Source organism: Oryctolagus cuniculus, chromosome 2 (assembly GCF_964237555.1).
Source record: "Oryctolagus cuniculus chromosome 2, mOryCun1.1, whole genome shotgun sequence".
Taxonomy (NCBI): Eukaryota; Metazoa; Chordata; class Mammalia; order Lagomorpha; family Leporidae; genus Oryctolagus; species Oryctolagus cuniculus.
In genome coordinates, this window is record NC_091433.1 from 115,397,366 (window position 1) to 115,683,736 (window position 286,371).

Here is a 286,371-nt window from a genome sequence, read left to right on the forward strand (position 1 = left end):
CTGCTACCCCGAGGTCTGCCCTGATTGGTGACTCAGCTGCCGCTGCCCGAGTGTCTCCCTCACTCCCATCATTTCATCCTCTTGTGCTCTGCCATCATCGTATTATGCAATCCTTTTCTCTGTTGCCTGTCCCTCCTTTCTAAAACACAAGCAGAAAACTTGCCTTTCTTGCCCTGACTGGATCCCGGCCCTTTCAATCAATGAGTGCAGGGCAGCAGCCCTTGGCTTATTCCCCTCATCCTCCAGTTCCTCTCCTCCACCTCATTCAAGGTATTGAATAACCTCCCTCTTTCATTAGCTTGCAAGCAGTTTAAGCATTGAATAATTTTATCAAGAAACTATGTGGGTTTTTTCAATGGACTGAGATAGCTCCTTCCCAGATGTCTCTTCTGCATCTCTGGAGCAGTGAGCTCTGCCTCAAGCACTCCGTGGTCACTACTGGATGCTGTGTATGGCATTCTGACGTCTCTCACGGCAACCGTCTCCTTACCGCTCTCCCTGACGTCAGGGCCGGCACTGGCTTGGCAGGGAAGGGCTGCTGGTGAGGCTGGTGAGGCTGGTGAGGCTGGTGAGGCTGCTGAGCCTGGAGCCATCTCACGCTTGAGCAGGTTCAAGCAGGAGAGAAGCTACCTGAGGTCAGCTACCTTTGCTCTCCCCATTAGAAAAGCTGGGCAAAAAAAGAGAAAGGAAAAAAAAGTCTGGGCAAGTCTCGAACATCATTTGGATGGGGCCTCACACACAGTAGTATTCGTGGGAAAGGAAGTTTCAGAAGAGCATCACTCTTATTGTTTCTGGGAAAATAAAAACACAACAAGTCGCTGATTGTCCCATGGCATTTTCCTTCCATTGTTTAGAAAATCAGAACTCTCCCAGACCTCAATTTTGATACCCTCCCTCCTCCTCCTCTGTGCAGGGTTCTTCATGGACAATTTTGTTAAAGATGAGTCAAGACCTTTTTGATAACAGAAAACTTACAGGGCCGGTGTTGTGGCACAGCAGGTTAAGCCACAGCTTGTGATGCCGCCAGCATCACAGATGGGAGCACTAGTTTGAGTCCCAGCTGCTCAGCTTCTGTTCCAACAGTAGATGATGACCAAAGCATTTGCGCCCCGCCCACCTACATGGGAGACCTGGATGGTGTTCCTGGCTCCCATCTTTAGCCTGGCCAAGCCCTGGCCATGTGGCCATTTGAGGAGTGAACCAGTGGATGGAAGGTCTCTTTCTCTGTCTCTCCCCCTCTGTCTGTCACTCCGCCTTTAAAATAAATAAAGTAAATCTTTTAAACAAAAATCTGAGATGTTCTGAACTTAGTTACAGGCTGAAGGATGGAGGAAGGGGAGAAGAAATAAGAGAGGAAACTCAGCTAACAGCCCTGGGCCAAACTAATAACGGATTTCAAAATGAAAAACCTGTTCCACATTCCTAAGCATTTGATAAAATCCTGTACTCAAAACCCAGCATTGAATCCTGCTTAAAACTGCAACCAGTCAAAAAGCAGAAAGTACTTCTTATAGACCATTCCCCTACCCCAAAACTTTGCCCCCTTCACATTATCCTCCCCCTATTATCTATACCCAGATGAGGTTACAGTGCTTTCCTATCCCCCCACCCCTGCTCCCACCCCAGAATTATAAATACTCTGTTAGCTCTGGTCTGGGAGACACATTCTACCTGCCACCTAACTTTGCTGCTGGTACTTATGGGAATTTATCCCAGGAACTGGTCTCTTCCTTTTCTGTCTTTGAAGGAATTTTTTTTATATATAATTACATATTTTCACTTTTATTTGAAAGACACAGAGAAACAGAGGGAGAGCTTCCATCCACTGGTTCACTCACCAAATACCTGGAACAGCCAGGGCTGGGCCTGGCTGAAGCCAGGAGCCTGAAACTGCATCAGGGTTTCCCAGGTAAGTGGCACAGACACAGATATTTGAGTCATTACCTATTGCTTCCCAGGGAGTGTATAAGCACGACACTGGATCAGAAGCAGAGGAGCCAGGACTCTATTATGGATGCAGGCATCCCAATTGCTGTGCCAAATACCCACTCCTGGTTCTTTCTTTATCGAGTAGGTTTGCTATTCATTGCATTCCAAACCCAATCTATAGAATGATCTTTTGGGAAAAGAAAGGCTTCATATGCACAACAGGCAAGTATGGAGACTGATTGGGGTCTGGGGAAAGATTTATAGGATCAGGAAAGAGAAGTCAGGAGTTGGACACGTTCACAGGGCATTATCAGATTGCTGGGGCCTGCAGCCAGACCATGTGGGACCGAAGGAGGAAGAGGCCAGTCAGTGGGTGTTGTAATTTCAGGCCCCCTGCCTCCTAAAGATTTCTGGCCCTTCTGTTTCACTCATATTCCACGCTCTGGTTCCAGGAGTAGGGAGTCAGAAGAAGGAGCACAGCTTTGGTTCTGGTCACCTGTAGGTTTTGGTCACCTGTAGCTCACAGCCCTCCTTTTGGTACGTGTGCACCCACGTGGGAGACTCCTGGTTTCTGCTTTCAGCCTTACCCAGCCCTGGCCGTTGCAGCCCTTTGGGGAGTGAATCAGTGGCTGGAAGACATCTCTCTCCCTCTCCCTCTCCCTCTCCCTCTCCCTCTCCCTCTCCCTCTCCCTCTCCCTCTCCCTCTCCCTCTCCCTCTCCCTCTCCCTCTCCCTCTCCCTCTCTTTCTCTCTGTATCTTAAAAAAAAAGAAGAGGAAGAAGAAGAAGTCTAACTCCATAAAGGGGACTACTTGTACAATTTGAACAGTTGCACTAGGGTTGTTGTTAAAATTTGCCACTAGGTGGACTGAAGAACTCCCTCAGTCATGTTTGGCATGACAGAACCAGCACTCTGCCAAGCTACCCACAGAAGCTAACTGATTGTGACATCCTAATCACAGGATTATCCTACCAGGTGAAAGAGGAAGGCATAAGCACAGACAAATTAAGTAAGAGTTTTATGACAGCAGAGAAGTCCGGATCCATGCCGCCCATGTAGGATACCATCTGCTTCTGGGGAAAAACTTCCCTGGTTAGTGTCACCTTAAGGTTTCCAATGAGTGTGCAATTCCAAGGGCCTAGAGATGCCCTTTGGAACTGTAAGATACGCATTCAAGGTCTGACGTCCCAAAGTTCTGCTGCAATGTAGGTGGCGAGAAGAACTTGGCACCACCCCCTCCTGGGAGGTTCAAGGACAGTCTTTCTCTGATGTGATAGCATTTCCTGGAGACCCAATCTCTGGCATCTAGATTGTGCAGGATTTCATTTTCCTCAGTCAATGGATCATGAAAAGCTTCTTTCACCAGAAGAAAACACACTGTGACACACGTTGGCATAACACATTAAAGCCTTGCAGTATTTAGTCATATTGGAGTTTAGGAAAGCGGAAAGCACATGAAGTTCTATTATTAGGGGCATAGCCTTCCAGTGACTAATTCATAATGGATCGACTTCAGTTTTCCAGGAGGCATGGGTCTGATTGCCTTCAATCTGCAATACCTCTGACAAAGTCAATCTATTTGATCCGGTTGGCTTTGCCTGATGCCATTGTGTTCGGAACATCTTATTTAACTGTTTCACAACCTGTCCAGAAAAATGAGAAATGTCCCTCTATTGCAGGAGATTTTCCAGGAATGTCTCATGAGGAAAACACATTTTCTACTAACTTTTTACCTGCTACTATAAAATCAGGCTTTCTGATCAGAAAGCTTCTGTGCAAACAGAAAACATACATTGAAATGGCAATTGAATGACATCCCTCTATAAACCTTCAGATGGCCCATCAGGTGGCAGAAATGTGCCTGTGTTTTACTTGTCTTCCCAGGATTATGGATTTAACAAGCTCCTGTCATAAAGCATCCCAGCCTTTTCAGAATAATAATCTATAATCTACATCACTGTCTCTTCTCCATGATGAGTCATGGAATAAGGATTGTTTTTTAGATTTATTTATATATTTGAAAGCCAGAGTTACAGAGAGAGGAGAGAGAAAGAAAGAGTGATCTTCCATCCACTGGTTCACCTTCCAAATGGATGCAACAGCTAGGACAGGGCCAGTCTGAAGCCAGGAGCCCTGGAACTCCATCCAGGTCTCCCATGTGGGTGGCAGGGATCCAAGTACTTGGCCCATCTTCCACTGCTTTCCCAGGTGCATTAGCAGGGAGCTGGATTAGAAATGGAGCAGCCGGGACTGGAACTGATGCTCATCTGGGATCCCCACATCACAGTCGGTGGCTTAACACACAGTGCCACAACATAGGCCCCAGAATGCAGAACTTTTAACAATGGAAGCTTTAAGGACTCCGGAAGGACCGGGTAGAGGTATAGTTTGAGTGTGTTGAAATTTAATCCCCATGGTGAGGTGTTAAGAGAGGGGAAACTTAAGCCGGCACCGAGGCTCACTAGGCTAATCCTCCACCTGTGGCGCCGGCACCCCGGGTTCTAGTCCCAGTTGGGGCGCCAGTTCTGTCCTGGTTGCTCCTCTTCCAGTCCAGCTCTCTACTGTGGCCTGGGAAGGCAGTGGAGGATGGCCCAAGTGCTTGGTCCCTGCACCCACATGGGAGACCAGGAGGAAGCACCTGGCTCCTGGGTTGGATTGGCGCAGCGCACCGGCCATAGCAGCCATTCGGGGGTGAACCAACAGAAGGAAGACCTTTTTCTCTGCTCTCTCACTGTCTAACTCTGCCTGTCAAAAAAAAAATAATCATCATCATCATCATACGTAATTTGACTTTGCAATCTTATAGAGTTCATTCAAATTGTAAATCTTAACAATTTCAGTTTTATCCAATCAGTTCTTTTGTTCACTCATTCAGAAACAATCTCCAAATGGGAAAAAACATTACTCTTTTTAGTTTCATTGAAAAAATACATATTTATGTATTTAATTTTTTTGAGAGGCAGGAGAAGAGAGACAGACAGAGAGAAAGAGATCACCCATCTTCTGATTCACTCTCCAAATGCCTGCAACAGCCAGAGTTCAGCCAGGCTGAAGCCATGACCCAGCAATTCAATCTGATTCTCCGATGTAGACAGCAGAGACTGAACTACTTGCACCATCACTGCTGCCTCCCAGAGTGCAAAGGTGGGACTCGAATGCAGGACTGATAAAGGATGCAGGTGCCACAATTGGCATCTTAACCACATCAGGTGTCTACCCCTACTCCTTCTCTTAACAACAGAAAACACATATCCTCATAACTTCCTTTGAATGTTCCTCATCAAAAACACATCTTACACTCCTTAGTTCCCTTATTAGCTCTAGTTTTAGTTACCACATATTACTTAGAACTTTTAGCTCTTAGTAACTGTTATAGTTTGAACAGGATTTAGTTCCCTAGATTCATGCAAATGTCTAAATTACAAGTTTTATTTTAACATGGATTAATTAATGGATTAAGGACAGACACTTGATCTGATGAGGACATCTGGGAATTGGCCCAGTGGGAGGTCTTGAGGCCAGTGGGGACTTGCCCTCGGAAGGTGGTGGTTCTCACAGGTTAAGCCTCCACCTGCGGTGCTGGCATTCCATATGGGTACCAGTTTGTGTCCAGGCTGCTCCTCTTCCCATCCAACTCCCTGCTAATGCACCTGTGAAAGCAGTGGAAGATGGCCCAAGTGCTTGGGCTCTTGCACCCACATGGGAGACCCAGAAGAAACTCCTGGCTCCTGGCTTTGGATTGGCCCTGCTGTGGCCATTGCAGCCATTTGGAGAGTGAACCAGTGGAGGGAGAACCTCTCTCTCTCTGTATCTCCCTCTCTTTGTAACTCTACCTCTCAAATAAATAAATACAATCTTTAAAAAGAAAGAAAGAAAATAAAAAATAAAAGAAAGTTGGTTGCACAAGCTGAGCCAGTTTCCTGTCTCTCTGCTTCCTGGTTCACTGTGTGAACATTGCTGTGCTGTCCTCCAGCCTCATCAGATGTCTAAACCATGGGGGCACTCAGTCTTGGGTTGTGAAACTCTTCCTCTTAAGTTGTTCCTTTCAGGCATTTTAGTTGAAGTCATTCAAAGCTGGGGCCAGTGTTGTGGCTCAGCAAGTTCAGTTGCTTCTTGGAACGCTGGCATCCATATCCGAGTCCCTGCTACTCCACTTCTGATCTAGTTTCCTACTAATGCACACCCTTGGAGGCACAAAATGATGACCCAAATACCTGGATTCCTGCCAGGCTTGTGGGAGACATGAATGGATGAGTTCCAGGCTCCTGGCTTCAGCCTGGCCCATACCCAGTTGTTGCAGGCATTTGGGGAGTGAGCCAGTAATGGAAGATTCATTCTCTGTCTCTCTGTCTCTCTGCTTCTCCAACCCCCACCCCTGCTCCTTCCCTCCCTCCCTCCTTCTTCCTCTTCCTTTCTCTGTCATTCAGTGGTTCAAATAAATAAACAAAGCTTAAAAACAACAACAAAAAAAAGGTGTTGGGGTAGGCACTCTGGCATGGCAGGTTAAGCCTGATGCTTGAAACGGTCTCATCTTCTATCAGAGCACTGGTTTGAGTCCCAGCTGCTCCACTTCTGGTCCAGCTCTCTGCTAATGTGTCTGTGAAGCAGCAACGATGGCTGAAGTACTTGAGTCCCTACCACCCAAGCGGGAGGCCTGGATACAGTTCTTGGCTCCTGGCTTTGGTCCAGCACTATGTCAGCCTTTTGGGAGGTGAACCAGCAGACAGATCTCTCTCCCTCCCTCTTCCTCTCTGCGATTTTGCCTTTCAAATAAATAAATAAATAAATCTGTTTTTAAAAGATGCCAAAGTTGGCTGGCGCTGCGGCTCACTAGGCTAATCCTCTGCCTGCGGCGCTGGTACCCCAGGTTCTAGTCCCAGTTGAGGCACCAGATTCTGTCCTGGTTGCTCCTCTTCCAGTCCAGCTCTCTGCTGTGGCCCGGGAAGGCAGTGGAGGATGGTCCAAGTGCTTGGGCCCTGCACCCACATGGGAGACCAGGAGAAGCACCTGGCTCCTGGCTTCGGATCGGCGCAGCGCGCCGGCCATAGTGGCCATTTGGGGGGTGAACCAACGGAAGGAAGACCTTTCTCTCTGTCTCTCTCTCTCTCACTGTCTAACTCTGCCTGTCAAAATAAATAAATAAATGATGCCAAAGTATATAAACTTTAAACTTACACTTTATACTTAGTGTTTTAATATTTTAAGTTATTTGGAAATAACCCAGACATCTGAGTATTTATTACTAAATTTCAACTTAGGGGCTGGCACTGTGGGGCAGTGGGTTAAGCCTCCATCTGCAGAGTCGGCATCCCATATGGGTGCTGGTTTGAGTCCCAACTGCTCTACTTCCTATCCAGCTCCTTGATAATGCACCTGGGAAAGCAGCAGAGGGTGGCCCAGGTCCTTGGACCTCTGTACCCACGTGGGAGACCCAGAAGAAGCTCCTGGCTCCTGGCTTCGGCCTGGTCCAGCCCTGGCCATTGCAGCTATCTGGGGAATGAGCCACTCAATGGAAGATCTCGCTCTTTCTCTGTAACTCTGCTTTTCAAGTGAAGAAATAAATCTCTAAAATTTTCAATTTAAAATTTTTAAAAAGATTTTGGGGGGCTGGCACTGTGGTGTAGTAGGTTAAGCCTCCATCTGTGGCACCAGCATTCCATATGGATGCCAGTTTGAGTCCTGGCTGCTCCATTTCCAATACAGCTCCCCACAAATGGCCTGGAAAAGCAGCGGAAGATGGCCCAAGTACTTGCGCCCCTGCACCCGTGTGGGAGAACTGGAAGAAGCTCCTGGCTCCTGCCTTCAGATCAGGCCAGCTCTAGCAATAGTGACCATTTGGAGAGTGAACCAGCGGATAGAAGACCTCTCTGTCTCTCCCTCTCTATGTCTGTAACTCTGCTTCTCAAATAAATAAATAAATCTTAAAAAAAAAATTTTTTGAAACTCCAAAGAGTTCATTTATAAACATTCATTCCATTTACATTTACCTAATATTCACTTTTAATGAATCTAGCTTATGGAAAACAAAGTTATCCATCATCTTAAGTCATCTTTTTCTTTTGAGAATACCAAAACCAATTTAAAAGGGCTTCAGCCAGCCTTACTCTAAACAAGCCTCTGAGGTACTAGACACAGGTGCTGTCCCCAGAGCTCCCCATCCATTTGTCCTGAGTCTTGAGCACCCACGTGGTGTCCAGGATGGCTCTGAAGGGCAGGACCCATCTGGGAACTCGACTCACACAGCAGGTTCAAAGTCTAGGACAGAGGCTAGAGGACAGGCAGATGTGAAGACACTGCCTGGAGGAACGGCCTCTCCAACATATCCGGGATGCAGAATTGTGCAGGGAAGACTTACAGGGTCACACTGGGTCTGGGCCTGGTCCCATCCAGTGGCTGGAGCCCCAGCACCATGGAAACACACAAGTCTGCAGACCTCACCATGACCACCTGCCCAGACCCCAAATCCAGAGACTCAACACTGAAGCTAGAAGCTCACAGCAAGGTACATGTAAGGTTCCTGGGGAGCCCAGCAGCTGGCTGAGCCACAAATAAAAAGATCATAAGGAAACTATAAAGGTAAAAGTGAGTTTTTTGTTCTTTCTGTTTTTTACTTTCATGGATGATCTGCATCAAACAATTTATTTTCACTGTGCATTTCTACTCTTGGGTGGGATTTCTGGTTTTGTGACCTCAAAACTTCTAGTAAAGACAGCACACGTGATCAACCAGCAGACACACAGCTTAAGAACAAACACGAACAAAGATCCTAGTTTTTCACTTTAAAAGCTGCCAATTCTGAAACAGTAAAGCATAGAAAACTCACGTATTCATCTCTGCTGTGCAGCACCATCCAGCACAAGGGCACAAGCCGAGGCGATCCGCTCAACATGCTGTTTTGTAAAGAATCTGTTAAAAAGGCCACTTTGGACTCATTTAGCCTTTTAGATGTCTCCACACACCGATTCAGAAACACATTTTGTGTTCTTGTGGGATTTCTGATCTCTTCTTTCCTAATGAGCCTTGAAAGGAAACAATTTCTCTTCAAATTAAAACTCCACTTTTGTGGTCACTTTAATTCTGAATTGTTTTCGGTAAGGATCACCGATTTCTCTGAAAAAGCACTAGTTCTGGGTTCATAGTTCATACATGAATTTAATTTTATTTGAAAGGTAAAAATGTATTGGGGGGGTGGGGAGAGAGAGAGAGAGGTCCTCTATCTGTTGGTTCACTCCACAAATACACGTAACTGCCAGGAGCTGAGCCAGGCAGAAGTCAGGAACCCAGGAACTCAGTCTGGGCTCCCCCATGGGTGGCAGGGACCCGAGAACTCGAGCCATCTCTTGCTGCCTCCCAGGTTAAGTGTACATTATATACACATGGGTTACACCTGAATTGGGTTGGCGTTCCAGTTGAAGGAGTTGCAGACTCCTTGGATCCAGATGAACCCCTAATTCCACATCTTTCAGCTGACTACCTATCTGCTGAACCCAATCCAATTCCATCTGGAGACTTTACACATAACAGACAAAAGCTGATTTAAAGTGCTCTTCTAGTTAAACACCATCACATCTGACACCAGTGCCTTACAAGTGTCTGTTTCACTCAGATGATACATTAAAAAAACCAACAAGCGAGAGCCACTCGCGAGGAATGAATGAGGTGCAGCATTCAGGCCAGGCTTCTAGAAGCAGTTCCGTCTCCCACCATCTCGCATCAGCCACCATCTACTACAGGATCTGCCTCCTTTACAGGGCTCAAGCTCAGCGCCTTTTCTCGTGGACAACACCAGCTGCTCAACGCAGGCACTCGTCAAGTCGAGGTCGCTGCAACAGCTTCTTGACTCCTCTCCCACTCCCTGCTTTCAGCCATCAGAGCAATTTTTATAGAAACAAATCTGGCTGTGGGTTTCCTATTGACATCTTAGGACAGCACCCATCGTCTTCAAGGTGCAGTCAGTCCAGCCTTCCCCTCACAGCGCGCAGGTACCTTCCATGAACGCATCCCGTCTTTTCCTTCAGCATCACCCACCCCTACCAGCACCCCACTGATGAAACCTGGACCAAGCCAGCACTCAAAGTCTCCCTAATGCGTCATGTTCTGTTGTGGCTTTCTGCCTTGGCAAGCGCTGGTGCCTTAGCCTAGGGGGTCATCTTGGCAATGCCTCTTCCCTCAAACGCCCTCAGCTACACCTGGCTGACTTGCACTCATTTACTAATACTCAGCTCACATCTCATGAAATGACAGTGCTACTTCTCTTTTTCTTTAAGATTTATTTATTGATTTGAAAGGCAGAGTTACAGAGAGGCAGAAAGAGAGAGAGAAAGAGAGAAAAAGAGAGAGAGAGAGTCTTCCATCTGCTGGTTCACTCCCCAAATGACTGTTACAACTAGAGCTGGGCTGATCTGAAACCAGGAACCAGAAGCTTCTTCCGGGTCTCCCATGTGGATGCAGGGGTCCAAGGACTTGGGCCATCTTCTGTTCCTTTCCCAGGCCATAACAGAGAGCTGGATCAGAAGTGGAGCATCTTGGACTCAAGCCAGCGCCCATATAGGATGCCAGCACTGCAGGCAGCAGCTTTACATGCTACACCACAATGCCAACCCTATGGTGCTACTTTTCAAACAAATATAAAAATATAGATGTCATACCCATCTATATATCATATACCTACATAACATACAACTTGTATAGCACATGTATTTTATATATAATATCTCTCTCCTCTCTCCACTGTCTCTCTCTCATAGATGAAAGTAATTCAGTAGATTTATGGAAAATAACAGGTTACTTTGTTTGGGCATTGGGCACAGTAGTTAAGATGCCACTTGGGTCACCTGCGACCTATTTCAGACTGCCTGCTTTGACTTACATCAGACTCCTCTGCTTCCTGTCCTGCTCCTCCTAATACATACCCTGGGAGGCAGCAGATGATGGTTTGAGTACTTGGGTCTTTGTCACTCACATGGGAGACCCTGATTGAATCTCAGCCTCCTCCTTTTGTCCTGGCCCAGACTTGGCTGTTGCAGGCATTTGTAGAGTACACCAACAGATGGAAGATTCTCTCTCCCTCTCTAGCTGTTTCCCTTCCAAATAAAATTAAAGTACATAAATAAATAATTTAAACAACAATAGACAAGATAAGTTCATTTTGGTACAGAAAATTTTTAAATCCACGCATCACTTTTTCATAATACACATTTCCCATAAACTCTTAAGACCACACATATGCATGGGTTTCAAGTTTTGCACCCCCAATAAACTTAATCCCATTTCTGTGAACTTTCTGATACTCTGATCTATGCATTTCACACACACAAACACACACGGAGACACATACTCACCTTTGCCCACTAGAGGGCACACTTTGATTTCGGAGCCAAGAGCCTGCATCTTTCCCAACCGTATCCTGAGGTCCTTACACTGGCGCTTGATAAGCACTCAGTATGTGGTTATTGGATGGGTGTGTGTGTGTGTGTGTGTTGGGGGGAGGGGAGAACAGATGATAAAATGATTCAGCAGGCTGAAGCCCCAGGACAACCCAGAGACTGTGTAAGTGCTTACTGTTTATACACACAGTAAACATTTACAGAGACTGTGGTGTAACAGAAAGGATAATGGAAGAATACAGAACTGAGTCAGAAAACCAGTTTTTAGCTCATCTTTGTCGCAGACTGGTAGAGGCACTTGCATTTCGTGGCTCACAGCTGCTTCCTTCCAGATCCTGGTTCTGGGGGTCACATCTACAGTGTACTCTCATCTCCTGCTTCCCTCTTAAAGGGACCCTGGCAATTCCACCCAACCCACTTGGATCATCAAGGGTAGACCCTCCACCTCAAGAACGTTAATTTAATATTTAATTATTTCTATTTGAAAGGCGGAGTGACAGAGAGCCAGGTGTCTTCCACCCACTGGCTCACCCCACAAATGGCTGCAGCAGTGGGTTGGGCTAGGCTAAAGCCAGGAGCCAGGAACTCCATCTAACTCTCCCACAGGGGTGGAAGGAACCCAAGTACTTGGGTCGTCATCTGCTGTTTAACGCAACAAGTTAAAAACATACAATTATGTTGTAAGTAAACTGCCTGAGCTCGCACTTCAGAGACAGAAAATACTGGCCTTCAATCTTTGAGGTGTCCTTTGCTTTCTCATTTAATGTCAACGAAATGTCTTAAGCTCTCTGAGTAACCATTTTACCGTCTGTAAGGTAGATAAGATATCACACATATGGTAAGGTTGTTGTGAGGAGAAATAAGCTTTGTAGAATGTCTGCTTCGTCTAAGTATTCCATAGGTGTTGCTTCCCTCTTCTCTTTTTTCACCTCATTGTGGATACATTGTTTCCCACATTCAAGAATGAACAAATAATGTAAAAATATTCTTTATCAGGTTGCACTGTTTTAGCGGTTAAAAATACAGCCGTAGCATAGAGATTCTCCCAGCCTTTACCTTCTATGATTATCCAATAAATCTGCTCAACAAAGGAATTGTGGTTTCCCAGGGAGCAATGCCACAAACTACCAGCAGGTGGCAGACCATGCCCTCCATAGACTGACCAATTAGATAATTTGGTCTCCAGAGGCCTTCCTTGGCTGTATTTAAATTATGAAGTCTGTTTTCTGCTGTGAAGAATTTCTAGAACAACCCAATTTCTTTTGTATTTCCTGACTCTGAGGTTTTAAACTGATCCAATAATGTACTCAGTTAAACTCAGTTTATCAAATATTTATCAAGTTCCTATGTTAGATATAAGGGTACTTCAGAAATTCATGGAAAATAAAATTAAAATACAACATTATTTTTAGTGTCAAAAATTTTAAATCCATGCAAATCTATAGTGCATATTTTCATGACATTTTTGAAGTACCTTCACACTCTACGAAGAACTTGGGGCTAGAGCCATATTAAATGTTCAGGCTGTGGGACATATTTGCTCTTAGGGTATGTGTGTCTCTTGTATTTATTGCAAGGTGTTTATTTTTTAAAGATGTGTTTATTTATATATTTATTTATTTGGAAAGCATAGTTACAGAGAGGCAGAGGCAGAGGGAGAGAGAGGTCTTCCATCCTCTCTGATTCACTCCCCAAAAGGTTGCAAGGCCCAGAGCTGGACCGATCAGAAGCCAGGAGTCAAGAGCTTCTTCCGCACTTCCCACGTGGGTGCAGGAGCCCAAGTACTTGGGCCATCTTCCACTGCTTTCCCAGGCCATAGCAGAGAGCTGGGTTGGAAGTGGAGCAGCCGGGTCTTTAACCGGCACCCATATGGGATGCCGGCACTGCAGGCAGCAGCGTTATCAGCTACGCCACAGCGCCAGCCCTGCAAGGTGTTTTCCTTTCAAGTCCTCCTGTATGAAGTGATCCAAGGTATTACAATAAATATTTGTCCTTTGGTTTTTGATTTGAAAATCCCACATCCCATGGAAGTTTGAGAAACTGAAACAGTTGGTCACCCTTCCTAGATGGCCTCTCTTCTCTCCCTGGTCCTGTCACAAGGCCTGCCAGCCAGTGCCTGTCCCTCTCTCAGGTGGACTCAGAGCTGCCTTTGCATCCTGGGATAGCATCCAAACACAAACTGAGTCAGCAAAGCTGGAAAATCCCAGTGTTGGGGTGGAGAATAACTTGGTGGGGGAGGGGACATGAATTTGGGTGGGCAGAAGGGTTCTCAGGAAGTGGCATTTGAGCTGAGCCCTGAATGAAAAGAAGGAGGCAGATATCCGAAGTTCCAGGGAGACAGGGTTGCAGACAGAGGGCCTGGTAAGTGCCAAGGAGGAGCTGCAAAAACCACTCAGTGCATCATCGCCTTGGGAAATGGGAAGAAGCAGGGCCGGGGGAGAGGGGAGGGAGGGTTTCAGGGTGGGCAGTGGCCAGGACTTGCAGGCCTTGATAAGGGGTCTGGACTTTGTTCTTGGTTCAGAAAAGCCCTCAGAGTCTTAGGGAGCAAGATGGGGCCCCGTGTGTGCTGTACAAAGGTCACCTGGCTGCCATGGGCAGAATAGACTGGAGGCAGCCAGGGCAGAGGCAGAGAAACAACTCAGGAGGCTCCTGCTACGTGACTCTAACTCACAGTGTCGGACTGGTGAGGCCATCATGGGAGGGTGTGGGCACATGTCTACCAGGAAAGAGACAGCTGCCTACAGCAGCTCCCCGGCCAGCAGCCCATGCCCCACGTTACAGATGAAGCCCTGTAGATGGCATGGACCCAGGCATGACGGCCTCAAAGGCAGACACTGGGCCCCTGTCTATGCTTCCTTACCTTGAAAGCACACAGTAAAAGGAGAGATGGGCGGGTAGAGATCTGTGGGGAATTGGCTCCCCGACTCCCTGTGGACATCGAAATCTGCAGACACTCAAGTCCCTTATGTGAAATGGCCTGTTGTTTCTATAGAACCTGCTCATATCCTCCTGCATATTTTAAATTATCTCTGGATTACTTATAACACATACTATAAATGTGAATGCTATAGAAATAGCTGTTTTACTGTATTTGGAGAATAATGACAAGAAAAAAGTCTGAACATGTTCAATGCAGATGTAATTTTAAAATATTTTCGATCTGCATTCGGTGTGGAAGCCACAGACATGGAGGCCAACCGTGCAGGAGAATGTGAGCACCAGGAAACGAGCGAGCGCCTTCCAGCGTTCTTAATCCTCGCTGCCCCATCCCGGGAACGTTTCCTCTTCTCCAGGCTGACACTGGAGCTGAACAGAAAACTACTGGAAGTTTCTTGCTGAATCTCAGAATGCACCTGCCACAGCCTTTGAATTGAGTGAGCCCACGAATGCGGCAGCGTGGGTGCACGTCTGGCAAGCCAGGCCACTGGGCGGTCAGCTTCCGGAGAGGGACAGACACTGCGGTGCTGGCAGCTCCAGTGACGGGTGTTGGTGAGAATTCAGGGGGCAAAGGCAAGAGCTCTGAGATGTGATCTTGAGCAGGTTCCCCAAATTGTGATGCCACCGGCTCCTCTGGGCACCGGATTCCACCTTTGTATGGACAGCGATTCAGGAATGAGACTCCGGTGAGGAAAAAGGAAATGAATCAGTCAGCTGTGCTAATAAAACCACTCAACCAGACACATTGTCTGTCCTCAGTACTCTAACATCTCCAAGGCCCAGGAGTTCATGCATCACCCAGCTCTGCTTTCCGCTATGAGGAGCTTTTGGTTAATAGTGATTCTGGGGGCCAGCGCTGTGGCGCAATAGGTTAATCCTCTGCCTGTGGCTCTGGCATCCCATATGGGCGCTGGTTGTAGTCTCGGCTGCTCTTCTTCTGATCCAGTTCTCTGCTATGGCCTGGGAGGGCAGTAGAAGATGGCCCAAGTCCTTGGGCCCCTGCACTCACATGGGAGACCAGGAAAAAGCACCTGGCTCCTGGTTTTGCATCGGCACAGCTCTGGCCATTGTGGCCATTTGAGGAGTGAACCAACAGAAGGAAGACTTTCTCTCTCTCTCCCACTGTCTGTAACTCTACCTCTCAAATAAATGAATATCTTTAAAAAAAAAAAAGTATGACTCTGAGCAGCCAGCAAAGAAATACTTGAAATAAGTTGGAGGAGTGGGGCGTGGGGAGTTGAACAAAGTTGGGTCACCTGGGCCAGGAAGGTTGTCTCCTGGGAGAGTCTTCCCAGTGATGCTAGGAACTTGGGAGCACGGGGGACAGTGAGGCAGAACCTGTAATTCAGCCGTGGATGTGCTGCCGTGGCTGCGCCGGACTTCCAAGGTAAACAAGGCTCAGGGCTCCATGGCCCGTGTGTTTGATCTGGCAGGGGCTGGGGTGGGAACAGACACAGGCATCCCGTGATAATGACTCACAGCTCTGCCCTGACAATCCCCAAGCACGAAGGTGCCTGAGAAGGGCAGCAGCTGGGGATGGGAGGAGCTGCTGCCCCACCCGCGCGGGGAGAACCTAACTGTAGCCTGAGCTGTCACAGGCCCCCTAGGACACTGCTGTTCTCTCCTCTGACGTCAGTGGGGTACGGGCATTTCTTGCATTTTTTTAAAGACTTATTTATTTATCTGAGAAATAGAGTTACAGACAGAAAGTGGGAAAGAGCAAGAGAGAGATGTCTTCCATTCGCTAGTTCACTCTGCAACAGCGGGAGATGAGCAGATCCAAAGCCAGGAGCCAGGAGCTTCCTCTGGGTCTCCCCGTGGGTGCAGGGGCCCAAGCACTTAGACCATCCTCCACTGCTTTCCCAGGCCATAGCAGAGAGCTGGATCAGAAGAGGAGCAGCCGGGACACGAATTGGCGCCCATATAGGATGCCGGCATCACAGGCAGCAGCTTTACCCACTCTGCCACAATGCCAGCCCTGGGTCTCCTTTAAAAAAAAAGATTTATTTTTTATTTATTTGAAAGACATAGAGAGGAGGAAGAAGGAAGGAGGGAGAGAGAAGAGAGAGAGAGTCTTATCTTCTATCTGCTTGTTCACTCCCCAAATGGCCTCAATGGCTAGAGCTGAGCCATGCCAAAGCCAGGAGCCAGGAGCTTCTTCCAGGTCTCCCACATGGGTGCAGGGGCCCAAGCACTTGGGCCATCTTCTACTGCCTTCCCAGGCCATAGCAGAGAGCTGCATCGGAATTGGAGCAGCTGAGACTGGAACCAGCATCCATGTGGGATGCTGGCACTGCAGGCGGCAGCTTTACCTGCTACGTCACAGCACTGGCCCCTAAATAAATAAATCTTAAAATAATAAATAAGAACCCTGGTTACCATCAAGTATGTCCACATGAATTCCCTGCCTCTTCCACTTGCTTCCTGGTAAACTTTCATTTTGACCTCAGCTTTGCCTGTTTTCCAGGTGTTACCTTTGGCCCACTACTGGTTTGCTGACTCTTATTATGACACCTGGTTTGTTGGCCAAGGTTTAGTTTCAGAAAACAATCCCCTCTAGCTAGCCTGTGATGGTTAACTTTATGTATCAACCCAACTAAGCCATGGCATTTAGGTTTTGGTCAAACACAGGTCACTGTGAAGATATGTCGCAGATGAGATTAACATTTAAAGCAACAGGCTTTGAAGAAAACACTCATTTCCTCCAAAATGTGTTGGGCCTCATCCAGTCAGCTGATAGCCTGAAGAGGACAGATCGAGGGGCCGGTGCTGTGGCACAACGTGTAAAGCCGCCACCTGCAGTGCCAGCATCCCATATGGGCGCTGGTTTGAGTCTCTGCCACTCTACTTCTGATCCAGCTCTCTGCTGTGGCCTGGGAAAGCAGTAGAAGATGGCCCAAGTCCTTGGGCCCCTGCACCCACGTGGGAGACCCGGAAGAAGCTCCTGGCTCCTGGCTTTGGATGGGTACAGCTCTGACTGTTACAGCCATCTGGGGAGTGAACCAGCCGATGGAAGACCTCTCTCTCTCTCCTGCCTCTGCCTCTCTGTAACTCTGCCTTCCAAATAAATAAATCTTTTTTAATAAAAAAAAAAAAAAGGAGGAAAGATCAAGCTTCCCTAATGCAAAGGAGAAGCTGCCTGCCGACTGCCCTGAGACTCCAGCTGCAGCATCAACTTTCCCCTGGGTCTGAATCCCACTGGCCCATACCATACTGCAGCTGTCAGCTCACCAGCCCCAATGATGGCATGAGCCTCTATCTATCTACCTACGTGTCGTCTGTCTCCCTGTTAACCATACCTATCATCTGCCCATCTACCCAGCCTCCAACCATCCATCCATCCAAGCCCACCAGACACTCGTTTATCTGTCTATACACATCCTATTGGATCTGTTTTTCTGGTGCCTACCCTGACCTCCCGTCCAGCTCTCTCCATCATCCCTACTTGTGCTGTTGTCAAATTGTATGCCTTGAGAAAGGAGACATGACGCAGCGGCCGTGCTCTGCAGCTCTCCTACAAGCAGTATCTTTAAAGTGAGTTTCCCAGCTGGCCGGAAGAGAGACAGCATGGAGCAGAGTCATCTGACAGGAGTCAGTGAATGAGGACAGCGGCCAGCAGGCAGTGAGGAGCAGTGCAGCCTTCAGAGCGAACCACATGAGCTGGCGTCTGGGTCAGACCAAGGGAGGCCACTGTCCCGCTGCTGTTTTTGTTCCCCAAACTAGGCAGGAAAGAGAACTGAATAAAAGTGCAAAGGGCTGAGCCTAGAGACACAGGGACTCCCTGTGGGTATTCCAGGGATTTCTGCCGAGGACAGTCTCTAGATCTCCTGCTGAATGTACTGAACAGTGAATTCTGTAGTATTGCTGTCATGAAAATTTACATTGAGGTCACTGGCTAGTGGGGTTTGGACATGCTAGCTAAATATTTTATTTTTAAATTTTAAAATTTCTTTTCATTTTTTTTGGAAAGCAGAGTGTGTGTATGTGTGTGAGAGATCTATCTTGCATTTGCTGGTTCACTCTCTAAATGCCTACAATAGCCAGGACGGGCCAGGCCGAAGCCAGGAGCCCATGATACCCACACGGGTGGCAGGGACCGAACAAAGCCATCACCTGCTGCCTCCCAGGGTTTGCATTGACAGGAAGTTGGAATTGAAAGTGATCCAGGACTCAGACTCAGACACCCCTGTGGGGAGCAACCCGGACTAGACTAAGTTACCGGAATTGACTTATTCTATGCATCTGCTCTCCCACAATATGGCGCTGAGAAGGGAGCAACAACTTCTATGCAGCTGCCTCTCGCCAACTTGATTGACTGAGCTGCAGGAGCTGATCTTGCTCCTGATTGGAGGAGAGCAGCGTACTCGGCGTGTGGGTAGCAGAGTTGGGATTGGCGGATGAGGACTATAAAGGAGGAGAGAGACAACATGCACCAGGAACATCTAAGGGGAACACCTGTGCAGCCCCCCCGAGAGAGCCGGCCGGCAGTGTGCCGCTCCCCCGCAGAAGTAGGGAATGTGGCAGGGGGAACCGCCCTTCCACGGAGGTGGAAGGGATGGTAGCCAACCCGGGAAGGACCAGCAGCCAACCCGGGAAGAACCAGCAGCAAACCCGGGGAGGGCCGAGCAGACGAAAGAACAACGCAGGGTCCTGTGTCGTTCCTCCACGAAGACGGGGAGCGACATAATGGTGCCGTGACTCTGATATGAAGCCTAGTCAGGGTTTAGTGTCGTTCCTCCACGAAGAGGGGGAGCGACACACCCCAATATTGGGATGCCAGCGTGCTGCATGTGGTGTTTAACTGCTGCACTGAACACCTGCTCCACACTAGCTAAATGAACTGAACTACATGGTGGCAAATAAAGGCACCACCTAAGAATCCATCTCAAAGACGTCCACATTATTGAAGAAAGGTGGTTTTGTGTGTGTGTGGCACTAGCTAGAAAATTGAATCCGATCTTCAGTAACATTCTCTTCTTTCTCCCTGGGTTAAACGGAGCAAAGCAAGTTTCTCAGGACTTCTCAGAGACCCGAAGACAAAGTGCCTTATAAGTTTCCAGGAGATCCCAGAACTAGAGTGGACTGGATTTCTTAAACCTCCTTGTCCATGGGACCTTTTTCCAAGAAGGATTTCTTGGGACACATGTTTCACAGAACACATGAACTAGTGGGAAAGCAATCTGCCTTTAAAGACGCTTTTCCTATTATTGCTCAGCCCCCAACCTTTCTGTTTTGCCTTTCACAGAGGCAAGAGACAACAAGAAAGCCCACATCCATTGGTTCACTCCCCAAATGCCCACAGAGGCTGGTGGCAGAGGCCAGGACCAGGAACTCAATCCAGATCTCCCATGTGGGTGGCAGGGCCCAATTACCTGAGGCATCACTGCTGTGATGTGGGGCATGGGCATCTTAACAGATGTGTTTACGCTGGGCCAAATGCCTGCCCCTCCGTTGTGTTCTTTTTGCTCACAGAACAAAACTCCCTTATCTGGCACAAGAGGCCCTTGGTGATCCATCCCCCTCTTTCACAGCTGTATGTCTTTCCCACAATTCTGTTCAATTTCTGCAGCCAAATTGACCATTCCTGGAACCCCCTGAATTCATGACCAAGTATAAAAACCATTTTAAAAAATGTTTCGTTTTATTGGAAAGGTGGAGATAAAGAAAGAGACAGAGAACTTCTATCTTCTGGGTCACTCCCCACATGCATACAACAAGCCAGAGTGAGCCAGAGACAAGCCAGGGGCCAGGAACTCTATCCAGGTCTCCCACATGGCTAGCAGTCACTCAAGTATTTGAACTGTCATCTGCTGCCTCTCATTAGCAGGAAGCTAGATTGGAAGCAGAGGAGCCAGGACTCGAACCAGGCACTCAGATGGGGGAGACAGGCATCCCAAGTGGTGACTTAATCACTGTGCCAACCATCTGCCTCCATGCTTCATTCTTGTTTACTAAGGGCTTTATTTTTATTGGCTCTGTTGTGACTCCCTCTGACCTCACTTTTCCAACTTCTGCTAGATCTCCCTTAATAAACGGGTAAACACAGGCCCTGGATCCTCCCAGCCCCGCCCACAAGCAGCCAGGCTCCAGCCACTCGTCTCAGGCGTTTCAGGAAAACAGTTCAGAGTCACTCTTGGCCTCTCTGAAGGAAGTGGAGCTAGAGGATCAGGTGACTGTCACCCTACGGACCACACAACCTCCCGGGCCAATCAGGAAGAGGTTATTATAAGCCCACATTTCCTGCTTAGGGCACTCAGGAGCTGCAAGACAGTCACTTCCAAAGTGAAAGGAGGGTGGCCAGGAGCTGCAGACTGCAGGAAAGGGAGCAGTGACGTCCTCCTCAAAGTACAGGAAGAGCAAGGGAGAAATCTATGTTCCTACAGTCAGAGCACAGGGGCACGCTCAGGGAACTGACATCACCACGTCCTCCAGGCCTCTTGATCACGTCACTCAGCGCAGCTGGTAAAGGAAGGCACTGAACCACGGGACAGCGCTCCTCCTTCTCCCGGCGACGCTAAACTCAGCACTAGAAGGGTGGAGCCCCATATTCTCAACACCAGAACAAGTCTGTGCAAACATGTGTCAAGTTAGCCATTCATCTGCATCTTTCACATTGTCAAATATTTATTGAGAACCTACTATGTCCCAGGAGGTGTACAGACGCTGAGGGCATGGCAGTTAACCAGAGACTCTGGGACGCCCATGCCATCTGGTCCTTTATCTTCCTGGAACAGAACAGAATGTTCCTTGCACCCAGCCCTGACCACTGTTCTAGAGGAGAATTGACAGGACTCCCATTAATCAGTCACTGTGTGCAGGGATTAGCAACACAAACAGATGGAAATGGAGAGCCACATGACCTTGGAGTTAGGTGGTCAAGATTCTACCAAGACGATACTTCCATTCTGCTGTTATTATAGCCATGAAGGTGAGGCTGCTGACTCCCAATCAATGGCACATCTTCTCAGAATGACTGTTCCAGCTCTGGATCAGCACTGATTCCACCTGCTTTCTCCAGCCTTCTGTATGACCAGCTGCACTGATTTTTGAGTGCATGCAGTAGGAATTATCTATAGTTAGAGAAGAGTAGGGAGTAAAAAGAAGGCAAGAATTTATTTTCCTGCTGTGACCATTCAAAGCTAAGATTTAGCACCCTCTAATGATACCATTAATGCTGTGGTCTTCTCAAAATAAATGCAGACGTGGTAGGAAGAGAAGAGGCGGGGAGGGAAAGAAGAAGAAGAAGACAGAGCTACAGCAAGAAGCTGGGAGCTTCCCGCAGTGACTCAGCATGATTGTGGGTAATGCAAAGTTGTCACTGTTGTCTCCTGGGCTTCTCACCTGTCTGAAGATAATGTGTACTAATAACAGCCACCTCACCTCTAAGGCTTGGCAACCGAACTTCAAAACGTGAAAGCCAGGTGCCACAGTCTGGATGTGGTTTGTCCCCAGGGGTTCTTGTTTGGGAAGCTTGGTCCCCAGGGTGGCAGTACTGGGGGAAGGTGTGGAGCCTTGAAGAGTTGCGTCCTAGTGGGAGGTACTTAGGCTATGGGAGGCAGCCCTCAGAGGAACCCCAAGTTGTCACATAAAAAAGCAAGCCCGACCCGGAACTACTCACTGGCTTCCTGTGTGGTGATGAGATCCCGCCCTCTCACATGTGCTCCCACCATGCCATTCATCTTGGGCCCTCACCAGAGGTCCAACCAATGGGACCTTCTGATCTTGGGCTTCCAGGCTGACAAACCGTGAGCTCAAGCTCTTTTCTTCATAATTAGGCTGCCTCTGGTATTTTGTTATAATTACAAAAAAGAGATTACTATACTAAGAACTATGTAATGTTCCCAAAATAATATCAAAATTATAAGTTAAAGTCATATTATAATTTTTATTTTTACAGTTTAACTCTTCATCATTAGGATTAAAGGCACCCAGAAAAGCCACCTTGAAGTTGGTGTTCAGCTAGAAATTTATTTATTATTTAAAGATATCTAAGAAGGAAATTCCACAGCTTCCTGTGGAAATAATCCCACTGTTTTTTTTTTTTTAGGATTTTATTTATTTATTTATTTTTAGGATTTTATTTATTTATTTGAGAGGCAGAGTTACAGACAGAAAGAGGAAGAGACAGAGAGAAAGGTCTCCCATCCGCTGGTTCACTCCCCAAATGGCTGCAATGGCCAGAGCTGGGCTGATCCAAAGACAGGAGCCAGGATCTTCTTGTGGGTCTCCCACATGGGTGCAGGGGCCCAAGCACTTGGGCCATCTTCTACTGCTTTCCCAGGCCATAACTTGCTGGATTGAAAGAGGAGTACCTGGGACTCGAACTAGTGCCCATATGGGATGCTGTTGCCACAGGTGGAAGCTTAGCCTGCTACACCACAGTGCCAGCCCCATTCCACTGTTTAGTAACAACAGTAACTCTCACCTAAATATGCCCTCCTGAGTTTTTCTGGATTGCTCTGGTTTTATGATCAGGAGTGTCACTGTCTATATTTTCACAATTCGGCCACACAGGGCAGCAACCCTCAGTGGACAACATGAGCCTCTCAAACAGTGGGATTTATGTGAGATGGTGGTGCAGGACACTTGGGAGGAACAAAAAAATAGCCTTTCAATAACCAGGCCAAGAACTGGAGCCATCTTCTTCGTGAGCAGGCTCCATGCCTGGAGCAACTGGAAGTCATTGCACATTCTCCCATCCAGAAACCTTTCATGTTGTTTTGTTTATTAGTTTAAATATATGTTTCTAATACTCATGAAGCTTTAAAAAAAGTTTCTGTGGAACAAGAGAAGGCAGGACAGTCCCATGTCCTCCCATTGTTTCTTGGGCTACACCTACTAAGAGAAAAGTCAGGGTCTGGGCTATCCTCTACAGCCCACCAGTGTTCCTGGGACTCCAGCTGTGCAGCTGGCCAGGCTGAGGCACACACCGGAGCTCTCCCTCTCCTTAGAGTGGACATTTGTCGTTTTTGTCTGCTCAGGATCCATGCACCTATTTAGCTGATAAAGAAACCCAGATTTCCCTGGAGTAACACTCCCCTCCACAACTGTCCATGTGCATTTGTGAGGGGACTGGTGACCAAGGGGCCTGCATGTCATCCACTGGGAATGGACTCATAATCCAAGCTTAGTCAACCAGTTCCTCTGTCCAGGGAATGTGAACTTGGACATTGTGACTCCAGGAAAGAAAATAATTGAAATGATTAACTCCTGATCATATTTCTCCGAAGAGCCTGTCTGTGGGGACCCACTTCCTGGATTCCTTCAAAGCTGCTCTGGCTCCTGTACTGTGAGAGGCTTAGTTGTTTGGTTTTTCCTGTAATTCTGTGAGCTAGCCCATATCCTTCCAGCAACAACATATATTTTTAAAATTTCTCTTCAAATGATTGGAGTTGGTTTCTGGGGCTTGCCAAGAAATAAACTTCACTGACATTCCCCAAAGCCTTGGGGGTCAATTATCCTAAGATAGCATGAATACCACCAGCCACAAAATCAGGGCACCCTGAAAACACAGTTCTGTTGTCCCCTGGCTGGGATCCACCTCTTCTAGATTCTCAAAGACCTAGAGATGCTGACAAGACAGTGCTGCTGATTCATCCTCAGTCTACTCCAGACCCATGGTTCTGCCAACCCTGAGCCTCCACCTCAGAGAGCCTCCCATGGCAACAGCAAGGAAGTCCTCTAGGAATCACCCCATTGCCCACCTGCTCTCTGATGGCTGACACTACCACTCTTTTAGATCAATATTTATCTGAGTGAGTTAGGACAAGATTCCTGGAGCTCAGCTGGCAAACAGCTCCAGCTGAAGGTTCACGAGACAGGAGGTAACATTCCAGAGAAGGCAAATCCACCTGGGCTGGAAAACACTTTGTACAATGGACACTTTAAGATAGTAAAACAAACAAACAAACAAACAAATAAGAAAACAAAATTGAGAATGCTTTATAGGAGCTGAAATGAAAATATGTTAAAGATTCATTATCGGGCCGGTGCCGTGGCTCACTTGGCTAATCCTCCGCCTCCGGCACCAGCACCCCGGGGTTCTAGTCCCGGCTGGGGCACCGGATACTAGCCCCAGTTGCTCCTCTTCCAGTCCAGCTCTCTGCTGTGGCCCAGGAGGGCAGCGGAGTATGGCCCAAGTGCTTGGGTCCCTGCACCCGCATGGGAGACCAGGAGGAAGCACCCGGCTCTTGGCTTCAGATCAGTGCAGCGCCAGCCGTAGCAGCCATTAGGGGAGTGAACAAACGAAGGAAGATCTTTCTCTCTGTCTCTCTCTCACTGTCGATAACTCTCTCTCTGCCTCTCTCTCACTAACTCTGCCTATCAAAAAATTAAAAAAAAAGATACATTATCTTTTTAAATGTTTTACTATGGAAGATTGAAAACATATACAAAGGAATACAATGAAGACTCATAGACACCACCCCTTGTCCAGCTTCAACATCTATTAACTCATGGCCAATCCTTCCCATTTATACCCTTTACCCACTCCCAACCCTTCCATCAGATTATTTTGAAGCCAGTCTGAGACATAATATTATTCCATGCACAAATGTTTTAATCTAAGTATCTCCTAAACACAACCACAATACTATTATTACATCTGAAAATATAAACAGTGATGCACTGGTATCATTAATATTGAGCTCAAATTTCCCTGACTCTTGTTTGTTTATTTGAATCAAGTTCCAAATAAGATGTTGTGTCCAGTGCCCCCAAGACCACTCCCAAGTTCAGTGATTCATTAGGACTCAGCCAATGACTGTACTCATGGCTAAGACTTATTAAAGCAAAAGCTACAAAGCAAAATCAGCAATGGAAAAAGGCCTACGCAGCGGAGTCCAGAGGAAGCCAGGCACAAGCTTCCAAGACTCTCCCCTCTCAGTGGAATCACAACAGGACATGCTCACGCCCCCAGCATCAAACCGTAATGACAAGCAGGAAGTGCTGTCCACCAGGGAGGCTCATTAGAGGTTCGGATGCAGGGCTTTTAGTGGGACCTGGCCACACAGACACTGTCTGCCCAGCACGTACCCAAGTTCCAGTTTCCCAGGCTGAAAGCAGGTGTTCACCATAATCACAGACCACGTTATACAATAGTTTAGGCGCAGTGAGCCACTCTCATCTTTTAGGGAACTGTGGGAACCTTCCTGAAACCCACATCTCCAGAGGCCAGCCAAGGGCCACTCTTGTAAACAGGCATCTCCGAGCATGGTGGTCTCTAGCCTGCTTGATATCACTCAAATCTCTTTTATTTAATCTCTGGGAGCCCCTCCATCTCCTTTTTTCCTCCTTGTAATTATTTGAGTTTCCCATAGTCTGGATTTTGCTTATGCATCCCTGTAGTCATTTAAAATATTCTTCAGTTCTCTGTCTCTCCTGTGAACCAGTAATTACATCTACAGGCATGATCCCACTTGGTGGCAGCGGCTCCTCCCCCTCCCTCTCCCCCTCCCCCACCACCGTAGCGGGTGACTTTATTAGTAGTGTTGTATATTTTGGAAGGTTTGTCGCATCCTGTTCCCTCTCTCTCTCTTGGGATGTCACTGCCTCATCTCCAGGCCTTTCCTCTGTTAATCCATGAGAGGTTGAACGAAACTTTCCTTATCATACTTTAATTTTCTATAGATTATATAGAAACGCTTGGCTCATCCTTCTCTTTCTTTTAGTTAGTTCCCCCAACACTGTGGCGCAGTGAGTTAAAGCTCCAGCCTGCAGCACTGGCATCCCATATGGATGCCGGTTTGAGTCCTGGCTGCTCCACTTCCCATCCAGCTCCCTGCTAATGCACCTGGGAAAGCAGCAGAGGATGGCCCAAGTACTTGGGACCCTGCACCTATGTGGGAGACCCAGAAGAGGCTCCTGGCTCCTGATTTTGGATCAGCTCAGCTCTGGCCATTGTGGTCATTTGGGGAGTAAGCCGGCTAATGGAAGACCTGTGTGTGTGTGTGTGTGTGTGTGTGTGTGTCTCCCTCTCTCTGTAACTCTCTTTCAAATAAATAAAATAATTATTTTTTATTTTTTGACAGGCAGAGTTAGTGAGAGAGAGAGAGAGACAGAGAGAAAGGTTTTCCTTCCGTTGGTTCACCCCACAAATGGCCGCCACAGCCTGCGCTGTGCTGATCCAAAGCCAGGAGCCAGGTGCTTCCTCCTGGTCTCCCATGCGGGTGCAGGGCCCAGGCACTTGGGCCATCCTCCACTGCCTTCCCGGGCCACAGCAGAGAGCTGGACTGGAAGAGGAGCAACTGGGACAGAACCCGGCGCCCATATGGGATGCTGGCGCCGCAAGCGGAGGATTAACCAAGTGAGCCACTGCGCCAGCCTAAAATAAATTTTTAAAAAAGAAGTACAGCGAGCAAAGAAAAACATGTTTAAAAAAAAAAAAAGCTTAGTTCCCAAGGTTTTTGCTGAGGTTTCGACACTCCTCCAAAGGTGTTGTGCTTTAGAATACCATTATGAAACGATGAACTCAAACGCATTAGCTGGTATTCAGTCTGTCAGTACTCACCTTGCCCCATTGTTGCCCAGGGTGAGCCTCCACAGTATGGAACCTGAATCCCTCACAGGGGGCTCCACTGCCTTCAGAGCTTTCTTCCTTTTTTGGAAGGCAGGTTCTTCCAGGGTCATCTACATTGCCTGTCCAAATCTGAAACAAGCAATTTCTCCAAAAATTTTCTTTCCTTTAAGTGAAAATTGTTGCTTAGCACTTATGATCCAGATGGTAGGGTGCTTAAATATTCTTAACATTTTTAAAGGTACAGAATACAACATAGTATTTAACATTTGTGCAGAAACAATGGGGAAAACTAAAAATATTTGCATCAGTGGAATGTTCATGAAGAAGTTCTGAAAGAATTTATAAGACACTAAAAAACTGGTATCGATTTGGGAACAGGAAGAAGGGGTAATGGGTGGGCTTAAAAATCACCTTTGAGAGGCCAGCACCGTGGCTCACTTGGTTAATCCTCCGCTTGCGGCGCCAGCATCCCATATGGGCGCCGGGTTCTAGTCCCAGTTGCTCCTTTTCCAGTCCAGCTCTCTGCTGTGGCCCGGGAAGGCAGTGGAGGATGGCCCAAGTGCTTTGGCCCTGCACCCGCATGGGAGACCAGGAGGAAGCACCTGGCTCCTGGCTTCGGATCAGCAAAGCGCAGGCTGTGGCGGCCATTTGTGGGGTAAACCAACGGAAGGAAAACCTTCCTCTCTGTCTCTCTCTCTCACTGTCTGTAACTCTACCTGTCAAATAAAAAAAAAATCCCCTTTGGAGGCCGGTATTTTGGTGCAGTGGGTTAAGCTGGCATCTCATGTCAGAGTTCTGGGTCAAGTCCTGGCTGCTCCATATTAACTCTTGGCCAACACTCCTAAGAGGCAGCAGATGATGGCTCGAGTACTTAGACTCCTGCCATCCACACAGAAGACACAGATGGAGTACCTGGCTCCTGGCTTTAGCCTGACCCTGAATTGGCTCTTGTGGTCATTTGAGGAGTGAACTGGCAGATGGAAGCTCTCTCTCTCTCTCTCTTTCTCACTCTTTGTCTCTGTCACATTTCCTTTCGTTTTTAAGATTTTATTTATTTTATTTGAGAGGTAGAGTTACAGACAGTGAGAGGGAGAGACAGAGAGAAAGGTTTTCTTTCCATTGGTTCACTCCCCAAATGACTACAATAGCTGGAGCTGTGCCGATCTGAAGCCAGGAGCCAGGAGCTTCTTCTGGGTCTCCCACACAGGTGCAGGGGCCTAAGCACTTGGGCCATCTTCTACTGCTATACCAGGCCATAGCAGAGATCTGGATTGGAAGTGGAGCAACTGGGACTAGAACGGCGCCCATATGGGATGTCACTTCGAAAGTGGAGGATTAACCTACTGTGCCACTGCACCGGCCCCCACTTTTTTCAAATAAATATTTTAAAAATATTGAAAAATCTCTTAAATACCACAAAGAACAGCATAGACCCATATAAATTTTTAATAAGTCATGGGCAACATTGGAACAAATTGCCTTTTCCTCAACTGAACACCAGATGAAATTATAGACTTAAATTTGGGGATGATTTTGAATGACAAATGCATATCTTTTTATGTTTACTTATTCCCATCTATTTGAAAGGCAGAGTGACAGAGATAGACAGACAGACAGAAAGATATCTTCCTAGTTCACTCCCCAAATGCCCACAATAGCCAAGGCTGGGCCAGGCTGAAGCCAGGAGCGTGGAACTCCGTCATGGTTTCTCACGGGGCGGCAGCAGTCCAAGCACCTCAGCCATCTTCTGTTCCCGCAAGGTGCATTAGTAGGGGCTGGACTGGAAGGCGAGTAGCTGGGACTGGAACTGACACACTTAGGTGTCCCAAGTGGTGACTTACCCTGCTGTGCCGCAACACCCTCCCCAGATACCTGTCTTTAAACACTCAGCACAGTACAAACTCACTGGGGCAGTGAGTTAAGAGCCACGACCCACCGCAGACATGTTTTATCCTGGCCTCACATCAGAATTTCCTGGGGAGCTTTTAGCAATCCGGAAGCTCAGGCTGTACCTCTGACTCTCCAAGGGTGGGGCCCAGGGGTCTTATTTTTGTAAAGCGCCCCCAGTAATCCAAGTACAGTCAAGACTGAATCTCACCTCAGTAAAGGGAAAGGAGATGTCAGTTCTCCTTTCTCAAACCCATCGAGGCAACACTGCATGGAATGCTGAGCAGAATCACCTGCACATAATTGAAGACAAACGCCCGTGTTATTTAAATGGTATTTCTCTGAAGCCTCCCTTCTTTGCCTCCTTTTGCTTTTGCTTCCTCTCGTCTTCCTCGATTCTTTTCTGCTGAGTGTACCTGGTTGGATTTGTGTATGTTCAGAGCCTGTGTGCTATGTCCCTCCTTTGTCAATTTGTCTTCCATAGCAGAGACTTGTGCGCTCACTGCCTTTCTGCCTCAAGGTCTGGTTACAACCCTAATCAACACCCAGCCCCTTCACATTTCATTCCAGAGGAAAATAGCTCTCACTGAACAATACCTCTGGAGACAGGCATTGACCTGGTCCCAGGGGATTCCTGAGATGGGTGTGCCCATCAAGTTCCCCTGAAGCCCTCATTTTCTCCTATTCATGGCATGGTGTTGGTGACTCAGGCTTAGTAGGGCATGTCCGTGGATTGAAGGGAAGAATTTTCTTTGGATTCTCTGAGAATAGATGTTGCAGGGTTAGCTGTTGATGGAGTTGGGTGTAAAAGTCAGAAAACTTAGCAGAGATGGAAAGACCAAAGCTCCTGTTGTGGCATAGCACCCATGCGAAGCCCTGGCCCCAGTTAGGCCATATCACCTGCCCTAAGGTGGTAATCCAGGTTATAGAATATTATCCAGAACTAAAAGAAGAAATGATATATCAAGACCTGAAAAGACATGGAAGAAATTTAAATGCATTTACTAAGTGAACAATGGCAACCTAAATAGGTTACATATTGTATGATTCTGATTTTAGGGCATTCTGGAAAAGACACACTATGGAGACAGTAAAAAGATCAGTGGTAGTTGGGGTCAGAGCAGGGGGAGGAAGGATGAACAGGTAGAACACAGAATTTTTAGGGCAGGGAAGCTACTCTGTACCGTACTGTAGTGGTGGGTCCATGGCATTGCACATTTGTCCAAACTCACAGAATGTGCGCCACCAAGGGTGAGCCCTATGTAAACTATGGACGTTGGGTGTTAATGATTTGTCAATGTAGGTTCATCTGTTGTAGCGAATACACCACTCTGGTGCTGATGTCACTAGTGTGTTAGACTTGGGGGGTGGGAGGCAGGTGGGGAGGAGTATTGAGAAGTCTTCGTACTTTTATCTCAATGTTGCTGTAAACCTAAAACTGCTCCAAAATATAAAGTCTAAAAAAATTAAAATTTTTAAAATTGTTTAAAAAAATCAGCTTTGCCAGATACTTACAGTTCTGGCAGCTTTCTTTTCCTATTGTTTGCATGCATACCTTTTTGCATACGAAGATATGCAGATACTTAAAAAAAACATAGAAAATGGAATTGAAGGGTAAGTTTATTTTGAGGCAAATAATCTTTTTTTTTTAAGATTTTTATTTATTTACTTGAGAGGTAGAGTTACAGTGAGAAGGAGAGACAGAGAAAGGTCCTCCATCCTATGGGGTTCCATCTCCAAATGGCCTGAACAGCCAGAGATGAGCCAATCTGAAGCCAGGAGCCAGGAGCCTCTTCTGGGTTCCCCAGTTGGGTGCAGGGTCCCAAGGACCTGGACCATCTTCTACTGCCCTCCCAGGCCATAGCAGAGATCTGGATCAGAAGAGGAGCAGCTGGGACTAGAACCGGTGCCCATATGGGATGCCGGCACCACAGGCAGAGGATTAACCTACTGTGCCACAGCACCAGCTCCTGAGGCAAATAATCTTGAAATCCATGTATGCAAAGGATTTTTAAGATATTCATTAAAATGTATGTTATGAAAAAACTATGCAACAGGAGCTTGGCACACTGCTTAAGCTGCCACTGGGAATGTACATTTAATAGTAAATATATATTTAAACCCCAAAAGATACTATTATTTTTAAAAATAGTAACTTTTCAATTGTATTTATCACCACATTTACTAATAATCCTCAGTTCTCCTGGCCTACCCTTTCAACATTCCATCTTGGATCATTTTCCCTCTATCCACAAAGCTCCCACTAAGTCTCAGGCCACAGGTTCCCTTATTTTCGTAAATATTTTTACTTGCTTTTAGTTTTGAAAGATATTTTCAGGTGTAATATTAGAAGTTCAAGTTTCCAGTTCGTTTTTTTCAGCATTTTAACGTCATTTCTTTGTTGGAAAGGCATCTGTCGCTGTCACTATTGCTCCTCGGAAGACAAAGTTTATTTCCCCCAAAAGCTTCTTTTACTGTTGTCTTTGCTCAGTTTTTCAGAAGTTCCTCTAAGACAGATCTACATAAGGGTTGTTTTTGTTTTGTTTTGTCCTGTTTTGTTGTTTTTAAATTGCTTGGGGGTCAAAGAAATCCTTCAGTCTGTGTCCTGAAGTTTCTTTTCATTTGTGTTTTCCTTCTATCTTTTACCAATGTTTGTAAATTCCCGATCACTATTTTTTCAAGTTCTACACCTGCCATCTCTCCTCTGGAAGACCTCAGTTATGCATATGTAGACCTTTTCCACAATGTTCCTCCTTGTTTTTTCTGAATTTCTCTTGAATTCTTCTTTGTGATTCAATTTGGAAATGTTTCTCCGAGAATTCTTCCAGTCCTCCCATTCTCTCTTCTGTTGTTAACTTCAGTTAATTTATTTTTTCTTTTAGTTAAGTGATACCTTTGTTGAACTATAATTTGCAAACCATAAAATTTTACCCTTTTATAGTGTACAATTCAGGGTTGTTTTTTTTTTATATCTGTAGAGTTGTATAGTCACAATCTAACTTAATAACATTTTCATCACCCCAAAAAGAAACTCCAAAATTGTTAGCAGCCATTCCTTAATCTCTTCTCCTCCCAGCCACTGGAAATCACTAAATTGCTGTCTGTAGCTATAGATTTACTTATTTTGTATAAAAGGAATTATATAATATATGGCCTTTTATAACTGGCATCTTTTACTTAGTCCATGAATGTAGTGGTATACATGGCCATTTCATTCCTTTTTATCACTAAACAGTGTTCCCTTGTATTGATGGCCCGCATTTTATTTATCCATTCCTAAGCTGATAGAAATTTAGATCATTTATAATTTTTGACTATTTCAAATAATGTTACTATGAACATTTGTGTATAAGTTTTTGTGTGGCCATGTTTTCAATTCTCTGGATATGTATCTAGGAGTAGAATTTCTGAGTTATGTGATAACTCTATGTTTTCCATTTTGAGGACTTACCAAACTGTTTTTCAAGTGTTACACAATCTTACATCCCCTGGCATATACGAAAGTTTAAGATGTTCCACATCCTTGTCAACACTTGTTGAATGTATGAATATTTAAAATTCTCCACATCTTGCCCAACACTTGTTACTACCTGTCTTTTTGATTTTAAGCATTCTAGTGGTTATAAAGTGATATTTCATTGTGATTTTGATCTGCATTTCCTCCATGACTAATAATGTTGAGCATTTTTCATGTACTTAAGGACCATTTGTATGTCAAGTAATTTAAGTTCTGAACTATTCACTTTAATTTTTTATGGATTCTAATTTTTTCTGAAATTATCCATCTTACTTTTAGGATATTACTCATAATTACTTTATAGCTTGTATCTGATAATACCAATATCCCAATCTTCTGTAGGTCTAATCTGTTCCTGTTTTTTTCTTTTGATTTTCTGTCCCTTGGTTCTACTTATTGACATGACATAGATTTTTGCTTGAACGCTGGACATTGTTTTTTTTAATTTATTTATTTTTCTTTTTAATTTGACAGAGTTAGACAGTGAGAAAGAGAGAGAGAAAGGTCTTCTTTCCTCTGGTTCACTCCCCAAATGGCCGCCACGGATCCGAAGCCAGGTGCTTCCTCCTGGTCTCCCATGCGGGTACAGGGGCCCAAGGACTTGGGCCATCCTCCAGCGCCCTCCCGCGCCACAGCAGAAAGCTGGACTGGAAGAGGAGCAACCAGGACTAGAACCTGGCGCCCATATGGGATGCTGGTGACGCAGGTGGAGGATTAACCAAGTGAGCCACGGCTCTGGCCCCTGAACGCTGGACATTGTAAAAATTCTGTATGATTATAGAATTAACTTCTACAGAATTAACTTAATTTTCTTTTTCTACATCTAGCTCATCCTAATCCAATTAGAGATATGGTACTTTAATATTGTGTTTTAGGTATTTTGAAGCTAATTTAATTTATTTCCACTTTGCCCTCACTCCCATTTGAATTTTGCCAGGAGTTTCAATTGAAAGCCTGGAAATATTTTTTAGAGTTTTGAATCCTTGTTAGGTCTGATCTCTATTTCTTTATTTAGAGGGGGGTGTGTGGGGGAGAGAAAAAGAGAGAGAGAGAGAGAGAGAGAGAGTTCATCTGCTGGTTCACTCCTCAAATGCTTGGCCAGGGCTGGGCCAGTCTGAAGCTAGGAGCCAGGAAGTCCATCTGGGTCTCCCACATAGGTAGCACAACACAGATACTTGAGTCAGGTACATTAACAGGAAGCTAGACCAGAAGCAGAGGCAGGAGTCATCCCAGGTACTCATATCAGATGTGTTCATCCTAGGTATTGGCTTAACCTACCTCATCACAACACCTGCCCCAGGACCTTCAAGTTTTGAATCTTCAATACAATGTAACTACTTCCTGTCTGAACCTCTTGTCTGCCTCTTTCTGTTTGAGTTTCTGATCTCTTATTTGCATGACTTATGAATCTGCAAACACTTTGATGCAAAAAGTAGGCTGGAATGTCAGCCTCACCTTTTAACAATTCTCTTTTCTCTAAGCTCTTCCGATCCTAGCTTTGTTGCTAGCCCTGAACTCCACATTCTGTTTCTGTAGCCTTATGAGGCACCTAAAACTCTGAAATTACACCTTTTTACATAGCCTCTGTACCCTGCACATCTAGCTTATAATTCAACAAATGCCTTGAGGGGAGGAACCGTAGAAAGTGTGACTCTGATATAATTGCTTTTTCTTCTCCATTCGCAGTCCCTCAAGTCCTGGATAACTTGGTTGCATTCTGATGATTTCAAAGAATTCTTTAAAATCGAGTTTCATATCAATCTCAGTGGGATATCTGGCCTAATACCAGGTACTGTGTCAGAGCTGGAAACAGATGCCCAACAGATGATAATTTAATGAAATTGCAGCACCACTCTGAGAGCAAACACAATCCTGACAGCTAAGATGTAGGTTCTTTTCAATCTGGCCTACTTACAAAACTACGTGTAGGAAAAGAATTTGATTCTCTTATCATGTTTTCTTATTTGAGCCACTGTGAAAGACTTGCTCTTAAACTCCCAGTTTTTTGGTATTTATTTGGAAGAAATGAAACCTTTATACAGTGATGGACACAAATGCAAACTTGGGGATTGCAATGCCAAAAAGGCTGAGCCACATGGTCCTAGATTACATTGAAGTGGGCCGGCGCCGCGGCTCACTAGGCTAATCCTCCGCCTTGCGGCGCCGGCACACCGGGTTCTAGTCCCCGTCAGGGCGCTGGATTCTGTCCCGGTTGCCCCTCTTCCAGGCCAGCTCTCTGCTGTGGCCAGGGAGTGCAGTAGAGGATGGCCCAGGTGCTTGGGCCCTGCACCTGCATGGGAGACCAGGAGAAGCACCTGGCTCCTGGCTTCGGATCAGTGCAATGCGCCGGCCGCAGCGGCCATTGAGGAGTGAACCAACAAAAAAGGAAGACCTTTCTCTCTGTCTTTCTCTCACTGTCCACTCTGCCTGTCCAAAAAAAAAAAAAATTATTGAAGTGGGCTGGTGTTGTGGCATAGGCTGGTAAAGTTGCCACCTGTGGCACCTGTGGCACCAGTTCAAGTTCTGGCTGCTCCACTTCCAATCCAGATCCCTGATAATGGCCTGGGAAAGCAAGCAAATGATGGCCCAAGTGCTTGGGCTCCTGCCACCCATGGGTGAACCTCCTGGCTCCTGGCTCTGGGCTTCAGCCTGGCCCAGCCCTGGCTGTTGTGGCCAACTGGGGAATAAATCAGCAGATGGAAGGTATCTCTATGTGTATCTCTCTTTCTTTGGAAAACAGCCTCATCTGTCCACTCAAGAGATGGGCTTGGACTCGGAAATTGCAGTGAAAGAGAGACTTTATCATTGGTCTTGCAAGAAGGGCTGCCTGATGAGCAGCCAGCCACACCAGGAGCAGTTATAGCAGCGACTTATAGCCTAGCCCGCAGACTCCTTGTTCCCCATTGGCTGAGTACTGTGCAGGGTAAAATCTTCCTGGACTTCACCTAAGTTGCTACCCTCCTCCTTCCTTCTCTGAACTTTAATTTCCTCTTGTGAGCTGACGACTCTGTAACATCCTGTTTGCCTGGTGAGTTTGCTAGATCTGCAATTCAGCCCTCAGTAATTTTCCATTCTGTGTTGAAAATGGACCACCAGACTTTTTCTTACACTTTTCTCTCTCTGTACCTCTGACTTTCAAATAAATAAATATTTTTTAAAAATCATTGAAATAAAACAGCCACCTTTAAAAATAAAAGTTGATTTATTTATTTGAGAGGTAGAGTTACAGAAAGTGAGAGGGAGAGACAGAGAAAGGTCTTCCATCCACTGATTCATTCCCCAGATGGCCACAATGGCCAGAGCTGAGCTGATCTGAAGCCAGGAGCTAGGAGCTTCCTCCAGGTCTCCCTCGGGGGTGCTAGGGCCCAAGGATTTAGGCCGTCTACTACTGCTTTCCCAGTAGCAGAGAGCTGGATCAGAAGTACAGCAGACAGACTCAAACTGGTGCCCATATGGGATGTGGGCGCCACAAACGGAGGATTAACCTACTGTGCACAGCACTGGCCCCAACAGCCACTTTAATAATTTTATTCTGTACTTGTTGATCATTAAGAATATAATGGCCATGGCAGGCATTTGGTGAAATGGTTAAGTTGCTGCTTCAGGTGCCCGCATCCTATATTGAAGTGCCTGGATTTGAATCCCAGCTCTGTTTCTGATCTAGCTTCCTGCTAATACGCATCCATCTGAGCAAGTGGTGGCTCAAGTAACTGAGTCCCTGCTACGTATATGGGAGATCTGGATGGAGTTCCAAGCTCCTGACAGTCCTGGCCCAAACCTAGCAGTTGCAGGCATTTGAACGAGCATATGGCAGCTCTCTGTTTCTGACTCTGTCTCTGTCTCTCTGCAATTCAAATAAAAGTTAATAAATTTTTAAAAAGATATATTTATGTATCCTAGAGGTAGAGTTACAGACAGAGAGAGGGAGAGAAAAAAGGAAAGATCTTCCATCCACTGGTTCACTTTCCAAATGGCCACAACGGCTGGAGCTGTGCTGATCCAAAGCCAGGAGCCAGGAGCTTCTTCCGAGTCTCCCATGCAGGTACAGGGGCCCAAGGACTTGCGGCATCTTCTACTGCTTTCCCAGGCCACAGCAGAGAGCTGGATCAGAAGTGCAGGAGCCAGAACTTAAACCTGCACCATATGGGATGCCAGTGCCACAGGCAGAGGCTTAGCCTACTACGTTACGCCAGCCCCAACACATTTAAAAAAAAATATATATATACTGGGAACCCCCATAGGAGGGAAATTTATATAAAGTTATACTCTGCATTTATGCTGCTTATTGGTACTTGTTGCTGTTTGATTGCTTGGCTCTGATTTTTTCAAAAAAGATTATTTATTTATCTGAAAGAAAGAGTTACAAAGACAGAGTATCTACTGCATGATTACATTTATTAAAGGTTTTATAAGATGCAGACAGATTTATTGTGACAGAGAACAGGTCTTTGATTTCCTGGGGACTGTGGGTGGACAGAGAGGTGGACTGCATAGAAATAGGGGGTGATAAGAATGTTCTTTACCTTGACTACGGTATATGTGCATCTCTCAGAACCCATCCACATGTACACTTTCAACAGGTGCAGGTCACTGTGCATGGATTACACTTCAGTGATATGGATTCTAAATTCTCCCCTTCATCTTCGCTGGCAGAACCTTGGTTTCCTTTGGAGTGGCCATACACTAGCCTTGCAGCTGGGGGCAGCTGTTTGACATGGTCCGGCCTGTGGAATGGATGTGGAAATCCTCTAGTGGAGCTTTAGGGAAGGCTCTTTGATAGGGAAGATTCAACTGGTTGCCTGCCTTTTCTTCCCCCTTTCCCAGCCTGTAATGAAGAAACGATGCTGAATTTGCGTGCTGAGACCGAGGTAACAGGCACGAGGGAAGCAGTCCCAGGAAAGGATGGGAAGACAAACGCAGCCCGAGCTCCCACGCAGCTTCATTGAAGTGCCCTGGCATCAGTGAGAAGAGCAACCTCTTGCTTGTTTCAGCCACATCATGACAGTTTTCTGCTGCTTACAACTAAACACAGCTTAACCAGCACATTCCCTTCTTAATGGCTTGAGCCTCCTCTCTCTGCATCTCAGCCCTTGCATGAGTCCACTTTTTGTGACTACAATGAAACGCCTGAGGCAACCTATAAAGCAAAGAGTTTATTTCAGCTCATGATTTTGGAGGTGTCCAGCCCCAGATCAGATGGATTTCATTGCTTCAGCCTCTGGCGATGGCACTCCTGCACCATCTGAGTTTTGAGGCAGCGCAGGGCACCACAGAGCAAGAGACAGGCATGTGTACATCCCGATGTCTCCCCTTAGAAAGCCATTGGGGGGGCGGCGCTGTGGCGTAGTGGATAAAGCTGCTGCCTGCAGTGCCAGCATCCCATATGGGCGCTGGTTTGAGATCCAGTTGCTCCACTTCCGATCCAGCTATCTGCTAATGGCCTGGGAAAGCACTGGAAGATGGCCCACGTCCTTGGGCTTCTGTATTTGCATGGGAGACCTGGAAGAAGCTCCTGGCTCCTGGCTCATGGCTTTGGATTGGTGTAGCTCTGGCCATTGCAGCCATTTGGGGAATGAACCAGCAGATGGAAGACCTCTCTCTCTCTCTGCCTCTCCTTCTCCCTGTGTGTAACTCTGACTTTCAAATAAATAAATAAATCTTAAAAAAAAAAAAAAAAGCCATTAGGCTTCAATCATGCGGGCTCCACTCTAATGACAGATTTAATCACTTGCTAAAGGTTGACCTCTAAGCGACTTAATAGTTTCCAGCCTCTTTGTATCATCAACATAAGACTTTAGGGGCTGAACTGCATGAGTTTGGGGCCAAATTGCTTCCAAACCATAGCAGACCTATTGCTGACCTTCTGGACTAAGCCCAGTTTTAGAATCTTAATCGTTCTGCAATGCCTGACCTGGGCACCTGCGTACCAGCTTCTCTTTCTGAGGCAGACCCATAGACCAGCTGTCATACCTGGGCACTTCCCTACCCTTCCCTGCAGTGCTCAGACCCAGATTTCAGAGCTCACTCTCGGTCACCCTGGCGCTCTCTGCTGTCCTGAGGCCAACAGGTTGTCTTTTCCCTTCTCCTTCTCCAAGTTATTTTCCCAGTCAGCTGACCTTGACTCGGGACTTTCTTTTTCCAAAATGGAAATATTTGCATTTTTTTCCCGGAATATAAAGGAAATGCTCCTTGCTGGCATTTTCGCACCGCTCTGCTCTTCTGCCTATAGTTTTTAAATGTAGCACTTATGCCGTTTTAATGACATAAATATGTGTGATGATTAAAATAACATGTCTCCCTAACTAGACATAGTTGTGCTTCAGAAGCAAACTTCTGTCGTTTTACTCACATTTTTATTCCCATTACGTGCAAGAGGCCATGTGATACTCTGTGGAAGTTAAATGAATGAATACAAATTCCATTTCATTAATAGGTAGAAAGCAAAATCTTCATTTATTAGCTCAGATAAGCAACCTCGCTCATGCCGGTTTTTGAAAAAGTTACAAAACCATGAAGACCAGCTCACCTAGGACAGACACACTAGATGATTTTGTGGTTTGTATTGATTTCCTGACACTCCCCTCATATCAGCTATTGTAATCCCTTACTTAGGCAAGAGAGTTCTATCCCGTTTTACTTAGCAGATAGCAGTCAACTGGTTTGAGCTGTCCCATCTACCTCCTCCCCATTTCAAAGCAACATTCTCTAGGGGCACCTCCTAATCCCTGCTCTCAACGTGGAAGACAGAACTCTTCCTTTCCCTATAGCAGCTCTGGACTCCTGCTTCCCTAATCAGCCCTCTCTGTCTACAGCAACTCTCATCTCTTCCTTCCCTCTCAGTCCTCAGGGATCCATCCATCCCTCTATCTATCTACTCAATCGACAAGGACTTGGTGAACATGAAACTTTTTGCACCGTCTTAGGCTCCTGGAATCTATCAATGATCGTATCTTCACCGAACTTAGATCCAAGTGAAGGGAGACAGACAGGAAGCGAAATAAATGTGTGTAGTATTGAAGGACTAAATGCAGAAATAAAACACGGGAGAAGTACAGGAAGCAAAGCGATGGGGATTCTAATTTTATATATGGCGGTCAGGAAGGACTGCACTGGGAAGGTGACAAAGCCTTGAATGACACGAAGGAACATGTCTCGTGGGCACCTGGTGCTCTGTGCTGAATCGGGCCTTCCCTCTCTGTATGCTGAAGTCCCAACTCCCAGTACTCCAGACGGGAAATGTATTTGGAAATCAGGTCTCTAAAACGATGACATCAAAAGGAGGCCATCAGGGTGGAGAGCTAATCCAATATGACTGACATCCTGCAAAGTGGAAGAGACACCATGGGCAGCACACGCACAGAGGAATGACCACGTGAAGAGTTGAGAGACAAAAAGAAAAGGCCTCATTAGAACCCAACCCTGCTGGCACCTTGATCTGGATTTCCAACCCCCTGAACTGTGAGACAACAAATTTCTGTCGCTTAAGCCACCCAGCGTGAGGTATTTGCTATTATGGCAGTCCTGGCAGAGCAACACACTAGGGAAGAGTTTCGCAGGCCAGAAAAACAGCTAATGAAACCCCCTCAAGGTGCGACTTGGCCGGCTTTGTTATAGTGGGGAGGCCAGCAGGGCAGGACAGAGTGAACACCTGACATTGCAGGGAATGAATTCAGAGAAGTCTCGGGAGCCAGACGCCCTGGGACCTTCTCACCTATGGTAAGGACTTGGCTTCTATCCCAAGTGAATGGGGGACCAGTTGAGGGTGATGACTCATCTAGTGGGTAAGCAGGAAAGTGCAAAGTATATGGCTCAGCAAAGACTGAGTTCCGAGGGCCCAGCACGGCTGAAATGAAGACTGTGAATCCTCAGCTGAATTTCGCAAGGGTGGCCTCTGGAGTCGGGGGTACAAATGCCGGCCGTAGTGTGCCCGATTTGGAGAAGAGGAACTAAAGAGTTTCCACCTCTGTTGAGCTTTGCTGAACAGAAACCAAAGAGATGTGGGGGTGGGGGTGTGAGTTTTGTTTTGTTTTTGGATGGGAGAAATTAAGAGCACCTGCTTATGCAGATGGGGATAATCAAGGAATCAGAAAAACTGACAACATCTTTTAAAATCTTCACAGGTTTTTTTTTTTTTAATTGTTTTAACTAATTTATTCGAGAGACAAAGATCCAGTAAGCTCCCATTCACTGGTTTACTCCCTAAATGTCCCTAACCAAGGGGGCTGGGCCAGGCTGAAGCCTGGGTGGCAGGACCCGTGACTGCTGCCACACAAGGTCCGCATTAGCGGGGGGCTGGAGCCAGCTGTGCATCCCAGGTACCGGCGTCTTCCCCGCTGGGCTCCACAGCCGCCCGCTTCACAGTCTTGACGGGGTAACAGACTTCCGCTCCCCTCGGTTTCGATGCATCGCCGCAGGATGCCAACTTCTTACCAAACACCTGCAGGTGTGCTTCGCGACTGTCAGAGAAGTTCAGACGCCTTCGCCGAAGTGCCAGCTCGCGTCCACTCTGCAGTCTCGAGAGACAGGGCGGTGCAGAGCCAGGGTTCTGCTACCGGCTGGCTACGTGGTCCGGGGCAGATGACGTAACTGCCCGGCCCGAGCTCTTCCAGGGGGCGTCCGCTGTACTGGTCACTGCGCCGCGGCCGCGAGCACCCCGGTTTCCCGCGCCGTTTCACCCTTTTCAGCCACCTCTAGGGACCTCACGACTTGCTCGGTCGCCTATCTATCTTTCCTTCTTTTCCACCTAGACTGCCTTGCAGCCACTGCGGCAGCTCCTTTAACGCCGGCCGCCTCCCCATCACCAGGGACTCGCCTCCCACTCTCCCTTTCTCTAGGGACAGCGCTCTTCACAGTCAGAATCCGCCACGTATTAAGTGCCGCTTCCAACCAATCAGGAAGCAGTTAGCGCAGACGTTTGAGCGACATCCACCTCCGCCAATGATTTTCAAGCCTTCGCCAGCGCCTCGTTCTGAGGGGCGAGACCAATCGCCAGGGTGGCCAATCCGCTCCAGGGAAGGTATTCCGGGACCTTTGAGGTTCACCAATGAGATAAGGAGATATGGGGAGGCGCTTTGCTCATTGGTAACTGCGTCCGGAAGAGGGCCTGGACTGGAGGGATGAAAGTATGATTTGGTTGGTAAGCTCGATGTTGACAACCGGGGAAAGCCTGTTTTCTCCGAAAGGACCAGCTCGGGGGCCCCGGATTGGCAGGAGCCGCAGCCAATCGGAGGGCAGAAGCGCGGAAAGTTTGCTCAATGGGCGATGTCAGAGGGAGGCTGTCACTCAGGTGGTGGTGGCAGAGGCTGAGCTGAGACGTGGCCGGGGAGACGCGGCTGGCTGTCCAGGCCGTCGGGGCGGCAGTGCGGACCCCAGCGCGCTCTCGCCCAGATCGCAGGCTCCGAGAGGCGGGCGCCGGCGGCTGCGCCTCCATGCCCGCGCGCGGGGCGGGCCGCTGATGGAGCGCGCCACCCGCCCGGGGTCGCTGGTGCGGGCGCTGCTGCTGCCGCTGCTGCTGGCCCTGACGGCGGGGACCCGGGCCGCGGCGCGCGCCCGCGACCTCCCCGCGCCGAGGGCGGAGGCGGCGTTCGGCCTGGGGGCCGCGGCCGCCCCCACGTCGGCCGCGCGAGTGCCGGCGGCCGGGGCCGTGGCGGCGGCGGAGGTGACGGTGGAGGACGCCGAGGCGCTCCCCGCAGCTGCGGGCGAGCCGGAGTCGCGGGGACCGGAACCCGAGGACGAGGCCGAGCTGCGGTCGCCCGGCAGGTGAGCGCCCGCCGACCCGCGGGAGGGGCTTGTTTACGATGGCGCCGCGGAGGGTCTGGGGGTCGGGGGACAGGGGGCACCCGCGACCCGGGGTCAGGGGTGGGCGCCTCCCTGCACAGCGCGGGGCGAGCGCCGGGCCGCGCCGGCTTCCCACCCCCGAGGCCGGAGACCGGCGCCAGGCCCTCGCCAGCATCCTCGAAGGTGTGGGAGGGATGCTTGGGGAATGCAGCGCGCAGGTCGGGAGCCGCTTGGTGCCTCTCGCTGTTATTTGGTTTTATTCGTCCTCCCGGAAACCTTTCCCGCCCTGTCATTTCCTTGCGCGAATCACCCGGTGTGACAGCTGTTTGCGTCTTCGTTCCGACGACTCCGTCTGTCCCTGGCCGAGGGCTGAGATCAGCGGTTCTCTAATGGAGATCTGCCGAACCCCTGCATCACGTTCACCTTGGGGATGCTAGTGCAATGAGCAGTGCTCCGGACCACACCCGTAGGGTCTTGAATGTCGACATTATTTCCTATGTAAACACCCAGTGTAAAGGTAGCATGGTTTCGGAGCCTTCTGAGAAACGAGCCTTCAAGGTGCGTGTTGTAAAGCACTTTTCAAAATGTAGGCACCAACGACAGGTGGGTTGACGGGGAAGCGTTTTGCAGGCAGCCAATCGCAGCACGGAAAGACAAAGTGATGTCTTCATGGAACAACTGGACCGACGCAAGGAGCGTCAGGGAGGGCCAGAGAGGGCTAGGGTCTGGATTAGAAAGCACTATAAGCCTCTGAGGTAGGAATTACTGCATCATAATAAGTTAGACTAACTTTTCAATTAGCTATCAGAATCTTGATCTACATTACCTTGAAACTACTGTAAATAGTAAATGTACCACAATTCACTAGGCACCCTTTGAATGTTACAGACATTTCTAAGTGACAGCTTTGAACAATTTTCCCGAGCTCACTAATGAATCAGTTCCCCTGCCGAAGTGCCTTTTGTTTATCTGAAAGAAATGTCCAAAGCACCTGCTCTGAGTACATTAGGATAGCAAGGTGTTTTGTTTTGGTTAGAAGGCAAAGCCACTTTTCAGCGGGTACTTGCTGGTGCCGACAATGGCCCAGGGTTAGAGGTGCAGGCAGCAGCGTGCTGTGTGTCCGGGAGGACCCAGTGAGGAGACCTGTGACAGCAGCACACGGAGCACACTGGGTGGGGCACTGGGGTGAGGGAGGTGAGAGGCCAAGAAAAGGCTGTGGCAGAAGGAATGGGTGGTGGAGTCGTGGGGACTTGAGCAAGCGGCAGGAGGCTCAGAGGCTGCAGGTTATGTCTAGAGAACGCTTTTTCTCTGTGTACATCTGAGCCGCTTTGCAGTAAGATCATCCTGCGATCCACACGCCCATTCAGGTTTGAGAAATGTGCAGTGTCTTGCACGCCACACCCGATGAAAGGTATGCTTAAGGGATATTTCTCTGGCACTGGCATGGACCAAAAGCTTGAGGTAAGGGAAGCGGAAGGGGAGGGTATTATAGCTGTTCAGATGAGAGGTTTAGTGATGAGAGGTGTAGAACTGAGCTGACAGATTTGAGGGATGCTTGAGGCGAAATTCTTGGTTCCTGGCAGGTGTCTTGCTTCCTTCTCGTTTTGGCAGCTCCAGAGATCGTGGCGGTGCCATGAAAGCACACATAGGGAAATCGAGAGGTGAGGAGAGCTGGGGAGGAAAGGTCAGGGATTTGGGGTGGGAGAGAGGGACTCGCAGGTCACCCGCAGGGTGGCGGTCTGGTAAGCAGGTGGATAGGAGGGAAAGGCCAGGGTGAACAGTTGAAACTGTGAGAGAAGAGGCTCACAAGAAAACCTCAGGACATGCCTGACCTTTTAGAGAGGAAGAAGAGTTAGCGGATACGGTGCAGCGGGCCAGGTCGGAGACAGAGGATGTGCGCTGGGAAGAATGAAAGATCTGGTGCTGAACACACTTGAGGAAGTAAAGCGGCAGAGAAAAGGCACTGCAGGAGGTTCCTGAGTCACCCTCCCTGCTCCTCTCCCCCTTCCCTCCCTGCTGAAAGCCAGTGTTTAGGACTTCATAGACTGAGAGAAGCAGCTTGTCCAGACAAGTTGAAGATGAGAGGAATCGATCAGGAGGTGCAGGCGGTTGGAGAAGGTCTACTTAGCAGGCGGCGGGTCGGGAGTGGGCACTTCTTTCTCAGAATCAGGAGTGAAGACAGCGTTCTGCCTGGAACAGAGAAAGTGATCTTTGAGACAGGCCGTGGTATAGGACAGGGGGCTGCCTGATGGGGGGAATGTTCTCGAAATCTTGGAAAGAATACACAAAGTTTAGCAAAGTTTTTCCAAGTGCTCTTAAAAAAAAAAAAGCCAAAACCCAGAGACTGCCAGTTCCATAATAATAGACCAATCTCCTGTTTGTTTTAACAAGGAGAATTAGGGGAGGAGATCTGAATTAACCAAGCGTTTAGTACAAACAGCTGTGAGGAAGGAGGCCCCTTACAAAACTTTAACAGAGGGAGGTGGCAAACTAAGATGTTTATTTTTGTATGTTGTCTTTTGGTGCTTAAGAAGCAAGATGAGACTCACTGGTTGACTTTTTATTTTTTTTCTGCTCTCTATGAAATGTTCAAGTCTCCAATGGTTTCATTCTAATAACTCTGTATCTCAAGCATGGGAATGGGTGAATAAGCCAATTTTTCCTCCCTGGGGGAAAAATAGCTAAAATGAACTATCAGGTTAGCAGTCTTGTTTGTGTTTCTTCTGTTAAACATTACACTTAATTGAAATTTAAATGGGATGTCACTGCAGAAAGTTAGGGAGAAAGTCTCAATCTCACCTTACTGTTGTGTTGTGTGGATGTAGGCATAATATATGTTAACAGTTTTCTGCCTTCAAAACAAATAGCAAATCACAAATTGGGGTTCTTATGGTGGGGTGGACACCTTCGTATTGAGAGCATCCTGACAACCTCAGATCTTGTAAAGAGCTAGTTTTGACTATCACACTGATTTGCAAAATACATGTTCCTTTTTCCTCTGTCTCTGCTTCCTCTCTAACAGAAGTATTGCCAAGTCTGACATTTGTCTCTGGTGCTCCTTCAATTTCTACATCTGGAACTGAGTTTTTTGGATTGAGATAACATGAAAATACTTAGCAATGTAAGGTGTTTTTATTGCTTTTCCTCTCTGTTCTTTCAACACTGGTCTGATATGAAATAAATGTACATCCTCAGATTTTCAGATTGATGGATACCTTTGCCTGTTTTTTTAACTGCTAGGACCCTTAGTATGTCTGAGTATAGCATCTCAAAAGACAGTGTTAAAAAGGAGTTTAGTCATCTAGTCCCATCACTGTCTACTTTCCCTACCCTAGACCCTTAACTAAAAATCACATTTAACATATAGCGTTCACAGTCATTAGCTAAAATAAACATCCAAGAGTACTTCAAAAATATTATGGAAAAATTGACCTGAAAGATAAATTAATTTTGGTGCAGAACATATTGAAATCTGTGCAGTTTTTTGTTTTGTTTTGTTTTGTTGTTTTTTAAATTATCTATTTGAGAGGTAGAGTTACAGACAGAGAGAGGGAGAGGTGGAGAGAAAGTTCTTCTATCTGCTGATTCACTCCCCAAATGGCCGCAATGGCCGGAGCTGGGCTGATCAGGAGCCAGGAGCCTCTTCCGGGTCTCCCACGTAGGTGCAGGGGCCCAAGCACTTGGGCCATCTTCTACTGCTTTCCCAGGCCATAGCAGAGAGCTGGATGGGAAGTGGAGCAGCCGGGATGTGCACAACCAACGCCCATATGAGATGCCAGTGCCACAGGTGGAGGCTTACTCTACTACACCGGGCCCCCTGCATAGTTTTTTATAATACACATATTTAAATTTTATTTTTTTATTTCAGAGAGAGCTAGCTCCCTTCTGCTGGTTCACCTCTCAAATGCCCGCTGTGGCTGGGCTGTTGCTGGCTGCATGAAGAGCCATGAGTCAGGAATGCAGTCCAGGCCTCCCATGTGGGTGGCAGGGACCCAGCTATTTGAGCCTTCCAGCATCTGCACTGATGAGAAACTGGAGTCAGGAGTGGGAGCCAGGTCTCAAATCCAGGCAGATATACCAGTGTCTGCTGGGCTAAATGTCCACTCCTGTGATAGGCGTTTTCCATGAGCTTTTCTGAAGATTCCTGGTATGTGTGGTTTTAAACATTTTTTTGCCCCAATTAATCTTTTAATTCTGTTTTCCCATGATCTTTTTAAAGTACCCATGTGCTTCAGGCAAGTCATGGCTGGTTGTTCCTGTTGTCTTTATCTTCATCGATTTCTGGATGCCGGATATGCTGTGTGGCAGGGACAGGCGGCCGTGCTTTCTCAGTCCCCTAGAGGGGACCTGCCTGTCAGTTGCTGTGAGCTGTAAGTGCAGTGAGGCTCTTCATTCCCTCAGTGTTGCTGGCAACGCCATTTCCTTTTCTCTCTTGTTGGGAGAGAGGAGCTGCATATACATCTTTATTGCAAACTGTTTTAAAATACAAAGAGGGAACTTGAAAGCTACAGAGTTAGGGCCTGCGCCCGGCTCACTAGGCTAATCCTCCGCCTGGGCGCCAGCACCCCGGGTTCTAGTCCCAGTTGGGGCGCCGGATCCTGGTTGCCCTCTTCCAGTCCAGCTCTCTGCTGTGGCCAGGGAGTGCAGTGGAGGATGGCCCAGGTGCTTGGGCCCTGCACCCCATGGGAGACCAGGAGGAAGCACCTGGCTTTGGATGGGCATAGCATTGGCCATAGTGGCCATTTGGGGGGTGAACCAACGGAAGGAAGACCTTTCTCTCTGTCTCTCTCTCTCTCACTGTCTAACTCTGCCTGTCAAAAAAAAAAAAAAAAAAAAAAAAAAAAAAAAGAGAGAGAGAGAGAGAAAAGAAAGCTACAGAGTTAAATATGAGGGATGAGACTATATCTGTTTTTTTTTTTCAAACCATGTTCTATTTGTCAGTAATCATTTTGATTTAGAATATTGGATGCAATAAAGTGCTTCCAAAAATGTTTTATTTTTTTTTAAAGATTTATTTATTTGAAAGTCAAAGTTACACAGAGAGAGGAGAGGCAGAGAGAGAGAGAGGCTTCCATCCGCTGGTTCACTCCCCAGCTGGCCACAATGGCTGGAGCTGCCCCGATCTGAAGCCAAGAGCCAGGAGCTTCTTCCAGGTCTCCCACATGGGTGTAGGGGCCCAAGGACCTGGGCCATCTTCTATTGCTTTCCCAGGCCATAGCAGAGAGCTAGATCGGAAGTGGAGCAGTTGGGTCTTGAACCAGTGCCTAAAGGGGATGCCGGCGCTGCAGGCGGCAGCTTAACCCGTTATGCCACAGCGCTGGCCCCCCAAAATGTTTTATTCTAGCAGGAAAAGGCTGTCTCTTGCTCTTATGTTAACTACAACGTTGAAAACTGAGATTGTATTTCTTTAGGGTCTAGCTGATATGTCAGAGTGCTAGTGTCTAACTGACGATTTTTGACATTATATTTGTTTTGGTTTGGGGCATAGCTAGTCTTGTGATACGTTTAAAGAAAGGAGGCTTATTTGGAGATTTACTTAGTGAGGACTAGGAAGTCAAGTCCAATTAGTTCTAGTTTGTATTTAAATGAGAACGTGTGCTTCCTTTAGCAAGGGCATATGTTAGAGCAGAGGATTGTTGGTTACTCCAATTCAAGGCAGCCAAGTCACATTTTAGCTTAGGGAGGTTTTTGCAACCCATGGAAGGAAATGGGAAACTTGAAAATAAGCAGTTGTGAGAGTAAACCCTGTTTAATACATGTGGTGCCCTTCTGTCACCTGCTTCTCTTCCTTAACCTGGGGCATTGGCGCAGTGGGGAAGGCTCTGTTAGAATGACTTTATGAAGGAATTTAGCTCGTACTTCTCAGACTCTGATAAACAACCTGTAAGTAGCCAGGCGTTCTGGCCAACTTAGTACAGCGCAAGCAAGAATAATGTATTCATGGTGGCATAAGGTCATTTCTGCCAAGTTGAGGACCTCCTCAGAGCAACTACAGGATAAAGGACATCTTGATGAGATTTCTGGAAAACATAAAAAGCTGCACATTATAGTAATATAGTAGTTACCACTTATGCAAACTTAAATTTGACAAAGTGATAGAATTAGGAAAACTAAATTCCCTCTCCTATTCAGATCTGGTGCATGATCTTAGGCAAGTCATATCTTTTCTAGCCTCCTTTTTCTTTTCTTTTTTTTTTTTTTTTTAAATATTTATTTCAAAGCCAGAGTTATGCAGAGAGAGAAGAGGCAGAGAGAAAGAGAGAGAGAGAGACAGAGAGACAGAGAAAGAGAGGTCTTCCATCCAATGGTTCACTCCCCAACTGGCTGCAACGGCCGGAGCTGTGCCAATCTGAAGCCAGGAGCCAGGAGCTTCTTCCGGGTCTCCCACGCGGGTGCAGGGGCACAAGGACTTGGGCCATCTTCTACTGCTTTCCCAGGCCATAGCAGAGAGCTGGATCGGAAGAGGAGCAGATGGGTCTCGAACCGGCGACCATATGGGATGCCGGTGCTTCAGGCCAGGCGTTAACCCTCTGCACCACAGCACTGGCCCCTCCTTTTTCATTTAATGTGGATTATATGTCTGCCCTCACCAGGATTTATTTACTCAACAAACACATTTTTTTTTTTTTTTTTTTTTTGACAGGCAGAGTGGACAGTGAGAGAGAAAGACAGAGAGAAAGGTCTTCCTTTGCCGTTGGTTCACCCTCCAATGGCTGCCGCGGCCAGCGCACTGCAGCCGGTGCACCGCGCTGATCCGATGGCAGGAGCCAGGATCCAGGTGCTTTTCCTGGTCTCCCATTGGGTGCAGGGCCCAAGCACCTGGGCCATCCGCCACTGCACTCCCGGGCCACAGCAGAGAGCTGGCCTGGAAGAGGGGCAACCGGGACAGAATTCGGCGCCCCAACCTGGACTAGAACCCGGTGTGCCGGCGCCGACAAACACATTGTTTTTTATTAAGGTTTAGGCTCTGTTGTGTAGAAACATGTCTTTTCCTTCAGTAGCTCCAAGTTGGACAGGAAGATAATTGTATTCAAGGATTAACAAGTGACATAAAAGTAGTACAAGAGTGACAAGTAGGGGCAGGCGCTATGGCATGATAGGTTAAGCCTCCGCCTGTGGTTCGTTAAAAAAAAAAAATAAGAGTGACAAGTATGGAAGCATCAGGTGGGCAAGTGGTGAATGTGGAAAGCGTGAGGGACCATGGGCAGCAGAAGTGAGCGAGTGAAGGCACAGGGGCGTTGTACAGTGAGCAGTGTTAGGTGATGGGTGGATGGGTGTGCAGTTAAGGGAGGGAGAGATAGGGACAGGTTGTGAGAGAGAAGTAGGTAATACATAGGTCCTGCTGAAGATGCAGAGCTCTCTCCTTCTCTGTCTCCCTCTTACCTCTCAAATAAATAAATTAAAAAAAATTGTTTTTGATATTTATTTGAAAGGCTGAAAGATAAGGGAGCACTCTCATATGCTTGTTACATTCCTCAAATGCATGCAGTGGTTGGGGCTGAGCTTGGGGGGTAGGCCAGGGACAAAGCCAAGAGCCTGTAGCCAAGAACTCAATCCAGGTCTCTCACCTGGGTGGCAGGAACCCAGTTACTTCAGCCACCACTGCTACCCAGAGTCTGCATTAGCAAGAAGCTGGAGTCAGGAGCCAGAGGTAGGTATGAGGCCAGGGGCCTTGATGCGGGATGCCGGCATCTTAACTGCTAGGCCAGACGCCCACCCCTAAGATCATTTTCTAATTCAGAGTACCCTTCTTTTGCAATTCTCACATAGATTTCTTTGGAAAGCTGAGGAATACTGGATAGGGAGGGGAATTGGATTGTTCCCTTTCTTCTGGTTTACTATCTAAAATTATTAGGATTTGCAGTCTGGCTAAATCTTTATTTTCACAAATTAGAGTAATATTTACTACTTGAGAAGTTCAAAATGAGAATTAGTGTATAGTTTGGAAGCTAAATGAATGATTTTACACATTTGATAAATTGTTCTTTGAAAGGTTTCAGACATGTTTACTTGAACTTATTTATCTTGGTCAACTAGTTTATTACTTTGAATTTGTGTATATTGTACATCAAGTGAAATAGAAGAGATAGAGTTGTATCTTAGAATCCTAACCAGGAACACAACTCTACATGAATTTGTGGATTTAAAGCAGACAAATAGTCCTACGGGAGCTGTACAGTTCTTTCTTCCATTCAACAAAGTATTTATGGAGAATCTGCTATATTTGGGGAGGTGGCCGGGGTTGGGGAGGGAGTGTGTTCCAGGCAGAGAGACCAGTAGTACCTGCAAAGGTCCTGACATGTGTGAAGAACTCGGGGAGTTGTCTGGGAGTATTGATTTGGAGTATGTGAACTTTGAGAAGCCTGTTAGAGATGGAAATCTGGTAGGCAGTTATGTATGTTTATTCTTCACTTAGAAGCTTGGGGCCAGGGAAAGAAATTTGGGAGTTGCCAGCATACAATTGACAGTTTAAAGCTACGAGACTAGATGAGATCACCCAAAAAATTTGTGTGTAAGTAGAGACTATTTTAAGAAAGAGGAAAGGTAAAGAAAGACCAGAAGATGAAACTGAAAGAGAATAGCACAGAACCAAGTTTAAAAAAAAAATTAGGAGAGCATGGTGTTCTGCAAGCTACATAAAGTGTTTCATGATGACAGGGGAAGTTGGTGTTTGGGTGCTTCTGACCACAAGATTAATCAATATGAAGGTTATTGGTGACTCTTAGAAGAACCCTTCAGTGAGGCACAAGGTTCAGTAGTGGCTAACACTTGGTTAAAAATGGTTCAAGACAGAGGGAAGGAGAGGTTTTGGAGACATAGAGGACATAACAACTCTTTTCGAGGAGTTGTGTTGGGGGCTGGCTTTGTGGTGTATCAGGTTAACCTGCCGCCTGCGAAGCTGGCATCCCATATGGCCACAGGCTCGAGTCCTAGCTGCTCCACTTTGATCCAGCTCCCTGCTAATGTGCCTGGGAAAGCAGCAGAAAAAGACCTAGTATTTGGGCCTCTGCACCCAAATTGGAATTTTGGGTTCCTGGCTTTGACCTGGCACAGTCCTGGCTGTTGCAGTCATTTGGGAAGTGAACCAGCAGATGAAAGATCTCTCCTTCCCTCCCTCCCTCCCTCTCTCTATCCTTGTCACTCTGCTTTTCAAATAATTAATGAAATATTTTGTTTAAAAAAAGGAGTTATATTACAAAAGGGGCAGGAAATAGATTGGAAACTGAAAGGGATAGAAGTGTTCATTTTGTTTAGTCTTTTTTTTTTCTAAATATTTTATTTATTTGTTTATTTGACAAGCAGTTACAGACAGAGAAAGAGAGAGACAGTGAGAAAGGTCTTCCATCCACTGGTTCACTCCCCAAATGGCCGCAATGACTGGAGCTGGGCCAATCCGAAGCCAGGGGTTTCTTCTGGGTCTCCCACGCGGGTGCAGGGGCCCACGCACTTGGGCCATCTTCCACTGCTTTCCCAGCCCATAGCAGAGAGCTGGATTGGAAGAGGAGCAGCAGGGACCAAACTGGCACCCATATGGGATGGCAACGCCACAGGCAGAGGCTTAACCTACTATGCCACAGCGCCGGCCCCTGATTTGGTTATAAGTGGAGGAAATACTAGCAAGTTTCAATGTTGTGTTAGTCTGTTCAGGCTGCTGGAACAGAATACCATAGCCTGAGAGGCTTCTAAACAACAGAAATGTATTCTTCAAGGTTCTGGAGGCTGAGAGTCAAAGATCAAGGCGCCAGCAGATTTAGCATCTGGTGAGGGCCCGTTCCTCACAGGTAGCATCCCATGTGTCCTCGCGTGGTAGAAGGGGCAAAGGGATTTGGGGGGCCACTTTTATAAGGGCACGAATCCATTCAGGAGGGCTCCTCCCTCATGACCTCATTGCCTCTCAAAGGCCCCACCTCCTAATACTCTCACCGTAGGATTAGGTTTCCACACAAGAATTGGGGGAGACACAGACACTCCTTCTGTAGCAAATGCTGAGAGAAGTGCTCCAGGAGAGAAGAGCTGACCTGTGATGTGGGAGCTCATGGCGGTGTTTTCTAGAGCAGGCCCTCGGTGTGCATGAGGAGGGTGCCTGTTGGCTTAAGTGGAGGTAGCGGATGGCAGCATGGACAGTGCTCTGATACCCATGGAGGGATGGTGGTATTCAAGGGCTTGTGAGTGAGAGCCATGATGGTGGGAACAAGCTCTTTTTTTTTTTAAAATAATTTTTTTAAAAAATTTATTTGACAGGTAGAGTTATAGACAGTGAGAGAGAGAGAGACAGAGAGAAAGGTCTTCCTTCCGTTGGTTCACTCCCCAAATGGCTGCCATAGCCGGCGCTGCGTGGATCCAAAGCCAGGAACCAAGAGCCTCTTCCTGGTCTCCCATGCAGATGCAGGGGCCCAAGCACTTGGGCCATCCTCACTGCCCTCCTGGGCCACAGCAGAGAGCTAGACTGGAAGAGGAGCAACCGGGACTAGAACCTGTCTCCCATATGGGATGCCGGCACTGCAGGCGGAGGATTAGCCAAGCGAGCCATGGCCCTGGCCCCGGAACAAGCTCATTTGATGACTTCTGTTTCCATCAAAGTGAACAGGAATCACACACTGAGACGTGTGAGCCTGGAAGAGCTGGTCTCAAAAGTCTGAGGAGAGAGAAAAATGAAAGGGTTAAGCCAGTTCAGTGGGGTAGTGGGTAGACTGGGAGTGGGTTGTGATAGTTGAACATCGACTGTGTTCGTGAGTTAAAGTGAGATAAGTCAACATGGTTTCGTTTTTCTCTAGCTGCATTCCACTGCATGGATGTGGGAATGAGACAGAGGAGGAAGATGGATCTAACCAGGGCCGGAGTTCTGCCTGTCCAGTGTGACGTGGGAGAGAGGGATAGGAAGTTGAGGGCATAAGCACGGTAGTGCTTAAGATGAAAGACTGGCATTTCAACTGGATAAGAAAGAAGGGAGGGTGTGATGGTAGTGAAGGTCCTAGGATCAATGGCTTCTTGGTTCTGGTGGGGTCAGAGGTTTGTTGGAGTCAGGGAAGTAGAGGAAGCAGACTGGAAAGAGTGGAGTAGGCTGCTGGGGTGAGGTGCTTGAAATTTCAGCTGGATGAGGGGTTGTGGTGATCACTAATGCAAAAGTCTAGGATCTGACAACAGGAGTGGCTGAAGCAAGGTAGGCGTGGAATGAAAACCCAAAGAACTGAGGCAAAAGTGTGTTAGGCTGTGACAGTACACTGGTAGCTTAAACCTTCCAGGAAAGAGGCTAAGGATCAGGAGACAACCAGCAGGAGGGATAATGAGTGGAACAGTCTGACCCTGAAGAATTTCGGAGAGGAGCGGGAGAAAATCGTCTAGAAATGGCCACAAGATACGAGGAGCACACCTTTCCCATCACTGGGCGCTGTTGTCGTGGGCTGGGGGAAAACCATTCTCGTTGCACCTGTGCTGAAGCAATCTGCCTGGAACACCCAGTTTCTGTGGGGGCAAGAAGCTCCGTGAATGTTCGGGAAGCCCGTATTTCAGGGGAGGCTTTCAGGAGGCGAGGAGGGTAGAAGAGGACCGTGCAGGGCATGGAGACGACCAGGAAGTGGCATAAACAGAAAATGGGCGTATTGAAACCGTCCTGCTCTAAAAACAGCAGTGGCCAGACTGTACCTTTCGTGGGGAAGGTGCCTCCCCCTCCCGTCTCTCCTAGCAGTAGAGGCCTGGCAGCGGCTGTTCTCTGGAGTGTATGGAATATTGTACCCAGTATCTTAGGAAGTTTTTCAATTTTTTTTATTCATATTTTAAAAGTTTCCTATTTTGACTTTTTTCCTGAATTTTTGTTTTCATTTTATCTGGAAGGTAGAGGTGGTGATTTTCCATACTTCACTCCCCATATGCCTGCAACAAACCAGGGCTGGGCAGGGTCAAAGCCAGGAGCCTGGAATGCAATCTGGGTCTCCCACGTGGGTGGCACTTGGGCCATCATCTGTTGCCTCCCATTGTGCACATTAGCAGGGATAGGGTTGGAAGTGGAGGAGCTGGGACTCAACCAGGATTGATTGCAAGTGTCCCAGGTATCCACTTAAGCACTGAACCAAAGGTGCACCCCTAATCCTGTCCTTTTCATTTCTCAACTTACAGATCATTAGTAATTATCAGCACTTTAGATGGAAGAATTGCTGCCTTGGATCCTGAGAATCATGGCAAAAAGCAATGGGATTTAGATGTGGGATCTGGTGCCTTGGTTTCATCCAGCCTCAGCAAACCAGAGGTAAGAATTTGCTCTTAAACGTTGACTGGGGAACATGATGCGGAATTGCTGATGTTAATAATATGTATTTGCATATAAAGCTTCGTCTCAGGACCCAGTGTCTGGGTTTCAGTTCTGCTTGCCTGTAACAGGCTGCGTCCCCTTGGGACAAATAATAACTTTCCTATTCTATAATTCCCCCCCTATGAAATAGCATGCATAATAGCACCTTTTTCTTAGGATTATTTTGAGCATTTACTGAGTAAATCATATAAATTAGTAACTGAGGAATAATAGCTGTTGTATCAATATAGCGCAGTACCTGAGGTATAACACAATCATTTCTTATTCTTATTTTCACAAGGCCCCCTAGGAGAAATAAGACAAATAGAAATGGGGGCCGGCGCTGTGGCTCAGCGGGTTAACGCCCTGGCTTGAAGCGCCGGCATCCCATATGAGTGCCGGTTCTAGTCCCGGCTGTTGCGGCCATCTGGGAGTGAACCATCGGATGGAAGACCTCTTTCTCTCTCTCTGCCTCTCCTCTCTCTGTGTAACTCTGACTTTCAAATAAATAGATACATCTTTAAAAAAAAAAAAAAGACAAATAGAAATGAAAACTTCATTGTATTTTACTGGTTAGAAATCCATGCCGTAAAATCTCATACATTAATATTCCCTACATTTTCCCTCAATGGTACATCCTAGTTGTAAGCATAATTCATCTGAAATTTCCTGGAATGTAATTCTAGATAAATCTGATTATTTGTAAAAAAAAAAAAAAAAAAGGAAATTGTGCTTAGTAATTCTGAGATCTAGAATGGTAGAGAGGAACGAGCTTTGCTTCCAAAACTACTCTGGCACGTGACGTCAAGTGAACACGTGACTTAGCTCCTCAGAGCTTCAATGTCCTAATCAATAAAATGAGGACACTGTCTACCTTGATGAGGTCGGGGCGGGACAGAAGGATTAAATCTTCGCTTGCAGCTGTATGTTTTGTTCATTTTATTTGGAAGGCAGAGACAGACAGAGATCTTTCATCTGCTGGTTGATTCCCCAAATGCCCATGACAGCCAGGGCCAGGCCAGATTGAAGCCAGGAGCCCAGAACTCTGTGTGTCCTGTGTGGGTGGCCAGGTCCCAAGTACGTGAGCCGACATCTGCTACCCCCTGGGGACTGTGTTAGCGGGTAGCTGGAGGCATGGAGCTGGGACTCTAACCAGGCCCTCCTACATGGGCCCCCTCAAGGATCTACTTAACCACTGTGTCACACTTCCACCTCGACTCCTTGATGAAGTAAGTCTCGCCTTTCCTGGAGCTTGACTCTTCTGTTAAAGTCAGTCCATTTTTTGAGTTGTGACTGCTAGTGTTGAAGCAGTCACCTCCTTTCCAGAATGCTGTCAGCCCTTGGCCACACCAAATTGGTCCCATAGGACACTCCCTAGAGTAGTCATTTTTCTGCCATCAGTCTTTCCCTTTAAAAAGCTTCCTGGCTAGAATTAAATTTGAAAAAGAAATCTAACATGAGGGGCTTGGAAATGACCTGAGAAGCAGTGATGGAACTTCTGATGGAAGGTAGCTACTGGTGACCCATCTGCGATGACAGACTTCCCTATGCTATCAAGCAAGGCCAACTGGAGCCCTGTGCTGGTGCACCCAGGCAGGTGCCCAGTTTCTGCATTCCTGGTATACTGAGCCCTGATTAGACTTTCAAAGTACCCCACTAAAGTACCTCCTATCAGAGAGTATACTGAAAATATCATTTGAGAAGAATGACATTCTATTCTACTGGGAATTCAACTTGGTTGTAGATTACATTAAAATTTTGAATTAGGTGTGGTACCAGCTAAACGTGTTTATTTGTGTTCTGCTGGGATTATGCTTGGGTATGCACGTTTTGCTTTATTTTTAAACTAGACATAAACGATGATCAGCAAAATGAGAAGATTGTAAGCTGCTTACATCTAAGGTAATGTTACAGTGTGTTGTAGTGGTGCCAAGCATGTGTGTGTGTGCAAACGGAAACGTTTACACAAACCAAGGGAAAAGTTGCATGGTTTCACATAGTAGAATGCAAATAGCTGTAATAACTGAAGTGCTATTGCATGTGTTTAAGTGATAAGTAGCTAGTCATACTCAAAGGTGTTCTTAAAAATAAGTGACATTAGCTATGTGAGTTTTAATCTACAGTTCATCTTTTTTTTTCCTGTCCCTAGTTGTTATTGTTTTCTGTGGTTTAGTAGGGATCTCTCATTTTAAGCGTCTTCCTTCCCACCCACTCCCAAACCTAGATCCTTTGGATAGAATAGTTTGAAATGTTGAATTGCAAGTGTATTCCAAAAGTTCATGGTGCACCTTTATAGCAACCAATGAAAAGCGCATTGGCCATTTTTCCATGTAGGAAAAGAAACCTGAGACATCTTTTCATTATCTAGATTTTAATTTTCTACTTTAGAGAAAAAATAAAGGCATTGAACCAGGGATGAAAACATGATAGCTTTTCTTGATTTGACTGCTGCCCCAAGTTCTTGGGGCCGTTTGTTGAGAGCATACAACGTTGTTCCTACAGCATTGCAACGTGAATGTGTACTTGATGAGCCTTATACATGGTGTAATTCTCATTAATAATCCTCCTGAAGTTGGTGTCTTGGTTCCATTTTGTAGAAGAGACAACTGAAGCTCCGACATTACTTGCTTAAAGTTACAGGCCCAGTGTCTGATAAAGCTGGGATCAAGCCCAGACTTGCTTACTGAGCCACCTTCTGCCTATCTGGGAGCCTGTTTCCCCATCTTGTATGTGTCTCTTATAATCAAGCTGGGCAGTTCATGTAGCACAGCGGGCTTCACGCTCTTTGGTCTAAGGACCCTTTTATACTCTCGCAAAAATTATTGAGGGTTCCAAAGAGCTTTTTCCCAGTTGGGTTATATTTATCTTAGATTAAAAATTAAAATGGATTTTCAAAAGACTTTTGCATTAATTGATTAGAGAGATTAAAAAGCCCATTGCACAGTTAACATAAATGATGTATTCATATGTAGAATAACTACATTTTCCAACACAAGAAAATGTAATGAGAAAAGTGGCACTGTTTCACATTTTTGTAAATCTCTTTTAATTCCTAGTTTACTAGAAGACAATTTTTTTAAAGAATTATTTTATCTATTTGAAAGAATTAGAGAGGGAGAGTGGTCTTCCATCTGCTGGTTCGCTCCCCAAATGACCACAACGTCCAGAGCTGAGCTGATCCAAAGCCAGGAACCACGAGCTCCCACGCAGGTGCAGGGGCCTAAGGAGTTGGGCCATCTTCTGCTTTCCCAGGCCATGGCAGAGAGCTGGATATGAAGAGGAGCAGCCGGGACTTGAACCAGCGCCCATATGGGATGCCAGCGCCGCAGGCTGGGGCTTTAACCCACTGTGCCACAGTGTGGGCCCCGACAATTGGGTTTTTAAATCTGATTCTTCATTAAAATTTTTGCATTGTTGTTTTGGTTAAATTATATGGAGGAGGAACTCCAGCCACATATGTATATAGTTAGAGAAGGGAAGGATATGAGCATTTTAGTAGTCTGTTCAAATAATTGTGGTTGTTGTTTTTTTGTTAGTTTTTTTTTTTTCTGTTCACAAAGAAAAAGCTCCAGTCCATCTTTTAATTTTTTTGAAAATTTCTGACATTATGGAACTAAACTGAAATGAATTAATATTCCACGTTTACATTTCCATGACAAACAGAAAAATTCATGAGCCAAAAATAAACCCAAAAGAAAAAAAACATGGGAAGCTTATAAAACTAAACATGGATCTCAGCGTTAACAGCTGAATAGAGAAAGAAATTTCTAATTTTAATTAAAAAAATCACGAGTGGATGATGAAGTGTGTAGAAACTAAAAATTTACAGACTACTTAAAACCTGGATAGCTGACTGTTCAGAAACTACACAGATGAATTATGGGTGGTGAACAGCAGAAAGGGATTGTGGGTGAGTCTTCAGTGGTCTAGCTGCTCCCCATGCCACCTGTCTGCAAGGAAAACCTGACATTGATTGAGTATTGAGCCAGGCTAATGCTGGCAACAGATCTGGTGATGGTAACTTGCCTATCAGTAGATCCTTCTTCTGGGTTTGCAATTTTGATCTGTGCCCCAGACATCTGACTGATCTCATTTTTTTTTTTTTTTTTTTTGGCTCTTTAATGCCCAATTATGCAGCCAATCAAATCATTTGGAATGGTGAGTTCGTGAGTAGTCCGGGCAGATGCATCCAGACCTGCCCAATATCCTTTCACCTCTGGAGAGCTGGATTCAATGCCACTGAATCCAATATTGCCATGTATCAACAGAAAATGAAACTGTTGCATTGCCAACTGGTGCAGCTTGGTCAAATCTGGCTGTGCAATGGCATACTGTCCTTGAATGGTATAGGCCTCTAAAGGTGGTCCCTCCAGGTCAGGGTTGAGGCACATGGACTGGGTGGTGTGGGGAAAGCTCGCTGCCCATGTTGTACCTGTCCTGACCACCTGCAAAGATGACCGAAGAACTTTACGGCTTGGGCCAGTACAGGATGGTCACACCCTTTGGGGGTACTCCAACATGACCACATGGATTTGTTTGACACACTCAGTGATGGAGGGCGGGATGCCAGCAATAGTGATGGCCTGCTCAGTTGAGTTAAGGAACATATCCCTACACCTGAGCCCCTGTACTCTCGTTTTTCCTTTTTTTTTTTTATTTATTTATTTGTTTATTTGAAAGTCAGAGTTATATAGAGAGAGGCAGAGAGAGAGAGAGAGAGATCTTCCATCCACTAGTTCACTCCCAAATTGGCAACAATGACTGGAGCTGCACCGATCTGAAGCCAAGAGCCAGAAGCTTCCTCTGGGTCTTCCCATGCGGTTGCAGGGGCCCAAGGACTTGGGCCATCTTCTACTGCTCTCCCAGGCCATAGCAGAGAGCTGGTTCGGAAGTGGAGCAGCTGGGTCTGGAACCAGGGCCTATATGGGATGCCGGCACTGCAGGCAGCAGTTTTACCCGTTATGCCACAGCCCCGGCCCCTCTCGTATTTCCTTGATCTTGCAACCACCTTTTCCAGTGAGCAAGTCACACTGACTAGCAGGAACCACCAGCCTCAGGGTAACTGGAGGTCTACAGGCAGCTATGCTATTGGTCATAGAGCTGCTGATGTCCTCTTCCTGTTTGTCAATGATCGTAGCAAATGCGTTGAAGATGGCATTAGTGGGTCCAGCTAAAGTGATCATTCTCTCAGGACATTTCCCTTCTGAGATGTTGATACGTGCACCACTCTCCTCATGCATCTTCTTGTCAGATTCTCCCTTTCTTTCTGATGGTACTGACACTTTCTTTGCCATGCATAAGTAGCCGGATGGTGAGAGTGACATGTAATCCACCTTCAGTCACACTGATGTCCATGTCGTGCTATGTTCTTGGGAGCTGGACTTTGAACGGTCAAGTCTGTGGTCACTGATGGTGTGAAGCCAAAACTGCAGGCGCGAGAGGTGGCTGAGGGGAAAGGGGGAGTAGGGGTGAAGAGGAAGTGCAGGAGGCCTGTGGGGGGTGGACAACAGGGGGACAGGAAGACAAGGGAGAGGAAAGGGGGAGACAGAAGAGGAGGAAGAGGGAAGGGGGAAGAGACCCTGGGGCGGGTGGAGGGCACAGACTGCTAGCTGCTGCCTCTGCTGGTCTGGGACGTGGTCATTGTATTTGGTACTACACGGAAACAAGTGGAAGATTTGTAAAGGTTAATCACACCATGGAATCCAAAATTATACAGTTTACATTTTCTACCTAGTTGCATTAGCATCCATTGTTCCGATTTGCCTTTTATGCTTTGTGATTCCTAACATCATTTAGAAAATATTGACCTGCTAGGTCCCATAGATCTTCCAAATGTTGATGTATTTCTTTATCGACTATCAGCTCTGTTGTTATTACCTCTGAACTCACCAGAAAAATCTTAAGTCCTGGGAAGTTATCAAGCTTGCACTGGCAGATCAAAGTTTTCCAGTATGCTAACTTTCACCTGAAACCCTGAATCTTACCACAAATACTGTCAGTTTCCTTTGGAGTATGAGGTCCGTTTTATTTGTCTGCCAATACCCAAGTCTCCTAACCATAGGTTTTCTCAGTTGATTTTCAAGTGAAAATAGAGCTCTGAACAAGGCAGCTCATTGAGCTCTGAATTCAGTCCCACAAGTGTTTTTCCTTAAGATGTTCTTCAGTATGTGGAGAACTACACACAGTACCTCATTAGTCATGCAGAGTAGTAAAGAGATGGGTACTCAGGGTCAAGCTTTAATAAAATTAATCATTTTTATTGCTCATCATCAAAGACTTTTTTTTTTAAGATTATTTATTTGAGAGGTAGAGTTACAGACAGTGAGAGGGAGAGACAGAGAGAAAAGTCTTCCATCCTCTGGTTCACTCCCCAAATAGCCACAACAGCTGGAGCTGAGCCAATACGAAGCCAGGAGCTTTTTCTGGGTCTCCCATGTGGGTGCAGGAGCCCAAGTGCTTGGGCCGTCGTCTAGTGCTTTCCCAAGCCATAGTAGAGGGAGGGATCAGAAGAGGAGCAGTTGGGACTAGAACTGGCACCCATATGGTATGCCAGCACTGCAGGAGGAGGATTAACCTACTGCACCACAGCACTGGCCCCCAAGGACATTCTTAAGGACAATTATCAGGGCCAGCTCTGTGGCATAGCAGGTAAAGCAGTACTGCAATGCTGCCATTCCATATGGATGCTGATTTGAGACCCATCTGCTTCACTTCCAATCCAGCTTTGTCTGGGAGAACAGAGGAGGATGGCCCACGTGCTTGGGTGCTACCAGCATGGGAGACCTCAAAGAAGCATCTGGTTCCTGGCTTCAGCCTGGCTCATCCCCTGGTGTTGTGGCCATCTGGGCAGTGAACCAGCAGATGGAAGATCTCTCTGGCGCTTTCTCTCTGTCTCTGTCTCTCTCTCTCTGTCTGTCCCTCTCTTTCAAATAAATAAATATTTTTTCTTTTTTTTTTAAAAAAGGGCAACTATCTATTTTCTGTTGCTGTTTGTGACAGTGAAGCATACAATGACTACTCGTTTGGTGCTTTATTCCTGCTAAGGCACCAGCAGTTCTAGCCAGCATTGCTTTCATAGCAGCAGTGCAAATAACAGCACGATGGAAAGGCAAATAACACCTGATTATCAAGCTGTTTGACCTTCCACACCACTGGGAGAGTCTGCAGACCACCCTTTGAGAGTTGTTGGCCTAGTCTATGAGAGAAATTTTATGAATATTTGTGAGATTATAAACATATTAGCAAGGAGAGAGGAATATATTATGAGTTTTAATTATCTGTTCAGTGACATGTGCACTACACAGCCTCTGAAAGTTATGTTCAAACAGTGGACAAAGTACCACAAAAAAAGAAGTTCAAAAAATGCTGTTTGAAATGCCCTGAGTTGGATGCATCGAGTAGTAGTAATACCTTCTAAAGGCATCTCGTCCAAAATTCTATGAAGGTCCCTAAGCTTCGTAAGAGTTAATTTTGTGAGTTTTCTCTAAAATGCAGTGTTTGGTTGGGAAGGGCAGTGCAGGAAAGAGGCAGAAAGAGCTGGCAGGGAGATATATACAGCAGGTGCATCCCACCTGACCAAAGATAGACACATGGCTCCATCTGGGGATTCCTGCAGTACAGTGTCAGCTTCTTTAAGCTTTCATCAAGAGTAGTTTGAAAATGAAACAGTTTAAACTCAGAAAACCACAGGAAGTTGTATTCTCTGTGCAGCACTTATTAAACTTACATGTAGATCTACGGAGGAGAAGCTGGAGGATAAAAGACTTGACAGACTGTGTAATGACAGATTATGGGTCTCACGGATGATTGCTGGAATAACATAAAGGCAGCACAAGAACTTTTTGGGATAGGCAGTAGAGTGGAGGGAGGGCCAGGAGCTGCTAGTCAGGATTCTTCTATTAACTTGCTCAGTTATTTAGCACAGAGAGCTTTATTTTCTTTGATGTAAAATTATGAGATCAGACTGAATCTCTAGATTGCTGTGGCTCCAGGAATCACATGTGCCACAGGAAGATCGGGTTCCTTGCAACACAGGTCTGTTTTGACACTGTCTCCTATTGGCAAGGTAGTTACAAACTCCCTCAAAAGAATATTGATGGGACCAGCACTGTGGCACAGTAGCTTAAGCTACCGCCTACCGCTCGCGCATTCCATGTGAGTGCCTGTTTCACTTCTGGTTGTTTGACTTCCGGTTGAGCTCCCTGCTAATGTGCCTGGGAAAGTAGCAGAGAATGGCTCAAGCCCTTTGGGTCCCCGCACCCACATGGGAGACCTGGAATAAGCTCTTGGCTTTGGCCTGGCCTAGCTCTGGCAATTGAGGCCATTTGAGGAGTGAACAAGCTGGATGGAAGATTGTGTGCGAGTGTGTGTGTGTGTGTGTGTGTGTATCTCCTCCTCTCCTTCACCCCAACCCCAACTCTGCCTTTCAAATAAGATCTTTAAAAAAAATGATAGGAAACCATACATGTGTGTGGGAGTGTGGGTGTGCTGGGTTGCATGTGGGTGAGAGAACAAGCGATGGATCTGAAGTTCGCTCTGCCAGCTCTAGCAGATGTGCCTGGGTTCTCAGCCTAACATTTTTGACACTTAATAATAGCTAAGCATTTTATTTTTAATTTTCAGAAAGACCCCCTGTGGTGAAATCTGATTTGCTTTCCTCTGGCAATTTATGTGCAGATTCAACCTTGAAAAAGCACTAAGGAGACTGGGCTGTGGCTCCTCACTGACCATGTTAAAATTCTGTTTTGTAACATATGGCATAGTTTTTTTTCTTTTCCCCTTTGGGGTCTCTGGATGGCATTTGGATCACACTTCACTAAATCCAAGTAGATATGGTATTTTTGAACTATTTATCTTACAACACAATTATATACATAAGACCTTCCTTAGCTTTATTCAGACTGCATATTATAATTGTGTGTGTGTGTGTGTGAAACCTGCACTTAGAAAATCCCTGTATCTTTTTTTTTTTTTTTCAGAGTTACCATGCGTTTTTGTTTTGTCTGTTAAAATGCCCCTTTGTTGCTCTCTTAAGAATAAACAACTCTGTTGTAGTCTATACTTAGGATTGGGGGTTGCATTTTATTTTAGGCACGTTTCTCCCCAAGGGAAGCTGCCTTTCTCTTTCAGACAGGTGCAGATGCTCTCCAGCCTGCCTCACTCTGTAGTCCCTCCTGCCTGGTGGGAGGGCCTTTGAAAAGAGTACAGCTTTCATGGGTGGGGATTTGCCCACCAAGAGTTCATCAGTGGGCCCTTTTGGATATTGCTTTATTATTACTTATTTTATCTATTTGAGACAGAAAGATCTGCCATCTGCTGATTCACTGTCCAGATGCCTACAACGGCTGTGCCAGGAGCCAGGAACTCAATTTCTGTCTCCCTTGAGGGTTTCAGAGACCCTCCTCGTTGACCCATCACCTGCCCCCTCATAGGGTGCCATGAACAGGATGAAGGAATGAGGAGCAGAGCTGGGACTCAGACCTGGGCTCTGAGATATGGGATGTGGGTGCCCCAGTGGCTTCTTGACTGCTCATCAAAGCCTGACGGGGTTCTGGTGCAGTGGGTAGGCCTACTTTGCTGGTGTCCCATATTGGAGTACCAGTTCTAGTCCTGGCTGTTTTCAATTGCATTCCCTGCTAATTTTACCTAGGAAGACATTAGAAGATGACCCAAGTACTCAGACCCTTGCCACCCTTGTGGGAAACCTGGATGGAGTTTCTGGCTCCTAGTGTCAGCCTGGCCCAGCCCTGACTGTCATGGCCATTTGCGAGTGAAGCAGCAGGTGGAAAATCTTTCAGTCTCTCCCTCTCTGTCTCTGTAACTGGCTTTCAAATAAAATTTTTTTTCTTTAAGGAAAGAAGAAAAAAAGGAAATCTGTAATCTCTTTTAAAAGTTCTCTAATGTGCACCGGAAGTTGTCCAAGTCACTTTATAGTTTTTCATTTGAACAAAAGTAACCCATTTTGAGTTTGGCTATCTCATCGAGGATGATGATGTATTTTGAAGAGTGCCTGTCAGTCATGTTAAAAGGCACTTTTTAAATAATTGCTTAGCTTAATTGCTTTTCTTTTAATTATAGAAATGAAGCAGTTATTTGATTGAATTTTGTTTTATTAGTCCCTTAGCATGGCTAAAAGCAGTGCTGTGAACTAAACCAAATTATTCCAGCTTGCGTGCTGCCAAATGAGAAATTGATTTGACCCTATCTCTTAGGAAATTGACTCATGGAGCACATTGTTTATCTACTTCATGAATGTGTATTAATCTTAGCAAAGACAGAGACAGTTATTAAAATCAGTGCTCTTTCATCATGACTGCAAAAAGAATGCTTGAAAAGCTAGTCTAGTAGTTTTCCTTGTGGTCTTTTGGTTTATAAGATGACTAAGGAGAGAAGGAAAGAATTATTAACTACTTGATATTTTCCTGATTTTTTAAAAAAATTCACATTCATTGCAAATAAATGCTAGATCATTTGAGTTTTTTTTCCTACTGCATTTTTTAAAGCATGTCGCTTCTAGTAATATTAGTTGTCACCTGTGATGCCTCTTTCTCAAGTCTTTGAGAGATGATTCCCAAGGACACTTGACTTTTAGCAAATAGTCTTGGCATCATGGTAATTTCAGTGTTTTAAAGGAAACAAAAAAATACTTCCACACTATAACAATGCTGGAGCATTTTTTTTAAAGTCACAAATAGTCCATTCTGGCATCAAGTAGTGTAATCAGTTGCCCGTTTTGGTTAATTAAGGGTTAGTTACCATTTTATGTTTCGTACACAGTACATTATTTAATACTGATTTTCTTAGTGATCGACAGTGCTTTGCAATCCTTCAGAGTTTCCATGCAATCTTCAAACAAGAATTTTAGGTCAGATAGACATTTCTGATAAATGAAAAACTGGCTGCAGTTTGATATATTTAATTCTATAGTCAGTTCACATTTGTTCATTTTTGAGACTTTATTTTTAAGTGGATGTTGTGAATTCGTGGGTAGGTGAAAAAATAACTGACCAAGCGTAATAAAATTTGTCTGCTTTCTCCTTGAATTTACTTTGGAACAGCTATTTGAATTCCAAAAGGTTTTTTTTTTTTATTTTTGAAATTTTATATTAATGAACCACATTTTTTTGTCCTGAAGTGTCCTTATAGAGGATAAAGTAGTGATCATGATGGGATTATGGGTAGTCAGATGTTTCCAGATTAAGAGTATATGTCTTTTTTAACTTTTTTCTTTAATAAGTATGCATGTATGCGTTCACTTACATACACATGCAGACGCATTGCATTAGAAGTACACAGTAAGTAGCTCTGTGGGGTCAGCCTTGTGTCTCTGTGGGTTGTTGCCACCTACAGTGCCATCATCCCATATCTCAGTTCTGGTTCCAGTCCCAGTTGCTTCAGATCCAGCTCCCTGCTAATGTGCTTGGAAAAGCAGCAGAAGATGGCCCAAGAGCTTGGCCCCGGCCACCAACATCAGAAATCCACATGGAGTTCCTGCCTCCTGACTTCAGCTGGGCCCAGCCCCAGCCATTTCTGCCATTTGGGGAGTGACCAAGGGGATGGCAGATCTCTCTCTCTCTCTCTGTAACTCTGCCTTTCAAATAAATAAATATTTAAAAATATAAACAAACAAAATAAGCAGCCTTGGGTCATTGTGTCTACATAACTATTTGATTAGCACATATAGTTTGCAAAGTGATCTCAAATCTATTATTATTATTTAATGGTTAACATAGTCTTGTTAAGAAGTCTTATCAGGCCGGCACCGCAGCTCAATAGGCTAATCCTCCACCTAGCAGCGCCAGCACACCAGGTTCTAGACCCGGTCGGGGCGCCAGATTCTTTCCCAGTTGCCCCTCTTCCAGGCCGACTCTCTGCTGTGGCCAGGGAGTGCAGTGGAGGATGGCCCAAGTGCTTGGGCCCTGCACCCCATGGGAGACCAGGAGAGGCACCTGGCTCCTGGCTTCCGATCAGCGCAGTGTGCCGGCTGTAGCACGCCAGCCATGGCGGCCATTGGAGGGTGAACCAACGGCAAAGGAAGACCTTTCTCTCTGTCTCTCTCTCTCACTATCCACTCTGCCTGTCAAAAAAAAAAAAAAAAAAAAAAAAAGAAGTCTTATCAACCCCCATTTTTCTTTCTTTTTTTTTTTTTTTTTTAAGTTTATTTATTAGGGAGGCAGAGAGAGAGAGAGAGAGAAAGGGAGGGGAGGGAGGGGAGGGAGGGAGGGAAAGTCTTCCATCTGCTGGTTCACTCCCCAATTGACCACAATGGCTGGAGCTGTGCTGATCCAAAGCCAGGAGCCAGAAGCTTCTTCCAGGTCTCCCACATGGGTGCAGGGTCCCAAGGACTTCGGCCATCTTTTACTGCTTTCTCAGGCCATTAGCAGAGAGCTGGATCGGAAGCGGAGCAGCCAGGACTTGAATCAGCACCCATATGGGATGCCAGCGCTATAGGTGGCAACTTTACCCACTATGCCACAGCACTGGCCCCAACCCCCATTTTTCAAATAAGAAAACTTGGGTTCAAGAAGGACCAGATTCTTGTCTGATGTAAAGCTGAGACTCACCCAGGATCTTCATGTTATTCCTTTACTTTTCAACATTTCATGCTTTTTGAAATACCTCAACGCTCACCACTGAGTTTGTATTTTCTCTAATTGCAATTTTTCATGTGCTTTACTAAGACGGATTCCTCCAAGACATCATGCGCATGGCATACCTGGCTCAGGAGACTGAGAGTGCCTGACTACCTTTTAGACAACCCCAGTGACACAGCCGCAGGCACACCAACTGAACACCTATAAAGCTGCATTCAGCATTGCAGGCGGGGGTTGACACAGGGCTGGGCACTGGCTACAGCAGTGCCCAGGACACATGCCGTCCCTGCCCTCAAGAAACTTAAGATGGCTCTATGGAGAGCCAGTTAGGAGACAGATGTGAAACAATTATAATAGTGTGAAGAATGTAATCAAGTGTGGTGACTGCCGCAAGGCAGGACGGGGCACTGAGACGCTATAGCAAGGATAACTGTGTACCTCATCTGGTGTTGAGAGAAGGCTTCTCAAGATGGGGGGCCGGCGCTGTGGCGTAGCAGGGTAAGCTGCCACCAGCAGTGCCGGCATCCCCTGTGGGCTCCAGTTCCAGTCCCAGCTGCTCTGCTTCCCATCTAGCTCCCTGTTAATGTGCCTGGGAAAGCAGTGGAGGATGGCCCGAGTCCTTAGGCTCCTGCACCCACATGGGAGATCTTCTGGCTCCTGGCTTCAGCCTGGTCCAGCCCTGGCCATTGCAGCCATTTGGGGAGTGAACCAGCAGATGGAAGATCTCTCCCTCTGTGTCTCTCCCTCTCTTTCTCTCTTTCTGTAACTCCCCCCACCCCACCATTGTTTTTAAAGGAAAAAAAAAAAAAATGATCTCTGATGAGGAGTTGCCCAGGCAAGAGGTGGGTAGAGAGGTGGGGAAAGACTGGAAATAGCTTGTGTCTCAAGGCTGTGTGGTGAGATGTGTTATGGCACGCTCTGGGGAGTAAGAGATGAGGACGGCAACAAGGAAGAGGTTCAGGGAAAGCAGCCCATCAAGGGAGGCCAGGGATGGGACGGGCACGGTCTAATCAGCCGTGCAAGGCTTGCAAAGCCCATGAGGAATTTAAGTGGGAGTGGTCACTCTGAATTTACAGAGTGGACAGGAGCAGGCAGAAGCGGGGAGACAACTTCCAGTCTCCTGGGCCAGTTAAGAGACTGATCATGGGGATGATCGCTGGGACTGGGGTGGTGACAGTGGAAATGGGGTGAGGGAAAGTGATGGGTTCAAGGGGAGTTTAGGGAGGAAGGCCTTTATGAAATTCGAAGACCAAAGGAGGATTTCAGAGTCAATTAAGATCAGGTGGAGAGAGGAAGAACGTGAGTTTGTTTGGAAACGTTGTTCTGAGTGCATGGGAGGACCCTCCAGGCAGGCGTGGGACTGTGGGTCACATGCTCGCAGAGGAGGGGCCGGGGACAGGGAGGATCACTCACCTTGACAGAGAGTGAGTGACGGGGAAGACGACTCACGAGCAAACTTATACGCTAATGTTTTGTAAACTGAGAGGATGGAGAGTCAGGAAAGGTGGAGAGAAAAGGACAGTCTGTAGGATTGTAGGGGTTTTCCTGCTATCCTCTGGGTCTCTCTAACTGCTACTTAGTAAGAGTACTTGGGAACTGCTTAAGTCTAAGTACTCCCACAACTGAGATAACTGCTAATGAAGCAGATGCCTCAGAGACAACCCCTCGATTCGTTAGGGCCTCGCTGAAAGCCTCTCAGCCAGAGAGTGTCAAACCCTCTGCATTTTGGTGGTGAGGACTGTGGGGGAGCTGAGGAAGGCATGGGGAACGCAGGGCGCCTGTGAATCAGTGGTTTGGCCACCACATCAGCCGGCAGTGGAGAGTAAGGACGGGGAGCAGGTGACTTAAGCGAATGTGAGAAACTGTAAAACAGTACAGTGCTAGTTTTTACCCAAGGTCACACAGTGAGAGCATGGTGGAGCCAGGGCCCAGGAAATAGGGCAGGTGAGGTGCAGTCAGCTCTCTGCAAACAAGACTTTTTTTTTTTTTTTTAAGATTTATTAAGTTGAAAGGCAGAGTTACATAGAGGGAGAGACAGAGAGAGATTTTTTCATCTGCTGGTTTACTCCCCAAATGGCCAAAATGACCAGAACTGGGCTAGTCTGAAGTTGGGAGCCAGGAGCTTCTTCTACTACGTGGGTGCAGGAGCCTAAGCACTGGGCCCATGTTCCGCTGCTTTCCCAGGCACATTAGCAGGGAGCTGGACTGCGGTGCCCATGTGAGATGCTGGCGTCACGGGCAGCAGCTTTACCAGCTATACCACCACACCAACCCTGCAAGAAGGTTTTTTTTTTTTTTTTTTAAATTTTGTATTATTTATTTGAGAGGTAGAGTTACAGAGAGTGAGAAGGGGAGACAGAGAGAGAGGTCTTCCATCCTCTGGTTCACGCCTCAGATGGCCACAGTAGCAGGAGCTGGGCTAATGTGAAGCCAGGAGCCAGGAGCTTCTTCCAGGTATCCCATGTGGGTGCAGGGACCCAAGGACTTGGGCCATCTTCTACTGCTTTCCCAGGCCATAGCAGAGAGCTGGATTGGAAGAGAGGTAGCTGAGACATGAGCCAGCACCCATATAGGATGGCAACGCTGCAGGCAGAGGCTTAGCCTACTGTGCCACAGCGCCGGCCCCTGAAGATAAGTCTTGATTTCGTATTTGGACCCCAGTTGTTGGCCCACCACCACAGTTTGCAAAACAACTGGTGTGGCTAGGAAAGCAATTTTTCTGAGCAAGGAGGACTCTTGACAACAAGTGTAGCATTTTCAATAGAGTATTTTTCAAATATTGGACATCTGCCTCATATTAGTGAATTTTAGCTTTTTTTTTTTTTTTTTAATTTTTGACAGGCAGAGTGGACAGTGAGAGAGAGACAGAGAGAGAAAGGTCTTCCTTTGCCGTTGGTTCACCCTCCAATGGCCGCCGCTGCAGCCGGCACACCGCGCTGATCCGATGGCAGGAGCCAGGATCCAGGTGCTTTTTCCTGGTCTCCCATGGGGTGCAGGGCCCAAGCACCTGGGCCATCCTCCACTGCACTCCCTGGCCACAGCAGAGAGCTGGCCTGGAAGAGGGGCAACCGGGACAGAATCCGGCGCCCCAACCGGGTCTAGAACCCGGTGTGCCGGCGCCGCAAGGTGGAGGATTAGCCTATTGAGCCACGGCGCCGGCTGAATTTTAGCTTTTTTAAAAAAGATTTATTTATTTGAAAGTCAGAGTTATGCAGAGAGAGAAGGAGAGGCAGAGAGAGAGAGAGAAGTCTTCCATCTGCTGGTTCACTCCCCAGTTGGCCACAGCGGCCAGAGCTGCACCAATCCAAAGCCAGAAGCCAGGAGCTTCTTCCGGGTCTCCCATGCGGGTGCAGGGACCCAAGGACTTGGACCATCCTCCACTGCTTTCTCAGGCCACAGCAGAGAGCTGGATTGGAAGTGGAGCAGCCAGGTCTTGAACTGGAGCTCGTATGGGATGCCAGCACTGCAGGCAGTGGCTTAACCTGCTACGCCACAGCACCAGCCCCTTATTTATTTCTTGAGATCATTGTGAGCATCAGTTACTATAGTATCATAGAGATGCTCCCGGGAGTTGTTTGTTTTTTAGTTTTTCTCTGTCTCTCTGCCATTCAAATAAAATTAAGAGGGAGAGAATCTCATATCCGCTGATTTACCCCACAAATGCCTACAACAACTGGGGCTAAGCAGGTGGAAGCCAAGAGCCAAGACCTCAATCCAGGTTTCCCACGTGGGGTGGCAGCGACCCAACCACTCAAGTCATCACCTGCTGCATGCCCAGCGCCACACACTGGCAGGAAGGTGGCTGGAAGCTGAGCCAGGACTCAGACCAGGCATTCTGCGTCCCAAGCGGCACTAAGCACTGTTCCCAAGGTCCGCCCTCCCTGGAGTTGGTGATTGCTTGTCCAGCAGGTATTCTGGCGGAGTTGCTGCTTCCCATGCTTTTTCTTTGCTGGTTATTTGAATCCTTATCATTACGCTCTGTGACTCTGCAACCTGCCACACTAACCTCTCCTTTTTAACTCTTCCTGCTTCTTCCTTTGTCCCAGGATCTTGGCTTTTGGAACTGTCAGGGTCCTCTGTTCCTTTTCCCTCTTTTCTGATAGGAAACAGTGTGGTCTCACTAAGTCTCCTGAGCCATTTCCGGTTTTCAGTCTAACTGTGCATGGGTTACTTCTGGATACAACTTTTGGGATTTGAGGTTGTTTAATGTCTGAGACACTAACAGAAAATGTCGCTCCCCCATTCGCGGAGGAACGACACTAGACCTTGCGCTGTTCTTTTTGCCCGGCCCTTCCCGGGTTAGCTGCCGGTCGCTCACTCGCGGAGGAACGACGCTGTCCTGGGTTAGCTTCCGGCCCCTCCACGGAGGTGGAGGGGCGGCACCCCCCCCCCTTTCCCCACTTCCGCGGAGGAGCGGCACAACGCCCGCCGGCTCCCTCGGGGGCTGCTCAGATGTTCCTCAGGTGTTCCCTCAGATGTTCCTGGTGCATGTTGTCTCTCTGTTGTCTCTCTCCTCCTTTATAGTCCTCTTCCACCAATCCCAACTCTGCTGCCCACACACCGAGCACGCTGCTCTCCTCCAATCAGGAGCAGGATCAGCTCCTGCAGCTTATCAGTCAAATTGGCGAGAGGCAGCTGTGTAGAGGTTGTTTGCTCCCTCAGCGCCATATTGTGGGAGAGCAGTTGCATAGAATAAGTCTTAATTCCAGTAACTTAGTCTAGTCTCAGTTGCTCCCCACAAGAAAATGTTAGTTTATGCAACACTGCCTTCCAAATTCAGTCAGGAGCAGCTCCTTATAGAAAAAGCCTAGCTGACAAACTCAGAAAGAATGGCAGTCTTGGAAATGACTTTTTTTATTCTCTTTAATGACTTAGTAGATCATCAATTGATACAAAAATGGTGACAGGATGATAAAATTCTTAGAATCAGCTGACTGCCTCAAACTCACTGATTGATGGTAACATTAAAAAATTAAGGCAATGAGGCCGCCACTGTGGCATAGCCAGTTAAAGCCCTGGTCTGCAGCACTGGCATACATATGGGCACCAGTTTGAGTCCCAGCTGCTCCACTTCCTATCCAGCTCCCTGCTAATGTACCTGGAAGGCAGCAGATGATGGCCCAAGTACTTGGGTTCCTGTCACCTACATGGGAGACCCAGATGGAGTCTCTGGTGTCTGGTTTCAGTCTGGCCCACTCCTGGCTATTACAGGCATTTGAAGAGTGAACCAGTAGATGGAAGATCTCTAGGTCACTCTGCCTTTCAAATAAATCAATCAACAAATGAAAAGAAAATTAAACCCGCATCAGATCAAAGCTCTAAGTCTAATCCCACTTTTCAGGAAATATATGGAATAAAAGGAACAAGATAAATGACACAAAAACGCTGAGTGTAGGACATTGTATAAGACAGTCTGGTTTGTCAGGTACGTTAATGCATGGAGAAAGGAGTGAAAGGCCTCTTGGGGGTGGGGGAGAGGGGAAATCAAATATATAGAGACTTGGGGTTCCATATTTGTAAGATTTTTTGAGGCCATGAAATTTGAGTATTTGATGACTTTATGGCAATTAACAGGCATATAGTGGATGAGTGGAGACGATGGAAACAGTTGGCAAAATGTTGATAATTATTGAAACTGGATGATATATAGCTTGGGGATGGTAATCATATTAGTCTCTTTATATCTTGTATGATTGAAATGTTTTATAGTAGGTTAAAATAAAGTTGACTATAACCCCAAAAGTGTGTGTGTCAGTGGGGAGGAGTGTGGTCGCAATAGAAAATACAGAAGAACCAAGTGAGAAAAGGATTTTTTGAATAGAAGGGTTGGTTTTTTTTGTTTTTTTTTTTGTTTTTTTGTTTTTTTTGTTTGTTTGTTTTGTTTTGTTTTGTTTTGTTTTTCTGCATTTCTGGTAGGATCCATTTTAGTGGTTGTACTTCCTTTGTATTCTCAGTTGAAGTTCCTTCTTCCCCTTGAAATGTGGAGTTATTTTTGCATTCTGGTTTCTGATAGCAAACTCTCATTACATATGCCATGGATAGTCGTTAAGCCACTTTGATTTTGTTCGGCAACAGAAAGGGGATCGCTTTACTAAACTGCCTCATGATTGCTCAGACAGAGATGCTGCATTTTTGGTATTGATTTTGCTAGCTTATGTGACAAGCCTTTTATTTTAAAATTATGAGCAGTTAAAAACAAACAGAAGAAATAAATACAAAAATAATGAGAATTCAGCCTTTCTAAAATGACGGAAGGGTGAGGCGAATCACACAATTAGTCTGAGACGCCGAGCAGCGAATTAGAACAGATAGCTGCTTACAGGGGCCACTCAGTGGAATGTGAAAATCATCACCGTAACCTACATTTTTTTTCTACCAAGAGATTTGCAGCTGGGTATCTGGGTGACTCATTCCTTTGCTTAGGGGATGAGGTAATGTTGTTGAGAGGGGTGATGTCATCCCTCTACCTGAACTGCATACATATATCTCTTTCTTGTGGCTCTCAAGGAAAAGCACCATCTGCTTTCACATATGCAGGCTGCAAGGCTTCACAGAGATTGGTGCAGAGGTCAGCAGCCATGTGGATGACTCATAAGCAGCCAATTAGTGAAGAGCAGCTATTTAAAAGTGAACTCCTAAAATCATTATGCAGAAATATGATAGGATGATTCACGATTGAATCATAATGCTGTCTTGTTATTGTTTGGTATTTTGCACTTCCTGAGTTAACGCTGCTGAAGATTTAACTTTTAAAAACAAGGCAGCCTTCTCAGTACGGTCACTCATATCAGATCTTGGTGGTTTTGACCGTATTATTCGTTGAAGATGGGAAGTTTTCTTTTACAGGAGCACAAAGATGACTCTTGGTCCCTATCAATTTGACAGTTGCGTCTTCCACTTTGGAGCCATCGTGTTCTCTTGGGACTTGCTAGGCTTGAGGGGAAAAGAAGTTGTAAATGGAAGAGGAAACAAGTCAAAATAAATGCAGTCTGTTTACCACGGTCCCACCTACCCTACTTCCTCTTCCTCTTGCTGATGCACACCTGCTTTCCTGTTTGTGCTTCAATACTGCTGTTGAGCTGCCAATTAAAATGCCTATTTTTTAAAACTGTATCGTAATTTGAATCTATTGTCCCAGTAAATAGAAGAGCTCCCCTAATGCAGAAGGTAGAGAACAGTAAATAACCTGATTTTCTGGCAGGTAACTGAAAGTGGAAGATCATACTGAATAATTACTACATACTGTTATCGTGGGGTATGCACACTGTGACCCAAATCCACCACCCCTAATCTTTCATCCATTCTGTGGTCAGGTGTTGCATTTTTTTTTTTTTTGGTTATGATAGCCTCTTTTAATTTGAATTTTCCCAGAGCCTTTCTTTGTCTCTTATGATGCTGACATTTTAAAAGATTTATATATGAGTGAGTGAGTGAGAGAGAGCGAGCGAGCGAGCATGTGAGCCAGCCAGCCAGGACTCTAAAAGGCACTCTCCTATGTGGGATGCCTGTGTCTCACAGTGGTTTAGCTCACTGTGCTACCATGCTGGCCCCAACGTTGACATTTTTGAAGAATACAGTCTAGCTGCCCTTTTATTTTAAAAACAATAGAAGTTTCCTGTGTTTTTGCCCGATAGCTCTTTGTGATGAGATTCAGGTTGGAGGTTCTTGGCTGGAATGCTGTGGCCTCCCTCAGGCTATTACATTTATCACTCACTGATAATGTTAATTCTGGTCATCCAGTCAAGGTAGTGCCCCCAGATCTCCACTGAATAATTAATGTTTTGTTTTTTAATTTCTCATAACTAGTAAGCTCTCTGTAGAGAGACAGTTTAAGATCACACAAGAATCCTGCTCCTTATCGAAGCTTCCACCTAGATATAGAATTGTTGCCAATTTTTGTTTGATCTGGTCTTTAGTATGATGGTTTCTAAATGCAGATTTTTCCAACTCCATCCCCTCTTCCCCTATATATTATTTACTTTATTTGTTATTGGTATGCACTCATGAATTCCTTTATATTTAAAATTCAGTACTTAATTATCATCATGCTTAACTTGGCCCAGATGTGGCCACTGGCATGCCCTAATCATTTCTGAGCACATCTTTATTCTTTGGAATAATAATATGATAAAGGCTCATCTTGTACCTATCCTGTGTGTGCCCTGGAATCAGCTATTTTCTATAGGAGCCTTTGTTCTTTTTAATGGAATTAGATAAAATATGAGTGCTAGATTGAGTGCATTACTCCAGTAGCCACTGTATAAGCATACATGTGTAAACTTTAATATACCTGGTAAATATTTCCTGGAGGTACAATAAACAGTTTTTGAGAGTGTGATGATGTCTCAGTTTGTAGTCAGAACAGAAAGTAAAGTGCAGTGTTAAGAAATGGAAAGATTTTTGTTAGCAAACTTGCATTGCCAACATGGTCTTAGATTTTGTCATGCTAGGTTGAAGGCCAGTTAGGATTCCAGTGGTCAGAGTTGGTACAGGAAGGTGTTCCAGGGAGAATAAAATGACATTGAGGGTGACATAACTGAACATTAGTAGCGACATTAAATGTTGTGTTTAAATAACCGTGTCTGATTTCCACCCATGTAGAGAAAAGTGAAAGACAGGGATGAAAGGGTTGCTTGAGGTCATATTTAGAAGACTTTGAATGCCCTCTAAAGGATTGTGTGGCTCTTTAGGAATTGGGATCTTTCATAAGAGGCAATAGAGAGCTGTTCAAGGTTTTTAAGTAGTGTCCTAACAGGATTAACCCTGACTCTGAGAGATTAATCCAGAAGATAGGTAGAGCTCAGATTGGGGAAATTTCCAGTTAAGAACTGTAAGAGGCTATTATAATGGTTCAGACAGTAGCTAACAAGGATTTGAACTAAAATGCAGAAGAAAGAAATGAATTAGGGTTTTCAGCCTGTCTTCCAGAACCAGGGGGCTTGGGACAAAGGTAGGGGTAGGGAAGGGCATGTGAATTGAGCACCAAGTTAGAATTCTCAGTGACTTGGAGAGTGTTTAAGTAACTATACCCCAGCCCTTTAAAAAATTTGATTTATTTGAGAAGCAGAGAGGGAGACAGAGAATGAACATATGAACATGCTTTTTTTTTTTTTTTTTTAAGATTCGTTTATTTATTTGAAAGGCACTGTTACAGAGAGGCAGAGGGAGACAGAGAGAGAGGTCTTCTATCTGCTGGTTCACTTCCTAAATGGCCTCAATGGCCAGAGCTGGACCAATATGAAGCCAGGAGGCTGAGGCTTCTTCCGTGTCTCTCATATGGATGCAGGGGCCCAAGGACTTGGGCCATCTTCTTCTGCTTTCCCAGGCACATTAGCTACAAGCCGGATCAGAAGTGGTCAGCCGGGTCTTGAACCAACACCCATAAGGGATGCTGGAACTGCAGGTGGTGGCTTCGCCTGATATGCCACAGCACTATGAACACACGCTTTTATCTGCTGGTTCATTCTCCAAATGCTTGCAATGACCAGAGCCAAAGCTGGGACCCAGGAGCCAAGAACTCAGTCTGGGTCTTCCACCTGGGAGCAGGAACCCGGTTACTTTAACCGTCACCACTGCCTTCTAGGATCCACATTAGTAGGAAGCTGAAATTAGGGGCTGGAGCTGGATATCAAACCCAGGTACTGTGATGTAGGATGCAAGTGTCTTAACCACTGGGCTAAATGCCCACCCCTCAAATAAGTATCCCTTGAAAGAAAGCATGTGCTGCTTAAGGAATAAAAATTATGTAGAAACATTTTGTTGTTAAAAAGTTAAAGCCAACATTCACTTGAAGTTTTTTTTTTTCTTAGACTTTGTGAAAAGATTTATTTATTTAAAAGGCAGAGTTATAGAGAGTGAAAAGGACAGACAGATAGAGGATCTTCCATTGCTGGTCCACTCTCCAAATGGTCGCAACGGCCAGAGCTGGGCCAGACCAAAGCCAGGACCCAAGAGCTTCATGTGGGTCCCCAACATGGGTGCAGGGGCCACACACTTGGTACACCTGCTGCTGCTTTCCCAGGGACATTAGCAGGGAGCTGAAGCAGAAGTGGAGCAGCTCAAACTCAAATCAGTGCCCGTATGGGATGTCATGCATCACAGGCAGTGGCTTAACCCACTGTGCCATGTTGCTGGCCCCCATAAAGTTTTATTTTTTAACTTATATCCCTTTGATATTCCCCTTTCTTAAAGTTTTGATCCCAAATGATTGGAAAATAGTGTCATTAATTGAAGTGGATTCAATTACATATTTTTAAAATGCCAGAGGTCAGTGTCACAAAGACATGTACTAAAACTCTTAAAAAAAGATTTATTTATTTATCTATTTATTTGAAAGGCAGAGTTAACAGAGAGGCACAGGCAGAGAGAGAGAGGTCTTCCATTGACTGGTTCAATCCTCACATGTTTGCAATGGCCGGAGCTGAGCTAATCCAAAGCTAGGAACTAGGAGCTTCTTCTGGGTCCCCCATGCAGGTGCAGGGGCTCAAGAACTTGGGCCATCTTCTGCTACCTTCCCAGGCCATGGCAGAGAGCTGGATCAGAAGTGAAGCATCCAGGACTCGAACCAGCTCCCATATGGGATATCAGTACTGTAGGCAGTGGCTTTACCCACTACATCACAGCACCAACCCTGAAACTCTTTTAAGAAACACAATTTTCGAGAACAAAAATCCCTGGAGTAATCCTTGACTCATTTTCTAAAAATATATTTATTTGAAAGGCCGAGAGAGAAACAGATAACGTTTTCCCATCCCCTATTCACTCCAAATGCCCACAACATCTGGGGCTGGGCCAGGCCTACGCTGTGAATCCAGGTCTCTTACATGGGTGTCAGGAACCCAAGTTCTTGAGGCATCATCTTCTGTCGGAGGGTGTGCGTTAGCAAGAAGCTGGAGTCAGGATAGGAGCTGGGCTTGAACTATGCATTTCGACTGGGATGCTGACATTCCAAGCAGTGTTAACCGCCATGCCAAATGATACCTATCCCTGGGCTCCTTTTTTTTGTTCAGGCTGTGCAGGAAATGCTGTTGGCTTTACCGTCCATCAGGAAATGCTGTTGGCTTTACCGTCCATTTATATCCAAGACCTAAGCACCTCCAACACCTTCACAGTGCTGTCAGCTGCTCTCTCTGCCTTCCACTCTTGCTTCTCAGCCTGTTCACGTTCCTTGTGGTTCCTCGAAGGTGAAGGGTGTGCCTCCACCCAAGGGCCTTTGCACAGCGTGTTTCCCAGGCCTCAGCAGGGCTCTCCTAGTTAAGTCTTCACCGATGTGTTACTTTCCCACTGGGGACTCTGAGCTCTTCACTGACAACTCCCTCCTGAGCCACACACGTTTTCCAGTCCCCCTATAGCTTGTTGTTCTGCATGGCAGTTGTCACCTAACATACTGTGTACTTTATTTATTATATGATTTGGTTCCCAACACTAGGGTTTGACCTCCACAAGGGTAGTGGTTTTCATTGTCTGTTTTGTATACATGTCTATCCTAACCACAAGACTGTGCCTGGCACATAACCCGGCTGTCTATCAACATAGTTCAAAGAAGGAAGGATAACTGAGAACTTAAAGGAAGTCCCAAGGCTCTCAGCTCATAGCAGACTTGAAAAGGTAAATAAAAGAAGGGCTGGGAGACAGCATGAATTGACATCTCCAAGTCCGTGTGCCCGGGATTCAGATACCATCTATGACAGTAATTGGCCTAGATAAAATAGATCTAGAAAATACTACATATGAGTATTATCCATTTACTAAAAAGTCATATTGTATTTTCACTTTTTTTTTTTTTTTTTTTTTTTTTTTTTTTTTTTTTTGCCAGGCAGAGTTAGACAGTGAGAGAGAGACAGAGAGAAAGGTCTTCCTTCCATTGGCTCACTCCCCTATTGGCCGCCACGGCCGGCGCTGCACCAATCCAAAGCCAGGAGCCAGGTACTTCCTCCCGGTTTCCCTTGCGGGTGCAGGGACCCAAGCACTTGGGCCAACCTCCACTGCCCTCCCGGGCCATAGCAGAGAGCTGGACTGGAAGAGGAACAACTGGGACTAGTACCCGGCGGCTAGAACCTCAGGTGCCGGCGCTGCAGGCGGAGGATTAGCCAAGTGAGCCATGGTGCCGGCCTCACATATTGATAGCTATAAGAACTCTTATAATCTCTCCTTTTTAAAAATATACTCTTTTTTTTTTTTAAAGATTTTATTTAGGGGCCGGCATTAATTTACTTATTTGAGAGGCAGAGTTACAGACAGAGAGAGGGAGAGAAAGATCTTCCATCTGCTGGTTCACTCCCCAGATGGCCACAATGGCCAGGGCTGGGTGGCCAAAGCCAGGAACCAGGAGCCAGGAGCTTATTCCAGGTCTCCCATGTGGGTGCAGGGGCCAAGCACTTGGGCCATCCTCCACTGCTTTCCCAGGCCATAGCAGAGAGCTGGATTGGAAGAGGAGCAGCCAGGACAGGAACCTGCACCCGTATGGGATACCAGTGCCAGAGGTGGAGGCTTAGCATACTATGCCTCAGTGCTAACCCCTATTATCTCATCTTAACTCACTTGATTCCAGAACTCTCTTTTAGTCATTCACTGATCATCATGAGACCCTCTTGGCTCTTGGCAAAAAGGAATTTGAGGAAAACCATGTGCAGGCTCTGGAGGCCGTGGGCGATTCTTATAAATTACTGGAGGTTGACAGACTGCTGCTGCTTGTTGGGTTAAAGTCATGACTTTTTTAAAAGTTAGCTTCTGTTTCAGGTGTTTGGGAATAAGGTCATCATTCCTTCCCTGGATGGAGACCTCTTCCAGTGGGACCGAGACCGTGAGAGCATGGAAACTGTTCCTTTCACAGTTGAATCCCTTCTTGAATCTTCTTATAAATTTGGAGATGATGTGGTTTTGGTGGGAGGAAAGTCCCTCAGTACATACGGGCTCGGCGCATACAGTGGAAAGGTGAGTGAAAATGTCTTAAACTGTGCTGTTCCTAGCTGAGGTTTGTTACGATTTTCTCCTGAGGATATCCATTGTGTGATAAGAAGTGTGAAGGGGAAACTGGATTTATCTAAGATTAACAGAATAAACAGCCAAGCCGGGAACAAGAGAATTGATAAACATAGTCTACCTCGTGGTGGGTCCTCTGGCACAGCTTATTTTGCAGTCTTCATGATGTCTCTCAGGGTTGTCTATGTTAACTCATATTTTGGCAGATGAGGGACCCTCCAGAGGTTGATAATAATCCTGATGATAGAATAATTACTACTAGTCATTTATCTAGTTTGATCTTATAGTAAGATGACCCAAGAGAAGAATTTATATTCATTTTATAGATGAGAAAGCTGAGCCCTTCAAAAAGGTTCAGAAGCTTCCAAGGTCAGATTTGAGTTAGATCTGTCTGACAAGAAAATCCTACTGCTAACGACCTAGACGTTCATTAACTCTGAGGATATGATCACAGTAGACTCTGCTCCTAAGATTGGGTCTTGTGACATAAATCCATTATTATGAGTAATTAATTTAAAACAGCTCTTTAAATCTTTTTTTTTTTAACCCCTTAACATTTTTTTCTGAAAGGCAGGGGAAGAGACAAAGATTTTCCATTCTATTCGCTGATTTATACCTCCAAGTGGCCACAATGGCTGGGGCTGGCCAGGTGAAGCCGGGAACCCAGGATTCCACTTGAGTCTCCCACGTGGGTGGCAAGAGCCCAAGTGCTTGGGCCGTTTTCTGCTGCTTCCCAGGCATACATGCAGAGAGCTGGATCAGAAGTGTAGCGGCCAAGACTTGAACTGGCAGTCCTATATGATATGCTGGCATAGCAGGTGGCTACTTAACAATGCCTCTCAATGCCAGCCCCCATCCATGAACATTTTATGTGTGGATGTAGGATAAAAGAAGAAAGACTAGGACCTTCCGTTGCCCAGACGTGGGTTCTGTGTCTGGAATTTGGCCCATAGCACCTTCTTGCTACCACAGAGGCTTTCTGCCTTCCCCACCCACCTACATCTGCATTGCTGCAGGAGGCCATTTTTGAGCAAGTACTTCAGTCTTTGTTTACTTCCGTATTCCCACCTGTAAAACAATAGTTTTGAACACAGTCGTCTGGTTCTCTGGTTTGCTGTGCTGCTACAAAATGGTGGTGGTCCAGCTGGTATGTCCTTTTTATGCTGGTTTTAGTTCATAGCATACTAAGTGTCTTTTTTCTTTTAATGAAGATTTGAATGAGGCACTTTTAAACATAATAGCTATTAGAAAAGAATTCAAAATTTCAAAGCCCAATACTCTGTTTAAAAGCTCTGATTTTTTAAACTCACCCAGAATTTTATTAGTGGTATTGTTAGTAAGACATCTGATGATCCATTTATATTTTTTTAAAGATTTATTTATTTACTTGAAATGACGACAGAGAGAGAAAGGGAGAGACAGAGAAAGAGATCTTCCATCCGTTGGTTCTCTGCCCAAATGGCCACAATGGTTTTGGCTGGGCCAGGCTGAGGCCAGGAGCCAGGAACTCTATCTGGGTCTCCTATGGGCCATCATCTGTTGCGTTCCCAGGTGCATTAGCAGGGAGCTGGATCAGAAGCAGAGCAGCTAGAACTCAACCAGGGCTCCGATAGGGGATGCCAGCTTCGTAGGCAGCAGCTTAACCTGCTGTACCACAATGCAAGCCCCTGTTTCTTCTTGTATGTTTTATGGAAATCCCCAGAACAAGACTAACATTATCTAACTCTTTAGTCATTCCCTGCATTAAATATTTATTGCTACTTTTATGGTTCTGAATAGTTCATTTTATGACTTATTCCTGATACTTGTAGCTACTTGGGTGCTTCGGGCACGTGACCCTAATTTCTTTTTACTTTTAAAAATCATGGCAATTCTTCGCATGTCTCTGGCCTCCTGGGACCCGTGCCCTTCACTGACCCGATGTCTGTGTTTCAGGTGAGGTACATCTGTTCAGCTCTGGGCTGTCGCCGGTGGGACAGTGACGAGATGGAAGAGGAGGAGGACATCCTGCTTTTGCAGCGCACCCAGAAGACCGTTAGAGCTGTCGGGCCCCGCAGCGGCAATGAGAAGTGTGTATTCAGATAGCAACGCGTTGACGTTACTTACAGGTGTACCCGAGGGCGCAACGCACCACAGTGTTCTTTGGGGAGGTTTTATGAGCGGGTTTGTTGCCCTAAGAGCACACGGCTCTTTTAAGTGTCTTACTTTTTTTATATATATAAAGATTTATTTATTTATTTGAAAGGCAGAGAGTTACAGAGAGGCAGAGGCAGGAGAGAGAGGGGTCTTCCATCCACTGGTTTACTCCCCAAATGACCACAATGGCCAGAGCTGTGCTGATCCAAAGCCAGGAGCCAGGAGCTTCTTCTGGGTCTCCCACACGGGGGCAGGGGCCCAAGAACTTGGGCCATCTTCTGCTGCTTTCCCAGGCCACAGCAGAGAGCTGGATCGGAAATGGAGCAGCTGGGACTCAAACTGGCGCCCATATGGGATGCCAGCACTGCAGGCGGCGGCTTTACCACTCTATGCCACAGCGCCGGCCCCTCAGACAACTCTTAAGACAGTTAATGTGGTTGAACTTGGATTTATTTGACTGTGTAGCTCTGTGTAGTAGGTAGTTTCAGCATGATTTCTTTTTTCTTTTTTAAATTTTATTTAAGGCATACACATTTCATGTATTTTCTATATACAGATTCAGTAACATAGTGGAACTTCCCACCCTACCCTCCCTCCCATCCACACCCCCACCCTTCTTCTTCCTCCTTCTCCTATTCCCATTCTTAATTTTTATAAAGATCTATTTTTAGTTAACTTTATACTCATAAGATTAACCCTACACTAAGTAAAGAGTTCAACAAGTAGTATGAAGAAAAAAAAAAATAACACCATTCAACATTAGGGAAAAGGGCTGTAAATAATCATTGAATCTCAAAATATCAATTTTATTCCTATAGATTACCTTTAGGTACTCTATTAGTTACCACAGATCAGGGAAAACATGATATTTGTCTCTTTGGACAACATGATTTCTTTACTCCAATTTTAGAATAATCATTTTATCCTATTTTCTTAACCTATTAACATAACATTTATTTGGCCTAATATCTTATTTTCTTCCTTAAGTAATGAACCCCTTCTGTTATTTTTACACTGAAATATGTGATTTAAAGATGAGCTGATCCTGGATCACGTGCTTGATTTTTTTTAAACCTAATATTAAAGTTTTAAATGCCTGTGAGATAAAAATGACTTTAGACCCCACCTTTCTTACAAAAGTGAACCAGACTTTAGATTTTGTCCAGTCTGATGGAATATAATGCACTGTCCTTTCCTGAAAGCTGTGTTCTCAAACTCAGTTAAGAATGTATTTATTCTTCCTTCTTTACAAGAACTGTGGGTAGCCCTTTGCACCTGCTGACAACCCGGGCTTCTTTGTCTTGATGGGATTTTGTCTCCTTAAGTGTTTGAGTGCTCACAGGGAGCTCAGCCACCACAGGAGCAGAAGTACAACTAAGAGTGTTTAGTAACCAGAGTGGGAAGGGTATGGGTCCAAGATCTGTGCTCCTCAACTATTTTTTTTTTTTCTTAAATAGATGTTGAAATTCTTGGTGAGGTCATTTCACATGTAAGTTATAAGACATTATACCATCAATAGTTAAGTGACTGTTCTACTTATTAATTAGTAGAGAAAACATCATTACTGCCACTTTATGGGTAAGGACAGTGAGTAAGGGTAACTACTTATCACATCTCGGTCATTTAAGAGGCAAGACAGACTACATGCTACCTCATCTTACGGTGACTTTGATGTTTTGAGAAAACCACTCAATTTAGAAGTGCAAATAGATGTTAATTTTTGGAAAAAAAAAAAAATCTGTCCCAAAGCTGTTGTCAGTCCGGGATTCTGAGACCCTTTCTAAGGGTCAGGGCAAAGCTGTGGGTTGGGGGCCCTCTTGTGGCGCAAATCAGCAAAGCACGCCTTTCCGAGAGATTACTATGTGGAGTTGTGCTTACTCCCATCATCAAATTTTAATTTGCTCCTTCAGTCTAGAAGAGTTGTGTAGCATTTGGTCCCTTTCTTCAAACGTAAATTTCTAAAACACACCTTTGTGAATTTAAGGTGGAATTTCAGTGTTGGCCACTTTGAACTTCGGTATATTCCAGACATGGAAACTAGAGCCGGATTTATTGAAAGCACCTTTAAGCCCAGAGGGAACAAAGAAGAGTCTAAAATTATTTCAGATGTGGAAGAACAGGAAGCTGCCACGATGGACGCGGTGATAAAGGTCTCGGTGGCCGACTGGAAGGTCATGGCGTTCAGCAAGAAGGGAGGGCACCTGGAGTGGGAGTACCAGGTACTGCAGCCACTGAGGATCTGTGCGCGTGTCTCTGCCTCTGCTTTGACCACACCTGCCGTGCGGGCAGAAACACCTGCCGTTCTTTACGCTTGACGAAATGTGTGGTTTTAATGGCATCTGAGGAGCTGAAAGTGCGTAAATACTGCTTGAGTTATTGAAACTCTTCCTTCCGCTTTTGTTTAGTTTTGCACTCCAATTGCATCTGCCTGGTTGGTTAAGGACGGGAAAGTCATTCCCATCAGTCTCTTTGATGACACAAGTTACACGTCGAATGAGGACGCTCTGGAAGAGGAGGAAGACATTGTGGAAGCTGCCCGCGGAGCCACAGAGAACAGCGTGTACTTGGGTGAGACAAGCCTCTTGTCTAGTGATGCTACCCACTGGCATCTATGTGGTATTCCTGCACTTTTTAAATATTTATTTATTTACTTATTTATTTGAAAAGTGAGAGAAACACAGAGAGAGAGAGAGAGAGATCTTTCATTTGCTAGTTCACTCCCCAGTTGGCTGCAAGAGCCAGGATTGGGGCAAGCTGAAGCGAGAAGCCTAGAACTCCAACCAGGTCTCCCATGTGAGTGGCAGGGTTCCAAGCACTCGGACCATCTTCTGCTGCTTTCCCAGGCACGTTGGCAGAGTCAGATCAGAAGCAGAGCAGCCAGTACTTCAACCAGTACTCGTATGGGCTGCCGCAATGCCACCATGATGCCAACCCTGTGTTCTTACATTGTTCCCAGTTCAGAAGCCCCTATAGTAGCTTTAATTCCTAAATATATTCTATGATTTAGATTTTCCTGAAGGTTTGTATCTTGGTTTCCATTCCTGCTAATTTTTCATTTGTCCAATTCTGAATCTTTTAATAGCTGTAGTATATTCTTTTTATCTGAGACCTTTTTTAAAAAAAAAAGATTTATTTATTTATTTGAAAGTTAGAGTTACACAGAGAGAGGAGAGGCAGAGAGAGAGGTCTTCCATCTGCTGGTTCACTCCCCAATTGGCCGCAAGAGCCAGAGCTACGCCTATCCAAAGCCAGGAGCCAGGAGCTTCTTCCGGGTCTCCCATGTGGGTACAGGGGCCCAAGGACTTGGGCCATCTACTACTGCTTTCCCAGGCCATAGCAGAGAGTTGGATTGGAAGTGGAGCAGCCAGGACCCCAACCAGCACCCATATGGGATGCCGGCACTTCAGGTCAGGGCGTTAACCCACCGCACGACAGCACTGGCTGCAGTATCTGAGACCTTTATTAAATGGATTAGAAGTGTTTTCATTGTACAGCATGATGTAAAATTATAAAGGTACTTAAAAAACTTCATGGAGGGGCTGGCATTGTGGCATAGTGGGTACAGCTGCCGCCTTCAATGCCAGCATCGTATATAGGTGCAGATTTGTGTCCCTGCTGTTCCACTTCCGATCCAGTTCCCTGCTGTTGGCCTGGGAAAACAGTGGAAGATAGCCCAAGTGTTTGGGCCCCTTCCACCGACATGGGAGACCTGGAAGAAGCTCCTGGCTCCTGGCTTTGGCCTGGCCCTGGCCTGGCCCAGCCCTGGCCATTGCAGCCAATTGTGGAGAAACCAGCAGGTGGAAGATCCTCCTCTTTCTCCCTCTCTCTCTGTAACTCTGACTTTCAAAATAAATAGATTAATTAAAAAAAAAAAAACTTCATTGAGATGGAATTGAAAGGTACATTTATTTTGATGCATAAAATTTTGAAATTCATGAACACTAAATTTCTTCAGAAACTTTAATAAAAATGTGTATTATATAAAAACTGCATGTATTTCACAAGTTTCTTGCACCAGAAGACATTTACCTTTTAACCTCGTGTATTTATCTCTAACGTCTACAACTTTCTACATGTGTGTTTGTATTCACATTTTTATCAGTTTGTTTAAAGATTAGGATTTGGGGGCGGGTTTTGTGGTGCAGCAGGTCAGGCGTGTGCTTGCCAGGATGCTGACTCCCATATCAGAGGACTAATGTGAGCCCCAGCTGCTCCGCTTCCCATGCAGTTTCCGGTTACAGCACCTGGGAAGGCAGCAGAGGATGACCTAATTATTTAAGCCCATGCCAGTCATGTGGGAAACCAGGATGGAGTTCCTGGCTCCTGGCTTCAGTCAGACCCAGACCTGACTGTTGCAGCCATATAGGGAGTGAACCAGCAGATAGAAGATCTCTCTATCACCCTACATTTCAGATAAATAAATCTTTTTTTAAAAAAAAGAACAACAGATAAAGGTTTTGTTGCGGGGGCAGAGGCTTTTTCTTTACACCTTACAAGCAATCTGAAAAACAAAAGCAAAATTCTGGTGTGCTTCTAAGTAATTGAAAGCCTTTAATACAATAAATCTTGAAAACTCTTGAATCTAATTTAAATCCTTTTGGTCATCACAGCCTCACAAAACTCTGTAAGTTCTATCAGTGTGCTACCCACCCCTTAATCTCAATGAAGTACAAGAATTTGATAGAATAACGTAGCACACATGTATCATGATAGCATTGGAATTGTTAGCAGTAATGCTGGACTTAATAAGCTTTTATGGCAAACTTTTGTTGAATAATCACCGAGTCGTATTTGAGTACTGTGGGAATGTTCACTTAAAAGAGCTATGTAGTAGCTGGCGCCGCGGCTCACTAGGCTAATCCTCCGCCTGTGGTGCCAGTACCCCGGGTTCTAGTCCCGGTCGGGGCGCTTGATTCTGTCCTGGTTGCTCCTCTTCCAGTCCAGCTCTCTGCTGTGGCCCAGGAGTGCAGTGGAGTTTGGCCCAAGTGTTTGGGCCCTGCACCTGCGTGGGAGACCAGGAGGAAGCACCTGGCTCCTGGCTTCAGATTGGTGCAGCATGCTGGCTGTAGTGGCCATTTGGGGGATGAACCAATGGAAAGAAGACCTTTCTCTCTGTTTGTCTCTCTCACTGTCTAACTCTGCCTGTCGAAAACAAAAACAAAAATAAATAAATAAAAGAGCTATGTAGTACACAAAGAAATAACTGGAATTAATCTAAATTTATTCAATGAAAATGAAAGGTTTTTGAAAAATTCATTGTGTCATTGACAATGTCCTGTTCTATCCAGGAATGTATAGAGGCCAGCTATATTTACAGTCATCAGTCAGAATTTCAGAGAAGTTTCCTACAAGTCCCAAAGCCTTGGAATCTGTCAATAATGAAAATGCAATTATTCCTTTGCCAACAATCAAGTGGAAGCCTTTAATTCGTAAGTGAATTATAAACTTTTATAGATAGTTTGGAATATTGCAAAGATTCAAGTTGTTTTATGCTTTATGTTTTACTGGGAAATGGTGAAGTTCCTTCAAGTGTTGATAATGAATTTTAGTTATAATTTAGAGCAGGTTTTCCTGGAAGTGGCAGTTGCTTCTATAGAAAAAAAAAAGTCAGTAAAATATTTCTCTGTACAATTTGGAAAAACTCTTAACCATGTCAAAGTAACATTTATCCCTTAACATTTATACTTGGAATATTTAGGTAAACTTATCTGGCTGTCACTTCGTATTCTTTGAGACACATAAACAGAGTGAATTTACCTACTTCTTTAATTATGTTTCTATACTTTGGTTTTTAATTCACATCACATCATGTTTTGATTTCTTGTTTAAGTGAGTCATCTTCTCTATAAAACTGTGTACTTTTCAAGGGCCAGAACCGTGGTTCGTTTGTTTAACATGCGTGTCTGAACTGAACTGTGGTTGAGTATTGGTTTACTCAGTGAATGAGCACATATCTTTTCACTGAAGTCTTGACAGTTACGATTCTGTCGTTTTCCTTTTAGATTCTCCTTCTAGAACACCCGTCTTGGTAGGATCTGATGAATTTGACAAATGTCTTAGTAATGATAAGTTTTCTCATGAAGAGTACAGCAATGGTGCCCTTTCAATTTTGCAGTATCCATATGGTAAGTGTGAATTCTCCTGGACGGAAAATATTGTTAAACTTACTAATTTAAAATTACTGGAATTCAGATGAAGCAATATTGATTGGGGTGCAGAAAGCAAAATATCTTGAGAGGCAATATTGTGAGTGGTGGCTGAGCATACAAGCTGCAAAGTCAGCTTGCAAGGGTCCAGATCCCAGTTTTGCCGTGTTCTACATGGGTGGACACACCTAATGTCCCTGTATCTCAGGGTCTTTATCTGTAAAACGAGGATGATAATCCTAATATCTGGTCGTTGTGAGGTTGTGAGGTCTGACTGAGATAATGCACGTATAGATGTGTCTGCCTGGCACAGAGTGTCAGAAGACATTAGTTCTTGTATCAGCTCTCATTTAATTGTCAGCCTATATGACAATTACAGCCTGCAACAATGGCCTGTATAATGAAGAAAACAAATGTTTCCCATAGAGCTACATGAAAGTTATGTAAACCTGGTTGTGTTCATTTTGTTCTCAGACAAGGGAGCTTAGTGCAGATGTCAAGAGTAGATAAAATTTGGCATGAATGGCACTCTTGTGGGAAGTGGGTTTTGGCCTGTTGTGTAAAATGCCCACTGGGACACCTGCATGCCACATCAGAGTGCCTGGGCTCCATGTCTGCTCAAGCTCCTGCTCCAGCTTCCTGCTAATGCAGACCCTGGGAGGCAGTAGTGATGGCTCAAATAATTAGGTTCCTGCCGCCTCGTGGGGACCGGGAGATTGGTTCCCACCTTCAGCCTGGCCTCCCACTGAGCACTGCCGGCATTCAGGGAGCGGGAGCACTCTTTCTCTGTGGTATGTCTCAGTCTTTTTGTCTCCCTCTGAAATTTTATAAATTAAAAAAATTTCTGTTTAGTAAGCAGCCTTTTTTTTTTTTTTAAAGATTTATTTATCTGAGAGGCAGAGTTAGAGAGAGAGACAGAGAGACAGATCTTCCATCTGTGGTTCACTCCTCAGATGGTCACAATGTCTGAGAGTGAGGCTGGACCAAAACAAGGAGCCAGGAGCTTCATCAGGGTCACCCATGTAGGTGGCAGGGACCCAAGGACTTGAGCCATCTTCAGCTTAGCTGCAGTTTTTAAAAGTTAGATATATTCATATGTAAAACTCTTTTGAATAGGTAGGTTTTTTAAAAGTCCTCAAATCTGCATCAAACAGAAGCATAGATTCCTTACTAGTTACCTTCCATGCTAGATCCAGAAAATTATTGTGTACTTTAAATTTGTCAGAAAAAAAAAATGAGAAGGCTTTAAGTTAGAAACAGCAGGCTTTATCTGATATGGATCAAAAGAGGAGATGCTTAGCTTAGCAGCTGAGATACCTGTCTCCCACATCAAAGTGCCTCGGTTCAATTCCTGGCTCTGGTCATTGGCTCCCACTTCCTTCTAATGCAGACCCTGGGAGGCAGTGGTGATGGCTCAAGTAGTTGGGTTCCTGCTACCTATGTAGGAGACCTGGATTAGGTTCCTAGCTCCTGGGGCCACCATTGTTTCTTAGAGAGTAAAGCCACCATCTGCAATGCCAGTATCCCACATAGGCACCAGTTCGTCCCAGCTGCTCCACTTCTGATTCAGCTCCCTGCTAATGGTCTGGGAAAAGCAGCAGAAGATGGCCCTAGTGCTTGGGCCCTTGCCACCCATGTGGGAGATTCGTATGAAGCTCCTGGCTGCTAGCTTCAGCCTGGCCCGGCCCCAACCACTGCAGCCATCTGGGGGTGAACCAGGATGGAAAAGCTCTCTCTCTCTCTCTCTGTACCTCTTATCTTTAAATAAGTAAATCTTAAGGAAAAAAAAAAGTTCTCAGCTACTGGCTCTGCCCTGCCACCCCCAGCTATTGTAGACTTTTGGGCTTTTGGAGCAGATGGGAGCTCTCTCTTTTTCTCTGTTTTTCTGTGTCACTGCCTCGCAAATAAGTAATAATAGTTTTTTTTTTAAGACAAGAGAATTGAGTAGTCTACCCATGTAGTGCAAAATAGGAGGCAAACTTATTCTGATAGCCAGAAATGAACCAGAGAGCAAGAGTAGAATACTTTCCTCTCAGCTTGAAGAGTGACTGAGTGGTGGTAAAATCTGGTATTTGAGTGACACCAAGTGAAAGAAGACCTTACAGTATCTTGAAGGAAGATTGAGTACTAAATCTTGTATTTGAAGTCTTGAGTTACTAGTGGTAATGAATGGGGTGGCCTTGAAGGTTTCTTTTCTAGCCTTATTACTTAGGGAATAAAGGAAAAGATCTCTACGTAATGAAAAAGAAAAAACAAGGGGCCACTGTAGTGGTGTAGCGAGTTAAGCTGCTGCCTCCAACCCCGGCATCCAATGCAAGCACCACTTGGAATCCCGGCTGCTCCACTTCCAAACCAGCTCCCTGGTACTGGGTCTGGGAAAGCAGCAGAGGATGACCGGATGCTTGGGACCCTGCCACCCATGTGGGAGACGCAGGTGGAGTTCCGTTGTGGCCATCTGGGGAGTGAACCAGTGGATGAAAGATCTCTGTCTCACCATCTCTCTCTGTTACTCTGCCTTTCAAGTAAATAAATAAATAAATCTTTTTTAAAACAGAAAGAAAAAGAGAAAATAAGGCAGAGGAAGATATTTGAAATGAGATAAGGAGATGAAACTTTTTTGACAAGGACTTAATGTTGTAAGTCATAGGAAAATAGTTTTGAACAGTTGAAGGTATTTTGATTTACTTTTTTAAAGAAAACACCCTTGTCATGTTTGTCTTTGAAGATAATGGCTACTATCTGCCGTATTACAAGAGGGAAAGGAACAAACGGAGCACCCAGATCACAGTCAGGTTCCTGGACAACCCCAGCTACAGCAAGAACATCCGCAGAAAGGACCCCGTCCTCCTCTTACACTGGTGGAAGGAAATCCTGGGGACGATTGTGTTTTGTATCGTAGCAACAACCTTTATTGTGCGCCGACTTTTCCATCCTCATCCTCACAGAGTAAGGCACTGCTGAGACCCTCAGATACTTCAGAGTGTTGAAAGTATGGCACACTATGGAGGGGTGGGGTGGGGAGGAGGGTACGTGCACGCCAGCCTTGCCATAAAATCACTGTTGCTTTTGCAGACAGCTGTCGCTAACTGATAGGGATCCTTCTGCGAAATGCATCATTAGGTGACTCGGTCATTGTGCAAACATCATAGAGGGCACTTACTCAAGCCTTCCTGCTGTAGTCCACTACACACCTAAGCTATGTGGTATAAGCAACTGCTCCAAGGCCACAACCCGTACAGCATGTCACTGTACTGAACCGGGTAGGCAGTGTAACACAGCGCTAAGTATTTGTGTCGACATAGCAGATGTACAGCCAACATGCTGCGTGACAGGGGTCTTTCAGCTGCATTGTAACCTTGGGCCACTGCAGTGTATGTAGCGTGTGTGTGTCTGTGGCCAGCCACATTTGTGGTACCCAACCCCACTCTCACTGCCACTCCTTCACTCCCCGTTCGCTCAACCCATCCCACCAAAGCTGATCTTGCTGAAGTTTTTGGTGATCTCTTTGTTGAATGTGAAGGACACGTTCCAGTCCTTACCTAACCAAACCTCTCCAACCTGACGCCACTGAACAGCCCCCTTTCACCATTCTAGCTGGCTTCCTGGACACCGTGCTGTCCTGGTGTGATGTGGTGTGGGTGCCTCAGGCCTCACCTTCCTCCTCTTCTCCTGGTAACATCCGTGTTCCTCAGGGCTGTCTTCTGCTCATTCCCCAAACCCTCCTCGACCAGCCCCCCTACTTGCCCAGCTCCAGTGGTTTCCAGATCTGCTTCTCTGGAGCACCTCCCTGGTGGGTGCGACACAGATGCCTCAGATGAGCCATGGCTCAGACTGCACTCAGTTCTGCCCCTCTTCTGCCCCCAGCTTGTTCTGGTGCAGTCACCAAGCACTGTCAAACTCTTCCCTCTGAATGTCATTAAATTTGCCACCTTCCCCATCTCCCAGTTTCCTTCGCATCTCTCTTGAATTGCTAAAGCAGCCTCTAACCCTGCGGCCATTGCACCTGCACACCCTGACTCTCTGGCTGCATTTCATGACTTAAAACCTCAGACAGCTGACTCCTTGTTGTTGGGATAAAGTCCGGTCTTCTTAGAGCATCCGAGGTTCTGAATGAGTTGCACCCTGCCTTACCGTTACTCTCCCTTCACTGTCACCCGGCCCCTGCTCCCCAGCCCCAGGCCCGGTCACCGTGCAGAGCTGCTTTCAGCCCTCCTGTGAGCACGCTGTCCCTTGGACCTGGCCTCTGAAACTGTTCCCTGCCTCCCGTCCATTCCCTCTCACGTGATGGGTCACCATGTCCTCTGGGACGTCTTCCTTAACTCCTAATTCCGGGTCAGTTCTCTGCTGTGCCTTAGAACACCGTGGACTCCCCGTACAGAAGGATTTAACGGTGATTCCTAATTTTGCCCCCTGCCACTGGACTGTGCATTCTTCAGGACAAGAACCCAGTCCACCTTGTTTACTACCATGTCCCTGTCCTCTCCTAAGTGCCTGGCGTGTAATCAGCGCTCAGAAAAGATTTATTGAAAGAATCAGTGATGAAACAGATAAATCTCAGTGCCTCCTGTGTCCATATTAACCATTCATGTCCCCTGGAAAATATTTTAGGAGATGTTAGTAATGAGACATTGCCAAATTCAATTTCCTGTTGTTGGACGCATTTTTAAAGCATCTACAGAGTTGGCTGGGAAAGAGATACCTCTGGTCGTGCCTGGAAGCTGGCACTCCTGCTTACTTGCATGTACTGTCTTTTGTTTATGTGTAGGGGTGTATTATGCTCACACTCTGCCTGTAACATACTCACAGCACAAAGAAACAAAACCTTGGTAGAGACTGGGGGGAGTGGCAGTGGGAAGGTAAAGTTTTTCTCCTTAATAAGGAGAAATGCTACATTTTGTGCTTTTTTAACTTTTATTTTTCCTGATGCTATTTATTTTCCACTGTTATTTCAGTTCAGCTTTATACTGGTAATAATTTTATTTTCTACTCTGTCAGCAAAGGAAGGAATCCGAAACTCAGTGTCAGACAGAAAATAAATATGATGCTGTAAGTGGTGAAACCAATGACAGCACCTGGAGTGACCTGAAAAGCTCTGGATATGTGTCGCGGTAAGAGTCTTATGATGCACTCTGTGTGCCATCCCCTCTGCTGGCAGCCATTCGAGTCAGAGAGAAAGTGACCCCTAAGGTCTTGCTTAAATGTCTTTTTCTTTTGTATGTGTGAGTATCTATATAAAATATAGACTTAACCCTCAAGTAACTTAAACTTATTAAAGTGCCACGTACTCCAAGAGGGACAAGGAGAGACTTTTATAGGAGTTTAGAAGTCAAATCACCAACTTCAGTTTTTATTTGAGTGACTTCATTATTTAGGGTCTGACATGTACTGGATTGGCATTAATAGTACCAAATAACATTTGTTATGTTTATTACAGTATTATGTGTCTCCATATTTTTCATAATCCTTACTACTTATTTCAGCTTTTATTCTGTCTGGAACAGGAACTAGAAATGGTAGGAAAATACCGATTAAAGACCAATAATTTGGGGTGGGAGCACATCATGCAACACCAACATACCTTATGGGTGGCAATTCAAGTCCCAGCTGCCTCACTTCCAATTTAGCTCCCTACTAATGCATCTGGGAAAGCAGTGAGAGATGGCCTAAATCTTTTTAAAAAAAGATATATTTTTTAAAAGCAGCAGAGGGAGATGGGTTAGCTAAAAGTAGGCATTTCAAATAATTTGAAAGTAAAATAAAAGTAGCGAAGCCCTTAGCAATCTGTCGAGTATAAAATGTTCCCTTTGACACTTTGTGGTGCAAGCAATGGTGTCATGGTTCATTTTTCACATCACAGGGATTATCACTACTTTCCTCCTTGCCTCAATAGTGTACCCCATCACTCTAGTGATATGGGACAAGAGGAGACTTTACTGAGTAATGTCTAGGGTACTGGTTTGGTGACAGAGGAGATGGAAAGTAATAGATGTATTATGTGTTAGAACTCTGTAGTGAGGTAGGCTCAACAGGAGATACACACAGGTACTTCAGAAAGTTCATGGAAGATGGAATTAAAAGATAATACATAGCATGGTCGTCAAAAAACTCATGGAAAATGTGTATTTAGGGAAAAAACTATACGTGAAATTAAAAAATTTTTGTACCAAATAAACTTATCCTTCCCCCACCCCCTGCTTTTTTTTTCCCCCCCATTTTATTTGAGGGACATCCAGATTCATCTTCTATTTGCTGGTTCACTCCCAAATGCCTGCAATAGCCAAGGCTGGACCAGGCTAAAGCCAGGAGTCCAGAACTCAGCCTGAGTCTCTCACGTGGGTGGCAGGGAGCCAAGTCCTGGGCCATCATCGGCTGCCTCCCAGGAGCATTATCAGAAAGCTGGGCTAGAAGCAGAGGAGCTGGGCTCAAACCAGGCTCTCTGATTTGAGATTGGAGTGTCCCAAGTGCTGGCTTAACCTGCCTACCCCATGGGTCCACTTTTAATGGTTACCATTACTTTTTTTCCTTTGATTTACAGCACTAATTCCTTTTTTAAAAAAGCATTCTTTCTCCTGTAATCCACATCCACAAATATGTTCATAACAAATTAAGGAAGAAATGCTCAGGACAGCTGCAGACCTCGTTTCTGTAACTGGCTGGCCATGTGCTTGTAGCTGGTAGTCACAGCCACCTTCTTCCATGCCCACCCCATGTTCCCTCCGCATTCACCCTGCACCTCTGCTGTTGTTCTTCACCTAATGGGGTGACTCAAATCAACCCTGAAGGGTCTGGGCTGTTAGTAGTCCTGCCTGGATTGGGTGTTGTGGTCGTCCAGTGACCTTAATCTCAGGCATGGTAGTACTAAGAGGCCCTCTGAGGAATTCCTGTCTGCCACGTACACTCCTCCTTACTTTCATTGTGGAACAGCAGCAGCAGTCCAGTTTCCCCTCGACAGTCAGGCTGCATCATCCCGGCCTACACACAGAATCCACGCTCTCTGCCAGTGGATTCAGAGGCACTGGGTGGCAGTGCTAACTTCCAGTTCAATGGAAATTATCCCGTCTCCTGGTGGAAATATTCCTCTCTGGAACTAAGAGCTCCAGGCCAACAGTGTGTAAGGTGGGGGAACAAGAAACAAACGTTTTGCATGTGGGTCCGAGGGATAATGGTGAGTGGTGGCACTCCCGTTCCCAACCCTTGTTTCCTAGACCCGTGATTCCTGGCTGTGGGAGAAGCAGCACCATGTACTGGTTGCTGACGGGGGCATACACAGCCTCCTGGAGAACCTCGCCCCAGCCCTGTAGGTATTGCCACCCTAGCCGGTGCTGCATCTGATTCCTCCGAAGGCCAACCCTCCATTGTGTCAGTCCAGCTGCTTTAGGATGGTGGGGGATGGGTAAAATGCCCTTGAATTCCTGCCAATGAAGAGCAGTTACTAGGTGCCTAACGAACGGTAAGGGGTGCTTTAATATGCTTGTTAAGGAAGATGCTGGCTGATAGACCAGTGCGCAGTGAGAGGGGAAGCAAGGGACCCAGCAGCTCCCTGGCAGCAGTCCCCTGCTGAAGCCGTTTATTGCCCACTCAGCACTGACCGTGAACAGGAGTAGTTCAGGCTTTGGGAGAAGTCAAGCTTGGCCTTAAAGTCTGTAGGGAAAGGGATGCTCAGTAAAACACAAGCGTAGAAGGAAGAGCAGCCGTGACCTAAGAGACTAAATCTGGCTGTGATGATTCAGGAGGGCCTCATAAATGAGGTCATGTTGGAATTGAATCATAAGTTTTAAGAGTTAGACAGGCAGCAGTGGGATGGGAGGAGTGGGGTTTCTTAAAGTGTCAAAGATGCAGTTGCAAGGCTGCTGCCAGAGAATTAGAAAGATGATTCTATTTCTAGGGCCTAAGATCATGGAAGATGCTGCTTCTTTTTTTATATATAAAATGTACCCATTTTTCTTTTTTTTTTTTTAAGATTTACTTATTTATTTGAAAGAGTTACAGAGAGAGAGAAGGAGGGGCAGGGAGAGAGAGAGAGGTCTTCCATCTGCTGTTTTACCCCCTCAATTGACTGCAATGGCCAGAGCTGCACCGATCTAAAATCAGGAGCCAGGAGCTTCTTCCAGGTCTCCCACAGGGTGCAGATGCCCAAGGACTTGGGCCATCTACCACTGCTTTCCCAGGCCATACCAAAGAGCTAGATCAGAAGTGGAGCAGCTGGGACTTGAACCAGCACCCATATGGGATGCCTTCACTGCAGGTGGCAGTTTTACCTGCTACACCACAACGCCGGCCCCCTCATTTTTTCTTAATAAATGAAAATAATTCAGTCGGCCCTCAAGGAATAGAAAGTTAACTTTATGGCTTTTGCCTCTGGGGAGATGGATTTATAGGCTGTACCTTGACTAGCTATTCTGAGGAATGCAGATTATCCCTGTTTATTCTCTGACAGTAATTGGTCTGTGGAGGGTGGAGAGCTATTGCCTCTCCTCCTAGCTCCATGCTTTAACCAGTTGAGACAACTCCTAAATTAGCGGGAATGTGTAAGCCATAAGGCAATAACCTTTATAAGAGACATCAAAGACTGGGTAATTCAACTCTCCCACATGGCTAGAATGATCTCCACCTCATACACGCACTCATGATTTAATTCATGAGGTTATCCAACTGACAGCTGTTAGAACTTCCTTTTGCCAGGTGGTACCTGCAGATACAAAGGGAAATAAGCATGCCCTCCTCCTCCGTGGTGCCTTGTACAGCTGTGGAGGGACAAGCCAGCTGCATGCAGACAGCTGCCGACTGTTGAGATGCAGTCTAAAGAGTCCCACGTATGGTGTGCACAGTGCTGGGGAACAGAAGACACAGGGCTAGGAAAGCTTCCCAGAGGTGGGGAGTGGAGCAGAAGGAAGAAGCGTGGGGTTCACCAAGTGCAAAGAAGGCCCTCCCTGTACAGCCAATAGCAGAAGCCAAAAAAACCAAAGTTGTGAGCGAGCAGGGTGCAGGTGCTGCGACGTGGAGGCCCAAGCCTAAGTGGCAGAAGGCGTGTTGGTGTCCCAGCACCCTCGGTGCTGAGCATTCTGACACGTGAGGCAGTCCTGCGCTGTCAGCTTCGGCTCCCACAGGCCCTTTTTCTGGCTTAAAAAGTCTTAACTAGAATAGGATTGTTTTTCTTCCGTAAAATTTACAAGCAGTAACACTGAAATACATTTTCTTTTGAGTGAAAATGCCAAAGGAAGTGAAAGGTTAGAGACTTATTATTCTGGTAACTGATAGAAAGTTTTGGATGCAACAAATCAGTAGTACAGTTGCTTTAAGAGCAAGTGCTTTACAAGTGATACCCAATTAAACAGAACTTTTTTGTTTTTAATTTTGTAACCTAGGAAATTTACAATAATATGTTTTGCTTCATTTATACAAACAAAAGAACTCTGAATGTTACCACTATAACAAAATTCAAACTATACTCTTTATCAACATAAGTTCTGGGTTTACTGAGTTTATACATTTTTATATCTGCTAAGATTGAACTGATTTTTACCTGCTCACCAAATTTGAAGCTGTTGCAAACTTTTTAAAAAATTTACTTTTCATTTTTCTTTTCTTTTTTTTTTTTTTTTTTTTTTTTTTTTTTCAGATATCTGACAGATTTTGAACCAATTCAGTGCCTGGGTCGTGGAGGCTTTGGAGTTGTCTTTGAAGCCAGAAACAAAGTCGACGACTGCAACTATGCCATCAAGAGGATCCGTCTTCCCAACAGGTAACGGTGCCACTGTTAGCAAACGCAGAGTTAGCGCTGCATGATCTAACCTAACTGTCCAGTGTCCGCACTATACCCGCACTTCCCAGACACTGTAGAGAATGGTGTCCAGCCTGCAGAATCTGAGGCTCCCGGCACTAGCAGGTAACCAGTTTTCTAAAATTGTGATCTGTATAGATCGCTTTGCATCCAGTTTAAAAACTGTCCTTAATAACTCAGGACTTTTCCAAAGTGACACATGGGAACTATAGACCTTAATAAAATTATGGCATTTTAAAATAATCTGTATTTATTGTAGCAAATAAGGAAAAGTACTCATATTAAAATAAAAGCCATTTATATTATAATGTGTCTACGCAGTGATGACACTGTTGATACTTCCAAGTAGTTCCTCATGGGTTTTTATCTTGGCCATAAATTTACCTACAGTTTTATCATTGCTCCCTTCACTGTCTCATCAGCACTTCCCATTTTATTAAGAATATTTTATTAAAATACTAAAATCCATTAGAAGTATGTTTTTGGCTTGGGAATAGTGCATTTAATACACATACCATGTTTTGTTTAACTACTTCTTATTGTTAAACAACTTGTCTTCTAAATTATTACAACTGGAAATAACTGCAATAAAAACCAACTTCAACTATTGATGAGCACCTCAGTGTTCATCTTTACCCTGAATCCGTGGCCGCCTCTGTTTCCTTAGCCACTCAGAACAGTGTGGTGCTTATGACCAGCAGAGGAACTTAGATTTTATTCTGTAGACAGCTGGGCTGCCGAGGAGAACAGCAGTGACACCAAGTAGACACGTGGAAATGGCTGGTGGGAAGAAAGGGCACCAGAGCGTTTGTTAGAAGATTGTTCTGCGGGGCGGCACTGGGGCATAGTAAGCTACGCCTCTGCCTGCTAGTATCTCATATGAGCGCCGGTTCAGTCCCAGCTGCTCCTCTTCCAATCCAGCTCTCTGCTGTGGCCTGGGAAAGTGCTTGGGCCCCTGCCCCAACTTGGGAGACTGGGAAGAAGCTTCTGGCTCCTGGCTTCAGATTGGCCCAGATCTGGCCATTGCGGCCATTTGACACCTTTCTGTTTGTCTCTTCCTCCCTATTTGTAACTCTGCCTCTCAAATAAATAAATAAAATCTAAAAAGAAGAAGAAGAAGATTGTTTTGCAATAATTCAGTCCCAAGTTAAAGGGATTGAAAAGATGGGGCTGATAGGATTTGGTGTCTGTGTGTGGGGACCTAGAAGCTGGAGAATTAAAAAATATGCTGGGATCCTTAGAGAGAGGGAAAATGCTGGCGTAGCTGCCATCCTCCTGGGGAGAGAAGAGGATACACTTTGCACTTACGGATGTTGTTGGAAGGGATGGTGGGATCTTTAGCTCTACCAGAAAAGCTGTCAGAGCCAAAGAGGAAGTCCAGATGCCTTCCTAGAGACACGCCATCGCCCATGCTGCTGAGTAGAGGCTTCTGGGAAGCAGCAGTGTGCTGGACAAACTTCCTGGGCTGGAACGTGGCCCCTGTCAGGGTGGGCTTCCTCTGTCCTGAGCAGGGATGCTAAGCTCTCTTCTCAATACGTCGCCTAAATACACTCAGCCTATTGACTACGTTAAGCAGTGGTCTTATTTAAGAGTCAGTAGTGATTCATTTTTAGTAAACCAGGAAAGCTTTGTTTTCATAAGGCTTGAGGCCCCTATTTGCAGAAGAACAAGTTGCTAAAATATATGTATGTTTGTTTGTTTCATGCAAGACTTTCTGTGTGGCTTTTCAGAATTCAAGGGAGAATCCCACCCCGTTATTCTTCTGTGCTCACTGTGGGATCGGAATACTTCTTCAGAGATGAACAAGCTCGTCACCTTGTTTTCTCTGTTTCAGGGAGCTGGCTCGGGAAAAGGTGATGCGGGAAGTGAAGGCCCTCGCCAAGCTCGAGCACCCGGGCATAGTTAGGTATTTCAATGCCTGGCTGGAGGCGCCGCCGGAGAAGTGGCAAGAAAAGATGGATGAAATCTGGCTGAAAGATGAAAGGTAAGTTTACTTGTCGGACACACTCTTAAAATCTAATAGTTTCTAATTTCAGGCAAGTGTTTTTCCTTATGAGACACAACATCGTTTCTATAACTTTACAAGTAGGAAATTTAAAAAAATAAATAAATAAAAAGAAGCAGGGACTGCTCTCCCAGGCCGTAACAGAGAGCCGGAGCAGCAGTGGAGCAGCCAAGCAGCCAGGACTGTTGTGGCACAGCAGATACAGCTGCCACTTGGGATGCCAGCCTCCCAATGGGCGCCAGTTCTTGTCCTGGCTGCTCTACTTCCAATCCAGCTCCCTGCTAATGGCCTGGGAAAAGCCTCAGAAAACGGTGCAAGTGTTTGGGCCCCTGTACCCACATGGGAGACCTGGATAAGCTCTTGGCTCCTGGCTTTGGCCTGCCTCAGCTGTGGCTGTTGCAGCCACTTAGGGAGTGAACCAGTGGATGGAAGATCCCTCTCTCTCTCTCCCTGTCTCTCCCTTTCTCTCTGTAACTCTGACTTTCAAATAATAAATAAATAAATCTTAAAAAAAAAATAGAGTTCTACATCATCATGTTTTGGAAAATTCTCTCACCATTTACATGGAGAAATTTTGTTAAGTTTTCAAACTGTAACTTTTAAAAAATTATTTACCAGTAGTGCTGTTGGATCAGGGTTGAAGAAATGACAGTCGCTTTTCTCAATATGAAATTTCTCTGCTTCTATTTGTCACCATTCTTTTTTTCTTAATTTTATTTAGTTTTTCTCTTAGCAGTTAACATGTATAACTTTTTTTTAAGGTTTATTTATTTATTTGGAAGGCAGAGTTACAGAGAGGCAGAGAGAGAGAAATGTCTTCCATCTGCTGGTTCACTCCCCAAATAGCTGCAATGGCCAGAGCTGCGCTGATCTGAAGCCAGGAGCTTCCTCTGGGTCTCCCACGTGGGTGCAGGGGCCCAACTGGGCCATCTTCCACTGCTTTCCCAGGCCATAGCAGAAAGGTGGATCAGAAGTAGAGCAGCCGAGACTCAACCGGTGCCCATATGGGATGCTGGTAATGCAGGCAGCGGCTTTACCTGCTACAACACAGCGCTGGCCCTATAACTTCTTTTTAAGTTATTTTAAACTGTTTGGTCTTGGGGCTGGTGCTGTGGTGCGTTGGGTTAACGCCCTGGCCTGCACCCGCGTTGGGAGACCAGGAAGAAGTACCTGGCTTCTGGCTTCGGATTGGCGTAGCTTCGGCCGTGGCGGCCATTTGGGGGTGAAATAACAGAAGGAAGACCTTTCTCTCTGTCTTTCTCCCTCACTGTCTAACTCTATCTGTCAAAAAAAAAAAAAAAAATGTAAGCTGGGGCTGGTGTTCTGGCCAATGAATGAAGCTACTCCTTGCAAAAGTATAAAATTAAGCTTTCAAATTCAGTTTTTTAAAAATGTGTTTGTTTGAAAATCAGAGCAGTAGAGAGAGGGAGAAACAGAAAGAGAAATCTTCCATCCACTGGTTCACTTCCCAGATGGTCACAACAGCCAGATCCAGGCCAGGCTGCAGCCAGGAGTCAGGAACTCCATCTGGGTCTCCAACGTGGAAGGCAGGTCCCAAGTGAGCCATCATCTGCTGCTTTCCCATGAGCAGGATCAAGCAGAGTAGCCAGACTAGAGCTGGCATGGCAGCCCAAGTGGCAGCTGAACCCACAGTGCCAACCCTGAAGTTTCATAGAAGCAAACGATGGGATGGGATGCTCTTTGTCTTGCATAGCATGTTTTTATTTAGTTTGTTTGTCCTATGTTATTTGGTGACTGGCTTTGCTATAGTTGAAACCTTTTAAAGACAGGCTGCAATTCAAATTATTTAAGCAAAGCATGAATGTTTACTGCCGTCTCTTTGTTTTCTTCCAATTTCAGCACAGACTGGCCACTCAGCTCTCCCAGCCCGATGGACGCACCATCAGTTAAGATACACAGAGTGGATCCTTTCTCTACAAAAGAACGCATTGAAATCATAGCTCCTTCACCGCAAAGAAGCAGGTCTTTCTCGGTGGGGATTTCCTGTGGCCAGACGAGTTCGTCCGAGAGCCGGTTTTCTCCACTGGATTTCTCGGGGACGGAGCACGGGGACGTCAGTGGGTCTGTGGATGCAGCCTCCAACCTCCGGGACAGTTGCCTCACAGACTGCGAGGGGGAAGACGGGACCATGGACGGCAATGACGAGGGACACTGCTTTGAACTGTGTCCTGCGGAAGCCTCTCCTTCCGTCAGGTCAAGGGAGAGAACCTCCTCTTCGATAGTGTTTGAAGATTCTGGCTGTGATAATGCATCCAGCAAAGAAGAGCCCAGAGCTCTCCGGCTGCCACTCGGCAACCACTGTGCTGATAAACTGACCCCTTTCCAGCCCTCCAGCAGCAGCTCCTCCTCGGAAGCTACCCTGTCTGTTTCTCCTCCGAGACCGACCACGCTGAGTCTGGATCTCACGAAGAACACTACGGAGAAGCTCCAGCCCAGCTCCCCAAAGGTGTACCTGTACATCCAGATGCAGCTGTGCCGGAAGGAGACCCTCAAGGACTGGATGAGCCGGCGCTGCACCATAGAGGAGAGGGAGCGCGGCGCGTGTCTGCACATCTTCCTGCAGATCACCGAGGCCGTGGAGTTCCTGCACAGCAAAGGACTCATGCACAGGGACCTCAAGGTCTGTATTGTGCAAGGGCACGCACAGCTTGCGGTCTGTCATCTGGTGAGCCAGAGCAGCCCTGGTGTACGTGGCTTTAACCCGCAGACCCTTAGAGCAGGGCGGGGCGTCACAGCCTGGGAGCCCGGAGGTATGAGGAGGTAGCCCCTCAGAGCTCGGAGGTCTGAGGAGGTAGCCTGAGGGTGCCCACTGCAGAAATAAGAAGGCTTGTGTTTGAAAACCAGGCGAATCCTGCATTCTCCTCCGACGGGCGCTTGTGTGTGTTTTACTGGGAAAGGCATTCGCAGAAATCATGACGGCAGACAAGAGTCTTTGTGTAAAACTCACCCTGAGCAGATTCGCCCTCTTTCTTCCGTAGCTTTGAGTAACCCTGACACAAGGACGCCTAAGGCCCTGAAGTAACATGGTGACAAAGGGACCCGGGTGGAGGGAGAGGCAGGAGCTCCTGAGTTACCTGCTCGAGTTGGAGCAGCTGGAGCAGACGCCTGCTTTTCAGCCCGGCTTCTGAAGCACTTAGCCTGGGGGAGGGAGGAGAAGCTGGCTGGACAGTGCTTCAGCAGCTGGTTGTAACTCAGCCTTGGGCTCTGGTTTTGACTTATACAGTATTGAGTACTGTAGCAGGACAATATGCAAAACTGGGTCCGATTCTTACTAACATGTGCAGCATTTCCTTAGAACGTGTTTCTGAAAATCCCTATTTAGCTGATTTCTGTACATTCCATAGGCCGATCACAGTCACCAGTAGAGAATATTTTTCTGATGAAAATAGCATAAACTTTAAATACTTTCAGTGTCATTTTATGTAACACAAAGTTTTGTTTCAGGCACCAAGGTAACTGGGCCAAAGTTATTTTCTTCTGACATCAGCTGTAGGGTTTAAAGTTTTATTGGAGTTTCAGATAAGAGGAAGGAGAATTAGAAATAATTCCTGCGTTCCAGCATACTTGTTACCTGGTTGAATATAACCATAACCACCCTGCTTCAGGGGTTGTGACAGGGCTCCGACTGATTGCGGAGAATTGCTGTTTTGGTTGGCATGGAAGGGACAGCTTCGGGGAAGCCAGAACCCCTCCTTGAGAGGCTGCAGCTGTGCAGGTTTGAATACGGCACGTGCTCTTCAGGTGGTGGGAAGCAGCTAGCTGCTGCACACACAGTCTGCTTGGACTTAACTCCTGCTGTTCACAGAAGTGCTCACTTGGAAGAACATACTTATGTTTTTTCCTGCTAATTTTATGATGTAAGAAAGATTTTGGTGAATGTTTCATGGTACAATACTATTTAAAGATTTTTCTCCCCAAATGGCTACAATGGCCAGAGCTGGGTCGATCCAAAGCCAGGAGCCAGGAGCTTCTTCCAAGTCTCCCACACAGGCGCAGGGGTCCAAGCACTTGGGCCATCTTCTCCTGCTTTCCCAGGCCATAGCAGAGAGCTGGATGGGAAGTAAAGCAGCTGGGACTCAAACCGGCGCCCATATGGGATGCTGGAGGTTTAACCTACTACAGCACAGTGCCGGCCCCAAGATTTTTCTGTATTTGTCTGTGCACCAGAAAAACTCCAAGGTGAAAATTTTCTGTTTTTCTAGAAATCAAAAAAATTTTATTCTTTTCTAAAAACAATTCTTTTTAAGGATTTCTAGTGTGCCCCAAAGAACTGCCAGGAATTTTATTCTTTCTTGAAAAGCTCATACATTTTCTACATCCTGACCTCGTCCTCTAGCCCAGTGTTAAACTTCTTGGGCTCCCTCCCCCTTTTGTATTTGGGTCACATTTTTGTCCTCAGCACCGTCTGGCTCCAGCTTTTGCAGACTTTGGATATTTTATCCCCTCTACTCTAGGCTTCTCTCAGTTCCTCAGGACACAGCGTTCTCCTTTGTCTCTGTCGTCACATTCGGATTATTTGTCCTCTAGTATCCATGGGGGCACGAACTGTGTCTGTTTTATTTACTCATCTCAGCCTCAGTGCAATGCCTGATGTTTTCTAGATGCTTGTATCATTTTATTTGGAATTTTCTTTTGTTTGCAACCAAAAGCATGCATACTGATTTCACTGTAGAAGGAACTCCTGTTGGCTCATGGGATTAAACTTTTGTAAAGATTCAGGTGGAGCTTTCGCTAGGACCCAGCCATTCAGCCAGAACCTCATTTCTCTCCTCCCATTTCTTATTTCCAGTTGCAGACAAGTGCTTCCCCTCATAGTCTCAGGATGGCTGCCAGGGACTTGCAGGGCTGTGTGGTTTTCTTTGTAAGCCATTTGGGTTGGTGGGGTTGGGATGAGGAGAAAGTTATCTCTTCCTAACTATTGATCGGAAATCACTGGTCACATTCCGCTTGATAAACCAAAGAGGCCTCCCCATCCTTCAAGCAGTCTCCTGGGCTGGGAGGAGATGGTGCCGATTGGCCTGGGCGGCCTGTGGAGCCAGGATGAGTTCTTCAGGAACTGTGGGGTTCCTGCACCTTCAGGAAGAAGGGTCACCAAGGTGGGATCCTCTGGTGCAAACCCAGGGGGAGAGATGCTGGAGAGCCGAGGAGCTGTCTGTCACAGGGCCCGATGACTTACCAGAGTGGGGAGGAAGATTAAGCAGCATGGTCTACTGTTGTCTCCAGCCCAAGGTTTTGTATGAGAGAGCTGCTGATTATTGCTGTGTATTTTATTTTATTTTTAAAGATTTATTTATCTATTTGAAAGGCAGAGTTACAGAGAGGTGGAGGCAGGGAGAGAGAGAGAGAGAGAGAGAGAGAGAGGTCTTCCATCGCTGGTTCACTCCCAAGATGCCGTAGCAGCCGGAGCTGTGCCAATCTGAAGCCAGGAGCCAGCAGCTTCTTCCGGGTCTCCCACATGGTGCAGGGGCCCAAGTACTTGGGCCATCTTCTACTGCTTTCCCAGGCCACAGCAGGGAGCTGGATCGGAAGTGGAGCAGCCAGGACTTGAACCAGCGGTCATATAGGATGCCGGCACTGCAAGCGGCGGCTTTACGCGCTACGCCACAGCGCCGGCCTCTACCATGCATTTTAGTGATACACTGCCACCTCACTGCTCCAAAGTCAAAACTGCATAGTGTCTTTTGGAGTTTGGGAAATAAAAATGGTATTTTCTGGAAATATCTGAAGCATGATGAGATTCACTTTCACAAGCTAAATGGCTTCCGTCCTCCTTATTTCAAGGGTGTGAGTGGTGGTCATGTTAGCTACAAGTAGAGTTGAGTATGAAGAAAAGATGGGGGTTTCAGGTTGGGCGTCTGGTTTTGAGGAGCCTATGAGACATTTGGGTAGGCGTGTCCTATGAACAGCATGCAGAAGTTGGGACAGAGGGCTAGGAGGAGGTGTGGTCTCAAGATACCTGGGTTTTAGAAGGGGCAGCCGGGGGCAGTAGTTGAGAGCTCTGATGTCCCTTGATTGTCTGTTTCCCATCTCAGACACCCACCAGACGAGTCTGCTTCATTCATTCTTCAAGTAGCAATTAGTTCCCAGAGAGCAAGAGATGTTCTGAACGCTCCTGGACACATGACAGTGAATCAGAAGGTCCTTTTCTCATAGAACCAGACTGCCTGGGTTTCAGTCCCTGCTCTACTCTTAATGATTGAGGAAGCTTGGGTAGTTTGTTCAACTTCTGGGTCTCAGTTTCCCTATCTGTCAAGTGGAAACTATTAGTACTCAACTTAGCAAACTGCTAAGAAGCGCACCTGGCCCATCACAAGTGCTATATATGCATTTACTGTTTCTACTATTATTATATTACTATTATAATTATTATGGCTTGACCAGGGAGAATAAACAGAAAAATAAGATTGAGGATTAAATGCCCAGAATCCTAGAGAATGTGCCTCTCTGGAGGTTTAAATAAATGTCCGGTAAATGCTGGTTCTCTTTGCCTTTTACTTATAGTGTTTGGCATACAAAAACTTTTATCTTTTTATATTGGCCCATTTTTAAAGAGAAATATGCTTGAGAATATCTAGTCTCTTGCATTTCTTTTCTGTAATCATTTAAATCACTCTTATCTTTCTCTCCTCTGCACATACTCACTGTACTTCTGTCTGTCTTATTTTTCCAGCCTTCCAACATATTCTTTGCAATGGATGACGTGGTCAAGGTTGGAGACTTTGGATTAGTGACGGCAATGGACCAAGACGAGGAAGAGCAGACGGTTCTGACCCCAATGCCAGCTTACGCCACACACACGGGACAAGTAGGGACCAAACTCTATATGAGCCCGGAGCAGGTGAGTTTTCTGTGCTTTTAGATAGCTTGACAACAAGCTGACTGTGCCCAATGGGTCTCCTCCCTGGTGCAGCAGGGCATCCTGGGAGCTTCAGAAGAGCAGTCCCGGCCATCTCCAGGCCAGTGATCTCACAAGGTTTTTTATGCTTAGATCAGTGGGTTTCAAACCTTTGGGTCACAGTACCTGTTTACACTTGTAAAAATGATTATGAACCCAAAAGTTGTGTTTATAGGATTTTAGCTGTCAATATTTGCCATGTTAGAAATTCATACCAAGACCTTTATTCATTTTAATTGAATTTTACTGAATCAAATGAAATAATAGCAAACCAATCACATATTGAGATGTTTTATGAAAAAAATATTTAAAAAATGAAACTATTGAGAAGAGTATTTGCGTACATTTTAACAAATCTCGCGAATATATGACTTACAAAAAAGCCAGGTTCTTGTATCTGCTTTATTTTTTTTTTAAAGGTTTATTTATTTTCTTGAAAGGCATAGTGACAGAGAGGGAGAGAGAAAGAGGTCTTCCATCCACTTGTTCACTCCCCAAATGGCTGCCACACCCAGGGCTGGACCAGGCCAAAGTCAGGAACCTGGAACCCCATGCAGGTCTTCCACGTGGATGGCAAGGATCCAGACACTGGGGTCATCATCTGCTGCCTTCCCAGGCGGATTAGCAGGGAGCTGGACGGAAAGCGAGCAGCCAGGATTTGAACTGGTGCTGCTACACGGGACACTGGCGTTATATGCAGCAGCTTAACTCGCTGCTATACAATACCAGCTTCCCTCATACTGCTTTGCATTCAGACCATTCCAAGAAGTTATTTGGCTAAAGTACGTCAGAAAATCTTGGAGCTGGTGTTGTGGTATAGCAGGTGAAGCCACCGCCTGTGGCACTGGCATCCCATATGGGTACCAGTTCAAGTCCCAACTGCTCCACTTCTGATCCAGCTCCTTGCTAATGTGCCTGGGAAAGCAGCAGAAGATGGCGCAAGTCCTTGGGCCCCTGAACCCATGTGGGAGACCCAGAAGAAGGTTCTGGCTCCTGGCTTTGGATCCGCCCAGCTCTGACCATGGCAGCCATTTGGGGAGTGAACCAGTGGATGGAAGACTCTGTCTCTCCCTCCCTCTCTCTCTGTAACTCTGCCTTTCAAATAAATAAATATCTTAAAAGAAAAAGAAAGAAAGAAAATCTGGCCCCAACACTGTTACACGGTTAAAAAAGAGACCAGTGTTTCATTTCAGATAATTGTCAAAATTCTTCCTTTATAGTACCTCAAAACTAAATAAGCAGCAGTTTCTTAAGACATTTACACTGTGGAACCCCAAATCATATCAGTTAATATTTTGTAATCTGTTATGTTACCATCCCTTGATCATTTTGCACTTTAAATAGATCTTTTCACCTGTGCATGATTTTGTACCATTGTGCATTGCTATTTGGAAATTACTGACCTCCTAAGTTAGGCAACTGTTCCAAAAGTTGCCACAGTTCATTATACAGTTAAAACAAGACAGTATCACCACCAGTCTCCCCAGAAAAGTTTTAAGTATTAAGAAGTTGTGCCAGTGATGGACGCAGATTTTCCCAAAATTCTAACTTCCACTTGAAAGCTCAACTTTTATCATCGGCAGCAAATGCTGTCAGTTTCTCTCTCTTTTTTTTTTTTTTTTTTGACAGGCAGAGTGGACAGTGAGAGAGAGAGAGACAGAGAGAAAGGTCTTCCTTTGCCGTTGGTTCAGCACCGCGCTGATCCGATGGCAGGAGCCAGGAGCCAGGTGCTTTTCCTGGTCTCCCATGGGGTGCAGGGCCCAAGCACCTGGGCCATCCTCCACTGCACTCCCTGGCCACAGCAGAGGGCTGGCCTGGAAGAGGGGCAACCGGGACAGAATCCGGCGCCCCGACCGGGACTAGAACCCGGTGTGCCGGCGCCGCTAGGCGGAGGATTAGCCTAGTGAGCAGCGGCGCCGGCCTCTGTCAGTTTCTCTTGAATGCCGTCTCACATCACTCCTCTTTCAGAAACCGCCTGTCGTTGGTGTTCACTGCAGGAGCAGCGTGCGCGTGCTGTGACTCAGCCGCACGGTGCTTTTTCTTGTGGCGACCATCGTACTTTGATGTGGGCAGAATTGCTTCCTGTGGTGCAGCAGTTAAGCATCACCTGGGACGCCTACCTCCCATGCTGGGCAGAGGATGAGATCAAGTCCCACCTCCCCTTCAGTTCAGCTGCGTGCTAATGAGCCTGGGAGGCAGCAGATGAAGGTCTAGTCACTGGGGTTACTGCCATCCATCCATAGGAGACATCTGGACGAAGGTCTTGGCTCCCAGCTTAGGCCTGGTCCAGCCCCAGCTGTTACAGTCATCTGGGGAATGAACCAGTGGTTGGAAGATGTCTCGCTGTCTGTCTCTCTGCCTTTCAAATAAATAAAGCTTTAAGAAAAAAATAAAATAGAAACAGGTAATAGCCAGAGAGCTTGGGTTCTGTTGTCACATAGGTTACTAAAGAGTTGTGGATTTAAAGGCTGAGACTTAAAATAACTTTCACTGCTCAGCAGGACACTTGAAGTGAAGTGTGTTTCTTGTTCTTTGCTTTTGTAACCTGTGAGTTCCTTGGCACTGAAGAACCTAATTACTACCAATAGAGTTTGGTGCTGCTGCCCCATTAATGCTCAGATCAGTGCAGATGGCAATACAGAGGGAAGACAGATTATGCTGTAGTATTGTTATGAAAATAGCCTTGACCTGGCCAACCCCCTGAAAGGCAGATCTGCAGGGATGCCTGGACCACACCTTGAGAACCACTGCCTTAGATCACCTTTGGAAGGCTACATGGGGACCAGTAACAGGAAATCCTCTGGGGAGGAGACTTTATTTTACTGTTACACCTTTTCCAAGTGCTTCTTTCATTGTTGTACATTTTTATTTTTATGTGTTTTTAAAAATGGTTTGAAGAATCCCAAGACATCTTAAATTTCAGAGATAAATGGAAAATGGTTTTAAGCACTTAGCTAGGAACTAAATAGGTTACAGCCAAAGAGTGGGTTTTCTATGGCACTTAACTCCGGAAGACTATAAAGTGACGTACACTGATTTGAAGGAAAATAGTTGTGACTCATGACTCTCGTCTCTGGCCCTGGATGTAAGCAAATACAAAAGAAATCAGGTATTTTTAGACAGGTAGGAGTGAACAAAATCTCCAGTTAAAAGCAATGTGCAAAAATATGTGCATAGGGTAGAACCTTTTATGGAAAGAACAGAAAGACCAGTGTTTGCGTAAGTTTATGTAAAGAAAATTCTGGAAAGATGTGCAACAGCAGAGGGAAGTGGCTGGTGGGTGGGCCTGCACAGATAAGGGACAGAGTGGGCAGGAAGCTTTACTGTGACTTCTCTGGGGCCATGTGGATCAATTTCCTAGTAAAAGTGAATTTAAGAGGAGAAACATAAAGATTGGCAAAAGACATCAAAGCCAATTAACAGTGTGCACCAGTGGCTCTTGTAAAAATGAATACCAAATGGGAATTGAATATAAACTCCAAAATATGTTCTTCATAAAAAGCTTACAGTTTTAACTGTAGACGTCATAGTAAGCTGGGTGTGTAATTCCCGTTACATTAACAAAAATCAGAAACGGAAGATGGTAAGAACAGGGCAAGCAAAGATGGGAGTAGAGGTTTGTTTTTGATGGGCTCTTGCCATCCACGTGGGAGACCTGGAGGAAGCTCCTGACTTCAGCCTGGCTCAGCCCTGGCCATTGTGGCCATCTGGGAAATGAACCAGCAAGTGGAAGACCGCTCTCTGTCTCTTCCTCTATCTCTATAAATCTGACTTTCAAAATAAATATTTAAAAAAAGTACAACAAAAGGAAAGGGTGTAGAAACACAAAAAACAAAACCTAAGTGACACTGAAGCCAAACACCAGTTATAATAATGAGTAATTCAATGTGTTTAAGTTCTGTGGGAAGGAAGAAAACTTCATTTTTTTTTTTACCCAAAAAAAGGTTAAATAGAGAAAGATACTAGGCTTTGTCTGTAGTTAGTGTTTGAACATTTATCCATGGTAAATAAAAATAGGATCTACTTGCATTTCATACCTCTGTGCCACAGAGAAACATGTGTGAAACATACATGCAGAGTACAAGTGTACATGATGATAATCAGCAACCAAAAAGGCTTATCGTGGTTTGTTTTGATTTTGGTTTTGGTCTGTTTTTGCTTCTGTTTTGGCTAGCTAAAAATTCTAAAAGCCTCCTAAACACCTCTCAGGTGACTAATGAGGTAAAATGTACTCATAGAAAGTGTTAAGAAGTAATGAAAGGAAAGAAGGACATTGAAATCCAAAATGAGACAGTTGGGTTTTAAAGGCTGTCCTTCTCAGGTGGAGGCCGGGGGAGCCCCAGAAGAGGTCAGAGCAGCCTACCCGCTCCCTGAAACAGCACATAGTCCTCTCCAGCAGATCTGAGGAAGAGGGAGAAAGCCACAGATAAGTTCAGAAATTAGAAAGATACCGCACGGCCGGCGCCGCGGCTCACCAGGCTAATCCTCCGCCTTGCGGCACCGGCACACCGGGTTCTAGTCCCGGTCTGGGTGCCGGATTCTGTCCGGGTTGCCCCTCTTCCAGGCCAGCTCTCTGCTGTGGCCAGGGAGTGCAGTGGAGGATGGCCCAGGTGCTTGGGCCCTGCACCCCATGGGAGACCAGGAAAAGCACCTGGCTCCTGCCATCGGATCAGCGCGGTACGCCGGCCGCAACGCGCTGGCCGCGGCAGCCATTGGAGGGTGAACCAACGGCAAAGGAAGACCTTTCTCTCTGTCTCTCTCTCTCTCACTGTCCACTCTGCCTGTCAAAAAAAAAATTTTAAAAGAAAAGAAAGATACCGCAGAAATTTTAATTTTACACGTTGATGGTTTGCGACCAAAGGTATCCAAACAGACTTCAGTAGGAACAGAGAGCTACCGGCCCAAGTCGTTGAATCACCCCGTTCAAATGTTGGGGTGAGGACCTGGCGAAAAACTCTATGGAATCTTGAAATACCACAGGTAGATATTTATACCAGAAGACAAAAGAGCACAGGAGCCATGAAGTACCAAGATCATGGCTTCTGAGCAGTGGACCTTGAGTGACTTCTACTCTGTTATTTTGGATTTTCCTGTATTTCCTGCTTTTTCCACCCAGCATATGTCAGAAATCGATACTAAAAAGTTTTTAATGTTTTTCAGAATTCATCATTATTTTAAGAGGCTAGAAACAGTATTTCTGTATGTTGAGTATTGTGAAAACAAGGAATTCTATCTGGATGCTTATGAATGAAAAACTCACTACATGGAAAAGTGTCCCCAACAGCCCTGTTTAAAATAGATGATGACCACAAGCCTAATATATTGTATATTCTTTTTCTCGCCTGTTTAATTCTCTGACATCGTTTTTTCTTCTCTGAAATATAAACCATCAAAAACAGGGCCGCAGATCATTGTTGTTGTTACTCTTATCTCTAACACCTACAACAATGCCTAGAATGTGGCCGATGGCCTTAGCCTTTCGTGGATGAGTAAAGGTGAAGGAGAGTGAAAAGGTGAACATCCAGGTAGTGGGATCACCAGCTCCCCCACCCCCACCCCTCCCACCCCCCACCCCGTCCTGTAGCACTGCTTGTGCCTACTGAGAGGGAAGAGCCTGTGTGTTCTGTGGGAGGCAGGGACATAGGAAGAGGTTACAGCGGATTCTCTCTTTGATACTGCCGAAGCTACTAGAAAATCAGGATAGCTGTAGAAATTTTATCATAGGAATATATAGAAATTAAAATATGGTAGTTAAAAATGACATGTTAATTCTCTTAGTAAATCTTTTAAATATAGAAACTGTCACTTTGTTAAATGTCCCTTAAAAAGATCTCTCAAAATACTTTGGCTGTATGAATTGTCTTAGCCAGGCTTCAGAAGCTGTACCAAGATAGGGTTTTAAAATATTTATTATCCAAGTTCTTTCTTTTCTTACCCTCTGAGTAAATGAGCGGGGCCCACAGTTACTTTGTTCTTGGTTGTAATTACCAAGAAATACAGTCCAAGTTCAAGTATTACACACTTATGAAAGTTATTTTATTTCTTTAAAGATGTATTTATTTATTTGAAAATCAGAGTTACATAGAGAGAGGAGTGGCAGAGAGAGAAAGAGAGAGGCCTTCCATCCTCTGCTTCACTCCCCAGTTGGCCGGAACAGCCGGAGCTGCGCCGATCCGGAACCAGGAACCTCTTCTGGGTCTTCCCATGCAGGTGCAAGGACTTGGGCCATCCTCTACTGCTTTCTCAGGCCATAGCAGAGAGCTGGATCAGAAGTAGAGTAGCCAGGACTCACACCGGCGCCCATTTGGGATGCCAGCACTGCAGGCGGCGGCTTTACTCACTATGCTGCAGCACCGGCCCTAAAAAACAGTCATTTTAAACTCTAAAGCATATTCTGCCTCTCATGAGATTTTTACTGAATTTCTTGTTTTTAGATGTTTTATTAAGATAACTTGTCATGTGTTCATGAGATGACATTATTTTTAAAATGTATTAGTAGCCTTAAAAATAATAGCATAATTGATAATGCTTTTTTCTCATTATAGATTTATCTGGCCCATATGTAGGAAATATGGAAATTATGGGAAACATAGAAAAAGTAAAAATCTCTAAAACATTAATAGTAGTTATTTCCTTTTATGTCTATATGTACACATCGTATAACACATTTGTACCTTACTTAGGGAAACAAAATTGGGATTCTACTCCATAAAATTTTGGATGCAATATTAAAATGTAAGCATTTCCCATAGTTTAAATATTGTTAGAAAATTTGGTATGGGCCGGCGCTGTGGTGAAGTGGGTTAACGCCCTGGCCTGAAGCACCGTCATCCCATATGGGCACCGGCTCGAGACCCGGCTGCTCCACTTCCTGTCCAGCTCTCTGCTATGGCCCAGGATAGCAGTAGAAGATGCCCCAAGTGCTTGGGCCCCTGCACCCACATGGGAGACCTGGAAGAAGTTCCTGGCTCCTGGCTTTGGATTGGCGCAGCTCCAGCCATTGCGGTCATCTGGAGAGTGAACCATCGTATGGAAGACCTCTCTCTCTCTCTGCCTCTCTTCTCTCTGTGTAACTCTGACTTTCAAATAAATAAATAAATCTTTAAAAAAAAAATGGTTTGTTATTTGTATGGGTGGTATTTGCTCAGTTCAGCAATTTATCCAGCATTTTTAGGGGGTCATTTTATTTATTTGAAAATTTTGGTTTTAGGAGTATCACTCGGGTAACTATCCCTGCTCCCAAATCTCTGTCCAGCTTCCCATCTCCTTTAGGGTAGATGGGATTGAAGTGGGAGTAAACATTTACAAAGGCCAAGTTGCTTCTCATGAATTTGTGTCCATTTGTAGTATGAATATTGTGCGAGGATATCCTCCTCACCCCAACTCTGTAGGCGCTGGGGTTTTTTTGTTTGTTTTGTTTTGTTTTTTTGACAGGCAGAGTTAGACAGTGAGAGAGAGAGAGAGACAAAGGTCTTTCTTTTTTCCGTTGGCTCACACCACCCCACCCCGAAATGGCTGGACTGGAAGAGGAGCAACCGGAACAGCATCCGGTGCCCCAACCGGGACTAGAACCCCGGGTGCCGGCGCCGCAGGCGGAGGATTAGCCAAGTGAACCGCGGCGCTGGCTGGCTCTGTTTTTGAGCAGTTTCTTTGAATACTTCCCAAACCCCAGGATGAGGGAGGGTTCCAGTCACTGCAGTCACTTAGGACAGAGGAGGGCGACAACAGCTGGTGTCTCTGAAACGTTCCATCCGCCCTCGTGTATAAGCACAGTGGCAGGTGGCTGCATGAAGAACCCAGGAGACTGATCTCAAGTACTGCTTAGAGGAGGGTTGTGAAGGGCTCCACAACCCGGCAACTGCCTCGTGAAACCCCCCAGCCCATCCTCTCCTCCCGCTCCACCTGCCCCTGTTAACAACTCTGATGTGACACCCTTCTGTGGCCCTTTGCCAAATGCCAAGTTACAGTCCTCAGGAGGTTTTCACAAATCAAAGGGCTCTCCCAAGTCACCAGGAGGCTGCTTGTCATTTGAATGAGGCTGTGTTTAATGGAGTAGTTCAGTTGTGATTCATTTGTTCATTTTAACAAATAAGTATTTATTGAGGGCCTGCTCTGTGCTTAACCCAGTGCTGGATGTTGGGAATACAAAAGCAGCAGTTCCCTTCCCTCCCCTCCGGGACTTTATAATCTAGTCATGAAGAATAAGAATATACACATGAAAATACAACTGAGAATGCAAAATAGTCCATAATTAGGGGCCATAATGAAGGCTAACCACAGTTGATTAATGGTTTGGAGTAATGAAGATTTTCTCATAAAAATGGGTGAGGACAAAGATGATTAGAAATGAGAGATTTGCTTAGATAGGGTTCCCTTTGAAAAACCTCACCTGGGGGGAGTCAGCGGCCCTTGCCGGCTCCAGGTTTCTGGGGCCTATTTGACTGATGCATATCTCAGAGCTGTACCTGGGCTTCCCCTCTGTGATGCTGAGTAGTTTAATTACTCCAGGGGAGCAAGTGGCGGAGAGGCGGCTCTGGGGATTAACTCTTTGCTAACACTTTTACCCATGCCTGGAAACCAAGAAATGACCCAGTGAACTCTGGGCTTCTGTGCTGCTATCATATCCATTGTACTCTCGCTGTGTTAAATTTTTATTTAATGTCTTCTTCCTGTGGGATTTCAGATTCACGGAAACAACTACTCTCATAAAGTGGACATCTTTTCGTTAGGCCTGATCCTGTTTGAGTTGCTGTACCCCTTCAACACGCAGATGGAGAGAGTCAGAGTGAGTACCCTCCCCTCTCGAGAAAAGATTGGAAAATCAAATAATCTAAGAATGAACAAAAGAAAGAGGCTTTCAAAAAAATGTCACATTGCTGTTCATACCAGCGGACTGGTTAGCTAGAAGGGAAAGGGTTCATGAGAGCCACACCGGGAGGGTTTATAGACTATTTTTGCTTCCGTTTGAAGCTAGTTTGGGGACTTGGGGACGGGTGTTGTGTTGCAGAAGGTTAAGCTGCCAGTTGACACCCACGTCATTGGAGTGCCTGGTTCCCATCCAGCTTCCTGCTCACTCACATGTCCAGGAGGCGGCAGAGGATGGCCCAAGTAGCTGGGTCCCTGCACCCTCACGGGAGACCCAGCTGGAGTTCCAGGCTGCTGGCCTCCATCAGGACTAGCCCCAGCTCTTACTGCCATTTGGGAAGTGGACCAGTAGATGGAAACCTGCCCCACCTCTATCACTCTGCCTTTCAAATGAATAAATCTTTTAAAAATGAATAAATAAGTAAAAGCCCAGCTCAGTCTTTACAAAATTGTTCAGCTGGGTGGTTTGTACATTGTTTTTGCCTGCACTCATCGTAGTTCAGCAGCAGGTGCCCAGAGACAGCACTGGGCTGCTGTGGGAGTGGGTTGGCCGCTGGAAGGCCGCCTCCTCCGCCCTCTTGGCTCCTGTGTGGCTGCCCTCGGGCTTACCTCAGGTCTCCAGAGCCTGTATTCTGATCACCAGCTCTTGATTCCTCAGTTGGAGACCTTATCTTTTGACTTCTGGTCACGGTGATCAGATGTAAATCTCATCCAGAATCAAAGGACTTGTAATCGAAAGATCTAGCAAGTAGTCTGTACAATAAATGGAAAAAAAGAAAACAAAATTATCCAAATTGCAGAACACCAGAAACAAAGGCCCTAAAGCTTCTAGAAAAGAAAAACCTAAGTAAAGGATCAGGAACCAGATGGTTCAGAATTTACACAGGTGTGGGGCTGGGGCTGACTTTGTAGTACCTCTAGTTAAGCCACCGCTTACAACACCAGCATCCCATTTGGAGCACTGGTTCAAGTCCCAGCTGCCCCACTTCTGATCCAGATCCCTGCTGATGCTGCCTGGGAAGGCAGTGGAAGATGGTCTGAGTACTTGGGCCCCTGTACCTGCGTGGGAGACCCGGATGGAGTTCCTGGCTCCTGGCATCAGCCTTGGCCAACCCTGGCTACTGGAGCCATTTGGGGAGTGACCAGCAGATCGAGGAATCTCTCTCTGCCTCTCCCTGTCTGTTGCTCTGCTTCTCAAAGAAATAAAACTTTCAAAAATAAAATAAAAACTTTAAGAAATAGATAAGTAAATAAATAAAATAATGAGCCTAAAATAAGTAGCACTTCTCTTTCCTTTTAGACCTTAGCTGACGTACGAAATCTCAAATTTCCACCGCTGTTTACTCAGAAGTGTCCTCGTGAGGTACGTGTAAGTCCTGGACTCCCGAGTGTCCAGACGAGGGGACTGCTGCACCAGCTCAGTGTTAGACCAGACACCGGCCCTGGGCCTGGCTCCCTCAGCCCAGCGCCCTCAGAGGAAGAGACCTGTGGTTCTGGTCCCGCCATTAATCTCTCCAGCTCCATGAATTTGATGGCAGTCTGAAAGAACGGGCTTATTCCAGAAACAGTTTTTTAAAAGGCCCTGATTTCCACTGATTCTGTGTATGGGAGTTTTATCACGAGGCAGGTGATTCCAGAAGAGTGGGAGGGCAGTTGAGCGGGCCTTGAGGGAACACGGTGAGCCGAACCTTTGAGGTTAGAGGTTGTCCTTCCTCTTACAGTCTGTGTTTACTACGTCTGGTCCAGAAACACATCACTCTTAACTTCTTACATTGGTAAATCCAGACTTTTCTTAAATAATGAAGTTGAAGCAAATTAAACAGTGTTATGTTAATTATCAAATGTAAAAAGTCAAATTTTATTTCAGTGCATTAATTATAACAAAAGATTACATTAAAATAAGATTTATAATAATATGCTTAGCTATGCTAACCTGAAATGCCTTAAGAAAAATTGTTATATGCAGCTCCTAAGAGTGGGTGTTAAGAAATAAATAAATAAATAGTAGGTGTTACATTAAAGGAGATTCAGAACAAAACCAAGAAAAAGTGTTGAGTGCCGTTCTGCTGTGTGTTTTTTAATCGAAATTTTCAAACTGTAGATCCGTGTGCACTTGTAAGATAATTTATTTTCAAAATCAGATGATGTCTGTGTTTCCAGGATGTGATTTAAAAACACTTTATGTCAGAAAGTCACAAATGACCTGAAAATAGTTCATGTTTATTTGGAACACGGGCTGGCAAGCTGGGGCCCACAGGTGGAATCCAGCCTGCAGCCTATTTGCATAATGAGGATTTGCTGGAGCACAGCCGTGCCCATCAGTGTACCTGTGGTCTGTGGCTGTTGTGCTGCAGTGGCGGAGTTGAGTAGCTGCATCAGAAACTGCAGACCTGCAATCCTATTTAGTATTTACAGGACATTTTTACTGACACAGATCGCAGCCTGTCTGTTATATCACCAAACCATCTTTGTGTTTCAGTACGTGATGGTCCAAGACATGCTCTCCCCATCCCCCATGGAACGGCCCGAAGCAACAAACATCATTGAAAATGCCATATTTGAGGAGTTGGAGTTCCCAGGGAAAACCGTGCTCAGACAGAGGTCGCGCTCCGCGAGTTCATCAGGAACAAAACATTCAAGACAGCCCAGCAACTCACAGAGCCCTGTGCCGGGCAACTAGCCTGGTGGCAGCGAGCAGCCCACTGCCCAGGCCGGTGGCTTTCCCAGACCACAGCCTTGAACAGACTGGGCTGCTTTCTCTAAGTCCCATTTAAACTGGATTTGGGGCGCTGCGTGATTGGAGCAGCTCTTCATTTCAGCTGTACTGAAGAGGAGAGCCGTGGAAACCACCAGGGGTCATCATCCCTGCTGGTCTCTCGAAGCCCTTGGCCGAGCTTCCGGGCCCTCACCTTTTGCCTGGGGAGGTAGAAGCCATCCTTGTATCAGGTGGAGATTTTAAATGGAGATATTTTTATAGTTCAGAAGAACGAAAGCCCCCCTGCCCCCACATGTGGTAACCACATGGTTCTAGAAATAGGCTTTCTAGAGACACGATGGTTTTAAAAGTGAGTTCCCAAAAAGCTGACTCCGTGTTTTGTCCCTAGTGGGTGAAGTAGGAATCTGCACTCTTTGGGAGGAGAAGCAGCACAAATTGCATACTGGTTTCCGACTGTAGTTTTCTAGGCGTTTTTGTAGCATTAAATAGCTTTATCCCTTAGAAGGTTCTAGGGAGAGTTTAAGAGCTTTTTGTACTTTTTACTTCCAATGAAGGGGAAAATGAAGCTTTTTAGGTAAATTGGTCAAAAGTTCTGGGTTGGGGAGGAAAAAGCTGTAGTGAGAAATGGCTTCTATATTACAACTAACTTCTTCAATTGTGGACTCTTCGACCTAACTCGAGCCTAAGCACCTTCTTTGTAATCCTGTAGATCGGTACTTCCCCCAGACTGATTATAGATAACAGTTTAATCATCTCACTTGCTAATGTGTTTTTTTCTTTTTCACTGTAAATATGTTTATTTTTTATTTATAAAAATCCCAGAATCAATCCGTTTGGGTTGGTGGTGTACAGAACGCACTTCAGTGTGTTAACTATTGTGACTTCTTTCAAGTCTAAATGATTTAATAAAACTTTTTTAAATTAGTTGTGACTGAGTCTTCCTTCGGGAATGAGTCTTACAGTGGGGTGAGGTTTACAAGGTGGGATCATGGTCCAGGAAGGGTCCCGAGAACGTGTTCCTCACCGACTCCAGACAAGGGTCTTCTCTGTTGTTGCCCAGACACGTGGCAGGTCCCTTTCAGAATTCACAGGACTCCGAATCCAGACGCTTGCCCGTGCCTGCTGAGTGCCACGGCGGGGACTAGACAGAGGGCCCTGTCCCAGACGGGGACTTGCAGAGAAAGGAGCCATGGCGATGCTGGTTGTATTGATAAGGCAGCATGTCTGATGCATGCTCTGTGGGTGAGGACTTGGCACAAACTGACCAGATACAACCTCAAAGGGGCAAAAGGCACGAGTGCTTCCATCTTACAGACAAACCATGTGTGCCGCACGAAGTTACGAGCAAATTGTAAGCTGGGAAAATAATTCCCAGATACTCGGGGACCATATCCAGGCCCTTGGATACCAGCGTCCTTCCCAAGCGCTGCTTGGCGCCTGGCCAGCCCGCCCCATCTTCACCTCTCTGCCAGCCTGCTCTACCTGCTGCTCCCTACTCCCCTCAACCCCAGCAGGGATCCTGTTGCTGTCTTCCCAGCACACACCACTCAGTCCGCCCAAAGATCCCTGGCCACCAGCAGGCACCATTACTGCCACTCCCCGTGTGGTCAAACTCAGGTCCAGAAAGCTATGATGGGTCCAAGATCACAAAGCCAGAAAGAGCAGAACCAGAACAAAAACCAGGTGTTCCAATCTCCATTCAGTGTCTTCTGTACTCCTGTGCCAAGCTAAGGATCTGGCCTTTCATCTGAATGTTGGGTATGCCTCTGCTGGCTGCCAGCGGGAGGGTAGGCATGGGGATGGGGAGGTTTGGCGGCTGGGCTGGTAACCCTGAAGTCCACGTGGAGTCTCCTGTGTTCTCACCCAGAGCTCTTTTTACTAACCCTGAACCCCACCACCTCCTCCATGTGCCACTGTTTTCCGGGCATTGCTCCAAGTGCCCCCACCCCCTCGTGCCTCTGACTTCAGCGCTTTGTACCTACCAGCCCCGTTGTCAGCCTGCAGAGGAGCCCATAACTCTGATGCCTGTCAGCCTCCCTAGTCATCTCTAAGCCTCCAGAGGGTGAGCATGCCTCCTCTTGTAATCCAGCAACACACATAAAGTCTGGGACTTGATTACGTATTTGCAGAATTTGAATTTGAGGAACGTAGGTGTGACCTCAACATTATGTGCGGCCTTAGGAAATACATAACAAATGAGGAGGAAGAGGAATGTGCCAGTCACTGCAATAAATATTTGGCAAAAGTGAAGCAAGAAAGGTGGTTTAAGAATCCTGATGCTGGGACGGCACTGTGGGGTAGTTGGTTAAGCCTCTGCCTATGGTGCCGGCATTGGTTCATGTCCCGGCTGCTCCTCTTCCGATCCAGCTCTCTGCTATGGCCTGGGAAAGCAGTGGAAGATGGCCCAAGTCCTTGGGCCCCTGTACCCATGCGGGAGACCCAGAAGAAGCTCCTGGCTCCTGGCTTTGGATCAGCCCTGTTCTGGCCATTGCAGCTGTTTGGGGAGTGAACCAGTAGATGGAAGACCTCTCTCTGTCTCTACCTCTCTCTCTAACTCTGCTTTTCAAATAAATAAACATTCTTTTTTAAAAAATGAATCCTGATGCTAAATACACAAAAGTCTCAAATCCTGGAAGTTTTCTAAAGGGAAGGGAACTTGGTGCTTCAGTTTCAGTGAGGGAAGAAATGGGCTGGGATCCTGGTTGGCACCACGTGGCTGTGCCTGGCGCCGTGCTCATTTAGTGTTAGCTTGCTCTCCACCGTGGGAGGGATAAGGGTGAGGGAGCCACACGTGCCTATGGACGGGATGCCATGAGGAGTCACGTGTGTCCATCTCCCGGCCTGCCATCCAGGAGAACAGGAGCACTGAGCCGAGTGCCCATCACCGGTCAGGAAGCCTGTGGGAAATTCTGAGGATTAGCCCTTTGCCTCCTAAGAGCACAGAAATGTAGACACTTTCAATGTTCGGACAGGGTTTATTTCCGTGTGTTTTCGCACAAACTTTCTCTGGTGCGTTTACAAGGAAAGCTGTTCTATTTCCCTGCCCCTTTTCTCCTCCCAACCACCAGCCACAGGGAGAACTCAAGAGCTGAGCCAGGACTGCCTGCTCTGGCCTAATGAGACTTCCCCGAGGCTTCCCTGCCTGCAATGACAGCGGCTGGCACCAGGGGGCTCATTTTCACCTTTTTTTCCCAAGAAGGACCGAGGAGGAGGAGGAGATTGGAGGGCTAAGAGCTAGAAGACTGTAAAACCTGTTAAAATACTCGCCCCCCACCCCTCCACACACCCCCCGTGCACCAAAACGTCCCACACGTGAGAACAACAAGCACACCAACAGGTAACTGACCTCAACATACCACAATCACAAACCTCAACCATTCAAAGTCTCGTAATGTTTTTGCCATGAACTGCTTTCAAGTTCCTCACATGACGGCCAGGCCTTTGGAGCAGCGGTATAGGACTCTGCTTATGACGCCTGTGTCCCTTGAGTGCCTGGTTAGAGCCCCTGCTCCCCTCCTTCCAATCCCGCTTCCTATAACTGTGCACTCTTGGACACAATACTTGGGCTCCTGTGCCATGCCAAAGCCAAGAGCCTGGAACCCTATCTGGGGCTCCCACATGGGTGTCAGGGGCCCAGACAATTGGGCCAGCTTCCGCTGCTTTCCCAGGTGCATTAGCAGGGAGCTGGATTGGAAGCTGAGCAGTTGCATTCCAAGCTTAACCCACTGTGCCCCACGCCAGCCTGTATGTTGGCTTTAAGGGGGAGGAGTGTTCCCATCTGCTGGTTCACTCCCTAAATGCCTGCAACAGTTGGAGCTGGGCAGGCTGAGGCAGAGAAGGCAGGGGACCCACACATAATCCAGGTGGGAAGCAGGGACCCAACTACTTCAGTCATCTCTGCTGCCCACTCCCTCTGCCTGGATGCAAAGCTACAGTCTGATCCCTGTGAGGCCGGCGCTGTGGCGTAGTGGGTAAAGCCACTGCCTGCAGTGCCGGCATCCCATATGCGTGCTGGTTCAAGTCCCAGCTGCTCCTCTTCCGATCCAGCTCTCTGCTATGGCCTGGGAAAGCAGTAGGAGATGGCCCAAGTGCTTGGGCCCCTGCACCCACGTAGGAGACTTGGAGGAAGCTCCTGGCTCCTGGCTTCAGATCGGCGCAGCTTCAGCCGTTGCAGCCTTCTGCGGAGTGAACCAGCGGATGGAAGACCTCGCTCTCTCTCTCTCTCTGCCTCTCTGTAATGCTGCCTTTAGAATGAATAAATGAATAAATAAATAAGAACTGAACCCTGGGTCTCCCACTCTAGGCTCAAGGCCCACCCTTGATGTTGGCCTGTAAAGAGTCCCCATAAAGGACCACCGCCACTTCAGGAGCAGCTCCCCTCGCCAGCAGCAATGATAGGGGAGAGATTGGAGAAGGGCAGAGTTCTGGGGCCTCCCGGCAGAGGCCTGGGAGAATTTCCACCAGCCAGAAAGGTCAGAACCTGCCCGGAGGGGGTGAGGAAGTTTGATGCTCAGAACTAAAAATGGAGAAGAGGTGTCCTTTCTCCCGGAGGCTCTTTGGAAGACACTTCAGGATAATGGCTGAATAAATGAAAAAGCCACTCACACTATAGGTATTACGCAACTTTTAAAGCAACCTAGTCAGCAAGCAGTGCATGTGGAAAAATCAAATGGCTATTTAGGCAGATAGGGGATGGAAGCAAGGTGCAGAGAAAGTGCGGGGAGTATCATTGCAGCCAAACCAGAAACAGCTTCTATCTGTTGAAAAGGAATTTTCCCCAGGGCATGGAGAAGTTTGAAAGGGACCCACACCAAGTGCTACAGTATTCCCGTGGGGGTGGGCTGGGGGCAGAAAGCATGACAGATCATTCACTTCAATCTGCTTCTCAGTAGTTTGACTTCTTTCCAATAGATCTAATACTTCTGACATTAACAATATTAAATGAGCAAAATATGGGAAGAGAAACCAATAAACAGCATGTGGAATATTTGAATTCTTCTATTTGTATTCCGCCCTAGAGTTTGGAAAAACTGAACAGGGCTTTTGCAAAGCAGACAGCACGGTTGGTATTTTCCCTGTGATGCAACATAACTACAGTAACCTAACAAGCAAGTTGTAACAATTCACTTATCTTTCCACCACCCCTATCTGCATAACAATGCGCACTTCTCTGCATTCTCTCCAATCCAGAGGGCATTTCAGAGGAGTGACAGGTGACAGGAGAGAGCTGGGTTTGCAATCACAGCCCTAGGCAGTGCTTCTTGTTGACAATTTTCCTTCAGCTGCTTCCTCAATTGCAAATAGCACGTTGTGAAGATTAAGCAATTTATAACGTTGGGGACTAATCTGGTTAGACTTCCCAGGAAATCACAACTTCAGTTTCCTGGTCTCTAAAATGAGCACAGTCCCTGGCGGGGTGACCCTGAGGACGGAATGACACTCGTGGTGTAGAGCATCCCAGAAGTGTTAGCATGTGTGCAAATCGGTGATGACGCGATCATAGAGAGTGTCGGGAACGCAAACCCAAGCTGTTGGCAGTGATGTCTCAAGGAGGAAAACAGAAGACAAAGGAAGCAGATAACAATAATTGCACGCTACAGTCCGCAGCAAATAAAACAATGCTTCTGCCGCAACGGTAGACATTGCAAAAACACACGCCGGCGAGAAGAGGCTGGCCTGTGACCACGTGAGGATGCGTGCTAGGCCACTACCCAGTGTGGCTGTCAGGGAGGCAGCCCAGAGGGGCCTTTGTCAGGTGTGGGGCAGGGGCCGCCTGGTGGGGGAGGAGCCGGGACTGACCCTCAGCTGCGGGGCCGCCGGCCTGGAGTCGGCCCTCCCTGGGCTCTGCGGGGAGCCGGGCCGCGGCTGGCCGGAGGGTCTGGAGATGAAAGATCCAAGGGTGCAGGATCCATTGTCTGGGCCGGGGCCAGGAATCTGGCTCCAGCGCAGCCGGGAGCGGCGCCAGGAGCTGTTGGTACCCCGGGAGCCAGAAGAGCTCGGACTGGCTGGGGACACCGGCCCGAGGCTGGGGCTCCGCGGCGCTGGGGGAGCTGGGTGTCCTGGAGCCCGCGCGGCGCCTGGGGGCCGGCCCCTGGGTGGGGCAGACGCGGTGGGCTCAGGGGCCGCGGGCCGCGAAGGTGCAGCGGCGTGGGGCGGTGGGCGGGCAGGAGGGGCGAGTCCATCCCGCCCGGGGCGCAGACCTGCGCGGCGGTCAGAGCGGTCAGAGCGTGGGCGCCTGGCTGCGCTTAGCAGGCAGACATTGGAGCGACACCTGCTGCAAGCCCGGTAGGGAATCTCCCCAAATGCCTTCAGCAACGCTGAGCGACGCGGCCGCCTCCGTTTTATAGAAGAGGAAACTGAAGTTTATTAAACCTAAAGATTTACCCCCAGCGGGGCGAATCAGGCAAATCACAGGTGAATTGTAAATAGTTTCCCTCGAAGAGAAAAATAACTTCATCTGGCAGCTCGTTAGAGAAATACAAATGAAAGAAATAATGGAATCAAATTTTTCCACTATTTGATGGCAAAAAAAAAAATTGAAGATTTACCGATGTGAGCAAAAATGTAATGGCAAAAGTCTCTTAGGCTGTTAGGAACGCCAAACAGACTGGTTTAATGAAGGTTTGTCCCCCATTTGTCTACGTTGGAAAGCCTATTCCCCTCCACCTCTGCGATTCTACACAAGCGATCTGTTAGAAAGAATCGCACAAATATGTGCCCTGGTGACCTCAGTGGGAAAGGAGGGAGAGGGCCTGGTTTTTCAAATGTGGTTTACCCACTGTAACCAGGCTGCTAGGAATCAAGAGCCTGGAGGTCCACTGGGCTCCTAAGGACAATGGCACCTGTGACAACCACATCACTGCCCTAGAATTTAGATTTTATTTTATTTTTCAAGATGTATTTGTTTGAAAGGCAGAGTTACAGCAGGAGAGAGAGCATGCCATCTGAAGTGGAGTAGTTGGGTCTTGAACCAGGGCTCAAATGGGATGCCGATGACAGTGTCGTAAACACCAGCCCCCAAGAACTTATATTAAGGACGTTTCTAGGGCTAGTGTCCTGGCGCACTAGGTTAATCCTCCGCCTGCGGCACCGGCATTCCATATGAGCACCAGGTTCTAGTCCTGGTTGCTCCTCTTCTAGTCCAGCTCTCTGCTGTGGCCCGGGAAGGCTGTGGAGGATGGGTCAAGTGCTTGGGCCCTGCACCCACATGGGAGACCAGGAGGAAGCACCTGGCTCCTGGCTTCAGATCAGCACAGCGCACTGGCCATAGTGGCCACCTGGGGAGTGAACCAACGAAAGGAAGACCTTTCTCTTTATGTCTCTCTCTCTCACTCTGTCAAATTTAAAAAAAAAAAAAAAAAAAAAAAAGCTCCCAGGTGATTCCAAGGCCAAGGTGCAGTCAAGGCTCAGAAAACAGGCTTTGTACTCTTATGGCTGCTGGACCAGGAATGTGGGGAGAAATGCAGAGTCTTGGATTCTACCCCAGACCTGCTGCATCAGAATCTGTGTTTTATCAGAAGCCTCAAGGGGTCAGTATGCACATTAATACTTGAGAAAAACTGAGGTTTCACACTTACTGCAAGCCTTCTGTCCTAGCCCTGCCTGACTGCTTCTGGGGCTGACTGGCACTAACAAGATAAAATGCAGTTGGCACTCTGGACAAATCAGGCTGAGAGAGCTTGCCTGGAAGCATTTAAGTGCCATCGGAACTCTAGGTGGACTAAAAGCTTCAAGCAAATCAGCAATGGGAAGCATTTAAACACAGAACTGCAGATGCAAGCAGGCTGTAGTCACTGGAGCTCAAAAAACTCCTCTCCCTACGTCTCGTCTCAGACCAACTCGCACTGTCATGACACAGATGGTTTACAGCAGAAAACCGTCCTTGCTGTTTATTCTCTGCTTGACCTCTTCTGAAAGCTCCCGCTCCTTCTCAGGCTGAAAGTGAAACTCATGGGCTTGGTCTACAAGGCCGCACCCTCCGCCAGCTGACCCAGCTGAGCCTCAACTCTTGATAATCCCCATAAGCCTGCTCTGCTGTCCAGGAATCATGAACGAACCATGGGTCTTTCCTCCAGAGGCCACGCCCCCTCTCTCTTCTGTTTGTCACCTCCTCTCTAGCCCCTACAGCCACATGAACCCTCACTTCCTGGATGCTCCTCCTCCCAGGCTAAGTCTTGAGATCACAACCCCTATGAGTGCCCTGTGGTCGGCCCGCATCCCAGGGACGGGCGGGGCGTCCCTAGGAGGATCTGCACCACTGGTCTCTTCCTTGGTGTGTAAGACTCCACGTACTCCTGTCATTTGTCTTGTGACTATTTTCCTAGCTTGTTCTTTGCTTTTTGGCTTGGTTTATGGCATAGTTTAATTCTTATATATGCAATTTCTTAATGTTTATTTATTTTCATCTTGCTTGAAAGGTAGAGAGAAAGTGATTTATCCATCCACTCCAAGTGCTGCAACAGCCAGGGCCTGAAGCTAAGAACTCCACCCAGTGGCCGGCGCCACGGCTCACTAGGCTAATCCTCCGCCTGCGGCGCCGGCACACCAGGTTCTAGTCCCGGTCGGTGCGCCAGATTCTGTCCTGGTTGCCCCCCTTCCAGGCCAGCTCTCTGCTGTGGCCAGGGAGTGCAGTGGAGGATGGCCCAAGTCCTTGGGCCCTGCACCCCATGGGAGACCAGGAGAAGTACCTGGCTCCTGCCATCGGATCAACGCGGTGCGCCAGCCGCAGCGCGCCGGCCGCAGCGGCCATTGGAGGGTGAACCAACGGCAAAGGAAGACCTTTCTCTGTCTCTCTCACTGTCCACTCTGCCTGTCAAAAAAAAGAACTCCACCCAGAGCTCCCACGTGAGTGGCAGGGACTCAAGTACTCGAGCTAGCACCAGCAGGGAGCTGGTATTGGATGCGAGCCCAGGACTAGAACCCAGGCATTCCCACATGGGCTGCGTGCATCCTAAGTGGTGTCCCACTGGCCAGGCCAACCACCCGCCCCCACCCGCCCCCTGCTGTTTTAATGTATTATGGCAACTTTTTTAAAAAAATATTTATTTGTTTATTTGAAAGGCAGAGTTACAGAGAGGCAGAGAGAGAGACAGACAGAGACAGACAGACAGAGGTCTTCCATCTGCTGGTTCACTCCTTTGAAGGCCACAACGGCCGGAGCTGGACCTATCCGGAGCCAGGAGCCAGGAGCTTCCTCCAGGTCTCCCACGTGAGTGCAGGGGAACAAGCACTTGGACCATCTTCCACTGCTTTCCCAGGCTTTAAGCAGAGAGCTGGATTGGAAGAGGAGCAGCCAGACATGAGCCAGCATCCCATACTAGACGCTGGCGCCACAGGCAGAAGCTTTGCCTAGAGCACCACAGCGCCGGCCCCTCCATGTGGCCTCTTGATGCAACTGAGAAAACCAAGAGACAGGAGCATTGTGAGGCTGCCGCCAGCCTAGCCCAGCACTCGGCTTTACTGTGAATTTTTTATAAGTAGAAGGAATACACTGTAAAATAACAACAAAAATAGAGTCTAGCAAATACACAAAGGAGTAACACAGTTTTTATTACCATTATCAAGTAATCAGCCCAGGACATAATTTTATGTGCTTTGCTTTTATGTGACTGGCAGTAGTAGATCTGTTCACACCAGCATTACCACAGCACATGAGTGATGTGTTATCAGGGCTGTGACGTCAGGAAGTGACAAGACTCTTCCAGCTCCCTCATAAACGTACAGGACCCGAGTCGTAGACCCAAATGTCATTCTGCAGTACATGGCTGTGTGTGTTTCAAAGGTCCACTGAGTGGTCTCTCTCTATCTCAGGGCCTGTATGTCAGTGCTCACTCAAAAGATAGGAGCGTTATTAATGCTTCCTATGGATGAGGGAGTTTCTGTTCAGAGAGATTAAGTAACATTCCAGGATATTTCTCTCTAGTGACCAGTAAACTCAGGCATGGGTGCAACAGCTTTGTCGGACTCCTTTGCCCAATAATTTAACCATTATTCTGCCACTCTGGCAGCAAAATGTAACAGTAGTGATTGCTCTCTGAGCAGTGGTGGTTTCCTTTTCTTCTTCACACCAGTCTTTTATTTGAGAGTTACAGGGAGAGGGGGAGGGGAAGGGGGAGAGGGGGAGGGAGGGGGGGGGAGGGGGAGGGGGAGGGAGATGGTTCACTCCCCAAGTGGCTGCAATGGCCAGGGCTGGGCCAGGCTGAAGCCAGGAGCCTAGAGCTTCAGCTGAACCTTCCAAATGGTTGCAGGGGCCCAAGGACTTGAGCCATCCTCACTGCTTTCCTAGGCACATTAGCTGGGAGCTGGATTGGAAATAGAACAGCCAGGTCTTGAGCTTGCACCCATATGAGAAGCAAGCATCACAGGTGGCGGCTTAAAACACTGCATCACAGTGCCAGCCCCGAAATCAAGTTAAATGAAGAACCTCCCTTTTTTACCCAAATCTGGCCCAGCCACGCCACTCTGGTGAGAACCAGCTCCTCCTCCTACTAACTACATCCTTTTCTCTGAACATTGCCGACACTCTTGCGGGTATCTATAACCACTACGCCACAGCGCCAGCCCCTTCACACCATTCTTACTCTGCAACATTTGCTAATGAAGGTGTTATTAATATTGTATTATGAAAATGTGTTCACTTTGCATATTTTACATTGCATACTTTAAAGAGAGAACATATTTTCAGTTTATGCTAAATGTCACCAGTGGGCAAAGAGCCCCATAAATTGATGAGCAAAAGATAACTCAAGGGAAAAAGGAAACCCCCTGAACAAAGAAATAACAAAGATTCTACATCTTGTGAGTAGCCAAGTAATTGTAAACTGAAACCATGACAAGATACCATTTTCCAACCATCAAACTGGAAAAAATTAAATATTGATCACTAAGAAAGAGTTTTGCATATTTGCGGGATGGAGACTATCTTTCCCTTAGGAACAAATTCTGCTGGTATCTTTCAGCACTAAACACCCCTACTGTTTGCCCCAGCATTCCCACTTAGAAGATTCCATCTTGTGGAAATAAAGGCATCGAGGGGCCCATGTTGTGGCACAGCAGGATCAACCACCACTTGGGACACCAGCACCCCATATGGGCGCTGGTTCAACTCCCAGCTGCTCCATTTCTGATCCAACTCTCTGCTGATGCAGCTGGGGAAGCAACAAATAATGGTCCACATACTTGGGCCCCTGCCACCCACATGGGAGACCCAGCTGGACTTCCTGGCTCTTGGCTTTGGGCTGGCCTAGCCCCAACAATTTGTAGCCATTTGGGGAGTGAACCAGCATATGGAAGATATTTTTTTCTCTCTGTCTCTCTCACTCTCTCTGTAACTCTACCTTTCAAATAAATTTAAAAAAATCTTTTAAAAGGCATCAATATTCAAGAATATATGTTCATGAGTAGTTATTACCATATTATTTGTTATCTACTAATAAGGAAACAGTTGAATAAATCGGTATCAACCATTTCAGTGGACTATCAAGCAGCCATGAAGGAATACTTTGATCAGGGCCAGTGTTACGATATAACAGGTTAACCTGCCATGCCAGCATCCCATACAGGTGCTGGTCCAAGTCCCAGCTGCTCCACTTCCAATCCAACTCCCTGCTAATGCACCTGGGACAGCAGCAGAAGATGGCACAAGTGGTTGGGCCCCTGCACTCATGTGAGAGACCCCAGATGAAGGACCTGGCTCCTGACTTCAGCCTGGCCCAGCCCCAGTTGTTGTGGCCATTTGGGGAGTGAACCGGTGATTGGAAGATATTCTCTCTCTCTCCCTCTCTCTCTCTTTTCCCCTCTGTCCCTCCCTTTCTCTGTAACCCTTTCAAATAAATAAAATAAATCTTTAAAAATAATACTTTGACCTCTATGCAGTGCGCTGTGGGGAGAAAATGAAGGCGAAGAGTGCTATGCATATGCACAGCCTTGATGGTCAAGGGCAGCTGTGGTCCAGCTCCTCAGGCCTTCCCTGGAGGCATGCAGAGTCACCCTCACCCCAGACTTGCTGGACAAGAATCTGGCCTTTGACAGAATTCCCTAGGGAAAGCACCGATGCTCCATGAGATACCGAAGGGAAAGGTCGTCTGTCACCTCCACTCTCTCTCCTCTCCTTGCACACTGACAACCCCCTCATTTTCAACTGGTGCTATGACCACCAGAATAAAGACGATGTTTTCCAGTCTTGCCAGTGGTTTAGTGTGGACATGAGGCTGAGCCCTGAACAAGGGGACACGCCTGGAAGTGGAGAATGTCAGCATCGTGTCCCTAACAGGGAATGAGCCTATACTGCCCCGGATGTTTCCTGCTCTCTGCTAACTGAATAGTGTCAACAACTCAATGAGCCACGGCTTGGCTGGCGTAACAAATACCCCAGGCTCGGGGGCCACAGTAACAGCAACTTTCTCACCAATTGGAGGCTGGAAAGTTCTGGATCAAGGTGCAGCTTGATCTGGCGAAGGGAGTTTTCCTGGCTTGGCGATGACTGTCCTCTCACTGTGCCCTCGTGTGGATGGTTTATCAACAATAGAAGTCTCTGACGCCTGGCTCTGGAGGCTGGGAAAAGCAAGTCCCTGGTGTCTGCTGGCATCTGGTAAAGGCCTTCTGGCTGTATCATGATGTGAGAAACGGCCTCACCATCCACTCGAAGGATGGACGCAGACTCAGGAAGTGCAGGGACAGCAAGGCTTTAGTAACGATCCTGCGAGACTGGGTGCCGGGTGCCGGGTAGGCCAGCACACCCGGGATGGTTACTGCAAGCCTGCGGGTTCCTCTCCCTGCTCCTCACTGGCTAAGTAACTGCAAGGTTACAGTCTTCCTGGCATTTGCTTCAGCTACTTTGGCCACTAGTATTCTGTTTGCCTAAGGCCTTACAGGCGCAGGTAACCAGCTGTTACACTAGCTAGTTGTCTACTCATAGCTAAACATCTTACTTTGAAAATGAACCAAATATTTCCCACAGTGACGTGGGGAGGGCGAACCATGGAGGACATGGAGCAAGCGTGCTGGCTCGGCTGTCTCTTGCTGTGCTGTGACAGCCGCTGATGACATGCTGGGGGTCCCATCTTCATGACCTCATCTAACCCCAATCACCTCCCAAAGGCCTCACCTTCAAATGCCATTCACATGTGGATTTGCAGGTTAAGTTTCCAGCATATGAGCTTTTGGGGGGCACACTGAAACCACTGCGTCCTCCAAACCCTCCATCAGAGCCTTCTTCCTTCCATACCCCTCAACGAGGGCATGGTGTCTTACTCAGAGATGAACCTTCTTGCTGGGCTCCCACTGCCCCACCAGGTGCTCGGGTCAAGCTTCTCAGGTTGCAGGCAACTGCTCCTCTCGGTCATCCTGACATAAATGTTCTACCTCTCTGCAAATCCAGTGACTGGTTTTCTAATTTACCGGGACTTCTGTAATCATCTCCTCTCTCCTGCATCTGAATCTGCTGTTCAAGGATTGTTCACTGAACTGTTGTCTGTTTATTACAATTCATGATTTCTTTCATTGCTGCGCGAGCTACGTCCGCAGGTGAGAAGCACACATAAGGAAGAGCTGCAGGGATGCAGATTATGAGAACAGTTGAGAGGCTCCCATCCAGAGAACTCTGCGTTGGTGAGGAGGTCAGCGGGTCTGCGTCCTGCTTCTCCATATGTGCTGCACCCACATGTGAAGCCTGTGCCTACAGTTACTCTGTCCAAGTTAGAGACCTGGGAACCACTTCCAATCTCTTACCTATTTCCTTGTCATCCCACGAGCAGTTAACATTTTACTAGCTCCTCTGTACGGTCCAATGAGATGCCTCTCTTACCAATCTCTTTCCATCTCTGGCTTACAACAAGCCCTCCTCTTCTCTCATGTGAACTTTGGGGGACATTTGAGCCAGAGCAGTAAGTAAATGCCTAGGGGCCGGCGTTGTGGCGTAGCGGGTAAAGCTGCCACCTGCAGTGCCGGCATCACATATGGGCGCTGGTTCGAGTCCTGGCTGCTCCTCTTCCGACCCAGCTCTCTGCTATGGCCTGGGAAAGCAGTGGAAGATGGCCCAAGTCCTTGGGCCCCCTGCACCTGTGTGGGAGACCCGGAAGAAGCTCCTGGCTCCTGGCTTTGGATTGGCACAGCTCCGGCTGTTGTGGCCAAATGGGGAGTGAACCAGGGGATGGAAGACTCTCTCTCTCTCTCTGCCTTCCCTTCTCTCTCTGTGTAACTCTGACTTTCAAGTAAATAAATAAACCTTTTTGGAAAATGTAAGTAAATGCCTGAAGCAGTGAAGTCCTCCACACGTGGTGACTTTTCCCTGCCCCTGTGCAGTGGGGAGGATGCCGTGAGCTGGCAGGGAGAGCAGAACCACGACCGCCCGGTGATGTTGAGCATCTCCCCAACTTTATTATCAGTCTCCCTCTCTGTGCTCCAGGGACAGAGCGGTGGGCATGGATTTCCACGTGACCTTGGAAGGTGTTCACGGCCTCCCTACTGGTAAAACGGCATCAAGGGTCCCCACCGGTACAAGACGGGCACCTTGACTGTTGGGTGATGATGAGGGCAGGAGCAGCCAGGCAGGAGGAGGTAGCCTGTGCCCTCCTCTGAAGCAGGCTGGCGCTCGGGCTCCAGGAGGCATGGAAAGTCTGCGCTCTGGTGAAGCCGGTTGGGATCACCCTGGGCCAGGTACAGGGCGTGGGAAGCCGGGTAGGTGTGAGGGCAGGTGCTGGTGAACCTGTCTTCGTGCTCCACTGTGGCCACGGGGCCCTGTGATGGGAAGAAGCCAGGGAGTCCCAGGTCTCTGGCAGTCATGTGGGGTCTTTTGAAAGCAGCGTATCCACCAGACAGCTTGGGGTTGGGGCTGGGGGCGGGCCTGTAGAACTCTCTGTCCCGCAGCTGGGAGTCAAGCTTCACCTGCTGGGGAGACAAAGCACACGTGGATGAGGCTGAGCCGTGGAAGAGGACGCAGCTTCCCCCGGGAGCACCGCGCTGAGCACACTTCGCTTCGTATTTACCGATTTAAATTAGTTTCTGGGTGGTGATATGAGCAGACAAATGCTGAAATACTGCAGAAGGGCCTATAGTGAAAGGCTAAGTCTCTTTCCCGCTCTCCTCTCTCAATTCTCATCTCCAGAGGAAACTCTCCTTCTCTCTGTGTGAAACTCTGACTTTCAAATAAACAAATAAATCTTTAAATAATGCTGTTCTACACATTTGGGGAATGTACCAACAGGTGGAATCTCTTTCTCCCTCTCTCTCTCTCTCTCTCTCTCTCTTTCTCTCTCTTCCACCCCCTTACCTCCCACTGCCACTCTGCCTTCCAAATAAATAAATAAGTAAGTAAATAACTAAGCCTTTAAAGAATGAAGAAATAGGGGCTGGCATTGTGGTGCAGAGGATGAAGCCACCGCCTGCAATGCTGGCATCCCATATCAGAGTGTCGGTTCATGTCCCAGCTACCACACTTCTAATCCACCTCCCTGCTAAGGCACCTGGGAAAGCAGAAGAAGATGGCTTAAGTGCTTGGGCTCTGTCACCCATGTGAGAGACCCAGATGGACATGTGCGCTCCTGGCTTCAGCCTGGCATATAGCCCCATTTGTTGAGACCATTTCAGGAGTGAACCAGTGGGTGGAAGGTCCACCCCAACCCCCAACATTCTTGCCTTTCAGATAAATAATTTTTTTAAAAAAAGAAGAAACTATATTGATGGATATACAGAGGTCAAAGACAGATCACAAACTGGAAAGTGTTCTATTACGTGTATGAGGGACTTCAAAAAAATTGGCAGTAAAAGGGAATTAAAAGTTTAATTTGGGGCCGGCGCCACGGCTCACTAGGCTAATCCTCCGCCTGTGGCACCGGTACTCCAGATTCTAGTCCCGGCTGGGGCGCCAGTTCTGTCCCAGTTGCTCCTCTTCCAGTCCAGCTCCCTGCTGTGGCCCCAGAGGGCAGTGGAGGATGGCCCAAGTGCTTTGGCCCTGCACCCACATGGGAGACCAGGAGGAAGCACCTGGCTGCTGGCTTTGGATCAGCGTAGCTCTGGCCATGGTGGCCATTTGAGGGGTGAACCAACGGAAGGAAGACCTTTCTCTCTGTCTCTCTCTCTCTCACTGTCAAAAAAAAATTTTTTTAAAGTTTAATTTGGTGCAAAAACTTTTTGAAGTCCTTATGCAATTTCATGATACTGCATGTTTTCCATGCCCTCACATAACTGAGAAACAAAAGATGTCCAGAATTTTTAAAGAACTCCTACAAACTAGTAAGAATAAAAGAAGTAGCACAAAAATAAAGAGGGGCAAAAGATATGAACAGACATCTCACAGAATAAAAAAAATCTCTGCAAAGGAAAAGATGTCCACCATCTTCAATAATGAAATGAGATTTATGAACACAAGAAGGCATGGTATAATACCCACCAAACTGGCAAAGTTTTTAAGTCTGGCTTAACAGCAAGGATTGCACAGCAATAGAGTGGCCTTCCATGGCTGGTGATAACATAAGTTGGTGCAACCGTTTTGGGAAACAATGATTTCAAATTCCCTACAACGAGCAACTCCACCCCTGGGTTCGATAAACTCTTGCACACTGGGATGTATCTCATCGTCACTGCAGCATTTGCTAGTGGGAGAATAGGAGAAAAGTAAATAACCCAAATGTCCCCCAATGGAAGGGACAAATATATCATGGCAAATTCATGCAGCATAACACTACACATCAGAAAGTAAAACACACACCATCACGTTTAGCAAAAGTCATGCAAGGGTACAAACAGTATGTGATCTAGTATATGATGAAGTTCAAAAGCAAAAATAAGTAATTTGCTTAAAAGGATATGTGCAAACAAGGTAAAACTATTTGTTAGTAAAACACACAGAAGGGAATGATTGACCTAAAACTCAGAATACTGCTGCCTCTGGAAGGGAGGGGAGGAGTGAGTCTGAGCCTTACGCAGGAGGATGTAAGGCACTGTTGTTAATGTGCTGGGTACCGTGTCAACTAATAAGGCATACTTCTGTATTTGCTCAATCTGTGTTGCTCGAATTGTAAATGTGTATTTCTTTTACCATCTGTTTTATCCATGACTTATATTTATGTACTTTTTATTATTATGTGCATTTTTAAAAATATTATGTATTTATGTATTTATTTATTTGAAAGGTGGAGTAACAGAGACAGAGGGAGAGAGAGAATTTCACCTGTTGGTTCACTCCACAAAGACCACAACAGCCAGAGCTGGGCCAGGCCAAAGCCAGGAGCCAGGAACACCATCGTGGTAGAGACCCAAGCACTTGAGCTGCCTCAGAGGCACATTAGCAGGAAGCTGGACTGGGAGCATGCAGCAGCCGGGTCTGGAGCCAGGCACTCCAACACAGCACGTAGATGTCCCAAGCTGCGGCTTAATCTGCTACACCACAACGCCTTACCTAGGAATACACTTTAACACATGCACACACATACACGCATGCACACATAGAAGACCTCTAATGGGGCTGGCATTGCGGCATAGCAGATTAAACCACTGATGTGATGCCAGCATTGCATTTGGGAGTGCCAGTTCTATCTCTGCTGCTCTGCTTCCTACCCACCGTCCTTCTGTTACACTTGGAAAGGCAATGGATGGCAGCCCAAGCCCTTGGGCCCCTGCCTTCTAGGTGGAAGACTTGATGGAGCTCCTGGCTCCTTGCTTTGGCCTGGCCCATCCCTGGCTGTTGTATCCATTTGGGGAGTGAAACAGCAAATGGAAGATGTATTTCTCTGTGTCTCTACCTCTGTGTGTCATTCTTCCTTTCAATTAAATGAATAAATCTTTAAAAACAAACACACACCTTTAACATCCTGGCAATGGATGCTGTCATTAATAAATGGCCCCAACATCCACATCCATAATTAAACTGAATTGGAGATGATTTCAGTGGACAACTGAACAGAGGATGTGGGTGCCCTCCTACCTCTTGCGGCGTGACCCTGGAGTATTTGTGCTTCCCGTAGGGTTTGTAGTCGACCATGTAAGAGCTTTGGTATATGTCTAAATCCACAGGGGCCTGAAGGACAAGGGAGAACACAGAACAAGAGACCCTGTCTCGCCATTCTTCCACTTGAAGCCAGTCAATGGCGTCTTCTTATTTGCAGGACAGGGGTTGACCTCGGTCTGACTTCTGCCTGCTGATCGCCTCCCACCCTCCCACCCCACATGTCCTCTGTCCTCCAGCCTCCCTTCTTTCTGCTGGCCACACGTCCCTGCACTCATCTTCCTCCTGCTGGAAACACGAGCTGCATTTCTCACCCAACAGCAGACTCCTCCACGTCCTCCAAGACCCGGATTAAATGTCATTTCCCTAAAAACTTCTCTCCCACTCTTCAATTCTCCTCCACCTCCCAAGAGGTAAACCCTTTGCCCTCTACTTTCCCAGCACATTAGCAGCACTTATCGGGATGTGCTGTAATGGTCTTGAAGCAAGCACACCAGATCAGAAACATCTTAGGCGCCTCCAAAGCCCCAGAGCCCAGGTCAGTGCTGGCTATACAACAGGTGCCTAATGAGTGCATGCTGAAGGAATAAACAAATCCCTGGGAAACTGTAAACAGATGGGAGTGTGGCACAGCAGGTAAGCCGCTGTGTGGGGTGCCCTCATCTCCTACGTATTAAAGCACCTGGTTCAAGTTCCAGCTACTCTGCTTCTGATCCAGCTAATCAGCTAATCAGGCAGAAGGTGAGGTCAGTCTGTCTCTACCTCTCTCTCTCTTTCTCTGCCTTTCAAGTAAATGAAAACAAATTAACTTTTGTCTATTGCCAAAAAAACATCATCCCAGAATGATGACCAGAGGGAGCCCCAAAGAGCACAGCCCTCCCTGTGGCTGCTTGCTAAGGTGGTGACAGAGGAAAGAAACCCACATCACTCACCTGTCCAGGGTACACCACACCAGCCATGGCAAAGGACCTAGACAGACAAGGTGGTCAGCCCTGCACTGCTATGGGTAGAAGTAGCCACTAACCCCACACTGTACCAACCCAGCACAGCTGTCCTGATCCTCTGAACCTACTGTTCCCATCAGGCACACGACTCCATCAATCAGGGCTTGGTGGTGGCCCCAGGGACAGATGAGCTGGTGGACTGGGGTCATCCTGGGACAAAAGGGCTAGAGCAGGACTCAGGCAGGTTTACAGTAGTTGCCAATTCCTGCCGATGAGGACACTGTTTCATCCCCCAGGGGACCCTTCCACTCTGTCCAGCCGGCCATGGCCCAGCAAGGGGGCGGTCAGACCTCAGCCAGCCCCTGTGCCCTCTCTGTGCCCACACGGCTTCTCTCCCGGGCCGGGGAGCGGTTGCAGGCAGACAGAACCTACCCTGTCCTCTGCCGAGGCGTGACGGTGCTCCTGCCCTTCCAACTCCAGGTGCCCCTGTGGCACGGAGTCCAGCAGCCCCCCACCACACCTGGCTTTGAGATGAGCCCTGGTCTGTGCGGTAGGAGTCACAGTTTGGTCACAGGCCCTGGGCATTGTGATGTGAGTGGCTGCTCAGCCCACCTGAGTGTCCCCTGCCCCTGGTTCACGCCCAGGACCCCTGGCAGCGCTGGATGGCACCAGGGGTAGGCACTTTCCAAAACTCCATGGACTCTGTCTATTTCCCGGAGAGGGAGGTAAACAGGACCAGGTGTGACTAAATCCATCTTGAACCACAACCCCTCCAGGCCTCAGCTGCCTGTGAGCCTGGCTCATTCTGTTTGTCAAAATCCCACCCTCTTTCACGTGCATCAGGGCTGAGATTATCAAAAATTGGAAAGTAACAAGAGGTGGTGACAATGTGGAGAACTAAAAACCCTTGCATGTGGAGCAAGCATTGTGCACAGCAGGTTAAGCTGCCGCTTGCCACACAGGCATCCCATATCCGACCAGCAGTTCAAATCCTGGCTGTTCCACTTTTGATCCAGCTCTCTGGTAGCACACATAGGAAAGCAAAGGAAAATATCCCAGATACTTGGGTCCCTGCCACCCACTTGGAAAACCTAGATGGTGTTCTAGGATCTTAGTTTTGGCCTGGCCCGGCCTTAGCCATTGCAGCCATCTGGGGAGTGAATCAGCAGATGGAAGATTCTTTCTCTCTGTCTCTCTCCCCTTGTCGTCCAGTCTTTCAAATAAATAAATAAATCTTTAAAAAAAAAAACTTGCACATTGCTGATGGTAATTTAGAAAAATGTATATTTATTTATTTGAACAGCAGAGATGCAGAGAGAGACATCTTCCATCTGCTGGTTTACTCCTCAAATGGCCGCAAAGCCAGGGCTGGATCAGGCTGAAGCCAGGAGCTTCTTCCCAGTCTCCCACAAGTGTACAGGGGTCCAAGGACTTGGACCACATTCCGCTGCTTTTCCAGGTGTATTACTAGGGAGCTGAATCAGAAGTAGAGCAGTCAGGACTTGAACTGGTGCCCATATTGCTCTGCAGGCAGAGACTTAACTTGCTACACCACAGCACTGGCCCTGCTGGTGGTAATTCAAAATAGTTTAGCTTCTGTAGAAAACAGTTTAGGCCGGCGCCATGGCTCACATGGCTAATCCTCTGCCTGCGGCGCTGGCACACCGAGTTCTAGTCCCAGTTGGGGCACCAGATTCTGTCCCGGTTGCTCCTCTTCCAGTCCAGCTCTCGGCTGTGGCCCGGGAAGGCAGTGGAATGTGGCCCAGGTCCTTGGGCCCTGCACCTGCATGGGAGACCAGGAGGAAGCACCTGGCTCCTGGCTTCGGGTCGGCGCAGCGTGCTGGCCGTAGCAGCCACTTGGGGGGTGAACCAAAGGAAAAGGAAGATCTTTCTCTCTCTCTCTCTCTCTCTCTCACTGTCTAATTCTGTCAAAAAAAAAAAAAACAGTTTAGTATTTTCTGAAAAAGTTTGAAGAGAGAATTAGCATATCATCCAGAAATCATCGATTATAATCAGAAGGATTAAAATAGGGACACAAATCGATACAAGCATGCCAGCATTTATAGTAGCATTCTTCGCAATGGTCAAAAGGTGGAAGCAAAACAAAAGCAGCAGATATTATGCATGGATAATGCAAGTGTGCAGATACACACAACGAAACATTATGCAGCCTTAAAAAGCGAGAAATGGGCCAGGTGTTGGGCCTAGCACTTGAGACACTGCTTCGGATGCCATATGCCTTGTGGGAGTGCCTGGGTTCAAGTCCCAGCTCTGCTCTGATTCCAGCTTCCTGCTAATGCAGACCGTGGAACGCAGCAGGTGTCAGCTCAAGTGCTCGGGTCCCTGCCACCCACTTGGGAGACCTGTACTGAGAAAGAGCGAAATCAGCACAGTGAACAGAAAATTCAGCAGACTGGGGAGGGTGCTGTGCTACGGCAGGTGAGGCCACCTCTTGGGATGACTATATCCCACATCAGAGTGCCTGATTCGAGTCCTGGCTGCTCCATTTCCCATCCAGCTTCCTGCTGATGCATCCTGGGAGGGAGCAGATGATCCAAGTGCTTGGGCCCCTGCCACCCACGTGGGAGATCCCGACAGTATTTCTGGCTCCTGGCTCAGGCCTGGCCCAGCTCCAGCTGCTATGGCCATTTGGGGAGTGAACCAGCAGAAGGAAAATTCTCTCTCTCTCTCTGTCTCCCTTCTCTCTATCACTCTGCCTTTCGAATAAAGAAATCATAAAATAAATATTTTAAATAAAAAATTTTAAATACTTTAAATAAAAAGATCCCAGAGATAAAAGTGACAACACCACTTGACCACTGGGCCCCTGGATACAACCATGTCTAAAGTTTGACCAATATTTACACTATGCAGTTCATGTGAACCAATATTATTTTATTGGTAACTCAATTGCTTTTTTGCTAACTTAATTTCAGTTGAATGTCTGTATTATACAGCTGAAACAGTTCTAACAATTTCATAGGAGAGCTAAAGTTATTATTTCTCATACCAAATGTGAGAGTCCTTAAAAATAAAAATTATTTATTTAATTTTTTTAAAGGGGAGGCTCAACCTGCTGGGCTTCCGTCACCCTATTTATTTATTTTAAAGTGTTACAGAGACAGAGATCTTCCATCCACTGATTCACTCTCCAGATGGCTGCAATGGCCAGGGCTTGGCCAGACTGAAGCCAGGAACCAAGAGTTCTTCTGGGTCTACCACAGGGTGCAGGGGCCTAAGGACTTGGGCCATCTTCTGCTGCTTATCCCAGGCCATAGCAGGAAGCTGGATCAGAATTGGAGCAGGTGGGACTCAAACTGGAGCCCATATGGGATGCCGGCACTACAGACGGTGACTTAGCCTGCTGCGCCACAGCACCAGCTCCCAGATGTGAGATTCTTGAGGCAACAAACCTGGATCTTACTCAGTGCACTGTCAAATGTAGAGATTTAAGGAGCGCCTGTGAATTTAATAAAAGTGAAAAAGGCATCCAAGAACAGCAACATTAATGCAACAACTTGCAAAACAGGCTGGGCACTCAGCTTGGCACAAGTAACTGCATTCCCAGGAGCCTCGACTTTTTCCTTTCTTTATTGAAAACTGAAATGCTGGGGGCTGGCTTGCGGCACACAACAGGGCAAGCTGCTGCATGTGACACTGACAATCTGTATCAGAGCACCCGTTCTTGGCCCTGCTTCTCTGCTTCTGATCCAGCTCCCTGCTAGCAAAGATGGCCCAAATGCTGGAGCCCCTCCCACCCAGGTGGGAAACCCTGATGGAGTTTGTTCTCAGCTCCTGGGTTTGGCTTGGACCATTGTAGCCATGTGGGGAGTGAATCAATGAGTGGAAAATCTCTCTAACTCTGCATTTCAAATAAATCTTAAAAAAAAAAATAAAGAAACTGAAATTCTGGGTAATGCAGACAAATCTTCCTCCACCTGACTAAGCTTCATTCACAATGAAATCTTGCAAAATGTCACCGTGGACCAGTTTTTAAGTTTTTGCAGTGTGATATGCATCACTTTTCTGAAGCACAACACACTGGTAACTTCTCCAGGATTCCTGTCTGTTTCAGCAGCATGCAAGGAAGAATCTTTTTCTACCTTTGTAAGAGATGAAACATAGATCATCTGTTTGCGGAGTTTCAATCACATGCAGTTTTGGGTTTCAATTGTGGAGGGTAAGATAAACGCGATTGCATTGTATAAATCAAGATGAGTCTGCTTCTCTAAGCTCGGTTCGGGTGCAATGGTGTTGCTTAAGTAAGGAAGATAGATTCCCCAGGGCCTCTCGGTGAGGATACCCGCCTCTCAGCCCTGCGTTTCCGTGTTCAGAAAATGGTTAGCCTCCATTACAGTCACAGGGAGAGATGGGAAAACCAAAGGAGCAAAACACGAACTGGTGATCACTGGGCACCTTAGGCTGTGGGCGCGCGTGGTGCGGGGATGTCCCCAGGGCCTTCTGAGAGCCTCTCCGGGCTGCGCGCACTGGAGCTGTGGGGAAGCTGGGGCCCCAGGTTCTGTCCATGCAAATGCAGTGTGTTAATATTGTTAAATCACGGGAGGAAATTCTTCTCCCAAACCAGAAGCCCCCGAGTTCCTCCAGGCTTATATTAAAGGGATTACAATCCATTTCCTTCCTAATTCGGCTAATGCGCGCTATGGGAAGCCCTCAGGCCAGGGATTAAGGCATTTACGCCTTTAATTAGGAGCAAGCCTTCGCTTCTCAGGGCCCGAAACACAAACAGCGAGCCCACACTACAAAGGCCTCGTCCCGGCGGCGCGCTGGGCCACTGCTCCCTTCCCGGGAGCCAGGAGCCTCCGAGGGCTTAGCAGCCTGCGCGCCGAGAGCCCCGCCAGAAACAGAAGCCCCTCCGCGCGAAGAACAAACAAACAAACAAAAACAGATCCGCCGGTGCGTTCAGGCTCAGGCTGGCCGGAGGAAGCCTGGGCGGGGCGCACCGCTCCAGGCGCGAGGGTAGGGGGTGCAGGTCTGTCCCCCGGTAGCCGGCGCCCTGGGTCCTCAGCCTGCTCCTGGACGGCTCTGAAAATGAAGATGGCATTCGCGTGTCGGAGAAGTCCGTCCCCGGCTCGCAGGCTCCGTCGTTCCAGAGGAAGAAGCTGGATCACCAAATGCTGGGTTTCTCACTGGTCCTGGGCGTCACAGTTCCCCGGGATCCGCATCAAAATCCAGGCTCCTGCCCCTACCCTGGGAGGTGGAAGCAGGCCTGGAATCTGCCCCTGGGAAGGCGTCTCTGGCAAGTCTAAGAGCCTTTTTTCCTCCCCCCCCCCCCTTTCTTTTCTCTTTTAAGATTGTATTCATTTATTTGAGAGGCCGTTACAGAGAGGGCAAGACGGAGCCTGTTCTTTTTTTTTTTTTCTTAAAATTTATTTTATTTATTTGAAAGGGAATTATAAAGAAGGAGAGACAGATCTTCCACCCGCTGGTTCACTCCCCAAATGGCTACAAGCCAGCCAGGAGTCTGGAGCTCCAGCCGGGTCTTGCATGAGGGTGGTAGGGTCCCAAGCACCCCAGGGTACACACTAGCAGGAAGCCGGATCAGAAGTGCAGCAGCTGGGACTTGAACTGATACCCACTGGGACAGCAAAGGGAACCTTGGTGGGGTCAGCCCCTGCTGTTTACAGGGGAGGGAGCTGAGGCCCAGAGACATCCAGGGCCTTGGCCAGAGGCAGACAGCAGATCTGGGTCTGGGTCTGGAATGCAAACAGCTGGTGGATGTCCCCAGGACATGACACCTGATACCAAAAAAGAAATGATTAAACTTGGATGAGATCTCAGGGTCTTTGACTTCATTTGTCCAACACACATGTTTGGTGGTTGCCCCTTATTCTCAGAGGATACATCCCAAGACCCCTACCTGTAGGGGATGCCTGAAACTGTACTTGGTCCCCAGCCCTATATACACTGTTTTTTCTTGAAATATAATGGATGAATTAGGTACATGAAGAGATTAACAACAACAATAATAAAACAGAATAATTATAATAGCATACTCTAATAAAAGCTATTTAAAACTTGCACATTTCTGGGATTTTTCTATTTAACTCTTCTGCCTTTGGTTCACCGTGGGTACCAGAACTCACAGAACACAAAACTGCAGGTAAGGGGGGGACCATTGTATTGAGTGACTTGGGTGAGAAGGACGTGACACATGCTCAGTGTGTGTGGCAGGAAGCAGGGAGTTGGTGGAGCAGCAATAAAAGGTGGAAAATACAAGATTCCTGCCATCTGGTCTTTTGCAAACTTGATTGGGTGGAGGAAGTTCAGAAAGAGAGGAAGCAGCAAGCGCAGGTGGAGGAGTGCAGAGGTAGGGGAGGAGAACCTGGTGTTGAGAGAAGACTGACAAAGACATGGAGAAGAGGTCAGGTTATGGAAGCAAGCCTCTCTTTAAGTTTTATTTATTTGAAAGGCAGACTTACAGAGAAAGAGAGAGAGAGGGATCGATCTTCCATCCACTGCTTCACTCCCCAAATGACAGCAATGGCCAGGGCAGGGCCAGGCTGAAGCCAGGAGCCTGGAACTCCATCCGGGTCTCCCACCGGGGTTCAAGTGCTTGGGTCAGTCTTTACTACTTTTCCAGGCGCATCAGCAGGGAGCTGGATCAGAAGTGGAGCAGCTGGGACTCAAACCGATACCCATATGGCATGCCGGTATCACAGGCAGCAGCTTAACCCACTGTGCCACAATACCAGCCCTGAAATCAAGTCTTAAATGAGGAAGCTCCCTCCTTCCCCCACCTCTGGCCCGTGCCTGCAGTCCCAGCCGCTCCTCTCAGGCGAGGACCACCTCCTGCCCATGCATGTTTGCCCACATCCTTTTCTCTGACCGTTTCTGGCACTCTAGCACATATCTGTCACTTCCTTGATGCCATTTCCGTGGCTTTATTTACATATGCACTTTTTAACTTCCCAAAAAAGATTTGAACTGGATTTTCCTCACAATTTTCTCTGAACTTTCCAGACGTGACTCGGACATGCCAGATCCTTAATAAAGCTCTTTGGTGGTTTGATGGGTGGGGCTGGACGCTGCCCACCTTCTGTGTTGGCCTCAGGAGTGTGCGTGTTCATATGAAAGACAGTGCTGGGAGGCACAGGTGTTGGACTGAGATGGTTTGGCATTGGAACTCAGCTCTGCTGTTTGCACACTGGGCTGAGTCGGTCCTAGTCGCGTCTCGGTTCCTTCTGAAGTGGTACGATGGAGATGGACGTCGCTGAGATGCAGAAGAGCGGAGTAAACTGTGCAGGTCTTAGCCAGCCCGACAGCTGACATACACTACGTGCGCAGGAAGTGAAGGTGAGTGTGAGACGTGTCAGTGAACAGTACCACGACGACAAGGACCTCAGGAGACCAGGGTGCGAGAAGTGTGGAGCGTGGGCCGGAAAGAGGAGAATACAGCAGGAATAGCAATGCCAGAGGCTCCCGCATCACCCAGGCCCCCGAGGATTGACTGGACGTTTGATGGGAACGGCAGTAAGAGATCGCGACTGCTCTGCTGCATGCTCACAGCTTTTTGTGTATTTACTCCATTTAATCAGCGCCCTAACCAAACAGTGTAGGTTGTTTACTTCTCTCCATGCTGTCAGTGGGTGACCGAAGCACAGCAAGCTTAAGTCAGGATTCTCTAGAGAAGCAGAACCGAGCGGGGGTGTATACAAGGGCGTGTGTTATAGGCACCCGCTGACCTGCACAGCAAAGGAAACAAGCAACAGAGTGAAGAGACATCCAACAGAAAGGCAGAAAATATTTACAAGTTACTTATCTGACAAAGAATTAATTTCTAGAATATATCAGGAACTCAAAAAATGTAACAACAACAAAAAACCACTCCAATTAAGAAATGGTCAAAGGACCTAAACACAAAGTTCTCAAAAGATGAAATATGGGGCCAGCGCTGTGGCATAGTGGGTAAACCTGCCCCATATGGGTGTCAGTTCAAGTCCTGGCTGCTCCACTTCCGATCCAGCTCTCTGCTATGGCCTGGGAAAGCAGTAGAAGATGACCCAAGTCCTTGGGTCCCTGCACCCACGTGGGAGACCCGGAAGAAGCTCCTGGCTCCTGGCTTCGGATCAGTGCAGCTCTGGCCATTGCAGCCATCTGGGGAATGAACAAGCAGATGGAAGACCTCTCTCTCTCTCTGCCTCTCTCTTTAAATTTGCCTTTCAAATAAATAAATAAGTCTTAAAAAAAAAAAGAAGAAGAAGAAGAAATACAAATGACCAACAAATATAAGAAAAAAATGCTCAGTATCACTAGCCATCAGGGAAATGCACATTGAAACCACGATGAGATATCACCTCACCCCTGTCAGAATGGCTGTTATCAAAGGTTGGCAAGGATGTGGAGAAAGAGGAACTCTTCTGCCCTGTTGGTGGGAATGTAAATCAGGGCAACCACTTTGGAAAACAGGACGGAGAGTTCTTTAAAAACTAGAAAAGGAACTGTGCCATAGGATCCAGCAATGTCACGCCTGGGTATGTACCCAAAAAACATGAGCTCATTGTATCAAGGAGATACCTGCTCGACCATACATATCTCAACACCATTCACAATAGCCAAGAGATGGAATCAGCCAAGGTAATGTGGTAAATATACACAATGGAATACCAGTCAACCACTGAAAAAAAGAGAAAAATGAAATCCTGCTATTTGCAGCAAAGTGGATGAAACTGGAGCACATCATGTTGGGTGAAATAAACCAGAGGGGCCAGTGCTGTGGCGTAGTAGGTAAAACCACCACTTGCAGTTGCAGGCATCCCGTATGGGTGCCGGTTCGAGTCCCGGCTGCTCCGCATTTGATCCAGCTTTCTGCTATGGCCTGGGAAAGCAATAGAAGATGGCCCAAGTGCTTAGACCCCTGCACACTTGTGGGAGACCCTGAAGAAGCTCCTGGCTTCTGGCTTCAGATTGGCCCAGCCCCGGCCATTTTGGCCATCTAGGGAGTGAACCAGTGGATAGATCTCTCTCTCTCTCTGCCTCTGCCTCTCTATAACTCTGCCTTTCAAATAAGTAAATAAATCTTTAAAAATAATAAGCCAGACACAGAAAGACAAATACCACATGTTCTTCCTTATATATGAGAACTAAAAAACAAAAACAAACAAACAACAAAAAAAAAAGAGGAGAAATCCTCAGTTTGAAAACAGAATGGTGATTACTAGAGGCTGAGAGAGATGAGGCACTTGGAAAAAAAAATAATGAAACAAGGTTCTACTGTAGGCCTGAGTGGTTGATGTTGAAATGGACAAGTTCATGAAATCTGGGATAGTAGTGATACTCAGAACACAAAGCCGTCATCATGAAGCACACTGATTACAGCACCTCAGATCACCCCGACCGCCATGCTCCGGCAGCTGGAATTAACCACTATCCCTGAAAAGTGCAGCTGCCACAGCATGAAGAAAATTGCTAAAAGGTCAAAGATCAAATCTTTTGTGAAACTTTATAACCAAGATCACCTCATGTCTACTAAATATTCTGTGGGTATTCCCTTGGACAAAACTGTGGTCAACAAAGGTGTCTTCAGGGACCCTGCTCTTATATGAAAGGCCTGCAGGGAAACCAACATCAAGTTTGAAGAGTGTTTTATAAAAGAATGGCAAAAACAAGTGGTTCTTCCAGAAACTGTAGTTGTAGATTTTTTTTTGTCATTAAATTTAAAAAAAAAAAAAAAAAAAAAAAAACAGGGGAAGGTGATGTGGTTCATTAATTGTGACAAATATGTCATTCTATGAGGTGTCAGTAACAGGGGAAGCTGAGTGTGGTTTATTGGTTGTGACAAGTGTACCATGGTAATATATTAACAAGAGGGGAATCTGGGTGTGGGGTATATGGGAATTCTGTACTATTTCACAGTTTGTATTTTGTAAATTTAAAACTATTCTGAAATAAAAGTTAAAAAAAAAAGGCATTGTTGACATAATTATAAAGAAGTCTTACCAGTTGCCATCCAAGCTGGTGAACCAGGAAACCAAGAGGCATAATTTATTCTGAATCTAAATTCCTGAGAACAAGGAACACCAGTGTGCAAGCACAGAAGGTGATGAATGGCCAGCTCAACAGAGAAGAGATCTACACTTCTTCAGCCATTTTGCTCTATTTGGGCCCTCGATGGATTAAATCTTGCCTGCCCACATTGGGAAAAGCAGATCTTCCTTACTTAGTCTACCAATTCAAATTTTAATATCTTCTAGAGATACCTTCACAGACACATCTATAATGTTTTACCCACTATCTGAGCATCCTTTCACATAAAACTAACCATCCAATAACTGACAGCCACTGAGGGACAGGAGCATGATTCCAGCCTCAGCTGCTTCAGATTGGAGTCCACGTTCTAAATCCTGTGTCATAGGCCATCTCTATACCTGCTGGGGAAAAGGATGGGGCTCCAAAGAGGCCAATCTATATGCTGGAGTTTGGGGGTTAGTTTTTGTTTTAAATAATGTCCTGAAATTCTCTGAGAAAAGTGATTTCTGAGCTGGAAATTGGCATCACAGAACATTGACATCAGACAAAGCTGCTGTAACCATGGTGAATAAGGACAAGACTTCCCTATAATCAGATCTCAACACAGACAAAACCTGAATATTGTCCAAGACAGACACAAAAATGACCAAACACCTCCCTATCCCTGCTACTAGTGACTGCTGATTCATTAGCCTCATTTTATTCCTCCTGCTTGACAGACAAGAATTATTAAGATAGCCAATCATAGAGATACACCTGCTTCCCAACATCAAATCCAGAGCCAAGCCCCACTCCCCTGAATCCTTCTCCAAATCACCTTATACAAGCTCAAATTCTGTAATACTTTCTAACAATCCATTCTAAAAGCTTCTCCCATTGTGTGTGTTCTCTCTCTTCACAACTTGAATAAACTCATTGGCTCAGTTCCCGATGGTTTCTTCATGGGCTTTGCCTAGAAGTCATTGACATCTTGTTGAAAATCCTGATGTTTCAATATTGTAATTATTTTTCAGATTGCCTGCCCTAGTCAAAAGTTAAATTCCTTTGCCAGGCTATGTCCTGGTTGGGATCTGAGAAAGGGTTACCATAATCATGTTCATCTGCTTTATTTTTATGTTTGATCTCTTCAACAAAAACGGGAGAGAATTCTCTGTAAAAGGGAGGGTGAAAATCATATCAACAGCAAAGAATTCTACAGAAGATTCAACAGTGGAGCATGTGCTGTGCCTAGCACTGTGACTGGAAGAGGGAGCTCAGACTGCAATTTGTAATTTGTTTTTATTTTATTTAGAAAAGCTTCAGTTTTTTAAGCAAAGCTTAAAAGCATTTTATTTTTTATTGCTTTTTGATTTGAAAATTTTAACAATGTTTAACATTTTGTCCCATTCATTTCATCTGTAGTTATCACCTATGTATTCCTGTATGCTATTTTTTTCTTGAAAACAGAGATATTAGTATCACAAAGTGAGGGACTCATGACAATGATCAAAACTTGGGGGAAGGTATATTATTACCCAGAATGCATAAATCAGTGAAGCCCTCGCCTGCCGTGCCGGCATCCCATTTGGGCGTTGGTTCAAGTCCCGGCTGCTCCACTTCCAATCCAGCTCTCTGCTATGGCCTGGGAAAGCAGTAGAAGATGGCCCAAGTCCTTGAGCCCCTGCACCTGTGTGGGAGACCTGGAGGAAGCTCTCATGGCTCCTGGCTTCGGATTGGTGCAGCTCCGGTCATTGCAGCCAACTGGGGAATGAACTAGTGGATGGAGGACCTCTCTCCCTCTCTCTCTCTCTGCCTCTCCTTCTCTCTCTGTGTAACTCTGACTTTCAAATAAATAAATAAATCTTTAAAAAATAAATAAATCTTAAAAAATATTTAAAACTACCTGCCAAATGATATGCAGCCATATAACTTTTATACTCTCAGTATATTAACTTTCACAGTAAAGAAAACATGTAATACTTGTCTTTCTGGGTTCAAAACCATTTTTAAAAATTCATCCAAATTATCAGTTTCTCTTTACTCTATTACAGTAAGGTTCAATTACTGACATAAGCAAGGAGAGGTATTCAGAACCTTCAAAGCATACAATTTTCCCAATGAGTGAAGCTTATTACTTTAAAAATTAAATAATTTTAAAAATTCTACCTGTTTAAAAAAAAGAATTTTAACATTTCCATATGTTTTGCAGAGGATTGGGGAGTTTTCAGAATAAAAATACACAAATGATCAACAAGCACGACAAGCAAACCAAAGAAATGCAAAAAAGAGACAATTTTCTACCCATTAAAGTGGCAAAAATTGTTTTAATATGATTTCTAGTACCAACATGAGGAAAAAGGCACTCGCTCCTACACTATTGCCACAAAGATCAACTGGGGGTACTTGCCTGAAAATCCAGTGGCTGTGCCCTTTGACTTAGCAACTACACTCCCAGTTGTCGGTATTGCATCGACGAGCCTTCATCCGTGCAGACGGGCCTGGTATGGCCTGTGATGGCATTGCTTGAAAAAGCAGAAGTCTGCAACAACCTAACTGCTTCAGCAGGAACTGGTGAGACAAATAGGATTACATACATGCTCGGAGGGACTCGCTCGTTTTTAAGGAAAGTCAGATAGATCTGATGATGTCTGTGTCCATGATAGGGAGACATCATCTAGGGGAAGAAATTAAAAGACAATTTTAACAGCTTGCTGCCTAAAATCATTGCCTACGGAACTGGACATGAAATGGAAAGTAATAGCCCTTAGGGTCTCTTTTCCATTAAAAACAAAAACAACAACAACAAAAAAACTCTGTCATTAGTCCTACGAGTGCGCAGCAATGTTGATTGCTGTTAATGGCATTGTTGATGATGATGGGGTGGTGATGAGAGTGAAGAGTTGACACCCAAAAGAATTTGAAGAAAGATATTGACCCTAAAAGCTCTCACTCTAGCAGTCAATGCAACATCAGTGGAACTCACTTTGTCTCCTCCGTCCTTTGTCAATTTTCCTAAATTCTTTCAGATGCTTTTTGGGACTGGAGCTGAGGGTCAGGGCTGGGTCGGGCCATTGAGATGTTGAAAGGGCAAGGTGATCAGTAAGTCACACCCTCCTCCCTGCCTGCCTGACCTGGCACCGCAGGCGTAATCTGCAGGAGAATCTCCCGTCATGCCATCACGTTGGAATGAAGTGCAGAGAGGAGCATCTTGCCCAGGAATCGCGTTGACAGATCAGTCAGTCACTCTGAGGTCAGCCCCCACCCCACCCCGGACCTCATAAACGCAAGTCTGGCAGGGGTTGTGGAGAAAGAGACGGACTGTTTTTGTTCATGAAGGCTTTCAGGATAAGTTGGTGGATCTTTAAGTGTGGTCCGTGAACTTCCGGCAGCAATTGCTTGGGACACAGAATCCCAAGGCCCCACTCCTGTCTTCCTGATCAGGATCTGATGAGGGAGGCTGGAATGAGGCCTGGGAGCCAGCATTTTAAGAAAGCTCTCAAGGGAATTAAAAAATCAGTTTTTTTATAATTTTTTATTTTATTTGAAAGGGAGAGAGACAGAGACAGATATCTTCTGTCTGCTTGTTCATTCCCCAAATGCCCACAGCAGCCAGGACTGGGCCACTCCAAAGCCAGGAGCCCAGAACTCCATCTGAGCCTCCCACATGGGTGGCAGGGACCCAAGCACTTGGGACACCATCCGCTGTCTCGCAGGGTGCGCCTTAGCAGGCACTGGAATTGGAAGCAGAGCCAAGAGTCAAACCAGCACTCCCATAGGGGATGTAAGTGCCCCAAGCGGCATCTTAACCACCCTGCTAAATGCCTACCCCTCAAAGGAATTCTTTTGTTCTCTGAAATTTGTGAACAAACAGCTGGGGAAGACTTGGTACTATTTTGCCCACAGGCAAACCTTTCAGGATCCCATTACGGCTGATTATGTCTTTGTGAGAAGCATTTTTGTAAGCAGCCAAGTGACCTTAAATCTATTCCATCACCCTGCGATAGAAAATCATTGGAAGTAAATGAAGATTGATTTTAAAGGGGTCTTCTGTATATATTTCAGCAAGATCAGACATAAGAAAATAACAAAAGCAGTAAAAATACAAAGGAAAAGCAAGAGAACTTCACATTACATGCATTTAGTGATTCATATTATTAGCAAATATTCATTAAATAATTCTTGTTTTCCTTACTTTTTCTACTGAATTTTTAACTGTGTTGTAGGTTAAAACTAATTAACAACACCTGGAAGAATTCACCATCTCCTCCCTCCCTTCCTTCCTTTTTCTTTTCTACCTTTCTCTTTCCTTTTTTTTTTTTTTTTTTAAACATTTACTTATTTGAAAGTCAGAGTTTACACAGAGAGAGGAGAGGCAGAAAGAGAGAGACAGAGAGGTCTTCTGTCCGCTGGTTCACTCCCCAATGGCTGCAGCGGCCGGAGCTGCGCCGATCCAAAGCCAGGAGCCAGGAGCTTCCTCCAAGTCTCCCACACAGGTGCAGGGGCTCAAGGACTTGGGCCATCTTCTACTGCTTTCCCAGGCCATAGCAGAGAGCTGGATTGGAAACGGAGCAGCCAGGACTCGAACCAAAGCCCAAATGGGATGCCGGCACAGTAGGCGGCGGCTTTACCTGCTACGCCACAGCACCCGCCTCCTTCCTTCCTCCTCCTCCTCCTTCTTCCTTCTGTCCATCCTTCCATCCATCCTTCCTTCCTTCCTGCAGATACTTACTGAGCACTTGCTATATGCCAGGCATTGGTATTACATTGATGAACAGAGGACATGCGCTTTCCTTAGGGATTCCACTCTCGGGATGAGTTTGGTACATACTTACACAACCTGGCTCGTGTCCTGCAATGGGGGACCCGGATTCGATTCCTGGCTCTGGCTTCTGACTCCAGCTTCCCATCAGTGCAGACCCTGGGAAGCAGCAGTGATGGCTAAAATAACTGGATGCCTGTTCCCTTGTGTAAGACCCGGATTGAGTTACTGGCTCCCTGCTTGGGCTCAGCTCGGTCTGGCCGTTTTGAGCATTTGGGGAGTGGACCAGCAGATGGAGGATATCTCTAGCTCTCTCTCTTTACCTACCAAATAAATGCTGAAAAGTTTTTTTTTTTCTTTTAATTTGCAAGAATCTCTTGGAAGGCTTGTTAAGCACAGATTGCTAATCTCAGAGTTCTAATTCGGTGTCAGATTCTGAGGATTTAATTTCTAACAAAGTTCCAGAGGATATGGAATGCTGCTGGCCTGACCCTCACACGTCGATCAGCACTGTCTTAAACCAATCAGAGCATCTTACTTCGTTAGCCTTAGGACTGAGTCAGATGTAACCCACTTACTCTGGGTTTCCCCAGGACCCTGTCTGTGGCTAAGCCTCACTCCCCACAATGGGAAAAAGAAGTTGAAAAGAGACCTCCAAAACAAAACAAAAAAATCTCAGTCTCAAAAATGCCAATCTCAAAGAGTCATATACTGCCTGATCACATTTAAATAACATTCTTAAAACCACAAAAATATGGTGATTGATGGTGATCAGGGGCTGGGGAGAGGTGAGGCAGAGCAGACTGGCTTCAAACTGAAGGGCCACACATGGGACCACTGTGCAGGTGATGGGATAATGTGCAGGTGATGGGATAACTCTACCTTGATTGTGCATGGATCCAACCAGTGCTGTGGCTCAGTAGGTTAATCCTCTGCCTGAGGTGCCTGCATCCCATATGGGCGCTGGTTCGAGTCCCGGCTGCTCCTTTTCCAATCCAGCTCTCTGCTGTGGCCTGGGAAAGCAGTAGAAAATGGCCCAAGTGCTTGAGCTCCTGTACCCACGTGGGAGACCAGGAAGAAGCTCCTGGCTCCTGGCTTCAGATTGGTGCAGCTCCGGCTGTTGCGGCCATTTGGGGAGTGAACCAATGGAGGGAAGACTTCTCTCTCTGTCTCTACTTCTCACTGTCTGTAACTCTCTCAATTAAATAAATAAAATCTTAAAAAAAATAAGAACTGCATGGATCACACACACACCACAGATGAGTGCAGGTGAAACTGTGAAATTTATTTAGTTATTTCTTAAAGGGTTTAATTATTTGTTTGAAAGGCAGAGTTATACAGGAGAAGTAGAGACAGAGACAGAGAGACAGAGAGAGAGAGAGATCTTCCATCCACTGGTTCACTCCCCAAATGGCCGCCATGGCCAGGGCTGGGCCTGTCTGAAGCCAGAAGCCAGGAGCTTCTTCCAGGTCTCCCACATGGGTGCTGGGATCCAAGGACTTGGGCCATTTTCCTCTGCTTTCCCAGGTGCATTAGCAGGGAGCTGGATTGGACCAGTACCAAATGGGATGCCGGCATCACAGGCAGCAGCTTTACCTGCTATGCCATAACGCCAATCCCAATTTATTTATTTTAATATTTAGTTATTCATTTGAAAGGCAGAGTGACTGAGAGGGAGAGACAGAGAAAGAGAGATTTTCCATCCTCTGGTTCACTCCTCAAATGCCCACAACAACCAGGGCTTGGCCAGGCCAAGGCCAGAAACCAGAAACTCCATCTGGTCTCTCAAGTAAATGGCAGGGAGTCAAGTACTTGGGCTATCACCAGCTGCCTCCCAAGAACATTAGTAGGAAGCTGGATTGGAAGTGTGGAGTAGCTAGGGCTTGAACCAGGAACCCCAACATAGTATGCAGCCATCCCAAGCAGCAGCTGCCTAACACATTTCACCACACTGCCTGCCCCATGACTGTAAAATCTGAGTCAGCTCCATGGGTTGCACCCATAATGATTTCCTGGTTATTGATAATATAATAGAGTTACATAACACAGCTACCCTGGAGAAACAGGGTGAAGGGTATACAAGAGCTCTTGGCACTGTTCTTGCAGCTTCCTGTGCACCTGTCATCATTTTCAAAAGAAGCAACTTTCTGAAAAGTTCGTTAGTCTCTGAGTGGGGAGAAGAGTGGGCATGGGGAGCCCCGGTGATGACAGTGACAGCAGTGCACATGGGTGGCCTTGTGGTGGGGGGAGTGTTGCTGTGGATTTGTTCTGAGAGGAGGAGTGTGGTGGGGGCAAGAGGCACGGACGGAGTCATGCATAATCACCATAGATCAGTGGGTACACAGGGCATCTAGGCGTGTTCCGTTGGTTCTCAGTATGAGATGTGGATGGGTGAATGCAGGCTGTTCCTGCCCTGACCGCCCCAATCTCACCGGAAGACAAGGCTCAGCCAAGTGACTAACTGAAAGACTCTGTCTCCAAGGAGCACCATCTAAGGAAAGGCATTTACACGGATACCACCACTAAGAGCCAGAGAGATGGACTTGTTGCGCTGGGAGGTGTCACGAAGGAAAGGCACCCTACTGTTAACTTGAGGGGCACAGATTGGGCCAAAGAGGCATAGCCTGGCCTATCTGGCTTCAGGAAGGGGTGGGAAGTTCTGCAATTCTGAGGCTGCTCCTTTGAAACTTCCTCCCAACAGCGCCTTAGGCAAACCTCCCAGCTAGCAAAGCCCTGATGGGATTGCTGCAGGCTGGGCTCCTCAGAGTAAGTGCCCTGCCCCTCTCACCACCGCAGCTGTTGAGAACGTCACTGTGCTCCACGTGCCTCCGACCTACTCTGCTTCAAAGATGTCCTTCTGTCTGCCTAGTTCTAGTTCATCAGAGTTACACGGCCAAGTCCCTCACCTGCAGTTCCAGGTTCCCAGCATTCCGGGAAGGAACCAGCAGATGGAAGATCTCTTTCTCCTCTCCTACTCTCTCTGTCACTCTGCCTTTCTTCCTTCCTTCCTTCCTTCCTTCCTTCCTTCCTTCCTTCCTTCCTTCCTTCCTTCCTTCCTTCCTTTCTTTCTTTCTTTCTTTCTTTCTTTCTTCCTCTTTCTTTCTTTCTTTCTCTTTCATGCTTGTTCTTTCTTTTCTTTCTTTCTTTCTTTCTTTCTTTCTTTCTTTCTTTCTTTCTTTCTCTTTTCTTAAGTTTTTTTTTTTTTTATTTATTTATTTGAAAGAGTTACACAGAGAGAAGGAGAGGCAGAGAGAGAGAATCTTCTATCTGCTGGTTCACTACCCAATTGGCCGCAATGGCCAGAGCCAGGAGCCAGAAGCTTCTTCTGGGTCTCCCACATGGGTGCAGGGGCCCAAGGACTTGGGCCATCTTCCACTGCTTTCCCAGGCCATAGCAGAGAGCTGCATCGGAAGAGGAGCAGCTGGGACTCAAAATGGTGCCCATATGGGATGCTGGCACTGCAGGCGGCGGTTTTACCCGCTAAACCACAGCACCAGCCCCAGTCTCTGCTTTTCAAATAAATAAATCTCCCTTTTTTATAAAAAAGGTACTCATTGATGAACTATAATATGAAGACTATTCACAGTCAACTTTAATATTTTGGACTTACAGGTAACAAAAACCCATTTGAAAATGTTTTGAAAAAGTCACTATTTAAGGGGAAAATCATTGGCCATTCCCACACTTTTTTTTTTTCTAATTTGATAAAAGTCATGGAATCTTTATGGCTATTTTCATGCAAAAAAAAAAAAATCATTCCTGCCCCAGAGTTCCCATAGCTCCTGGGCTCTTCCATGATAAGAAGTCCTATGGATTTACAAATAGGTAGATGTTGTGAAGTAAATGTTCTTTCTCTGATTTGATTCACTGTCTCCTTCTATGCATATGTCATGGTATATTCTCTCAGGAATTGTCACCCATCACTTTTATCATCAGGGTAGTTGTCCCTTTCTTTTATTTCAAACAAGTGCCACCATCACACACCCTTCGGTCTTACAAAACACAGACAAATTTTAGCTACATCATTTGGCTAAACTGATACTGCAGCTAATGGGCACACCTTTAATTCTGAAGCCTGGACTTGCCTGGAAGTGATTTATAGATTAGTAGATTTCCAACAGAACATGGTCAGCGTCACTATAGTCATTGAACTACAACTTGAGGTCTATTTGAGGGAACAGTGAGTAGGGCATGCCTTGCTACAAAAAAGTTCACTTATTCAACCAAGAAAGCTACAAAATGTTGACAATAAGGTCAGGTCTTCTGGTTACCATTTGCAGGGGACTTTGGATTTAAGAGTGTTTCATGTGCGCATCACTTACAGCATAAAATCTAAGTGGTGAGTCAAAAATGAATCCAAAGGTACAGCTCTTAGGATCCCCAAATTCACTGAACTTGTAGTTAAAATTAGGGTGCTCGTGTTTGAACTATACTATGGCATAGCCCTGAGAGTATGCCATTGTTGCAATCTTCTTTATCCAAGGTTACTTAAAAGAGTGACCGTGGAGAGAAGCGTTTGGCACGGTTACGTCACTGCTTGGGACGCCCACATTCCATGTCAAAGCGCCTGTGTTTGAGTGCTGGCTCTGCTTCTGACTCCAGCTTCCTGCTGGTGCTCACCCTGGGAGGCAGCAGGTGATGGCTGAAGTAGTTGGGTCCCTGAAACCCCTTGGGAAACCCAGACTGAATTCTGAGCCTCAGGCTTCTGCCTGGCCCTGCCTCAGCCCCAGCGGTTGTAGGCATTAGGGGAGTGTCTCCTCTTCACTCCCTGTCTCGCTACCTCTCAAATAAGTAGAAATTATTTTATTTTATTCATTTGAAAGGCGGAGTTAGAACAATAGATTGACCTTCCATCTGTTGGTTCACTCCCCAAATGGTGACAATGGCCAAAGTTGGGCCAGATGAAAGCCAAGAGCTAGGAGCTTCTTCCAGGTCGTCCATGTGAGTGCAGGGGTCCATGGACTTGAGCTATGTTCTGCTGCTTTTCCCAAGGCAATAGCAGGGAACTGGATTGGAAATGGAGCAGCTAGGACTCAAACAGTGATTCATATGGGATGGTGGCATTGCAGATGACAGCTTAACCCACTACTCTACAACCCTGGCCCTGAAATAAGTAAATTTTTAAAGAATAAAAATCACACTTTCAATTACCATGGTTTCAGCTTCCTAGGCCATTGAACTGGACTGCATTTGCCAAAATGCCTCATTGTCCTTAAAATTTAAAGCTAACACAGGGGACGCTCAAGGAAAACTAGCAGAGAATTTTTTAGGTCAATGTCCTTAACACTGACACAGTAGAATCTTTTATCTTTGTCTTTTTTTTTTTTTTAACTTAAGTATCAAGTCCTAACTTGAAAATATTCGGCCTATATTCCATATGCCTAAAAAAAATGTTGGTTCTTAAGGATCATTCCAATATGGATACTTAATTCTAGAGTTTTCTGCCGCTGGCCCATTTCTGCTACTGGTAAGCATGAATCTATCCCGGATACGAAAAAGCACGGTACTAAACAACCAGCTGCCCATACTGACAGACAAGCAGAATAAGACCTGGCCTTTCACATGCAGAGATAATTAAACAACTGGACTGTTTCAGTTGTGTCAAAAGTCACCTTCTCCCTTTGATCTGTACTTTGGGTGAGGTGCATCACGGCCCTTCGGGTCATGGGAGAAGGCGGGCAGGGCAAGAGAGAAATTTCAGTCCACCTTGAAGTGTGAAGTGTTTGTTTTTCCCCAGACATCTCAACTCACTTCCTCCGCAGTGAAAATCTACCCTCCACAGCCCTTAATGGAATTACCCTGGCAGGCGTCAGCCAACTCTCCTAAAACTTCAGGAAGCCCAGAAAGACACCGTTGCTCTGTGAAACACTTCCGGTAAGAAAGCCCTTATGCAATCCATGGGTTCTGAGACAGGCAGTGGGTTTTTGGGAGGCGCCTGTGATTATTTTTTAACATAGAAAAATTTCAGTCTTCTGGTACCAGAATCTAAATTTGACAATCTCTATGCTAGCAGAAATCATCATCACCGCCATATTAATTAAAGTCACGGCATTTCACTTAAACCCTCAACCACAACTTCCTCCTTGGTCCTTCCTCCGAGAAAAAGCAGCTCCTACCAAAGAGCTTGCAGATGACGTGTGTGTGCAAAAAAGGGGCTTTGATCTGACCTGGGAGGCTGAGGGGAGAGCTGGAGGTGACTGCTACTACTTAGTCCTGGTTTACCATTTCCTTTGTTCCTCTCCCGCAACTTCATACCACCACAGTGCCTGCACATCTGAAATGCTCTCAAGGGCCACCCCCAATCTCCTGGCCTTCAGGTCCCAGTCATTCCAAAGTGAGAGATAAGCCCCTGGGCAACAAAGCTACTCTCCCAGGGATCCTTGCCCCACCTGTTGGTTTTTTTTTTTTTTTTTTTTTTTTTTTTAGTCAAAAGCACTCTTACTCTAACCGTATAAATCAACAATCCAACAAAGCAGCCAAGCTGCATCCTTCCAGAAGCAGCAGCAGGCAGCCTTAGTGCTCCAGGACTCAAGCCCTCTGTTTCTCGGCTTGCACATGTGCAAAAGATATTTGGGATGACCATTTGGAGGTGACACTGACTCAAGCTACTCCTTGTAGATTTAGCTGGCTAAAACCTGGAGGGACTGCTCTTTGATTTAGAGATTTGGGGAAACCCGATAGTGTGACTGACACTTTCTCACGCCCAACAATAGCACAGCAATTAAAGGCCAAGTGGAAACATTTCTTTATTCTTTTAAAAAATTTCTCTTTAAAAAAGATTTATTGGCCGGTGCCGCGGCTCACTAGGCTAATCCTCCGCCTAGTGGCGCCGGCACACCGGGTTCTAGTCCCGGTTGGGGCGCCGGATTCTGTCCCGGTTGCCCCTCTTCCAGGCCAGCTCTCTGCTGTGGCCCGGGGAGGCAGTGGAGGATGGCCCAGGTGCTTGGGCCCTGCACCCCATGGGAGACCAGGAGAAGCACCTGGCTCCTGGCTTCGGATCAACGCGGTGCGCCGGCTGCAGCGCGCCAGCCGTGGCGGCCATTGGAGGGTGAACCAACGGCAAAAGAAAGACCTTTCTCTCTGTCTCTCTCTCTCACTGTCCACTCTGCCTGTCAAAAAAAAAGATTTATTAGGGTCAGCGCTGTGGCGCAGTGCTGGCATCCCATATGGGTGCCGGTTCAAGTCCCAGCTGTTCCACTTCCGATCTAGCTCTCTGCTATGGCCTGGGAAAGCAGTAGAAGATGGCCCAAGTCCTTGGGCCCCTGCACCCATGTGGGAGACACAGAAGAAGTTCCTGGCTCCTGGCTTCAGATTAGCTAAGCTCTGGCCATTGCAGCCATTTGGGGAGTGAACCAGGGGATGGAAGACCTCTCTCTCCCTATGGCTCTACCTTTCTCTTGTAACACTGTCTTTCTTTTTATTATTATTATTTATTTGACAGGTAGAGTTATAGACAGTGAGAGAGAGAGACAGACAGAGAGAAAGGTCTTCCTTCCATTGGTTCACTCCCCAAATGGCCGCTACAACTGGCACTGCACCAATCCGAAGCCAGGAGCCAGGAGTTTCTTCCTGGTCTCCCATGGGGATGCAGTGGCCCAAGCACCTGGGCCATCCTCCACTGCCTTTCCAGGCCACAGCAGAGAGCTGAACTGGAAGAGGAGCAACAGGGACTAGAACCCAGCACACACATGGGATGCCAGAGCTGTAGGCGAAGGATTAACCAAGTGAACCACGGCGCTGGCCCCACACTTTCAAATAAATAAAATAAATATTTTTTAAAAAGATTTATTTATTAAATTGTTTACTTAAAAGGCATAGTTACAGAGAGAGAAGGAGAGACAGAGAGATAGCAGTCTTCCATCTGCTGGTTCACTTCCCAGACAGCTGCAACAGCCAGGGCTGGGCCAGGCTAAAGCCAGGAGCCGGGAACTCCATCTGGGCCTCCCACATGGGTGTCAGGGGCCCAAGCCCTTGGGCCATCCTCCACTGCTTTCCCAAAAGGCAAAGAGGTGACAAGGAGTCTATTCCCTGTTCGGGAGAAGCAGTCGGTTCCTCTGAGGCTCCCCCAGGCCTCCCTCTGCCACCCCACCTTGGTCAGAAGCTGGAGAAAGCAGGCCAGAGGGGCAGTTTGGTCCTGCTGGGGCTTTTACAATGGGGAATCTTATATCTTTGTGCATTAACCACACAAGATTGTTCTAGAAGTTGAGAGCAATGCTTATTTTACCTCTAGCATGTCTACAGATCCTCCAGACTTGGCACTGTTCCCTCCTCACTGGTCCTCTGTCAGCTGGTGGCCACAGACACCTTCCCTGGACTCCCACTGAGCTAGTGCCTGCTCACTATCACACGCAGTGCCTTAGAGCATGCAGGATCTTTAAGTGACCTCGTGCTTAGCACAGTACAGACCCCAGAGCAGGGACCAGAGAATTCTGGCTGAGGAAAGGAAGGCCAAGTTCATTTCCATTTTAAGGCATCTGGAGATCAACTGTGTCCTGAAGCCGGATGGCTTACAACAGCTAGGCCAAAGCCAGGAGCTCAAAAATCAATCCAGGTCTTCCATATGGGTGCAGAGACCCAAGTACATGAGCCTTTACTTGCTACTTTCCCAGTATATATATTCTATATAAGCAGGAAGTTGAAATTGGGTTGGAGCCAGGACTCAAACCCAGGCATTCTGATGTGAGATGCAGATGCCCAAGGCAGCATCTTAATCTTGCTGTCAATCACCAGCCCCCTCTTTCTCAATTCATATTTTCTCGAGGGGGATCCTAATATCAGGTAAAGAGTGAAAAACTCACCATCAGAAGCCTGTTTTATTGAACAGTGAATGACTATACTATTTGTGAGATACATTGAATTATACAAGGACTAAAATAATAATAATAATAATAATAATAATAATAATAATAATAATTAAAGACCTTGGGCTCAGTTTTGAATGCCAAGGAGCTGCCACACAGAGGTACAATTTTAAGGCTGCAATTCAGAAAGCCCAACATCCCTCCTCCTCTTCGTGTGTTTGTTCCTGGATTTGGAGCCGCTTCGGTCCTGTTTGGTATCACATAAACATCTGCTCCAAGTGATGCCTTGAGACAATCTCTGCATTAGTGTCACTCACACAGAAAACGGAGCAGCCACCGGGCTGCAGAAACGCGACAAATCAGGCAGAGAGGTAGGAGAAGCATTGCCAGCGTGCCTGCTGCCTCCTGCACCTGACATCCTACCTGTGGCTCCTCTTCCATCACTGCAAGTTGTCAAGGTGCTTGTGGATAAACAGAGCCCTTCTCGCGGTGATCTGTCTTCTCACACCGCTTGATTAGTGCACGGGTCATTGCCCACCCTCGGTGAAATGCCCTAGAAACCTCAACAGGCTTTTTTTAAAAAATTAATCAAATGCTGATTTAACTGCTGTGCAAGCCAAGGTATTGTCTCTGGGTCTCCGTATGGTTATTAGACCTTAGGTGAATGGACAGGGTCCCCTTGCTGACCAAAGCGACCCTGGCTTCCCATGACTTTTTAATTATCCCAGCTTCCTCGCTTTGCAGTCTCAACTGCCACTTCCATCCATCCTTTCCTCTCCCAGCTGTCGTCTTCTGTTACCTGTGTGCTGCTCATTCCGACTGAGCAACGCATCCTTCCTTCTTCCGAGGCCACCCACCTCAGATGCCACCTGCTCCCCAGGCCACTGCTGATTGCCCCAGATTTGTACCCAGTCGTCTGTGCGTGCACCTGACTCCTAGCTCCCATGGGCTGAGGCTGTGTTACAGATCCCTTGAGCTGGAGATGCTACAGAGTCCCTGCCACTAGCATGTTGAAAATAATCTTATTGACATGATGTACACATATATTTAAGAGCAAAAGGCAAAAAAAATTTTTTAATCTCCAGTGCTTCAGTGTTCAGCGATACTCTTTCCTGTGGCTCCTTCTCAGGGCCGGCTTTGGAAGCTGGGATTTCCCATCCATCCCAGCAGCCAGAGAGCCAACACGCGAGAATAGTTTCTTCCCTTTGTGAGCCCAAGCTGTAACTTCTCCCCCTCACGTGACATCTGGCTTCCGAGACTGATTTGTTGTAACCTCAGGTGTCCTGCAGGCCAACTGGCTGAAAGTCACTTTACCAAATGACCAGCTTGCTGAGTCAACTCTAGCTCCATAGTAAGTGTGGAAAGGTAGACTTGTGGAAAGAGGGATATTCAGGTTGGATCTCAAAGAATGGGCAGATTTGAATGATCCACCACAAGAGAGAGCCAGGAAGGGCCATTCCAGGAGATCTTCCACTGCTGCTTCACTCCCCAAATGTCCACAGGAGCCAGACCTGGGCCAGGCAGCCAGAGCCAGGAGCTTCATTTGGGTGTCCCATGAGGGTGCAATGGCCAAGCACTTGGGCCATCTTCCACTGCCCTCCCAGGCCCACCAGCAGGGAGCTGGATTGGAAGTGGAGCAGCCTGACTCAAACTGGTGCCCACATGGGTTGCTGGTATCACAGGCCGCAGCTTTACCCACTACACCATAATGCTGTCCCCATTAGGTAAAAATTTGACAAAATATGTGCAATGTCTGTATGCTGAAAACTACAAAACCATAAAAAAAATCAAAATAAGCAGAGATAAACCTTGTGTTCACAGATTGGAAGACTTGATATTGTGGAGATGGCAATTCTCTAAACAAATCCGTAGCTTCGCTGCAATTTGCATCAAAATGCCAGCAAGTGGTTTTTGTGAAACTCAACAAGCTCTTTCAAAAAAGTTTATGGAAAGGCAAAGGAAATGAATCACCAAATCATTTTATTTTAAAAATAACCAAGTTGGGGGACTCACACAACTTGATTTTAAAGCTTATTATAAAGCTATAGTAATCAAGACAGATCAGTGGAACAAAATTGTGAATACAGAAGATGCCCACTTAGATAATCTACAGGGCGGCAAAAGTAATTCAGTGGAAAAAGAAAAGACTTTCTAGGGCAGACACAGCGGGTTGAGCCGCCACTTGGGATGCATGTATCCCACATGGAGTGCCAGTTCCAGTACCAGTTTGAGTCCTGGTTGGAGATCTGACTGCTCCATTTCTGATCTTGCTTCCTGGCTCCTGGCTGTAACGTGGCCCACTCCTGCCTATTGCAGGCATACGGGGAATGAATCAGTAGATCTGACTTCCCTCTTCTCGATCTTTCCCTCTCAGTCACTCTGCCTTTCAAATAAAAGGAACGGGGAGGGGAGAGAAGGAAGGAAGGAAGGAAGGAAGGAAGGAAGGAAGGAAGGAAGGAAGGAAGGAAGGAAGGAAGGAAGGAAAGAAGGAAGGGAGGGAGGGAAAGAAACAAAACAAAATTTTGAACATGGTGCTGAAACAATTGGATATCCTAATGCAAGGGAAAAAAAAAAAACACCTTTAGGGCTGGCGTTGTGACCCAATGGGTTGAGGAGCTGCTGCCTACAACTCTTGCATCCCATACGGGTGCCAGTTCAAATCCCAACTGCTCCACTTCCAATCCAGCTCCCTGTTAATGTGCCAGGGGAAAGCAGTGGAAGATGGCCCAAGTGCTTGGAGCCCTGCATCTGAGACCTGGATGAAGCTCCTGGTTCCTGGCTTCAGCCTGGCCCAGCTCTGGTCATTGCAGCCATCTGGGGAGTGAACCAGTGGATGGAAGATCTCTCTGTGTCCGTCTCTATATCTCCTTCTCTCCCTAACTCTGCCTTTCAAATAAGTAAATAAATCTTTAAAAAGAAAAAAAAAAAAGCCTTCAATCTCTGCCTCACAATATAAGCAAAAGAAACTCAGAATGGGCCCTAAAACCGAACACTATAAACATTCTAAAAATTTCAGGAAAAAATCTAGTACAACATGTTTGTGAAGTCAATCCAGATCTCCCACATGGATGGCAGAGACCCACATATCCCAGCCATCCCTGGCTGCCTCCCGGGGTGCTTACTAGCAGGAAGCTGGCATCAGAAGAGGAGCGGGACTCTAACCTAGGCTCTCCGATATGATAGCAGTGTCTCAACCACTGCACCACATGTCACCCCTTCCCAATGCCATTTCAGTCATTCCGAGCAGCAGCAGGGAAGCTCCTGCGTGTTCTGAAACTGGCCCCACGGGGCTGGTTTGGTGGGGACGAGGCTTTGGGCCCAGGGTCAGATGGGCAGCTCCCCTTTGAGACAGCTACAGGGAGAGTGCTGCTTCAGCCGCTCAGCTGCTGCTGATCCGTGAGTCACGGGGCGTGAACACCTTGGCAGTAGACGGGATAGGCTGAATGGGGGCCGCCACAGGCCTTCATCCTGATGGGGAGCCTTGGCTATTGCCTTACATGGCCCAGGGGATTCTGCAGGTGGGAGAAAGTTCAGGCTCTTGAGATGGGAGATTCTCCTGCTTCAGGCAGCCCATTGTAATCAGAGGGGTCTGAGAGGGAAGCGGGGGCGTCAGAGCCAGGAAAAATGGTGAGGACCCAGCAGAGGCTGGAGCGATGCTTCCCCAAGATAGGATAAGGGACCACAAACCTCAGAGGGCAGGGAACCTGCAGAAGCTGGAAAAGCCAAGGGAATGGATCGTGCCCTGAGACCTCCGGCAGCAGCACAGCACGATGGCCGCCTGGAGTTTAGACTTCTGGTCTCCAGCACTGTAAGAGAATATATTTGTGTTACTTAAGCTACTAAGTTTGCATAACTCATTAAAGAAGCAAAAAGGAGAGGCTGGAGCTGTGGCGTAGTGGGATAAGCCTCTGCCTGCGGTGCTGACATCCCATATGGATGCTGGTTCAAGTCTTGGCTGCTCCACTTCCGATCCAGCTCCCTGCTAATGCACCTAGGAAATCAGCAGAGGATGGCCCGAGTGCTTACCCACGCGGGAGACTTGGGAGGAGATTCTGGCTCCTGCTTCCGATTGGCCCAGCTCTGGCCATTGCAGCCATCTGGGGAGTGAAACAGCTGATAGAAGACCTTTCTGCCTCTCCCTCTCTCTGTAACTCTACCTCTTAAATAAATAAATAAATATTTTTTTTAAAAAAAGAAGTAATAGGAAACTAATTTGGGGGCACTTTTGAAAGTTCATGAAAAACAGGATATAAAGGTAAATTTATGTTGGTGCAAGAATATTTTGAAACCCATGCCTAGTTTTTCCATAATGCGAGTTTTTCCATGAACTATTTGAAGACTCCCCCCCTTATATGGGAGGGGAGAGCAATAAATTTTTTTAAAGATTTATTTATGTATTTGAAAGGCAGGGTCATAAAGAGAGAGTGAGAGATTTTCCATCTGCTGGCTCACTCCCCAAATGGCCACAAGAGCCTGGGCTGGGCCAAGATGAAGCCAGGAGCCAGAAGCTAGGAGATCCATCTGGGTCCTCCACGTGGGTGACAGGAGCCTGAGCACTAGGTCATCTGCTGCTGCTTTCCCAGTACCAGGTGCATTAGCAGGAAGGTGGGTAAGAAGTGGAACAGCCGGGACTTGAACTGGGGCCCATATGGAATACTGGAGTCACAGGTGACTTAACCCACCATGCCACAACACCAGCCCCTGAACACTGACATTTTGGAAGTAGGTGTATTCAGAAAACTTAAAGCCAATGATTGCTTTAATTATTTTCCTACACTTAAAACAGAGCAAAATACACACACACACACACACACACACACCCCTCTATCGGTGGCATAATCAATATCATTCATCTGTGCTACAATAAGATGATCATAATTTTGCTGTGTTTAGGAGATATTGTTTAACACAAAGAAAATTTTAAAACTATTCACTCCAGAATCCCAAATGCACTGGGAACACATCACCTGGAAGCCTTGTTTACCTTGAACTAACTGTGCAGAAATGAACAAATTACAGGGGGTAACTGTGATTAATGCAAACCCATTTTGGGGGACAAAATACTGAGCTGATGAAAAGATCTGACCCCAACATTGGTTGGAGGTTTGAATGCTTTTGTTCATGGTTTTCTGCCTCAACTTCAAATGTGCCACTCTTATCTCAACAAATAGACTTTTTGGGTGCAGAGTTTTGACTCAGAAAATCTATCCTTGGCTCTCCGCAAGTAACTATTGAGAAATCTTCGGATTTACAAGAAAGTATATATTGGGATCGAAACGTGCTTTTCACGCTGGCAATTCGTGTGCCATCTGTTTGAGCCCTGTCCTGGCTTTGAGAGACACCCACTTGCTCCATGGCCCTAAGCAAGAGTCTCGTGGTCATCCCGGTGTGTTAACAGACGGTGACATCATCGGCAAGCAGGAAATGGCTCTCAGGTTACCGTATAAATTGACTTAAGCTTCGGAGAGGATTACAGGGCCGACCTCTGCTAAGTGTGGAGATGCCATTACAGCTAAATCAAAGGTACCCGTGAGGTCTGGCAGGCACCTGTCAACAGGTAAGGGAAGGAGAAGCCCCAGAAGGAGCCCTGAGCCAGGCTTCCATTCTCCCAGCTTTATTTTCATTTCGGGTTAAAGGGTCAGACAGAGCAGCCCTTCTAGGGGCTCTTTATTTATGGTTCTCAGAGACCTGGCTGGGGAAGCGTCATGAGGAAGAGGGATGGGTCAGGTGGCCTGCCCGTGTCCCGCCCTGCTGATGACAGACTCGTGAGAGCCCAGCTATTTATTAATGTGCATTAATGTTTGCAGGCGCAACAAGAGAGTGGGGTTGAGTGTGTTTTCCATCCCCCTCCCCTCCACCACCTCTTGTTGGCCTTTCTGTTACATTGTGTGGAAGTTATAGGAATTTCATGTGTTTCCTGAATGCAAATTTAGGGACCTGTCGTCAGCCTGTGAGAGCCCTGAGGGCAGGTACTTGCACCTGGACTGGCAGGCGTGGCTGGAGGAGAGTCTCACTTACCACCCGCCAGCCACTCTCCAGCAAAGGATGCCTGCTAACTGATGTGTTGTTAGTATAAAGTGTACCCCTTCCAGAGGCGGCTATAGTGGCATATCTGCGGAAGCTGCCACTTGGGATGCCCATATTCCATACTGGAGAGCCAGTTCAAGTTCAAGTCTCAGCTTTCTGCTTCCGATCCAGCTTCCTGCTATTACACCTGGCAGGCAGTGATGCCCCAACTTGCCACCAATGTCAAAGACTCAGATGGAGTTCTGGGTTCCTGGCTTCACCTGGCTCAGTGGATGGAAAACACCTCTCTCTGTCTCTCTCTTTCTCTGTCTCTCTGCCCTCTCTCTGTCTCTCTTTGTCTTTCTGTCACTCTGCCTTGCAAATAAATACATATTTTAAAAATACAAATAAAACATACCCATTCTAAAGGATGTTTCCATTTGGTCTAATGGCTTTTGAGAACAAGGGGTTTTCTTTTTTGTAATGTTTTTAAATTGAAATTTTTATTTAGTTATTTTTATTTTGTTTGAAAAGCAGAGAGAGAGAGAGACAGAGAGAGAGAGAGAGACAGAGAGAGAGAGAGAGAGATCATGTATCTGCTTGCCCACTCCCCAGATGCTTGCAAAAGTCAGGACTGAGTAAGGCCAAAGCCAAGAGCCTAGAACTCAGCTCAGGTCTCCCAAGAGGGTGGTAGGCACCCACATGTTTGAGCCATCACCTGATGCCTTCCAAGATGCACGTTAGCAAGAAGTAGGAGCCTGGACTCAAACCAGGCAATCAGATATAGGGTGCAGCATCCCAGGTGAGGATTTAACATCTGCACCAAATGCCTGCCCCTGAAAACAAGAGATTTTTGTACCTGAAACAACAAAGTGACAATGGTCAACTGAGTAGAAGTGATATTTGGGACAGCGAGGGGACCCTGGAACTCAGTTGAGAACATTTTCATCACCCCAAAAATGAAACTCCCTACACTATCCACCAGCAGTCACTATCCACTCCCTCTATCTGCACTCATCACTCGTCCCCATGGCAACCCTCATCCGCTTTCTCTGTGGGTTTGCCTATTCTAGCCCACACATATGGATGGACTCCTACAACATGAAGTCCTGTGGGACCCCTTTCTTAACATAATGTTTTCGAGGTTCATCCACATTGTAGCACATATCAGCACTTTGCTCCTTTTTACTGCCAAATAACATTCCCTTGTACCATTTTCATTTGTCAGTTACCGGACACGTGGGTTGTTTCCCCGCTTTGGTCATCCCTCCCTCTGAATTCTGACCATGTTTCTCTGTCCCTCTCCCTGCTATCCAGAGTTGTTATTGCTGTCTGATGCAGTCTTTTGTCTATGGCTTTTGACTTCTACTCTACTAGCGTTCGGAATATTCTCTCCGTTCCTCGTGCTGAAATTTCACATTGGTGTGCTTGGTGGGTTATCACTCAATGATCTGATCTTGCAACCAACCCTTTTAATTTAGAAATCTGATACTTCAAAACTGGGAAATTTCCTTGATTATTTCTTTATACTTTCCTTTCTTCCGTTTTCTTGGCTATTTCTGGAATTCTTATTTTAGTAGGTTGGATGTTCTGGCTTGAGAGTCTAATTTCCTCACCTATTTTGTTCTATTTATTTTTATTTCTTTGAAAGGCAGAGTTACAGAGAGAGATAGAGACAGAGACAGAGAGATCTTTTTATTATTATATTATATTATTATTGTTATTATTACTTATTATTTATGCTTTCCCAGGCATATTAGTAGGGAGCTGGATCAGAAGTGGAGCAGCCAGGACTAGAACCGCTGGTCCGATATGGGATGCCTGTGTGGCAAGCGGCAGCTTAACCTGCTGTGCACAATGCTTGCTCCACGTGCAAGGGTTTTTAGTTCTCCACATCGTCACCACCTCTTGTTACTTTCCAATTTTTGATAATCTCAACCCTGATGCAAGTGAAAGAGGGTGGGATTTTGACAAACAGAATGAGCCAGGCTCACAAGCAGCTGAGGCCTGGAGGGGTTGTGGTTCAAGATGGATTTAGTCACACCCTGGTCCTGTTTACCTCCCTCTCCCGGAAATAGACAGAGTCCATGGAGTTTTGGAAAGTGCCTACCCCTGGTGCCATCCAGCGCTGCCAGGGGTCCTGGGCGTGAACCAGGGGCAGGAGAACTGACACTCAGGTGGGCTGAGCAGCCACTCACATCACAATGCCCAGGGCCTGTGACCAAACTGTGACTCCTACCGCACAGACCAGGGCTCATCTCAAAGCCAGGTGTGGGGGGGGGCTGCTGGACTCCGTGCCACAGGGGCACCTGGAGTTGGAAGGGCAGGAGCACCGTCACACCTCGGCAGAGGACAGGGTAGGTTCTGTCTGCCTGCAACCGCTCCCCGGCCGGGGAGAGAAGCTGTGTGGGCACAGGGAGGGCACAGGGGCTGGCTGAGGTCTGACCGCCCCCTTGCTGGGCCATGGCCGGCTGGACAGAGTGGGGTTCAGGGAAGGGTCCCCCAGGGGATGAAACAGAATCCTCACCGTGAACCTAAGCATCACGCACACAGTGAGGCCTCTCCTAAGACTTCAGGGTCGAGGGTGAAGGGCAGGATTGAACCTAGAAGCTGGTACTGTTTAACTGGGACTACAGGACCCTCACGCTCTCCACTTCTGCCAGCCCACTCCTGCTGAACCGTAGTGCCTGAGTCCTAGGCCTGGGTTTTGCTTTTAAGCAATTCTGAACCCAGGTCAGCCAGGGGCCTGGAATTCAACCCAGGTCTCCTCTGTGGTTGGCAGGAACCCAAGTACTTGAGCCATCACCTAGTTCCACCAAGTATGCACATTAGCAGGAAGCTGAGATCAGAAGCAGAGCTGAGACTTGACCTCGGGAGCTCGGATGGAGATGTGGGTGCCCCAGGTGGCACTTTAACATCATAGCATATTTATTTTGTTCTGGGCACGCATTACTCACTAAACAAGCTTTGAAATAAAATTTTAGAGGAGAGTCAAAAGCTGATTTTCACTCCTAAAGGATGCCTTGCTTCTGGTTAAACTGTAGGCACCTTCTGCGGCTTCGTAGCTCATAACCCAATTTATGTGCAATCAGTTCCCAGAGGCTTGCTCTTTCGTACTTGGGTAAGTTGGTTTCTGCGGCACAGGGCAGAGGGATACTGGGCAAACTGCTATCACTTTTGTCCATCGGTTTGTGGAAGACGATGGTGAAGCCGCAGAGTAAATTGCGCTCTAGGAGCAACGTGTGGCTTTAAGGCTCCCTCTCACCGAGCATTCCAGCAGGAGAGTGCGGTGGTCTAGTGTGCACACTCCATGGCCAGAGATGCTCGGTCCTCACCAGAAACCAGCCTTTGCCTTTAACCCCTTCGGCCCCAGTATGCCCTTCTGTAAAATGCACGCGGCAGCAGAAGCCACTGCTGTTGGAGTACTGAGTTTCAATGTGTGGAAAGCAGTTGGAAGCAGGCCCAGCCACGCCTTCGGTAAGCGCTGCTGTGCCCCCAGCCTCTAGTATCAGTGCTCTGCTGCTGCAGTGACAAATTCCTGCAACGTGTTGGTCTGAACAATACACATTTGTCCTCTTACACTTCGGAGACCGGAAGTCCTAAAGTCAAAGGTGAGAATCTGTTCCACCACCATCACCATCACCATCACCACCACCATCACCATCACCATCACCACCACCATCACCATCACCATCACCACCACCATCACCATCACCACCACCATCACCATCACCATCACCATCACCATCACCATCACCACCACCCCGTCGCCACTTCCAGCTTCTCGAGGTCGCCCGCATCCTTTGGCTCCTGGACCTTTCCTGCATCTTCCAAGCGCATCCCTCCACTCTGCCTCTGTTGCCAGTTTCCCTTTCTTGCCTCTGACACCGTGGCTTCCTTTCCTAAGGACTCCTGTGATTACACTGGGCTCACCCAGGCAATCCAGGGTCATCTTCCACCTCAAGATCCTTAACTCAATCACATCTACAAAATACCAAGTGAAGAAGCACTCAGAAGCTGCAGGAGGAAGCGGAGGGGATCTCTTTGGAGGCACATTATTTGGCTGCCTCAGCTCTCTCGCCAGGTTGGTGGGAACAGTGTCCGTCTAAGTTACATAGCATATGCATGATTCTCCAGGCTAGCTAAATACAGTGCACACATTGATAGGATGAAGCTGTTGATAAAACTTCTTACCGGGGCTGGCACAGTGGCACTGTGGGTTAAAGCCACAGCCTGCAGCACCAGCATTCCATATGCATGCTCCACTTCTGATCCAGCTCCCTATTAGTGAGTCTGGGCAAGCAGTGGAGGATGGCCAAGTCTTTGGGCCCTTTTACCCACGTGGGAGACCCAGAGGAAGCTCCTGGCTCCTGGCTTTGGCCTGGTCCAGCCCCAGTTGTTGTGGTCATTTGCAGGGTGAACCAGAGGATGAAAGGTCTCTCTCTCTCTCTCTCTCTCTCTCTCTGTTTCTCCTCTCAATATATAATTCTGCCTTTTTTTTTTTTTTTTTTTGGACAGGCAGAGTTAGACAGTGAGAGAGAGAGAGAGAGAGACAGAGAGAAAGGTCTTCCTTCCGTTGGTTCACCCCCCAAATGGCTGCTATGGCCAGCATGCTGTGCCGATCCGAAGCTAGGAACAAGGTGTTTCCTCCTGGTCTCCCATGCAGGTGCAGGGCCCAAGGACTTGGGCCATCCTCCACTGCCTTTCTGGGCCACAGCAGAGAGCTGGACTGGAAGAGGAGCAACCGGGACAGAATCCAGCACCCCAACCGGGACTAGGACCTGGTGTGCCGGCGCCGCAGGCGGAGGATTAGCCTAGTGAGCCACAGCGCCGGCCTCTGCCTTTCAAATAAATAAATCTTTGTTTAAAATCATATTGATACAAATATCTTGTTGATATAAATAACTCAGAGTATCATTTTTCAGGGTCAGTATTGTAGTATATCAGGTTAAGCTAGCATTTGCAACACTGGTATCCCATATGGACACCGGTTCAAGTCCTGCCTATTTCACTTCCCATCCAGCTCCCTGATAGTGCACCTGGGAAAGCAGCAGAAGATGGCCCAAGTCCTTGGGCCCCTGCATCCGTGTGGGAGACCAGAACAGAGTTCCAATATCCTAGCTTCGGCCTGGCCCAGCCTCAGCCATTGTAGCTATTTGGGTAGTGAACCAGCAGATGGAAGATCTGTCTCTCTGTAACTCTGCATTTCAAATAAATAAAATAAATCTTTTAAAAAAAAATGTCTGGGAGGCAGCAGATGATGGTTCAACGGGTGGGGTCCCTGCAATCCAAGTAAAAGAGCCAGATTGCGTTCCAGACTCCTGGTTTCAGCCTACCCAGCCTCAGCTGTTTCAAGCAGCTGGGAGTAAACCAGCAGACAGAACATCTCTCTCTGTCTCTGTTTCTCTCTCTCTCTCTCTCTCTCTCTCTCTCTCTGTGTGTGTGTGTGTGTGTGTGTGTGTCACTTGCCTTTTAAATAATTAAGAATGAATAGGCTGGTGCCGCAGCTCAATAGGCTAATCCTCCGCCTGCGGCGCCGGCACACCAGGTTCTAGTCCCGGTCGGGGCAACAGATTCTGTCCTGGTTGCCCCTCTTCCAGGCCAGCTCTCTGCTGTGGCCTGGGAGTGCAGTAGAGGATGGCCCAAGTGCTTGGGCCCTGCACCCCATGGGAGACCAGGAGAAGCACCTGGCTCCTGGCTTCGGATCAGTGTGGTGCGCCGGCCGCGGCGGCCATTGGAGGGTGAACCAATGGCAAAGGAAGACCTTTCTCTCTGTCTCTCTCTCTCTTTCACTGTCCACTCTGCCTGTCAAAAAAAAAAAAAAAAAAAAAGAATGAATAACATTTAAAAAATACTTAATTAATGTATAATTCTAAAGTTCTTTGACCTTTGTAGTTTCCAGAAATATACTGGCTTGCCCCTGATGCCAAATAAGGAATGTCAGAAATGCCAGGAAGTGAATGCACACTTCTGAATTAACCACACCGAAAGCGGCAGAGACATACACTGAGGTTTGCCAGCAGCTTCAGCCACCTGCTCCTCACAAGTTTACAAGGAGATGGCTGAGAGGCTGAAACCGGAGCATACATCATTGGCAGCATGCCTTTCGCAATCAAAGAAAGAGGACGTTAGCATTCCAGCCTGAGCTCCTATATATTTATTTAGTTAAGAGGCAGAGAGACAAAGAGCTCTCCCATCTACTGGTTTACTCTCCAAATATGCACAATAGCCAGGGCTGGGAACTCAACCCAAACCTCCCATGTGGGTGGCAGGGACCCAATTACTTGAGCCCTTGCCTGCTGCCTCCCATGGTGTGCATTAGCCGGAAGCTGGAATCAGAAGCAGAGCTGAGGCTTGAACACCACTTTGATATGAGATGCGGGTGTCTCAGAGACACACATTCTCTCACAAGATCCTCATCTTTTTTTAAAAGATTTTATTTAGTTACTTGAGAGAGAGAGGTTACAGACAGAGAGGTGAGACAGAAAGGTCTTCTATCCACTGGTGCACTCCTCAAATGGCCACAATGACTGGAGATGGGCTAATCTGAAGCCAGAAGCCAGGAGCTTCTTTGGGTTCTCCCATGAGACTACTAGGGCCCAAGTACTTGGGCCATCCTCTGCTGCTTTCCCAGGCCATAAGCAGAGAGCTGGATGGAAAGAGGAGGAGCTGGGCTTGAACCAGGGCCCATAGGAGATGCTGGTACCATAGGCAGAGACTCAGCCCAGTACAACACAGCATAGGGAAGGAGAGAGGGAGAGGGAGGGGGAGGGCCCAAGAGGGAGGGAGAGGGAGGGAGAGGGAAGGGGAGGGGCCAAGAGGGAGGGAGAGGGAAGGGGAGGGGCCAAGAGGGAGGGAGAGGGAGGGAGAGGGAAGGGGAGGGGCCAAGAGGGAGGGAGAGGGAGGGAGAGGGAAGGGGAGGGGCCAAGAGGGAGGGAGAGGGAGGGGGAAGGAGAGGGGGAAAGGGATAAGGAGACGGGGAGGGGAAGAAGGGGAGAGGAAGAGGGGGAGGGGAAGAGGGGGAGGGGAAGAGGGGGAGGGGAAGAGGGGGAGGGGAAGAGGGGGAGGGAGAGGGAGAGGAAGTGGGTAGGGAGATGGGGAGGGGGAGGGAGGGGTCAAGAGGGAGAGGGAGGGGGAGGGGCCGAGAGGGAGAGGGAGGGGGAGGGGCCAAGAGGGAGAGGGAGGGGCCAAGAGGGAGGGAGAGGGAAGGGCCGGTGCTGTGGCGCAGCAGGTTAACGCCCTGGCCTGAAGCGCTGGCATCCCATATGGGTGCCGGTTTGAGACCCGGCTGTTCCACTTCCAATCCAGCTCTCTGCTATGGCCTGGGAAGTTCGAGACCCAGCTGTTGCACTTCCAATCCAGCTCTCTGCTATGGCCTGGGGAAGCAGTAGAAGATGACCCAAGTCCTTGGGCCCCTGCACCTGCGTGGGAGACCTGAAAGAAGCTTCTAGCTCCTGGCTTCGGATCAGCGCAGCTCTGGCCGTTGCAGCCAATTGGGGAGTGAACCATTGGATAGAAGACCTCACTCTCTCTCTCTGCCTCTCCTCTCTTTGTATAACTGTGACTTTCAAATAAATAAATAAATCTTAAAAAAAAAAAAAAAAGAAAGAGAGAGAGGGTGAGGAAGAGCAAGGGAGAGGGAGAGAGGAATCTTTCATTTCATCTGCTGGTTCACTCCCCAAATGGCTGCAAAGGCCAGGGCTGGGCCAGGCAGAAACCAAAAGCCTGTAATTCTAACTGGGTCTCCCACGTGGGTGCAGGGGCCCAAGCACTTGGGCCATCTTCCGCTGCTTTCCCAGGTGCACTAGCAGGAAACTGGATTGCAAGTGGAGCAGTTGAAAGGGAATGAGAGAGAGAGAGAGAGTGCTCCCAGCTGCTGGTTCATTCCCCAAATGCCTCCAACAGCCAGGGCTGGACTAGACTTAAGACAGGAGCCTAGAACTCAATCTGGGTCTCCTACATGGATAGCAGGAACACAACTACCTGAGCCTGGGCCATCATTTACTGCTTCCCAGGAGTAAGCATTAACAGGAAGTTGGTTTGGAAGCAGAGGAGCCATGTTTTAAACTAGACCCTCTGATATGGGATGCAAGCACCCACAGTGGTGGCTTAAGCCCTAATTCTCCAGAATTTTTATTTAGGCACACACCTGGACAGTTACATGCACTGAAAAACACACAAAAATAGGACCCATGTTCTTCACCAGGCTGTGCACCTTGCACTTTCATTAATATACTTTGGAGAGCTTTTGAAAATTTAGGCATGGATTTTTCATAATACACATAACAGTTCTTATCTCATGAGATTTGGGGGTGAGAATTCTATGAGATCATATATAGGACGTGCTTTGCACAATATCAGGTATGTAGCGTGTGTCCCATGGCTCTTTGCTCTTCTAACAAGTGAGCAACAAGAGACCCAGTCCCGGTTCTCATGGACCATGGAGGATAGTGGGTGGCTGAGCTGGAGAAGAAGGGTTGGTTATGGAAATGAGCAGTCAGGCATTGGATGAGTCATCCAGGTGGATGTTGGCTCCACCCAACATGGCACCGTCCGGTAGATTGTGAATGAGATGGGTAGGCCATGGACCCAAGAGTGAAGTTTAACGAAGAAGGAGGAGGGAAAACTGGAGGAACAGCTTAGAGACTTGGGGTTTATTAATAAGATGGTCAGGCAGGGGCAATGGTGGGCAAAGTGGAGACTAATCCACTTGTAGGCGGAGCTAGGAGGAGTCGGGGGAAGTTCCCTTCAGATGAGATCTCCCAGGGAGGATTCTGTGGGAGGCTCCTGGGGCAGTCAGGATCTAGTTCCCAGGGAGGCAGCCTCCCAGGGAGGCTGGTCTGAGAGTAAAAGGAGAAGTGTGAGAAGTTAGCCAAGGAAGCTCAAGAATGGGACCGATTAGCTACAGCCAGAGGCCAAGAAGCATTCCAGAGGCCTGGGAGGGGAGGGGGATGCAACAGGAAGGGACTCGAGGTTCCAGCTCAGCCTCACTTTAGTAACCTAGGATGGAAGTGCTGAAGCAGCTCCATTGTAGCAGGTGGCTTTTTTCTCTTATTTTCTGGACTAAGTACCTTGAACTTCTGCAGAGCTTCAGATGTTTGAGGCTCCTAGAATCCTCAGGATTCACTCTTTCTGCCAGCTGCCTTGTGTCTGATGTTCCCAGGGGAGTGGTGTTGTGGGGGTCAGCTGGCTGTGTGATCCCTGGCTCCCCTCCTGCTTCTGAGCCCTCCTAGGTTTCATGTGTGCCCCACTTTGCATTATAGTCAGACTCCCAGGGCTCCCCGGTGTCAGAGTGGGCTGACTGGCACAGGCCCTTTGGCTAATGTCAACATCAAGGGTTCAGAATGAAAAAGGATTTCTTGGCCCAGAGACCAAATGCAACATGGTAGGAAGCTTGCTGTCATGGGGAAAGGGGCTGCCTCGGTTTCCCACCAACAGTTAGAAGAAATAAAGCCTTAGGTATTTGTGGAAGTTGCAGGCGAGTGGTCTGCAGGCGGCTCTGTGGCATCCAGGGACCAGCAAAGGCGAGCAGCTGTGCAGTCCGTGGCATAGTGGGTAAAGCAGCCGCTGGGGCACTGACATCCCATACGGGCGCCGGTTTGAGTCCCAGCTGCTCCACCTCCATCCGATTCTCTGGATGGCCCAACTCCTTGGGCCCCTGCACCCATGTGGGAGACCCAGAAGGAGCTCCTGGCTTTGTTGTGGCCAATTGGGGAGTAAACCCAATTCCAGCGGATGGAAGACCTCTCTGTCTCCCCTCTTCTCTCTGTGATTGGAAGTCAGACAACAGGACGTGAGGGATGAGGAAGTGGCTCCAGCTCCTGTTGCCCGCCCCCTCCTCCCCGTGTCGGCTTAACTAAGTCACCCTTCCTTCAGGAAATGCACTTATTAACGACTTTCACGTATTCTGTCCTATGTCATAGGGCTGCTCTCACCTCTGACTCTAAACACTGGATTCTCCAACGATGATCTGGACTTCTTGCATTCTTTCCTCACGTCCTTTTTCATCTCTGCTTGTCTCACAGCTCCTTGACTTCTCATCTTATTCTGATTTCTTGCTGCATCAAGGCCAGACTCTCACATCTTCCCGAAAACAAAAGGATGTTTTCTAAAATCTTCCTTCCGTTATTCTAGAAGCATCGCTTTAGAGTTTGGCTCATTTTTCACACCTCGGTGGCGTTTCTGGTCTTTGCTGCTACAGGAGTTTTCCCCAGGTCTCGTGCTCGGTTGTTGGGTTTTGCATGTATACATATATGCTTACACATATCTGAATGGCTTATTTATATGATAATGCGGCATTTGTGGGGTCATTCATTAACTTAGGTACTGACTTTTCCATAATCGATATTTGTTCTCCTATGGCATACAAGGTATTTTTTAAAAAATAAATTATTTAAGGATTCATCTTCAAAGAGCTTCCAATTTCTTTGAAGAAGTGAGATAGGTGTACTAACTATGGTGCATGCAGAAGGCCAGATAGGAGACTTAGGTAGTTATGGTGATTTCCACTTGTGGGTTTTTCCATAGATGATGGGAGACAAAACACAGTGTCTGGATAGAAAGGATTGACACTGGACAGGACGAGGTTGGTTCAAAGCGGCAGCCATGCAAAGTTAAGAGCACTGAGGCTGGGGTCCTGGCTTTGGGTCAGCCCAGCTCTGGCCGTTGCAGCCATATGGAGAGTAAACCAGCAAATGGAAGACCCCCCCCCCCTTTCTCTCTGCCTCTGCCTCTCTGTAACTCTGCCTTTCAAATAAATAAATATTTTTTAAAATGACCAAATGGCAATGGAAAACAAATGCAATCTTTTCTTTGTTGTTGACTAATTTCCCAAAATATTTTATTTTTCATGATGAAAACGTGTCACTGTTTATCTTTATTTCACACTGCACTGGCATAGCTGAGTTAATCAATCATCATAATTATATGATCTAATGAAAAGGCAATTTAACATAGGGAGCTTGTATTCTAAGCACCATTTTTTTCCTGCTTATTTTTTAAGTATATCAAATGCTTTTTAAGTTTACCTTTTTAAAAAACAAGGATAAATATTATTTTGACTGTGAATAGCTCAGAAGGTGACTAACAGTAATTTTAAATTTATCGAATTAAACTGTGATGGAATTAGATAAGGATATGTGTGTGACTTCCAAATCCCTTAGAGGGAGTGTCCACCCTACAGATCCCTTTAGGGATGTGTGCTGTAATGGAGGCAAAGAGTCGCTAGGTGGCTCTGCATTTTCAAATAAAACCGAAGTCTGAAAAAGAGGATGAGTGCCGTCATTAAGGAACCCTACCATGTAGTAACTTTAATCAAAACATGAAATAATAATCAGCAATCATGGCCTCCCATTCAGAATAATTGGAAGTTATTGGGTCAAGAATTAAGACGCTACACAAAAACTGCAAAACTGCGAAGTATGTGTGGGTAAGTCATTTGCTAAAAGAATTATATTTTTAAAGACATCAATTCCTAAAAAGACGGTTTCAAACTTTTTGTAATTTATTGCCATTTGGGTTTCCCACTTAGGATTTTCTCTTTTGAGTGTAGACCTTTAGATATAAAAACAAATATTAAATTATAGCATCATTAAAAATTGGGTTCAAACTCCCTGCGTCATAGCCGTCATCCTTAGTAACAGCCCATGAGAAACCTCAAAACAAAACCACTCTTTGCTTTGAGCTCTTGGAGAAGAAAATGATTAATAATAATAAGCACCATGCTTATCTAAATTAAGGAACCATTTAGATCCCTAAACACACATGCAAGTAGGACAAACAGCATTGGCCAGGAGGCGGACAGAATGTGGCTTAGAGCTGACATTAGCGTTCCAGGACATACAAGTAGTCACATTTGAAGTGTGACTTGCATTTTAGGTACTGAAATTTGCGAGTTAAATATGCCTGGCTTTCATTTTTTTAACCGATGAGATACTGGAAGAAAATCGTTTCCCTCCAAGAACACAACAAACTTTATCGTCGAAAGAAATGCGGCACTGCGGGACAGGAGAAAATTCAGAATTATTAAATATTCTGAACTGCCAGTTTGCAATTGGCAACTAGTCATTTTCTAAAAAAGCCGCCTTGAGAAATTTAGACTTATCACTAATTATTAAGAACGCAGCTAGGAATATTTTCAATTGTAAAATAAATTATTTCCTTATTATTGTTTTTGAGCCAATATGTAGTGATTGCGCGGCAAGTGGAGTCGCCGTTGAATTTTAGGGGTTGCTTTGTTCAGGAGGAGAGCCGCATTTGAAGACTTCAGAGGACAAGTCGTAGACCGTACTTACAGGAGATAGGTTTTTTTTTTTTTTTTCTTTTTTTCTGTAAATGACAGCTTCTTGCGCCGTCTAAAAGACTTTAAACTTTCGGCTTTAAAATGCTAATTCCAAAGTCACTCCCTTACAAGTCTTTGTAATCGTTCACCGTTCTGTCTCTGAAGGCGTCACATCACAGCAAGACCGTACACAGCGATTGGGAACGAACAAACAGCTTGGTTAGAAAAAAATTAAACGCCAATTTCGGCTTCTCCGTTCAGTTGGGCAGAGACTCCGAGAAGCAGGGGGCATCCAAAGAGACCGGTCCTACCCTAGCAGAACATCCGACCGGGAGCCGGCCCGTCCAGACCCAGCGCGAATCTCGCAAGGGGACCCCAAAAGGTTCAGAGGCTTGGGGAGGAGAACCCAGAGAGGCGCTGGGCAGGCGGCCTCGGCAGGTGGCCTGGGCGGCCACCCAAAGTTAACTCGCGGGCTTTTTCGAAGACGCTTGTGCGGTCTGGTTTATCTTGTCTTCTCTTTAATAAAAGTTTCATCCGTGCGTTAAGAGTACGTGGGCTAGGAACAGAGAGTTTTGCCCCCCTTCTACCTGGGGGCGGCCAGCCGTCCCCAAGCCCCCGGAGCCGAATCCCGGACTCCCTGGCCCGGCGAGAGGGCACTGCAGCGGCTGCAGGGGCTGCGGGAGCCGGGCAGGGAAGCGCCGGGATTTGGGCGCGCTCGGAGCCGGTGCGCGGCAGGAGGGCGTGGCGGGGGCGTGGAGAGCCCGGGAGCGCCGGCCACCGCCCAGCCCTGGCCCGTCCGGGAGGGAGCGCTTGGCGCGCGGTTATAAAAAGCCGAGTCGCAGGCGCTCGCGATCACCTGCCCGAACCCGGTCTGCGGGGCCGTGCGCCGAGCCAGGGCTGAGGAGGGGCCGCAGGGTTGGCCCCCAAAGGGATGCTCTCGTCCGAGCGGCGAGACCAGCCCCGCTCGCCCCTGGCTGCCGCCGCGCCGCACCCGCCCGCCGACATGGCCCTCTACTGCGGGGACAACTTCGGCGTATACTCGCAGCCCAGCCTGCCCTCGGCCGCGGCCACCACCGTCCCGGGCGCGCCCCCGGCCGCCAGGACGCCCTACGGGCTGGCCGACTACACCGCGCCGCCGGCCGCCGCCGCCAACCCCTACCTGTGGCTCAACGGCCCGGGTGTGGGCGGCTCGCCCTCCGCCACGGCCGCCGCGTACCTGGGCGCCCCGCCGCCTCCACCACCGCCACCGCCCCCCGGCGCCGCGGCCGGGCCCTTCCTGCAGCCGGCGGCCGCCACCGGCTCCTTCGGCTGCGCGCAGCGGCCTTTCGCGCAGCCGGCGCCCGCCGCACCCGCCTCTCCCGCGGGGCCCGCCGCCCCGGCAGATCTGGGCTGGCTGACCGGAGCCAGCCGCGAGGACTTGATGAAGATGGTGCGACCTCCCTACTCGTACTCGGCGCTGATCGCCATGGCCATCCAGAGCGCGCCCGAGCGCAAGCTCACGCTCAGCCACATCTACCAGTTCGTAGCCGACAGCTTCCCCTTCTACCAGCGCAGCAAGGCCGGCTGGCAGAACTCCATCCGCCACAACCTGTCGCTCAACGACTGCTTCAAGAAGGTGCCCCGCGACGAGGACGACCCAGGTGAGCGCGGCCGGGCAGGTGCTTCCCGGCGGCGGCGGGCGGGGGGCTCTCTGCGCGTGGCTGGCCCAAAGGTCTACGAGGAGTTTTCTTGGCCCTGGGAGTGGGAGCAGGTGGAGGAAGATGGGAAGCAAGTGGAGACCGCTGCGGTCTCCGATGATGGAGCGAGAGGATCCAGAGGACCAGGTTGGGGGGGATCCGAGCTTTGAAGGGAGCACCCGCAGTTAGTGTGGCTGCTGGCCGGTTCGAGAAAGAAGGACAGGCCCTGGCCGCGGACAGGACGCTACCCCCGGGCGCAGTTCTTCGGGCCATTTGAAGGGAGGGTTTGGTGATAAAGAAGTAGCTGAGGAGTAGGAACGCCGCGCCCTCGAGTAAGTGGTGATTAGGCAAAGATGCAGGTGGGGCGAAAATCCCATCAGGCCCCTCGGAAGCGGCCGGGAGAGCCGAGCGCACCGCCGGAGGCTCGGGCCGTCCAGGGGTGCACTTCTCTCTGCGCCCGCGTAGCGAGGTGATTTGAGACAGCAGCCCCGGCGTCGAGAGCTGGGACGGAGGTGGGAGACCAGGAGTAGGGCCGCGCTAGCCCGGCTCCAGAGAGCAGCCTGGAAGCAGACAGGCCTGCTTGGTTGTCTCAACGACCCTGAGAGAAGGCAAGGGGAGGCGACTTTGGTAGGCAAAGGAGAAGAGGAAGAAATCCGTGGTAGCGCGCCGCAGAGATGCAGGGTTTTGTGTAAATGATGTATGGTTCTGAGGCTCAGAATACCCTCCTTCCTGAAGTCCTCACTCTGGAGGGCTTTCCAGAACCAGCTCAGGGCAAACCACCTGTGCCTGTAAATGCCCTCAACCGGACTCAAAAGTGAAACACCGGTGACATTATTCTTCCTAATATTAAATAATTCAAAACATTGTCTCTACATAGAACATGTTTAAAAGTTATTAGCGAGGTTGGTGGTTTTTTTATGTTATTTCTTGTTACTGAATCTCCAAAATCCAGTATTTTATACCACTTCTCAATGAAGGCCTACCATATTTCAAATGCCCAATGCCTACATGGGGCTACTGGTTACTGTATTGGATAAGCCTTGTAGTTCTAGAAGATTAACTTTCCTGGTTTGGTCTCTGAATCACCTAAGATTATCATGTAAATTGTCACAAACTGCTATGAACTTAAAATAAGTTCAAGGTCAAAGGTCTCTTGTCAAAACTTTTGGTACTGGGGCCGGAGCTGTGACATAGCAGATAAATCTGCCACCTATAGTGCCAGCATCCTATCTGGGCGATGGTTCAAGTCCCGGCTGCTCCACTTGCGATCCAGCTCTCTGCTATGGCCTGGGAAAGCAGTAGAAGAGGGCCCAAGTCCTTGGGCACCCCCACACCCATGTTGGAGACCTGGAGGAAGCTTCTGGCTTTGGATTGGCACAGCTCTGGCCATTGCAGCCACCTGGGGTGTGAACCAGCAGGTGGAAGACCTCTCTCTTTCTGCCTCTGCCTCTTTGTAACTTTGCCTTTCAAATAAATAAATTAAAAAAAAAAAAAAACTTTTGGTTTCAAGGTGGCACAATATAAACATATAGTTAAATGCAAGTTATTAAACAGTAAAGTTTTATACAACAGTTTTGCAGAAGATGTATCGGGGAGCTAGTGAGTGCAGGGGAGTGCGTGCTAGGGTGTGGAGACTGTTTAACACGACAGTTAGTAAACACTGCTGGATCTGGAACCAGCCTGATGAAATCCTGGCTCTACCATGGCTTCCTGGGGATGGCAAGTTACTACGCAATCTGCACCTCAGTCTTCCCATCTGAAAAGGGGGGGCGGGGGGGCAGGACTATTGCCTATTCCCGTAGAGCTGAGCAGAGTAACGGAGGTGAGCTGTGTAACGCACTCGCTACAAGGCAAGTGCTTAACAATACTTTAAACATCAGAAGGTTTTTTTTTTGGCAGAAGTGGAAAAAGCTATGAGGAGATAAAATCCTCCAGGATGATTATATACTTAAAACTGTATGTATGAGATGCATGAAATTTGTTCCATTTATATAAATTTTAAAAAATCCTCCAAGATGATCTTTTCTGCCTCCATTTGGTAGGTGGGGAGACTTTCTAGGCCAAGCACTGTCCTTGCATGCCTTCAGGGACTCCTGGTCTCTGATATGTGCCCAGTGGACAGGAAGGTTGGAAGATCTGCAGCAGCACGCTCTGCCTGGGATGAGGGGAGGATGTGGACTTGGAGCTTCCTTGTTCTCCAAATGTGCCATCTCGTGCATTCTTCAAATAATTGATTGTTCAGTAATAATTGTTGTCATTTCAGAGTTAACATTTTTTCCAGTGGGGTCTCCCCCCCCCCCCAGGAATATGGAGTTTGTACACTTCCAGCAAATAATAATTATAATAAATACTATTTTTTTCACTGCTTATTGTGTGCCAGATACAGTATTTAATTAAACAGTATTTAATCCTCCCAGTGAACCTACTACGTGGGTACTATTCTTATCCCTATTATGTATAAAGAAACGAAGGCTTAAACGAAGTTTAAGTAACTCCAGAATTCCGTGATTTGGAGAGATTGCACAGTTGGTATAGAGTAAGATTTATTTCTTTATTAGAAAGGCAGAGGCAGAGAGGTCTTCATCTGCTGGTTCACTCCCCAGATGGCCACAACGGCCGGAGCTGTGCCGATCTGAAGCCAGGAGTCAGGAGCTTCCTCCGGGCCTCCCACGGGTGCAGGGGCCCAAGGACCTGGGCCATCTTCTACTGCTATCCTAGGCCACAGCAGAGAGCTGGATCGGAAGAGGAGCAGCTGGGACTAGAACCGGTGCCCATATGGGATGCCGGCGCTGCAGGTGGAGGATTAACCTGTGCCAGTGTCCCCCAAGAGAGGATCAAAAACAGTAGAGTGCAGTGAGCATCTGTCAGCAGCATTTACAGTGTGTGCCATCCCCCTTCCCGACTCGGCTGAGTAATCTCTCCTCATCCAAGGTTTCAGCTACCCACGGAAAATACGACATGGAAAATTCCAGAAACAGAGACCACATTCACATAACTTTCACAGCACTGTTGTAACTGTTCTGTTGTGAATTTCTTATTGTGGGTACTTTATGAATTAAACTATCGTAACTATGTATGTTTAGGAGAAACTGTGGGTATACAGTTCGGGTTCTCTGCCCCTTTGGGCATCCAGCGGGGGGTCGTGGAATGTACCCCCCCTACGGATAAAGGGGGGCTGCTGTACACAGGCACAGAAACGGGTCCTTCTCTAACTCGTCTTTCTCACCTCCTCAGGGAAAGGTAATTACTGGACTCTGGACCCAAACTGTGAGAAAATGTTCGACAATGGCAACTTCCGCCGGAAGCGGAAGCGCCGCTCTGAAGCCAGCAACGCCTCTACCGTGGCTGCAGGGACAGCAAAATCAGAAGAGGGGCTCTCCTCCGGATCCGGGGCCGGCGTGGGCGGGAAGCCCGAGGGGGACAGCCCCTCTCTGTTGAGGCCCTCCCAGTCCCCGGAGCCTCCCGAGGGCACCAAGAGTACTGCCTCGTCCCCCGGGGGGGCCATGCTCACCTCCACGCCATGCCTCAACACTTTCTTCAGCAGCCTCAGCACCCTGAGCGTCGGCAGCAGCGGGAGCACGCCGCGCGCCGTGCCGGGCGGCCGCCACCTGGGCCTGCAGGGCGCCCAGCTGGCCCCTGGCGGCCCCTTCCCCGCCACCTCCATCTCCGAGGCCTCGCCTGATGCTTTGCAGCTGAGCGGCGGCGGCAGCAGCAGCGGCGGCCAGCGGCCCTCCTACTACAGCCCCTTCCCTGGCGGCAGCGGCGGAGGCCAGAGCAGCCCGTTCAGCAGTCCCTTCTACAACTTCAGCATGGTCAACAGCCTCATCTACCCGCGCGAGGGCTCCGAGGTGTAGGGCAGTGCCTCTGAGACTCTGCTAGGCGCGCCTGAGACTGGAGAGAACGCAGGGGCCAAGCCAGCAGCTCTGGGCTAGAGCCCACGTGGGTCCTGCAGCCCTGGCAAGCTCCTGGGGTGGTTGTGCGGCCGGTTGGCTGTGCTGGGAGTGACATGGGGTATGATCCATAACTTCCCGTAGCCCTGCGAGCTGCTTCTACAGGTTTCTCTGGATACCGCCCTGTGTTCTGTGAGCCCTGTGAGGGCAAGCGACCATGTCTCGTTCATCACTCACTGCATGCCAGGGTTGCGTATGTGTGCAGGGGACTTAAAAACGTTAGCCCGTAAAGTAAAGCTGTGGGGCGGGGGACCGCGGAATCCAACAGCAGCCGGCAGCTGAGGCAGTCGAGGGTTTGGGGCTGGCGCGCTCTGATTTCTCTAGGAAAGCCAGCTGTCTGGGATTTTAATAGGAAACCCCAGCTTTGTGTCCTTTGTCTCAATTCAGTTTTGCTCCTACTGTCCTAGGACCAGTTCACAGGTCACCTCTGCTCATTCCTGGCGTCTGGTACAAGGTCAATACTAATAGTGCAGCCGGAAGCCACCCTGTCTGCCAAGCAGCGCTGTAGACACTTGACAGGTGTCAACCCACTAAACAGCAGCCTTGGGAGTCGGGGGTGATGGCGCCCCCTCATTTTCTACCCCAGGGAAGTGAAACCCTGAGATGTTAGATAAACTGGCCTGGGGTCACACAGGAAGCTGGCGGCAAGATGGGATGCAGGCAGTCTGGCTTCAGAGGCAGCAGCTCGGAACCTGTGTGTTCTAGTTCCAGAAGAACAAGCCAGCTTCCTCAGGCAGGCACAAGTGTTGAAGGGGTAGGAATGGAGCACAGCTCTCCTTGGACCACGGATTCTGGTTGAAATCAACATCCCGAGCCATAGGCAGCCCCTGTAAGAACTGCTGGGGCTGGGGTGGCCACTGCCTGCTTCCCATCTCAGCCTGCCATCCTCGCCCTCCCAGCTTGTGTCCTGGATATTTCATCTTCCGACCAAGTATTATCAGAGTTTTATTAACAAACAGCTTTTAAGTGGGATTTTTAGTTTTTAATGCAGTAAACCATCTGATCAAATTTGTGAAGAATATATATGGTGTTATTTATTTTAGCATTCCCTTTTACTCCTCAGAGCTGTCTTCAAATTGTTTTTATAGTCACCTCCCAGTGTCCCGACAGAGTACCTGGGACCCGGGACCCGCTCAGCCACTGGTGGGTGACACCTTAGGGTCTGTTAGGATGCAGATGAATTTCTGGGGACATTAAGATTAGTCTTTTGAGTTGCCTTTCCTAACATGTGTCTGAGTCGCTGTGAGCGTTGCTAGTTCAGGGTTTAAGTTTTTTTAGAAACAGGAACTCAAGTACATTGTAAAAGTTACTTTAACTCTTCCCCGTGAATGATTTTTGGAGATTCACAGCATTATTTTTTAAAAATGCTTTATTTTGAAATATACAGGAAATTATTTTTTTAAACAGCTTTTTGAGGTGCAAATGATATCACATTACTGGTATGCAGAAAAATGACCAAAGAAATGACCATACTATGTGTAAAAAATTGGTTTCTATGGATATTTTTGTATGTGAAAAATCATGTGGACTTTTATAAATATTGTTTCTAGCAATTCTATATTTGTAAATTAATTTATAATGTGAATGGGGCAGTAAAGGTGTTTTGTTATTATTTCTGAAGAAAGTGTACTGCATGCTAAGAAGAATCATGTGAAATAAATTTTAAATGGGACAACTCCTGGCCACTTAGGAGTAGGGATCGGAGGGTGGGCCCGGAGTCACTGATTGTCACTGCATTTGTCCGCATCTGAAAGGGCTGAGGCAGCTGTGTATCACAGAAAGCTTAGCAGAACCCCTGCACCCCCACCCACCCAGCTCAGTCGGAACCCAAAGGATCCGCGGTCATTGCCCAAAGTCCCCTGGGTGGAGTGACAGATCAGCTCCAACTCTGGTTGAGAACCACTTCAACACCACATTTGCCATGGAAGAGACACCCACACCCGGCCAAGCCCTAAACCCTAGGGCAAGTAGTTGAATGAGTCGGACTCAGGGCTTCTTTCATCCTCTAGAAAGGTCTGAGAGCAGCAGCAGGGGTCTTGGGTGTGCCCCAGACTGAGGTCTCCTGGTTTGGGCCTGTCATGTGCCACATAGAGGCTGATGGTATTTTCATTCCTAATGATAGGTTTTTTTAGGGTTGATTTCTTGCCATCCAGTTTTTCATGTATTTGTTTATTTTCATTCTACTTGAAAGGCAGAGAGAGACAGATCTTCCAGCCATTTGTTTGCTTCCCAAATGCCCATAAACGCAGGACTGACCCAGCTCAGGAGCCTAGAATTCCATCCGGGTCGCCCATGTGGGTGGCAGGGGCTTAAGTTCTTGAGCCATTGCCACCTCCTGGGGTGCCCCTAAGCAGGATCAGAAGCAGAGTAGCTGGGGCCCAGGGATTGTGATATGGGATTTGCTGACCAAATTTGGGGGAGGGGGCAGGTCACAGGCATGAGGGCTTCTTGGGAAGAAACAATGTGATTTAAATAAGTCCATTGAAAATGTGAGTTTCTGGACCTGGGTAGGTGGTAGATGTTAAATGGCAGAATGATGCCATTTATGAAGACAAGGACAAAGAAGACTGCATCCGAGCACAAGGGCCAGTGGCTGGCTGAGTCCCCACTCCCAGCACTGAGAGCCGGGTTAAGGCCTCGCTCCATCAGGGCGCTGAGGCCTTGGCTCCCAGGAAAAGGGCCAAAGGTGCCAGCGCCCCTGCGGCTTCCAGGTCAAAGTGCACACGAGCGCTGCATTGGCACCAGCTTCCGGCCCCAGGACAGACAGCTTCTGCCTGGGAACGAGGTTAGAAGTTCTGAAGGGAAAGGGGTGGCCCCGCAGCACGCAGCCAGGGGCCCTTCCCTCCGGGGTCTCCCTGGGGACCCACATCAAGTGGCAGCCAAGGCTGAGGCCTGCTAGGCACATCTAGAGAAGTTTCTAAACGGACACCTGGTGTCCCCATCAGAGAAAGGGCCGGAGAGTTTGTCATCAGCAGGTGTCAGGTGCCTTCCTCACACTTGTCAGATCCTTCATCTCCTTCTTGAATTTACTGGAAAGAGGCAGCAGGCAGCCCAGAGGCTTGGAAGACCACGTGCCTGTGCCCCCTCCCCTCCCTGCAGCCCCGCACCCCCGCTGACACCCACACCCGGGCAGGCCCAGGGCGCTCACCAGCCCTCCCAGGGCAAAGTGGGCCAAGTTCTGACAGCAAAGGACCATCCCTGAACCTCAGAGCCGCTTCCCTTCGACCCTGAGACTTCCTGAGACTTGGAAGGATCCTTGTCTTCAGGGCCTAATTGGTTTTTGTTTTCTTTAGCGGCTCTGCTAGCTAAAACCTTGAGGTTGTTAATGAACAAGAAACCCCCCCTGGTTCTTTCCTGGGGCAGGAGAATTAGTGGCTTCGGGACTAGAGACCCTAGGCCGCCAGGTCTTTGTCATGGAAAGCTGTCAGCTGGGCTGTGTGGCCAGGCGGCTGCGACCTCTGAAAAAAGAAGGCATTTCCTGTCAGATCTGAAAACAAAAAAGGCCCAGAGACCAGAGACCTCCTGAATTCCTTCCTACATTTTTATTCATGATGTCAGGGGATCACCCACACCCTGGGAGGCAGGGAGCGCAGCCCCTTTATCATTTTAAAAAAGATAAACATTATAATAATAATAACTCCCTCACTGGGTGCGGGCACTGTCCTAAAATCCATAGGCTAAATATCACAAGGCTCCAGCCTCAGCCAAGTCGGTGACTGTCGCTACCTGGTTCACCGGAACCCAAAGGCCACAGTCACAGCTCTGAGTAAAACCTGCACTCAACGCTGGGCCGTCTGATGTCACGGCCCGTCTGTCTTCCACCAACTAGGCTGCCTCTCCAAAGAGGAGAAAGGGGAGAGGCCCAGAGAAGGAAAGTGGCTTACCCAAGGCCACACAGCCAGTTGGCTGCAGACTTGGGCCTGGGACCCCTTGCCAGCTCTATGCCCCAGTTTGGTGATGTTTCCCTTGTGTGTCCCCTGAGACTGGATCTTGTGTCTCAGCTCTCTTTCACCAGCACAGGGAGGTAAGTTAAGTGGCGGGAAGGGGAAGCCACTCTTCAGTGGCCTGTTCTCCGGAACAGCGGGCAGATAGGTCGGAGGCCTGGGTCTTGCCTCCGAAGCTGCCCAGGGAAGGCAGATGTTGGGGACAATGGCTGGGAACCTGGGACCTTCAGGGAATGCATGCACTGGCCCAGCGAATCCCCTTGGGGCACCACGCCCTGTGCTGGACTTTGAAGATACTGAGACAACTAAGACCCATTTTCTGACTTAAGAAGGGAGACCGTCAGACACTGGGGCGAGCAGGGCAGAGGGATCCCCAGGGCTGCACTGTGCTTCTCCCCCTTTGGCTGTGAGCCCCTAATGAGGGAGGGAGCATGGTTTCCTCCTGGGAAGAGCAGGGGACAGCTGCCTTGGCCTGGGCTGAGAGGCTGCAGCTTGCCCCTAGCTCCTGCTAGAAGGGACCACAAAGCCACCGTGCGCCCCGGGAGGCCCAGGCCTTTGTGCCCGCTGCAGTCTGCTCCCTCATGCTGTTGCAGCTAAGCCGACCCAGCGGCCAGGAAGAAGGAGAAACTGATCTCTTTGTATTGCACTTCACAGGGAGTTCAAGGCTCCGAGTGTGCTGGGCTTTTCTCCTCCCCTTTTGGGCTGCTTTAAGTAAACCACAACACAGGGATCCCTGTGCCCCATGCCGGGATCAGAGACAGGGCATTGACCAGCCCGGGGACTCTCCCTCGGATCTCCAAGGGTGAGGCCCACTGAGCCCATTCACCCCTGCTCACTTGCAACTCTCCACACCTGAGCCAACCCACAGGCACTGGGGCTGTGCCCCCACCACACAGCCTCCCTGGGCCTCAGTCTCCTCTTCAATGAAATGGATGACGGCAACATCTACTTCATGAGGTTGTCCCGGGGAAGGGGCAGGCAGTGAATCTGCTTTGGATGCAATCTGTCTTCACCCACCAGGAACATCAAGAGGGCCCCCGAGTCCACTTGTAGAGTCTCACTTGTCTCTTAGTGGGGCGTGGGGGCCCGTGTGCTGGTGTAGTGGGTTAAGCCACTACTTTGAACACCTGCATCTCACATCTGAGTGTCTGCGTTTGAGTCCTGGCTCAGCTTCCAATTCCAGCTTCCTGCTAATATGCACCCTGGGAGGCAGCAGGTGCATCCCTATAAAACACATGGGAAACCTGGGTTGAATTCCTGGTTCTTGGCTCCAGCCTGGCCAGCCTCAGCTATTTTGGGCACTGGGGAATGAACCAATAAATAGAAAAATCTCTTTCTCTCTCTCTGCCTTTCAAATAAATAGGAAAATATTTTTGAATGATCCAAGTATATTATCCATTTTGTTTACCCAGTGTCCATGAGAGATACGTGTTAGCCTCATAATACAGAGAAGTAGTGACAGGGACGGAGTCTTGGCAGAGAGCCAGCAGCCAGGGAGCTGTGGATATCTCACGGAAAAGGAAAGCACATTCACACGTCAACAGCCCGTCACCAGGTGAGTCACTTAATAAATGAACCAGACACCTACTCGTTCTATTTTTGCCTCCTCTGTTTCTTTCACACCCCACATCCCAGCCTGAAACAAGAGTTGTTGGTTCTCATAGCCACAAGAACTGTTGGCTCTCCTTCCCAGTGCTGGTCTCTGGCCTCTACACTCTTGCTCATTCTGCCGCCCTCACTGCATGTCTGGCCTGGCCTCCTACCTGGGCTCCCTCCTAGTTCACATTCCAGTCAACCCTGCTGCTCCAGAGCCATCCTCCTCTTGAAAGCCAGTATGATAGTTAGACAAATCAATACAGTTATATCACTTTTCCTCTTAGAACTTTCTAGAAAGTTCTATTACTAGCAAACTCCCAGTTCTTCTGTGGCCTCTGCACAAAGTGGCTCCCGCCCTTATGCACCTGTCTTGCATGTCCCAGCCACTCAACACCTTGTGGCCCCTCCAACACTCCAAACTCTTGCAATTCAAGGCCTTTGCTGTTGTTCTTTCCATCACTAGAGAGAGAGATACAAATCCCAGATCCTCTTAGGCTCCTGCTCTCTGGCCTCTGTTTCCAGCGGCTGCCTTGAGCCTGCTAACACCTCTCCACCTCCACTAACTCCACACAGGTATCCTTAACTAAGCTTTTGCTTCAAAATAAAATGGAAGCATTTTATTAATAGAATAACTTCCGAGGCTGATGCGGAAGCCGCCAGAGGGGGGTCTGGTGTGATTCACCCGGGTGGACTCAAAGGTCACCTCATTCATGTCTGTCTCAGCCTATCTTAAGGAGACAACCAGGGGCTGGCACTGTGGCAAAGCGGGTAAAGCCTTAGTCTGTGATGCCAGCACCCTAGTTCAAGTCCCGGCTGCTCCATTTCCAATCCAGCTCCCTGCTAATGTGCCTGGGAAAGTAGCGGTGGTGGTGGTGGGGTGACTCAAGTGCTTGGGCCTCTGCACCTACGTGGGAGACCCGTATGAAGCTCCTGGCTCCTGGCTTTGGCCTGGCCGAGCCCTGGCCGATGCCGCCACTTGGGGAGTGAGCCAGCAGATGGAAGACCTCTCTCTGTCTCTCTCCTTCTCTAACTCTACCTTTTAAATAAATAAAAAGCAGCTTCCTCATGGAATCACTCTTGCTGATCCTAAGAGAAAGGTGCATTACTCCTCTTCCCCAAGTGAGGTACAAGGCTCAGAGACACACACTGGCAGACCATGGCATCGCCGGGAACAGAAAATAGAAAAAGTGGTCTTTCTCCTTTGGTTCAAAATGGGCAAAGTCCCAAGAATTTTTGCTATGTTTAGCCTGGATTTAGCACTCCGCCATCCCCATTTCCCCACACACTGCTTCCCCCTTCCCACCTTCATACCTCCCCTGCGTTCTCCCGGAGACAAGAGTCTCTGCCAAACACCTGGAGTCTTTGATCAGCAGCCCTTCAGTTGCCCCCAGCATTCGAGGCAGTGAGAAGACTTTCAAGTTCTCCCCCTTGCCTAGGTTTCCAGAAAGTAAGGAAACACCCGAGGCAGCTGCTGCGATGCCCCTTTCTCGCAGACCGATGGGAAGAGCCAGGGGCTTGCGACTCCAGCAAAGGCTGCATCGCCGTTCCCCCCACCTGCTTAACAGCTGTGCAGTCAACAATGCCCACCACACAGCACAGCACAGGGGTCCCCGCCCACCTGCAGTTTCACTTGCTGTGGCTCTAGTGACCTGCAGGCAGAGGCACAGCAACACTATTAAATGGAAAATTCCAGAAACAAGCAATCCATACACTTTTCATTGCATGGCATTCTGAGTAGAAAGAGGAAATCCCAAGGGATCCCTCTGTCCAGCAGGTCCATGCTGTGTTTGCTGCCCTCCTGGTAGTCACTTTCAGAGTGACTGTTACCCTATGGAAGAGCTTGTGTTCCAGCGATCCTTGTTTTACTTTGTAATGTCCCCCAAAGTGTTATTGTTAGTTGTTCTTAATCTCTTGATAATTTATAAATTAAACTTTAGCATAGGAACGTGTGTGTAGGAAAAGTATGTATTGAGTTGGGTGTTATCTGTAGTTTCGGCCATGCCCTGGGGGCCAGACAGGATCCGCCATAGATGTCAGCCTCTCCCACCAACTGCTCATGAGGTGTGCTGATGTGTGGCTAACTACTTCTACCTTTCTGACACAGGAATTAGTGAGAGCTGTTGTCTGACCATTACAGGATTTTTGCCACTACAGAAGTTGTCGCCACTTGCGTGCAAAACTCATCCTTTACAGCATCTCACACACTAAGGCTTCTCTAAGGGGCAGCTTCCCCGTTCATTCTGATGTGTTTGCATTTAGTGTCTCTCCACTTGCGCAGCAATAGTTCCTAAACACCTACTGTACCCACTGGCAGACGTGGCCAAAAGCAACGCCCCAGCGAAGGCGGTGCTTACATTTGAGTGCGTGGACGGGGGTGGGGGGGTGGGAGTGGGACTCTGAGAGAGGCCCTGACCCTGAGACCTGACCTGAGTAGGGTTTGGCCTGATGAAGAATGTTGGAAGGGAGGAGCAAGTGTTCCTGGGGAGAGAAGCCCAGCCCCAACCACTAGCCCTGCAGGGGACTGAAGAAGCTGCCTGGGGGCAGCGAAGGGTGGAGGAGGAGGCTGCAAGGTGGATCTACCATCTCTGAGCAAGCCCATCATGAGAACACTGGACAGAACAGAAATGCATCAGCTTTCATTTTCAGAACGAAATTTGTGTTTCAAATGGAGTTTGTTTTGAATCCTTTGGAGAAACCAAATTTTCTTTTTTTTTTAGTTAAAGTCTTTCTCTTTGGCTTTTATTAAAGGAATTAAACATATATTAACTTTAAAATTAAATGTCTTCATTTAATAGTATATAATCCTTAATCTAATAGCATATAATCCTTATAAATTTGAAACATTTAAAATAGTGGCAAAATATAATATCTACAATTTTGATACTGAAAGAACACCAATTTGTCACTTTAAAAAGATCCTAATATATTAGAATTATTAGGAAATTATTCTGTTAAGAAACCTTATCTAATAAACTGCTTTAGATGGTAATGCTACGGCCACTGACAAAACAAAACCATTATCATTTTTATAAAATACAGAAAACCTCTTTAAAATGTCATCACATAAAACATAAGAGACCTAAAATATGACATTCTATCTTAAAACCCAGTTGACTTAATATCATTTAAGATATTTTTTTCCCAAATAAACCTTTTATTTAAGGAATACAAACTCCATGCATTTCATAAGTACAACTTTAGGAATATAGTGATTCTCTCTCTTTCCTCTCCGTCTCCTGACCTCTGTCTCTCTCTTACACTCTCCTTCTCCCTCTTTTTCCTTCTTTGCCCTTTCCCTCCAGTCTGTTGGATTTCCCCCAATAAACTCTTTCCCTTAAATAAAAAATAAAAAAGGAATATAGTGATTCTTCCCACCATACCTGCCCTCCCACCCACACTCCCACCCCTCCTCCTCCTCCCTCTTCCACTCCCAGTCCCATCCTCCACTAAAATCTATTTTCAATTAACTTTATACACAGAAGACCAACTGTATACTAAGTAAAGGGTTCAACAGTTTGCATAAAAAAACTGTTCCTCAACAGTTGAGACAGGGGCTGTTCAAAGTCATTGCATCTCGAACTTAATTTCACTTCTTTTTTTCAGAAACTTAATTAACTTTAAAAAAAATTTTAAAGATGTATTTACTTATTTGAAAGACAGAGCTATAGAGAGGCAGAGGGAGAGAGAGAGAGAGAGAGAGAGAGAGAGAGAGAGAGGTCTTCTATCTGCTGGTTCACTCCCCAGATGGCCACAATGGGCGGAGCTGAGCTGATCTGAAACCAGGAATCTTGAGCTTCTTCCAGGTCTCCCACGTGGGTGCAGGGGCCCAAGGACTTGGGCCATCTTCTACTGCTTTCCCAGGCCATAGCAGAGAGCTGTATTGAAAGAGGAAAAGCAGGACTCGAATCGGCGTCCATAGGGGATGCCGGCACCATAGGCGGAGGATTAACCTACTGCACCCCAGTTCTGGCCCCAGAACTTTTCTAAAGAGATCAGTCTGGAAGCCACCACAGAAATATAAACAAGAGGGGCCGACATTGTGGCACAGCAAGCTAAGCTACTGCCTGCAATGCCAGCAGCCCATATCAGAATGCTGGTTTGAGTCCCAGCTGCTCCACTTCTGATCCATGCTCCCTGCTAATGTGCCTGGGAAGGCTTCAGTCTGAGTCAGTGCCAGCCTTTGTGGTCATTTGGGGAGTGACCCAGCAAATGGAAGAGTTCTCTCTCTCTCTCTCTCTCTCCTTCAAATAAACAAATCTTTTTAAAAAGAAAAGAAATACAAGCAAGGGGTGACGATTGTATGAATGGTAGGATAATGGAGAAGAAATCAGTGGGGAAATCGTTGACATATTTAGGAGGTAGGAAGGAACAGACTTTGAGGTTTTGCAAACATGTGGCTGAGGGGGAGGGAAGGAGCCAAGCGAGAGGATGCAGGGAAGGGTGGTGATGGTCACCAGACCTGCACCCTCCAGAGGAGGAGGGATTCTAGTGAACCACCCAGGAAGAGCTTCCCAGCAGGATGTGGAATCAGTTTCTTGAGATGAGGAGAGAGACCAAGCTGGCTATGAACATCTGGGAGATATGGAAATGTGGCTGAGAGATGAGATTTCATACAGTCATGCAGTAAATAGTTCTTAGCATCCCATTTGCACTAGGCTCTAGTCTAGGAGCTGGAGATGCAATGGTGAGTTCCCTTCTCCCTTGGAGTTTAGACTCCATGGAGGAGACAGATACCCACTAACTTCACTAATCAATATGTCATCACAAAGTGCTGCAAAGGGCCGGGCAGGGTTCTGAGCCCATAAAAGGAAGAGCAGGAACTAGCCTGGGGGTGGGCAGGGAGTGCGTCTGAAAGGGTTTCCCCGAAGGCAGGCAGCTTGAATTGGGAGCTGTACAGATCAGCTTCTGTGAACCAGGAGGAGGGGACTGTGCCCTCCAGAGAGAGGGCGCAGCACTACACAAGGTCCCCATAGCACAGGGGCTCCATATGCTAGAGTGGCTGAAGGAGGGTAGGAGGGTAGGAGGGGCCGGAGCAGCACGGTGGGACCTCATCAGACTTGCCTGCAACATGGATGTGTGGGATGGGGGAGTCTCACAGAGGGGGGAGACAAGGGTAGGGAATTATCACAGTTGTTGGCAGGTGACTCGGTCCAGGAAAGTGACAATAGAGAGAAACATGGCTTCTTCTGAAAGATAGCAGGGAAAAAGGTGGGCTGGCATTGTGGTGCAGCAGGCTAAAGCCCCGGGCCTGCAGCACCAGCATCGCACATGGCCCTGGTTTGAATCCCAGCTGCTCCACTTCCAATCCAGCTTCCTACTAATGCCCCTGGAAAGGCAGCAGAAGATGACCCAAAGTGCTTAGACCCCTGTCATCCATGTGGGTGACCCAGATAGAGTTACCAGCTCCCAGCTTCAGCCACGCCTAGACCTGGCTGTTATGGCCACTTGGGGAGTAAACCAGTGGATAGAAGATCTCTTTCTCTCTCTCTGTCACTCTGCTTTTCAAATAAATAAATAAATCTTTTTTTAATAAATCTTCTTTAAAAAAAGTTACCAAGGAAATAGATTTATAAGACTTGGTGAGGGACTGGATGTGGAGGTGTGATGAAGAAGTCTTGAGCATGAATTCTAGGTCAGTTGCCGGGGAAACAGGCTGGTGGGTGCCGGTTCTGAAGTAGGAAAAATTGCAAGAAGACAAGGCAGGAAAGAGGGGAAGGTCCCCAGTCCACGCTGAATGGAGGTGTCTCTGAGACACTCGATTAGTAGGCGAAGGTGAGCCTACAGCTCAGAGAAGAACCCTAGGCCAAAATTTAAATTATGGATCATGGGGTGGACATACTGACTGAGGGACTTCTGTTCTTCCACCTGACATCTAAAGAGCTTGGAACTTACCACTTCCATACTCACAACAAGAAAAGGCTGACCTCTGGCCTCAGAATCAGCCCTTAAGCCGTTCGGATCTGGCTAAAAAGCCCATGAGAGCATTTCAGGCATGGAAAGCCAAGACACTGTGGCAAGAAATGACCTACATGAAAGATCTCTGTGAGTGAGATCCCAGTGGAAAGAAGGGGCCATCAAGGAAGGAGGTAGCTTTCTCTGAAGGAGGAGAGAACTTCCACTTTGACTATGGCCCTAAGTAATGTCGGAGTTTGTGAACTCGAGAGGCTTCCTTAGCCTTGGCAGCTCATGACAAGAGCCTCAGGTGATCACTGATGTCGTAAATAAGAGTGTCAATTGTTAAATCAACAATAACAGCAGTCACTAGGTACTTTCTCCCCATGTAGGACCTCTGTCTTTAATGAGTTGTACTATGAGAATTAATGATAAAACTAGTCTTCAAACTAGTGTGGGTGCAAACTGTTGAAATCTTTACTTAGTATAGAGTTGATCTTCTGTGTATAAAGATAACTAAGAATGAATCTTAGTGAAGAATGGGAAGGGAGAGGGAGTATGAGGTGGGATGGAAGAGGGGGTGGAAGGGTGGGTATGGGGGGAAGAACCACTATATTCCGAAAGCTGTACCTATGAAATTTGTATTTATTAAATAAAAGTTTTCTAAAAAAAAGAAAGAAAGAAAGGCAGAAAGATCAATGTTTCTTAGATGCATCAAAGAATTGAGGTCACAGAGGAATGGCAGCTGCCAAACCTAGAGGAAGAGGTGGATTCTGAGAATCGCATCTCAACAGGGGAGGAGAAGCCCAATGCTAGAGCCAGTAGTGATGGGAAGGCCTGAACTGTAACTGGCCAGTTGCTGGAGGCTCAATGGGAACAAGCTTGAAGGTTAAAACTGTCGGGGCTTGGCTCTGTGGCATAGGGTATGGAGCCACTGTCTGCAAGGCTGGCATCCCATATGGGTGCCCGTTCAAGTCCCAGCTGCTCCACTTCTGATCCAGCTCCCTGCTAATGTGCCTGGGAAAGCAGTGGCAGATAACCCAAGTGATTGGGTCCCTGCACCCATGTGGGAGACCCAGATAAAGTTCCTGGCTCCTGGCTTTGATCTGGCCCAGCCCTGGCCATTGCAGCCATCTGAAAAATGAACCAGCAGATGGAAGATCTGTCTGTCTCTCTCCCTCTCTCTCTCTCTTTTATTTGACAGGTAGAGTTATAGACAGTGAGAGAGAGAGAGACAGAGAGGAAGGTCTTCCTTCCGTTGGTTCACTCCTCTAATGGCCGCCACGGCTGGCGTTGCGACAATCCGAAGCCAGGAGCCAGGTGCTTCTTCCTGGTCTCCCATGCGGGTGCAGGGCTCAGGGACTTGGGCCATCCTCCACTGCACTCCTGGGCCACAGCAGAGAGCTGGACTGAGAGGAACAACCGGGATTAGAGCCCGGCGCCCATATGGGATGCTGATGGGGCAGACGGAGGATTAACCAAGTGAGCCATGGAACTGGCCCCTCCCTCTCTCTTTCTGTCACTCAGCCTTTCAAATACATATGTAAAGGTGTTTTTTTTTTTTTTTTTTTTTTTTTTAAACACAACTCTGGTGGCCCAGTCTTAGGGATCCCCACACTTTCCTGAATTTTATCAGCAGGAGTTCAGGTGAAGATTGGAAGAAAATCCCTAGAGCTTCCAGCAGGGGAGGGGAAAGTGTTTCCTGCCTCACCTGAAGAGAAAACCAGAAAAGCCCCAGTGCACTTGCCAGGGGCACAGCGCAGGGCACAGGCTGCTCAAGGCTGAGCCCTGATCACAGGAGCATGGGGTTCTTCCCTCCCCTACACCTTCCCACATCAGCCCGGCTCCCCTCCCCCACATCAACAGTGGGCTAGGCTGCGGGAACTACAGGGCCCAGTTCTTATCCCGAAAAGGAGCCCCTGGGGAGATCCAAAGAAAGCAGGGACTTCCAATCCGAGCACATGAGAGGCTACTTTAGCCCCTAACATACACGGGTGCAATGAACAGTAACCGCAGCTCAGCTCCTGGCCAGATCATCCGAAATCCTCACACGGAGGCTGATCAGCCTCATGTGGCCTGTCTGACTTTCAACAGAAAAAGGTAAGGCACGCTTGGGGCTGGCACTGTGACACAGTGGGTTAGCTGCCACCTGCTGCCACTGGAATACCATGTGAGTGCTGGTTGCAGTCTCAGCTGCTCTGCTTCCAATCCAGCTCCCTGTTAATGCACCAGGGACGGCAGTGGAACATGGCCCAAGTGCGTGGGCCCCTGCACCCACATGGGAGACCTGGATGGAATTGGAGGCTTCTGGCTTTCCCCTGGCCCAGCCCTCGCTGTTTCAGCCATTTAGGGAGTGAACCAGTGGTTGGAAGATCTGTCTGTCTCTTCCTCACTCTCTAACAATCTGCTTTTCAAATAAATTAAATAAACCTTTTTTTAAGGGAAAAAACTTAATTTGAAGAGACAAAGCAGTCAGCAGAACTAGACTGAGATATGGCAGAGATTCTGGAGTTATCAGACTAGGAATTTAAAATAATGATAGTTAATATGCTACAGGCTCTAATGGAAAAAGTAGATGCTATACCAAAACATAGAGATAATGGGAACAGAAAGATGGAAAGTCCAAGAATCGGAAGGAAAGGCTAGAAATTACAAATTCTATAACTAAAGTGTAGAATGCTTTTGGTAGGTACATTTTGGTAGGTAAATACTGCCAAGGAGAGAAGCAGTGAGCTTGAGATATGTCAATAGAAACTTCTCGAACTGAAATGTGAAGAAAAAAAAAAAACCAGAATGAAAAAGACACAACAGATCAACCAAGGACTATGGGACTATTACAAAAGATAACTCACGTGCCATGGGAATACAAGAGAAGAAAATAAGAAAAGAGCAGCAGAAATATTTGACACAATAATGGCTGGGAATTTTCCAAAAATGAATGAAGTCTCAATCGAGTCATAGCCGTGGCTGGAATCACTAGGTGAGAGTGGGAATGGGGAGAGGTGGGGATGTCAGAGCTGCCTGGAGGACTTCTGTGACTGATTGCCAGGCTAGAAGGCCTTGGAAGAGGCACAGAAGGGATTAGCAGGGGCCAGTGCTGTGGCGCAGCGGGTTAACGCCCTGGCCTGAAGCACCGGCATCCCATATGGGCACCGGATCAAGCCCCGGCTGCTCCACTTCCGATCCAGCTCTCTGCTGTGGCCTGGGAAAGCAGTAGAGGATGGCCCAAGTATTTGGGCCCTTGCATCCATGTGGGAGACCTGGCCCTTGCATCCATGTGGGAGACCTGAAGGAAGCAGGATCCTGGCTTCGAATCAGCACAGCTCCAGCCATTATGGCCAATTAGGGAGTGAACCAGAGGATGGAAGACCTCTCTCCCTCCCTCTCTGCCTCTTCTCTCTCTGTGTAGCTCTGACTTTCTTTCTTTCTTTTCTTTTTTCTTTCTTTCTTTTTTTTTTTTTTTTGACAGGCAGAGTGGACAATGAGAGAGAGAGAGACAGAGAGAAAGGTCTTCCTTTGCCGTTGGTTCACCCTCCAATGGCCGCCGCGGCCAGCGCGCAGCGGCCGGCGCACCGCGCTGATCCAATGGCAGGAGCCAGGTACTTATCCTGGTCTCCCATGGGGTGCAGGGCCCGAGCACTTGGGCCATCCTCCACTGTACTCCCTGGCCACAGCAGAGAGCTGGCCTGGAAGAGGGGCAACTGGGACAGAATCCGGCGCCCCGACCTGGACTAGAACCCGGTGTGCCGGTGCTGCAAGGCAGAGGATTAGCCTAGTGAGCCATGGCGCCGGCCTCTGACTTTCAAATAAATAAATCTTAAAAAAAAAAAAAAAAAAAGGAAGGAGCAGAGAGGAAGAGAGGAAAACTAGGAGACTGATGTGCGACAATGAATGTGAGTAAAGAAAATGGCCCTTTATGGCTAGTGCTTCCAATGGAACACTGTATCTTTAATTTCACTTGAAAACAGAACTTCAGATTGTTTCCTAAAATTTTACCAACCATCTCTGTAAGTATCTGTATTCCCTCATCAATAGTAGGTGATATCAAGCGGTATTTCTTGTGTTTGCTAATTTTTTTAAAGTTTTATTTATTTTATTTGAAAGCCACAGTTACAGAGAGGGGTGGGAGGGTAGAGAGAGAGAGGTCTTCCATCCACTGGTTCACTCCCCAAATGGCTGCAACGGTTGGAGCTGAGCCAATCTGAAGCCAGGAGCCAGGAGCTTCTTCTGGGTCTCCCACGTGGGTGCAGGGGCACAAGGACTTGGGCCATCCTCCACTGCTTTCCCAGGCCACAGCAGAGAGCTGGATCAGAAGTGGAGCAGCCGGGACTCAGAAGGGTGCCCATATTGGATGCCTGCACTGCAGGCGGCAGCTTTACCCGCTACGCCACAGGGCTGGCCCCATAGACCTTTCAGGTTCCATTTAAACAGGATGAGTTGAATTGGGGGTTTGTATTTATTTCCTGAAACATCACAAACATGAATAAAGATTTTAAGAAGGCATAAAACAACAGGAAGGGAGAAACAGCAAGCAGACAAGTGTGTATGGTGTTTGTGCCATTTCTGTAAAAAATCTGGTGAGAGGCCAGCATTGTGGTGCACTGGGTTAAGCCACCGCTTGCAATGCAGCATTCCAAACCAGAGGAATTCCATATCCCACCCAGCTTCTTGCTAATGTACCTGGGAAGCAGTGGATTATGGCCCAAGAACTTGGGCCCCAGCTCCCCCGCGTGGGAGAGCTGGGGGTGGAGTTCTTGGCTCCTGTCTTTGGCCTGATTCAGACCTGAGTGTTGCAGGCATTTGGGCAATGAACCAGTGCTTGGAAGATCTCTTTCTCACTGCCTTTCCCTTTCTCTGTCACTTTGCTTTTCAGATAAATAAATCTTTTTTAAAAAAATCTTTATGGGAGAATGTAAAATAATTGTGCGTATTTGTTAAAATATTGGTGTTGAAGCCTTGCAGAGGTGAGATGGGAGTTGGGGAAGGGGTGGGATGGAGACTTCAGGGTGTAGCTTTTTGGGGGTACTTTCGAAGTCTGAATGCTATACATGTTTTGTGTGTTCCAAAATAAATGACTACAATTTAAATTTTAAAAGTAAAATATTTTCCAAGCAGCAAATAGTCGTTAAACAACTAATTCTATAAGCAACTATATTCCACAAAGGCACTACCCAAGGTTCCGCGGTAAACCCTGAGGTGTGTGGGGCTGCTGAAGGCGTGGCCGGCTGGAGGAGGAGAGGGCACTTCGGACAGGAGGTCAGCAGGGGCCGCGTGCTGAGGCGGGCACGGGCAAGGAGGCCAGTGGTGCTCGAGTTTCTATTTTTTTTTTAAAGCAAAAGTGCTTACGTGTTTACTTTTAGGCCATTCTACTAGTATGGAAGCACAGAAACAAAGGGAAATCATCTTCCCAATAGAACACATCCAGTGTCCAGGAGGCGCGAGTTTCAGCTTGATAGGGTAAAACGACAGTGACCTGTACCCCCCACGTGCAGCTCTGTGTGCTAAGCCTTCTAGTTGTGAAGGTTTTGCAGTTGCATTTCCTTGTGTGTTGCTATAGCAGCATTCCGTTCGTTCAATGGACAACAATACTCTTTCCCATCATGGCGTATGCGTTGGTACACACTCCCTTGTAGGTGGGGCTCCGTCTGTATCTGCTGGGTGTTTCTGAAACTCAATATCTTAGCCAGATTCTACTTACTGGTCAGCTTGCACGGCACCGTACACTTTGATCTTTCAATGGCTGCCTCAGGACCATAGAAAGAATTACAGACCTAATTCTACCATGAACAGGAGAAGGCCTGCTGAACCTCGGCCTGCATGTGGAAAGAGTCTGGTGCTGTGACCATAAACTCTGTTGATTTTTGAATAATAATTCATTTTTTAAAAATGTTTATTTTTTCATTTATTTCCATCTACTTGAAAGGCAGATTGACAGAGAGAGAGATCTTCCATCTGTGGTTCACTTTTATTTATTTTTTTATTTTTATTTTTATTTTTTGACAGGCAGAGTTAGTGAGAGAGAGAGAGAGGAAGGTCTTCTTTCCATTGGTTCACTCCCCAAGTGGCCGCTACATCTGGTGCGTTGCAGACGGCACGCTGCCAGGTGCTCCTCCTGGTCTCCCATGTGGATGCAGGGCCCAAGCACTTGGGCCATCCTCCACTGCACTCCCGGGCCACAGCAGAGAGCTGGGCTGGAAGAGGGGCAACTGGGACAGAATCCGGCGCCCCAACTGTGACTAGAACCCAGGGTTTCGGCGCCGCAGGTGGAGGATTAGCTAAGTGAGCTGTGGCGCCAGCCCACTTTTTTCTTTTGTTTATTTGAAAGGTAGGGTTACAGAGAGAGAGGGAGAGACATAGCTTCCATCTGCTGGGCCACTCCTCAAATGCTGCAACAACCAGGCCTGGTCTAGGCCGAAGTCAGGAACCCAGAGCTTCTTCTGGGTCTCCCATGTGGGTGCAGGGGTCCAAGCACTTGGGCCATCTTCTACGGCTTTCCCAGGTGCATTAGTAGGAAGCTGGCTGGGGACTGGAGCAGTCGGGACTTGAATCAGTGTCCATATGAGATGGTGGCATCACAGGCAGTGGCTTCACTTGCTATGTCGCAATGCCAGACCCTGATGGTTCACTTCTCAAATGCCTATGAGAGCCAGGGCTGGGCCAGATTGAAGCCTGGGACTCCATGCAGGTCTTCTGCAGGAGTAGCAAGGACCCAGGGACCAGAGCCATCACCTGCAGGAAGCTGGATTGGAAGCAGAGCAGCTGAGACTTAAATCGGCACTCCGATATGGGATGCAGAGTGTTCAGCAGCTTAACCCACTGCACCACAACTCCTATCCTAAGTAGGTAATATTCCAGGCCAAAAGACATGTTCTCGGGAATGGGCAGTCCTACCCAGCTACATAAATTGTTACCCATATATGACTGTGGAGGCCTGGACCTTCTCTGTTCAGTGATAGCAATCTGTTTTTGTTGTTGTTGTTTGTTTTTTAAGATTTATTTATTTTCACTTGAAAGGCAGAGTTACAGAGAGGCAGAGGCAGAGAGAGAAAAAGAGGTCTTCCATCAGCTGGTTCACTCCCCAAATGGCTGCAACAGCCAGGGCTAGGCCTGTCCGGAGTCAGGAGCCAGGAGCTCCTTCCAGGTCTCCCATGTGGGTGCAGGGCTCCAGCACTTGGGCCATCCTCTGCTGCTTTCCCAGCACATTAGCAGGGAGCTGGATCAGAAGTGGAGCAGCCAGGACACTAACAGGAGCCCGTATGGGATACAGGTGCTGCAGGCAGGAGCTCAACTCCAGAAGCCATGGCACTGGGCCAGCAGGAGGATTTTGAGCACTGCTCTGTGACCATGGGATTTTATACGGGGTTAGAGGCATGCTAGATTTCTGTGTTAACTAAGAGAATTCAGGAAAGTAGCTGATTATGAAATAAACATGAAAAATATACTTTCCACTGTAGAATATTAACAAGATAGGAAAAGAAAAGATATTCCATAAACAATGGCAACCAAAGCTACGAAATAAGAGGAAATGGGAGATAAAGAAAGAATAGAACGTTTTTGTAGATTAAAAACAAAAACTAGAGTCATTTCCATTTTCTTCAACTGTTGTTTCTTTTTAACAATTAATTTACTGATAAATACAATCTTCAGATAGAAACGGCCCTCCCCAGAGCCAATAGAATGGTTGCAAAAAGACCTGTACAGGAGTATTCTGGTAACTGTAGAGTTCCAGAAGTAACAGCTACTAAGCAAGAGAATCGGTGGGCAGCAGACTTCTCCTCATCCGCACTGGGTGGCTGAGGGCTGCTCACAGGCCCAAAGGAAAACCTGATGAACTGCGTCTTGGAGAGAAAGGAATTCCATAGCAGCAGGTCGCCCTCACCCGTCCCTGCAGTGGAGGGCTTGTGGTCCTGGGTGGTCTTTGTGTCATTCCGCTGGGATTCCCAGGGGAATGCGAGGAACCACCCTCTGCTTCCCCCTGGGTTGGGAGGGCGACTGGACATCTTACCTGAAATGGTGTGGCTACCAGAAGAGTGAGGATGGGTTTTGCAGTCAAACAGCATTTATTAATTAACAATCGCGTGAGTCCTTGTGTGTGTGCGCCAGGCACTGGAAATAATCAGTGATCAAAATAGACATACTTGTTCCTCTGGAGTGTGTATTCCAGTGAGGGAGACGGAAAATAAATACAGCTCCACAATTCTTTATCACCAGCGACGAAATTGAATAGCTCTGAAAACCAAGAGGTGTGTGTGTGTGTGTGTGTGTGTGTTGTGTTGTGTGAGTTTGATGTAAATTGATTTGACAGGAAAACCTGACCTGAACTAATGTGAAACAATTTAGGTATTTATCCATCCCAATTAGTGAGAATAGTCACACACTGTACAGCAGAAATATTACTGGATGTGATTACAGGATGGTGCCGGTGTGGCCTATTATACGTACCCTATTCCTTTCTGAATTTTGAGAAAGTCAGAATTACGAGACACACCTGGTCCCACAGCCGACTAAGGGATGGCTGATAATGAGTAAGTGTCCCGCAGGTACAAGTGGTAAAAGGTGCCGTGGACAGAGCCCCACAGGGCAAACCCAGAACACCGGTGCTCCAGGGGCGAGCAGGCCTGATTTCTGGGTGAATCCGGGCCCTTGGACTTGGCTGCGTTCTTGGCGTCGCTCCTGGAGAAAGATTAGGCAGAGGGAGGTGGTGAGCGCGGAGAGTGGAGGTGTGGGGAGGGCGTTTCTGTCCTAAATGAGGTGGTCCTAGGAGCCCGTGCCAGTAAGACGATGATTTGAGCAGAGGAATGGGAAGGGAGCCACGCCCAAGTTCACGCGGCTGTCGGGGAGGAGAGCACTTCTGGCAGAGGGCGGAGCGCTCGCTCAGGTCCGGGGGAAGGAAGCGCGCTGACAGCGCCTGCGTGCGCAGGGCACAGGGCCGGGAAGGCGAGGTGCGCAGTCCCCCTGCCAACCGAAGGACCCCAGCCTCCTTTCTGACATGAGAAGTCGAAGGATCTGACCTGTTACAGAAAAACCGAAGAGGTTTAGAGGGCTTGTGTTGTGGAGGGAAGATAGCGAGTGAGGTCGCAGTAAGGGAATCCGGAGGCTGTTGGGAGACGGTGGTGGTTTGATCAGGGTGGTGGCAGTGGAAGGGGAAAACAGTGGTCAGATACAGGACACTTTTCTTTTCTTTCTTTTTTTTTTTTTTTTTTTTTTTTTTTTGACAGGCAGAGTGGACAGTGAGAGAGAGACAGAGAGAAAGGTCTTCCTTTGCCGTTGGTTCACCCTCCAATGGCCGCCGCGGCTGGCGCACCACACTGATCCGATGGCAGGAGCCAGGTACTTATCCTGGTCTCCCATGCGGGTGCAGGGCCCAAGGACTTGGGTCATCCTCCACTGCACTCCCTGGCCACAGCAGAGAGCTGGCCTGGAAGAGGGGCAACCGGGACAGAATCCGGCGCCCCAACCAGGACTAGAACCTGGTGTGCCGGCGCCACAAGACAGAGGGTTAGCCTAGTGAGCCGCGGTGCCGGCTGACACTTTTCTTTTTTAAAAAAGATCGATTTATTTAGGGGCCGGCTCTGTGGTGAAGTGAGTAAAAGCCACCGCCTGCTGTGTCAGCATCCCAATGGACGCTGGTTCAAGTCCAGGCTGCTCCACTTCTGATCCAGCTCTCTGCTGTGGCCTGGGAAAGCAGTAGAAGATGGCCCAAGTGCTTGGGTCCCTGCACCCGCGTGGGAGACCCAGAAGAAACTCCAGGCTCCTGGCTTCGGGTCAGCCCAATTCTAGCGGTTGCGCAGCCATCTGGGGAGTGAACCAGTGGACGGAAGAACTCACTCTTTAAAACAGATTTGTTTATTTGAAAGTTGGAGTTACAGCGAAGAGGGAAAGACAGAGAGAAAGGAGAGAAATCTTCTGTCCACTGATTCACTCCCCAAATAGCCGTAACAACCAGGACTGCCAAGGCAACTCTGGGTGGTGAGGGTGTGAGTGCTGAGTGCAGGGAGAGCAGGCGGCAACCTTGTTCCTAAACGGTATTTTTATTGTTTTATAAAGACAATGTTCAGAAGCATACTTCAAGAAGTTGATGGAAAATAGAATTAAAAGATAACTTTATTTTGAAGGGAAAAAATTTGAAATCTATGCATGCAAAGTTTCTTCTAAAACTTCTTGGAAAAAAAAACTGTATATGGATTTCAAAATGTTTTTACATGAAAATAGATGGGGGGGGGCGGGCACTGACATTGTGGCACCTGGGGTTAAGCCACCACCTGCAATGCCTGCCTCTCATATGGGCACTGGTTCAAATCCTCGCTGTTCCATTTCTTACCCAGCTTCCTGCTAATGCACCTGGGAAGGCAGCAGGAGATGGGTCACATACTTGGGTGCCTGCCTCCCATGTGGGAAACCAGGATGGAGCTCCAGTCTCCTGGCTTTGGTTTGGACCTGCCCTGACCATTGTAGCCATTTGGGGAGTGAACCAATGGGTGAAAAATCTCTCTCATTCTCTCCCTCTCTCTCTCTCTCTCTCTGTCACTTTACCTTTCAAATAAATAAATAAATCTTTATTTTTTAAAGAAATTTATTTTTGTTTTGAAAGGCAGAGTGATAGAGAGAGGTAGAGACAGAGAGAGAGAAAGAGATCTTCCATTTGCTGGTTCACTTCCCAGATGGCCACAATGACCAGGGCTGGGCCAGGCTGAAGCCAGGAGCCAGGAACTTCTTTTGGGACTCCCATGTTGGTGCAGGGGCCCAAGGACTCTAACCTGCTATGCCACAGTGCCAGCCCCAAATAAGTAAATCTTTAAAAAGGGAGAAAACACATTCTAAAAATAAACAAGTAAAAGTAAACTTATTTTTAATTCCATTTCCCCACCAATATTTGAAAATACCCTCATATCTAAATTCATCCAAGTGTTAATTAGTTGCTTTGTTCACCATTGTTTCAGGGATGTTTTCCTTCTTGCTGAAATAAATCATGTGGCTGTTTTGTTGTTTGTTTGTTTCATTTGTTTTTTTGAAAGGCAAAGAAACAGAGACGATTGCCATCTGCTGGGTCACTCTCCAAATGGCTGTAATGATAAAGTGGCCAAACTTGGGAGCCAGGAACTTAACCGAGGTGTCCCATGAAGGTGGCAGAGATCCAAGCGCTGGAGTCATCACGCCTGGTCCCCAGGGTCTGCATTGGCAGGTGGAGTCAGGAGCTGCTGACTCCAACATGGAAATGACATGGTATGGAATGACATGCATGCAACACAGGTGTCATAACCAGTGTCTTAACCACTAGGCCAAAGCCCCAGTGTGGCTGTTCTTTCAATGAAATTATTTTGGCCATAAATTCCCTAAGATTTTATTTACATAGAAACGCTTCATTTTAGGGGCCAGCTTGGCGGTGTTAACAGATAAAGCTGCGTGCGACGCCAATACCCGATATGGGCGCCTGGAAAGCAGTGGAAGATGTCCAAGTGCTTGGGCCCCTGCACCCACGTGGGAGACCTGGAAGAAGCTCAGCTCCAGCCATTGTGGCCATTTGGGGAATGAGCCAGTGGATGGGAGATCTCTCTCTCTCTCTTTCTGTCTTTCTCTGTAACTCCGCCTTTCAAAAAGAAGAAGGAGAAGAAGAAGGAAAAGAAATGCTTCCTTTTTATTGCAAGACCATGTGCTTCATCAAGTTTGACATCTGTTTCTCCCAACCCTCCATACCTCCTGACTTCTGTACCCATCTGTGTGAGTAGCTGTCATTTTTGGGAAAAGATCTGTCTTCTCTCTGTGTATGCATGTTAAATGTTCTTTTTGCCTTCAGTGTATCCTGCAGTTTCACAAAAATATGTATAGGAGTGGGTTTATTTTTGTTTACCACTTAATATACGTTGTGCTCCTCTGCAGATTCCTGTCTTTTGTCTGATCTTGGAAATTCATAGTCTGATGTCTTTAAGCATTACTGCTCCTCCATTCTCTGACTTTCTGTGATAATGATCACATGAATATTTCTCTTCCATAGATATCATCTCCCACATATTTTTATCTCTTTGTCTCTCCTAGTTGCACCCTCGATAAAATCACTGGTTCTGCCTTCCAGGTCAGGTGTTCTCTCCTCCTCCCTCCCTGGAAACTGTTGCACTATATACTATTGATTTTTAAATCTCAACATTTCTAATTTCCAAAAGTTCTATTTGTCCTAAATCTATATATATGAAATACATGAAACTTGTATAACTTAAATAAAATTTAAAGAAAGGAAAAAAAAAGTTCTGTTTGTTTTTTCTGTGCCACCTAATTTTACATTTCCATCTTTTATTTTGCAAACAGGTTGTATTTTTTTTTTTTTTTTTTTTTTTTGACAGGCAGAGTGGACAGTGAGAGAGAGAGACAGAGAGAGAAAGGTCTTCCTTTTGCCGTTGGTTCACCCTCCAATGGCCGCCGCTGCAGCCGGCGCACCGCGCTGATCCTGGCAGGAGCCAGGAGCCAGGTGCTTTTCCTGGTCTCCCATGGGGTGCAGGGCCCAAGCACCTGGGCCATCCTCCACTGCACTCCCTGGCCATAGCAGAGAGCTGGCCTGGAAGAGGGGCAACCGGGACAGAATCCGGCGCCCCAACCGGGACTAGAACCCGGTGTGCCGGCGCCGCAAGGTGGAGGATTAGCCTATTGAGCCACGGCGCCGGCTCTAAACAGGTTGTATTTTATCTGATAATTCCAACATCTAAACTCTTTAGAAGTCCATTGCCATTTGTTATGAATTGTGTCTCTGTGGGTCAGTTGCCTTTGTTGCAAACTTATATTTGGTTGATCTTAATCCATGGTTATCCTGACTTTCCTCAAAAGGGGATTTATATGTGCTTCTGTTATTGACTGGGAGGTGCCATCCAGATGTGAGAATTTTAGGCAGTGTGTGCTTGGCACAGTGGTTAAGACCACACTTGGGATACAACATTCCATATCAGAGTGCCTGGGCTTGAGTCTCAGCTCCATTCCTGATTCCAACTTCCTGCCGACGTGCATGCTGGGAGGCAGCAGGGGAAGCTTCAGGTGCCTGGTCCCTGCCGCCCATGTGAGACACATGGATGGAGTTCCTATCTTCCAGGATCCAGCCTGGCCCAGTCCTGGCTGCTGCATACATTTAGGAAGTGAAGCAGAGGACAGAGGACCTGTCTCTGGCTCTCTTTCTCTCTGCCTTTCAAATCAATAGGAAAAAAAAAAGAAAAAAAAAAAAAAAAAAGATGTGATGCAGCTGAACTCACAATAGCTAAGGTATGGAATCAACCCAATGTCCATCAAATAAAGACTGATTAAAGAAATTATGGGATATGTACTTTATCGAGTACTACACAGTGATAAAAAAATTGAAATCCTGTTGTTTGCAACAAAACAGATAAACTGGAAAACATCATACTTACTGAAATATGCCAGTCCCAAAAGGACAAATATCATATGTTATCCCTGGTCTGTGAAAACTAATAGAGCACCTAAAAGTAATCTTATAGAAGTGAAATTGACACTTTGAGATCCTATGACTTTGAACAGCCCTTGTCTTGACTATTGAGGAAGATTTTTTTTCCATACTATTTTTGGGACTCTTTATTTAGTATAGAGTTAATCATATGTGTTTAAAGTTAATTGAAAATAGATCTTACTTGGGCCGGCGCCGCGGCTCAATAGGCTAATCCTCCACCTGCGGCATTGGTACACTGGGTTCTAGTCCCAGTTGGGGCGCTGAATTCTGTCCCGGTTGCCCCTCTTCCAGTTCAGCTCTCTGCTGTGGCCCAGGAGTGCAGTGGAGTTTGGCCCAAGTGCTTGGGCCCTGCACCCGCATGGGAGACCAGGAGAAGCACCTGGCTCCTGGCTTCGGATCAGCACGGTGCACCAGCCGCAGCACGCCAGCCTCAGAGGCCATTGGAGGGTGAACCAACGGTAAAGGAAGACCCTTCTCTCTGTCTCTCTCTCTCACTATCCACTCTGCCTGTCAAAAAAAAAAAAAAATAGATCTTACTAAAAAATAAGAATGAGAATAGGAGAGGGAGGAGGAAGAGAGGTGGGAGAGTGAGTAGGAGGGCTGGAATAGTAGGAAGAATCACTATGTTCTTAAAATTGTACTTATGAAATGCATGAAGTTTGTATTCCTTAAAGGGTTTTTTTTGGGGGCGGGGAGACATTATGCTAAGAGAAGAATGCACTTAAAAAGACTGCATTGTATTGCATGTGTGTGAAATGTTCAAAATATGTAAATACAGAACAATTACAGAAGTAGATTAGGGGCTGGCACTGTGGCTTAATGGATAAATCCGCCGCCTGCAGTTCCAGCATCCCATATGGGTGCCAGTTCAAGTCCCAGCTGATCCACTTCCGATCCAGCTCCCTGCTAATGCCACTGGGAAACAATAGAAGATGGCCCAAGTCTTTGGGCTCCTGCAACCCATGTGGGAGACTCGGAGGAAGTTCCTGGCTCCTGGCTTTGGTCTGGCTCAGCCCTGGCTGTTGCAACCAATTGAGGAGTGAACCAGCAGATGGAAGACCTCTCTCTCTCTGTCTCTCCCTCTCTCTGTAACTCTGTCTTTCAAATAAATAAATCTTAAAAAGAAGAGGAAAAAGAGCTAGAGTCATGACTCTAGGACTCTGGCTTGCTTTACAAAAAAATCAAGAAAATGAAATACATGCTAAAAAAGAATATTTGGTTAAAATCTATCATCTATTCATTATTAAAGTTAAATAGAAAAAGTAAAATTAACAGAACTATTTGTTACTGAGCTAGGAATAAAGGGAATATTCCCTGGGGTGGGCACTGGGTATGGCATTAGCAGGAAGCTAGAGTCAGGAGCCAGAGGCAGGTGTCAAACCCACGTGTCCCAGTAAGGGACACCAGTACCCTAACCAACGTCTGAACCTGAGGCCACACACTTGCCCCTGAGCTGACCTTTGAGTTCTGTTTTCCATGTACTTTTTGAAGTATCCTCAAATGTTCCTCCTTGACCAGCTATTGATACATAACATCCAGAAAGTCACAAAACCTGACAGTTTCAATGCAGAAAAATACAAACAGATCAAGGAGATGCTTAGAGACTCTATGAAAGGACCTTCCTACAAACTGGAATCTAAAATACCATCAAGGTTCACTTCAGATCTGTGCAAAGTGGGATGTGTAAAGAAAGATTAAATTTAAACTCCTATATAAATTCCCGGTGCAAAAACATTTTTTGCAAAAATGCAAAAACAAATATGAACATGTAAATTATTATAAGAAGATATAGGAGGACATTTTTATATTTTTTGAAATATGTGCATGTGAAAGGTAAAGAATTACTCTCCATCTATTTTGGTATAAATCCAAAAAAAGAAGAATAAACTATTCATAGACGAAACACAAGACAACATAGGACATACATAAAAGTGAGATGTTCAGCCTCATAGTAGTCTGGGAAATGAAATGAAAGTAATACTTATTTTCTTTAACTCTCATATTAACAAATCAAAAATGATTGCTAATTTTCAAGATTGGTATTTTTTTTTTAAGATGTTTTAAAGAGAGAGAAGGAGAGGCAGAGAGAGAGAGGTCTTCCATTCCCTAGTTCACTCCTCAATTGGCCTCAGTGGCCGGAGCTACACCAATCCAAAGCCAGGAGCTTTTTCTGGGTCTCCCACATGGGTGCAGGGGCCCAAGGACCTGGGCCATCTTCTACTGCTTTCCCAGGCCATAGCAGAGAGCTAGAAAGGAAGTGGAGCAGCTGGGACTCGAACTGGCACCATATAGGATGCCGGCACTGCAGGTGGCGGCTTTACCCACTACACCACAGTGCCGGCCTCTGGTATATTCTTATACATTATTGGTGCCAGAATAAAATCTTTAACACTTAAAGTGATTTTTTTAGAAATATTTATTTATTTGAAAGGCAGAACTATAGAGAAGAAGGGACAGAAAGACCTTGCATACCTTGGTTCATGTCCCAAATGGCCTCAATGGCCCTGAAGCCGTGAGTTTGGAACTTTGAGTGTACCATGTGGGTACAGAGATCTAAGCACTCGGGCCATCTTCTGCTGCTTTCTTAGGCCATGGGAGAGAGCTGGACTGCAAGTCAAGTACCTGGGGTTTGAGCCCATGTTCATATGGGATGCAGGCATTGCAGGTGGTGGCTCAACTCAATAAGCCACAATGCCAGCCTCATTTAAAGTGATTTTGATGGCAGAGTCTATATCAAATATTAGTATGCTTACTTATCTTTTACTAATATTTATTTATTTATTTGAAAGACAGAGAAATAGAGAAAGAAGGAGGGAGAAGGTTGGGGAGAGGGAGAGAGGGAGAGAGAGAGAGAGAGAGAGAGAGAGAGAGATTTTCCATCTGCTAGTTTACTCTCCAAATGGCTGCAAAAACCAGGGCTGGGCCGGGCTGAAGCCAGGACCCAGGACCTCCATTCAGGTCTCCCCAACCAGGTGGCAGGAACCCGAGTACTGGGCCGTCATCCACTGCCTCCCAGGGGCATTAGTAGGAAGCTGGTTCAGGAGCAGAGTAGCCAGGACTCCAACCAGGCTCTCCAGGATGGCGTGCAGGCTTCCCAAGTGGCAGCTTAACCTGCTGTGCCACGACACCGGCCCTAGAAACTCCAGTTCCAGCAAATTACTTCCAGAACTGCTTTAAAAGATGCACACATATATTGTCTCATATTCATAGCTAGTGTTCTTTTCTCAGAGTCATCTGTGTAGTGTCATGTTACCTGCTTTTTCTAAGCTATAATCTTTTAAAAATATTTTTGTTTATTTGTTTTCATTTTATTTGCAAGGCAAAAAGATGAAAAGAGCCCCCCCCCCCCATGCTGTGGCATAGTAGGTAAAGCTGCCACCTGCAGTGCCAGCATCCCATATGGGCACGGGTTTGAGTCCCGGGTGCTCCACTTCTGATCCAGCTCTCTGCCGTGATCTGGGAAAGCAGTGGAAGATGGCCCAAGTCCTTGGACCCCTGTACCCACGTGGGAAACTCAGAAGAAGCTCCTGGCTCCTGGCTTCAGATCGGTGCAGCTCCGGCCGTTGCAGCCAATTGGGGAGTGAACCAGCAGATGGAAGACCTCTCTCTGCCTCTCCTCTTTCTGTGTAACTCTACCTCACAAATAAATAAATAAAATCTTAAAAAAAAAAAAAAAGAAGAATGTGTGAACTTATCACATATTTATTGTCTCAGCAGATGATGCTGTCGTCTTGCTGAGTGATGCTCCTCTCTGCTGTTTGGTTCTGTTCCATTTTTCTATCTGGATACATTCTTTCCTCCCCCTCTGTTTATTGATCCCAATGTAGCTGCCACTCAATGGTTGCAGATCTCTCTTGGACTCCAGGCCTCACGCTTCTTCTCCGGTAATGTTTGAAGTGTAAGGTTTGCTTGCTGTCTGTTGGGACCTCATTTTGCATCCTGAGAACACTCATCTCAGCCTCCATCTCAGCTCCTGAGCTGTTTCTGCTCAGCCTTCAGGGGAGAAAGGCCCCTACCTTCCCCCTGGGTTTTGGCCTGTCCTGTGCTAACTGTTGGTAATTGGTTCCTGTCAGAACAATGAACTTCCACCTCTCACTGCCTGCTGCGCTTTCGCAGAGGAAAATGACTGCACAGCCTGGCTTGCTTCTGGGACTCTAACCATTTCCTGCTGCCAGACAACAACCAGCCAACCAGCTCCCGGGAAAACCGTGCTGAGCAGGGCTCAGGGCTGGCCAGAGCAGCCCCAGTGCCCGGATTGAGCTGCTTCTCCGTACCGTGTCCTCTGGGTCAACCCTTGAGTTCACCCTGAAACATGTACGGCCCGGCCCTGACCTTCCTTCTCCCTCAGGTGGTCTGGACCTGACCAGGCCCCGGCCAGCCGATAGAGAGGGAATGTAGTGTGAGCTCCACCCCACGGCACAGGAATTTGGACTTGCCACTCTGGAGAGAAGTCCCAGTAAATTTGCATTCTTATTGGTCCAGGGTGGGGGCTGGGGGGGCAGGAGGCGGCCCTATCCTAAGTCCTTTCTGGGCTTTGCCTTTTAATCCCCAGTCCCACCACCCCCACCCCCAGGCCAGAGTATTGTGGCCTCTTCCATTCTTTCCCTATCCTGGGCATCCTTCTCACTGGTGGTCCTCCCCAGACAAGGCAAAACCTTTTTCTCCCCCTTTTCCTATGTTGCCTTTTGGCTCAGGGAATGCTGGGAAGGTTGGTACTCACCCTGATCTGGCAGGGTTGGGAAGATTTCTGCTCCAAGGCACTGGGCAGAATCCCCAGGGCTTGGTTGGAATTTCAAAAGATTTGCAAAGCTCTCGCAGCAGGAAGCTCCACTCTCTGACATTCAAGGTGTGTTTTCTGGCCTGGCATTTGGGAGGCTGCCCAAACAGATAAAAATCTACTCCCAAAGTGCCCTCAAGTGGTCCTGCAGTGCACTCCGGTGAAATCCTTGGTAAGGAGGGCAGGGGGCTTTCTTTCCTCAGTCCTGCTGGTCAAGAGAAAGGAATTTCTGAGCTAGCCTCTCCAGGCAAAGGTACCTGCACCCTGTGTGCAATGCGGTTGGCAGCACCCAATGCGAAGCTGCTGATGACCTGTTGAGACCCAGTGTCTGGAGGTCATCTCAATGGCCAGTTTCAAACTCCATAAGCAGCTCTTTTTTTTTTTTTTTTTTAAGAGCTTTATTGGGGTTGGCACTGTGGCATAACCGGTAAAGCCGCCAGCTGCAGTGCTGGCATTCCATAAGGGCGCCAGTTTGAGTCCTGGCTGCTCTACTTTCGATCTAGCTCCCTGCTAATATGCCTGAGAAAGCAGCAAAAGATGGCCCAAGTGCTTCAGCCCCTGCACCCGCATGGGAGACCTGGAAGAAGCTCCTGGCTCCTGGCTTTGGATCAGCCCAGCTCCGGCCGTTGTGGCCATTTGGGGAGTGAATCAGTGGATGGAAGACTTCTCTCTCTAACACTACCTCTCAACTAAATAAATACAATGCTCTTTAAATTTTTTATAAGATTTATTTTTAATTATTATTTTGAAAGCCAGAGTTACAAAAAGGCAGAGAGAGAGAGAGAGAGAGAGAGAGAGAGAGAGAGAGTTAGTTCCATCCACTGGCTCACTCCCCAAATGGCCTCAATGGCCGGCTGGAGCTGCCTGGATCCAAAGCCAGGAGCCAGGAGCTTCTTCTGGGTCTCCCACTTGGGTGCAGGGGCCCAAGAACCTGGGCCATCTTCTACTGCTTTTCCAGGCCATAGTAGAGAGCTGGATTGCAAGTGGAGCAGCCGGGATACAAAACAAATCAGCACCCATATGGGATGCCGGCACCGCAGACCATGACTTAACCCTCTGTGCCACAGCGCCGGTCCCACATAGGCAACGCCTATGTATATCTTCTGTTAGGCTTTATCCATGCTTGGGAACAACAGTCTCAGAGTGGAAGGATAATCTTGTCAAAAGGTTCAAGGGACCCCGGAGAGGAGCAGGGGCCTGTCAGAGCCTGAGGGGGAGGCACCGGAAGTTCGAGCACCTGGAAGCAAGGATGGGAGCTACATTCCCAAGCAGGTTGGGAAGCAGACATGGGGGGCTCTCATCTCCCTCAACCCAATGAGGTCTCCCCAGAGGAGGTCTGAGAAGGCAGAGTAGGTCCATCTAGCTGGGACATCAGCGAACTACAGCCTGAAGCCAAATCCCACCCACAGCCTGGTTTTGTTTGGCCTGAAAGTTAAGAGCAGTTGTAAATTTTTTTTTTAATGATTGGAAGAAATCAGAATAATCTTCAATGATACCCCAAATCCTGTGAAATTCAGATGTCAATATCTACAAGTGCAGCCGTCAGAGCCCACTCCTTGGCAGGTCATGTATGGCTGCTGTGGCGCTGGCACTGCGGGGTTGAAACACAGACCGTGTGGCCTCTGGAAACCTGAAAGGTTTACTCTGGCACTTAACAGAAAAGATGTACTAGGCTTGGAGATCACAGAGCAAATAAAGGCGTTCATTTGGCATAGTTTGAAGCAGAAAAGGTTTTACCAGTAGGCTTATCTTTGTTCTATTCTTTTTTTTTTTTTTAAAGACTTTATTTAAAACACAGAGTTACAGAGAGAGAGGCAGGGAGAGGCAGAGATCCATTTGCTGGCTCACTTCCCAAACGGCCACTACAGCTGGAGCTGGGCCAGATTGAAGCCAGGAGCCAGGGGCTTCTTCCAGGTCTCCCATGTGGGTGCAGGGGCCCAAGGACTTGGACCATCTTCCGCTGCTTTCCCAGGCACATTAGCAGGGAGCTGGATCAGAAGTGGAGCAGCCGGGACTCAAATCGACTCCCAGAAGAGATGGCAGCACTGCAGGCAGTGGTTTTACTGGGCTATACCACACCCCTCAATTCCTGTTGAGTTAAAAAAAAATATCTCCCAGGAGCCGGGCTGTGGCGTAGCTGCCTGCAGCACCAGCATCCCATATGGGTGCTGGTTCGTCTCACAGCTGCTCCATTTCTGATCTGGCTCCCTGCTAACACACCTGGGAAAGCAGTGAAAGATCTGGGGAGAAAACTAGCAGATGGAAGATTTCTCTCTCTGCCTCTGCCTCTGCCTCTCCCTCTCCCTCTCTCTTACTTTGCCTTTCAAATATTTAAATAAATCTTAAAAAAAAATTCCCCCAAATCACCATTATGTTATGTCTGCAAATATGCTAACGAGATGGTTGGGGCAGCCATGGTCCAAGGGTATTTTTGCTTTTGCACGTTTTTCCCCTTTCCTCCTGCTGTCTTAATTTCACGAGAATGCCTGTCATTACTTTTAAAAGGAGAATGTGAAACTTTTTAAGACATTGATGCGATGCAACGCTCAGAGGCTCCCTCAGTTCCCCTAACAGGCTCCAGTGCCACCTAATTGTTTGCTGCACACAAAAGGTGGATCAGAGAAAAATTGCTTCTTTATTCTTCCCCTTTACCTCATCTCCCCCGCACCTGGGGAGTCTGGACGCCCAAGACCGAGTACAACATGCATCTGATGATGGGTTACACCAAAGCACACCAAGACCTAAATCCCCCCCAGATTTGTGGAGCTTTTCTATAGCTTAGCTAGATTTCTAATTGTCCTGCCACCTGTACTGAAATGTACAGTATGTGTTAATCTCGAATTCTTTTCTGTTTCCATAATCTTGGTAAAGTTTCCTGCACTCCAAGGGTAAATCCAATTTGGTCCATGGATTTTAAAGACGGAGCCAAACTCACTTTTAAGATTTCAAGGCTGAAGGGTTTTTTTGGGAGGTGTTTGGGCAACCGAACACTCAGCACAGGTTTTCTTCTCTATGGTTGCCTTCCATTTGGACTGCATGGCTTCACACGCGTCCGTTGTCTCATCACAAGGTTCCCATCATTGCAGAGGAGTTTGGAGGGAGACATGTGAGCATCCCCCCAGCCAGCACGCTGAGATTCTGTTCTCCCCACAAATTATTCATCTGTAGGTGATAGTTGCTTGAGACACAGTACTTGTTACTTGTTTATGTGACTATTTTTTCTGGTCAGGTTTATTTGTTTTTGATTTTCATTTAAGCTTCTATTTATTTGAAAGGCACAGTGAGGGGTGGTGGTGGGAGGAGAGACAGAGATTTCATTCCCCAAATGCCCGCAGTAGCTGGAGCTGGGCCACACCAAAGCCAGGAGCCAAGAACTCCATCCTGGTCCCCTACGTGTGTGGCAGAGTCCAAGTGCTTGGACCATCATCTGTTGCTTCCCAGGCATATTAGCAGGAAGCTGAATCAGAAGCAGGAAGTAGCCAGGACTCAAACCAGGCGCTCTAATATGAAATTGGCACATCCCAAACGGCAGCGTAACCTGCTTGGTGCAAAGCCCAGCCCTGGATAATTTTAGAAGTGCTGTGTTTGAGTTTGCCATGTGACCACAGGCGCGTTGTTTAAGCATCGCTATCTTCCTGCATCAGGTTGGATTAGAGCTTTCTCTGCCCCGTGCTTTACTGGGCTGTTTTCAGGACTTGAACTTGAGGAGCTATGTAGGCATCTCTGAGAAAGTGAGGTGTTTGTGAGAGTACTCAGCGCTCTCGAAAAGGAGGCTTCCCGGCACTGGAGGAGAAGGGGCGATGTCGGTTAAAAGGTACAGACGCTGTGACAAGATGGTCAATTCGGAGGCCAGTGGTTCACGGTTCTGTGTTGTATGCTTGAGCTTGGCTAAGAGAGTAGACCTCCTGTGTTCTCACCACACGCAGACATACGCAGATACAAAAAGATAACCATGGAAAAGGGAATGATAAAAACGGAGACCGGGTGAGGTGCTAGCTGTTCCCTGCGCTTGAATGTAGCTGACATCTCATACCAAAGCACCACGTCCTGTGCATGTCACACCTCGGTAAACACGGGACAAGAGAAGATTTCCTTGTGATTTCTGATTTTCCCTTGCCTGTGACTTCTCGCAGCCTGCAAACTTAAGGGAAGGGTCTCTCTTTAGTTGGAGATATTCATTTATTTATTTATTTAATTTTATCTATTTGAACGAGTTCCAGAGAGAGAGAGAGAGAGAGAGAGGTCTTCCATCTGCTGGTTCACTCCCCAGATGGCCACAATGGCCAGGGCTGGGTCAGGCTGAAGCCAGGAGCCAGGAGCTTCTTCCTGGTCTCCCACGTGGGTGGGTGCAGGGGCCCAAGCACATGGGCCATCTTCCACTGCTTTCCCAGGCTATTAGCAGAAAACTGGATCAGAAGCTGAACAGCTGGGACTTGAACCAGTGCCCAGATGAGATATTGGCACTGCAGGTGGCAGCTTTACCTGCTACGCCACAGTGCCAGCCCCATATAGTTTTTTTTTTTTAATTATATGTAAAAGACTTGACGGAAGCTCATTCTTTCGTGCAATAAGCATTGCACAGACCTGGACCTATGAACATGACTATTATTTAATAGTTAACTCCTACCATAGTAACATAAGGTTTGGTAACTCTTTAGTATGTGGGGGACATTATGTTAAGTGTTACATTTTTAAGTTCCAACAACCTTTGGAAGAAGTTAACCATTATTATCCTCATTCTAAAAATGTGGAAGCTGAGGCCCGGAGAAGGTGGGTAATATGCCTTAGCTCAGTGAGGTTAGAAGCCAGGATGCAGCCGGCGCTGTGGTTCACTTGGTTAATCCTCCACCTGCGGCACTGGCATCCCATATGGGCACCGGGTTCTAGTCCGGCTTGGGGCACCGGATTCTGTCCCGGTTGCCCCTCTTCTGGTCCAGCTCTCTGCTGTGGCCCGGGGCGGGGGCAGTGGAGGATGGCCCAGGTGCTTGGTCCCTGCACCCACATGGGAGACCAGGAGGAAGCACCTGGCTCCTGGCTTCGGATCGGCGCAGCGCCGGCCGTGGCGGCCATTTGGAGAGTGAACCAATGGAAGGAAGACCTCTCTCTCTGTCTCTCTCTCACTGTCTATAACTCTACCTGTCAAAAAAAAAAAAAAAAAAAAAAAAACAGAAGAAGAAGAGACTCCGATCACTAACCATCTATGGAACTTCCAGCAAGATCAAGCTGGGGGGTGGGAGGCCTACACCCAAGGGCTCTCATTCCCCCACCTGCCTTCCAAGGGTCCCCTGGGTGGGGGATTCTATCTGATGGGATTTTTGAGATTCCTGAGAAATCCTCCACCGCTCTTCAATACTTGACCCCACCCAGCTCTCCAGCAGGTAGAATCCCACTCACAAGGCTGCCCGCCATTGCAACAATGCTTCCCAAATCAGGGATGCCTGTGAGAAGCCCAGCTCCCCTGGCCCCTGAACTGAACACTCAAATTCAGTGGCCTGGGCCAGGACCCAGAGCCTATATTTTTTTGTTTGGTCTACAGATAAAATCCTTTTTTTTTTTTAATTTACTTATTTATTGAAGAGGCAGAGGTACAGGCAGATAGAGGGAGAGACAGAGAAAGGTCTTCCATCCACTGGTTCACTCCCGAAATGTTGGCAATAGCTGGAGCTGGGCTGATCCAAAGCCAGGAGCCAGGAGCTTCTTTCATGTCTCCTATGTGAGTGCAGGGGCCCAAGCACCTGGGCCATCTTCCACTGCTTTCTCATACCATAGCAGAGAGCTGGATGGGAAGAGGAGCAGCTGGGACACAAACTAGCTTTCATATTCGGCCACAGGTGGAGGCTTAACCTACTATGCCACAGTGCCAGCCCCCATTTTTGTTATTATAAGTTTTTGAGACCTAGTTTTTAGAGTTTGTTCTTTATTCTTTGTTTGAAAGGCAGAGTGACAGAGAGAGGTCTTCCACCTACTGGGTCACTCCCTAGGTGTCTACCACAGCCAGGGGTGGGCCAGGCTGAAACTAGGAGCCAGGAACTCCATCTGTGTCTACTATGCAGGTGGCGGGGCCCAAGTACTTGGGTGATCCTCCCCTGCCTTGCCAAGTGCTTTAGTAAGGAGGTAGATTGGAAGCAGGACAGCTGGAACTCAAACCGGCACCCTGATAGGGGATGCCGGCGTCATAAGCAGCAGCTTAACTCGCCGTGTCAACATCAGCCCCTTGGACTAGCAATCTTGCACATGCGGAATGACCTTCCTCACATGCCCATTTTGATCACATCTACAGCAGGCAGCTCTCATCCTCCCAGCAAACCCCGGCTGTGAGAGAAGTAATAGCATATGTTGCAGACACAGGGTACTGTGGAGGTGCAGCAGTGCACCCGGCTCTACCGAGCCAGGTGGTGATGCAACCGATCCTGGAGAGGTCGGTAACCAGCACTGGATGTCTAGGCTAGTGATGAAGATGTCCACATCCCGTATAGGATGTGCCTCAGTTCAATCCCTGGCTCTGGCTCTGGCTCCTGGCTCCAGCTCCCTGCTAATGCAGACCCCTGGAGGCAGGGCTGATGGCCCAGGTGATAGGGTTTCTGCTTCCAAGCGGGAGACCTGGATCGAGTTCCCGGTTCCCAGGGGCTCTTGTGATCATTTGGGGGCTGGGGCTGAATCAGCAGATGGGAGCTCTTTCCATCTTTCTCTTCTCTCTTTCTCCCAAACAGAGCAATTTTTAAAAGGTCGATAACTATTCTCTAAGACTCTGCTTTCAGATAATGGGAGCAGGATAAGAAAAGTGGACCCATTCGGGGAGGGAAGTATGGTTATCTTCTTAGAACTGCACCTATAAAAAATGAAATCTGTTCTTTATATTAATAAAGATAAATTTCTCTTAAAAAATAAAGTGAACCCAATGCTGTTCTCATTTACTGTAAGTTCCTTAATCAGAAGCAATGTTACGTGAATAAACGCAACAAAGCTGGCTCGGAGTCCACAGGTCATGGTTTCATCGAAACACTGCAGGCAGGAAGGCGCACAACCGTGTGCAGAGTAAGCATCCCTCTGAGCAAGACCACGTGATGCCAGCAGTACGATGAAGCTAAACGTATACAGCTTAGGATTTTGTTAACAGGAAGATCTTCTTTTTTAAAATTTATTTTTATTTATTTGAAAGGTAGAAACAAAGACTGAGACAGAAAGAGAAAAAATATTCCACCCACCAGTTGACTCCCGAAATGCCCACATGAGGTGGCCAAAGCCAGGAGGCAGGAACTCAATCCGGGTATCCCAGGTGGACAGCAGGGATCCTGGCACTTGATCCGTCACCTGTTGCCTCCTGGAGTCTGCAGTAGCAGGAAGCTGGAATCACGCAGCGCTGGAACTCGGGCTCAGGCACTCCAACGTGGGCCGTGGGCATCCTAAGAGGAATCTTAGTCATGGCGCCAAATGCCTGCACTGGGAACTTTTCTTTTTAAATACAAAATGCAGAGTAAAAGGGAAAATTCCAATTCGGTCTCCTCTCTTGCTTTCCCACTTCCTCTGTCTGCACAATCCAGAAAGGCTCACAGACTTGGACTGTTAGTCTCTGGGCTTCTTTGTCTTTGCTTTTTCCTCTCCTCTCCTGTACAACCATCTGTGTGCCTCTGTGCTGAGAGCTTTTTTCTTTAAATGTGACTGGGCTCCCTTACACATAACATTTTAGAGCTTTGTATCCAAAGTATTCTTCTTCATTAACTCTTAATGTTGCTTTGACATACATGCTTCTCGCTCCTCTCAACAGTGCATCCATCCCTACACCTACATCCAGATCTCTGTCAATATCTACATCTGTGTCCATATGTAAACAATAGATCAGCCATGAACCCACCACTACACTACCAAATACTCCATCTGTATTTGTATATTTCTTATCTCTTATATTTCTTGATCTCTATGTGGACACTTTCTGCATTTAAAAAAAAGATGTAATTGTTTATTTGAAAGAGCTACAGGGTTTAGGGGGGCATCTTCCATCCTCTGGTTCACTCTCCAGTTGGCTGCAACTGTCATGGCTGGGCCAGGCCAAAGCCACAAGCTGGGAGCTTCTTCAGGGTCTTCCACATGGGTAGCAGGGACCAAAGCACCTGAGCCATCCTCCACTGCATCTCTCAAGCTACCAGCAGGGAGCTGGATTGGAAGTGGAGCATCCAGGATACAAACCAGTGCCCTTATGGAATGCTGGTGTCGCACACTGCAGCTTTACCCACTACGCCACAATGCTGGCCCCTGAAGTTTAACAAATAATATTCTAATTGTTATATTTTAATAATTTTAAAAAGTTGAAAGTACTTTGACTCATGAGAAAGTATAAAAAACAACACAGAGAGACCTGCATTGTGGTGTAGCTGGTTAAACCACGACCTGCAGTGCCAGCGTCTCACAGAAGCATTGGTTCAAGTCCTGGCTGCTCCACTTCCAACACAGCTCCCTGCTAGTGCACCTGGGAAAGCAGTGGAGATGCTGTTTTCCAGGCACATGAAGAGATCATCACAAGAGAGTTACACAGGGGCCAGTGCTGGGGCTCAGCAGGTTGGGTCACTGCTTGTGATGCTAGAATCCTCTTGCAGCGCCAGTTTGTGTCCCTGCTGCTTGCTTCCACCCCAGCTTTCTGTTGGCACATCTATCACGCCCATGTGTGAGACCTGGCTGGGGTTCCTGGCTCCAGGTTTTGGCCTGGTCCAGGCCTGACAATTGTGGCCATTCGGAGAGTGAACCAGGCAACAGAGGATCTCTCATGTGTCTCTGCCTCTGTCACTGTGACTCTGCCTTTCACATGGATTTAAAAAAAAAAAAATTGAAAAAGCACTCGCAATGCGATAGAAATGGACTCATAAAGGATGTAACCCCTTGGAATTGGCATTTTTTCCCCAGAGAGCATAATGTCCTTGAGATGCACTCAAGTTGTTGCTTGTAGCAATCCTTCGCTCCTTTTGTGTGTGTGAATGTAAGGTGTAATTTCTGTGAGTAAACGCCTGGGACTGCCAAGCTGGGTAAGTAAGTGGCTGGGTAAGTAATAAGTGTATGTTTTCCTTGATCAGAGCAATTGGATCATTTGACATTCCCACTAGCCGCGTATGCTCCGCATCCTGATAACACGGGCACCTGGTCTTACTGGTATGATCCATCGCACCTGAGTTAGCCAGGCCACTAGGTGTGTGGTGATCATCGCATGACAGCTCACAGATCCCTCAGAAGATCACGGGAGTCTGCACAGTTCTTGGCCTGCAACTTGATGTTCATTTTTCTAAACAACAGTGGTATATCTCAGACATTTAAAAAAATATATTTTTATTTGTTTGAAAGGTAGAGTGACAGGAGAGAGAGAGAGAGAGAGATCTTCCTGGTTCACTTCCCAAATGATCACAATGGCTGCAGTTGCAATTCCAGCTGGGTCTTGCACGTGGGTGGCAGGGGCACAAGCACTTGGGCCAACATCCGCTGACTTCCCAGGTGCATTAGCAGAGAGCTGGATCTAAAGCAGAGTAGCTGGGACTCAAACTGGCACTGCAACGTAAGATGCTGGCATGGCCAAGCATCAGCTGAACGCACTGCATGGCACTGATGCCACACACTTTGTAAAAGTAGACAGTCAACGCTGCACTCAATATTAGAATATTTGCATCTCCTTTTGCAATCCACCACTCAACCTTCCACCACTAAGTACTTTCTATCTCTCTATATTTGTCCACTCTAGATATTTCTTTTTCTTTTTTAGGAAGAGGCATTTATTTATTTGAAAGGCAGAGAGAGAGAGAGAGAGAGAGAGAGAGAGTCTTCCATCTACTGATTCACTTCCCAAGTGCCTACAACAGCTAGGGCCAGGCTGTAGCCAGGAACTCAGAACTCCATCCAGGTTTCTCCTATAGGTGGCAAGGGCCCAAGTACTTGAACTATCTATCATTTGCTACCTTCCCAGATACATTAGCAACAAGGAAGTGGAGTGGCTGGGACTCCAGTATGAAGTTCAATCCACTGTGCCACAACACCTACTCCCTGGATATTTCTTATAATAGAATAATATGATGTGTGTGTGTGTGTGTATGTGTGTGTGTGTGTGATGGACTTGTTAGCATAAGGCCTCCGAGGTTCATTCATATTATATCATTTACATCATTCCTTTTTATGATCAAATAATACTCCACTGTAGGATGAACCACACCTTGTTCATTCATCATTGTGTTCATCCCACTATTACGAGTAGTGCTGCTATGAGTGAGCACCTGCACCCAGGTTTGTGTGTGTATGTATGTTTCCAGGTCTCTTGAGCTTGCACCTAGAAGCAGAATTGCTGGAGCAGAGGATAACCCTATGCTTGACATTGGAGAAACTTCTAGATTATTTCCCAAAGGGGCTCCACCATTTTATGTTCACAGCACTAGTGTAGATGACCAAGTAGATTTCTATGATTTTTTTTTTAAAGTAGCTTCTCTTTTTCAAGAGACAAGAAGCATATTAAACATAGCTGTGAGTTCTAATTTCGTGTCTTCCACAAAAAATAAAAGGAAGTCACTTTGTGCTTATCAAGAAAATGGGAACAACCAACAGTACTGCCTGGAATTCTCTGACAGGTCAACAGGTCTGTGCTTGCCAAATACCATGAACGGAATTCTTTCACGGAAGCTCTTTGAACCTGAAACTGAGTAGCACTCAGTGACCAGGGGTCCGCGGTCTCAGGAAAGCCTTAATCATCCCTGGCCAGGGAGGCAGAACCGATACAGGAGTATGTGAGGTCTGCCCCAACCCTCAATTAAAGGGCAGTTTATGCAACATGCCTTCTTTTTGAATCGGAGCCAGGGTCGTTGTCGGGCTGAGGTAACATTAATTATTTTTCCGCTTGTCGGATCCCATGAAAAAGATGTGAAAATGGCCTGTTTGTGAAAGAGTGCAGGCAGAGGCTGTGAGCTGATTATGTCAAACCCAGTCAGGGCCTCCTGGGTGTGGGAGATTGTAATCAACAAAGCATGGCGGAGCCACCCCATCCAGCCTGACCCCCCAGCAGAGACAGGAAGCCGGCTTTAACCCTTCTTGGACTGAGTGCCATTGGCCATGTGCAGCAAAGAACGTTTGTTCTCATCAGTTCGCCAGGGTGTTCTTGGGGGACAGAGTGCTGAGGGAGGAGTCACCCTGGTCTTGGGGGAAAGGCATGCACACCCCTTAAAGGACAGCATCAGCTCTTGCCGTGAGTCAGGCAGCGCTACAGGTAGATCCAGGTGCAAGGTTGCAAAGCTTGAAAGGTACCAAAAAAAAAAAAAAAAAAAAAGCCTGAAAAGGGTTCCATTTCCAGTCCTAAGCAGGTGGGGCTTGTGGCCTGTGTTCCGGTTGAGGGTTGAGAGTTGTCCCAAAGTGGCAATTGACCAGCACTCATTTTATGCAAGATTCAGATTCCTGGGCTGTCCTTATCAAAGCACTGGGTGGAGTCGCTGAAGATGCTCTGGGCAAACTAAGGCCGCATCTAACCTTGCTCTGCCCCTGCCCCTGGCAATTCTTTGATCCTTGATCATCAAACTCATAGAACCCAACTTTCTTTGTAACTAGTATTTGTTACATCCTGAAGTTACTTATGTATGACTATGAAAAGATCAATATACTAGAAACTTAAAATATAGTACAGATATGCAGCGAGATGAAAGCTCATACCAGAATGAAAGCCAATTACACCCTGAGCATACGATTTAGTTTTTAGCTGACTTCTTTTTTCCTCTAAAGATTTATTATTTATTTATTTGAAAGGGAGAGTTACACAGAGAGAGAGAGGGAGAGACAGAGACAGAAAGAGAGGTCTTCCATCCGCTGGTTCACTCCCTAAATGGCTGCAACAGCTGCTGAAGCCAGGAGCCAGGAGCTTTCTCTGGGTCTCCACATGGGTGTAGGGGCCCAAGGACTTGGGCCATCTTCTATTGCTTTCCCAGGCACATTAGCAGGAAGCTAGATCAGAAGTGGAGCAGCTGGGACTCGAACTGGCGCCCACATGGGATGCTGGCACTGCAGGTGGTGGTTTTACCCACTGCGCCACAGCAGCGGCCTCAGCTGACTATTTTCTTTTTAACTGAAAGACATTCTTGATGAAAGCAAGATGTCAATAAACATGTGAGAGACGATTTCAAAGCTCACTAAACGGTATACTTTAAATATGTCCAGTTTATTTTATGTCAATTAACCCTTAATAAGTCTGCTTTTAAAGAATTGCGGAAGCTCCTTACCTTGTGGAAGGAACACTGACACCTCGGGCAGCATCACTCGGGATGATATAACAAAGTGATCAGATGCTTGAGCCCGCGTGCACACTCCAGGGGACGCGATAAAGGTGTGGAACACTGGCGGCTTGCTCAAAGCTTGCGAGTGCTCCTGTGATTTGCCCAGATGCTGGTAAAGCTTTGGATACATAGCAAGTCAAATCTGCTCTTGATTCTTGATGTAGTCAGCATTCCTAGAAATTTCAGTGCGATGAAAGCCACGTATATGTGATTTGGGAGGAGGTTCTAAGCTCAGGCTGTTGGTAGCAGCTTTTTTTTTTTTTTTTTTTTTTTTTTTTTTTTTTTTTTGACAGGCAGAGTTAGTGAGAGAGAGAGACAGAGAGAAAGGTCTTCTGTTTTGCCGTTGGTTCACCCTCCAATGGCCGCCGCGGCTGGCGCACAGTGCTGATTGGAAGGCAGGAGCCAGGTGCTTCTCCTGGTCTCCCATGGGGTGCAGGGCCCAAGCACTTGGGCCATCCTCCACTGCACTCCCTGGCCACAGCAGAGAGCTGGCCTGGAAGAGGGGCAACTGGGACAGAATCCGGCACCCTGACTGGGACTAGAACCCCGTGTGCCGGCGCCGCAGGTGGAGGATTAGCCTACTGAGCCGCGGCGCCGGCCTTGTAGCAGCTTTTTCACATCCTATGTGAGTGTCCAGAGCAACACCAGGAAATCCTGCAAACTTCCAGGTGAGACCCATCCCCCACATGGAAAGCTGGTGCATCCGTTGTCCCTACAAACTCCACAGCAGAGCGACCCCAATCACGGACAAGCAAACCTTGCCACGTGCGTTTCCACCATGCCTTACAGGGGTAGTGCCATCTAGTTTAACCCAAACTCCGCCTTAATAGATGGTTCTGGGAGGGCGGAGACACACCCTCAAGAGCATGCTGGAGTCCCAGGGGACACCAGGACGCAGGCGCTGGAGTCCTAATGCGGTCTTGTTAGCAGGGCAGAGTTTCCTAGGGACACTGCCACACTCAGCCCGCCCGTTTCTGTCTTCCAGCTGCTAAGTGCTGCTGACCACTGACCGCTAGCCCCCAGACAGCATTCGGGTCCTAAAGTCCTGAATTGGAAACTGACATTCTCTGGGCAAGACGTTGATCAAATCTGCCCAGGTGATTCTCACGTCTCCTGTCCACATCAGGCACTTTGGGAACCATTCCCTAAAGTCAGTGCTGGGAAAATCTACGGGGAAAAGGGGTGGGGGAGGGGAAGAGGGGAAGGAGAAGAGGGGTCTGTGGTCAGATATATTCTGGAAATTCTGGATTAGCCAGGCTGCAACATTCTTGTTCAGACCTTTTAATAAGTGAACGTGTGTGTGGCTCTCTAAGACGGAATATGCCTTGATTCATTTTCCAAACGTATCAGATTGTGAACCTCTCCCATGGACTTTTTTTTAATATTTATTTATTTATGTGAAAGGCAGAGTTACAGAGAGGCAGAGGCAGTGGTAGAGAGAGGTCTTCCATCCACTGGTTCACTCCCTAAATGGCTGCAACAGCTAGAGCTGGGCCTATCCGAAGCCAAGAGCTTCTTCTGGGTCACCCATGCAGTGGAGGGGCCCAAGGACCTGGGCCATCTTCCACTGCTTACTGCTTTCCCAGGCCATAGCAGAGAGCTAGATCAGAAGTCCTGGAGCAGCCAGGACTGGAGCCAATGCCCATATGGGATGCCAGCACTGCAGGCGGCAGCTTTACCTGCTGTGCCACAGCACTGGTCCCTCCCATGGACTTTGTTGGTTCAAAAATCAACATGTAAGTAGTTTGCTAAAAAGATGCAGATTAATCACTTCTATCAATTTCTAGCTACCTGGAAGGGAGAGAGGTGGGGCACTCAGAGTGTTTAGCATCCAGTTTTGTCTCTCTCCCCCAGCTCCCTGCTAATGTGTCCTGGGGAAGCAGCAGACAATGGCTCAAGTGCTTGGGTTCCTGCCACCCAGGTGAGAGACCTGGATGCGGCTCTTGGCTCCTGCCTTCAGCCTGGCCAGCCCTGGCTGTTGAGGGCATTTTGAGGGTGAACCAGTGGATGGAAAATCGCTCTCGCTCTCACTCTTGCTCTCAGTCTCTCTCTGACATTCTGCTTTTCAAAAAATAAATAAGTTTAAAAGGAAAGGAGAACAGATCCTGGTTAAAGTGGAAAGTTTATTATTTTTAAAGATTTTACTACTTAGCTGGCAGGGGAGACACCATGACCACGCAGGTGGTTTTCCCAGGGCGAGGCTCATCCATTGCACCCTGGCTGTGCTGACCCCTGCGGTTTCCCCAAATGTGGAAAACTTGACTGCATAATTTGTGGTACTAGGGGACTCGTTCACGCTTTCCCCTGTAAAAAAAAAAAAAAATGAAGACATATTTATTTTATTTGAAGGGCAGAATGATAGAGAGAGGGGGAGAGAAAGAGAAGAGAGAGAGAGAGATCCTATATTTACTATTTGCTTCCCAAATAATCTCAGGAGCCCAAAACTCAATCCAAGTCTCCTATGGGGTGGCAGAAAGGCCCAAGCATGGGGCCATCACCTGCTGCCTCCCAGGTGCGCTATAGGAAGCTAGATGCAAAGCAGAGGAGCTGGGACTCGAACCAAGCACTCTGATATGGGATGTGGGTGTCCCACGTAGTGGCTTAACCCACTGTGCCACGAAAGTGAGAGCTTTAGAAGGGCTTCAGGAGGTTTGTGCAATATTTAAAATAAAAGACAAAAGAGAGGCATTTTTGAGTCTTTCACTTTAATTTTCAAAGCCTCATGAGGCCAATTGCATGTTTTTGTTTGGGTTGGGTTGGGTTTTTTGAGCTAATTTTTTGGCCTGCCTTTTTTCCATTACTTAGACACAGAACCTGGCCCATAGTTGTTACTCTATAATGTTTGCTAAGCGAGTTATTTAATGTCATAAATAACCAGTAGCAGCCCATTTAAAGGTGGTGGCTGTTCTGAGAAGTGAAATGCGTCCTTGTATTTCCTAGGAGCGGACGGATCAGATAACTCAATCAAGTGCACTACAGAAAGAACCTCACAGCAAAACCTTTGCAACTCCACATATTCCACTAACTGTAATCAGAATGGGCAGTTTATGAAAAGCTAGAGGGGCTGGCATTGTGGCGCAGTGAGTTAAAATCCCGGCCTGCACTGCTGGCATCCCATACGGGTGCTGGTTCGAGCCCCGGCTGCTCCACTTCTGATCCCACTCCTTGCTAATGCATCTGAGAAAGCAGCAGAGGATGGCCCAAGTGCTTGGGCCCCTGCACCCATGTGGGAGACCCAGAAGAAGCTCCTGGCTCCTGGCTTCAGTTCGGCCCAGCTCCAGCTGTTGCAGACATTTGAGAAGTGAACCCACGGGTGGAAGACCTCTCTACCTCTCTCTGTAACTCTGTCTTTCAAATAAATAAAATAAATCTAAAAAAAATTTTTAAAAAAGCCAGAGAAGGAATTGATTAAGTGCTTTAATCAGAGCAGAGTTCAAAATACAGATCTCTCACTAAATAGCCATGAATTTGGATAAGTGACCAAGAAATAAGTACAAAGAAATCGAGATCCATGCCTAATTTTTTAGTATGCATTTTCCATGAGCCTTTTGGTGAACCCTCAAGGGGATGGATTTCAATTCTTTTTGCACCAAAACAATTTTATCTTTTAATTCAATTTTCCAAGAACTTTTTGAAGGACCCTCATGCATCTGCATCTATACCCACACCTATAGCTTCAAAGTGATACAGTGAGAGCCGTGTTCCCTCGAATTGTCCCACAGACTTCCACGCTCCTGGGCTTTCCGCTTTTCCCTACTCCTGTTACATCTTGCTGTGCCCTCATCCATATGTGGATGGCTGTGTAGGTGTCCAAACTTGTCCCAAAAAACAAATCGAAGTGATTGTCATATTCCAGTGAGAACATTCTTGAATGCAGGTGTCTATGTCTATGTTAATGCTTTATTCTGGAATAGTTGTCAAATACTGGAGCCAGGCACTGTGGCTCAGCAAATTAAGCTGCTTCTTGGAACACCCACATCCCGTGTTGGAGTGTTGCGTCCCCATTGTTCTGCCTCCAATCCAGCTCCCTGCCAATGTGCTTGGGAAGCAGTAGATGATGGCCGAAGTACTTGAGTCACCACCACCCTTGTGTGAGACTTGGATGGAGTTCTTGGCTTCTGGCTACAGCCTGGCCCAGCCCCTGACTAGTGTAACCATTTAGAGAGTGAACCAGTGAATGGAAGACCTTTCTCTTTCTCTTTCTCTTTCTCTTTCTCTTTCTCTTTCTCTTTTTTTGACAGGCAGAGTGGACAGTGAGAGAGAGAGACAGAGAGAAAGGTCTTCCTTTGCCGTTGGTTCACCCTCCAATGGCTGCCGCGGCCGGCGCGCTGCGGCCAGCGCACCGCGCTGATCCGATGGCAGGAGCCAGGAGCCAGGTGCTTTTCCTGGTCTCCCATGGGGTGCAGGGCCCAAGCACCTGGGCCATCCTCCACTGCACTCCCTGGCCACAGCAGAGAGCTGGCCTGGAAGAGGGGCAACCGGGACAGAATCCGGCGCCCCAACCGGGACTAGAACCCGGTGTGCCGGCGCCGCTAGGTGGAGGATTAGCCTAGTGAGCCGCGGCGCCAGCCTCTTTCTTTCTCTTTCTCTCCCCAGCCCTTTCCCCTTGCTATCACTTGGCCTTTCAAATAAAACAAAGAAAACAATCTTGAACAAATATAAAAGTACTAGATGTACTTATTTGGTTTAAAAGATGAATAAATGGTTAAATTATAAAATGCACTTTTATTTCTTTCCTCTGCCTGCAAACATTTCCTCATTGTTCATATAACTTAGTTGAGCCTGTGACAGGTAGGAGTAACATTATTGTCTGGTTTCCATTATCACTAGTTGCAGGCTCCCAGAACCTGCTAATCCTTCCCGACCTGGTAGGGTAAGCCGTATGATAAAGACACCGACGTCCAGGACTTAGGTAGGTTGAGGTGTCTCCACTAGAAAAGTGAATGTGCAGTCTAACAGAGCTGGCGCCCCTGGGGACACAGCAGAGTAGATTGCTCATGCTTGAGAGAGGCTGGGTAGTTCACTGTCTGAAACATCACCGCGACCAAGCTGACCAAGTCAAACTTTAATCAACGCACTGCCCCTCCCTGGGTGAGGTTCAGTACAAGGCCTTCTTCCAGCTTTTGATCAGTTCTACAGATACACCTTATGAAACTCAGTCTACAAGTGAAGTCCACGCCTAGTGCCTGGTCTGTATAAATGGTATTGATTGTCAAGGTTTGGTTGTTGTTGTTTGTTTGCTTGAATATTTGCTCATTTGAAAGACAGGTTGACAGACAGAGAGGGAGAGACAAATTTTCCACCTGTTGGTTCACTCTCCAAAAGCCCACCACAGCAAGTGCTGGGCCAGGCCAAAGCCAGGAGCCAGGAACTCCATCCAAATTTCCACGTGAGTGGCAGAGACCCAAGTACTTGAACTGTTACCTGTTGCCACTGGGGATGCATTAGCAGGAAACTGAATCAGAAGCAGAGCAGCCTGGCCGGCGCTGCGGCTCACTAGGCTAATCCTCCGCCTAGCGGCGCCGGCACACTGGGTTCTAGTTCCGGTTGGGGTGCCGGATTCTGTCCCGGTTGCCCCTCTTCCAGGCCAGCTCTCTGCTGTGGCCAGGGAGTGCAGTGGAGGATGGCCCAGGTGCTTGGGCCCTGCACCCCATGGGAGACCAGGAAAAGCACCTGGCTCCTGGCTCCTGCCATCGGATCAGCGCGGTGCGCTGGCCGCAGCGCGCCGGCCGCGGCAGCCATTGGAGGGTGAACCAACGGCAAAGGAAGACCTTTCTCTCTGTCACTCTCTCTCACTGTCCACTCTGCCTGTCAAAAAAAAAAAAAAAAAAAAAGAAGAAGCAGAGCAGCCAGGACCTGGACAGAGGCACTCCGATCCGGAAGTGTGGATGTCCCGGGGGCAGCCGCACTACAACGGCGTCCCTAGACTGTCAGTTTTTAGGTGTTTCAGGAGTAGCCATGTTCCCTCAAATCCCTCTGCACACTTCCATCCTATGGGTTCTCCACTTTTCTCCAAGCATATTTTCTCTTAATATTCTTTATCCTAATGTGGATATAACGAAAACTCCATCAAATGTGTTGGGGGTGAGTTGCCTTTCAAGTAAATGAAAATAAATAAATAAATATTAAAATATGGTGTTATATACTCTTCCTCTCCATTAATAACCCAGTTCCATCTTTCCCCTTAAAATCATTGAAATCCATGCATAGTATTTTCATAATATTCATTTTTCAAGACTTTTTGAAGACCCCATCATATGCATGAATTTCAAAAAGATTTGCACCAAAATGCACATATCTTTTAATTTCTTTTTCCATAAACTTTTTACAGCTCCTGTACAAGTTTCAGACTGACACTTTTTGAATCTCTATATATTATCTTCGATGTTTTTCTTTGCTTCTTCTTTTTAAATTAGAGAGAGAGAGTGCTCCCATCCACTGGTTTCTTCCCAAATACCCCAAATGTCCCAGACTGGGCAGGGCCAATGCCATGAGCCAGGAACTTAATTCAGGTTTCCCTAGTGGAGAGGAGCACATCACTGGTGCCATCCCCACTGCCTCCTGGGGAAGCTGGAGTCTGGAGCCAAGGCAGGGAATTCAATCCAGGCACTCCAGTGTGGGATGCAGGCATGTCAACTGCCAGGCTGAATGTCTGTGCCTGATCTTCTTCTTCTTCTTCTTCTTCTTCTTCTTCTTCTTCTTCTTCTTCTTCTTCTTCTTCTTCTTCTTTGACAGGCAGAGTGGACAGTGAGAGAGAGAGACAGAGAGAAAGGTCTTCCTTTTGCCGTTGGTTCACCCCCTAAAATGGCCGCTGCGGCTGGTGCACTGTGGCCAGCGCACCGCGCTGATCCGATGGCAGGAGCCAGGTACTTCTCCTGGTCTCCCGTGGGGTGCAGGGCCCAAGCACTTGGGCCATCCTCCACTGCACTCCCTGGCCACAGCAGAGAGCTGGCCTGGAAGAGGGGCAACCGGGACAGAATCCGGCACCCCGACCGGGACTAGAACCTGGTGTGCTGGCGCCACAGGCGGAGGATTAGCCTATTGAGCCGCGGCGCTGGCCATGTGCCTGATCTTCTTACAATGATTCCTTTTAGCCATTTATCACTACGAAGTCAACGAACCTATTCTCTGTTTTTGTTGCTTTCGTATGTCCCACCTGCTCTCCTTGACATACTGGCCGTAATTTAAGGAATTGTCATTTGAAAAACTTATCATTTGCAGTCACATTAGTAAATGAAATGTTTTCTTAGTGTAGCACTCATTTTTTGATATTGCGGTTTATTTACATTTTTTGTGATATACATGGCACCAGGAGGAATATCTTTGTACCCTTCATTTTTGGTTATTTCCTTGGCACTGTATGTCCACATGAACTTATCTGACCACCTTTTGTAACATTTCCAACTTCCTAGATGGATTTAGCCATTTCGCAGCTACTGAGTAATGTGACAGTGAACACAGAATGCTACTCTTTAAATGTTTGTAACTAATGTAACAGAGTGAGTCTAATGTCTTAAACCTTTCTGGGTTTGCATGTTTTTCTCTACTAGAAAACTTGTGAATTCTTCGATGATGTTGTAGATTATCTGCATTTCTTGGAGTATAAACTAGATTTGTTCACAGATTGAGTTACCCATCCACTTTCACCCACCCCTTGTGAATATTTAATAATAATCAGATATAGCCAGAAATGGAAATGATGATAATGACAACTCAGGCATACATAGAATTAATTACTAAAATCCTAATCCTAAATAATTAGAAAAGGTGGGCACTGGCACGCTATCACAGGTTAAGCCTCCACTTGGGACGCCAGCAACCCGTATTAGAGCTCCAGGTAGAGTCCTGGCTCCTCCGCTTTCTGTCTGGCTCCCTGCCCACGTGCCTGGGAAAACAGAAGACGGCCCAAGCGCTTGGGTCCCTGACACCCACATGGGAAACTCAGATGGAGTTCCTGGGTCCTGGCTTCAGCCTGGCCCAGCCTGGGCTTTTGAGGCCATTTGGGGCGTGAACGAGCAGATGAAAGATCTCTGCCTCTCTCTCTGTCACTCTGCTTTTAAAATAATAAATAAATAAATAAATCTTGTTGTTTAAAAATTAAAGGTAAAGAGCTGTTGTTTGATACTCCCCCAAACAGAAGACGTCCACAATCCCCCCTAAATGGAAGGGCCCAGATGGGTAGACTTGAAAAACAGCAGGGTCAAGTCCACATGTGAGAATACGGACCACAGCCACAATCCCTCCCATCTTAGATGATAAAATCCAGGTGCTCCAGGGGTAAGGGAAGGAACATAAACATGCATTGGGCCAGATAATAACAAGATCCTCGGGGATGAGGGCTGAGAAGAACTGGCAAGTGATGCGTGTCTACGGCGCTCTTACTGAGGAAAACACTCTTTGGGCCAAACCAACCACATCTGTGGGCCAAGTCTGGCCACCGGCCACCAGGCTGTGCCCTCTGCTTAAGGCTTCTTTCAGAGTCGGTGTGCTCAAGTGCAGACAGGATCCTCGTCCCGGAAGGGAGAGCGAAGCAACAGGTGAGAACAAAAAGTGTGTGCGAAGGGAAATTTCCTTGTGGTTTTGATTTGCATTTTCCAAATGACTAACGAGGTTGAGCATTTTCTCATGTGCTCATTAGCCGTTCGTATGTTTTCTTTGGAGAAACGTCTGTTCAGATCTTTTAAAATTGGGTTGTTCTTTTATTGTTGAGCTGTGTTTATTCTTTATATATGCTGGATACTAGGCCATTATCAAATGAGTGACATGCAAATACTTTCTCTGCTTCCATGAGTTGTGTTTTCTAATGATGTCCTTTGAAACACAAAGGCTTTAGATTTTGATAAAGTCTATTTAATTTTTTCTTTTGTTGCTTGTGCTTTTGGTGTCATATCATTTAATAAATCATTGCCTACCCCAAGAGCACGAATATTTTAAAAGATTTATTTTTTATTTATTTGAAAGGCAGAGTTACAGAGAGAGACAGAGAGACAGAGAGCCTCTATCCGCTGGTTCACTCCCCAAATGGCCTCAACAGCCAGGGCTGGACCAGGCCAAAGCCAGCAGCCTTGAGCTTCATCTGGTCTCCCACGTGAGTGCAGGGGCCTGGCACTTGGGTCATCTTCTACTGCTTTCCCAGGTGCATTAGCAGGGAGCTGGATCAGAAGTGGAGCAGCCAGGACTTGAACCAGTGCCCATATGGGATGCTGGCATCGTTGCAAGCAGTGGCTTCACCCACTGCACCGCAGTGTTGGCCCCAACAGCATAATTTTTACATTGATAATTTTGTATAGTCTGTGAATGATATTAAGTACCCAAATGGCTATTGACAAAAAAAAGTTTCCCCACCCCTGGCTTAAAAGATTTTTTTTTTTAAAAAGGTTTACTTATTTATCAGAAAGAGTTACAGGGAAGGAGAAGCGGGGAGGAGGGGCATCCTCCATTCACTGGCCCGCTCTCCAGATGGCTGAAATGGCCAGGGCTGGGCCAGGCCGAAGCCAGTAGCCAGGAGCTCTGACTGGGTCTCCCACAGAGGTGCAGGAGCCCAAGCACTTGAGCCATCTTTCATTGCTTTTCCCAGGCCATTAGCAGTGAGCTAGACAGAAAGTAGAGGAGCCAGGACTCAACCTGGAGTTATTTTTTGTTTGTTTGTTTTTGTTTTTAAAGATTTATTTATTTACTTGAAAGTCAGAGTTACACAGAGAGAAGGAGAGGCAGAGAGAGAGAGAGAGAGGTCTTCCATCTGCTGGTTCACTCTCCAGATGGCTGCAATGGCCGGAGTTGTGCCGATCTGAAGTCAAGAGATAGGAGCTTCTTCCGGCTCCCCCACACAGGTGCAGGGTCCCAAGGACTTGGGCCATCTTCTACTGCTTTCCCAGAACATAGCAGAGAGCTGGATGGAAAGTGGAGCAACCGGGACTCGAACTGGCGCCCATATGGGATGCTGGCACTGTAGGCGGCAGCTTTACTTGCTACACCACAATGCTGGCCCCCACACCATGAATATTAACACCAATGCTTTCTTCTGGGAATTTTATATCTTTAGCTTTTACCCGTTAGGCTTTGATCCTTTTTCAGCTAATCTTTGTACACAGCTTGAGATAAAGGTCTAGATTCATTCATTCATTCATTTGGGGCCGGCACTGTGGTGCGGTGGATGAAGCCGCTGTTTGTGACACCGGCATACCATGTTGGAGCATCAGCTTGAATCGCGGTTGCTCTGCTTCTGATCCAGCTCCCTGCAAATGCATCTGGGAAAGCGGCAGAGGATGGCCCAGGTACTTGGGCCTCTGCCACCACAAGGGAGACCTGGATGGAGCTCCAGACTCCTGGCTTTTGCCTGGCTCAGCCCTGGCTATTGTGGCCATTTGGGGAGAGAAACAGAGGATGGAAGACCTCTTTCTCTTTCCCTCCCTCCCTCCCTCCCTCTCTTTCTCTGTTGCTCTGCTTTTCAAATACAAATAAGTAAATCTTCAAAACAAATTTATTGATTCGCATGTGGGTATCTGATGTCCCAGCACCCTGGGTAGAAAAGCCTTTTCTTTCCCCCAGTGAGTGGTCTGGCACTGTGCCCTTGACTTTTAGACCTTTGTTCCTTGCATCACTGGGCACAGTTCTTTATTCCTGGTAAGAGGCAAACATCTTCACTGAATTAAAAGCGGGATTCTGTATGATCGAGGCTTTTCCCACCAAAGGGCTGAAGCGTTTAGAAAGGACTTTCTTGGAGGAAAGCATCTTTGTAGGGATTTGGACCCACAGTTCTACAATAGATTCCTATGTACTCCTGAGATGGACCAGCGCTAACCAGAAATACCATCTTCATTCAATCCTCTTCCACCAAAACCAGCTTCTAAAGGCTGGGCTCATTTTTATACAGATGGATCGTCAAATACTGAAACATATCAGGGTAGACTTCAAAAAGTTTGTGGACAGGGCAGGTGTTTGGTGTTGCAAGTAACAGGCTACTGGGGCTACCTTTGTCCTACGCTGGAGAGCCTGGATTTGAGTCCTGGCTGTGCTGCTGGCTCCAGCTTCTTGCTAAGACACACCCTGACGCAGAGGCGAGGGCTCAAGTGGCCGGGCTGCTGTTACGCAGGTGGAAGACCTGGACTGAGTTTCCAACTCCTGGCTTTGACCTGGCTCAGTCCCAGCCATTGTGAGTATTTTGGGCGTGATCCAGTAGATGGGCGCTCTGTCTCTCTCTGTCTTTCTTTGTCTTGTCGCCCACATAAATGAAATCAGATAAATAAAACAGTTCTTGGGAAAAATGGAATGAAAAAGGCTCATTGTGGTGCAAAAACAATTGAAATTCATGCATAGTTTTTTAACTAACACATATTTTCCATGAATTTTTGAAGACCTCTTGTAGCTAATGTGTGCCAAGTAGATGGAGTCAATTGATCTAAAGATACTGAGGACTCTGGGAAGCAAGCTGATGTCTTGCAGTGCAGGAGGCTTGCCACAGTCGCTTCCAAGGGGTCCCAGCAGCACATGCTGCCGCCACGGGGCCCTGGCACCCGGTGCCTACAGACCTTGGCCCTCTTTTCTGCTGAGCCCCCAGAGAGGATCTCACAAGCTTCCCCAACCCTGCTCTCCACGCAGGCCAGCCACTCAACCTAAATGAGAACAGAAGCGAAATTTGCTGGCTCAACCCACCCATGTGGAAGTTATACCTGGGAAGATTGGAGCCACTTCTGTGGTCGCCTCTGAGACGTAGCCCACCACCTGAACACAGACTGGTTTTTCATCTTAATCTTAAAAAAAAAAAAAAAAAAAAAAAACTAGGCTAAATTATAAATTATAGTGTTTCATTTTCCATGTTCAAGCTAGTTTATGTTTCTCAAATTTGTTCGTGATATAACGTACAATATTATATAACACTTGGTTTGGTTTGTAGTATTTCGTGAGGGTTTTTTGCTTGTGTCTATGTTTCTTTTTCCTTCTTTTTTTTTTTTTTTTTTTTTTTTAAAGGTATCTGCTTATCAGATCGTATAACATGGGGCCACAGGTAGATGGGCTTAGATTCCCTTTCTCTGAGGTTCTCTGGGCATTTTCACTCTCCAGGAATGCGGGCTCTTTTTCAACTTCAATCTGTTTGCTGTCGAAGAGAGGTGCTGTCGCTTAGGTCTTCCTACAAACTCCCTGGCCCCTCAGAGTGGCAGGGGGGCAGATCCTAGGGCTGAGCCAGCGCAGCGGTCCCCACTCACTGGTGACCAGGACGGTGCCACCCATGCCAGGAGCTGCAAAGGATGGTGTCGCCATTCTCAGTCTTGCTGGGATCGCCCTGGGCACCCTGCGGCCTCTGGGAAGGGGCTGTTGGGCAGGCATACTGCACTCTGCAGGCTGCCCCAAGCTTGCCCAGGGTGGCAGTGGTGGGAAGTGCCAGCCAGCTCAGAATGAGGGGGAACCCAGGTACCAATTAAGTGGGGATAAATAGCCATTACCCAGGAGGCCTGACAACTGCAGGAGACCGCAGCCTATTCACCAGCAACTGCTTATTTTCCCATTGATCCTCGGTGGGATAGGGCCTTGCCTTCTGCAGCTCCCCAAATAACAGGCTCGCAAAGCCCAGTGCTAAGAGGTGGCATCTGAGAAGAATCCGCTCGGGTCTTCCTGTCTGTTTCATCTTAAGGCCTGCCAGGAGAAGAGATAATTACGGGTCTGAGATTCTGTTCCATCGCAGACAATGGAGGGATCAACACGTGCCTCTCTGAAATCAGAGAAACGATTTTGAAAAGGTTTCGGCTCAGGAGGATCCCAGCATTTCCCACAGGTTTCAGTCGGATGAAAAAGGAGAGATTGAGAAGGAAGCAAGGAAAGAAGGCAAGGAGGAAGGAGAGGAAGCCTGAAATTCCTAAGACAGAAACAATGAACTTGGAGGGTGTTGAACGGGCTTTGCCTTCCCGTTTGTACCCCCCAACCCCCGGTCTCCCTGAAAAGTCTTTCCTCGGGTCTCTCACTCACCCTCAATGGCTTCCGGTCAGGACTTATCTATACAGAAGCAAGAAGGATCCCCCAGGAAGCTCCAGCCCCGTGCAGCGCTGTGTGAAGTCCAGTGTACCCGTGTCCTCCCTCACGGTCACTGTAGGGCAGCGGTCTGAGTTCTCTGGGGAGGCAGCGCAGTCTGTGGTCAATGGCACAGGGCTTAGGGTCAAACTTCCGCATGGCCTCTACCTCCCAGGTTCACAACTAAGCCTAGCCCTAGCCCCAGCCCTAGCCCTAGCGCCAGCCCTAACCCTAACCCTAACCCTACAGTTCACAACTGTTGACCTTGAGCAGGCCACTTCACCTGGAGCTTGGACTCCCCTTGGCCTTATCTGGAAAATCGGGAGATCAATGCCTTTCTCTCAGGCTAGTTCCTCAGATCTCTTGCGATAACCCAATTTGAGAACGTTAGCTGGGATTTTCCCCACCCCAGAGAGGGGAATAACTCGTCCAAGGATGAGGACTGAGCATACAGGAGGAGCTGCAAACTCACAGGGCTTCTAGGGCCCGGCATTAACGGAGAAGAGTCACACAGACAGGATGTCACCTTTTCATCCACTGAAAAATGTCCCTAGCAATGTCATGTATTGATTTATGTTAAAGAGGTGTTCATTATTTGAAGGGCAGAGTTACAAGAGAGGGAGAGACTTTGATCTCCCATCTGCTGGTTTACTCCCCAAATGGCCATAATAACCAGGACTGGTCAGGTTGAAGCCTGGAGCCTGGAACTCCATCCCAGTCTTCCGTGTGGGGGCACCTTCCTTTCCTTTCCAAACACGTTAGCGGGGAAGCTGGATTGGAGGTGAAACAGCAGGGACTCGAACGAGCGCCCTGTTATGGAATGCCGGCATTGCAAGTGGTGGCTTAACCTGCTGCACCACTAGCTACGCCGGAGTTGTGGCGTAGCAGATAAAGCCGCCTCCTGCAATGCCGGTATCCCATATGGGCTTGGTTCTTGTCCTGGCTGCTCCACTTCTGATCCAGCCCCCTGATAACAGCCTGGAAAGAGCAACAGAAGATGGTCCAAGTGCTTGGGCCCCTGCACCTAAGTGGGAGAACTGGAAGAAGCTCCAGGCTCCTGGCTTTGGCTTGACCCATCCCTGGCCATTGTAGCCATCTAGGGAGTGAACCAGCAGATGGAAGATATCTCTCTCTCTCTCTCTTTCTCTCTCACTGTAGTTCTGACTTTTGAATAAATATTTTTTTAAAAAATTACTTTTTAAAGATTTGTGTATTTATTTGAAAGGCAGAGTTACAGAGAGGCAGAGGCAGAAAGAGAGAGAGAGAGAGAGGTCTTCCATCCACTGGTTCATTCCCCAAATGGCTGCAACGGCTGCGATGGTCTGAAGTCAGCAACCCAGAGCCTCCTCTGGGTCTCCCACATGCGTGCAAGGGCCCAAGGACCTGGGCCATCTTCTACTGCTTTCCCAGGCCACAGCATAGAGCTAGATGGGAAGTGGAGCAGCTGGGCGGGACTTGAACCAGCATCTAGCACTGGGATGCTGACACCGCAGAGGGTGGCTTTATCCACTACACCACAGCGCAAGCACCATGAATAAATCTTAAAAAAAATTGAAAATTGAGGATTTTTTTCCAAAATTGTCATTAACTTTTGCATTACTTTAAGTAGGTCTTGTTTTGTTTTTATAATGAGCGTATATTGCTTTTATAATCATTTTAATAATCCAATGAAGATTTGGAGCAACAAGAGAGAAGGATAAAAATGAAAAAAGGGAAAGTGAGATGAATAAAATCCAGTCTAAGCAAGACAAGGAAAGTCCCAACACACTTTGTTTTGGAGGTAGAACTGACACATGATAGTTGAATGTATACACAACACAATGCAGTGTGATGTTCTCAGGTGCGTTATGAAGCGCTTGCGACCATGAAGCTCAGTTACGTCCCCATGATTATTTTGTGTGTGTGGTGGGGCACCGTGGCTCTTCTGTGAAGGTCTTAAGAGTGGAAGGGCCAGGCAGGCTCTGCGGCTCACTAGGCTAATCCTCCGCCTGCGGCACCGGCACACCAGGTTCTAGTCCCGGTCGGGGTGTCGGATTCTGTCCGGGTTGCCCCTCTTCCAGTCCAGCTCTCTGCTGTGGCCCAGGAGTGCAGTGGAGGATGACCCAAGTGCTTGGGCCCTGCACCCGCATGGGAGACCAGGAGAAGCACCTGCCTCCTGGCTTCAGATCAGTGCGGTGTGCTGGCCGCAGCGCGCCAGCCGCAGTGGCCATTGTGGGGTGAACCAACGGCAAAGGAAGACCTTTCTCTCTGTCTCTCTCTCTCACTGTCCACTCTGCCTGTCAAAAAGAAATAATAATAAAAATAATAATAAAAAAAAAGAGTGGAAGGGCCAGTGGCAAGGGACCGGCCTTCAGCCCAATGGCTGCCTTGAGGCCCGTGGGCCGTAAGGAGCTTCTCTGGGGATGGTTCACACCGAAGCTGCAGCCCCAGGCCTGGAGAAGCTTTGCCCGGGCCCTGGCTGACACTCGCAGAACTCGTGCGTGGAGATCTGGGAGGTGGAGTCAGGCTACACGTGGAGTCAGGAGAGCCAGGGGCAACTCCTGGCCTCTGAACTTGCCTAGCTCCGCATTCTTGAGAAATTCCCTGGACTTTCTGAATCTTACTGTCTTTGTCCCCAGAATGAGGATAATCAGCAAATTCCTCGCAGGGTTATTGGGAGTATCAAAGGAAGGCATTTGCAGATGGCTAGATGTCAGAGGTCTGATCTTCCCCTCCCCTCTTCCGGGGCTGAGCCTCGGTTGTGTGCTATGTCCAAAGGACTTGGAGTCCTTCCTTTCTCCCCGACAGTGTGGTTTGGGGTCAGTCCAGCCTACCTGGATGTGCTCTGAACAGGTGGAACACGAGGCCTGTCACGTGGTGAGGGCTGCTCTCTGCTTCCAAAACGGCACCTTGAACATGGCGGCTCCTCCAGAGGGGGGAAGGCTATGTCCTCCTGCGTGGAAGTGGACAGAAAAGGGCCGAGCGCTCCACGACAAACCCTTACGAGAGGCAAAGGCCCACAACCTCCACGCCTCTCAGCTGAGCTGGGTGGAAGACGGAGTTCCCAATCTCCAGAGGAGTGGAGGGGACACATTAGAAGCACAGTAGCTGCACTAAACATTCACATGATCGTGGTTTTCTGGGCTTCCTGTTCTGTGTAGTTGGGCGAAGGGCCGTATTAAAAACATCTGCGCTTCCAGTCTAAGAACATAGCCTCCCTCTCAACTCACCTGACTCTGAAGATTCCTCTCAGCAATGCTGTGTTGATTTCAGTGCAGAAGTCTTTTACAACTTCTGCTAAATTTCAGCCCTCTTTTAGTTGATGTTTTCTGACACGACTGCAAATGGTACACATATAGGATGTCCACCTTGCCATTGTTTGTTGTTAACGTGTAGGAAGACAATCGATTTTCCTATGTTGACTTTGTGTCTTGCCCTTTGCTAAAGTCATTGGTAAAATCTAGTAGTTATTTCGGAGATTCCATAAGGTTTCTATGTACACAATCAAAGTTGATTGCGCATAGTGGCAGTTTCAACTCTTGCTTCCCAAACCCTATGCCTTTGGGTTCTTTTTCGTAGCTCGGTTTTGAATAAAATTGATAAGAACATTTCTTCCACTTTTATTTTTCTGTAAGAGTTTTGTGTAGCACTAGCACTATTTCTCTCTTTAATATTTAGTAGAATTCACCAGTGATCTGAACCTGGAGCTTTTTTAGTGTTGTTTTGGTATGAGAGTGTTAGTTATAAATTCAACACATTTAAATGATATCAAGCTATTTTAGTTTTGCTAAGTTTGGTTTTTGCTAAGTTCGGTCCGTTTTCTCTAGATTGGTGAATACATTGGCAGGCAGTTGTGCATAAGATTCTCTTACTATTTGTTTATAGGTGTAGGATCTACAGTGAATGGAAAGCATGCTCCTGTGCTGGATGGGAACTGGCAGAAATCTCCAAGAATCCTTCTAATGGGAAATGCCGGGATTAATAAACTGGCATGGAATGAGAGAGAGTCTGGGTTTCCTCTGTATCCTTGCCTTCCACGTTTCTTAGTTCTTCAATGACAGATCAAAAACAGGAAGTATTCTCACCTGGAACATCCCTTTCCCCTCCTCTCATCCTCCTGCCCCTCTCTCCTTTTTAAGAGGATTTTCTACAATGTTTTGCTCTATGGTAAACAAACCTACAATGGCAATTTGAATTGGCAATGGTAGTTTGAATGCAGCTGCATCCTTTGCAAGAAAAACTTATTTCGGATTCCTTTATGACTTGGAATTTAAAATATCTCAGAGGTCTCACTTGAAGCCAATGTTTTGAAAACTCAACATCCCTTTAAAATAGTGAATGAAGATTTTACCACAGTAGGTCCATGAAGCGTTGGTTTCCCCAGCTCCTTCCCTATAAACTTCCTGGAACCCAAACTTGCAAAAATCCAAAGGGACGCCCTGCCCCGGCTGAGGCCATGTGCCACAGCTCCTCCAACACAGCAAATGCAGCGGGGGGGTGGGGGTGGTTGTGAAACACTGACCCCAGAAAGGACCGCCGTTCTTGCCCACTCCCTGACCATTTTAACCCAGTAGCAGAATTGCTCGGAATTAGAAAGGTTTTGTTCCTGGTTGGCACAGGCATTCGGGGTCACATCCTTCTCCCTAACCACCTGCCACCTCCTGCACACACACACACACACTCACGCACACACACTGCAGTGTTCTGCACTGTTTCTTCTCTAAATTATCAAATTATCCAGTGGTCAAAAGGTATGTGGTCCCATCCAGTCCCTCGCAGTTTGTGGTAGGACTAATTTGTTAATGGGGCTCCCGAGGAAAGTGCTCAGTGTTTCCTCTAATTGGACATGACTGCTTCAGAATGCCTGCGGCCGCCGGCCAGCTCTCACTGTCCCTGAGGCTGGATAATAAGCTTCTGCCACCGGCCCCTGTGCTCTGACCAGGACCATCTGCAGTAATGAACTTGGAAGGTCCATTGTAGGTTGAAAAAAGGAAAAGGGAGAGAAAAGCACAATCCAGCACTTGTCAGTGGGTTCAGTGATGGCTTCTGTCAGCTCAACAAAAGAAATTCAGGGACGCTAGGGAAGGAAGGGGTGGGAGGGAGCAGACAGGGAAGCATGGGTGGCAGGGGACCCAAGAGAGCAGAACCAGGCAGAAATTCCTCCAGGACCAAGGTTCCTAGAAGGGGAAGTTTAGAGGTCACCACCCATTGCCAAACGTGAGGCTCTGCAGCTGTGGGCTCCAGAGGTCAAGGTTCACTGCGTGTCAGTGATCTGAGAGAAGAATCTCTTATGCTCACGGCAAATCCCCGTCACCCACGCTGATGCGGGGACAGGGCCCATTGTGCCCATTACAGACCGATTATGATTACCATCGTTGTTGATCTGTGTTTTGAGACAGGATCTTAATACACTGAACCCGCAGCCTATTGCTAAAAACATCCCAAGACAGTTTTTAACTTTTAAATCGTGAAGTATGATACATACATGAACGAGATCATAACACATGAATGTGTGGTTTAAGGTAATATTAGAAAGAGAACACTTGGCAGCGTGCAGGCAAAGAAGTATAAGTGTGTCAGGAGCGCACCCTGTCCCTTCCTGATTCTAACACCTCCTGTTACCCCTGAAGTAGTCACCCCCTGAGTTTTATGCAAAGTATTTCCTTGGTGTCCATCAAGTAGGCAGCCCTGAGCACTATAGTTTAGTTTCACCTGTTTCTTTTTTCAATTTAACTTCATTTTAATTTCATCTCCCTTATTAAAGAGAGAGAGTGTGCTCTTCAGCCACTGGTTCAGTCCCCAAATGCTCGCAACAGCAGGCAGCCAGGGCTGGGTGAGACTGCAGCCAGGAGCTTGGGCCTTAAGCAGGGCCTCTCACATGGGCAGTAGGGACCGAAGTATCTGGGTTATCATCTGTTGCCTCCCAGGGCGTGCATTAGCAGGAAGTTGGCTTGGAAGTGGGGGAGCCAGGACTTGAACTCAGGCCCTCCAAAATGGGAGGCAAATGTCCCAAGTGGAGTCTCACCAGGTTGTTGCCTGCGTTTGAGCTTTCTATTAAAGGGAGATAATGTAGCGCCCTAGCTTGGCCTGACTTCTTTTGCTCAGCATTTGAGATTAACCTAGGTTGTTGCATGTACCTACTGTTGCCATGGAGTGCTGTGTCATACAAATATAGCACAGTGTGCAGTGTGAGTATTCAACAGCTCATTCTCACCTGGGCTACCATCAATTCTTGGCTATCACAAACTGTTTCAGGGGATGGTCTTGTCATCAGTATTTATGTCTCCAGAGAATGTAACTAGGAGGGAAATTGCTGGATGATGAATACTCTAGAGAGACTTTTTAAAGAAAAGATTTATTCATTTATTTGAAAAAGACAGAGAGAGACCTTCCATCTGCTGTCTTACTCCCCAAGTGACTACAATGGCCAGGGCTGGACAAGGCTGAAAGCCAGGAGCCCAGGACTCCATCTGGGTGGGTGGTGGGGGCGCAAGCACTTGAGCCATCCTCCACTGCTTTCCCAGGTGCTTCAATAGGAAGCTGGGTCAGAAGCAGGGCAGTCGGGACTCACACTGACTTTGAAATGAGTCAGTTTGCTGGCATCATAGGTGGCAGCTGAACCAGTTGTACCACAGCGCCAGCCGCCCAGAGACTTTGACAAGACTGGTTAGAGCCACTGTAGAAGCCAGAGAAGAGACTGCTCCCAGACACATCTCTGATACCGTGCGTGGTCACCAGCCTCGTGGGCGGCCCTGAGGGATCCCCAGCTTCTGGTATTCATGGTGTTCTGGAATATTCCCTCCTAGCGTGGAATCAGGCATGCTCTGTGTGGCCAACAGAACATGACGTTAATGGCAGTCTGTGACTTCTCAAATCATGCCTTCTAGGGAAGCCCTGTGGAGAGACCCAGTTGGCAAGGAGCTGAGAACCCCACTTAAAATCATGAGCCATCTTTTTTTTTTTTTTTTTTAAAGATGTATTTGTTTACTCGAGAGGCAGAGTAACAGACAGAGAAGGGGAGAACAGAGAGGTTTTCCATCTGCTGGTTCACTCCCCAGGTGGCCACAACAGCCGGGGCTGCATCGATCCAAAGTCAGGAGCCAGGAGCTTCTTCCAGGTCTCCCACGTGGGTGCAGGGGCCCAAGGACTTGGGTCATCTTCTACTGCTTTCCCAGGCCATAGCAGAGAGCTGGATCGGAAGTGAAGCAGCTGGGACTGGAACCAGCGCTCATATGTGATGCCGCTGCTGCAGGCGGATGCTTAACCAGGTATGTCGCAGCCCCAGCCCCAGCCCCAGTGATGAGCCATCTCAGACACAGGGTCCCCAGCACCAGTCTGCCTTTAGATGAAGGCAGCCCCGGCTTCGTGTTCCCCACAGCTTCTTACGAAATCCTCAGCCAGAAGCACACAGCTGAGAAGGCCCTGGATTCCTGATTCTTAGAAACTGTGCGCGTTCTCAGACTGTGATTTCAAGTTCCTAGACTTGGACACCATTTACAACACAGCAGGAGACACCATGGTTTATCTAGACTGGCAGAGCAGGAAAGCAAAGCGTCCCCAAACATTGGCTGTTCACAAACAACCTGCAGTGTGTGCTGCTTTCTCCCTCTCTCCATGGCTTAGATGTTAAAGCAGTAGTCACCACCAGGGTGAGTTTTCCCCCTTTCTCTGTTTTCCTTCCTGTGTCTCCCTTTCTTTCTCCATTCCTCCCTCTCTCCCAAGAGCCATTCTTTCCCCCTAAACACCAGAGGCAGAAGCAAGAACTATGCTTCCCTCCCTCCCCTCCCCGCCTCCCCTCCCTCTCGCTCTCCTCCCGTCTTCTCGGCTCTCCTGATCCATTTACCCTTCTGCCTCTACTTTCTCATCATTCTCCCTTTCTGGCCTCTTCTCCCCTTCCCTCTGGCTGGGACTCCCGAAGGAAGTGAAGCGTTTCTAAGCACGAGGTCATCCATGCACATGGTGGACCAGCCGGTGCCATTCCACAGCTTCCAGTCAAAACACTGCACCCCGTCTGGGCAGTAAGCATCGAACTTCGGGGCTGGCATCAAGGCAACAGCCCACCTCTTGTCCGCTCAGTTCATAGGGAAGCTGCTCAGATGTTTGGTGTCTCTCAGGGAGATTATGTTTTTGCAGTGACATCAATTTTCAGAGAGTTCCTCCCTCTCAAATGTGCCCCAGTATTTAAGAGCTTTAACAAAACGGTATACCATTACATAAGCACACAGAGGCTAGAAAGTGCTCACAAAAGTTGAGCTGGAAGGGCTGGCTCTGTGGCGTATAAGGTTAAACCTCCGCCTACAGTGCCGGCATCCCATATGGGCACTGGTTCAAGTCCTGGCTGCTCCACTTCTGATCCAGCTCCCTGCTAACACACCTGGGAAAGAAGCAGAAGATGGCCCAAGCCCTTGGGCCCCTGCTACCCACGTGGGAGACCCAGATGAAATTCCTGGCTCCTAGCTTTGGCCTGGCCCAGCCTCGGCTATTGTGGCCATTTAGGGAGTGAACCAGTGGATGAAGATCTCTTTCTTTGTGTCAGGGCAAAGGCCCTGGGGCAGAAGAGAGCTCACCTTGTTCCAGGAGCTTCAGGAAGATGGAATGACCAGTTCAGTGACAAAGGGGGAGAGTGACTTAGCTGCAGTTCCTGAGATAAGGTTGGCCAAGCCAGAGAGGGCATCGGGACTGTAGTTTATCAGAAGTGCTATTCGGCCTCTTTGAAAGGTATCAAAGAAGAGTGGCTCTGTAGATGGAGATGTGTGATTACATGCTGCCTCAGGCACTTACCTTGAGGTCAAAGCCAATCTTTAGGCTCAAGTCATTCAGAGACACAAGGAAAGCGGTGGATGGTACAGATAACCTGAATGATCCAAGGTCCAGTCCTTTTCCATTCTGTGACTCAGATGACAGTAGAAATTCATTTCAGCCCCAGGGCATTGCCTGAATCCTTGGAAGTTCAGTGAGTTCATGTTTCCATGGATGTATTGACTCATTCTATGTGTCACCTTAGCTAGCCTGTGGCGTCCAGTCTGGGTGTTGCTATAGTTGTTTTTGTTTTTAAAATTTATTTGAATGGCAGTGTGATAGAGAGAGATCGAGAGAAAGAGCTCTTCATACTCTGGTTCACTCCCCAAATGGCCACAACGGCCAGGGCTCGGCCAAGCTGAAGTCGGGAGACTGGAACTCCACATGGATGGCAGGGACTCTAGTACTTGGGCCGTCACCTGCTGCTTCCCAGGTGCACAGCAGGGAACTGCATTGGACGCAGTGTAGCCAGGACTTGAATCTGCCCTCAGATATGGGCTTCTGGCATCCCAGCACCCACCTGTGTGGATGGGTTTTTAGATCTGATAAACCTCTAACTGCATAGACTTGGAGTGAAGCAGATGACCTCCCTAGTGCAGGTGGACCTGACCTAGAGAAGTCCTGAAGAGCAGACAGGTTTCTCTCCAAGCCTGCAACCTGGAAACCTTGCCTGGATTTCCTGCAGAACTGGAGCTTAATTCAACAACTTCACCTCTCCAGCTTCACCGAGTCTCCAGCTTGCTGGCTGTTGAAACTACTTGAGCTAATTCTTTATATCATAGATGGTAGACTGATGGTAGACAGATGGATGGATGGATAGATAGATGGTCTGAGGATACAGAAGGGAAAATCAACTCAAACTCATTTTTCCTACTATACACCTACTACACAGACAGTTTTGTGACCTCAGAAGAAGTGGGGATTTCTTCCCATCAGTAAATAAGCAATAATTTTTGCACATAAATTTTTTAAAAATATCTTTTATATTATAACTCAAAGTACAATATTGGCAAATAAACTTTTTCATCTTTTTAAAAAATATTTTATTTATTTATTTGAGAGGTAGAGTTACAGACAGTGAGAGGGAGAGACAGAGAAAAAGGTTTTCCTTCCATTGGTTCACTCCCCAAATGGCCACAACAGCCGGAGCTGTGCCAACCCAAAGCCAGGAGCCAGGAGCTTCTTCCAGGTCTCCCACGTGGGTGCAGGGGCCCAAGGACTTGAGCCATCTTCTACTGCTTTCCCAGGCCACAGCAGAGAGCTGGATTGGAAGAGGACCAGCCGGGACTAGAACCAGTGCCCATATGGGATGCTGGCGCCGCAGGCAGAGGATTAACCTACTGCACCACGGCGCCAGCCCCTATTATCTTTTATAAAACAATTTTTATTTGAAAGAGATCTTTTAAAAAATATTTATTTTTATTTAGTTGAAAGGCAGAGTGACTGAGAATGATAGAGATCTTCCATTTGCTGGTTCACTCTTCAAATGGCTACAACAGTGAGGGCTGGGCCAGGCCAAAGCCAGGAGCTAGGAACTCCATTCTGATCTCCCACATGGGTGCAGGGGCCCAAGCACTTGGGCCATCTTCTGCTGCTTTCCCAGGCACATTATCAGGGAGCTGAATCAGAAGTGGAGCAGCCTCAACTCGAACCCATGCTCATATGGGATGCTGGCATTGCAGGTGGTGGCTTAACTCACTGCACCACAGCACCCAGCCGCAACTAATTCTCTTCTGTGCTGTCTTCTCCCTGAATGGGTGTCTCTTAATTTTTCTTTTTTTCCTAGTTCACTCTCTCCCAGGATCTCTGATCTTACTCCCTGGCTCTGATGCCCCCAGGGCAGTGGACAACTTCAGCTGGTTATCACCCAGCAAGGCGTCTCTTCTCCCAAACTTTTTTGTAGGTTTCGGTTTGGCTTTTGGATTTCCTTTTTTGCAAGCTCACCCAGGCATTGCGAAGGGTGGAGCTGTTTCTGTAACTGGAGGATTTCTCTGTTATAAGGTCACCTTTTCCTGGAAACCTGCATTCATACTTAATCATGCAGTCCTATCACCCTTTAACCCGCCCTATCTAGAATTTTGGCGCAAAAGAACAGCGTGCTCCATGGGGACTTCCTCCAGAAAATGATGTCCAACCTGAGACCGGAAGCTTGAGGAAAGGGGGCCAGGTAAGGAGGCAGTGTTTTGAAAATTGGGGAGAATATTCCAGAAAGGAAAGGCACAAAGAACTGCAGCAAAGGCAGAGAGCTCACGTCGGAGCAGCCAAGAAACACCAGCTCCACTCCTGCTTAAGAGGTGCGCTGCGGGGTGGGGGGTCGACAGTGGGGCACTGTAGGTTAAGCCACCACCTGCAACACCGGCATCCCATATGGGCACCAGTTTGAGTCCCAGCTGTTCCACTTCAGATCCAGCTCCCTGCTAATAACTGCCTGGGAAACCTTGGGCCCCTGCACCCATGTGGGAGACCTGGATGAAGCTCCTGACTCCTGGCTTTGGACTGGCCCAGTGAACCAGAGGATGGACGATCAGATCGATCACATCGCTCTCTCTGTGTAATCCCCTCCCCCATAACTCTGTCTTTCAAATTAATAAAATAAACATTAAAAAAAAAAAAAAGCGTGTCGGGGGTGGGGTGAGCTGGATGAGAGCTGTGAGATTCCCAGAGGTTTCTGTCTTTGGCAGGATTCCCTGTGGAGCCGCCATTGTCTTGCTAAGGGGTACAGGGCTTGCAAAGGCTGCCCCCTCTCTGCTCAGCAGCCCACACCAGGTAGCCAGTGTGGCTGGGGAGCCTCAGGTACCCACAGGCTCCTGGACAGGCCTGGGTTCAGGCCCCAGGGACCAGATGACTCTGCAGGTCCAGTTGCTGCCAGCAGGCTGGTCCCAGTGCTGAATTCCACAGCTCAGGATCCCACCTTCCTCTTCCTGTGCTGTTTGGGAGGCATTTTCCTCGGCAGGCAACTCCAGCCCCAAAGTAATGAAGGAAGCTTGGGTGGCTTCCCCTTGGGGGGCAGCTGCCTGGGACAGCAGCCAAATTGCCTTTTGGTCTTCTGAGGGGAAGCCAGGGTACAGGTTGGGGCGAGGGGCTGAGGAGGGGAGGGCTCAGCCTCCTTCGCATGCCTGCCAATTGCCTGGCCCACCTCTGCCACCAGACATCTCTTCATTAAAAAGACGAGTTGAGGAGTGGGCAGTTGGCCCAGCTGTTCAGATAGCCGCCGCTCATATCACAGCGCCTCGGTTCAGTTCCCGGCTCTGGCTCCTGGCTCCAGCTTCCTGTTAATGCAGCCCAGGGAGGCAGCACTGATGGCTCCACTCCCTGGGTTCCTGCCACACACACACGGGAGACCTGCGTGGAGTTCAGGCTCCCAGCTCTGGCTTAGTCCAGCCCTGGCTGCTGAAAGCATTTGGGGAGCAATGGGAACTCTGTCTCTCTCTGTCTCTACCTCTAAACACACACACACACACACACACACACACAACCAAGTTGAATGACCATTAAAAATCACTTATCCATCCCATATGGGTACCAGTTCAAGTCCTGGCTGTTCCACCTCTGATCCAGCTCCCTGCTAATGAACTTAGGAATGCAGCGGAAGATGGCCCAAGTGCCCGGGCTCTTGCACTCACATGGGAGAACTGGAAGAAGCTCCTGATTCCTGGCTTCAGGAGCCATTTGGGGAATGAACCAGTGGATGGAAGATTTCTCTCTCTCTCTCTCTCTCTCTCTCTCTCTCTCTCTTTCTCCTGTCTCTGTAACTCTGCCTTTGAAATATATAAAATAAATCTTCTAAAAAAAATCACTTACTTGTGACCAGTGTTGTGCAGTGGGTTAAGTCACCACCTGCCACACTGGCATCCCATATCAGAGCACTGATTGGAGTCCCAACTGCTCTGCTTCCTATCCAGGGCCCTGCTAATGCTTCAGGGAAAGTAGAAGATGGCCCAAATATTTGTGCTGCTGTCCATGTGGGAGACCTGGATGGAGTTCCAAGCTCCTGGCTTTGGCCTGCCCAGCACAGGTCATTATGGCCATCTGAGGAGTGAAGTAATGGACAGAAGATCTCTCTCATTCTCTATCTCTTCCTCTCTCTCTGTCACTCTGCCTTTCAAATAAATAAATAATTTAAAAAAAAAATCACTTTCCTGTTAGTTATTAGACTTGGAAAAAAAACACCCAAATAATGCCAGAATATCATTTTTCCCCTTTTAGAGTATATGCCTTATAAAACATTTTTAAAAACAATTTTTAAAGATTTTTATTTTTATTTGTTTGAAAGGCAGAGTTACAGAAAGAGAGAAGGAGACAGCACTTCCATCCTCTAGTTTACTTCCCAAATGTCCGCAATGGCCAGGTTTGGCCCAGGGTGAAGCCAGGAGCCTGGAACTCCATCTGGGTCTCCCATGTAGGTTCAGGGGCCCAAGCCCTACCATCTTCCACTGCTCTCCCGGGAGCATTAGCAGGGAGCTGGATCAGAAATGGAGTAGTGAGGACTCAGACTGGTGCCCAAATGTGAGCCCTACAGCACAGGCAAGGTCTTGAGCTGCATCCCAAAAGACTCCAACTGGTCTGGAGGTGTAGGGAATGGTACTTCAGGAAGAATTTCCCAGGAAAGGGCATGAACTTCCAGGAAACGGGTGGCTGCCCGATTTTTGGCCTTTTTAGGAACTCTCAGAAGTGTCATGGCATTAGATATATAATGGGATAGAGTGCCAGCCACAGTCATTTGACCATAATGATAGAGCAGGCTACGGGTCACTGCAGAGGTGCAATCAGTGGCCATGCTGGATATTTTCCGCCAGTACTGGTTCTGAGCAGCAGCTTTGCTGGGACATGACTGCAACTGCAGGTTGCTGGCCTTGGGAGGAGTTTGAGAGACAGCCCTGCAGGGGTGTCCTGATATATTGCCTCCTGTTCTTTCCCTAATCCCTTATTCCCCACAACTAGGGTATATGGAGAGTGAACCAGTGGGCAGAGGAGCTCTGTCTCTCTCTTTCCCCCGTCTCTCTGTCTTGCAAATAAAATGAAAATAAATAACAAAATATTTTCTAAATGCACAAGGTCAAGTTGGGGCCGTCCTATTTGGAGGAGAGAGGAATGATGCTAGCTTTATTTAGGTTCTCCCTCTGGGCAGTTTGGGGCTGGTGGAGCAGAGGGAGTGAGTGCACTCAGAAAGGAATGGGTACACAAAGGGAGCTGCTAGCAGGGGCAGAGCCGGAACCAGAGGCTGACCCAGGACCATGCTTTTCTGCCCCCACTGTGATGCCTCCCATGGGGTGAAGCCAGTTTAGGGACCTGTGCCTCTAGGGATCTCTGGTGGCAGCTCCTGTGGGGATCTGATCAACTGGGAAAGGCAATGGGATCTTATCTTCCGCCCTCAACCCTTCCCAGCCTCCCTCCCTACACTGGCTGCCCAAGGCCCCTCAAGGGTTTCAGGCATGGGTCCCTGGGAGGAATCGCGCCATCTAGAGGCCCCGTGGTGGAACTCCTCTTCCTTCAAGCTGGTCCCTGGTCTGAATTCCAGTGCGCCCCCCCCCCCCCCCCCCCCGCGGCTGATGCTGAGACCCTCCTTACCTTCTGGTGTTTGGGGTGAGTCTTGATTTGGGGCTTCCCCGCAGGTCATAGGGCGCACACGCGTTGAGCTCGAAGCAGGAAGAAGGCGAGCTCTGTGGCAACCCCTTGGCTGCTCTGGGGTCCCCCCACCCCAGCGAAGCGCGGGGAAGCCCGCGGTCCACGGGGAGGCAAACAAGGCGGCTTTCTTTTGCATTCTGCCTTCGGACAAAGGCGGCTGGGAAGAGGCTGTCAGGCCTGGAATGCACACACCTGTGTCTGCCAAGGCGCCTTTGAACTCCTGCTCTGTGGTCTCCCGGGGGCTTTGCCCCTGGCAGGGGGTGGGAGTTTGGCAGTCTGTGCCCGGGGGAGGAGCACCGCGCCCAGACCTCCGAGGGGAGACAGCACACCCACCTGTTTCTCCTTCCTCCCGGCTTCCCCACGCCCTCTTGGCTTTTGGCTCCTACCCCTCCCCCGACCTGGACCCACTGGAAACAAAGCTTTCTGCCTAGAAATAGTTGGCTGACAGCTTCCTGAAGGGATTTCAGCCCAGGAATGGCCCGCAGAGTGCCAGGGGCAGGGCCCCTTGGACCTACCCCGAGTCTTCGTCTTTTTCTCCTGATTCCCAGACTATTCCTCTGACAGGTGGGGGAACTAAGGCCCAGAGAAGTTAAATGAGGTTCCCAGGTCTGATCCGTGTGGGATTTCCTTTTATATCGTGTTCCATTAGAATTCTTTCATAGCGCGGCTCTGCGGTACTTTTTATCAGGTTGGTGCTGCACACAAATCAGTGTTCTGGAAACTTCTCTTGAAACGTTCTGTGATCCTCACTGATCTTGGCCTGGTCCTCCGGGGGCAGCCGCACCCCCACCTGCAAGGAGAAGTTAATCAGATGCCACTCAAGAGAGAGGGAGGCCGTGGGGACTGGACTGGACTTGGTCCCAAGATGGTTGATCTTCAGCCAGAAAGTAGCCCAAGTAGGAGTACGGAGAAGGTCAAGGCAAAGTGGGTTTTCTTCTGGGTCAGGGCAGGCAGAGGGGAGAGAGCACAGGGGCTGAGAGTTCTGAGTAGGGCCGGGAACACATTCACGGACAGCCCAAGGGTGAGGACCAGGGCTCCCTGGGCCTTCAGCCACCTCTCCTGGAAGGGGAGGGTTGTATCTCCCCTCCGAGCAGCCTCTCTGCAGCCAGAAGAGAGAGAGAGGCAAGGCCGCATGGGCAGGGGCTGGCGCAGAATGAGAGAGCAAGTGAGGAGGAGAGGGAGGAGGGAGGAAGAGGGAAGGAGGAGACAACAAGGCCAGGGCCCACACCAGAGCTCTCCTGAGCCGGGCATGGCTTTGAAGCAGAGAACCTTGTGTAAGATGCACTGAGCAGCCTGGGGATCATGGAGGTCCCAGGAGGGCACCCCCACCCCCACCTAAAGCTGGGGAGGGAGGGACTTGCTCATGGCCCAGCTTAGGGCTCCCTCTGCAGGTGTGGAGAGGCCTGGGCTGGTGTTCCAGCCCTTTGCTTACCCAGCCACATACACCAACGGAGAGATACAGTGGCCGAAGCCCTATAGCCAGAACATGACCCTAGCCTTTTCTCACCCCAAAAGGCTCTTGAATGAACAGCATGTGGCAGGCCGTGAGCGCTCCAAGGAGGCAAATGGACCATGGCCAAAGCGATCACTTTGGTTCCAGAACCAGAAGGGCTTTCCTGTGCCTTCTGGGCCCAGGCTGGTGGGGGCCAGGGTCAGCTCTGAGGCTCCACAGCTGTCGTGGGGAGCAGGGAGTTCCAATCTCTAGACTGCGTCCAAAGCAATCACATTTTTGACTATTGTGGTGGGTTTTATTAAAAACAAAACAAAACAAAACAAAACAAAAAACAAACAAAAAAAAAACACCGAGTGGTGTTTTTAGACCCTCCTGTCTCCCAGAACCTTGTCTCTCCCCTCTGTAGATGGAGAGACCATTTCCCCTGTCTTTGAACCTGAGCAGGTGTCTGTGGCCGCCTGTACGGACAGCGTGTGCAGAGGGGTGAACTGTGGTTTCCTGGGCTTCCTCTGAAAGGTGCAGCCTCCACCTGCCTTTCTCTCCAGGGACATGTGTGCGGGACACCCTGAGCTGGTATTAGAAGCCTGGCAACCTGAAGCCATCATCTGGGAAGACTAAACACCAGTCACCCCCCACCCCAGTGCCTTCACAAGCTCCTCCCTTACTCTGCCCCCCACATACGGAACCCCCGCTGTTCTAGTCCCTGGATGTCTGAACCTTGCCAACCCCAGGTGCCAGATGTGGGAGTGGCTGAGCTTCGGCTGCCTGCTGTCCCACCAAGACTCATGAGCAAACACACTGCTTTAAGCCACAAAGTTTTAGAGTAGCTTGTTGTTCAGAGCAGCAGAATAATCAGAGCACACAGCATTTCTTTGCCCCATTTAATGCTCTCACTGTGAGTGTGTGTAGCTCCAGGCTCACAGGCAAGAACACCAAGCCTCAGAGTGGGTTCGTCACAAGATGTCATGGACTGAACTGTGTTGCCCCCAAATTCATTTTTTTTATTTTATTTATTTGAAAGGCAAAGTTACAGATAGGCAGAGGCAGAAAGAGAGAGGGAGAAGTCGTCCATCCGCTGGTTCACTCCCCAGATGGCTGCAACAGCCAGAGCTGCACCAATCCAAAGCCAGGAGCCAGGAGCTTCTTCCGGGTCTCCCACATGGTTGCAGGGGCCCAAGGACTTGGGCCATCTTCCACTGCTTTCCCAGGCCATAGCAGAGAGCTGGATGGGAAGTGGAGTGGCTGGGACTCAAACTGGTGCCCCTTTGGGATGCTGGCACTGCAGGGGATGGCTTTACCCGCTACATTACAGCGCTGGCCCCGCCCCAAAATTCTTACATTGGTGCCTCAACCTCCAATGGCAGTCCTTAGAGAAAGGGCCTCTAGGTGGGTAGTAAAGTTAAATGATGTCCCTCGTTTGGGGGATTGGTGTCTACAAGAACAGGAAATCGTACTGGTTTGTTTATTTACCACGCGAGGACTCAATATGAAAGTGACCGTGTACAGGCTGGAGATGAGGCCTCACGAGACACCGACCCCGGTGGCACCTCAACCTGGGTGTTACATCTTCAGAAAGGGGACTGGATGGGCTCCTGTGGTGGGAGCCCCCAGGTGTGTGATATTTTGCTATGGCAGCCTGAGAAAGCTAATACACAAGATAATTGGTGTGGCCATGACTCATGCCACAGTTCTATGACCCCCCAAGTCTACAGCACACTGCTGCCATGTCAGAACAAGACCCCTGCCCTCGAGCCAGGAGGCTCCTTGGTTCAGACTCACAAGATAGGGCCATTATCTAAGGGTCAGGCAGAAGCTGAGGCAGGGTGCGCCTTTGGAATCTTAGGATGTGCCTAACCTACTCATAGAGCTCCAGGCTGAGCCAAAAAACAAACAAACAAACAAACAAACAAAACAAACAAAAAAAAAACAGCCCCAAGAGGCAGGTTCCCGAGCTGAGGGAGCCACTCAGTTCTGTTCTAGGGAAGTACAGGCTGAGGCTGATGCTAAATGATGTTGCAGGCGCTCACGCTAGGTCAGGAAATGGGTACACGAGCAGGTGTTTTCTTAGTCTTCCTCCTTCTCTTTCACGCATACAGCGGGAATTCAAAAAGTTCGTGGAAAATACGTATTATGAAAAAAAGCTATGCATGGATTTCTCTTTTTTTTTCCTTTTTTAAATACCCATGCCAATTTAATTAATACAAATTTATGGAGCCAAGTTAAACAAACAACTTATTTAAAGTCTCTTTAACATCTATAAAATATTAGAGAACATTTTATTTTTATCTCCGTTAAAAAGACTGCCTTAGAACAGGAAGCTAACAGTCTCTATACAACTGTTCATAAATTTACGAAGAGAACTGCTTCCTTAAAATGCCTTTCTCTTTATGAGAAATAAAATATTAAAAATGATTACCAGTCATTTGGGGGAATTAAAAATCTGGTAGAACAGACTATCTATAATTTTGATTTTACAATATTTTATAGGAAGATGCCTGTCACACAAATAACAGCTTTTGTTTTCCTGAGCTTTTAAATGACAGACGTCAAAACATGCAAACAACTATATAACAAAGTTTTCCAGTCTTCCTGTAAAAAATCAGGCAAATTTTGAGACGCAATAAATCATTGCAATCACTCAAAAGCTTATGTTGCCCCACCAGGACAATAATAAGCACTTTCTAAATAAAAACAACTTTTATGTTCACAATTTAAATTTTATAACATAGGGCCAAAAAAAAAAGGAGTAGAAATGTGTTAGAGTCATAGCAATTGATATAATTTAAAGGAAAAGAAAACCATAATAAAATCTATGTGATTAATGCTTTAATGCATGGATTTCAATTATTTTGCACCAAAATGAACTTCTCTTCTAATTTTATTTTTCCATGAAGTTTTTTTTTTTAAAGATTTATTTTATTTATTTGTAAGAGTTATAGGCCAGCGCCGTGGCTCACTAGGCTAATCCTCCAGCTGCAGCGCCGGCACTCTGGGTTCTAGTCCCGGTTGGGGTGCCAAATTCTGTCCCCATTGCCCCTCTTCCAGTCCAGCTCTCTGCTGTGGTCTGGGAAGGCAGCGGAGGATGGCCCAAAGTTCTTGGGCCCTGCACCCGCATGGGAGACCAGGAGGAAGCACCTGGCTCCTGGCTTCAGATTGGCGCAGCGCGCTGGCCATGGCGGCCATTTGGTGGGTGAACCAACGGAAGGAAGACCTTTCTCTCTGTCTCTCTCTCTCACTGTCTAACTCTGCCTGTCAAAAAAAAAAAAAAAAAAAAAAAAAAAAAAAAAAAAAAAAAAGCTATAGAAAGAGTTAGAGACAGAGAGAGACTAAACGCCACTGCGCCAGTCCCAGAATTTTTAACTTCTAAATCATTCTGTACTTTCCTTTGCCAGTAGAAGCACCCTGCCCTCTCTTGTCTGAAGAGAAAAATTTGTCTTGCTTGAAGGCCCTGGAGCAATAACATGCCCTAGTCCAACTACCTTCTGTCTCCTCCACCCACAGTTAGAGCCAGACCTTCACATGCTCCAGTGGAAAAGCATAAAGTCGGACCCATGAGCTTATAACTGCAAAACAAATCACAAGACTTTGCTAATTTCATTTTTTTGACAGCAGCAGAGTTAGACACTGTGTGAGAGAGAGACAGAGAGAAAGGTCTTCCTTCCATTGGTTCACCACCAAATGGCCGCCATGGCCAGCGTGCTGCGCCAATCTGAAGCCAGGAGCCAGGTGCTTCCTCCTGGTCTCCCATGCGGGTGCAGAGCCCAAGCACTTGGGCCATCCTCCAGTGCCCTCCCGGGCCACAGTAGAGAGCTGGACTGGAAGAGGAGCAACTGGGACAGAACCAGCGCCCCAACTGGGACTAGAACCCGGGGTACTGGCACCGCAGGTGGATGATTAGCCTAGTGAGCCGCGGCGCCGTTCCCACTTTGCTAATTTCAATGAGCCAGAAGCCAGAAGCGACCCTAACAGGTTACACAGTTCATTGAATCTGGACTCAACAGAGCTTTTTTTCCAATGAGTTTGAGATACTAGAACTTCCGTGGTATAATATAAAGGAAAGAGGAGAATGTTCGAGTGTTCCTTTTCATAAATTTATTTATTTCATTTTACTTGAAAGGTAGAGAGATAGAGACAAAGATGGATAGAGAGAGAGAGTAAAAAAGAGAGACAGTTGGAGAGAGGGAAAGGGAGAAGAAGAGAGAGAGAGAAAGAGAGAGAGAGAAAGAGAGTCTTCCATCTACTGATTCGCTCCCCAAATGGTTACAACAGCCAGAGCTGAGCCAGACCGAAGCTGGAAGACAGGAACTCAATCTGGGTCTCCCATGTGGGCGGCAGGGACCCAACTACTTGAGCCATTACTATTGCCTCCCAGGGTCTGCATTAGCAAGAAGCAGAGCCAGGACTTGAACTGTCTTTTTTTTTTTTTTTTTTAAATAAAGTTTATTTATTTATTTGAAAGTCAGAGTTACATAGAGAGAGAAGTAGAGGCAGAGAGAGAGGTCCTCCATCCGCTGGTTCACTTCCCTTTTGGCTGCAACGACCAGAGCTGAGCCAATCCAAAGCAAGGAGCCAGGAGCTTCTTCTGGGTCTCCTACACGGGTGCAGGGGCCCAAGGACTTGGGCCATCTTCTACTGCTTTCCCAGGCCACAGCTGAGAGCTGGATCGGAAGTGGAGCAGCTGGGACTAGAACCATTGCCCATATGGGATGCCAGTGCTGCAGGTGGTGGCTTTACCTGCTATGTCACAGGGCTGGCCCCATTTTTTTTTTTAAAGATTTATTTATTTATTTGACAGGCTGAATGACAGAGAGAGAGGAAGAGACAGATCTTTCATCTGCTGGTTCACTCTCCAAATTACTGCAACAGCTAGAGCTGGGCCAGGCCTATGTCAGGAGCCTGAAACTCCATCTGGGTCTCCCATGTGGATGGCAGGGGCTCAAGCACTTGGGCCATCTTCTGTTGCTTTCCCAGGCACACTGGCAGGGAGCTGGATCAGAAGCAGGGCAGCCAGGATTTGAATTGGTGCTATGATATGAGATGCTGGTACTGCAGGTGGCGGCTTGACCTACTGTGCCATAATGCTGGCTTCAGAAACCTTGATCTTCTTTTTTGATATCTTAATTGTCTTTATTTAATCATTACACAATGTATACATATATCAAAATATCACATCTTACCCCCAAAATACATACAATTATTTGTAACAAAATATTTTATCTTAATTTTTTATAGAAAGCTTTTATTTAATAAATATAAATTTCATAAGCACAACTTTTGGATTATAGTGGTCAGAAGCCTTGATTTTCAAGAAAAGAATGCTCATGCCCGGGCACGCGTTCATAGTTCCATTGAGGTGGTAATGAAATTGCTGGCCTTCTTGGGCTTCTCATGCAAAAGACCCGACACAAGGAAGCGTGTCCCTGCTGTCCTGTGGGGAGATGGGGGCACTGCTGTAGACCACCAAGGAGGAGCTGCCGCACACAGGAGCTGCTAAACAACCGGAGCACGAGGACCACGCTGGAAACTTGGGAGATTCCCGGGGGCGTCTCGGACGTGTATTGGGAGAGTTAATGGAAAACTCCAGCAACCAAAAAAGGCAAGGGCACTGCAGATTCAGAGCAGAGGACCAACCACATCGTGAGCCAAGAAGCAGAGACGGGGCTGGCAACGTGGCATAGTGGGCTAAGCCTCTGTCTTCAGTGCTGGCATCCCATATGGGCGCCGGTTTGAGTCCTGGCTGCTCCACTTCTGAGCCAGCTCTCTGCTGTGGCCTGGGAAAGCAGTAGAAGATGGCCCAAGTCTTTGGGCCCCTGCACCCACGTGGGAGACCAGAAGAAGCGCCTGGCTCCTGGCTTCTGCAGCTGCTGAGGCCATCTGGGAAGTGAACCAGTGGATGGAAGACCTTTCTCTCTATCTTTCCCTCGTTTTGTTACTCTGCCTCTCAAATAAATGAATAAATCTTTTAAAAAAAGAAGCAGAGACAGGGAGTTCCTTCAGCTTACATAACCAACACTCTCTGCAAGGCAAGGTCCTAGGCCCACCTCCCAGACAATAGAATTGGATGTTAATCTATCAATAATTAATCTATTAGCATTAATAAATATTAGTTTATTAACTAATTATTAATAAACATTATAAATAATTATAATAGTTACATTGAACTGTACTTAAATTTATTAATACACATTATTCTATTAGCCATTAACATAAGGCTTTTGGAGGTTGGACATTTGGTGCAGTGGTTAAGCCACTGCCTGGAATGTTTGTGTCCCATCTCAGAGTACCTGGGTGCAAGGGCAGCACTGTTCCCACTTCCAGCTTCCTGTGACGGGCACCCTAGGGGGCAGCAGGTGGTGGCTCACGCAGCTGAGTGTCTGCTGTGCACCTGGAAAGCCTGGATTGGGTTCTCAGCTCCTGGACATTTGGGGAGTGAGCCGCAAGTTGAGAGGTCCCTCTCGCTATCTGCCTTTCAGATATACTAGATCAAAATTTGAAAAGAGAAGACCTTGGATGATATATCTGCATGATATGGTCAAGCCGTAGCAATCCACCCTTATCTCCCCCAAACTGATGTCAGCCTAATGTACAACATAGACTCATCCCATCCTCAAAAATCCCAAAGGCCTAACTCATTTTATTTATTTGAAAGGCACAGTTACAGAGAGACAGGGAGAGGCAGAGGCAGAGAGAAAGAGAGACCTTCCATCTATTGGTTCACTCCCCAAAAGGCTGCACAGCCAGGACTGGACCAGACTAAAGCCAGGAGCCAGGAGCTTCTTCCAGGTCTCCCATGCAGGTGCAGGGGCCCAAGCACTTTGGTCATCTTCCGCTGCTTTCCCAGGTGCATTAACAGGTAACTGGATCAGAAGTGGAACAGCCAGAACTCCAACCAGCACTCTGATATGGGATGCAGACATCCGGGCAATGGCTTAACCCACTGTGCCACCACACCGGTCCCAATAAAATAAATCTTAAAAAAAATTGTACTAAAATTTCCAAATATGCAAAAAAGAACGGAAATAAATCAGCACTAAGTCTCTCTAAGCATTTCCAACATACACACACACAAACACAAGGTGAACAGGCAGACCTAGCCCTGTCCACCCACCCCTCTGAGCCATCCCAGGCCTCTCCCCAGTCCCTGGCTCCCTTCTTGAGGCTGACGCATTTGTGAAAACCCTAGCGCTCCACTGTCAGGGGTGTGAGCCCGCTGTGGGCCAGGGCAACCACAATGAACTAAGTATGTGCTGCCCACTCCCATCCCCACCTGCAGTCTCTTCTCCCGGAGCCAACCCCCTCCAACCCAGCGCACATCAGAGCCTCCGTACCTGACAAGGGAATTTCCGGAGGGAGCAGGGAGGCTGCCTGCTTATATCCAGCACCCTGCGTCCGGCGGTCCCTCTCCCCTGGCCGCGTCAGGTGGGCCAACAAAACCCCCTGCATTGGAGTACAGCGTGCTTTTTCCTTTGGCTGTTGCAATGTGAAACCTTACCCAAGATTTCAGCAAAAGACCAGGACCCGGAAGAGAGCCTGTGGTTTTGTTTTTTTTCTGTCAAGATTTATCCTCTTTGGTAATTGTGGTTGTTCAGGTGAACTTAATAATGAGATAATAACTGGATACATCCGTTTCGCTGTGTATTGGTGACACAAGCGGGAGATCTATGTCAGTCCGTCCGTCAATCACTCAGGAATCATTAAGGAAGTTTTAAAAAAAGTTAAAAGAAAAATCGAGCTCTATCTCAAAAATCAGGGCACTAGAATGTTCTGGGCAGGAAAGATTTTTATGTAAAATTAATGCTGAACACTTCGCGGGTGATTCTGACGCATCTCCTGGATAAGAATGGATGCTTTGCAAAGCGTCCTGGGTGGCATAAATGCCCCTGTTCTCCAGGGAGCCATGTGAAACGCCAACTAGAATCATGGACTTAAAAACTCCCTCCTGGCTTCTCACTTGAAGGCTGGGGGAAAGAGCCGAGAGGGGGGGCTCACAGCGGGGCCCGGGCCTCAGCCCGCGTCTGAATGACCGGCAGAAGGAAAGCAGCATTGACCGAGGCTGGACTGAAAGAGAGAGAGAGAGAGAGCATTCCAGAACTGATCACGCTGGCTTTCTCAAAGAGAGGTAGGGTTCTAGCCGTAGAAAAAGCCTGAGTAGGCCTTGAAGGCAGGGAGGGTATCTGGGCCAGTGTGAAGGGAAAAGGGTGGGCAGCCCCCACCCCACCTGCCGCCTCCACGCTGGATGGATTTTCCCAAGGAAGGGACCTCTGGAAGAATGGGAGGGTAACATCTGGTGAGGGATAAAAATAGAAGGCATCATTGGGCTTTTTGAGGCTGCTCACTTGAAAGAAGAGTATAAATCACTCCTTCGCCCAGAGCCCTTATCTGCTCTTGCCTTGGAGTGTGGGTGTGCAGCAGGTGGGGATGGAGAGGGGGTGGCAAGGGAGCTTCTCCTTGGTGGAAACCCCCTCTGGGCCCTGCATCCACCCGAGGCCGCTGGGGGCCGTATCCATAGCATGTACACGGGAGCGAACATCTCCGGTCCTCACAGAGACAGATATGGATGCGGGTGACGAGAGACATGGGCGATGTTGGGATGAGACCGTCCTACAGGGAGGGAGCAGACGGGAACAGATGGACCCAAGGCTCTGTCTTTGCAGATCCTTCCGTGGGCTGCAGCCCCTGGCAGGTGTCCTCCGTATCTTTGCCCTTGTTGATGTCCAGTGCTTACAGTGAGGGTCCTACCAGGGTTTCAGCCAAGAACTGGGAGGGGATCAGGAGGGGTCGGGAGATCTGTTCCCCCTTGGCTGCCTGCTCCTAACCGGCAGGAACCCCAAAGTTCCACCTGTGCCCTGACTTCTCTCAGCCACCCTGGACTTCCGCCCCTCCCCCAGCCAGCAGCCGGGCTGCGGGAGATTCTCCTTTAATGTGCTTGTCCTCTTAGTCAGCACAAAGGCCTCTTCTCAACTGATATCCTGCTCCTCTCCCTACAGTCAACATTTCTTTAGCCTTAATCCCTTAAAACCCCCTTAAACAACTCAAAAGCAATAAAGAGATAGTTCTTGGTTACATTTCTCCCCTTTGCTTTGTTCTTCTTAAACCTGTTCTCAGATTGCAGGCCAGAAGGTCTTTGTGTGAATGTTGACTCATCTCATTCATTCTAATGAGATCACCGGCAGCCCGGCTTGGGCTGCGGGCTGCCCCTGCCGGGTGTTGGGTAACAGAGCTGTCTGGCTGTGGAACTGAGCTTCCTGGAGGGAGGGGGCCTGCTGCGCCTGGGCTTGGCAAGCTCAGTCTCTCCCAGAGGCCTAAAGGTGTGAGCTTTGCATACTGCTGGGCAGCTGAGCCCCAAGTGACCGGATATCTCCTGTCCTCCGCTTTCGGTTCCCAAACACTTACACCTGTAATGGGGTGGAAATCCCTCTCCCGCGTCACTCCCTGGGGCTATCACAGCCTCATGAAGAAATACGACGACATGCGTATTTCTTCATGAGGCTGTGATAGCCCCAGGGAGTGACGCGGGAGAGGGATTTCCACCCCATTACAGGTGTAAGTGTTTGGGAACCGAAAGCGGTTCTGCTTCTTAGCCCACCATTGTTCAAGAGAAATTAGCTAGGACAGACACATTTTAAAGATGACAACCAATAAGGCTTTGGACCATCGTAAGGAGGGAAGTCTGGTTAACTAACAGGAATAGAAAAAGCAGCAGGCAATGCTTGGGAGCCTGGGGAAGGGCAACTGCTGGTGAGAGCTCACTGCCTCTCTGAACCTGGAAACCTCACCCGTACAATGAGGTACGGGCCATGTGGTGTTGGCAGGCATAGTCAAATATCGAATTATACAAGGGACCAATAAATATATTAAATGGCAAAGTGTTTGGCAGGTCAGGCAATGAAGCAAGCTACAAGGAGGGCGTTACCTCCTGGATGTGGGGCGTGTGCCCGAGTGAGTGGGCACAACTGAATTAACTCTAATCATGTGGTGTGAAGATCAGTGGTGGAGACCAGGAGGGAGGCAGCCGTGGTGCGAGTGGGGAACAAGGAAGGAAAAAGTCTACCCAAATCCTGTGACTGACGGTGTGTGTGTGCGTAGCTCTATGCAAAGGGCTGAATGGGTGTACGGGAAGGTGATGCAAACAAAGATGTGGGTTTGAAAAAAAAAAAAAATCTCCAGAATAAGACAGGGCTCTGAGTGGTGGCTTGTGTCTCCAGCAGCATAACCCTGTATCTGGACCCTGCCCTCCTGCTAACAGCCAAGGACCTCACCAAGTCACAGACCTGAATCCTCACCCCGAGGACCTCAGCCTTCCTAAGGGTACTCCCCTTTACTAGTAGGAACGTTGTGCAAATCTGGGGAGGGAACTAAATAAGAATTTATATAGGTAAGTGAAGCCCACAGTCCTGATAGTTTTACATGAAGTTTATGAATATATTTAAAAGAAACTATCTTTATGCCTCTGGTTTTAATTAAAAATTCACTTTAAATATGAAAAATGTAAAAGAATTTGATTTTTATTTTATACATGTTTGAATGCTTAGTAAAAAACCTGCCTGTAGAGCATTATAGGTTTTTTTTTTATTAGTTTTTTTAAAGAATTATTTGGTAGAGTTACAGAGAGAGGGAAAAACAGAGAGAGATCTTCCATCTGCTGGTTCACTCCCCAGCTGGCCGTAACTCCCAGGATTGGGCCAAACTGAAGCCAGGAGCCAGGAGCTTCTTCTGGGTCCCCCACATGTATGCAGGGGCCCAAGCACTTGGGCCATCAGAGGCTGCTGTTCCCAGGCCATTAGTAGGGAGCTGGATCAGAAGTGGAACAGCAGGGACACAGTGTCGCAGGAGGCAGCTCTACCCACTACACCGTAACACCAGCCCCTCCTTTTAAATTAGATTTAAACAGATATCGAGAATCTTAGAAATAACTGAGAATAAGATTGTCTGTTTCCTTAAAATATCTTTTTAGAATTTTGGTGGCTATTGCCTTGAATCTACATATCAATTTAGGGAAGAAGCTCATCTTAACAGCATGACTTTCTATGCCATGAATGTGCTATACTCATGTCTCGTAATTGACTAAGAACTTTGAATAACTTCTTTTGCCATATTTTGTAGTTTTTTTGTTTGTTTGTTTAAAGATTTGTTTATTTATTTGAGAAGCAGAGTTACAGAGAGCGGTAGAGTCAGAGAGAGAGGTCTTCCATCTTCTAGTTCACTCCCCAAATGGCTGCAACAGCCGGAACTGTGCCAATCCGAAGCCAGGAGCCAGGAGCTTCTTCCAAGTCTCCCACACAGGTACGGGAGCCCAAGGGCTTGGGCCATCTTCTACTGCTTTCTCAGGCCATAGCAGAGAGCTGGAAGGGAAGTGGAGCAGCCAGGACTAGAACCGCTGCTTATATGGGATGCTGGCACTGCAGGTGGCAGCTTTGCCCACTACACCACAGCGCTGGCCCCCATATTTTGTAGTTTTTAAACCATATATCTTATACATTTTTTACAGTTATTCCTAAGCACTTTATTTTTTATTAAATTCATTTTTGAATTGTCCATTTTTTAAAAAACAGATTTATCTATTTATTTGAAAGACAGAGTTGCAGAGAGACAGAGACAGAGACAGAGACAGAGACAGAGAGACAGAGAGACAGAGAGAAATCTTCCATCTGCTGGTTCACTCCACAAATGGCTGCAATGTCTGGGGCTGGGCCAAGTCAAAGCCAGGAGCCAGAAGCTTCTTCCAGGTCTCGCACATGGGTTCAGGGGCCCAACGACTTGTACCATCTTCTGCTGCTTTCCCAGGTCATGGGACGTACTGCAGGCAGCTGTCTAACCTGCTACGTCACAACACCAAACCCTTAAATTTTTCCCATGGCTCTCTCCTTCCTGCTCTTCCCAGCCTCCAATAACCACCATTCCACTCTTAGCTTCTGTGAGATCAATTGTTTCAGATTCCACATCTGAGTGAGGTCATGCAGTCATTGTCTGTTTTTGCCTGGCTTATTACACTGAATGGAAGGATCTTATGTTGTTGCAAATGACAGGATTCTATCTTTCCTGTAGCTGAATGGTAGGTAATCCATTGTATGCATAGATCCCATTTGCCTTATTTACCAATTGCTGAATACTTAAAGTGTTTCCATTTCTTGTCTACTCTTACTAGTTCTGCAATAAAGGTGGGAGGGCAGAGGTCTCTTTGACCGACTCATTTATTGCAATCCCCAGCAGTGGGATTGCCAGATGATGTGGGAGTCCTGGTTTGAGTTTCTGAGGCGTCTCCTCAGAGTTTTCCACAGTGACTGTACTCATTTACATTCCCACCAACAGGATACAAGAGTTTTTTTTCTCCACGTCCTCACCAATTTTTGCTGCCTTTTGTCGTTTTTATATAACCATTCTAGCTAGAGTGAGGTGTTATCTCATTATGGCTCTATCTGCATTTCACTGATGATTAGTCATGTCCAGCATCTCTTCACGTACCCGCTGGCCATGTGTATGTCTTCCTTTGAAAGATGTCTATTCAGACCTATGACCCGCTTTTAAACTGTGTTATTCACTCTGTAGTACTGAGTGGAGTGCTTTCTATAGTTGGTTAATAATCCCTTGTCAGAGATATGGTTTGCAAATATTTTCTCCCGTTCTGTAGGTTGTCTCTTCACTCAGCTTTTACTGTCAGAAGCTTTTCAGTTTGATGAAATCCCCTATATTTATTTTTGTTTGTGTTTTCTGTACTTTTGGGGTCTTATCCATGAAATCCTTGTCCTTTCCAATGCTCTGAAGTTTTCCCCCTGTGTTTCCCTCCAATGGTTTTTATAGTTACAGAGCTCGCATGTAAGTCTTTAATCCATTGTGTGTTGATTTTTGTATATGGTGAAACAAGGGGTCTAGTTTCCTTCTTCTGTATGTGGGTATCCATTTTTCTCTGCACCATTTATTATTGGCGAGACTGTCCTTTCTCCAGTGCGTGCTCTTAGCGCCTTTGTGGAGTGCAGTTGGCTGTCAATGCACGGATTTATTTGTGGGCTCTACATTCAGTCAAGTTTCTACCTTCCAGTAGTTTCTCCTTACTCGCTGGTGTCTCTCCCTTTCCCTTGATCATATCATTCGGGACAGGTCTGGTGGTGATAAAGTCTCTCCTCACTTATTGTCTGGGAATTTCTCTATCTCTCCTTCTATCTGGAAAAAACAGTTTTACTCGGTTCAATATTCTTGGTGAAATGTTATAATTTTTGCTTTCTGCAGTCATATGTATTATAAAGAAATGAAGAAGAAAAAAGCAATAACAATTCATCCTTTTTTTAAAAAAATATTTATTTATTTTATTTGAAAGTCAGAGTTAGAGAGAGGAGAGGCAGAGAGAGAGAGAGAGAGAGAGAGAGAGAGAGAGGGAGAGGTCTTCCATCTGCTGGTTCACTCCCCAATCAGCTGCAACGGCCAGAGCTACGCCAATCCGAAGCTAGGAGCCAGGAGCCTCCTCCAGGTCTCCTGCACGGGTGCAGGGGCCCAAGGACTTGGGCCATCTTCTACTGCTTTCTCAGACCATAGCAGAGAGCTGGAAGGGAAGCGGAGCAGCCAGGACTTGAACCAGCACCCATATGGGAATCCGGCACTTCAGGCGGTGGCTTTACCTGCTATGCTACAGTGCTGGCCCCCATCCTTTTATTTACCCAAATATTTAACATTTCCAGTGCTCTGAGTGTTTGTTTACATTTAGCAGGAAGAATTCCTTTAGCACTTTTTGATACTGAGAGTCTATGGGTGAAGAAGCCTTCATTTGACTTTTATTCTGGAAGGATATTTGTTGTCAGATATAAAATTCTGATGTGAGTATTTTTTTCTCTAAGTACTTTTTTACTCTCCTCTGGTCTTCATAGTTTCTGATGATGAAATGACTTTAATTATTGTACTCTGTGCTATGATGTGAATAATTGTCCCCCTGAACTCAGGAATTTCATTCCCCAACGTCCTATTACATTGATGGTACTGTGAGAGAGGAGACTTGGGGCCAGCTCCGTGGCGCGGCAGGTTAAGCCACTGCCTGCAGTGCTGGCACCACATGGACAACCACCTGCACCACAGGACTCCACCAGCAAGAATGCCATCACCAGTCGTGACAACTAGACCTTGCACCTTTAGAGCCATAAGCCACAGCTAACAGCAGCTAGCCTGCCTCAGATATCTCATTATGTCTATAAGGACTATTTTGATAACCTTATTACATTATTTTTAATAACCCTATTTTTAAAATACATTTCCTTTAGAACAAACTGTGGAAGAAAAACAATCATGAAAGTTTCCATTTGGGGGCTGGCGCTGTGGCGTAGCAGGTAAAGCCACTGACTGAAGCTGAAATCCTATATGGGCACTGGTTCAAGTCCCAGCTGCTCCACTTCCCATCCAGCTCTCTGCTATGGCCTGGGAAAGCAGTAGAAAAGGCCCAAGTCCTTGGTCCCCTGCATCCATGTGTGAGACCCAGAAGAAGCTTCTGGCCCCTGGCTTCAGATCAGATCAGCTCCACCTGCTGCGGCCATTTGGGGGGTGAACCAATGGATAGAAGACCTCTCTCTGCTTTTGCCTCTCTGTGACTCTGCCTTTCAAATAAAACAAATAAATCTTTTTAAAAATTTCCATTTTACTAAAATAATCACTACTATTAATACATTTGATCTTGAGCATTTATTTGCAAATTAATTAGTTAAGTATCCTTCCATATCTTCCAGCAGTTCACTTTTTGAAGTACTTTTTTTTTTTTTTTAAATTATTTAGGGACTGGCACTGTGGCGCAGTGGGTTAAACCTCTGTCTGTGGTGCTGGCATCCCATTTGGGCACTGCTAATGCACCTGGGAAAGCAGCAGAGGATGGCCCAAGTCCTTGGGTTCCTGAACCCATGTAGGAGACCTGGAAGAAGCTCCTGGCTCCTGGCTTCGGCCTGGCTCAGCCCCAACCATTGCACCCATTTGGGGAGTGAACCAGCAGATGGAAGATCTCCCTCCCCCTCTATCTCTGTAACTCTGCCTTTCAAGTAAATAAATCTTAAAAAAAAAAAAAAAATTCTGCTTGGCAGTGAGCCAAAGAACTTGGGATTACAGAGAGAGAGAGAGAGAAAGAGAGAGAGAGAGCGAGCTCCTATCTGCTGGTTTACTCTCTCAAATGCCAGCAATAGCTAGGGCTGTGTTTTAGCTGGGAACTGGGAACTCAATCCAGGTCCCCCATATGAGTGGCAGAAACTCAACTACTTGTGTCATCCCCACTGCCCCCTGGGCTCTGCATTAGCAGGAAGCTGGAGTCTGAAGCCAGAACTGGATATTGAACCCTGGTACTGCAATACGGGATGCAGGCATTTTACCACTAGCCCAAATGCTTGTCCCTAAACTTACCTGTTAATTCCCGTTTCCATCAACTTCGGGAAGCACCCTCCTACTTCCAGCAGATTCTTCTGAGTCAGTCCAGTAGTTGCTGAGATGTGGAGAAGCACCTGTTGCCGTGGATCTCCGACTCCGCGTGGGCACCCGAGAGGGGGCGGGGAGGGGAGGTGCAGACGCCTGTCACAAACCACCTCTTCCTCTTACTGTAAAGTAGCAAAAACAAACAGCATCCTAACCTCTGACTGCGGAGTGGGGCCGCTGTTTACAGATAAACAGAGACCTGCTGCCTGCAAGGATCCCGGGAACAAAATTCAGCCAGAAGATTGAAAACACCATTGTGTTTACAGATCAGCAGCGACATGCCAATGTCATGTTGGTGGTGGAAGGCAGAGGTCATGTTTACTGCGAGCAGAGGTGCCCGGAGCTGCCACAGGGGCTGCCGGCGGGGGATCTGCAGGAGGAGGAGGAGGAGGGCTGCAGCAGCTGTGGATCAGCACCCGCCCCAGTGGATAGCTTCAAGGCTCAAAACATGGCGTGGGCTCGCACAAAGCCCCCACACTGCTGTGCACGACGGGATCGGGGCCTCAGGAGGTCTGCAGGGGGCCACGTCGGCCCAGGGAGCTGACTCTGACTTTTCCATGGGAACTCTGCTTCTGGCTATAGGGAAGAGCACTCCTCTCCAGAAAGTAAACCATAGCAGCAGAGAGTTACAAACCCCATACAAAGAGCTTCCACTCTAGACAGGTGACCTTGATGGCTGCAAGACCAAAGCCCCTCCCCTCCCAGGCCCCTTCCTACCGCAGCCAGAGACCTGAGACCATCCTGGCACTGCCGTGGGCTTTCCATGTGACCGTGAACATTTACTGATGCTGTCACAGCCCGGGGCTCCCTCATCTAAAAAGTAAGAATAAAATCGTTCATCACTGGGATCTGAAGAGGATTAATAGGAATAGTAAATGGGGAATGTTTCCAGAATTCCTGGTGACAAGTTCTCCATAAATGACAGCTGATTTAAAAAAAATTTATTTATTTGAAAGTCAGGGCTACAGAGAGAGAGAGAGAGAGAGAAAGGTATTCTATTGGCTGATTCACTCCCTAAATGGCCCCAATGGCTGGAGCTAGGCTGATCCAAAGCCAGGAGCCAGGAGCTTCTCCTGGGTCTCCTATATGAGTGCAGGAACCCAAGCACTTGGGCCATCTTCTGCTGCTTTCCCAGGCCCTAGCAGAGAGCTGGATGGAAGTGGAGTGGCCAGGACTCCAACAGGTGTCCACATAGGATGCTGGCACTGCAGGCAGCGGCTTTATCTGCCCCACATGCATGGATTTCAAAATATTTTTGCACCATAATATCATCTTTTTAAAAAAGATTTATTTTATTTATTTATTTGAGAGGCAGTTATAGACAGAAAGAAAGAGGGAGAGACAAAGTTCTTCTACCCATTGGCTCACTCCCCATATGGCCACAATGGCCTGAACTGGGCTGATCCAAAGCCAGGAGCCAGGAACTTCTTCCAGGTCTCCCACGTAGGTCAGGGCCCCAAGCACTCAGGCCATCCTCTACTGCTTTCCCAGGTGCATTAACAGGAAGCTGGATCAGAAGTGGAGCAGCCCAGCCATTGTAGCCATCTGAAGAGTGAACCAGCGGATGGAAAACCTTTCTCTCTCTCTCTGCCTCTGCTTCTCTGTAACTCTTTCAAATAAATAAATAAAATCTTAAAAAAAAAAAACAAAAAACAGTGGGGCAGCTGGGACTTGAACCGGTGCCCATATGGGATGCTGGTGCCTCAGGCAAAGGCATAACCTTCTGCGCCACAGCACTGGCCCCTTACTATAATATATTTTAATTCCATTATCCATGAACTTTTTGAAGTACTCTCAATTCTGTATCCTGATTGTAGTGATTGTTATATAAATATGTACATGTGTTAAGGTTCATAGAACTATATATAAAATAAAAATAATTTTACGTATTTTAAATTTAATTTAAAAGTTTAATTTTTTTTTTTTTTTGACAGGCAGAGTGGACAGTGAGAGAGAGCGAGAGACAGAGAGAAAGGTCTTCCTTTGCTGTTGGTTCACCCTCCAATGGCCGCTGCGGCTGGCGCGCTGCGGCCGGCGCACCGCGCTGTTCCGATGGCAGGAGCCAGGTGCTTCTCCTGGTCTCCCATGGGGTGCAGGGCCCAAGCACTTGGGCCATCCTCCACTGCACTCCCGGGCCACAGCAGAGAGCTGGCATGGAAGAGGGTCAACCGGGACAGAATCCTGCACCCCGACCGGGACTAGAACCCGGTGTGCCGGCGCCGCAAGGCGGAGGATTAGCCTAGTGAGCTGCGGCGCCGGCCTGGAAGTTTAAATTTTTTTATAAATATTATTTTTATTTTTATTTTTTATTTTTTATTTTTGACAGGCAGAATGGTCAGTGAGAGAAAGAGACAGAGAGAAAGGTCTTCCTTTTGCCGTTGGTTCACCCTCCAATGGCCGCTGCGGCCGGTGCGCTGCGGCCAGCGCACCGTGCTGACCCGAAGCCAGGAGCCAGGTGCTTCTCCTGGTCTCCCATGTGGGTGCAGGGCCCAAGCACTTGGGCCATCCTCCACTGCCCTCCCAGGCCACAGCAGAGAGCTGCAATGGAAGGGGAGCAACTGGGACAGAATCCGGCGCCCCGACCGGGACTAGAACCCGGTGTGCCAGTGCCACAGGCAGAGGATTAACCTATTGAGCCGTGGCGCCGGCTAAAAGTTTAAATTAAAAAAAAAAATTTCTTTATTCATTTTGAAGCCAGAGTTACAGAGGGAGAGGGGAGAGAGAGAGAGAGAGAGAGAGGTCTTCCATCCATTGGCTCACTCTCCAAATGGCTACAACTGCCAGGACTGGGCTGGGACAAAGCCAGGAGAGAGAGAGATCTTCCACCAACTGGCTCACTCCCCAAATGACCTAATCTGCACAATAGCCAGGCTGGATATCACGATGAAACTGGAAGCCCAGAGCTCCATCCGAGCCTCTCCTGTCGGGTGGCAGGGATACAAGCACTTGAGGCATCATCTGCTGCCTCCTGGGATGTGCATTAGCAGGAAGCTGCATTGGAAGCAGAGGAGGCAAGACTCAAACCAGAAAGTCCCATATGGGATGTGGGTGTTCCAAACGGCGGCTTAACCTGCTGCACCACAACACCCACCCCTGCATTCTATTTTATCATTGTGTCTTCTAAGGCTATGATGGCTTCTCACGCTTTCCTTGTTGATTCTGATGACCCTGACAGATTTGAAAAGTACTGGTCAGCTATTTTGTACCATGTCTCTGCATGCTGTTTCTCCTATGAGTAAGCTGGGCTTTGGGTTTGGAGAGTAAGACAGCAGCTCAAGTGCCTCTCCCGTGACATCGCGCTATGCACCGGCCTTCACTGCTGTTGATGTTGACCTTGCTCTCCCAGCTTCTCCACTACACAGGTGCCCTTTTATCTCCTTTCCATACAGGCCTCTTGGAAGGGAGTCCCTCTGCAGCCCACAATGACAGAGTGTGCACTTACGCCTCACCCCCTCGAGGGATAAACATCTACATTAATCATTCGGAATTCTGTACAGTAGATTCATCAATTTTCTCTTGTTTATCTATTTAACTTTTTTTGTCTTAGTATGGACTAATGAATATTCATACTGTGGGCTGCAACTCAATAGAAAATTATTATTTTGCTCTAGTTGTTCCTCCTGTGGTCACTGAGAACTCTTTAGGTGGATGCTCATGGCCCTTTAACAAATCCTCTCTGTTGGCCGTGTGTTGGGCATTTCTTTGCTTTATGGCACTGTTAGATGTGCCAGGCTCATCTGGTACATCTCTACCCCTTCACCAGGCAGTCATGGTTCCCTATATCAGAGAGTGGCTTTAGCAAGCAAGAGCAGAGCACGGGGGTGCTCAGTGCTACAAGGGTGTCATAACTTCTAGCCCTCTCAACTGACAGAACAAAGCACTACATGTGGGAGTTCTAACTCATGTATACATACACATTTGTAAACACAGGAGGACTTAAAAAGTCATGGAAAATTAGCATGGGCATTTGGCACCGTGGTTAGGATGCTGCTTGGCACAGCTGTAGCCCATGTTGATGTGCATGGGTTTGAATCCCGGCTCTGCTTCCAACTTCAGCTTCCTGCTAATACACACCCTGGGAGGCAGTAAGTGATGGCTCAAATGCTTAGGCCTCTCTCACCCATGTAGGAGAACTGGATTGAGTTTCAGGCTCTTAGCTTTGGCCTAGTGAAATCTATTGTAAGCGTTTGGGGGAGTGAACCAGTGGATGAAAGATTTCTCTCTCTCTCCCTCAATCACTTTCAAATACAATGAAGTAAATAAATAAAAATCTTAAAAATATTAGAGTAAAAGGAATTTCATAGATATGCTTGGGGCAGGCATTTGGTGCAGCAGTTAAGAGGCCACTTGTGATGCCACACACTGTTAGAGAGCCTAGTTTGTCCCAGCTCCTCCACTTCCCATCCAGCTTCCCGTTAATGCACACCCTGGGAGACAGCATGTGCTGACTCCAGTATTTGGGTCCTTGTCACCCATGTGTGAGGCCTAGATTGAGTTCAGGCTCCTAGCCTCAGCCTAGCCCAGGTCCAGCTGTTGGGATATTTGAGGAGTGAACCAGAGGATAAAAAAATCGCTGTTTTTTTGCCTTTCAGATAAAATGAAAATAAATACAATTTAAAAATAAATCTTAAAAAGGTAAGCATTTTGATTCAAAATTGAAATAATAATGTTTTTATGTCAATTAATTATTTTTAATTTATTTGACAGGCAGAGAGACAGATTTTCCATTTGCTGTTCACTCTCCAAGTGCCTGGAACAGCTGGGACTGAGCCAAGACAAATCCAGGAGACTGAACTCGGTCTAGGCCTCCCACATGGGTGGCAGGGACCCAACTACTTGAGCCATCACCTTCTAACCCCCAGGATGTACAGCAGCAGGGAGCCATTATTGGAACTGGTGCTGGGAATTGAAGCCAGCATTCCGACATGGTAGGTGGGTGTTCCAAATGGCAACTTAAGTGCTGCGCCAAATGCCCACCCTTCCACTTACCTTTTAGATCCATTTTCCACAATGTTTTGAAGTATTTTAATATGTCTACACACGTGTCCATCTGTATCTACATTAATCTAAACATGCATTCACACTGACTCACTTGTCTATAACCTCCCACTAGTGAGAAACCTCACTCCCAACTCCTGCCATTCATTTAATTGTTCAACTTTAGCTTATGTGTATAGTGATTTCAAAATTCTTCCTACTAGACTACAATACTTACATACAATTCCTGTCTTGCAGTCTCCATTCATTTCGAAGGCCACTTGGGTCAGGGCTCTGGTCAGTGAGGTCATTTCATACATTCACACATCTCATACCTACATCCTTTGTCACAGTCTACATCCACCTTGTGATCCTCTGACTTCCTCATGATTGTTTTTTTAAGATTTATTTTATTTATTTGAAAGAGAGTTACAGAGAGAGGTAGAGACGAGAGAGAGAGAGACAGGGGTCTTCTGTTCGCTGGTTCATTCCTCAAATGGCCAGAGCTGAGCCAATCCGAAGCCAGGAGCCAGGAGCCAGGAGCTTCTTCCAGGTCTCCCACGCGGGTGCAGGGGCCCAAGGACTTGGGCCATCTTCTACTGCTTTCCCAGGCGCATTAGCAGGCAGCTGGATTGGAAGTGGAGCAGCTGGGACTTGAACCGGTGCTCATATGGAATGCCAGCACTGCAGACAGCAGCTTAACCTGCTGTGCCACAGCACTGGCCCCTTCCTAATGATTTTTATTTAGTTTCTATTAAAGTTCATTCTTCCATGCTGTAAAATTCTATGTTTTGACAAACGAGCACTGTTGCTTACCCATCATTACAATATCATGCCATGAGTTTTCCTGCTCCCCAAAGCATCCTGTACCTCATCCATTTAACCTCCCCCCTTTTCCTAACCCAGGCAACCATGGATCTGTTTGCTGTCTTTGTAGTCATGCCTTTTCCAGAGTGTCATATAAATGGAAACTTTTCCGAGGTTTCTTACACTTCACAATATGCATTTGATTTGTACATGCTTTTGTGTGACTTAATAGCTCATTCTTTTTAATGGATGAATAATATTCCATTGTGTAGATGTATGACTATTTGTTTATTTATCTATTAAAGGATACCTTGCTTGCTTCCAATTATATGATGACATATAATTGACATATGGTTCACATATAAAATTCTCCTCTTTATAGTGCGTGATTCAGCGGTTCTCTGTGCATTTCCAAGGTTGCGCAATTATCACCACTGTCTAACTCCAGAATGTTTTCATCACCCTGAAAAGAACCCACTACTACAAGAAGTCACTCTCATGGCCGGCACTGCGGCTCACTTGGCTAATCCTCCACCTGCAGCACCGGCATCCCGGGTTCTAGTCACGATTGGGGCACTGGGTTCTGTCCCGGTTGCTCCTCTTCCAGTCCAGCTCTCTGCTGTGGCCCGGGAAGGCAGTGGAGGATGGCCCAGGTCCTTGGGCCCTGCACCTGCATGGGAGACCAGGAGGAAGCACCTGGTTCCTGGCTTCGGATTGGCACAGCGAGCTGGCCGTGGTGGCCATTTGGGGGGTGAACCAACGGAAGAAAGACCTTTCTCTCTGTCTCTCTCTCTCACTGTCTGACTCTGCCTGCCAAAAAAAAAAAAAAAAAAAAAAAGAAATCACTTTCCACCCACTCCTGCCCCTGGCAACCAAGTTCCTGTTTTCTGTCCCCAGGCATTTGCCTGTTCTGGACATTTCATATAAATGGAATGATTTCTTTCACTTAGCATAATGCTTTCAAAGTTCATCCATTCATCATCATAAGTACTTCATTTTTTAAAATATGTATTTTTTGAAAGGCAGAGTGTCAGAGAAAGGTGGAGAGACAGAAATAGACAGAGAAAGATCATAACATCCACTGGTTCACTCCCCAAATGGCTGCAATGGCCAGGGCTGGGGCAGGCTGAAGCTGAGAGCCAGGAAATCCATCCAGGTCTCCCACACAGGTGGCAGAAACCCAAGCACTTGGGCCATCTTCCTCTGCCTTCCCAGGAACATTAGCAGGAAGCTGGATTGGAAGTGGAGCAGCCAAGAATGGAACCAGCTATGGAACGCTGGCATCCCAAGCTGTGGCTTAACTCACTGCACCACAGTGCCGGCCCCAGTACTTCATTCTCTCCTTTTTTAATCACCAGATATTCCTTTGTGTGACTATACCACATTTTGTTTATCCACGCACTAACTGATGAACATTGGGTTGCTTTCACTTTTTGACTGTTATAAATGATGATGCTGAGGACTTTATTTTTTTAAAGATTTATTTATTTAGTTGAGAGGCATAGTTACAGAGAGAAAGGGAGAAACGGAGAGAGAGGTCTTCCATCTGCTGGTTCACTCCCCAGATGGCTGCAACGGCCAGAGCTGCACCGATCCGAAGTCAGGAGCCAGGAGCTTCTTCAGGGTCTCCCACGTGGGTGCAGGGGCCCAAGCACTTGGGCCATCTTCCACTAGGCCATAGCAGAGAGCTGGATCAGAAGTGGAGTAATAGACTTTTAAAAATTCAAGCCATTAGAGAAGAACAAAAAAGAGGAGGTGACAAAATGATAAAGAGTTCAGTCCCTGGAGCTGGCACTCCAGGGTTCTGCTCCATGTTAGGGCTGACCTGAGCCTCAGTTTCTCTTTGAAAAATGAGGTTAAAACAGATCCACCTTTGAGAGTATTTTTGGGGACTAAATGAGGTGATGTGTAAAAACTGCTGGTGCTTAGTAAAGTTTCAATAAATCTTGGTTGAAATGGATGTACCCAGGATTCTCTGGGCAGCAAGTGGAGGAATCCGAACACCGACCAGTTGCTTTCTGCAGTCAACCCGTTGCCTTGGCCACAGTGTCCCCACTAGAGGGCAGCATGGGAAGCCTAGTAGCCCTGGGTGCCAATTTTACCTGTGCTACATTGGGAAGATCAACACTCTGAGCTTCCGTTTCTCTTCTGTAGAGTGAGGGTTGGCTGAACTGAAGTATGAAGAAAGGAAGAAAGGAAAAGAAGGAAAGAAGGAAAGAAAGGAGGGAGGGAGGGAAGAAAGAAAGAGAGAAAGAGAGAAAGAGAGAGAGAGAAAAAGAGAGAGAAAGAGAGAGAGAGAGAAAAGGAAGGAGGGAAGGAACTGGAACAGTAAGGTGATAAACTACTGCAGTAAAGACGCGGACGCAGGCTGAGTCCGGAGGGAGAATTGGGGCCTGCGCCTGGCCACAGCAGAGACGGAGAGGAGGACAGCTTTGAGGACGGTTTAGAAAGTGAGGATTGGCTGAGTGAGGTGGGGAGGCGGGAGAGCAGACTGTCAATGACCAGCGGGGTCTTGAGCCTGGGTGCCTGGGGACCGTTGGCCACACCCTTGAGAAGGTCCCTTCTGTTTCTCACATTCAAGGTCCTCAGAACCATCAGGCGTCTAGGGTCCTTGTGCTTTCTGCAGAACTAAATGGAATACTGATATTTGTACTTCAAAACTGAAATATAAAAATCTGGGGCTGGCATTGTGGCCTAGTGGGGTAAGGTGCCATCTGCAGCGCTGGCATCCCATAGAGGTGCAGGTTCGAGTCCCAGCTCCACTTCTGAGCCAGCTCCCTGCTGATGGCCTGGGAAACAGCAGAAGATGGCGCAAGTGCTTGGGCCCCTGCACCCACATGGGACAATAGCAAGAAGCTCCTGGCTTTGGCTTGGCCCAGTCCTGGCCATTGCAATTATTTGGGAAATGAACCAGCTGGATGGAGGACCTCTCTTTCTTTCTCTCTTCCCCCTCCTCTCTGTAACTCTGCCTTTCAAATAAATTTAAAAAATTTTTTAAAAGAAAGAAATATAAAATTTAGTGATAAATCAGGCATCAATTTACATTAATTTCTTTTTTTCTAAGATTTTTAAAATTTATTTGAAAGTCAGAGTTACACAAAGAGAGGAGAGGCAGAGAGAGAGAGAAAGAGAGAGAGATCTTCCATCCACTGGTTCACTCCCCAGATGGCCGCAATGGCTGGAGCTGTGCCGATCCGAAGCCAGGAGCTTCTGGGTCTCCCACATGGGTGCAGGGGCCCAAGGACTTGGGCCATCTTCTACTGCTTCCCCAGGCCATAGCAGAGAGCTGGATTGGAAGTGGGGCAGCCGGCTCTCAAACTGGCCCCCATATGGGATGCCGGTGCTTCAGGCCAGGGCGTTAACCCGCTGCGCCACAGCGCCAGCCCCTCCATGAAGTTTTTGATTTTAATTTCTAGGATAAGAAAATACAAGTCTCCTTGGGTTGAAGTAAAAATTTAAAAAAATTACAAAAAATCAACAGCAGGTCTCCACACTAGCAATGCCTTAACCAGGAAAATAAGATATTCACAATAACAACACATTTTATTAAAAAGACATGAAAAATAATTTGATCTTATTAAATTACTCTCTAGTGAAGACCTCTAAATAAGACATAAAAACACTGAATTATGGAAAATGTTCTATGCTCTTGAATGAGTTTATTTAATATCATTTTTTATTTTTATTTTTTAACGATTTATTTATTTATTTGAAAGTCAAAGTTACACAGAGAGAGAAGGAGAGGCAGAGAGAGAGAGAGAGAGAGAGGTTTTCCTCCCACTGGTTCACTCCTCAGATGACCGCAATGGCTGGAGCTGCACCTATCCGAAGCCAGGAGCCAGGAGCCAGGAGCTTCTTCCAGGTCTCCCATGTGGGTGCAGGGCCCAAGGACATGGACACTTTCCACTGCTTTCCTAACCCTAGCAGAGAGCTGGATCAAAAGTGGAGTAGCTGGAACTCAAGCCAGTGCCCATATGGTAAACTGGCACTGCAGGCAATAGCTTTATCCACTATGTCACAGCACTGGCTCCAAGTTTATTTAATATAAAATGTCAGTTTCCCTTCCAATTAATCTACAAAGCAATGTAATTCCAACCCAAAGACAAGTTATATATTAAAACTACTGGTCTACTAGCGGATATGTTAACTTTTTTTTTTTTTTTTTTTAATAATTTGAAAGAGTTACAGAGAGGGGTCAAGACAGAAAGAGAGGTCTTCCATCCTCTGGTTCACTCTCCAAATGGCCGTAATGGCTGGGGCTGAGCCAATCCAAAGCCAGGAGCCAAGAGCTTCTTCTGGGTCTCCCAGGTGAGTACAGGGACCCAAGGACTTGGGCCATCTTCCATGGCTTTTCAGAAGTGGAGCAGCTGGGACTCAAACTGGTAACCCATGTGGGATGCCAGCTCCACAGGCCAAGGCCTTAACCCGCTGCACCACAGCACCAGCCCCTGCAGATATGTTAACTTTGAAAGAAAACCAAAAAGGGAGTAATTTGTGTTTATAAATATTAAAATATTCTACAAAGTCTTAAGAATAAAAATGATATACTACTGGCACACAAGTAGACCAAGAGATCAAAGACTCAGTAAAGAGGCTTCTAAACACACCTGGATATGTATAGGTGGCAAATAGCACACCACCAGTCAACGAGGAAATTCAGCGAGTTCATAACCAGGATGAAGAACTGATTCACTAAGAAAGGCACTTTAAAAAGTTCATGGAAAATGAAATTAAAAGCATGACTTTATTTTGGTGCAAAAATCAAAAAATGTTTTTTCATAATATACAGAAAATGTGTTTTATGAGAGAACTATGCATGGACTCCAGATTGCTTTTTTGTGCCAGAATGAACTTGTACTTAAAAAAAAAATCCTTATTTGTTTATTTGTGAGGCAGAGAGAGAGAGAGAGAGAGAGAGGGAGGGAGGGAGGGAGGGAGGGAAGAGAGATAATTCCTATCTGCTGGTTTACTCCCCAGATGCCTTCAGCTGCCAGGGATGGCCCTGTGCTGAAATCAGGAGCCAGGGATACAGCCCAGGCCTCCTAGGTGGCAGGGACTGAATTACCTGAGCCATCAGTAGTGTCTCTCACGGTCTGCATTTGCAGGAAGCTGGAGGCAGGAGCCAGAGCCAGGAGTTGAACTCAGGTACTCCAATACACTCATGTTTTTAATTCCATTTCTCCACAGCTTTGTGAAGTATCCTTTTCAGGGAAAAATAAAACAGGATCCAGAATCTTTACCTAACACAGAAAGTCCAGATGGATTAGAAACTGGAATGTGGGAGGTAAAACGGTGATATAAAACTGAGGACTTTTTAAACACAACTTCCAAACTATCAGCAAAAAATAATTTTTAAAAAGTCTGATCAATTTGTAATTAATTTGATTATACAAAATAAAAGCATTCTCTTCAACAAAGGGAACTAGGGACACAGGAGAGAAAGTGACAGTTTGGATAAATGTATTTTCAAATGTCTAAAGACATTGTCTGGGGGCTGGCGCTGTGGTGTAGTGGGTAAAGCCATTGGGTTTGAGTCCTGGCTGTTCCACTTCTGATTCAGCTTTGTGATATGGCCTGGGAAAGCAGAGGAAGATGACCCAAATCTTTAGGCCCCTATACCCACATGGGAGACCTGGAGGAGGCTCCTAGCTCCTGGCTACTGGCTTCGGATCAGCCCAGCTCTGGCCACTGAGGCCATTTGGGGAGTGAACCAGTGGATGGAAGATCTCTCTGCCTCTCTGTAACTATGCCTTTCAGACAAATAAATAAATAAATCTTAAAGCAAAGAAAAGAAACTATCTAAGGAAAAGTATATAAGGAACTCTGAAAATCAAGAAAAATATAGAAACCCCAGTAGAAAGGCTATCAACAAGTGATTTATAGAGGAGGAAATACAAAAAGCTAATAAATGTATGAACAGATGGCTAAATTAATGGTGATCACAGAAATGCAAATTAAAAGAATAATTATCAGAAAATACCTTTTTAGCTATTAGACCGGCAAAAAATAAACGTCTGGATAATGCCAGCAGATGTTAAGGGTAGGGGATTTAGGACTTGTCTTATACCACTGGTGGATATATAGATTGATGTAGCCATCTCTTTTCTCTTGTTAAGATTTAGTTAACTTACTTGAAAGGCATAGTGACAGGGAAAGAGGGAGAGACATGGAGAGATCTTCCATCTGCAAGTTAACTCTACAATGCCCGCAGCAACCAGGGCTGGGCCATGGTAAAGCCAGGAGCCAGGAACTGGGTGGCTGGAACCATCATCTACGGCCTCCCAGGTGTATTAGCAAGAAGTTGCATCAGAAGCAGAGGCAGGACTTATACCAAACTCTTAGGATATAGGATGCAAGTGTCCCAAGCAGTGACTTAACCCACTGCACCGTGTCACCTACCCCCTTGATGCAGTCACTCTGAAGACCTAGCAGTTATGCACCTCGACATGTATTCCAGAAAAAATCTTACACATCCTTTGGGATTGCTTGGGGGACCTGAGAGTTAGAAGCAATCTGGGTATTCATCCCTGGAGAACTAGATTAGTCAGATACATCAGACATATTTGGAGCAGTTGGAAGATGTAGTCCAGACACACATGTAGCAAGATGGCTGGATCTTAAAATATAATCTGAAAAAAAGAAATCTGTACAATTGAAAAACATATGCTCACCAAATGAACATGATACAAGGATATATATCAAAAATGATATGTTTCCTACATAGTAGAATAATTGCACTTGGTGGAAGGACAGTACAAAGAAACATGCATGAAAAGGGGATAGATGGATGCATGGGTGCATGAATGGATGGGTGCATGGGTGTGTGGTGCATGGGTGCACGCATGCACACCGGGGTGGATGGATGAATGAATGACAGTGCAGCATAATGAGCCTCCATTTACTCAATCTCTTGCTTCAGCAATAGCCAAAGCACGAACCAACCCGATTCACTGAAGTGCCTGTTCCCCTCTCTTCCCTTCAACCAGGGGGCTGGCAAATGTGGTAGAAAGTTCTTTTGGGCTGTTGCCCGGCTCACTAGGCTAATCCTCCGCCTTGCGGCGCTGGCACACCGGGTTCTAGTCCCGGTCGGGGCACCGGATTCTTTCCCAGTTGCCCCTCTTCCAGGCCAGCTCTCTGCTGTGGCCAGGGAGTGCGGTGGAGGATGGCCCAAGTCCTTGGGCCCTGCAACCCCATGAGAGACCAGGAGAAGCACCTGGCTCCTGGCTTTGGATCAGCGCGGTGCGCTGGCCGCAGCGCGCCAGCCGTGGCGGCCATTGGAGGGTGAACCAACGGCAAAGGAAGACCTTTCTCTCTGTCTCTCTCTCTCACTGTCCACTCTGCCTGTCAAAAAGAAAAAGAAAAAAGAAAAAAAAAAGAAAATTATTTTGAAGAGGAGCAAGGAAATGGGATGTTGGCTAAGAGGAGCTTTCGTCATCGTTGTTTGAAGTGGGAGAAACAGCAGAATGCTTGCCATCTGATGGAAGCGATACAGAAAGTGAGAAACAGGTTGGAGATGGGGGCGGGGGGGGGGACAGCGGGAGGTTGGCCCTGAGTGACAGGCCAAGGTCTAGAGCACACACAGAATCAGCTTTGGACAGGAAGGACATGGTCACAGAGGGTGCGGCAGATGGCGGCAGGGGGTGGAGACGGCGGGAACCTATGGTCCTTCCCTCCTATGTGTCCTTGGTGTCCTTAGTGGGAAGGCAGAGCTGGAGGGCCTGGGGCTTTGCAGACACAGAAGGTGGAGCAGAGGCCCATAGTGGTGTGGAAAGCTGAATGAGCTGGGGAGAACAGTGGGATCGCCAGGCGGCATTCAGGCCTGCGGAGGTTCCGTGATTTCCAGAGGGAAATGAGCCACCTAGAAGGAATCGCTAAAAATAGTCGCCCGCTCCAGTTTTTCCTGCTGCTAGCTATCTAATTGCCAGCCCACGGCTGCCTGCAGACGCTGTGAGAACGCCGTCTTGGACTCTCTCGGAGCACCTTTCTGGCCTCTGGGCTCTAAGCTGTTCTCGGCCCCCCGGGAGCCAGTCTGAAGAATATCCTGTTCTGTTCAAGGCCAGATGAAATGAATTTTTCTGTTTCCAGCTGCACCACACCCTTTGGCGACCTCCCACTGCGTTCTGGTTTCTGGTCTAGACAAGACACTTAGGTTTTTTTGTTCATTTGCATAGCAGAGGTTATTGACATCAGCCAGATCCCGAGGAGCACAGAAACCTGTCCCGGCCCAGGTTCTCAGCCCCTGCTGAGATTCTTGGTGGAATCTTCCTTTTCCGTGAAGTGGAACTAGCAGAAGTCTCACGTGGGAGTAGCCGGGATGCACGTGCGATGGCAATGATGCCGTGATCATCCTTTCTTTCACAGACCCTGAGCAGCCAGGAGGAAACGGGCACAACCATGGGACGGGAATTGGGGGGTTCTGGTTACAAGCGGAGGTCAATGCCAAAATGCTCCTAGTTCAACTTGGTCACATTCTGGCTCCATCTAGGACCCTTGTAGAGGCGAAGCTGGAAGGAGTCTACTTGGGAAGATATTTTCTACACACATGGAAGAGCCTGCACCTTCTGAGGAGGCGTCTGACTCCTAGCTTTGAGCCTGTGCCCTGCTGGGAGAGAGTATTTGCTGTTTTGGCTGGAAGATGGCTGCGAGAGAGAGAGAGAGAAAGAGAGAGAGGGATTTTTCATCCACTGGTTCACTCCCCTAATGGCCGCAATGGCCAGAGCTGGGCCCATCCAAAACCAGATCCCATGTAAATGCGGAGGCTCAAGGACTTGGCCCATCCTCCGCTGCCTTCCCAAGCACGTTAGCAGGGAGCTGGATCAGGAGTCGAGCAGCCAGGACTTGAACCGGCATCCATATGGAATGCCAGCACAGCAGGCAGTGGCTTTACCCACTATGCCACAGTGCCAGCCCCAAGATAGCTCCTTCCTTACCTGCAGAACCCCACTCACCCATTCCCTCCTCTCTCAGTCTCCAACAATCAAAATCCTTTCCAGGGGCCAAATTCCCCTATGGAGACATCCCTGGCGTCTTCCACTTTCTCAGCTCCTTCTTCGTGTCCTCTTAGAGCAGTGTATGTCAGCTTTTTTTCCTTATCACTCTGCTCAGGAGTTGGTTTTTTTTTTGTTGTTGTTGTTGTTGTTTTGTTTAAGATTTATTTATCTTGAAAGTCAGAGTTACAGAGAAAGAGGGAAAGAGAGAGAGAGAGAGAGAGAGATCTTCCATCTGCTGATTTAGTCCCCAGATGACCACAACAGCCAGGTCTGGACCAGGCCAAAACCAGGAGCTTCTTCCAGGTCTCCCACGTGGGTGGCAGGTGCCTAGCATTTGAGCCATCTTCCACTGCTTTTCCCGGGCCTTTAGCAGCGACCCGAACCAGCATCCACATGGGATGTCTGTGTCACAGGTGGTGGCTTTCCCCCACTACGCTGCAATGCCAGCCCCTCAGGAGCCTGTTTTAGACATTTTCTTCCCCAGTGTCTCCCTCCCCTGGTGAAACTGTCATACCCATGGTAAGGGTGCCCAAGAGAAGGCTGGGGCTCCTGAATATTACTGCCACAGGGATAACAAATAAGCAGCGCAAGTCACATTGCTGTGGGCCAGGGGCCCCTAGCTGAGGCTTACTGCAAGCTCTGCTCTCCAGGCACAACAGAATTCAAATGGAGGCATAAAACACCT

At 47.5% G+C, this 286,371-nt stretch overlaps 3 protein-coding genes, 1 long non-coding RNA gene, 1 other non-coding gene and 1 pseudogene across 7 annotated transcripts; 3 read left to right on the forward strand and 3 right to left on the reverse strand.

Moving 5' to 3' along the window:
• The first annotated feature begins 41,347 nt into the window (after window positions 1–41,347).
• EIF2AK3 (eukaryotic translation initiation factor 2 alpha kinase 3) lies at window positions 41,348–119,298 on the forward strand. Its single transcript, XM_017340230.3, has 17 exons — window positions 41,348–41,931; window positions 54,064–54,193; window positions 79,567–79,761; window positions 81,745–81,878; window positions 83,930–84,164; window positions 84,351–84,513; window positions 87,234–87,374; window positions 87,948–88,070; window positions 90,817–91,037; window positions 93,087–93,199; window positions 97,711–97,833; window positions 99,707–99,856; window positions 101,738–102,518; window positions 106,569–106,736; window positions 115,477–115,578; window positions 116,959–117,021; window positions 118,138–119,298. Exons 1-17 carry the CDS (start codon window positions 41,627–41,629, stop codon window positions 118,336–118,338), a joined length of 3,348 nt encoding a protein of 1,115 aa, XP_017195719.3. The 5' UTR covers window positions 41,348–41,626; the 3' UTR covers window positions 118,339–119,298.
• LOC100348883 (poly(rC)-binding protein 2-like) lies at window positions 54,200–59,590 on the reverse strand (annotated as a pseudogene).
• Window positions 119,299–128,563: 9,265 nt separating the features above from the next.
• SPMIP9 (sperm microtubule inner protein 9) lies at window positions 128,564–137,826 on the reverse strand. Of its 2 annotated transcripts, none has more exons than XM_051842692.2 (4): window positions 137,692–137,826; window positions 137,248–137,284; window positions 136,295–136,387; window positions 128,564–133,257 (listed from the first exon to the last, which is right to left on the reverse strand). In XM_051842692.2, exons 2-4 carry the CDS (start codon window positions 137,272–137,274, stop codon window positions 132,835–132,837), a joined length of 543 nt encoding a protein of 180 aa, XP_051698652.2. In that variant the 5' UTR covers window positions 137,275–137,284; window positions 137,692–137,826; the 3' UTR covers window positions 128,564–132,834. The 2 variants fall into 2 exon arrangements, with proteins under 2 accessions (XP_051698652.2, XP_002709672.2); XM_002709626.4 differs by having other exon boundaries at window positions 128,566–133,260; window positions 137,692–137,795.
• A 6,266-nt stretch (window positions 137,827–144,092) lies between these two features.
• Window positions 144,093–168,953, reverse strand: LOC103347629 (uncharacterized). Of its 2 annotated transcripts, none has more exons than XR_007918193.2 (3): window positions 168,902–168,953; window positions 164,473–164,591; window positions 144,093–144,962 (listed from the first exon to the last, which is right to left on the reverse strand). It is a non-coding gene; the product is annotated as an uncharacterized lncRNA (long non-coding RNA). The 2 variants fall into 2 exon arrangements; XR_011386905.1 differs by lacking the exon at window positions 144,093–144,962 and adding an exon at window positions 149,369–149,899.
• A 10,926-nt stretch (window positions 168,954–179,879) lies between these two features.
• Window positions 179,880–186,390, forward strand: FOXI3 (forkhead box I3). Its single transcript, XM_051842687.2, has 2 exons — window positions 179,880–180,711; window positions 183,982–186,390. The coding sequence occupies exons 1-2, from the start codon at window positions 180,003–180,005 to the stop codon at window positions 184,599–184,601; spliced, it is 1,329 nt and encodes a 442-aa protein (XP_051698647.2). The 5' UTR covers window positions 179,880–180,002; the 3' UTR covers window positions 184,602–186,390.
• Window positions 186,391–228,769: 42,379 nt separating this feature from the next.
• On the forward strand, window positions 228,770–228,932 carry LOC127490474 (U1 spliceosomal RNA). The gene has a single exon (XR_007918421.1). It is a non-coding gene; the product is annotated as a U1 spliceosomal RNA (small nuclear RNA).
• Window positions 228,933–286,371: the final 57,439 nt, after the last annotated feature.

Coding starts and splice junctions, on each gene's coding strand:
- EIF2AK3 (XM_017340230.3), top strand. CDS start 41,627: ATGGAGCGCGCCACCCGCCCGGGGTCGCTGGTGCGGGCGCTGCTGCTG. Junction 79,762..81,744: donor TCGGCGCATACAGTGGAAAG/GTGAGTGAAAAT, acceptor TCTGTGTTTCAG/GTGAGGTACATCTGTTCAGC. Junction 117,022..118,137: donor CTCAGAAGTGTCCTCGTGAG/GTACGTGTAAGT, acceptor TTTGTGTTTCAG/TACGTGATGGTCCAAGACAT.
- SPMIP9 (XM_002709626.4), bottom strand. CDS start 137,274: ATGGCTGGTGTGGTGTACCCTGGACAG. Junction 136,388..137,247: donor GTGTGGTGTACCCTGGACAG/GTGAGTGATGTG, acceptor CTTGTCCTTCAG/GCCCCTGTGGATTTAGACAT. Junction 133,261..136,294: donor CCAGGGTCACGCCGCAAGAG/GTAGGAGGGCAC, acceptor TTGTCTCCCCAG/CAGGTGAAGCTTGACTCCCA.
- FOXI3 (XM_051842687.2), top strand. CDS start 180,003: ATGCTCTCGTCCGAGCGGCGAGACCAGCCCCGCTCGCCCCTGGCTGCC. Junction 180,712..183,981: donor CCGCGACGAGGACGACCCAG/GTGAGCGCGGCC, acceptor TCACCTCCTCAG/GGAAAGGTAATTACTGGACT.